The sequence below is a fragment of the Diabrotica virgifera genome, chromosome 1 (assembly GCF_917563875.1).
Source record: "Diabrotica virgifera virgifera chromosome 1, PGI_DIABVI_V3a".
NCBI lineage: Eukaryota > Metazoa > Arthropoda > Insecta > Coleoptera > Chrysomelidae > Diabrotica > Diabrotica virgifera.
The window spans coordinates 205,322,537-205,606,801 of record NC_065443.1 but is presented as its reverse complement, the minus strand read 5'-3'; the positions used below and the strand labels follow the sequence as shown (position 1 = coordinate 205,606,801).

The 284,265-nt window shown below is 33.0% G+C and overlaps 6 protein-coding genes and 1 long non-coding RNA gene across 9 annotated transcripts; 3 read left to right on the top strand and 4 right to left on the bottom strand.

Moving 5' to 3' along the window:
• Nucleotides 1-7,130: 7,130 nt before the first annotated feature.
• Nucleotides 7,131-12,345, bottom strand: LOC126881899 (uncharacterized). Its single transcript, XM_050646558.1, has 7 exons — nucleotides 12,175-12,345; nucleotides 11,314-11,527; nucleotides 10,390-10,623; nucleotides 9,407-9,628; nucleotides 8,866-9,062; nucleotides 8,512-8,695; nucleotides 7,131-8,025 (listed from the first exon to the last, which is right to left on the bottom strand). Exons 2-7 carry the CDS (start codon nucleotides 11,519-11,521, stop codon nucleotides 7,925-7,927), a joined length of 1,146 nt encoding a protein of 381 aa, XP_050502515.1. The 5' UTR covers nucleotides 11,522-11,527; nucleotides 12,175-12,345; the 3' UTR covers nucleotides 7,131-7,924.
• A 10,539-nt stretch (nucleotides 12,346-22,884) lies between these two features.
• LOC114332684 (alpha-ketoglutarate-dependent dioxygenase alkB homolog 4) lies at nucleotides 22,885-24,109 on the bottom strand. Its single transcript, XM_028282511.2, has one exon. The coding sequence runs from the start codon at nucleotides 23,833-23,835 to the stop codon at nucleotides 22,921-22,923; it is 915 nt and encodes a 304-aa protein (XP_028138312.2). The 5' UTR covers nucleotides 23,836-24,109; the 3' UTR covers nucleotides 22,885-22,920.
• A 23,700-nt stretch (nucleotides 24,110-47,809) lies between these two features.
• LOC114332682 (zinc finger protein 226-like) lies at nucleotides 47,810-103,940 on the bottom strand. The gene is made up of 2 exons (XM_050646553.1): nucleotides 103,251-103,940; nucleotides 47,810-52,819 (listed from the first exon to the last, which is right to left on the bottom strand). Exons 1-2 carry the CDS (start codon nucleotides 103,483-103,485, stop codon nucleotides 51,327-51,329), a joined length of 1,728 nt encoding a protein of 575 aa, XP_050502510.1. The 5' UTR covers nucleotides 103,486-103,940; the 3' UTR covers nucleotides 47,810-51,326.
• A 26,422-nt stretch (nucleotides 103,941-130,362) lies between these two features.
• LOC126881890 (uncharacterized) lies at nucleotides 130,363-133,415 on the bottom strand. The gene is made up of 2 exons (XR_007697048.1): nucleotides 132,851-133,415; nucleotides 130,363-130,680 (listed from the first exon to the last, which is right to left on the bottom strand). It is a non-coding gene; the product is annotated as an uncharacterized LOC126881890 (long non-coding RNA).
• A 6,303-nt stretch (nucleotides 133,416-139,718) lies between these two features.
• Nucleotides 139,719-140,652, top strand: LOC126881872 (uncharacterized). Its single transcript, XM_050646524.1, has 2 exons — nucleotides 139,719-139,929; nucleotides 140,358-140,652. The coding sequence occupies exons 1-2, from the start codon at nucleotides 139,719-139,721 to the stop codon at nucleotides 140,474-140,476; spliced, it is 330 nt and encodes a 109-aa protein (XP_050502481.1). The 3' UTR covers nucleotides 140,477-140,652.
• A 7,481-nt stretch (nucleotides 140,653-148,133) lies between these two features.
• LOC126881882 (uncharacterized) lies at nucleotides 148,134-149,207 on the top strand. Its single transcript, XM_050646534.1, has 2 exons — nucleotides 148,134-148,478; nucleotides 148,913-149,207. Exons 1-2 carry the CDS (start codon nucleotides 148,268-148,270, stop codon nucleotides 149,029-149,031), a joined length of 330 nt encoding a protein of 109 aa, XP_050502491.1. The 5' UTR covers nucleotides 148,134-148,267; the 3' UTR covers nucleotides 149,032-149,207.
• A 2,539-nt stretch (nucleotides 149,208-151,746) lies between these two features.
• Nucleotides 151,747-281,401, top strand: LOC126881859 (PHD finger protein 14). Of its 3 annotated transcripts, none has more exons than XM_050646506.1 (15): nucleotides 151,747-151,828; nucleotides 153,312-153,476; nucleotides 177,869-178,011; nucleotides 180,283-180,484; nucleotides 185,080-185,356; nucleotides 190,543-190,683; nucleotides 195,385-195,518; nucleotides 204,678-204,819; nucleotides 204,885-205,047; nucleotides 210,273-210,534; nucleotides 230,174-230,411; nucleotides 242,221-242,581; nucleotides 274,488-274,792; nucleotides 280,903-281,011; nucleotides 281,310-281,401. In XM_050646506.1, the coding sequence occupies exons 1-15, from the start codon at nucleotides 151,762-151,764 to the stop codon at nucleotides 281,319-281,321; spliced, it is 2,721 nt and encodes a 906-aa protein (XP_050502463.1). In that variant the 5' UTR covers nucleotides 151,747-151,761; the 3' UTR covers nucleotides 281,322-281,401. The 3 variants fall into 3 exon arrangements, with proteins under 3 accessions (XP_050502463.1, XP_050502456.1, XP_050502474.1); XM_050646499.1 differs by having other exon boundaries at nucleotides 153,312-153,482; XM_050646517.1 differs by lacking the exon at nucleotides 151,747-151,828 and adding an exon at nucleotides 152,778-152,931 and having other exon boundaries at nucleotides 153,312-153,482.
• The last annotated feature ends 2,864 nt before the right edge of the window (nucleotides 281,402-284,265 follow it).

The window sequence follows — 284,265 nt, the reverse complement described above, 5'->3', positions numbered from 1 at the left end:
AATACACCGATTTGAGCATGCACAAAAAAACAAACTCTTTTCACTTACCATATCTCTTTTTGTATTGTAACTAGAAGATTTATGAAGGAACGAATCTCTTTGTTGTTTTATAAGCTATAAAAATGTTTTATATAGTTTTTTTAGTTAGATGCATAGTTTTTAAGGTATTCGCAAAAAACCGTCCGAAAAGGTGTCATTTTTTAATGAAAATGGCCAATTTTCAACCACGAATAACTCAAAAAGTATCGAGTTTTCAAAAAAAAATATAGAACAGTTTTTGCTTAGAGTTAGGTTCTCTAACCACTTTCGTGGTTATTTTGGCCAAAAAAATTTTCCACCCCTGAAGGGGAGGGAACCGTCCCCCAAGATGAAAGTATATAAGGTAGACTTTGTTTCTTGAGCAATTTCCTACTTACTGTCAAAATATCAAACAAGTAATTGGACTTCGTAAGTCCTAGGTTTTTACCCAAAGTAATCGAAAGTAGAACTGGTAGTCGATATTTGAACGCTTCGTGTAACTTTGCATCGATCGATATACGATTTTACTAATTTTGAGTCATTTTGAACTGACTAAACTTTGGGTCATCATTGTTTAAACAGAAATAACTTCAAAACAGGAACTAAAGATTAAAACTCATTTTTTTAATACGCTTCGATTGATGTGTTACATGTACTATTTCTGCGACTATAACAGCACTTCTAGTTAGAACTTTTTAAGCGGAAATGATATAAAATCCATAACCAAAATTTGTTCTCAACTTCCTAAGGCGCGTCGAATGATATATCGCTTATACTATTTCGGTGACTTTAGAACAGTTCATACGGTTGCAACTCTAAAACCGGAAGTCCGATATCAAATTTCTCATCCTTAGTACCATCCTTGTGTTATAAGCTTTCATTTGACATCTCATTTGTCATTCTATCTGTATTAATAATGGAGAAGTTGTATTCGCCGACGCAAGACAGATGAACAGAGTCATGAAACCGGAAGTATATATTTGTTCTCATCTTGCGAAGTAGCGTCGAATAATATATCACGTGTACTATTCCGGTGGCTTTAAAACGGTACTTCTGGTCGCATTTATAAAACCGGAAGTCTTAGGTCAAATTTCGCACATTTAGTACCATGCTTGGATTATAAGCTTTCATTCGACACCTCAGTTGTTATTCTACCTGGTATAGTGACGGAGGAGTTATATTCGCAGTCGGACGGACAGACAGCCTAGGTCAAATTTCTCACATTTAGTACCATCCTTGTATTGTAAGCTTTCATTTGACACCTCATTTGTCATTCTACCTGGTATAATGACGTAGGAGTTATATTCGCGGTCGGACGGACCGACAGGCAGACAGCCTAGGTCAAATATAACACCTTTGGTACCATTCTTGGATTATAAGCTTTCATTTAACACCTCATTTGTCATTCTACCTGGTATAATGAAGGATGAGTTATATTCGCGGTCGGACGGACCGACGGAAAGACAGCCTAGGTCAAATATTTCACATTTACTACCATTCCTGGATTATAAGCTTTCATTTGACACCTCATTTGTCATTGTAGCTGTTATAATGACGGTAGAATTATATTCGCGGTCAGACGGACAGACAGCCTAGGGCAAATATCTCACCTTTGGTAACATCCTTGGATTACAAGCTTTCATTTGACACCTCATTTGTCATTCTACCTGGTATAATGACGGAGGAGTTATATTCGCGGTCTGACGGAACGACGGGCAGACAGCCTAGTACCATCCTTGGATTATAAGCTTTCATTTGACACCTCATTTGTCATTCTACCTGGCATAAGGAAGGAGGAATTAGCGGTCGGACGGACCGACTGAAAGACAGCCTAGGTCAAATATTTCACATTTACTATCATTCTTGGATTATAAGCTTTCATTTGACACCTCATTTGTCATTCTAGCTGTGATAATGATAGAAGAATTATATTGGCGGTCGGGCGGACAGACAGCCTAGGTCAAATATCTCACATTTAGTAACATCCTGGGATTACAAGCTTTCATTTGACACCTCATTTGTCATTCTACCTGGTATAATGACGGAGGAGTTATATTCGCGGTCAGACGGGCAGACAGCCTAGTTCAAATATCTTACCTTTAGTACCATCCTTGAATTATATATAAGCTTTCATTTGACACCTCATTTGCCATTCTACCTGGTATAATAAAGGAGGAGTTATATTCACGGTCGGACGGACCGACCGCGACGGGCAGACAGCCTTGGTCAAATATCTCACCTCTAGTGCCATACTTGGATTATAAGCTTTCATTTTACACCTCATTTGTCATTCTACCTGGTATAATGACGGAGGAGTTATATTCTCGGTCGGACGGACCGACGGGCAGGCAGCCTAGGTCAGATATCTCACTTTTAGTACCATCCTTGGATTATAAGTTTTCATTTGACACCTCATTTGTCATTCTAGCTGGTATAATAAAGGAGGAGTTATATTCACGGTCGGACGGACCGACCGCAACGGGCAGACAGCCTTGGTCAAATATCTCACCTTTAGTGCCATACTTGGATTATAAGCTTTCATTTGACACCTCATTTGTCATTCTACCTGGTATAATGACGGAAGAATTATATTCGCGGTCGGACGGACAGACAGCCTAGGTCAAATATCTCACCTTTAGTACCGTCCTTGGATTACAAACTTTCATTTGACACCTCATTTTTCATTCTACCTGGTATAATAACGGAGGAGTTATATTCGCGGTCGGACGGACCGACAGCCTAGGTCAAATATCTCACCTTTAGTACCATCCTTAGATTATAAGCTTTCATTTGACACCTCATTTGTCATTCTACCTGGTATAATGAAGGATGAGTTATATTCGCGGTCGGACGGACCGACGGAAAGATAGCCTAGATCAAATATTTCACATTTACTACCATTCTTGGATTATAAGCTTTCATTTGACACCTCATTTGTCATTGTATCTGTTATAATGGCAGAAGAATTATATTTGCGGTCGGACGGACCGACGGACAGACATCCTAGGTCAAATATCTCACATTTAGTACCATCCTTGGATTACAAGCTTTCAATTGACACCTCATTTGTCATTCTACCTGGTATAATGACGGAGAAGTTATATTCGCGGTCGGACGGACCGACGGGCAGACAGCTTAGGTCAAATATCTCACCTTTATTACCATCCTTGGATTATAAGCTTTCATTTGACACCTCACTTGTCATTCGAGCTGGTATATTGACGGTGGAGTTGTGATCACAGACAGACGGACGTGGATAATTCAAAGTTTTCACATTTTTTTCAAAATTGGGCGAAAACAATAAATCGATATAGTAGGATGGAAGTCGTACTTTATTAGTTTTCTAAGGTTCCAAAAAAATAACACATTTAAAAAGCATTATAGCCGACATTTTGCGCCTATTTCCTTAAACTATCTGTAAGTATTAAAAAGAACCGTTGATATCTATCAAGATATAAGTTTAATAGTTAAATATAATTATTAGTAACGTTGCCTTAGTCATATAAAAGTGAAGAATAAAAAATATTTGGTGTTAGAATATTATGTTCACCTACCATAAAAAGCTAAAATGTATACAGTCGGAAAAATGAAAGAATACCCATGAACGAACATATAAAACACGCTGTATTTTCCTGTCACCGTGTTATAAAGAAAATTGTCCAGTGCAAGTACTTGTAACAATAATTATTACATGTACTTGCACTGGCCAATTTTTTGTGTGATACGGTGACAGGAAAATACAGCGTGTTTTATATGTTCGTTCATGAGTATTCTTTCATTTTTCTTACTGTAATCAAAGTGGAAACAGTCCTAAACGTCATACTTGTATGAATATTTATACCATATCGAAGATTAATGGTACCAGTTTATAAACCGACACGACGGAGTGTACCAGGACCCGAAAGCAAATTAAGCGCAAACCAAATTATTTTAATCTGCAGACTACCATACCAGTTTACATGACTATGGGTCTGATGGTATACTACGATTTTGGACTTGCATTTTTCTAAAATTTGGTCGCTTTTGACACCAAATTTGGGACATTATATGTATATTTATGCCCTACTAAAGGAACTATATCATCTAAGTCTTTTCATTTCTGATGGAATGTTTTCCGCTCTGACTTAGAGCTCTTTGATTCGCATATTGCGGTGAATCACTCCCTATTCTTCTTATTCATTGTCAAAGTTTGTTGTTATGACTTCTTACCGCTACAACTTTTATATCTTTTTTGCTACCTTTGCTTCTCTTTTCTATTGGCTTACTTGAAAGTACCAATGTCAACATATACTTATTTTCGCACTTCTTTCGATATGTCCTAAAGTCATTCTCTGCGCTTCCATTAGTCGCTATTTTTGACTGTTATTTCTTGCTCTGTGAGTTTTTCTATTACTATGTGACTATCTACAATTTCATGGTTTGTTTCGTTTTTATTTACTAGTTCTACACTGCGCGTCATAGAAAACGGGCACCCTAAAAAATGGGTAATTTTTGAGGTTGCGCATCTCCTAAACCCGTTCGAGTGATTTTTTGAATATCTTATAGCCTTATTCTTTGTCAATATCCCTGTAATAATATTTTTGCTAAACAGGTAAATTTTCATTGTATACTGGGTGTACCAATCAAACTGTGTTTTTTTCTCAAAGTTCGCAACACCCTGTGGAATATCCTAGCATTTATAAAATACTGAAATTAAAACCCAACGATAGCCTCAGATTTTCTCAACATTCTGTTTTTTTATTCATTCGCTTATGTTGGATAATACAAAAGTTAGGTACTTTAACAATTAGCCATGTTCTTCTTCAGTACAGGGTGTTTCTAAATAAGTGCGACAAACTTTAAGGGTTAATTTTACATGAAAAAATAATGACAGTTTATGCTTTAATAATAATGCTTTATAATCGTATGTCCGCAAATGCTTCGTTTGCGAGATACGGGATGTTGAATTTTTTCTTACAAACTGATGATTTATTTATTGCTTTAAAACCGGTTGAGATATGCAAATGAAATTTGGTGGGTTTTAACACTAGAAAGTCGGCGGGGCCAATTTGGCCCCTGTTGCGATTTGAAGTTATTCTAGTTTTTTTAATCGAGGCAATAATAATTTCATATTTTATGACTTTTAATATTTTGATACAAAGATTTATTTAACACAAAAAAATATTGTTTACCAAATTTATTAAATGGTTTTTCTAACAAATCTACCATAGGAGTCTAAAGGGGCCAAATTGGCCCTGTGTAAGTTATTATTGTTTTCTGGGAAATTCGACGAGCCTTTCTTTTAAATTCCTGTCGGATGGGTAAAATTATATTTATGTATGTTTATTGTAAATGGTTACCCTTATACTGGTACTGATCTACTGATCATCTACGTAATAAAGATAAAATTGTTGGTGAACACAAAGATACAATTGTGGGTGGAGAGGACCAAATGACGCGTCTCTATATTACAAAAGTAACTTCAAGATAGCTTATGTACGTGTTTTTATATATTTATAAAGAAATAACTGGAAGTAGACTCGGTTTTTGTAAGTTTATTCTTCGGCTGTGTGAAGAATTATGGGACCCATACCTTGCCTCCCGAAATCTGGAACTACGCCTAGCAACACCAGGTCTACCAACAACTATCACTGTTACTATCCAAAAAACGACAAAAATATCAGTTGAAAATATTTTGTAAAGGAAATCATATTTCCAATCAATGCCGCGGCTGTAACAAGGCAATGTGTGGCAAATATCAAAAACTGCAAACTGTATGGTGTTCCGAATGTTTTTGATATGCAGCGAATGTGTTAAACAATGAAAGTAAAAAATAAAATCAGATTCTATCGTCTAGAGTAGATTTAATTTCTTTAAACTGAGTTTTGATTGATTAAAGAACGTGGGGCCAAAATGATCCCTTCCGGCTTTCTAGGTAGGTAAGCTAAGCCCGACTTTCTAGTGTTAAGACGCAGTTATTACACATTTTTTGACATACAATTAAGAATTTTATATTCACCATTGGCGTGCATACGGGTAATATGATCGGTCATATTACCCGTATGCACGCCAATAGCGAATATAAAATTCTTGATTGAAAGTAAAAAAATTCGCAATAACTATCTCTTAGAACCTACCAAATTTCATTTGCATATCTCAACCGGTTTTAGGGCAATAAAATAAATCGTCAGTTTGTAAAAAAAATTCAACATCCCGTATCTCGTAAACGAAGCATTTGCGGACATAAGTTTATAAAGCAAACGGTCATTATTTTTTCATGCAGAATTGCCCCTTAAAGTTTGTCGCACTTATTTACAAACAACCTATACCGATAAAGAATGTTAAGAGGCTACGTATTTAACACGCTATTATATGGTGTAGAGGCCTGGACTCTCAAACAGAACAACATAAAAAATATTGAAAGTTTCGGGATGTGGTGCTACCGTCGAATGCTGAAGATAAGTTGGGTTGAAAGAATCACAAATCTTGAAGTAATACGAAGGATAGGAAGAGACCCAGAAATTTTGTTAACGATCAAAAGAAGAAAACTCGAGTATTTGGGTCACTTGATGAGAGGTCTTAAATACGCATTACTTCAAAATATAATGCAAGGAAAAATAGAAGGAAAACGGAATCCAGGCCGTAGAAGAATGTCATGTTTGCGGAATTTGAGAGAGTGGTTTGGCTGCACCACTAATGATTTTTTTAGGTCAGCTGTAAACAAAGTCAGGGTAGCCTTGATGATTTCCAATCTCCAATAGGAGTGGCACAACCCAAGCAGCAAGAGTCAGTCGAAGAGACGTCGAATGTACGTCACTACTCGACGTCCAAATACGTCGAAACAACGGTCGGTTCAACGTGAATTCGACGGCACAATGTCATAGTTGAAACGACGTCGACTTATGACGTTTAATCGACGACGAGATATACCTCACTGATAACGTTATATAGACATACAATAGACGTTGGCAGTTATAGTTTCTTCGAATGGCAGCTTTCAGTCGTCAATTGGATGTACATGCAGTTCATTTTTAGCATTTTCAAGTTAAAAAATAAACAGGGCATGTGTCTTCCGATTAGCAACTGCTGCTCTAACAAACGTAACCTGTGTCAAATAATAAAGAAATCAAAAACTCTGTCAAAACTTTTATTATATAAAATACAAAAAACTTTGTAAAATGACAGGTGAATATAAAATACAAGAAACTTTGTAAAGCAAATGGCAGGTAGGGTGGCTAAGATATACCTGGTGACGAGATCAGGTAACAGTGAATAACTTTTTTGTTAATAAACCGATTATTTTGAAATCACATAAATATTCAGCTTTTGGCGGTGCTTCAATTATTACTTCCGGTTTAACAGGAAATGAGATTTTTTTTTGTGACAATATTGTTCTTCACAAAATTTCAAATCTAGTGATGTATCATACTTGACAATGTATCTTTTTGAAAATCTTGAATCGCATCCCCATGGCTATTTAAAAATAATATTTGAATGGTCATAAATAAGTATTTTTTTTTTAATAAATATAACTTTTTAATAATAATCTTTTTCATAAAATTTGCAAAATATTGATGTGTAAAACATACTTTTTTAAATAGTCAAAAAATTTAAATTTTTTTGAACATAATCGAGAATATTTTTATTTTTAAATTTTTTGACTATTTTTAAATAAAGATGTTACATTTTATACATCAACATCTTGCAAATTTTATACTTATCCTTAAAAACTTACTAAATGGTATCACTATGTACTACTGTTTTACTAACAAGGGAAGAAGCCTGATTTAAATTACTATTAAGACCTTCAATCGTATTTTTAAGTTCCTTAGCCACCCTCCTACACATTTGGCGTTCACCTACAGTTTCTTTATAAAACCTTTGCATGTTTAATCAAATAAAAAACTAAAATTAAAACAATTCCAAATTAGTAATTTTTCTTGTTACGGTTAGGAGCATGTTTTAACCAGCGCTTAATAGCGTTCTCAACTTCATGAGTTGTAAAGTCAGTTCCTTGTTTTACCGCATCTATAATAAAAATAAAATTCAGTGTATCAAAAAATATACAATATATGGGTTGTTTCATTCAGAAACATAATTACACAATACGGACTAAAACTGTTTGTACTAAAAATGAGTTTTTTCACTCTTTGCAAATAATATTACAACCCATTCACACAAAATATAATTTCTTAACTTTTCTTTTAAATCTGGGTTTGGAAATTTAAACAGATTAAGACCAAAAAAGATTAAAAAACAATATACAAGGCAGTTGGAAAGAAAAAACTGGGCAAAATAGATAAAATGCCCTATACCTCAAGTTATTAAAGGAGTACAACCCATTAAATATGAACCTTCTGCAAAACACCTAGGCATGCCCTATCTGTAGTTAAAGTATGTCTATTTTAGAATGAAACACCCTGTATAAACACCTTTCCTTATTTTCTTCACAATCCGTGTTTACAATCGAAGCAAGTTAATAAAAAACAAAAAAATTGAAACCACAAGACTCACCTAGAACCACTTTGTTTAAGCGCAGTTGATTAAATGGTCGCTTATTTGATACTCTGTCTTGCCGCCGGTTGTTACCGAAGTAATTAAAATGCTTCGCAATATTATCTGTCAAAAGAGATCTTAATATCCTATTATTCTTCTGGGTAACATCTTTCAGGTTTGAAATTGAGGCACAGTATGATTTCTAAAAAAATATAAATTAAAAAAAGTATTTTTACATTTAGGTGCAACTAATTTCTTTTAATTTATACAAAGAAAGTTTAATAAGGGAATAATTTTCTATTATAAACAAATCAGCAAAAAATTTAAATTTTCTTAATTTCTACAATTGGGTACTAGATTTATACAACTTACAAAAGTGTTGAAGTTCTCTTCTTCTGTCAAATATATCTCTAGTTCTTCCAGGTCTTGTAAGGATTCTATTGGCAATTTTATTTTGAAGTCATCAGGTAAATCTGAATTTTCAAATGGTTTTGATTTCTCCAAAATATTTAGAATTTTTCTGTTCTGTTCCCTAATTGTTAATATATGTTTAAGTAGAACCTTCAATCCTAGAAACAAAACATATTTACAACACATTGAATAAAGTACAGAAGGTTTTCCATTAGTTTTTTGCAATTATTCATTGATACTTATAATGAATGCATGCTAACATTGTGTACCTATATCGTTGGTTGTACCTATGCCCATAAAAAATTGTAAGTTTGGGGAAAACACAATTTGACCATTTACATTAATAGTATCAGTAATAACAACTATAAAAATTAGATGATTTGTTACACTATTGGAAGCTTTTTCAAGTCAATTTTTACTGTGTGCTTTAAACCAACAATATTTTTGGCAAATCAATAAGGTAGTGTTGTGCAAAATTACTCCCATAAATAAAAGAACTTACCATTTGTATCCTGAAGACTATTATCAAAATTTAGAGACTCGTTCAGAGTCGGTGTTTGTATTTCAGTTGCTTCTTGCCTACCAAAAGACGATGAAGATTTTGGTGTAGATATCTGAAATGATAACTTATCCCTTGGTGTGGATATGCTTTTCATAAATTGAGAGCCAGAAGGTATGCCAGGGTCAGACTCATCTGTCCCAGATTCCAATTCTTGAGACGATCCTACAATTTTATTTATTACTCCCTTAATACTTTATGATACCAGTGAGGTTCATAATGGATAAATTAATTATTGTCTAGCTGATTAATGATTTGGAAGAAAATCCTACAACAGACCAATTTTTACTTTCCCTCAATTTTACATATCCTATCCTTAGATAGGATATGTATTATCGAAGCGAAGTATTGTGATGGTGTAAAATTTCGACTTCGGGATTTTCATTGATTTTCAATGTGTGTCTGTGGAAAAATTTTTCGTCAACGGTTTAGCAAAAATTGCTAAACAGATTTTTACAAAATTTGGACCAAAAATCAACTATGTGAAAATCTGGATCTGATTAGTTTTTTGGAAAAACTATTTATCACACATAATAAACCCACTGACATACGTTAACGGGGTGTTAAAGACATTTGAAAATTAAAAAATATTTAAAAAATTCATAAAAACTAATGAAATTTAAACAAAACAATCTCTATTATGTTTAGTAGATCAATACAGTCTATTTTTCAAATTATTAAACTCATAGGCTAACGTTAATGGAGTTTAAGAGGCTTTGAGACTTTGAGGGAAAGTACCTTGTGTCATAACACACAACTAGTTAATTTTTATCTATTTTTTTTACACTGAAAATTCTTACGGACTACACTGTACAATAATATGCTGGCATCATCAAATGTACAAAATAATAATTTAGGTTTAAAATTGTTAAACAAGTGTTTGTGTTTAAAATATTAATATTGATGTAAATCTTAGAATCACTAACCTCTTGGATTTGTATAGAGTTTATTAATTCCCACAGGTGGAGGCCGTGGTAAAATTTGCTTCGACTTTTTGCCAGGCTTAAATAGCGAAACCTGGTCGTTGCTGTCCTCATCCGAACTAAATTTTCGTTTCAGGATCTTTCTTCTGGGTCTGGTATTATCATCCTCAAGATCAGTTTGTAGATCAGATGTTATTTCTGCTCTTTTTAATTTATTTGTGGCCTTTTCAAAATCATCTAAAAATGTACGGGGTAATAAAAGGGTTAAAATAACTTTACTGGTATCACTATTTTCACTTACACTACCACAAATGAAAAATGACAAATCGCAATTAAATTTTTGCCTTATACTTTTGTAAATTATGCTAAGCATATTTATGGCACACAATCTTCTGACAAGGGGTATTTCGCTTCAACAGAATGTGTACACCAGATTGGATATTGTGAGATTAGAAGCATTTTTACAAGATTCATGAAAATTTATGAAGAATCTTGAGCCTGAAACCTTTAGTTTTCTTCAAACTGATTCAAAGAGTTCACCGTTAACCAAAACACATTTCGTTGACTATGTCAACATCATCAGGAGACGATAGAAACATACTTCGAGCTTAGATTTGTGATATTGTCACCATATTTTCGAAATAGATTGAGAGATTCAAATATATATTTGAGGATTTCTGAGATTGTGCCTGGGATTGGTAAGATTTCTGACATTTTAAGCTGATTTAAAGCACAATGTAAAGACCAATCACTATTTAGAAATCCTTTCAAGCTGAAAACAAGAGAAATGGGAACAGCAGACTCGAACGTCAGACAAATGTGGTGGCAAAATTTGCAAAAGGACTTCCAACTAGTGATTGATGTCTACACTAGATTGCGTGAGTGAGACACCCTTTGTGTTTTAATTAGCTAAATTATTATCATTACCTGTTGAATAAAAAATTTTCTGGACACCATATATCTTCCAAGTTTCATCAATTTCAGGTTCTAGTTTGCGTAGCACTTTTTTAAATTGAAGGTTATCTTTTATAGGGGGCCAACGTACTTCAGTTTTTCTAGGTGTCAACCAAGTTGAATTTACTATAGATAGTCCACCACCATCTTCTTCTTGTTTAAATTCTATTACAGAATACATTTTTACCTACATAATTGTGAAGAAAAAAACTGTATTTTAATTTTTCTTGACTATTTTATCTTGTTACTAATACTAATACAGTGGAACCTCGATAAGTTGGATTAATTGGGACCGCGGCCGATCCGGGTTATCGAAAATCCCGGTTAGCCGGAGAATATGGTAAAAATTAATAAAATACGGTATACTTAGAGATAAACTCCATTATAAATGACAAAACATGAAATCCATATGCACAGTACATCTAAATTACATACAGTTGTATAGAGTATTGTTTATTTCTTGGTAAAAAACTCAGTCGAAGTGAAAAAATTTTTGTTTTGTCTGATGAAAATCGGTCCGGGTAAGCCGGACTTCCGGGTTATCGGGGGCCGACTGATCGGGGTTCCACTGTAGTTATAAAATGTTTTAAACAAAATAAGTATATATTCTTAATAGGGTTATTTAGAAAAATGCTGTAAAAATGATATTTTGTTAAGACAAACATGTGTAATGTTCCTGATTATTACTATTTTTTCATATTCACCCACCATAATATTGTCTACAGAGATTAGTCAGTGAAATGTATTTCACCAGTTGAAGTTCATTTTCGTAAGTAGAAGTGAAAAAATATACCTCAGTTTTTAAGTTATGATATTTCTAAAAATTAGACTTACCTAAAACAAGAAATAATCCAAATATAAACTAATTTAATAAACAAGGAGCCAATGGATGGAAAAAAGCGAACTCCTTGAACACGATGGATCAAGAAAAACAGGAAACAAACGTAAACTAACGGAAGACGGCATACACCACCATAACCAACAAAGCCATTTTGTTTGATTTGACTGTCAAAAACGTCAATTGTCATCCAATATACATAGATAGCCGTAAGACTTTTTTTAGCCAATCACTACATAGTATTTCAAAGTAATAATAATTTGATTGGTTAAAAAAATGAACTCGATATTCTGTGGACAGGACGTTTTGCGCCGTTATGACAACCCAATGAGAAAGTTTCGCGCAAAATTTGAATTTATTTAATGATAAGTTTTTTGAAGATCGATGAGTGAAATCATTGTTATAGGTACTATTAATATTAAATTTATAGGTCTAACGATTAAAATAATGTTGTTTTGCTTTGTACCTCTGGTGTTTTACTGTGTTTTTACTTTGAACTAAACTTTAGAATTGACGCGCGAAGTATTGGGTATAGAGTACCTACGCATTCGTTTGTCTAATGTCTATTTTCAGTTTGATTTATAGATATTTCTATATCAAATAACTATAATATTGATGGTTACTTTCATAACGTCTTTTCAACGTTCATTTTTGGTCGATAAATTTTGAAAACCTCTACCGCCCTACAATCGACGTTAAATCAACGTCTATATTATGATGTCGAAAAGACGTCGACAAATCGACACCTAATCGATGTCGTTTTAAGGTCGATCGACGTCAAGGTCTACAAATGACTTAGTATCGACGTATATTCGACTAACTCTTGCTGCTTGGGAAGAAGAAGAAGATACTGATGAAGAACATGACTAGTTGTTAAAGTACATAACTTTTGTATTATCCAACATAAGAGAATGAATAAAAAAACAGAATGTTCAAAAAACCTGAGGCTATGGTCGGAATTTAATTTCAGTATTTTATAAAGGCTAGAATATTCCACAGGGTGTTGCGAACTTTGAGAAAAAAACACAGTTTGATTCGTACACCCGGTATACAATGAAAATTTACCTGCTTAGCAAAAATATTATTACAGGGATATTGATAAAGAATAAGGCTATAACATATTCAAAAAATCACTTAAATCGGATAACAGGTTAAGGAGATATGCGACATCAAAAATGACCCATTTTTTAGGGTGCCCGTTTTCTATGACGCGCAGTTTATAAAGTAATTTTGCTAATTTCTTATTCCCCTGGTTCATTTAGTTGGTCATAATTTTTCATATCGCCGGTCCGGAATAAGGATGCCGTAACTGCAAAAAGCCAAATTTTTCAGGAGAGCAAAAAAACTATTTTTAAATATTTAAAATAGGGATTAAATGAGGAGTTATCGTCGATAGGAGCATCGGTATGGCGATTATTGTTACAATGATGGCTTTTATTTTTATCCCTAATGGTTCGAATTTCATTATATTAATTTAATCCCCCCATTTCAACCCTTTTTACAGTTGCGTCATTCTTCATCTAAAAATTTTTAAATATTTAAAATAGTGATTAAATAAAGAGCATCCATCCGGACTATCGGTATGGCGTTTATTCTTACAATGATGGCTTTTAATTTCATCCCCATTGGTTTGAATTTCATTATTTCAATTTAATCCCCCCATTTTCAACCCCATCTGCAGTTGCGTCATTCTTGATCTGAAAAATTTTCTCTACAAAAAAACTATTTATCTTTAACAACTATTTACAGTTGCGTCATTCTTCATCTAAAACAAGGTTTAAAATGGTGCATATTTCAATAACGGCACAACTACCCTGTGGTGGCTCAGCACATAGTTACAGTTCTGTCGCTTTTGTATCATCTGGATACAGTATTTTAGAAGTTAATTACATACGCAATAAACAGGAATTGGCAAAATTTGCAGTTACATTATTCTTATTCCGGACCGGCGATATATTATTCTCTAATTTCTCGTTGAAAATCTAATTTGTTTTTTTGTAAATTTTCTTCTATCGCTTTGAATTGCTTCTCAATTTATTTTCTTTGTATTTTCTACAGTTTATGTCTGTTTAAAATTTGATTTAAATTTCAGTCTATTTATAATTATTTCTGCAACATACCAATCATTTTCGATTATTATTTATTTTGTTACAGGCATTTTCGTTAGGAACGTCAAAAGATTAATTTGTGTTGGAGGAGAGCGCAGTAAGATAGAAAAGTGTTGATTGAAAGGGCAGAAATGAGGGCTGTGCAGCTTTTCAAACATATAAACGAAGACAGACCAGGTTCATTGTTTACCTCCATGAGACATATTGTCGCCTTAGATTAGACAATATCTTGCTAACTTCAAAATTGGGTGTTTTGAGATATGAGAGTTCACAGTATCTATTTTATGTGCCTCCATATTGTGCAAAAACTTGTTCACCCGCTCCAAATAGGTTAAGACATGATACTATAAATAACATGGGTTAAGGATTTATTTGATTGACGAAAATGGATAAAATTAAAATGCCATAACATTCAGTGCAAAAACTTAACAAGATTAGTTATCAAATTACTGTTTATTCGAAATAATCATACATTGAATGCTACAACTAGGCAACTCTAGTTATCTAGTTGTAGCGCGTGTTGTTTTGAAACCATTGAACCTAACGATGATGGCTATCTGTTGATTCGGTTCATGTTATTGCAAAAATTCGAGAATTGTTAGCAGAATTGTGTCCTCCCATTTCCCATTATTGTAGAGATAGTGCAAACACTCCTGACCACGGCGCAGTAGACAAAATTTGGTTTAGTCCCCACTTCCATGCGAAACGCACTGTATCTACAATAGAACCTTTCTGCCTTTCCGTGAATTTTGACATTTTGACTCCGCCTTCGCGCAGCTCCATGGTCAGGAGTGTTTGCACTATCTCTAGATGAACTTCTAAATGCCAGTACCTTGACCCATCTTTAAACATAACTGTTATGTACAAACTATATATTGACAACTGCGATGAAAGATCAGCATCTAAAGTTCCGTTAAACATATACAGGAAAATCTTTAAAGAAAATTATAAGTATGGATTTATGGACTTAAAACAAACGATTATGACACTCACACTGCACTTAAAAATCAAGCACAGACCAAAAAAAATAAACGATGCGAAAGAAGCTACAACATCTAGTGGTGCATCTGTAGTTACTAAAGTTTTACTGGTACCGTCAGATCCTACGCACAACACAAGACTCTGTTCTATAAATGCATGCTTGCTGCCTACAATTTCACGGTTTACAACATCACTGGTCGAGGAGACTGTTCATGTGGGACAAAACACAGCGTGCTCGAGGTAGTTGTAAGATGGCAAGTGCAGTATACATGTACCTGAAATTGTTACCACACTCGACGACCCATGTCACATTCTACAGTGACAGGTGTGGTGGTCAAAACCTCAACATGTTAACAGAAGGGTCATTCCATATCAACTCAACACACCTAATTTCCGCTCCCTCTTCAGATTTGGTTATAATTTGGAATACTCACAGTGGCTAATAAGAGAAACAAAAATACAAAATTTTAAATTTCTATCTCGAGCCCTTTCCGAAATATGGTTATGTAAAGTTTTCCAAAAAGGTTCAAAACATCGCAACAATACTTTATTGGAATGGTTGTAGAAGCTGACCTAATCGAGCTAGAATGCTGAGTGAGGTGTCATTTTGCAGCATTTTTAAAGCTCTTTACAGTGATATACAGGGTGTCTCGAAAAGATTGGTCATAAATTATACCACAGATTCTGGGGTCAAAAATAGATTGATTGAACCTCACTTACCTATATACAATAGTGCACACAAAAAAAGTTACAGCCCTTTGAAGTTAGAAAATGAAAATCGATTTTTTTTCATATATCGAAAACTCTCAGAGATTTTTTATTGAAAATGGACATGTAACATTTTTATTGCAGCAACATCTTAAAAAAAATTAAAGTGAAATTTGTGCACCCCATAAAAATTTTATGGGGTTTTGTTCCCTTAAACCCCCCCAAACTTTTGTGTACGTTCCAATTGAATTATTATTGTGGCACCATTAGTTAAACACAATGTTCCTAAAACTTTTTTGCCTCTTAGTACTTTTTAGATAAGTCAGTGTTTATCGAGATATTTTGAATATTTGTCGAATCCACCACATATTTGTATATGGTTAAGTACGGTTAAAGAGACCTATTAATAATCTGAAAATTTATTTATAATTTACATTTTTAGGTATATTTTGAAAAAGAAGCTACATCTCGATAAAAGGTGACTTATAAAAAAATACTAAGAGGAAAAAGTCTTAAAAACAAAATGTGTTTAACTGATGGTACCACAATATTAGTTTAATTGGAACGTACACAAACATTTGGGGGGTTTAAAGGAACAAAACCCCCATAAAATTTTTACGTAAATATATTGAAAAAGAAGCCGCATCTCGATAAGAACTGGTTTATGGAAAAAATACTAGGAGGCAAAAAAGTTTTAAAAACGTTGTGTTTAACTAATGGTACCACAATAATGAATTAATTGGAACGTACCCAAAAGCTTGGGGGGGTTTAAGGAAACAAAACCCATAAATTTTTTATGGGATGGACAAATTTTACTATAATTTTGTTTTAAGATGTTCCTGCCATAAGAATGATACATGTCCATTTTCGATAAAAAATTTCTAATAGTTTTCGATATATTGAAAACAATCGATTTTCATTTTGTAACTTCAAAGGGCTGTAACTTTTTTTATGAGCACATTTGTACTAAGGTAAGTTAGGTTCAATCGAACTATTTTTGACCCCAGAATGTGTGGTATAATTGATGACCAATCTTTTCGGGACACCCTGTATACATACAGCATGATGCTACGATAAACAAGTTTTTCTCAAACAAAAAAAATATATATTTTGATTAAGTTTTTTTCCAAAAAGTACATAATTTAAAATGTTCATAATATTCCTACAAATACATAATACTGTTGTTAATAACATATAAAAATTTTATCATGGAATGATGATGGGTTCAGCATAAAAAAATAAATTTCACACATACAGTATGGTGCAAATGAAAGGAATAAATTCGTAATGTCGCAAGTTGACAACTTTAAGGAAAAATTCCAAAACAGGTCGATTTTTGTTTTTAAATTGTAATTTTTTGGCATATGTATCATACTAGTGACGTCATCCATCTGGGAGTGATGACGCAATCGATGATTTTTTAAATGAGACTATAGGTCGTGTGTTAGCTTATTTGAAATGTTATTTAATTCTCTGTTCAGTAATATAAACAATAACATAATTATTTATACAGGGTGGCCAAAAGTTTTTTTAAATTAAATTAATTGACAAAAAAGAAGAATGTATGTAATTTATCTGTTTCTGGCAACAGTAAAATATATTTTAAATTAAATAAATTTTAGGCATTCTTCTTTTTTTGTCAATTAATTTAATTAAAAAAAAGTTTTTACCACCCTGTATAAATAATTATATTATTGTTTATATTACTGAATAGAGAATTGAATAACCTTTCAAATGAGCTAACACACGACCTATAGTCTCATTTAAAAAAATCGTCGATTACGTCAACACGCCCAGATGGATGACGTCACTAGTATGATATATATGCCACAAAATTACAATTTAAAAATAAAAATCGACCTATTTCGAGATTTTTCCTTAAGTTGCCAACTTGCGACATTACGAATTTATTCCTTTCATTTGCACTATACTGTAAGTGTGAAATTTATTTTTTTATGTTGAACCCATCACCATACCATGATAAAATTTTTATTGTTATTAACAACAGTACTATGTATTTGAAGGAATATTATGAAAATTTTAAATTATGTACTTTTTGGAAAAAAACTTAAACAAAATATATTTTTTTTTTTTTTTGTTTGAGAACAACTTGTTTATCCTATCATCATGCTGTACATATCACTGTAAAGAGTTTTAAAAATGCTGCAAAATGACACCTCTCCCAGCATTCTAGCTCAATCAGGTCAGCTTCTACAACCATTCCAATAGAGTATTGTCGCGGTGTTTTGAACCTTTTTGGAAAACTTTACATTACCATATTTCGGAAACGGCTTGAGATAAAAATTTAAAATTTTATATTTTTCTTCACCTAATCATCCACTATGAATACTCTTTTGAACAAAATCTAAATAGATCAGGAAAAAAATTAAATCAAAGTGTGTTGATTTGACCTTTTTTTATTTACATTTTATAATATCGTAATTCATAATTTCATAATATCATATCATGTTAAAAATAGTTAGTTTAAAGACCGCGTCCCACCATCAAATATCAAACTGGTTTGAGCAAACTGAAAGTGACAGTTAGTGACGTCACATCCTGAGTGTTCATTGTGGATAATAATGAAAAATTTTAATTTTAAATAAAGTACAAACAAGTTAGACAACTCAATACAAAAAATTTGATCAAACTAGACTGATAGTGAGAGCACAGATTTTTAGAATTTCAAAAAAACTGCAATTGTGACGTCACTTTGACGTACTTCCTCAAGTACGTCAAGTTTGCTCAAATTATTTGATGGTGAGACGCGGCCTTAATTGTGAAAGTGTATTACCAAAGTTTGTGTCGTTTATTTGTTAGCAATTATATCTCTGTAAGTAAATATGCATATCAAAATAAATACAGATTTGAAGTTTTGCGGTCAATACAGGTTGAAGGTTCACATTGTTTAAGATACTCAACTGAATTTTTTTAATTCTAAAAGCGGCCTACTGCCAATCCAAAAATACGGTAAATTACCGATATTTTGCATTGCATTACAGATATCGGAAAAAGTAATTTGAAAAAGTTGTTCCAAATATTATTCTAATCCCACATACCAAATTTCATCACAAAATTCGCACTTTTAGTTTTTTCATTATTCGCAGTCAGGATCCTAAAATCGGAGAGGAGGCTACTGGCTGATCAGCCGCCCTTGCCCAATCTCCGGGCAGCGTGTACGATAAACGATAATGCAGCTCTAAGGAGACCGGGTCTCCTTAAACGCTGCTGGGCTGCGCGGAGCATTAGCAAGTGAGATATTCCGGCTAGCAGCCTCCGCTCCAATTTTAGGATCCTGACTACAAAATAATGAAAAAACTAAGTCCGAATTTTGTGATAAAATTTGGTATGTGGGGTTAGGACATTATTTGGAACAACTTGTTCAAATACCTTTTTCCGATATCTCTAACGCGAAGCAAAATAGCAAAGTAAACAAAACAGTGTAGCAAGTGTAAAAAATATATAAGGAGGCTAAGCCTCCCTTGCCTCCTCTGACCAGCCGCCACTGATACCGGGTGTACGAATCAAACTGTGTTTTTTCTCAAAGTTCGCAACACCCTGTGGAATATTCTAGCATATATAAAATAGTGAAATTAAAACCCAACTATAGCCTCAGGTTCAGGTTTTCTTAACATTCTGTTTTTTGATTCATTCGCTTATGTTGGATAATACAGAAGTTAGGTACTTTAACAACTAGGCATGTTCTTCATCAGTACAGGGTGTTTCTAAATAAGTGCGACAAACTTTAAGGGGTAATTCTGCATTAAAAATAATGATAGTTTGCTTTATAATCGTATGTCCGCAAATGATTCGTTTCCGAGATACGGGATGTTGAATTTTTTCTTACAAACTGACGATTTATTTATTACTTTAAAACCGGTTGAGATATGCAAATGAAATTCGGTGGTTTTTAAGACATAATTATTGCGCATTTTTTTGACATGCAATTAATAAATTTATAATCACCATTGGCGCGCATACGAGTAAAAAGAGCGATCATATTACCCGTATGCACGCCAACGGTAAATATAAAATTCTTGATTGTATGTATGTCAAGAATGCGCAATAGTTACTTCTTAAAACCCACAAAATTTCATTCGCATATCTCAACCGGTTTTAAAGCAATAAATAAATCGTCAGTTTGTAAGAAAAAATTCAACATCCCATAACTTGGAAACGAAGCATTTGAGACGTACGTTTAGAAAGCAAACTGTCATTATTTTTTAATGCAGAATTACCCCTTAAAGTTTGTCGCACTTGTTTAGAAACACCCTGTACTGTACTGATGAAGATCATGGCTAGTTGTTAAAGTATGGTCGCCTCGTATTTCCGTGAGAATGTGTAAAAATATAATGTATCTGTAATAAAAGCAAGCCATAAAAATGAGAGCAAAAGTACCCTACCAGGAGTAGTTATTAACTGCAAAACTATCAATGACTAAGATGTGTAAATATAAACAAAGTTTTAAGGTTCTACATTCAGATGTGCCTGGTATCATATTTTAAAATATGGGCAGTCACTCAGTTAAGTTTTCATCGAACTGTTTATCAGTCCACATGGACAAAGAGCCTCTTAAAAAATCCGATATCGCTGTTATGACCAATCATAATGCGTTATCTTTTATCGGAAGAATTATACTCGCCCTTCGCTTAAAGGATTCTACATATTATCATACACTCATTGTTTCCGGTATGTAGCATAGTCTCCGAAAAACCTGATGTTACAAAGAGATGTCTGATACCATACGCCCCGGACAGTATATGAATTGTTCATATTATTTAAAACCATTAAAATCAATATTTTTCAGAAACTAAACACTACGTGCCTGAAACGGTGAGTGCATGATATGTAGAATCCTTAAAGATATAACAATATTTGGCTGAGCGAGCCATGCCATAAAATAGTTTATAACAAAGTGTCATATTTCGGCCGGTCGCAGCCGTACAGTGGTGTGCACGTGGTTAGGTATATTATTTTATTTTTAATAATATTAAACCTGACCTGACAATATACCATCTGTTCTGGTTAAGGATTGTATAGGCGCCTTAACTGTGCCACTATTAAAAATTTTTAATTTATGTCTTCTGAATAAAGGAATCTGGAAGGTCTCTGGAAGGAGTCAAAAGTGTGCCCAGTATTCAAAACTGGTGAAAGGGATCGGGCAGAAAACTATAGACCAATTTCCATAATTTGTAATCTGTCAAAGATTTTTGAAAGAATTTTGTATAATCGTATTTATTCAAGAACGCGTAATCAGCTTTCTCAATACCAACATATTTTTAATATTAAACCTGACCTGATATAGACCTGACAATATACCATCTTTTCTGGTTAAGGATTGCATAGGCGCCTTAACTGTGCCACTATTAAAAATTTTTAATTTATGTCTTCCGAGTAAAGAATCTGGAAAGTCTCTGGAAGGAGTCAAAAGTGTGCCCAGTATTCAAAACTGGTGAAAGGGATCGGGTAGAAAACTATAGACCAATTTCCATAGTTTGCAATCTGTCAAAGATTTTTGAAATAATTTTTTATAATCGTATTTATTCAAGAACCCGTAATGAGCTGTCTCAATAACAACATGGTTTTGTCTCCAATCGGTCCACTATGACAAACTTATTAGTGGTCACACAATATATTTCAGAGGCCCTAGATAATAGAAGTCAAGTTGATGTCGTCTATACTGACTTTTCGAAGGCGTTCGATAGAATTCACCACGGAGTATTGCTTTCTAAATTATGTTACTTTGGTCTTTCTGAGGATGCAGTTACTTTTATGAGGTCTTACTTGTCAAATAGAATGCAGTTTGTTTCTTACAATGGTTACAAATCGGCAAAGTACCTAGCTTCTTCAGGGGTTCCACAAGGTTCTAATCTAGGTCCATTATTGTTCTTGTTATTCATTAACGATCTGTGATTTATTCATTGATAAGCGACCTTAATGATTTTCATTTTCTGCAGAGTGAACTGAACCACGTACATGAATGGTGTAAGGAAAATCATCTGAATCTTAATGCCAATAAGTGCAAAGTAGTTAGTTATTCCAGGATATAGTCTACTATATACCATCCTTATATTATTGATGACAATGAACTGGAACCTTTGAATAAAATTAAAGACCTTGGAGTTATATCTGATCACAAAGTCACTTTTGTTGAACATGTTAATATAAAGGTTAGAGAAGCACTTAAATCTTATAGATTTATAATTAGAAATAGTCAAAATCTCACTAATACTAAGGCCATTAAATTATTATTTTACACTTTTGTACGCTGTAAACTAGAATATGCCTCTATCATTTGGTCACCATTTTATGATGTACATAGTACATATCCAAATTATAGAACAGGTACAGTGTAAATTTTTAAAATTTTTGTCTTACAAAATTAATGGTATATATCCTAGGAGGGGTATCAGCAATAATGAGTTATGTAGTGGTTTGGACGTAGTATCATTAGAATCTAGACGAATTAATGCCTCCCTGGTATTCCTGTACAAGCTACTACATAATCTCATTCACAGCCCTGATATCCTTCGACAAATAAATTTTAACGTTCCGTCTTATCCAGTAAGAAATTCGATTACATTCAGAAATACACAAGCTAGAACCAACCTTATGTTGAATTCTCCTCTATTCGTCATGTGTAGCTATTATAATGCCTCAAGTATTTACTGCGATATATTTAACTGCAGTTTAAAGCAACTTATTTCTATGGCCAAGATCTACCTAGGTGATTAATAATTTATTTCTTTACATTCAAATTTAGTTTTGTAAAATTTTTGATGTGTTATTGGTACCTATGAATTACTAATATTTCATTTAATTTTTTTTGTGTAATATTTTGTCCTGTAAATGGTTTCTGTTGGACAATATATGTGTTAAAGAGGTTTCAAATTGAAAAAACTATAAATATATCTTGTATAACATTTATTTGATATCACAGTTATGTTAATAAAAGTTTTTGGCCTTTTGTAAAATTGATTTTCCTTCTTCAAATTTTTCTCCTGCTTCTAAATACGGTGGAGTAAACTCTCTGTAGGCTAAGCACACTCTACGGCTAATAATATCTTCCCTCAATACTTGATGTTCCCAATCATACCTAGCAGAATTATACATAATAAGTAGTGATCCTCTTGGCATTGGTATTCTTACAACAGGATATTTGTCATTCTCATTTAATGGTTTAACAACATAGCTGCTATTGGTGGTATTGAGAAAACCTTTTTGTGTTAAAATTGAGGGATATGTTTTAACACAATCCAAATTATATCTATTGGGCTTATCATTGTATGTCATAGTAAGAATGGAATCTGAAAGTAGATTAACAGTAACTATCCTTTCACCCCATATCCAACAGTCATCTATATGAGGATCTATAGAAGCTCCCCTTTCAGGAGTATATTCCAAAGAGCACTGTTCTATGGTTTGGAAGCCTTTCATTATAGATACATCCTCGAATTTAGTTTGAATAATTTCAGTTTGTATTGGAAAACCTTGAAAGTCTCCAACCCTTATTCTTTTTTTCTTAAAGTTACACTTCGGGCCAAAATTTTGCTTCCTTCTACCACTTTGTGAGGGATCCCAAGTCATAGAATCAATGGTCGCTAACAAATCATTTTCTTCTTGTTTTGACAAAAAATTGGTTTGGATAAATACCCCTGGGTATTCTATGGACTCACCTGTATGATTTCCATGCGAATTATCTTCAGGACTCCATCCTGGCCATGCTTTATTGCAGATGTAACAATAAATGTATTTTCCATTTTCAAGATTTATGAAATTGGATTTCACTATGTTGTAATCTTTTTCACAAATATAACACGATCTAAGACCTTTACAACCACAGGGCCTCGGTTTGTTCATTTCATTAATGAAAATATCTTGACATAGGGTACAACTTATTGGTATTCTTGTAGAAACTTTGATTTTGATTTAAATTTCAGCTTTAGCGTCCGGTAATACTATATTTTATTTATCTCTATGGCTTTAGCCTTTTGCCTTTTACTTAAGTTAGGTTATTTATATTTTGATAACAGCATGACATTTGACATGAGGGTCAAGCCATAGGCCATTCTAACATGCTGTCAATTTTAAATTCTCTTCTTTAGTTTATTGGCCTCCACCTACTTGGGTATTTGGCCAGCTCATCGTCGCAGAACGCATGGTACTATAAATAATAAGATAGTATCTTCCCGTAGCGCAAATACGTCCGAGTTCGCGCATAGCATGACGTAACTGGAGACCGGAATTTGAATTCTTGTTGTTAGCTTATAGTCCAGGCTTTGTCGTCGTCCCCGTTAGGTAACATATTCCAATTCGATTTTATTGCACAAACTCACTTAAAAAGAGTTCCTTATAACAAAATATACAGAGTGCCGGGAGGTGCCGCAATCGGAAAATTGTTTAAACAAATTCAAAAAATCAATTTTTTCACTTCGTATAATTTTTTTTTATTATTTGGGTCATTATGAACGAAAAAGGTCTCTTGTAATTTTTCTCTAAAATTGACTATTGTTGAGTTATCTATCTATTAGCCTTGCGACATCCAATACTGGACATATGCCTCCCCTTCGCTCCTCCATCTTTCTCTATCCTGAGCCATGTGCATCCATCCCGAGCCTGCCTGGCGTTTTAGGTCATCTACCCAACTCATCTGTGGTCTTCTTCTCTTTCGTTTATATCCCAGATAGCAATATTAACTTTTGTTTCAAACTTGCAACAAGTTTGATACATCATACATGAAAGTTTGCTGCAGGTTTGCGATGGCAACTTTGCAAACTTGCTTCAAGTTTAAATCAAACTTGCTAGTTACAGTGTGACAAACTTGCACGAAGTTTGTTTTTGCAAAACTATGTATATTTGTATCGAACTTGATATAACAAACTTGCTGAAGGTTTGTTTTTGTTTTGTTGCATGAAGTTTGTTTTTTCAAACTTGATACAAACTTGATTAAGGTTTGTTTTGACATACTAGCCACAATTTGAATAAAACAACGTAAATAAAAAATACAATACGATTTTATATATCTATTTATTAATCACTCAACTAAAATACAATCTATTGTCTAAAATTATTTATTGAAACATATGTATTCACCACAAACAGGTGGGTCTATGAAAAACTGAAGAAAAGAAGCTTCAGCTTAGTAATTAAAGTAATAGTCTCGGAGAATTGTACGGTAAATGTTGTAAAAAACTCAAAGAAAAATATCAACATAGGATACGACATAACCACAAATTATCACCGCTTGGCGCTTGGCAGGTTACTTTTCCCATGTTGCCAGCTGTCGAGTAAGCTTTTTCCCTCCACGTACCTTAAAAATTCCCACTTTTATGATAAAATTCCCCCCTATGCTCCTATTTAAAAAATCTGGAAAATTCTCGCAAACAGGGAAATTTTCCTCCGGTGGCAACACTTTCGTTAGCGTGGGCGCGACATCAGCACAGTATAAAGAGGGACAGTAGAACCACTCTCCGAAAAATTGGAAGTAAAATCTGTAGTCGCGCATGGCGACCGCGCAATGTTGGCAGTCGCTTTTGCCCCACTCTCGCATTGCTATTCGCATAGAAACGTACGGCTTTTAACAGGGAAAACCCGCATCCACCACTGGTGAATTACCAATTGCGTACTGCCGGTATTACTTCCTGAGATCAAAGCGCCGACAGAAGAGTGATTTTCCTGTGGAACCTCTATATATACTGTGACATCAGTCAGGGTAACGAACGAAACCGAACCGACCGTAACGTGTAAGTCAACCAAATAGATGGCACGCGTGGCTGTGCTTTGCAACTGTAAGCTTGCAGCAAAGTTGCTACAAACTTGAATCATCATCTTTGTCATAACAATATTGCAGCAAACTTGACACAAACTTACCTCGTCATATTTGACGCAGCAATTTAAAATCAAAGAAGAATCAAAATTGCCACAAGTTTACATGCTATCTGGGATGTCCATGGTCTCCACTCTGTAACAATTTTATTCCATCTTTCGTCTTTCTGTCTAATCGTATGACCGGCGAATTTCCATTTTAGTTTAGCTGTTTGACGAGTAGCATCTTTAACTTTTGTGATGTCTCTTTTATTCCCCAGGAATTCCTTTTTCTATCTGACAGTCACGTTGTTGAGTTATACTCAATTTAAAATTAAAAAACGCGAAAATGGCCATTTTCAAGGCTTAATAACTCGGTTAAAAATTATTATTATGGAAGTCAAAAAGTGACTGAATCAAAGTTGAAAGCCCTACAGGATTCTGAAGAAATTTTGTCATTATTTTATTACTGAGCTGTTATTTTTAATTGTTAACCAAGAGCGCTAATGTGAGTGCATGTGAGATGCACCATTAGACGGCCGGAATGGTGCATCTCTTTCGCACTCACTATTGACGGCCGCCTATATGCAATTAGCGCTCATTGTTAATAATTAAAAATAACAGCTTAGTAATGAAATAATGAACAAAATTTCTTCAGGATTTTGTAGGGTGGACTTTAAACTTTGATTTGGTCACTTTCTAACTTTCATGATAATAATTTTTAACTGAGTTTTTAGGCCTTGAAAATGGAGATTTTCGCGTTTTTCAAATATTAAATCGCGTATAACTAGACAAAAATAAATTTTAGAGAAAAATCACAAAAGACCTTTTTTGCTTATAGACCTGGATCCCGATTACCAAAAAAAGTTGATTAATAGCAAGCTGAAAATTTGTTAATAGCTTGATGGTGTCTAGTCGGACAAACTTTGATGTATTGGCTCCGTGCGTCTCCCCTCTACGTACAGTCACGTGATACGCTGTCAGATTTTGTAAGGACGTTTTAACATTAAGTCTTATGGGATTATTTTGTTAAACTTGAATATTTTATTTTGTAGTGATAATAACCGAATACAATTGTTAGAATTCATTAGTTATTAATTTATACTGTAATTTATAGTGCAACAAAATATTTTCTTTTTCGTTAATAAATATTCATTGACATAAACTGCGATAGTGAGGTTATGCATACAAAATCAAACTGATAATCAATATTGAAAAGTGAAGAATTTATAGTGCGTTTTTATTTTCTGTTTATAAGGCGCATTCCAAGTGACATGAAAACCGTCCTTCGTACTGCCCTCGTCATGCGCATTATAAAAAATGCGTTCCAAGCGAACATGAACGATGATTGGTATCGTACACCGTGTTGTTCCAAGCGATCCATGTACCGCTTCGAAATCGGTAACTGAACGGCCCTTTTGATACATGCCTTCAAGCAGAAACTATTTGTACTGACTTGCGCAGTTAGGATTGTTTTTATTTTTACTGGTCACTGCTATGAGATCAGCTGATGATTCAATAATAGAATAATCCACAATTTACGCTATTAGTACCTGTGAATCTTGATTTCCGTTTAAATAATTATTAATTCTTTTTTTTTTCAAATTAATCTTATAAAAATGGATAATTTATTATTTTCTTTTTTCATAGAAGACAACGATTTAATGTCAGATATCGATTCTGGGGAAGGTTTTGAAGCTGAAGTGATGTTTAATGAACATGGTTAAGTCCACTTTACATCAACAATAAATTGAACAAGAAATTGACAAAGTTATTTAAGGTCAAATTTGGCTTATACAAAACACGATTCTACATCCAATTTTGCCGTGAATAAAAAGAAAATTGACAAAATAAAACATATCCAATTGTTCTATTTCATCAAATTATTTCACTTTCTTTTACAAACCATACATTTTGTACTCGTCAAATTTGGTATTGAATAACTTTGTCAATTTCTTATTCAATTTATTGTTGATGTAAAGTGGACATTAGAAATATTAATTTGTAACCATAACCATCTAGCAAACTACTAGTGGTACAGTGGTACTCGCACTGAAAATGGCTCAGGCGCAACTCGAACTTGAAATGGTACACGAATTCGTTCCAAGAGGGTTACGTACCGGTAATCGGATCGAGATCGAAAGAAAACCGTTCAAGGGCGATTCTGCGCATTAAAACAGTCCAATCGATTTCGTGGCGGTTCAAGGGATCGTACAAATGTGTCGTCTTGGAACGAACCTATAATATCACTAGCGTGACACGACATTTTTTTTAAATGTCTCATTTAAACATACACAAAGCGTCTTTATAAAATTTCAAAAAACCGCCACCATGAGCAGGTCGGTCGATTTTGCTTTGACACTTTGTTAACGCTCGGAGCGAATAGGTTAATAATTGGGAGCGTAGAAACGTTAATAAAATTATTTTTTTAGTAAAATTGTGGCTTATTTTCCATCAAAACTAGTTAATTAGAATGTCATATTAAATGTTTTTTTTTGGTTTTATGGCATAGACTTGGGCGTCAATTAGCCAGTCACAACTTTTTTTTCTATTCATACATAAAGAAGGCAATGCGTTCCTTAGAGTTCCATAGCAAATTCTTCCACAGCTCTCTACTCAGTTCAAAAGCTGCAGCTGGCCGCTATGGGCTATCCAAGTTGCTCACCAGCTCACCACATTTTTCCATTATACATCTTCTTCTTCTTCCCTTTTCATATGTACATATATATCAAATTATCAGGATTAATAAGTTTAGAGGTTAATTTTAGTTTCACAGATAAATTTCATTAAACAATCATATAGGTATATTTTTGCTGTTCAGAGACAATAGAGAGGATATATTAAAAGGTGGAAAAACATTACATTTTATTAAATCTTCGATTAAATTATAGGTGCATGGAATGTATTTTGTGCACTCAAATGTTAAATGTTATAAATGTGTATTATCACGGACTTACTTACCTTTTTTTCTATCATTTGTGACGCACTGAAAAATGCCTATGAAAAGGCCCATACACAAGAACAACAACAAAATGTTTGCAAAGTACAACTAGAAAACTGTTAAAGTGGTAAAAAATTTTAGAAACACAATGTCAAAAAATATAAACAAATAAAATATGTTCGTTCGTGGACCCTGACGCGGACTTTTAGTCATGGCATGCTCCACTTGTCGTGGACTAGTCCCTGACTGTCTGCGAATACACTTAAGGTGATACAGTAGCGATCAACAGGTAGCCAAAACGCGTTCCAAGATTGCGGCTGTAATTTTGAATATTTTTTTGAGATATTTGGCACACGTATTCGTAATATAATAAAGAATGGCGGTACAGAGCCCAATTTGAAAAATATATTAATATGTGGAAATTACTCTGTAATTAAACACAATATTAAAAAAACGAGCCTGTACCGCCATTAAGAAGAACAAAAAAATACACTTTCTTCAAATAAACTTTTTTATCCGATGCCTAGATTTTGTGTCATTTTGGAACTACTAATGAAAAAAAAAAATTTAGTAGTTCCAAAATGACACAAAATCTAGGCATCGGATAAAAAAGTTTATTTGAAGAAAGTGTATTTTTTTGTTCTTCTTAATGGCGGTACAGGCTCGTTTTTTTAATATTGTATTTAATTACAGAGTAATTTTCACATATTAATATATTTTTCAAATTGGGCTCTGTACCGCCATTCTTTATTATATTACGAATACGTGTGCCAAATATCTCAAAAAAATATTCAAAATTACAGCCGCAATCTTGGAACGCGTTTTGGCTACCTGTTGATCGCTACTGTTTCCTCTTAATACGAATTATTAAACAAAGAGAAACAGAAATGCAACAACAAAGTCAAGAAATAGAACAACAACAAATACAAGAAACAGAACCACAACAAATACAAAATCCGACAGAAATGGAGATAATAGCTGTACTAAAATAAAAAAAGATCTAAAAAATAATAAAAGTACCGGCGAAAGCGGAGTCCCAGCAGAGATATTAAAGGTAGGAGGAAATATGCTGCAGCAAAAAATAGCTCGACTAATAAGGAAATTATGGGAAAACGAACAAATGCCAGAGCAATGGAACACAGCAATCATCTGCCCAATTCACAGGAAAGGTGATAAAACCATCTGTGAAAATTACAGAGGAATCTCACTGTTAGAAGTGGTATATAAGGTATTGGCAAAAATAATAAAAAACAGAATAAAAACCTATGAATCAGCGGCGGCTCGTGGCCTAAAAAAGTGGTTAAGATGAGGAAAGTCTGCCGGACCCAAAAGAAATTTCGGTATAATTATACATATGTCGCGCCCAAATCCCATTAAAAATTCTTTAAAAAAATTTAGGGCCCTAACTACTTGAAAACTTTTTTTATTGCACTTATGTTAGAGACGAGGGTGAAGAGATACTTAAGCAAAAAAGCAGTATGTATTATATAGATTAATAAAACTGACTTAATTAGTTTTTATAAATCAAGTCGATCCTTCGATCGTTAAGGGAAGCAAATCTATCAATGATATCCTCCTAGAATGGATATGCTTCTGCAAAGTTCATTCAATAGTTCTCTATGAGTGCGATAACAGTCAAATGTCTTGTAAAAGTTTTTAAACCTTTTTAAGCACGAAAAACTTCTTTCTACGGATACGCTTGTCGATGAAATTGTCAGAACAAAACAAATTATAGGCTTCTGTAACAATGTCTTTAATTGGTCGTAATTTTATAACCAATTCTTTCAAATTCTCATTTTTATGCAATTTCCGTCAGCATAAAGGAGGCAGAGCTCACTTTTAACTCTTTGAATTTTAGTATCTAAATTTTTTGCCATACCTAAAGCTCAAAATAAATTTTGAAAAGCGTCGGAAGGAATGATCAAACTGTATGACCCAAACGTTATTGTATCTGCTAAGCTTACGAATTTTAATTTATCACAATCCTGAAAACGTACATCCATTTCCATTAAAATATATTTAAAAAAAAATAATGTTTTGTATTACTACACACCTACATCTTTTTTTAATACATGGTATTAATGATGGTCATTGTGCTTGCTTTATCAAAAATAGAATTAAAAAATTCTTCGCTTCTTTTATCACCTATTAGTCCTTTTTATTTTTACAAAAATTAATATTTAGGGACTTTTATTTTTTTTTAAGAACATCATATAAAATATCTGTTATACCTAATATGAAAAATGTCGCTAAAAACTGTTGTTAAAAGTGTAAACTCAAAATCATTTAAATCTCCTAAAAAGCCTTTAGCCAGCTGAACTGATTTGCGGTCTTCCATCTTCCGACAAAAACGAATACTACCCATAGTACGCATCCAACTACTATTCCTTGGTGCGGTGCGGACCCTTAAGTCTGGGTGAATACGTCTAATTTATTTTTAAATGTAGCTGCACTTTGCTTACTAATCTGGGTACCAGTGCCCATAGAATGACGTCACGTTGCCATGACAACCGTTGATGCTTGTGCAGCCGAGAAACGAGATCTTCATCCACGTCTTTATCTAACTGCTCGAGTCATAGAAGTCAGATGGCACAGGTCAGGACCTGACTATCAAGGACCTACAGTTTTAATTTTTGGATTGCATATTGAAATATTCTTTTTTAATTTTTGGATTAATTAAAAAAGAGTAGGTATATAATTAATTTCAGTATTCCGATATAATAATGCTACTTTTATTTTTTATTTTTTTGTGCCAATTTAATAATATTTTTTGGTGAAGCTCACCTTTACCTACTTCACCTGACCAGCCGCCGCTGCTATGAATGAGAAATAATAGGAGAATACCAGGCTGGTCTCAGACAGGAAAGAGCAACAACCGATCCAATTTTTATGCTAAAATTGTTGCAAAACAATAGCTATGAACAAAATCTAGGCTTGCATATGCTCTTTATTGATTTTAAACAGGCTTACGACTCCATCTCACGAAACGGACTATATGAAGCAATGAGATCACTAGGAATACCAGAGAAACTGATACGATTAGTTAAAATGACGCTAATCAATAAAGTCATGATTGAAGGAAGTTTTTCAAATCAGTTCATTGTCAATAGGGCATTAAAACAAGTAGAGCCCCTGTCAACAGACTTATTTAACCTAGTACGGAAAAAGATAATTAGAGGAGCCAATATCCAGAAAAGCGGTGCGATTCTCAACAAAAGACAATAATGTATAGGTTTTGCAGATGACTTGGTGTTTCTAACACGTTCAAGAATAGAATTTCGAAAAGTGTTCAAGCATTTGAAGAAGAAGCTAGAAAATATGACCTACTATAAACCAAGAAAAAATAAGTATATGGATACGAGAGGGGAAAAGGCAGAAGAAAATAAATGGATCACTCTAACGACGAATGACAGAGTGTAAATTTGAGAAGGTAACTTAATTTGAGTACCTTAGAGTAACAGTTAGGGCAACAAATTTCACACTTGTGACGTTTTTCTTAAGTGTGTGTCACCAAGCAACTGGGAAATGAGATAATAAAAGTTGGGAAAAGTACTCTTTTTAAAACCGGCGGGCCAAATGGTGGACCTGGGGACGGGTTTTATGGTATCAGAGATGATAATAACTATCAGCCGAGTAGTAACTGACTTTCAAGCAATATCAGAAAGACTGTGGTATTTAAGATTGCGCGAGAAATATAGAAAAATCAGCATAATTAACGCACATGCTCCTACAGAAAGACATGGAAATAAAAAATGAGTTTAATGAACAACTCGGGGAGCTAATTGGGAAAATACCAAAATATATTAAAATAATTGTGGGAGACATGAATGCGAAAGTAGGAAGAGAAGATATTTATATGAATATAGAAGGGGGTAAAAGCCTAATACACACTAAACTGACATAGAAGAAATGTGTACAAGAGACTGAAGGGAACAAGCGAAAGACCGGAAAAATTTAGTCAAGACTATCGAAGCCAAGGGCCTCTAAGGACTGCAGCGCTGTCATATATATAAATTAATAGTTATTTCCTGACCGTGAATTTTTAAGAAGAAATTTTTTTATTCCTGGGATTCGGCTAATTGCCATTTTCAATAAGCACTTTAAACTTTAATGATTAAAACATTATACTTTTAATATTATATTTTCACATACACGTTATATTTTAACTTAAATGCATGCTTCATTCTCGATGTTTTAAGTGAGAATGAAAAAATTGGCCTGTCTCCGTCTCGCACCATAATATGTAGACACTTCAAAACGGTTTCAGGTCGTAAACTAAAGGTTATGTATACAAGAGATCGAATTACACATTAGAAAAAATCCGATTAACATTCACTAATAAGAGTAAAGAAAAAATATTTTGTAAGAATGATGTGAATTTGCGAAACTCAAAATATGAATACTGAAATGTTTATGTATTTTCTGGGTTATTAAGAAATATAGGCATGGACGCTAAAAAGGACGAATATAAGTAGATATTGTAATATTATAATACAAGCATTTGACACGTGGAAGTAGTATAGAAGAATTTTAAAAATAAGCTAGGTTGATATACTGTTATGAACAACGACCATTTTGTAAAAAAGGAATGAACAAACAAAATGAGATATTAAACATAGTTAAAATAAGAACTTGTGGTATCTTGTCGTTGTGGGAAATGAGATAGATATGCGTTGTTGTAGATCATTATACAGGGAAAGGTAACGGACAGCAGAAACACATTATGTCGATGAGGTATATTCTGGCAAGACAAATATCTCATTTTGTTTGTTCATTCCTTTTTAGAAAATGGTCATTTTTCATAACAGTATCAACCCAGCTTATTTTTAAAATTCTTCTATACTACTCCCACGTGTCAAATGCTTCTATTATATTACAATATCTACTTATATGAGCGGCCGTGGAGTAACGGCATAAACGCTCACCTCATACGCCAGTGCACGTGGGTTCGAGCCCTGCCAAAGACAAACCATTTTCATTTCCAATAATGACACGAGCCGTCTCACCGTGCCTCGGAGAGCACGTAAAGCCGTCGGTCCCCCTGGGCTAGTGTACATCGGCACTAGTTACTTAAAACAGGGTTAAAGATGTAAATGGCGCCGGAACTATCCGAAAAGATCTCCCCGGCAAAAATGCCATACGATATTATTATTATTATCTACTTATATTTCCTTTTTAGCGTCCATACCTATATTTCTTAATAATCCAGAAAATAAATAACATTTCAGTATTCATATTTTGAGTTTCGCAAATTCACATCATTCTTACAAAATATTTTTTCTTTTCTTTTATTAGTGAATGTTAATTGGATTTTTTCTTATGTGTAATTTGATCTCTTGTATACATAATCTTTAGTTTACGACCTGAAACCGTTTTGAAGTGTCTACATATGGTGCGAGACAGGCCAATTTTTTCATTCTCACTCAAAACATCGAGAATGAAGCATGCATTTTAGGAATGTTAAAATATAACGTGTACCTACGTGAAAATATAATATTAAAAGTGTAATGTTTTAATCATTAAAGTTTAAAGTGCTTATTGAAAATGGCAATTAGCCGAAACGTTTAAGCAAAATAAAGTGTTTTATTTTATCAGACCGACAGACCCAGGAATAAAAAAAGTTTCTTCTTATATAAATTAATATATTAATGTAATATCTAATGTAATTTAATTTAATATTTGTAATAAAAGTTCCTTTAAAAATTTTATTTTTAATTTCCCAAAATACATTCTTCATAGAAGTTCACCGAACGTATTTTTTTGATATCCGACAAAGGTCCAAATATGTTAGAAGTGGTATATAAGGACCGAACGTCCTCTCAGAACGTCCATTGGGCGTTTAACAGAGCGTCATTTGGACTATAAACTAGGACGTCCGATGAAGGTCCACCGAACGTCCCCTCAGGACGTTCGGTAGTGCGACATTTGGACCAAAATAGGACGTTTTTCGTACTAAAACGGACGTCCAAGGGATGTCCTCAAAGTCCGTGAAGGACGTCCTAGGGACGCTCGCTGGACGTTCGTGTACAATTAGGGATATGAGGTTTTCCTCCAGTGTGTATCATCAAATGTGCATTCAAATGACCTTTCTGAGAAAACTGCTTAAAACAAATTTCACACTTGTGAGGTTTTTCCCCAGTGTGCACTCTCAAATGTATTTTTAAACAACTTGTTCTAGTAAAATTCTTAAAACAAATTTCACACTTGTGAGGTTTTTCTCCAGTGTGCACTCTCAAATGTTTTTTCAAATCACTTGTTCTAGTAAATTTCTTAAAACAAATTTCACACTTGTTAGGTTTTTCCCCACTGTGTGTCATCAAATGTGTTTTCAATGAATCTGCTTGACTAAACTGTTTAAAACAAAGTTCACACTTGTAAGGCGTATCTCCAGTGTGCACTTTCAAATGGCTTTTCAAATAACTTGTTGTAGTAAAATTCTTGAAACAAATTTCACACTTGTGAGGTTTTGCTCCAGTGTGTGTCATCAAATGTTTTTTCAAAATACTTGATGTAGTAAAATTCTTAAAACAAATTTCACACTTGTGAGGTTTTTCTCCAGTGTGTGTCACCAAATGTTTTTCCAAATGAGCTTTTCGAGAAAACTGCGTACAACAAATTTCACACTTGTGAGGTTTTTCCCCAGTGTGTGTCATCAAATGTCTTTTTAATTGACCTTTTCGAGAAAACTGCCTAAAACAAATTTCACACTTGTGAGGTTTTTCTCCACTGTGTGTCATCAAATGTTTTTTCAAAATACTTGATGTAGTAAAATTCTTAAAACAAATTTCACACTTGTGAGGTTTTTCTCCAGTGTGCACTCTCAAATGTATTCTCAATTCACTTGTTGTAGTAAAAGTTTTAAAACATATTTCACACTTATAAGGTTTTTCCCCCGTGTGAAATCTCAAATGTGTTTTCAAATGACATGCTTGACTAAACTGTTTAGAACAAATTTCACACTTGTAAGTTCTTTGTCCAGTTCTAAGCTTCATATTATTTTCATTTATTATTTTTCCTTCTGCGTGTTGATTTGTATAGTTTCCTTTGTGGGGTGCATGTAACGTTTCCATGATTTTCATTCTATTCTCCTCCTGAAGACAACCTAAAATACAAACCAACTATAAACATTTTACTGAAACGGAGAGTTTTGCAGAAACAAAGGGCTATAATAAATAAAGTAAAATTATAGTCCAAATTCACCTTTCATGTTGCAAAACATTTGTTACCGATTGTGTAACATATCGACAAAACATATAAATTATTTTGAAATACACAGCGTGTCAAAATAAATTTCAGTGTATCAAAGTTATATTTTGTCTTATGGAACACCCTGTATCTTACTGAATTTTCTAATGGCCTGCAAAAAATAAGGTTTAATTTCATAAGTTTCCTATTCATACACAGAATTCGAATTCGAACACAAAATTAATAGTAAAAGTAATTATGCTTTTTTATTGTATTCATTATAATTATAATATTTATATCAGCTCCTGCAACTGTATGACTAGTTACGCAAGAGGCCATTGAGACAAGGAAGAAGTTTATGTGAATTACTTAAAGGCTACCTCACCGGTAGCGCACGCTCGCGATTTAAAAATTGTACTTTTCGGGTAAAATTGTTCAAGTTAAACGCACAAAACTACCACTAACAGCGCTGGCGAAAACTATTTAATCCTCTCTACTCATCAGCTCACAGCGAATACCTACGTACAAAGTGTTCTGAGTTAAAAGCCGGAGATACACATGCCTGTTACCATGATAGTATAAATAAGTAGGTATTTATAGTATCATGCCCGTTACTAGCACACTGGCATACTAGTAACCAGAGCCGGATTTAAGCCTGTGGGGGCCCCTGGGCAGAATTGGTGTGGGGGCCCTACCTCCTACCATTAAAAAAATATTGATCTACTTTTATAAATATAATTTTAAATAATAAAAAGTACAAGAGCTGTAACTTGTTACAGTAAAATACTAAAAATAATAGTAAGATGTATGGTTAAAGTCCGGGAACTTTTCGAGATATTTTAATTAAAAATTTCTTGATTATGTGGGACATAAGTTGCATTTAGACATCGTGGCCAATGCTCATTGTAGAGAGATGAGTCTAACACTCTTGGCCCATCATAAACCGAAGTCGATTTTTAATTAACTTAAATTTTAAGAATGATCTCTAACCACTGCAGTTAGTTAGCATCAGACCTAAATATTAACAAAGTGTCACCTCAACATTTGGAAAAGCATCATTCATATTCTTTTTTTTTTTAGCAGTTGGTACATTTGAAATTCTTTGCTTATATTTGATGAGCTGATTTCCTCTTTAAATGAATTAAAGAATCTTACAAACTGTACCAGATGGACAAATAAGTTTTCATCCAAATCATTGCTATAAATGTTGGTAAGCTTTAGTGAGTGAGCTTCAATTTAATTCAGAGTTAAATTTTCCAATTTTCCAAAATGATGTAAAAATCCAAAATTGGAATAGATGGAATCCTATGCAGAAAGCCTCTGACTTAGACGTAATCTATAATACCGATAAAATTTTGAGTTCTAAACTTCCCCGATGTTCTCATATCTTTCGAAATTGTCACGTCTTGACTGTAAAATTTGTATAAGTGATCTAAGTGCTGCCACTCCTGAATTAAGGTCAATATTTGGATCTTGAAGAATAGGACTTGTGCTGTTTGTCCTCCCTGATATCCTCTCTGTTTCCAGTAAACACATTCGATTATAGGTACAACAAACCAATTCAATTCAATTCAATTTTATTTCCAAAGAAGAATTTTGTACATTGTAATTAACAATAATATTATATTTAATATAATGCACCCACTTCAGGGAAAAAGCACACTAGGCAACTTAATACCTGTATTGTAGTAACCTTAATCCCTGAAGGTGTACAATCCAATTGTACAATTTTAAACAGTAAGTACTTGTGGCTGGTATAAATTACATACTCTATGATTGACAAAATACAATTGAAAGTGAGAGGAGAGAAGACCTAATCGGCATGGCGCAACTATATTTACTAGAAGACAGTTTGGCTAGAAAATTAATTTTTAGAAAATGTTGAATTCAATTGTTTTAGTTAATATCATATTTTTTATGGTTCTTTTAAACTGTTTATAATTTATTATTGTTTTTATATTTTTTGGCAATAAATTAAATAGAGTTGAACCTTAATAAAATAGTGATCGTTTTGTAATTGTCTTGCTGAAAAATGGTACTCTAACCAAAAGTTGTTGAGTTGTCCTTGTATACTTTTGATGTTGATTTATTTTTAACTTACTTGCATTGGAAAATACCCAAATTAATGATTGCTGTATATAAATAGATCGGACACTCATTTGTTTTAGCTCTTTATATAAAAGTGATGTGGAAAAAAGTTTACTTTTTTTAAATATTATTTTAAGAAGTGTATTTTGAGCTGTCTGTAAAATATGTAAGGTATTACTAAATGTACCACCCCAAACAACAATACAATATCGTATTATAGATTCAATCCAAGAGTTATATAGGATACTCAAGGTTTTTTTTGAGAGAATGTCTCTTAATAAGTAAAATTTAGGCATTAAGGATCTAATTCTTTTTGCAACGTGTGCCACATGCTCACGCCATCTCAGATGCTGATCAATTATAACTCCTAAATATTTAATAGATTTAGTTTTTTCTAAAGAGGGACATGGACATGCCTGCACACTGTTGCAATCTGAACTATGAATTTTTAAACTAATATTAGTTGGCTGATCAGACATAGTGGGAGAAAAAGTAATAAATTTAGTTTTTTTTATATTCAGACTGAGCAGATTGTGGTTAAGCCATAACTTTATCTTACTTATGCCAGATTCAGCTGTTTTACATACACGGTCCCATCTTGAATCTTTAAATACTAAGACTGTGTCATCAGCATAGCATAAAATTCGCCCTGAAAACCCATGAATTTCGGTTATACTATTAATGTACAGTATAAATAGAATCGGACCTAGTACTGTTCCTTGGGGTACCCCAACAGTAATCTCTTTAGTTGAGCTAATACAATTACCTATTTTAACTTTTTGTGTTCTTTGAGATAAATAATTACTAATAAGATTTAAAGCTATACCTCTTACCCCATTTTTATATAATTTGTTTAGAAGAATCTCATGTGATATAGTATCAAAAGCTTTAGCGAGATCCAGAAAAATTGATACATTTATTTGATTCTTCTAGACATTGTACTGTTTGATCAACAAGATCGATTATAGCTTTCTCTGTGTTAGCTTTTTTAACAAATCCAAATTGCCTTTCGTTTATAATTTTATATTTATCAAAGAATGTAATTAGTCTCTTTTTGAGAGATTGTTCAAAAATTTTCGAAAAACTATTAATGACTGATATAGGACGGTAATTGTCGACTTGTTTTTGATTACCGGCTTTGAAAACAGGTGTTACAAGTGATTCTTTCCATTGTGTTGGGATTTTTCCTGTTGTATAACAGAGATTAATGATGTGAACTAATGGAGAAGCAATGTGCACATGAATATTTTAACTAATTTCGAAGTAATTCCGTCTGGTCCTGGTGCACTATTATTTTTTAAATTAGATATTAGTAAAATAATTTCATTTATATTTACAGGTTCCTAAAAAATTGATGATTGTAATTCTAAGTATCTTTCAAAACCCGGTGGTAATGTGGTACTTGTAATACTATCAGCCATTTTTTGCCCAATACTTGTAAAATAATGAACCATTTGCAATGAGTTTTAGATTGTTGCTCATAGTCTTCCGAAATTTTGGATATTGCTCCTTTAATCTGAATATAACCTTTAACTAGTTCTTTCGCGGCATTACCTCGATGACCATCTACTTGTAAAATAATGAACCATTTGCAATGAGTTTTAGATTGTTGCTCATAGTCTTCCGAAATTTTGGATATTGCTCCTTTAATCTGAATATAACCTTTAACTAGTTCTTTCGCGGCATTACCTCGATGACCATCTAGTAGTATCTATTTGCTCTTTTAGGAACAATAATATTTTTGGCACGGTCTGTATTGCTGTCGCTTTAAGACGCAGCTTTAAAACATTCTGTTAAGTTGTATCTATATGTAGAGGAAGTGAAAAATATATATAAGCTAGTTCTTCTAAGAAATTAAAGAATGCGATGCTATGCTAATGCATGATAACACTCAGTTGCAGCTTTTGAAACTAAATTTAGAGTGTGGGCGACACAAGGAATCCACAACTCTAAGATGTTAAGGTACGTATCCATACGTGGGTGCTCCGTGCTCGGTGTAGCAGCTCCACATAGTAGATTCGTTGGTGATCGCCAACCAGTGATTTAACCGGTTTGCTGTTTATATGTAGGGGAGCGCATGCCGTATCCATTTAAGCAGCTACACCGAGCACGGAGCACCCACGTATGGATATGTACCTTTTTGTTCTATAATTTCAGCCTGAACACCATTGTATTTTCCATTGATATCTGACGCATTAACGTAGAACGGTCTCCTGCAGTTTTTCAGATCGATATCATGTTCTTGCAAAAATGTCATTAGATAATTAAATATATCTTCTGCTTTATGACGGCGATATGACAAAAATATGGTAAACCTTTCAACAGGAGTGAAACCTTCTATGTAACGAAATGTCACAGTTAATTGATTTGTATGAACTGAATAATATTTTGACTTCTTAATCCTTGAAACTACTTCATTTAATACGTTTTGACCCATCAGGTGTACAATTTCCTCACATATGGTTGATGAAAGATAGTTGACATGTCCGCTTCCAGGATTTGAATATTTATTAAAATATGGTGCTTCAAAAATTGATCATATTCAGCTAATAACCGGAGTATTTTCAAATAATTTTCATTTTGTGATGAACTCGACAACTCCTTTTCGCTGCGAAATGCTAAATCTGGTTCACAAATAAACTTTATAACTCTAAAATTAGTCTTTGAGTTACCATTTTCCAATAATTCTTTATTTCTTCGGTCTGTTTTGCTACTTCAGTATCAATACGCCCAATTCTTTCGTGTGCTTTAGACATTTCGTGATCCATAAGCCTACTATCCGCATCTACATGTTTCCTATCACAAAATTCTCTTCTCATCACTTCATAAGAATTTACAAACGAAGCAATACACCCACCCGGTGTAAGGTCAAAAACATAACCATGAACAATGCAATATTATCACTCCTTCATTTTATACTTGTCCTGTATCTCCTGCCAAGCATAGGCGTAACCAGGGGGGTTTTGGGGGTTATAACCCCCCCCATTGGGATGTACTTTGAGCTCTATACGCTTAACACCATAGCCCTCAGAGACCTTCCAGTAGTTATAACCCCCCCCTTTCAGGTAGTTGTAACCCCCCTCTTAGGATCATCCTGGTTACGCCTATGCTGCCAAGATCTGTTTAAATGAATCTCTTATGTTTGGGACTTTGTGGGGGCCCCGGGCAGCTGCCCTCCCTTAAATCTGGCCCTGCTAGTAACTAGCAAGCACCAGCTACTGTCCACAAACTAGCAAGTGTGTACGTTAACTGGCATGCTAAATACCTACTCGCAAAGCATTTGATTTTTCTTACTAGTAGCATGCTGTGAAATACAAGGCGCATGCGTCGGGAGTGTCACTCGCATATGTGAATGCGCGCTACCGCTACTGGCCGGGCATGCCAGTAGCTAGCAGAAATTTATAAACTTGTTAATTTAAAAAATGTTTCGTTAAGTTGATGAAAAAACCAACAAATTCATTTTTATTTATAGAAAATTAGAATGTCTTTGAAATTAATCTAAATCATCTCTATATAAAAATAAAATAACTTACACCAAAATTCAAGAGGAAATGGGTCGGATTCATTATTTAATTTCTAACAATAATTATCCGTGGCCATAAGCAAAATTTGCTTGTTTAATTCAGTTCGAATAATGCCTTAAATGGATCCCCTTTTTTTTGTTGGAAACTCAAAAACTTTTAATTAAAAGACAAATACTTTAGTTTCTCATGAAAACCACTCGATTGTTTACTACCACTGGCATGTGTAAAAATCTAGCCTGCTTTTTCGCCTTGCCAGTAAAGGCATGCGAGCTACTGGTATGCTAATTACTCGCAAATGTCTTTTCTGCATGCCAGTCACTAGTTTATGCCAGCTACTAGCATGCTAGCCACTTTCCTAATTTACAGGCATGTGTGTAGCCGGCTTAATGTCGACTTTTCTTAAAATGTCAAGTTTTAAAAGAAGAGTCATTCTCAACTTATTTAAACAATTATATAAAAAATTTTCTTGTCTAAAATAATTGGATATTTGTTAAATGTATTCAATGATTGATTGTGTATTAAAAATTCATTTACAGGGTGTTCAAAATTTCCAGATTCATTATTATTAGGTTACTCAATGTGTGATACGTGATGTTAACCCTTTAAATGTCTGATACCTATATTTACCACTATTGTTATTCGAAAATCGACGAAAGAATGTTCAAACTGCTTTGAAACAGTATATGCCAATAAAGCCAGTGAAAAAGATACAAATGTGGCCAACAGCTGTGAGAAACCTGGTTATGTAATTAATTAAGGGATCTATCACGGCAAAACCAACACAGCTGTGTAAGAAACGTTTGGCGAGTGGGTTATATTCAAAGTGTCAGCATAGATAATGAAAAGGCCTCACACTTCAATGAAGAGACTTCGCAGTTGTAAGGCTTTTCCCCAGTGAGCACTATCAAATGTTTTTTTTCAAATTATTGAAAAATGCTTAAAGCAAATTTCGCACTTAAGGTTTTTCTCCAGTGTGAAATATCAAATGTTTTTTTAAATCACTTGTAGTAAAATTCTTAAAACAAATTTAATATTAGTGGGGTGTTTCTCCAGTGGGCAGTCTCACTATGTTTTTTCAAAACACTTGTAAAAAACATTTCACACTTGTGAAATTTTTGTCGGTGTACACTCTCAAAAAATGTGTTTTCAAATTACTTGCTTGACTAAACTGTTTAAAAGAAATGTCACACTTGTAACGAATGGGGTTATATATAAATCAAAATAAAACCAAATCCATGGCGACTAACACAAACACAAGAGCTGGAAATGTTGACGCAGAACTAATCATCAATTACCAAAACTTCGAAGCGGTCAAAGAGTCCATATATCTACTATCTAGGGACATCGTTTAACCCCAATAATAACACATCAGGGGAAATAAAAAGGCGAATAATAATAAATTGCAAACAGGTATTATATTTATCATGGTCTATCAAAGTAGGTACTTAGCTAACAAGCGTGTCTCAAAAAACTCGTATAAGGCTGTATAGAACATTGATAGTCCCCGTTCTCACATATCGATCAGAGGCATGGACGCTAACTAAAACAGATGAATCCGCTCCGCCGATTTTTGAAAGAAAGGTGCTACGCAAGATATTCGGAGCGGTCTGTGAGAACGGAATATGGAAGCGTAGATATAACTTTGAACTGCAGAATATCTACAAGCATACGTTTGGTGGAAAAGATATTATCATTATAATTAAGCGAAACCGCCTGCAGTGGGCAGGACATGTAGCCCGGGCCCTGAATCGAACATGATAAAAAAGATTCTTAACCCGTGGGAATGAGAAGACAGGGTAGACAAAAGCTGAGGTGGATGTACGGGGTAACGCAAGATGCCGAGAAGATCGGAGTCGGCAACTGGAAAATGCAAGCAAGGGACAGAACAGAATGGCGTAGAGAGCTTGAGAAGGTCGAAGCCCTCCAAGGGCTGTAGCACCAAGATGATGATGACGATCTTTTACATCTTTTACCGACTGTGTAACATATCAACAAAACATTTAAATTATTCTGAAATACATAGGGTGTCCCAATAAATTGCGGCTTATTAATTTATGTGTTTTCTTATGGGACACCCTGTATTTTATTGAATTTTCTAATTGTCGGCAAAAAAATAAGGTATAGTTTCATAAGAGTGCCCTATATCTAAAGGCTGTATGACACTATGCATTTTCTTGTATCATTTCTAATATCGTTTCTGATATCGTTTCTTGTATACATTTTCTTGTATCATTTCTTGTACGTACATTTGTGCCCTGTATGACACTATGCAAGTTCTTGTATCGAAAACTGTATGAAATTCGGCACGTGATTGGTCGAAATTTTGTTTGTCACCCTGTCACGTTACATTGGTATGGTAGTACTGCGTCTACAGCTGATTTTAAGGATTTTATAAAATTTATAAACTTTTAAAAACAAATATTTTAATGTTATAATAACTAGAATTTTTACGTTGACTGTTGATTATTTGTGTTTTTTATTTTGTTTTGATATTTGTGCTAAAATATTTGCATTATAATTATCTTCAGTTTGATCCAAATTGGAACTATTGTATTTTCCTCTATTAAAAAATTATGCAATATGAAACCCAAAGTTATTCTAAATATATGGTTATTAGTAGAACAGTAGTCAATACCAAACGGTATATTAAGTATCAATAAAATATTTATAAATAATACCTACAAAACACAAATAAATTCATCAAGACATAAATCATATGATCTCATTTTCAGCCGCCATTATGACATTTAGAAGTTTTACCAGCAGGTTTTACGTTTTTGCTCTTTGCGCAGAAATTGGCGCAGTTATTGTACAAGAATCTGTGCCTGACACAAATTCTTGTATCGTTTCTGATATCGTTTCTTGTATCTGTTTATGACACTATACATTTTTTTGACATATCAGAAATGATATTAGAAATAATACAAGAAAATGCATAGTGTCATACAGCCTTTAGTTTAGAGTGTTCTGAGTTATGTCAACTCTTCTTAAAATGTAAAGTTTTAAAAAAAGTTTTCTCAACTACCAAATTTTCTCTCAAATCTAAATAGTTTGACATTATTTGTTAACTGTATTTTATTATTAGGTATTCTTTTACAGGGTGTTCAAAATTTACAGATTCATTATTGGGTTATTCAATGTAAGACTTTGGGTCTTGTTTGATCTCAATTGTGCTTTCGACATGGTGGAACACAGGCTGCTTCTGATGAAGATGGATGGCATGGGATTTCGTGGTATACCACGTACGATCATATTTGTCAAATAATTTGCAAACAATATTTGATAGTACACTATACCCAATGAAGTCTTCTGTGGGAGTAAGTACCAAAAGGTTCGGTACTTGGTTCTCTCTTCTTTATTGTCTTTACCAATATCAACCAACTTTGCACTACTCCTAAATCAAATTATTGAATAAGCAGATGATACCACTATTGTCATTTGAGAATCGACGAAAGTATGTTAAAAGCGCAACTGCTTTGAAATAGTAGTTATATGCCAATGAAGCCAGTGAAAAGAAGGTGTGTGGGAGACCTGGTTATCTAATTAATTTCGGGATCTACCATGGCAAAACTAACACAGCTGTGTAAGAAACGTTTGGCGAACAGGTTATATTAAAAGTGTCAGCATAGAGAATGAAGAATCTTACACTTCAATGAAGAGCTTTCACACTTGCAAGGATTTTACCCAGTGTGCACTCTCAAAAAATGTGTTTTCAAATTACTTGCTTCAATGGATGATTTTCTTGATAATGATGTCCTTATTTCGTTAGTTGAGACCAAGACCTTTATACATTTAAGAACAGGTATCTTATTAGGGATGCATGTAGAAGTTTTAGTTCTTCAAAAAGAGCGTAGAATGTCCCTGTGTGTTCTCTGCTTTGATTGATAGGATGAATCAACCACTTGTGTTTAATCCTACGGCACTTAATGCGGCGATATAATAAACACATAGCAACATCTCGTTTAGGACTTATTATTATTCAATAACCTCGTGCTCGTGTCATGACAACAAAGCAACTAATTGTTTGATCGATAAAAATCCAGTGAGTTTGCAAGCATCTGCTACCAGTAAAATATCGGCTGATTTTATACTGGCGGCCGTCCAAAATCGGTGTGGTGTGTGTGTGTGTGTGTGTGTGTGTGTGTGTGTGTGTGTGTGTGTGTGTGTGTGTGTGTGTGTGTGTGTGTGTGTGTGTGTGTGTGTGTGTGTGTGTGTGTGTGTGTGTGTGTGTGTGTGTGTGTGTGTGTGTGTGTGTGTGTGTGTGTGTGTGTGTGTGTGTGTGTGTGTGTGTGTGTGTGTGTGTGTGTGTGTGTGTGTGTGTGTGTCTGTGTGTCTGTGTGTCTGTGTGTCTGTGTGTCTGTGTGTCTGTGTGTCTGTGTGTCTGTGTGTCTGTGTGTCTGTGTGTCTGTGTGTCTGTGTGTCTGTGTGTCTGTGTGTCTGTGTGTCTGTGTGTCTGTGTGTCTGTGTGTCTGTGTGTCTGTGTGTCTGTGTGTCTGTGTGTCTGTGTGTCTGTGTGTCTGTGTGTCTGTGTGTCTGTGTGTCTGTGTGTCTGTGTGTCTGTGTGTCTGTGTGTCTGTGTGTCTGTGTGTCTGTGTGTCTGTGTGTCTGTGTGTCTGTGTGTCTGTGTGTCTGTGTGTCTGTGTGTCTGTGTGTCTGTGTGTCTGTGTGTCTGTGTGTCTGTGTGTCTGTGTGTCTGTGTGTCTGTGTGTCTGTGTGTCTGTGTGTCTGTGTGTCTGTGTGTCTGTGTGTCTGTGTGTCTGTGTGTCTGTGTGTCTGTGTGTCTGTGTGTCTGTGTGTCTGTGTGTCTGTGTGTCTGTGTGTCTGTGTGTCTGTGTGTCTGTGTGTCTGTGTGTCTGTGTGTCTGTGTGTCTGTGTGTCTGTGTGTCTGTGTGTCTGTGTGTCTGTGTGTCTGTGTGTCTGTGTGTCTGTGTGTCTGTGTGTCTGTGTGTCTGTGTGTCTGTGTGTCTGTGTGTCTGTGTGTCTGTGTGTCTGTGTGTCTGTGTGTCTGTGTGTCTGTGTGTCTGTGTGTCTGTGTGTCTGTGTGTCTGTGTGTCTGTGTGTCTGTGTGTCTGTGTGTCTGTGTGTCTGTGTGTCTGTGTGTCTGTGTGTCTGTGTGTCTGTGTGTCTGTGTGTCTGTGTGTCTGTGTGTCTGTGTGTCTGTGTGTCTGTGTGTCTGTGTGTCTGTGTGTCTGTGTGTCTGTGTGTCTGTGTGTCTGTGTGTCTGTGTGTCTGTGTGTCTGTGTGTCTGTGTGTCTGTGTGTCTGTGTGTCTGTGTGTCTGTGTGTCTGTGTGTCTGTGTGTCTGTGTGTCTGTGTGTCTGTGTGTCTGTGTGTCTGTGTGTCTGTGTGTCTGTGTGTCTGTGTGTCTGTGTGTCTGTGTGTCTGTGTGTCTGTGTGTCTGTGTGTCTGTGTGTCTGTGTGTCTGTGTGTCTGTGTGTCTGTGTGTCTGTGTGTCTGTGTGTCTGTGTGTCTGTGTGTCTGTGTGTCTGTGTGTCTGTGTGTCTGTGTGTCTGTGTGTCTGTGTGTCTGTGTGTCTGTGTGTCTGTGTGTCTGTGTGTCTGTGTGTCTGTGTGTCTGTGTGTCTGTGTGTCTGTGTGTCTGTGTGTCTGTGTGTCTGTGTGTCTGTGTGTCTGTGTGTCTGTGTGTCTGTGTGTGTGTGTGTGTGTGTGTGTGTGTGTGTGTGTGTGTGTGTGTGTGTGTGTGTGTGTGTGTGTGTGTGTGTGTGTGTGTGTGTGTGTGTGTGTGTGTGTGTGTGTGTGTGTGTGTGTGTGTGTGTGTGTGTGTGTGTGTGTGTGTGTGTGTGTGTGTGTGTGTGTGTGTGTGTGTGTGTGTGTGTGTGTGTGTGTGTGTGTGTGTGTGTGTGTGTGTGTGTGTGTGTGTGTGTGTGTGTGTGTGTGTGTGTGTGTGTGTGTGTGTGTGTGTGTGTGTGTGTGTGTGTGTGTGTGTGTGTGTGTGTGTGTGTGTGTGTGTGTGTGTGTGTGTGTGTGTGTGTGTGTGTGTGTGTGTGTGTGTGTGTGTGTGTGTGTGTGTGTGTGTGTGTGTGTGTGTGTGTGTGTGTGTGTGTGTGTGTGTGTGTGTGTGTGTGTGTGTGTGTGTGTGTGTGTGTGTGTGTGTGTGTGTGTGTGTGTGTGTGTGTGTGTGTGTGTGTGTGTGTGTGTGTGTGTGTGTGTGTGTGTGTGTGTGTGTGTGTGTGTGTGTGTGTGTGTGTGTGTGTGTGTATGTGTGTGCAATTAGTGTAAAGGTTGTCACACCGGAAGGTACTTTTTAACAAGGTCCTGTTAAAAGTTACAACGAACAAACTAACAGCACTTTATTTTAGCAAAATTACAATTGTTTGAAAATGTGAATTTTACATATTTATATCTATACAAAATTAGTGGATTGCGTGTACTGTGTTAAACTGCTGAATGGCTAGGGTACTTGACAGCATTATCGCTGATATGCGGGGTTATTGAACTGTAATTCGTTTGTCCATACATCGTATTCGTTTACATGTTAATAAAACAAATTTTATCTACCTCATATGAATTCAACCTAGCATTAAATATGGTTATTGATTTTAGGTAGGCATACGATACCATAAAAAGAAGTAAAGTACTCTGAAACGCTAAAATATTTTGAATTTCCACCAAAAATAGCAATACTGATTAAATGCATTCTCAGTGACACTAAAAGTAAAGTTATGATAGAAGGACAGGTTTCGGATAGCTTTATCATCAATAGAGGCTTGAGGCTTGCGACAAGGTGACCCATTATCAACATATTTCTTCAATTTATTTTAGAGAAGACTTATACTAGAGGCGCAATATATCATCACCGGCATCAATGTGTAGCATACGCAGATGATATTACCTTAATACCAAGGAGACCTGCAGAATTAAGAGAAATCTTTAATAGACTAGAGAGAACAGCCAAGGAATATGGTTCATAAATAAACAAAAAAAAAAAGAAATATGTGATGATGAAACGAAATTAAAATCATCTGGGACAGTCCTTTAAGATACAAAGCCCAAGTAAAGAATATAACTTCGAAATTGTCGGCCAATTCGATTACTTAAGAGTAACACTAACAAATAGGAACGAAGAGAACCGAGAAATCGCAAAAAGAATGGCGAAAGGTAGAAAGAGTGCTGGGAGTCTAACTAAGATACTGATGTCGAAAATCATATCCAGAACAGCAAAAAAACGAATATATACAACAGTTATCCGAGCTACAGTATTCTATGCTAGCGAGACCTGGACACTAAATAAAGACATGGAAGTAAAATTAGATAGATGGGAACGAACGATTCTCAGAAGGATATACGGAGGTCTAAAAGAGGGGAATATCTGGCAAAGAAGAACGAATGAAGAAATAATGCAAATATATGGACAACCAAAAATAACAAGCCAAAATTCGAAGATTAAGATGGCTCGGGCATATAGCAAGAATGAAAGAAGGACGAGTTCCAAATGAATTAATAAACACGGAGGCTGGTACAAAAAGAACAACAGGACTCCCCCGAAGAAGATGGTTGGAGTCGGCAAAAGAATATCTGAAGTCGCTGAGGGTACAATAACGGAAAAACCTAGCACAAGACAGAAATAACTGAAAGAAAACCTGTGAGCCTTGGGCCCGTGAGGCCTGTTGAGCTGAGCTATAATTCGTTCGTCCAATCTTCTTGTACTCAAATGTGTTTTCAAATTACTTGCTTGACTAAACTCTTTGAAATAAATTTCACACTTGTAAGATTTTTATCCAGTGTGCAATATCAAATGTTTTTTCAAATCAAAATGTACACTCTCGTGTACATTCTGATTCGTCTGTAGTTTTCCCTCGTGTGCACTCTCAAATGTGCTTTCAAATTGTAGTAAAATGCGCAAAACAAATTTCACACTTATAAGGTTTTCCCCAGTGTGCACTCTCAAATGTGTTTTCAAAGAACCTGCTTGACTAAACTGTTTAAAACAAATTCTACACTTGTAAGGTGTTTCTCCAGTGTGAACTCTCATATGCGCATCCAAAGAAATTTTATGTCTGAACTGTTTAAAGCAAATTTCACACTTATAAGGTTTTTCCCCAGTGTGCACTCTCAAATGTATTTTCAAAACTTTTGTTGTAGTAAAATTATTAAAACAAATTTCACACTTGTGAGGTTTTTCTTCAGTGTGGATCATCAAATGTGTTTTCAATTGACTTTTTTGATAAAACAGCTTAAAACAAATTTCACACTTGTGAGGTTTTTTCCCAGTGTGTGTCATCAAATGTGTTTTCAAATTACTTGCTCGACTAAATTGCTTAAAACAAATTCACACTTGTGAGGTTTTTCTCCAGTGTGCACTGTCAAATGGCTTTTCAAATCACTTGTTGTAGTAAATCTTTTAAAACAAATTTTACACTTGTGAGGTTTTCCTCCAGTGTGCACTCTCAAATGTTTTTTCGAATCACTTATTGTAGTAAAATTCTTTAAAACATATTTCACACTTCTAAAGGTTTTCAGTCGTGTGCACTCTCAAATGTGTTTTCAAATTACTTGTAGTAAAATGCGCAGAACCAATTTCACACTTATAAGGTTTTTCCCCAATGTGCACTCTCAAATGTGTTTTCAAAGAACCTGTTTGACTAAACTGTTTAAAACAAATTTCACACTTGTAAGATTTTTATCCAGTGTGCAATATCAAATGTTTTTTTAAATCAAAATGTACAGTACAAATGTAGTAAAATTCTTAGAAACATATTTCACACTTCTAAAGGTTTTCAGTCGTGTGCACTCTCAAATGTGTTTTCAAATTACTTGTAGTAAAATGCGCAGAACAAATTTCAGACTTATAAGGTTTTCCCCAGTGTGGACTCTCAAATGTGTTTTCAAAGAACCTGCTTCACTAAACTGTTTAAAACAAATTTCACACTTGTAAGATTTTTATCCAGTGTGCAATATCAAATGTTTTTTCAAATAAAAATGTACAGTACAAATGTAGTAAAATTCTTAGAAACATATTTCACACTTCTAAATGTTTTCAGTCGTGTGCACTCTCAAATGTGTTTTCAAATTACTTGTAGTAAAATGCGCAGAACAAATTTCACACTTATAAGGTTTTTCCCCAGTGTGCACTCTCAAATGTGTTTTCAAAGAACCTGCTTGACTAACCTGTTTAAAACAAATTTTACACTTATAAGGTGTTTCTCCAGTGTGAACTCTCATATGCTAATCCAAAGAAATTTTATGTCTGAACCGTTTAAAGCAAATTTCACACTTATAAGGTTTTTCCCCAGTGTGCACTCTCAAATGTATTTTCAAAACTTTTGTTGTAGTAAAATTCCTAAAACAAATTTCACACTTGTGAGGTTTTTCTTCAGTGTGGATCATCAAGTGTTTCCAATTGACTTTTTCGACAAAACAGCTTAAAACAAATTTCACACTTGTGAGGTTTTTTCCCAGTGTGTGTCATCAAATGTGTTTTCAAATTACTTGCTCCACTAAATTGCTTAAAACAAATTTCACACTTGTGAGGTTTTTCTCCAGTGTGCACTGTCAAATGGCTTTTCAAATCACTTGTTGTAGTAAATTTTTTAAAACAAATTTCACACTTGTGAGGTTTTTCTCCAGTATGCACTCTCAAATGTTTTTTCAAATCACTTATTGTAGTAAAATTCTTAAAACATATTTTACACTTATAAGGCTTTTCTCCAGTGTGCACTCTCAAATGTGTTTTCAAATTACCTGCTTGAATAAACTGTTTAAAATAAATTCGACGCTTATAAGGTGCTTCTCCAGTGTTAACTTTCGTATGCACATACAAAGAATTATGTCTGAACTGCCTAAAAGAAATTTAACACTTGTAAGGAGTTTCTCCAGTGTGCACTCTCAAATGTGTTTTCAAATTACCTGATTGACTAAACTGTTTAAAACAAATTTTACACTTGTAAGGTGTTTGTCCAGTGTGAACTCTCATATGCTTATCCAAAGAAATTTTATGTCTGAACTGTTTAAAGCAAATTTCACACTTATAAGGTTTTTCCCCAGTGTGCACTCTCAAATGTACTTTCAAAACTTTTGTTGTAGTAAAATTCTTAAAACAAATTTCACACTTGTGAGGTTTTTCTCCAGTGTGGATCATCAAATGTGTTTTCAATTGACTTTTTCGACAAAACAGCTTAAAACAAATTTCACAATTGTGAGGTTTTTTCCCAGTGTGTGTCATCAAATGTGTTTTCAAATTACTTGCTCGACTAAATTGCTTAAAACAAATTTCACACTTGTGAGGTTTTTCTCCAGTGTGCACTGTCAAATGGCTTTTCAAATCACATGTTGTAGTGAATTTTTTAAAACAAATTTCACAATTGTGAGGTTTTTCTCCAGTGTGCACTCTCAAATGTTTTTTCAAATCACTTATTGTATTAAAATTCTTAAAACATATTTCACACTTATAAGGTTTTTCCCCAGTGTGCAATCTTAAATGTGTTTTCAAATTACCTGCTTGAACAAACTGTTTAAAACAAATTCCACACTTATGAGGTGCTTCTCCAGTATGAACTTTTGTATGCACATCCAAAGAATTTTTACGGCTGAATTGCTTAAAACAAATTTCACACTCGTAAGGAGTTTCTCCACTGTGCACTCTCAAATGTGTTTTCAAAGAACCTGCTTGACTAAACTGTTTAAAACAAATTTTACACTTGTAAGGTGTTTCTCCAGTGTGAACTCTCATATGCTCATCCAAAGAATTTTTATGTCTGAACTGCTTAAAACAAATTTCACACTTATAAGGAGTTTCTCCAGTGTGCACTCTCAAATGTGTTTTCAAAGAACCTGCTTGACTAAACTGTTTAAAACAAATATCACACTTATAAGTCTTTTCTCCAGTGTGCACTCTCAAATGTATTTTCAAAGAAAATGCTCGACTAAACTGTTTAAAACAAATTTCACACTTGTAAGGTGCTTCTCCTGTGTGAACTTTCATATGCTCGTCCAAAGAAATTTTATATTTGAACTGATTAAAACAAATTCCACACTTATAAGGCGTTTCTCCAGTGTGCACTCTCGAATGTCTTTTCAAAGAACTTGCAAGAATAAACTGCTTAAAACAAATTTCACACTTGTGAGGTTTTTCGTCAGTGTGTGTTATCAAATGTGTATTCAAATTACTTTTTTGAGAGAACTGCATTAAACAAATTTCACAATTGTAGGTTCTTTGTCCAGTCCTGACCTTCGTACTATTTATATTTATTATTTTTCCTTCTGCGTTTTGACTCGTATAGTTTTCTTTGTGAGATGAATGCAACGTTTCCATGATTTTAATTCTATTCTCCTCCTGAAGACAACCTGAAATACAAACCAACTATAAACATTTTACTGAAACAGAAAAAGTTGTGCAGGAACAAAGGGATATAATAAATAAAGTAAAATTATAGCCCAAATTTACCTCTCATGTCTTGAAATATTGCAAAACATCCGTTTATTACCGACTGTGTAACATTACGATAAAACATATAAATTATTCTGAAATACACCAATAAATTGCGGCGTATTAATTTATGTGTTTTCTTATGAGACACCCTGTATTTTATTGAATTTTCTAATTGTCCGCAAAAAATAAGGTATAGTTTCATGAGTGCCCTATATCTAAGTTAAGAGTGTTCTGAGTTATGTCAACTCTTCTTAAAATGTAAAGTTTTAAAAAAGCTTTCTCAACTACCAAATTTTCTCTCATGTCTAAATAGTTTGACATTATTTGTTAACTGTATTTTATTATTAAGTATCCTTATACAGTGTGTTCAAAATTTACAGATTCATTATTGAGTTATTCAATGTAAGACTTTGGGTCTTGTTTGATCTCAGTTGTGCTTTCGACATGGTGGAACACAGGCTGCTTCTGATAAAGATGGATGGCTTGGGATTTCGTCGTATACCACGTAAGATCATATTTGTCAAATAATTTGCAAACAATAATATTTGATAGTACACTATACCCAATGAAGTCTTCTTTGGAATTAAGTACCAAAAGGTTCGGTACTTGGTTCCCTCTTCTTTATTGTCTTTACCAATAATATCAACCAACTTTGCACTACTCCTAATCGAATTATTGAATAAGCAGATGATACCACTATTGTTATTTGAGAATCGATGAAAGTATGTTAAAAGCGCAACTGCTTTGAAACAGTAGGTATATGCCAATGAAACCAGTGAAAAGAAGGTCTGTGAGAGACCTAGTTATCTAATTAATTTCGGGATCTATCACAGCAAAACTAACCGAACGGCTCCACGAGCGATAAGTTTATCCCAGCAGTAGCCGTAAAACGAACTTAAGGTTCCGCGGAACGAAATAGGAATAGCCGAACTGAACCGACTACAAGCACAAGCCCTGCAGTCGGTTTAGTTCGAGTATTCCTATTCCGTTCCGCGGAACCTTAAATTCGTTTTACGGCTACTGCTGGCGTAAACTTGTCTCCCGTGGAGCCGTTCGCTAACAGCTATGTAAGAAACGTTTGGCGAACAGGTTATATTAAAAGTGTCAGCATAGAGAATGAAGAATCTCACACTTTAATGAAGAGCTTTCGCACTTGCAAGGTTTTTACCCAGTATGCACACTTAAAAGTTATTTATGAAACAGTTCGTGAAGTATGCTTTTTGCGAACGCACGCGATGTTTAGAGCACGAGCGACAGCGGAGCGAGTGCCATACATCGCGTAAGTTCGCAAAAAGTACTGCACGCACAGTTTCATACAATATTTTATCTACCATAAACAAATAAAAAAACTGTAACTCTTCGTCACTGGAATTCATTTCTATTCTACAATTTTTAGAACTTTGACATTTAAAAATTCTAACTTCTTTCAACCGTACTATTTAAACTTCTGTGAAGAGCGGATGTGTTTAAAATATTTCTTTCGCTAAAGAATAATTACCTACCGTTATCAAATTCACATTAGAATCTAATTATCGATTAATACGTATTTACGGATAAATGTGGATATTTTGGTAAAATTACTTTAAAACTTTATAAAACATAAAATCAATAATATTTACGTTTAATAAATAAATAAATAGTCTGGTGAATAAGGTGTAAAAATGGACGATGAACCACCCCTTGACAAAGGGGGAACAGTGGATAATGGAGGAGAAAATAAAGATATGGTTATGTATGGACAACACCAGGGCCGTAACTACCATTCTTCCCGTTTATGTTGATACCCATGTCTTCCCATTCCAGCTCTTTAAAGACGTCTTCCAGAGCTAAGGTGAAGATTTTTGGGGATATTACATCACCTTGTCTTACGCCTTTACGTATTTCTATGCGATTAGTTTTGTTTGTTTTATTTTTCCATTCGACTGTCATAGTTGCTGTTTTACAGATGTTATGTAAGAGTTGCCTGCACCTGGAGTCTATTCTGCTGTTATTTAGAGCTTTTTCTATCGCCCATATCTCGACACTATCGAACGCTTTTTCATAGTCTACAAAGGCTTAACATAAATCTAGGTTGTATTCGTTTGCCTTCTCTATTAATATTTTCATAGTGAGGAAATGATCTATGGTACTAAACCCATTTCTGAAACCTGCTTGTTCAACTGGCTGATAACTGTCCATTTTATTTGTTAGTCTATTGGTTATAATTCTAATAAAGAGTTTGTACATTTGTGAGAGTAGTGAGATAGGTCTGTAGTTTTTTAAGTCTTTTTGTCTCCTTTTTTGTATAGCAGTATTGTAATACTCTCATTCCAATCGTGAGGTATTTCTGCCTTGTGTAGACATAGATTATAGCCTAAGAGCTAGTGAACCCTCCGACTAACGGTCAGGGCCACGTGTGCAATGTGTGCGGCGCACGCAGGCGCCAGCAATTTAGGGGCGCTGCTAGAGTTGTTACAAAAATTTTACGCGGGTCAAAACAACACTTACCCATTTACCGTCCTTGCCACCATGTATATCTTCGTTTCAAAAGTAGGCATATTAAGTATTGATTTACAATCTGCATAAACAAGAAAAATCCTGTAAAGACATGCAGTCAAAAAATGTTTAGCAGATCAAATATATTAACATTTACATTCATATGCTCAATCCACATATTATGGTAAGAAGTTCTGATGAAAGTTTTAATTTCGTTAGCAAAATTTTACAACAAAAACGATAAATATGCAGGTGGCCTTAAATGCTTTACAAGAGTTAAAACAATTCTTGCTCGAATTTCGGACAGACAGCAAATTTAATGATATTATTACTACAGCAAATGAAACTGAAGAAAAACTGGATGTGGAGCCCAGTTTTCAACCAGCCACACAGTTACGGCGTCGGAATAAAAGCAGACAGTTCGATTAGGAACATAAAGATAAAAGACGAACCATTTTGGATCCTAAAATGTCATACAAAGTTAATTTCTTTTATTGTGTTCTTGACTAAGCATTAATTTCAGTAAATAAAATAAAAATTTCCAAAATATAAAATTTTATTATAATTGAACGACAGTACAGAAAACTCACGATTAAAATTTGTTGTGTACAAATTTGTAACAAATTTAGATTTGATCATGTATGTAGATATAGAGGGAGACGATTTGTTCGAAGAAATTATACAGCTTCAGTTAAAAGAATTAAATAATGACGTTAGCAAAATTTTAAAATTTATATTTTTATACTGCAGTTTGCCCAAATTTATCAATAGCTCTTAGAGCTATAGAGCTGAAACTTAAAAAAATATTTAGATTGACCATCAGTTAAGAGTTGGTAACGTTGACAAATTTATCTATAGTCTCTATAGAGTCGTCAGTATTAGGTGAAATTGATATTCACCATATTACCTATAATATAAAGATTTTTCGAACTCAAGGCGCGAAAAGTGAATTTTTTATAGAATATCTATTTCATGTTGAATAGAAAATGGTTGAATGCTCGAATATATGAATTATTTTATGGAAATAAAAGGCACATATCGAGCAATGAGTTTATTAAATCTTGCCCAAGTATACTTTCACTCCTAGAGCATCATAAGGGGCGTCCTGTCAAATTAGGAAGATATCAACTATTTATAATGGGAAATAAGCCACAATTTACCAAAAAAGTTTTTTGTTTGGTAAATTGTGGCTTATTTCCCATTATAAATAGTTGATTATAAAAATGCCACAAGGAAATAGCTTCAGAACAACATTAGGAAGATATCCTTGTATTTTAACTATTTATAATGGGAAATAAGCCACAATATTATTAAAAAATGATTTTATTAACGTTTCGACGCCCAAATCGGGTGCTGTTGTCAAAATACAAAATACTACTAACATAAATAAAAATGTTGTTGCTTAGTAAAAAAATTCTTCTAATAATTTATTTAATCTGACATCGGCAATTCAGATACATATGATACGTTTTAAAGTAGAAGACTTTAAAATGATATTGCCAATATTTATGAGTTGCGTTCCTGGGACGACTTTACTGAAAGATAGTTCATTCGATTACATGAAATCAACCCCAACTCAAGAATATCCGTCACAAAAAAAATTTAAAGACAGATCACATGCTATGATTTTTTTTGTGACGGATATTCTTGAGTTGGGGTTGATTTCATGTAATCGAATGAACTATCTTTCAGTAAAGTCGTCCCAGGAACGCAACTCATAAATATTGACAATATCATTTTAAAGTCTTTTACTTTAAAACGTATCATATGTATCTGAATTGCCGATATAAATGAGTCAGATTAAATAAATTATTAGAAGAATTTTTTTACTAAGCAACAACATTTTTATTTATGTTAGTAGTATTTTGTATTTTGACAACTGCACCCGATTTGGGCGTCGAAACGTTAATAAAATCATTTTTTTAATAATATTGTGGCTTATTTCCCATTATAAATAGTTAAAATTGTAAAAATGCCACAAGAAAATAGCTTCAGAACAACATTAAATATCCTTGTATCTTCATCTTCGCGATATGTATCTAACGTCGTACCGGCATTTAATTTTAATCTGTTTGTCCTTTGTCCAGTGTGTGCTATCTATTAATTAAGTATTAATTTCTGCCATTATTTATAAAACAAATGTTACGAAATTCAAGGATACCATCCAATTTGACGAAACCCCCCTGATGATGCCCTATGAGCGAAAGTATACTTGGACAAGATTTAATAAATTCAGTGCTTGATATCTGCCTTTTATTTCCATAATATTTTTACTTTTTTATGTTGTTACGCCAAATATTTATTTTTATTTACTTAATTAATTTAACTTACTTTATGTGTGCGAATTTTTAGTTATTTTTGTGTGGTTGCAATGAATAAGTGTTCATTTTTATTCGCATTGTTTTATTTAACGAGACGATTTTTAAACAATTACGTTTTTTTTTGGGCGCCATTAGATGTTTTGCACACAGGCGCCACCACGTGCTGGCGCGGCACTGCTAACGGTCTTCCTGTAAGGCTAGAAATTTGTATAGTGATAATTCATAGCACACCAAGACTAAAAACCATGATCTGGCAGGCATCAGCCCTGCACGTCTATCTACCAGGTGAATCGAAAAGTGCACAGTTTAGAGTTTAGTTTAGTTTAGTAGAGTTTAGTCAATCACCTCAGATATTGCGATGACGTTTATTTATTTATTTTCAACGGGCTGCTGCCCAATATGATTACAATTTTATAATATAATATTTCAATAAACTTATGTGTGTTAATAATTAAAATATAATAAATTAGTTATAATAATACAATAAACTTTAAATATCATAAACAGATTTACATATATAATATATCACAATAATGACTATCTATTCCACAACTACTCAAATAAACATACGTCTGAGGCCCGAAATGAATTCAGCTTTCGGTGCAAAAAAATCTAGATCAGGGTGAATATTTGCCCATCTTAGTGCTCGAGATAAAAAGTTGTTATAAGCATAGTTTGTTCTGTGATTAGGAACATAGAAAGTTTGGTTTAATCGTGTTTTGCGGAGAGGTACATGGAGACCAACTTGCTCAAGGACTACTACTCAAGGACAAAGGTCAACTAGCTGAGGACACAAAACTGTTGAATTAACTATGCCATAAAGCATCTTTGCATCTTTAATTATTCGTCGGTTTCGCAATGAGAAAATGCCAAGTTGGGTTTCAATTTGATGATAATTTACTTGATTTAACTCAAAAGGTATACCCAGTTTATATGCTACATATTTCAAGAACTTGTGTTGGACTGTCTCGATTTTTGATATGTAAATATTATAAGATGGAGACCATACACAAGAACAATACTCTAGATGAGGTCTAACTAAAGATCAATATAGTAGTTTAATTGCTTCAATATTCTGAAAGTCTCTAGTGCATCTTTTTATAAGACCAAGCATTTGTAAATATTTGGAAATTTTTGACGTATAATGTGATTCAAATAAAAGTTTACAGTCTAAGTTAATTCCCAAATCACGAATTTCAGTAACCCAGTCAACAGGAATATTATGTATATTATAATTATATTCTATTGGGTCTTTCAATCGTCCAAAAGAAATAGCATGACACTTGGATGCATTCAGGGCCATGGCATTCAACATACACCACTCATTCAACCGATCAAGATCATGTTGGAGATTAATACAATCTTCTGTATTGTTGATAATTGTGTAGAACTTTAGATCATCTGCAAAAAGAAGAGGTGAACTGTGCCGGAAGCAGTGGTGTATATCATTGATGAATATGTTAAATAACAGGGGCTCCAAATGCGAACCCTGAGGTACTTCTGAATGAACCTTAATCTCACTGGAAACAAAATCCCTGATACGCACCATCTGAACTCGGTCAATCAAGTATGTTCTCAGCCACTCAAGAAGTGGACCATTAACACCCATTTGTTTAAGTTTAAATATTAAAATATTATGGTTGACCCGATCGAAGGCCTTGGAGAAATTGATGTATAGTGCATGTACCCTACATCCCCTCTCCAAGGCCTTCCTCAGGAAGTCCACAAACACTAGTATGTTACATTCGGTTGACCTGCTATTTCGAAATCCAAATTGTTGGTCTACTAGCTGTTTTTCAAGTAAAGCTTTAAGATAGGCACATACAAAACATTCAAATATCTTTGGTATTACACTAATACTAGTTATTTACTAACCAGTCAGGTTAGTAAGACCAAATGTAGGTGAGTCACTGGGTATGATACATATTTGAGTGGAATATACTGTAGAAAAATAGTCTGCAAAAAGATTTACAATATCTGGTCCATGATTGGATTCAACACCACCATACCTTAACACAGCGGGCAATGAGGGTTTTCTCCTCCGTGAATTCACAAACGACTAAAATACCTTCAAATTATTTCTTAGTGATAATTCTGTTAAGTAAATATGATTTCTGTAGCTTTCAGCTTTTAACAATTTACAATTAGCCCTCAGCTGAGAAAAGTCTGATAATCCAGAACTGATTTAGATAAAAGATATTTTTGTGAGCTTTCTTTTTCTCAACTATCAAGTTCTTTAACTCTAAAGAGAACCAAGGAGGGAATCTACGTTTTGAATACCTTTTTAGAGGGATGAATAATTCTATAGCTAAGTAAACTATGTCATAAAAAATATTTACAATTTGATTGTGTTTTTCCTAAAAATAAATTATCCCAACAGAACTGTGACAAAAAATCAGTTATTTTCACATACTTAGTCAGCCGACATGAAGTCCCTATAGAAACCGTCACTAACCAAACCACTATCATTGGGGCACCTTTTGGTTATCTTTATCTCAAATTCCAGGGGTGGATGATGCATACCCTCCCTCAAAAGAGCTTCATCAGCTCTGGACACAGTTACATCAGCTTCAGCGACCAACACCAAGTCCAGAATATTACCAGTTACATTCACAGTAGTATTGGACTGAAACAAATTGTGGTATGCACACATACCAGACCCAACCTGTAGGGCTTCAACTTCAGAAGATGTGGCATCTGGTAGAGGAATTGTTGAAGAGCACATATCATTTGAAAACTATTCGCAGTTTGGTAAATTGAAATCAGCAGCCAGATGTGTGCAGATGGACAATCTCCAGCTATTTTTTCCAAGGTTTCACAAAATATGGAATATTTGTCAAATGTAGACTTCGGTGGAAAATATGCTGTTCCTATAATAAACTGATTTGCACCTTCGGTCACCAAGACAAAATCTGTTCGATTGTCCGGTTAACTTTTAAAGATCTACTGCTTAAGCGCTTATGAACTGCAATAAAGACTCCACCACCTCTTGAGAATGAACTTGTTTCACTGGAGCGATCAGTTCTATATATGTTGAGGTCAGACAACTGCAGCTCTTCATCGGCATAGTTACATGTCAACCAGGTCTCACTGAATATGACGATACTGTAGTGAGAATAGGAAACATTCATAAACAAATGTCAAGCTTAGTTCTTAGACCTCCTACATTTTGGAAATAAACCCACAGTCCAGGTGAAGACTGTGTTAGATTTTTGACATTATTCTAGGAGTGCCATTTAAGTAGTTGATAAATAAGTTTTGTTCGCTCTTTCTCTCTCTTTCCTTAAGTTCACTCTTGACCGTGTTTAATGCAGTTCTCTGGTGTGGGGTGAGATCTGAATCGATAAAAATCTTAGTGACCTGTCAATATTTCTTCTGTTTCTGAGTATTGCCAGATAGTCTTTATGGTTACGAAGGACAATTCTGTATGAACGGTATCCATTTTTGTTCTTTTTTTCCAATTCGTACAGCCTCAGCAATATCAATATGGCTTTGTTTAAATCGTCATCCGCACCATATTTAGGCATATTAAAATCATAATGTTGTTAGATCTTTTCTGTCTCTCGATCATTTCACTTAACACTGATTGGTCTGTTGTGATTTGTTCAATGGGTTCAGTTGTTTGTGACACTCTTATATCTTTCAGACTGGATATTTCAGATCGAATTTCAGATTTAAGTTCATTAAAGCTTACCTGAAAAGAACCATTCAAAGAGTCCAACTCACTTCTAAGATTCAAAAGATTCAAAGATTCAAAGATTCAAAAATTTATTGACTACGTTTAAAAAAAATTGAATTGTAGCAAGTCAATTTGATATATATATAAAATATATAAGGAAATTCGCAAAATACACGCACATTCACAAAATGAGACATCGGAAAACATAGTGAGTAGTATTCATGTCTATGATACTGCTTTAAAATGATCAAAATATTCACTAACACAGTAAAAAGCAAATCTCAGAAGATATTTTTTCAGAATGACTTTAAATTTATTGATTGTAGAGTTTTTTGTGATTTACTCAAACGAGTAAGAGACTTTATTTGTTGTATCATGCCCATGGCCTGATTAATAGTGTCCTTTATGCATGCAATCTCACTCTCCAAAACATCTACTCGTGCTGAGAGCCCAATCAAATTCTTAATTTTGGTTTTAATGGTATTATTCTACTTGGCATCACTATTGCTCTGATTTCTGTGGCACTAACACTGTAACAATTTTTACTCAATACCAGCTTACAATAATCACAAGGAAAACCAAAGACACCGGCGGAAGACTTTGGTTCCTTAAAAATGCATGATTTATTGCAATTATCACATGTGCCTGACATTATAGGTTAGGATTTTAAACCGCACAAAAACAAGAAATAATGTTGTAATCACAAAGTTGACTTCAATTGTACAGATAGGAAACACGACAAGGAACCAATTAAGGCTGTTTTCACAATAAAATGCGCCTTTTAAATTAATAATTAAATCACCAAAAATTGATCAAACAAAAACATAAACAAACAATGACACATGACAATTTCACAATGAATGATGTTGTCCTTACTACAACCAACCAAGAATAACTAGCCACAATGCTGACTCAACTAGCACACGCATCAGAGAAGATAGGATTAAAAATGAACATGAGTACGACCAAAATCATGACAAATACAAACGACAGACTAAATGTAAATATAAATAATGTCAATATTGAGGTTGTTGACGAATATATATATATATATATATATATATATATATATATATATATATATATATATATATATATATATATATATATATATATATATTTTTAGCATCTTATGACGTCCCCCCATGTTAAACCGTAGTCTCTCGTGGCTTCCAGGTCTTCGTGAACTCCGATATACGGTTGCCACGAGGACTTTCCCTAAAATGTATCGCAAATGAAAGGTACCACTTCCTACAATGCTTACACAAAATATTGGCCGGACGTCCTCAGTCACGTTATCTGTATAATAATATACACATTACTTGGAGCAATTGCCGTCAGGCGCGCCATGTTCGCTTGCTGTATATCTAAAATCACTTTAACGGTTTTGATGGCATCCAAATATATATTTATTCAGTTTGCGGTTGTAGTGGTCTCCGTATATTTGAGTTTATGTCCTCATGGCTTCCACTGCGCTGTTGTCACCTCAAATGTTGGAATTTAGACTTCGGATATTTTTATAATTGATTATTGTAGTATGTTGAAAAAAATATTGTTGTGATATATTAATGATATTTTTTTGTATAATTAACAATGTATTTTTTTTCACTGCAAAAATAAAAAATTAAAAAGTATGTTCATTAAAATTGATGAATTTATCATAACCAGTTGCCGAATCTGCTGGTCTAATTGCTCAATTGTAACATATTATAGAAGTGTTAAAATTGAATTCTTAATTTTTTATTACAAAACTTTTACCTCGACAGCGTAGGGTACAAGAGGACGGCTTAAGTAAAGTAAGTACAAAATTTTTAATAATATAATTTGTTCAACTAATAGGTGCAAAGGTGTCTGGAAAATAATAAAAATGTTTAAAACATTGCTTACTTATTTCATACACTCAATGTATTTTTTTATGTAAGGATATAGAAAATAATATTTTGAAAAATATTTAAAATATAGTAGTAAGTCTTAAATTTCACATTACATAAAGTAGTTAAGTCTGCTAGTCTACAAAATTAAAAACAAATAGAATACATACTTAAAAAAAATTAAAGCACTCATGCCATACCAAACGAACTACATTCTTACATATTTTAAAAAGAAAAATCTTTAATTTTGCCCAACCCGACTAAACTATCGGCAGGTAAAAAGTCTGCAGTATGCGGGGGCCCTACTGTTGAAATAGATTAGAAAATTAAAATAAACTTATCTACCATTATGAAATTCTAATTTGACACAAAAAACTGTATCCTGGATTAAGAATCATAAATTTGAAAAAAACGGGACACATCCAAGCAGCAGTAGCGCACCTATAATTTTTCTCTGGGGGGAAGGGGGTTGGCTTGGGCGTCGAAATTTTTTTCTATATTTTGTGAAAGACAAGTTACATTTTCCTGCTATTATTTATATATTTTTCATATGCTCTGGGGGAAAGGGGGTTTAACTCCCAAACCCCCCCTCCCTGGGTGCGCTACTGCCAAGAAGGGTTTGGAGCGATAATACACAAACAGGGATTGAAACACCGTCTTTTAGCTAATTTGGAACCTATAAATCCTTTTCAATTTTAAATGTGTAATTTACGTACGATCAAGACTGCGACACACAGAAAACTAAAAAACTACGCTAGAATGACGTGGATAAACAACCAATCCGTCAAAACAAAACAGGGAAGAATAAAAAATAGCGAGAAACACAGCAAACTCAACAAATAAAAAGAAGAAAAATGACGGGTTTCGCTGGAGGACATTAAAAAAGACAGAAAACCATCAAATATAACAATTTTACAAAAAAGCCAGATAAAAAAATACGTCCAGCATTAAAACAAGAGTACTAAAAAACAAAAAAAAAAGAGAAACCCTGTTTGAAGACAAACAGATCAGCAGAATATGAGAAGAATATTACAAAAAAATGCTATTCGGTATGAAGGAAACAGATGAAGAAGAACAAGATAACAACGAAGTAGAAATTTTCACAGAATAAAACGTACAAAAACAAATATTAAAAACATAGAAAACGGAAAAGCAGCAGAAGAAAATGAAATAACAGTGGAAAAAAATACAGAGGAAGAGAATTACATAAGGAAATAAACCAGCTAATACAACAAAAAATATGAACAAAACAGACTACCAGCCGATTGGAACGCAGATATTATAGTAGGTACCTATATACAGTAAAACCCCGCAAATCCTAACTAATTGGGGGGACAGCCTGTTCGGATTCCGAAAAGGTCGGATTATCCGAAAGTTAGCCTAACTAATAATTGAAAGTTTACTTTGTCGTTGATTTTGAGTCGCTGTGCCTGTCTCTCTCCCTCTCACCCATCTCAGATTGATGTCACTGATGCAGAGCCAGTGTCATCATTTGTGCTTAGTCGTTAACTCCATGGCTTGATTTCTAATTTGAATAAGCTCCATTTTTCCCCGTTCCCCTATACAAGATGGATCAGAAAACTAAGAAGAAAGTGTAATTACAGAATGGATTGAAGCTGACGACAAAGGGAGCGAAGAATTTACGGATGAATACATTGTAGACTTGGTTCAACCTCAAGGCAACCCTAATGACTAATGAAGATGAAGAAAGCGAGGAAGAAGTTTCCCTGTCATATTGAGTGTCACACGCAGATGCCACTAAAGCTCTGGGTGTGGCTCTACGTTATGTGGAGCATAACTCTGCTGCATTACCAGTAGATGTAATGTTTATGTGTAAATAGAATTAGAATTAAACAATGGTTTCGAATTCACCTGTATAAGTTGCAAGTTGGGAGGGTCAGGTAGTAAAAAAGTTACGAATTGGCCGGTGTACATTTTGATTTGAAAAAGTTTGTCTCATTAAGAGTTACGAGTTGGCGCGTGTCCATTGGAAGAAGGAGAATGTCACGGGTAAAAAAATTTAAGGGACTGGTTTAGATGCAGTTCTATAGAACTCTTTAGAGCAGAGGTGGATAGATTAAAGATAGTGATGATGATATCCAACCTCCGATTACGAGACGGCACTTGAAGAAGAAGAAGATATTAGATTTTACTGATTATGCCGCCCCCTTGTGATGCCGCCTGATGCGGCTGCCTCACCGCATCATAGAACGGCACGGCCCTGAAAATTACAGTCTTTTCGTTTAAGTCGCTACAGGTAAAAATAAGCAATTAAATATCTTATATCAGATAGAGTATTCATTTTTAGTAGATGAACAAAGGTTTAAAATGGCAGTTTTTGAATTTTGGTACGATTATTTGTTGCTTCGGAAGTTACAAAAATAAACTTTTGCAAAAATAAACTTAAGACTGATATTACATGAAAAATTGGGTCAAACAGTCCATGTTCAGTCCAGATATAACAGAAAATTTCAAGGTGATTCGTCAATTAGTTTACATTTTATTCAATTTGTTTAATAAAAAATCCTTTTCTTTGCAATGATAAAGCATGCTTTTTTTCATAAAATAATAATGATACAGCAATTTTGTGGAAACTACATGAAAGAAGAATACTTATGTTTTCAAAGTTTTTAAAAAAATAATAAAAACTCATTTTTATCATTCCGAAAATATTTTAGTAAAGTAGAGTCATTTTTGGCTTATAAACAATTTGAATAACTTTGTTAGTATTGACTGCAAACTAAATTAATCGACTAAGGGATGGAAAAAACCTACCGGTTATAACCTAAACCCAGTTTTTTTAATTCGAAACAACCGGTTTTACCGGTTGTTTTTTTGTCCCGGTTATAACCGGTTTTTTTCTTTTTAAAGTAATACCATTGAAAAACCGAATAAGTTGCCTGTGGAAAAAAATTAATTTAGAGAAAAATGAAGAAATTTCTATATATTTTCGATCTTAATCATATATTTATTATAAATAATAAATGCGAAGTAATTAACCCAAACAACCATAATTCAACTTTTATTTACTAATAGAGAACTGGACGAAAGTGTCACATCAGCTTTTATGAAACAATTTTGAGAATAGTTATTTAGATTAATGAATGTTTCAAAGACTGGTGAAATGGTGCATGTGATGATAATATTTACATAAAAGTATGTGATCTGCTTGAAATCGATATTCCAACCATCATCAGCTAAAAAATTGTTTATACTTGAGTACTTGAGACTCTTGTATAATGTGAATACCGAAATACGATTAGGAATCTCCATTATGTAATTTTTAAACAATAAATAATTCTTACGAAATAAATGGTAGGTATTATACAAACGTATTAAAAAATATTACCTACTGTTTTTTGATGGCAATAGAGAAGTAAATACTGAATTGGTTTATCGAATTTATTTTGTAAAATACCTATAAGTCATTTGGACATTTTTTAAAACTTGATAGATCCAAGGGACATTTTGATAGATCGATAGGATCATCACTTTTGGGAATATCCCAATTATTGACAACGCAATATACGCCGACGCCGTCTACAACGAGCGACGAATCAGAGATTGGGGTACTCTGGCCCATTTTTAGGGTAACTTGAAAGCGCCTGGGAAAATTTTTATAGGTTGAATTGGTTGGGGAATTTTTCGGGAGGAAAATTGAGCAAACTAAAGTGCAATATAAATGTAACATTATAACTTATTGAGTATTTGCTTTTGATTAAAAAAAACCGAAAACCTGTTTTTGGAAGAACCGATTTTTTGACCGGTTATAACCGCCAGGTTAAACCGTAAGTTAAAAAAACCGGTATAACCAAAAACCGGTTTTTTGTTCAACAAGCGCCATCCCTAGACTTTAGGATTTAAAAAGATGGTACTTTTACATTATAATTATATTATCGGTTTATAACGTTCTTCGTCTTCCGATACCCGTTCGCCATTCCTCTCTGTCCGTACATTGATCTACTTGCAGACCTCTTTCATCCATGGCTTTGTTTATTCCTGCCTGCCAACTTTTCCTCGGTCTACCTCATCTTCTTCTATCTTGCAGTTTCCATTTTTGCCCTTGTTTTGGGATTCTGTCTTCATGCATTCTTTATACGTGACCAAACCATCGTAGTTGTATTTCGTTGGTTTCATCATTTATTGTATGTGTGACCTTCATTATTTCTCGTATCCGTTCATTGGTGACATGTTCTCTTCTTGATCTTCCTGCAGCCCTTCTCCAGAAATCCATTTCGGTGACCTCTAACATTCGTTTTGATTTTTCCTTCATATGCCATACTTCGCAGCTGTATGTTATAATGCTTTTCACTACGGCGTTATAGATCTTTTTCTTGTTTTGGTTGTTTACCTGCTTGTCCCAGAGTACTGAGTTTAGGAGCCTAATTGCTTTCCTGCCCTGAGTGTTTCGTTCTTTAACGGCTCCGTCTAGTGTTCCATCATTCGTGATTTTCATATTCATACCCAGGTATTTATATTCGTTACATTTACTGATTGTTTCTCCTCCTTCTATAGTCGAGGAAATGAAGCATTTTGACTCGCAATTTTTTCGTCCAGCATGGATTTACTTGAAATTTTCACAGAAGGTAGGGCGTAGGGAATAGGCCAAGGATCATTTTCTATATCATGCCGCTGTACGCTAAAAGCTTGGGGTGGTTGCCACCCCATCTCGGGGACGGGAAATTTTTATTGCATTTTAACCATGTAAATCGATGTAAAAAGTAATTCTAAGAAAGACATGTTTTTTACATTTTCTTCGTAAAACTAATATTTTTCGAGTTATTCGCGCTTGAAAGTAACAGTTTTTCGACGAAAAAATCGACTTTTTTAGAGGGTTTTTAAGAATACCTCGAAAAATATGCATTTTATCAAAAAATACTGTAGATATGAAAAATTTATCTTTTAGTAACACAAATTACCCCTGTAGTTATCACATTGTTTTCGATGTGTACTTTTACATAAATGTTAAAAAAAACTTTTACCTTGATTAATTACGGTCAAAGTTAGGCACTTTTTTTATTTAATTCACAGCTAGTTTCTTTATAACAATTAAGAAACCTAACTAGCGCTATTTTAAAGTTCAAGGTATGTATATAGTTTTTGTGTAAAAGTTTGAGTAAACTTGAACAGAGTTGTTAATATATCTTTAAAAATGACGTCCTAACGAAATCGACTCCTGGTCTGTGGAGCGGAATTATTAAAATTCGTGCACTCAAAAAATGAAATTAACTTTTCAAAGATATGTTGCGCTTAATATCTCCGGAGTTTGTTGATGGACTTTGATCATTATTTTTTTAATTTATATATACCTGTAGTTTTGTAGAGTATGTTATGTACACATATACCCACCTAACAATACAAAATGTTATATTAAGTATATGTATACATATATAATTTCATAAAAATCGTTCAAGCGGTATCGGAGGATTATGGCAACTAACATTACGACAGGAGAATTTTATAGATGTAAATAAATAGATAACTATTAAAAAATAGGGGTTGGTGGTAGAAAGGTGAAAATTAAGGGTTGTATATATTTTTAATGGTACATAATATAAAATGAAGGTAGACAATTTTCTCCAAAACAATAAAAAAGTGGCAGGGGGCAACCCACCTTATAACGTATGGGTGTAAATAATAGATTACCACCTATTTTCAGTCCTACAGATTATACATGTAAAATTTCATAAAAATCGATCAAGCCGTTTCGGAGGAATATGATAACTAACACTGTTACAGGAGAATTTTATGTACATAGAAGTAACTGTGAATTAAATAAGTAATAAAAGTGGCTAACTTTGCTCGTAATTAACCTAGGCGAAAAGTTTTTTTTGAGAATTCGTGTAAAAATATCAGCTTTTCAAATCCCAACGCAGATTTAGTCAATATGTTAATATGGTTATTAAAATTGTTTAGAAGCCAAAAATGATTCTACTTTCGTAAAATGTTTTCAGAATGCTAAAAATGACTTTTTATTGATTTTTTAAATAAGTTAAAAATATAAGTATTCTTCTTTCCTGTGGTTTCCACAGAATTGCTGTATTATTATAATTTTCTGAACAATAACATTGCAAAAAAAGCTCTTTGTGATAAACAAATCGAATAAAATTTAAACTAATTGACAAATCGTCTTCAAATTTATTGTGCATTATGGACTGTTTGACTCAACATTTCACACAATATCAAAGTCTTAATTTCATTTTTATAACAATTTTTTTATAAGTTATAACAATTTTTTTATTTTCGAAATTTAGTTTTATTTTGCAATTTCCGAACTAACAAATAATCGGATCAAAATTTAAAAAAATTTAAACCTTTGCTTATCTACTAAAAGGTGAATAATCTAAATAAGATATTTAATTACCTTATTTTTACCTGTAGCGATTTAAACGAAAAACTGTCATATTTGACCCTTATTTGTTAATTACTAAAATTCTCGTCCGAACTGTGACGGGCATTGTTGTATTTATAATGTAATAGGTATAACTCCAAAAAACCCATTTGCAACCTGGCTGGTCAAGTGTCCCGACAAAAACCTTATTTTTCTGGACTATTGCAACTAAGAGAAGAAAGAAAGAAACTTAAAAAAAATGTTACAAAAAGAAGCAACCGAAGAAGGAAAAAGCAGTAGAAAGGAAATACAAAGAAAAAATATAGCGGTTAAAAAGCAAGCCAGGAAAGACAAAAGATACTATGTATATGATATGGTAAAAATGTCAGAAAAAGCTGCGCAAGAAAACTACCTGAAGATACAGTACAATATCATCCGAAATTTGACAGGGAAAACACTAAACAGTAATAAACAAATCAAAGATAAACAAGGAAATATAATTAAATCAGAACATAAAATAATACAAAGATGAAAACAACACTGCGAGGAAATATACTCCAAACACCAGATATAGACGAAGATAACGTAATACAGGAAATAAACATTAGAACAATTGAAATTACGAAAGAAGAAATACAAAACACACTGAATCAACTAAAAAAATGGCAAAGCCGCTGAAAGCGACAACCTACCGATAAATTTAATAAAGGCGGGCGCAAACAAATTAGTAGAAATGTTACACAAACTCAAGATATGGGCCGACCAGGAGCTCCCACAGAAATGGAACGAGGGTGTAACCATTAAGATAACAAAAAAGGGCGATTTAAATAAATGCGAGAATTGGCGAGCTATAACACTGCTAAGTGCCACATTCAAAATAATGTCAAATATCATATTGAATAGACTGAAGCCAGAAATAGACAAGAAACTAAGACTAAGAAGCAACCAAGAAGGCTTTCGCGCAAAACGCTCCACTATCGACCACATTTGTACTCTATCAGCACCTCTGTATCTTGTACCTGTACCGCTGTATCTCCTGTACTCTATAATTATCTTGGAACAAGCTAGTGAATGGCAAAAAAATATAAACATAATGTTTACTTTGACTTTGACTTTGAAAAGGCATTCGATAGTATAAACAGAGAACAAATGTGGAAGATTCTAAAACTATATGGACTACCGATAAAATACATCAACTTAATCAGACTATTTGACAAGAAATATACAGCCAGACTAGAACATGCGGGAAAAATGGTAGTAGATGTAGTTATACAAAGCGGAGTTAAGCAAGGATGTGTGCTATCCCCGACATTATTTCTAATAATAACGGACTGGATCATGCAGAAAGTAAGCAATAATAAAACAGGTATTAGATTGAAATTGCATGACTAGTTGGAGGATTTGTAGTTCCCAGATGACATTTTTCCCCTAACCGAACATAGCAGCCATAAGCAAAAGAAGCTTGCAAAATACTCCAGGGTAATGGGCCTGAAGATAAAGACAAAAAAAAAACAAAACTTAAAAAACAGCAACCAAGAAACTAAAATTAAAATACAAGGAAGACAAATACAGGAGGTAGATAACTTTACATATTATCTGGGATCAACCATGGAAAAAAAAAGGCGCTAGTAGATCAGATGTAGAAAAAAGGATAGTAAAGGCACAATATGCACTCATTATATATTCATAATGCATTAAGGAAAATCTTGAACACACGCGATATATCAGAATTAACCAAAATCAAAATATTTACAGGAAGAGACAGGAAGAAACAACTAGCAAAAAATTAAAAACCTTTATAAATAAATCGTTGAGGAAAATCCTAAAAATATACTGGCCAGATAAAATAAAAAACATAGATCTACGGAGAAGAATAAAACAAGAGAAAATAACAGTCACGATTAAAAATAGGAAATGGAAATGAATTACACGGACTCTGAGGAAGGATCGAAATAATATAACCAAACAAGCACTCGAATACCAACCAGACGAAAGAAGAAGAAGAGGAAGACCTGATAATAGCTGGAGAAGAACTGTAATAAGAGATCATGAAAGAATTGGCCTGAGATGGAGAGAAGTCAAACAGAGAGCGAGAAACAGAGAGCAATGGAAAATACTTGTATAGCAAATTTCGAAAGAATAAAACAGATAAGGATGCGCTGGGAAGGGATTACAGGAAGAGAGAGAGAGAGAGAGAGAGAGAGAGAGAGAGAAACAGTACCGATTATTATCAAAATAAAATTTAATAATATACCTAACCTAACTTATCGAAAGGCTCATCAAACAATTATTAACTTTAAAAAATAAAAATTTGTCAAGGGTATTATTGTGGTATTGTTAAGTATATTACAATATAACTTATTCCATCGAAATCTTCCGAAATCCATAATCTTCTTCCATCGAAATAAAATAGAAAATCTAAAAGTTTAGAAAATACATCATTCATAACTACACCCAAGAAATAAGTTTTTCTAACCTGATTTAAGAGTATAAAAAAACGAAAACAAACAATTTACAGGAAATCCTTATCGTATATCCGAGCAAAACCACCTAATTGGCAAAAGTTATAAATATAATTTGTCTGGGTTCTACAACTAAATTTGCACTTAAACACGACCAAGGTTAAATATTTTACTTGATATTATAAGTACGTTGTTGCCAGTATAACGGATGCCAAAGCGAGCGCTAACTGTATGAAATTATTCTTGTTAATATACACGCTGTATATTGATCGGAAGTCACGAAGAGTCAAAACTATACAGAAGCCACGAGGGACGCAAATACAATATATATATATATATATATATATATATATATATATATATATACATATATATATATATATATATATATATATATATATATATATATATATATACAGTGGAACCCCGTTAACTCGGATTAATTGGGACCGCGGCCGATCCGGGTTATCGAAAATCCGGGTTAGCCGGAGAAAATGGTAAAAATTAATAAAATATGGTATGCTTACAGATAAACTCCGTTATAATTGTCACACAGACACTGGTAAACCACGTTCGCATTCCACACAAAACCACACATACAAAGCGTCGTCAAAAGTCTCATTCTTAGCTTTATTAGCTTTGCACCGATTAAACTGTCTTTTGTTATCATTTTGAAAAAAAAATTCTTCGATTTTAGTTCTATTTTTCTTCCAATCCGATACTGTAGATGTACCGACACCATAATATAATGCTGCAAGATTCACCTTTATCAATTCTACTTAATGCTTCTAGTTTCTTTTCCATTGTCACTACAACATTTTTACGTTTTGTTGCCCTTATAGACAAAAGACACGCAAACACAAAATCTGAATAAATTTACGAACGATTACAAAACGGAAGCGAACAATAATACGACTTTACTACACATAATACCGTCTCTGATGTTATGTTATTTAATAAAAGTGATGACTAAGACCATTGTTAAAAAAAGAATTTTAATAGTCTTTTCTAAACAATGCTAACACAGACAGTTTCAAAAAAATAAAGGATAATACAGGTGCATGTTGTTTTCGACAATGAATGTGGTGTACCATGAGTCATTTTTACTATGTTATATGTAGTTCAATCCGGTTCCATTATCTCTCAAATATTATATTACATAGAGTTGGTACAAAACCTCGTGAACCTTAAAAATGCGTATGTATAAACGAAATAAAATGAAGCCAAAAACATACGACTATTTTATTTGCTGCGAATTGCGCGACAGGGTCCCATCTGCACCCTGATATTTTCAGTAATGTCGGATTCATCAATCGTTTCGTTCGTATATTGACGTCACCAAATGAATGAATTAGGTTCACGAGATTTTGTAACAGCAATACATTTTTATTGTTGAAATGTTTGTCTGATAAAAATCGGTCCGGGTTAGCCGGAGTTCCGGGTTATCGGGGGCCGACTTATCGGGGTTCCACTGTATATATATATATATATATATATATATATATATATATATACCTGGGTCAAATAATCAAAGCTAATAAAGAGAACCAAACAATTGAAGTACAGAGAAGAATCCGATTGGCGTGGGCAGCATTTGGAAAGTTAAGATGGATACTAAAAAGCACAAAGATACAACAGTACCTAAAAACCGTATATTTGACCAGTGCATCCTTCCTGTTCTGACGTATGGCTCAGAAACATGGACATTAACAAAGGCCAACATAAACAAAATTGAAATAACTCAGAGAAAATGGAAAGATCCATGTTGGGAATAAAACTACAAGACAGAAAATCAAACAAATGGATAAGAGAGAAAACAAAAGTAAAAAAATGTAACTAAACATATAACAGGGTTAAAATGGAGATTTGCGGGCCACAATGCGAAACAAAAAGATAAAAGATGGAATGCTGAAATACAAAACTGGAGACCGTGGACAGTAGGAAGAGGAAGACCTCAGATGCGATGGAAAAATTTGTAAAAGCTGCAGGAACTAACTGGAAAAGCGCAGCCAAGGACAGACGGAAATGGAAAGATTTGGGGAAGGCCTATGTCCAAAGTTGGATAGAAATGGGCTAAAGAAGAAATGGAACACCTACAATTTTGAACATCTTTAACAACAAAATACTTGGATCACAGAATATATCCTGATATATTCTCTGCTTGGATCTTTCATAAATAATAAACAATAAATAACTTTTTATTAAGTTCACGTCTTAAGGTGATACAGTAGCGATCAACAGGTAGCCAAAACGCGTTCCAAGATTGCGGCTGTAATTTTGAATATTTTTTCGAGATATTTGGCACACGTATTCGTAATATAATAAAGAATGGCGGTACAGAGCCCAATTTGAAAAATATATTAATATGTGGAAATTACTCTGTAATTAAATACAATATTAAAAAAACGAGCCTGTACCGCCATTAAGAAAAACAAAAAAATACACTTTCTTCAAATAAACTTTTTTATCCGATGCCTAGATTTTGCTTCATTTTGGAACTACTAATGAAATAAAAAAATTTAGTAGTTCCAAAATGACACAAAATCTAGGCATCGGATAAAAAAGTTTATTTGAAGAAAATGTATTTTTTTGTTCTTCTTAATGGTGGTACAGGCTCGTTTTTTTAATATTGTATTTAATTACAGAGTAATTTCCACATATTAATATATTTTTCAAATTGAGCTCTGTACCGCCATTCTTTATTATATTACGAATATGTGTGCCAAATATCTCGAAAAAATATTCAAAATTACAGCCGCAATCTTGGAACGCGTTTTCGCTACCTGTTGATCGCTACTGTTTCCTCTTAAATCAATTAATTATCAAATACACTATCAATATTATTTAATCAACAACTCAAAATATTCCCTATGCGATGTAAAATATTTAAAACTGTCACTGTCTTGTCATCATATTCTATTTGACTCAGTGCGTTGTATGACAAAGATAGCGAATGTTCGATTTGGAAAATATTACCACGGACATGGTGTCCATTTTTTTCGAATCCTGAAAAAACTAATAATAGTACGTTCTTTAACGGTAAAATATTGCAAAACCTCTACATTTAAAAGAACCGCTTGGATTGACATGAAATTTGGCATACACACAGCTAAGAAGTCAAAGAAAAAAAGTGATATTGTGCCGATATGTGCTTTTGCCCTGGGGGTGGTTTTCACCCCCTCTTGGGGGTGAAAAAATATTCGTCCAAAGTAAGTCCGGAAATGGATAAACTGACTAATTTTAAGTAACTTTTGTTCTATAGAGTTTTTTCACTAAGTCAATAATTTTCGAGTTACTTGCCAGTGAATATGCTCATTTTTTCAACAAAATAAGATCGCTTTTAGACGGTTTTTCGCTAATAACTCAAATAGTAAGTATTTTGTCAAAAAAACATTTTTAACAAAAATATAGCCTGTAAAAAAATTTAAAAAAAATGGTGTATACCTATATCACGTCTCTATATCTAGTAGAAGCAGAGTTATAGCTAATGAAAAATAGGTTCATATTCGTCAAATTCCAAATGGAATACTTTAACGTGAAATAACCAAAAATGAAGCACATTTGGAGGAAAACCCATTACAACTTATTTAAAGTGTTTAAAAAAAGCTTCATTTTTGTTTTATAAAAAAAATTTCTAGCATCAAAAGTAAACAAGGTACGCTCAAAATAAAGTTAGTCCCTTTTTTTTGTTAAAAAAATCGGAAAAATCACCCCCTAATTAGTATCTCAAATGAACTTAATCGTTACGACTTCACAAGTTTCTTGACTCGTGTATGTATTGTTTATATGATCTGTAAGTTTCATCGGTTCAAAGTTCTTATTTTTGAAAGGACTGTAGTTAAAAGGGGTTGAACGAGTCACTGATCACGAATGTATGCAAATTTAGAAACACCAAATCTTAATCAATTTTTATTTAACAGAAAAACAAAAAAATACATGATATTTAGAAAAGCAATGCTGACTTTTTTTGTTTTTCGAGATTTTTGGTATCTCTAACAATTTTTAAGTTATTTTGAAAAAAAGCATATTTTTTAAAATAAAAATTTTTAAAAAATTTACTTTACAACCAAATTTTTTCAAAAATGAGCACTTTGAATCGATGAAACTTACAGATCATATAAACACAACATAAGTAAAATAATTTTTGGAGCGGTAACGATTAATTTCATTAAGTTGCTAATTAGGGGGTGGTCTTCCCGATTTTTTTTTTTTTTGACAAAACAAAAGGACCAACTTTATTTTGAGCGTAACTTGCTTAAATTGCAAGAAACTTTTTATAAAAACAGAAATAAACCTTTTTTTAAACACTTTAAAAAGTTATAATGGGTTTTCCCCAAAAAGTGCTTAATTTTTTGGATAGTTCACGTCGAAATATTCTATTTGAAATTTGGTGAATATGAATCTATTTTTCATTGGCTATAACTCTGATTCTACGAGGTCCAGAGACCTAAGGTGTACACCATTTTTTTACTTTTTTACTGGCTATATTTTTGCTAAGAACATTTTTTTCGACAAAATACTTACTTTTTGAGTTACTTGCGAAAAACCTTCTAAAAATGTGGTTATTTTGTTGAAAAATGAACATATTCACTCGCAAATAACTCGAAAAGTGTTGACTTTGCGAAAAAGCTCTATAGAACAAAAGTTACTTAAAATTAGTCAGTTTATCCATTTCCGGAAATATTTTGGACATATATTTTTCACCCCCAAGAGGGGGTGAAAGTCACCCCCAGGGCAAAAGCACACATCGGCACAATACCACTTTTTTTCTTTGACATGTAAGCTATGCGTATGCCAAATTGCATGTCAATCCAAGCGGTTCTTTAAAATTTAGAGCAAAAACCGTGAAAGAATGTACTATAAATATTTTTAAAAAATTTAAACGCAGAATGAAAGACTAAATTATTATCGAGGGCCGAAAGTCCCTTAGAATATATAAAAAGTTTCTTTTGAATGAGATATTTGAAATTAAAAATCACACTACATTTTCTCTTACTTTTTCACCCTTGTAACTTATTAAAATAAACATTATAAAGTTTTCAGGGACTTCTGGCCCTCAGTAAGAACGTAATCTTTCATTCTGCATTTAAATTTTTCAAAAATATTTATTAGTTTTCTCAGGATTCGAAAAATTGAATCCCCATTTAACTACCATTGCAGCAGAAAATACGTACCCATCCCCTTAACGGTATTATTTATATTAAGTGAGGTTAGAAATTGTCGGCGACAATTTGTCAACTGTTCCCGCGAACGCACTTAATATTTCAAATTTAGAATATGGCAACAAGGGGAAAATTACGTGCATTCCTTATTGTTTGACTTCTAGTTTAGTCACTCAATATCAACTGATTTTATATAAAATATATTTTAATATAGGTAAGTATTATTTTCATTGACAAAGGTGGCGTTCAGCGACGAATGAGCATAAAGTGATCTGTAGGAATCATATCTCGCTCCTTCATGCTGAACGACTTTTGCGTTGTGCGCTACATCGAAAGAGCATCGAAAATGTAGCGGAGCGGTCGCCATCTTTTGGAGCATATTTTGAGTGTACTCAGAATACAAAACTGAAAATTTACAAAGCAACAATTAGACCGGTAATCACATATGGTGCTGAAGTAATGTGTCTGACACAGAAAGAGGAAGAAAGATTGAGGATCCTAGAAAGGAAAATACTTAATTCGGAGAATAGCAGGACCACTAAACTTAGGTAATAATGTATTTATAAAACTCATGAACCACGAAGTAAGAGAACTTCTGAAAGGAGAAGACATCGTCAGATTTATCAAGGCACAGAGACTCAGATGGATGGGACATATAGAAAGGAGGAATCCAGAAGCCGTTATAAAGAAATTTTCCAAATGGAGACCTGTATCAGGCAGACCAAGAGGAAGACCCAAAACTAGATGAAAGAACCAGATAGTGGAGGACCTTAAGAAGATGGGAGTCAGATAATGGGTAACCAGAAACAAAAACAGGAACGAATGGAGGAAAATTGTAGAAGATGCCAAGTCACACAACCAATTGTAAAACGGAAATGTTAATGCGGATTGATTCACCGCGACAAACGAATCGAAAGAGCCCAAAGAGGGCGGCCATCACTCCGCTAGGAGTGTAGATGCCATGATGATGATGTAGCATAAAATGACGCATGCGTAAAAGCAATAAACAGGTACTTTTGGCACAGTTTTGGTTCCTATTTTGAGTGAACCAGATTTATAAAGGTATCTTTGTATCTAGTGAATATAATGTTACCTGGTTGAAAATAAAACAGTAGCTAGATGATCTGATATCTGATAATTAATTAAACTAAAAAGGAGTAGTTCCCTGGGTTGGCTGTATACCATATAGTTAAACAAACTCTAACATGAAGAAAAACCACTTCTATGTAATTATGTAATAGGTATTGGGACCGTGCAAGTTCGGCAAAGCGACCCCTATTTCTACGCTCTATACTAAAATTCGCACTTTTAATTATATTGGCCAATTATATTAGTCCTGGTTACTGGATAATTGTCAAGGCCATAGTCCAAAAAAATAATAAGAAGAAAAAATAAGATTCAGGTTATATTATAAAAACGTCAACAATTGTATGTAGTAAATAAAATTAGTTATTAAAATGCAGTACTGCAAGCAAAATAAAATTAATTAAATTTACCTTTATATAATAATTGCATATCATATCAATATTGTGGAGCAATATATAATTTTTCTGCTTCATTGACAGAAGGTATGAAATATATGTCAATTTGACAATTTCAATTTTTTTTTTTTTTGTTTTTTTTATGGCATTGACTTGGGTGTCATTTAGCCAGTCACAACTTTTTTTTTTGTTTTCTGTTCATACATAAGGAAGGCAATGAGGTCCTTAGAGTTCCATAGCAAACTCTTCTACAGCTCTCTACTCAGTTCAAAAGCTGGCCACTATGGACTGTCCAAGTTGCTCACCACATTTTCCATTATGTATCTTCTTCTTCTTCTTCTTTTTTCATATGTACATAATATACCAAATTATCAGGATTAACAAGTTTAGAGATTAATTTTAGTTTCACAGATAAATTTCATTAAACAATCATATATATTCTTGCTGTTCAGAGACAATAGATAGGATACATTGAAAGGTGGAAAAACATTACATTTTATTAAATCTTGGATTAAATTATATGTGCATGGAATATATTTTGCGCACTCAAAGAAAGTATGATTTAAGTCACCAACCTTCTGACATTCTGTACAAAGATTTAAATCAAAAACTTTAATTCTTGCTAGATGTAGAGGGAAACATGCATGTCCAAACTTCATTCTAATTAATGTTGTTATATATCTTCGAGGAACTACGTAATTTTTAAACCAATATATATTTGGAACAGAAGGTTGAATCAGTGAATACTGAGATTTGGATTGTTTACAAAGATCTCGCCATGATTGACTCCACTGATTTTTAACTCGATGCTTAATAGTGTTAACTAAGTCAGATATGCAAAACTTACGATTATGTGAAGTACCATATTCAATGGCTTTTTTAGCCAACCTATCAACATATTCATTATGCGTTAGTCCTATATGAGCCTTAACCCATAAAAAGTTCACTCTTCTTTTATTTTTATGAATTTCAAAAAGGATTTTCTTAATTAGTAGGATATAAATATTTGAATTGTTATTGGGAAAATCTATAGTTTGAATAGCAAGAAGAACAGAGAGTGAATCGGAAATAATTGTTGCAGATATATCTTCTGATTCTTTAAAATATTGCAGGGCCTCATAAATTGCTATGGCTTCAGCACTGAAGATAGAAAAATCATGGCCTAACTTAAATATTTTTTCTGTTTTAGTAGCAGGTATGAAAAAGGCACATCCAGTGCCAACTAACGTCTTAGATGCATCTGTATATATATTTATAGAATCTGGCCAATTATCTAAGAATGTTCTTAACATGTTAGAGCTAATATTACTGTTTTCATGGTAACTTGGTTTTACTAATTTAACTGTATGTAAAAAAGAATGAAAATCTTCGAGTCCAAAACTATCAATCGTGTTATAATCACAGTCAAAATTTAACAGATCTCGAAAAGCCTCGCAAAGGGGAGGAGAGTTCTTTAGCTTCCAGTATTTATTAGTTAAATCCGCTACATTCAGCTTGTTAATATTTTGGTAAAGACCGATATTTAGGTAACGAATTTTCATTAAAAATTTCTGGCTGAGATATTTCCTTCTATAATTGAGTGGAATTTCTAAAGCTTCTACATGTAAAGCTTTATTTGGGGTTGATTTCATAGCTCCCAAACAGATACGGAGTCCTAAGTTTTGTACAACGTCTACTTTGTTTAAAATATGTTTAGAAGCTGAGCCATATAGAATACTACCATAATCAATTATAGATCTAATATATGATCGATAGAAAAGCAAGGAAGTTTCAACATCAGCTCCCCACCAGATCCTTGAAACTGATTTAAGAAAATTTAGACCCTTATTACATCGATTTATCATAAAGTCAATATGTAATTTCCAAGTCAATTTACGATCCAAAATCATTCCCAAATACTTAATGGAAGAAGCAAATGCATAGTCGTAGCCATTAAGTTTTAAATTCTCTATTTTTGGGATATTATGTCGAGTGAAAATACAGACAGTAGATTTATTTTGAGCTATTTCGAATCCGTTTTGATTGAACCATAAATTAACACAATATTGAATTCGTCCTAAGGTTTGAACCGAGTTATCATAAGTTTTGGCCTGTGAATACAGGAGAAAATCATCAGCATATTGTATTATTTGAAATTTAAAAATGTCAGTAGGGACTTTATGCAAATCCGCAGTATACATATTAAACAAAAGGGAACTCAATACTGATCCCTGTGGTAGTCCTGAATTATTATATCTAGGGCCTATCAGTTTATTATAATTAGTTCTTAGATATATCTTTCTGCAGGAATAAAAATTATAAAGAGCTTCAGCCAACTGAGGCGGTATATGAAAATGTTTTATCAATTTTTCCCTTAAAATGTCAAGACTGACATTGTCATATGCACTTTCAATGTCTAAGCATATAGTAGGTAAATATGTGTTGTTGGAAAATGTGTTTTGAATATCTGTTACTAGTGTAGAAAGTGCGTCTAAAGTACCATATCCTTTTTTATAACCAAACTGAAAATCTGGAAGAAGTTTATTTTTTTCTACCCACCATTCCAACCTGTGTTTTATCATTCGTTCTAGAGTTTTCAACATACAGGACATAAGAGAAATCGGTCTATATGACTGAGCCAAATTTGAGTTTTTACCTGGTTTTAATATTGGTAAAACAATTACATCGTGAAATTGATCAATAACTGATTTATTGCTGATTACACAATTAAAAATATCTAACATTAGAAGTTTGTCAATTTTAGGGAGATGTTGAATCATTGGATATTTAATATTATCAAATCCTGGACTCGTGTTATTTCGATTTTTTAGAACATATTCTAGTTCTGTAATATTAAAAGGTTCTAGTAAAAAATGGCCTTGCTTATCTGGAATATAATTATGAGTATTAGGTGGTTTAACAGATGGCGGAGCAATTTTATCAAAGATTTCATCCTCTAAGGTGTTATCCAAATTGTATGCATTTGGAATTGATTTTCTATTTAGTTTTCTGGCTTGCTTCCACAACGTTGTAGTTGGAGTATTTTTGTTTAGAGAAGACACAAAATCTTTCCAACTCTTTTTAGCTATCAATTTTAGATTCTTCTTAGTTTTAGCCATGCTAGCTTGACACTTTATATAATTATTAAAATTAGCATTTTTTTTATATTCTGTCAGTGCTTCTTGCCTTTCTTTAATAATTGTATCACATTCTGTATTCCACCAAGGTGGGGAACAACGAATTTTATTTTTAAAAGTTTTATATTGCGGGATTGAAATGTGCGCAGCATGATTCATACTATCTATTAGAAAGCAATATTTATCAGATGTACTGTCCATTTCGTAAACACTATTAAAAAAATTTTCAACTGAGGTTGTGTATAGAGTCCAATTGGCTTTTCTAATGTTCCACTTACTTCTGGGTATAAACTCTTCAGTTGTAGTACTATCTAATATTTCCATATTGATAATAAAATGATTAGAGCCTAGTGTGTCAGAATGTATGTACCAGTGGATTTTATTAGCTATGTCAGGAGTAACAAAAGTTACATCAATTGCTGAACTATTTTGATCTGGTCGAGTAAGAACAGTAGGCTCGCCATTATTTATTACGATAAGGTTGAGATTATCTGCAGTATTAATAAGCTGTGTTCCAACTGTGTCATTGTAACTAGATCCCCAAATAGTATGGTGAGCATTAAAATCTCCTCCTATAATTGCTGAATTATTAACTTGCGAGAAGATGTTTGTCCAATCATTTATTGAACTTTTACTTTTAGGTGGTCTATATATAGATAAAATATTCAGATCCTTTGTTTTATATTTAATTGTTACACCACAAACTTCTATTTCCGTGTTAAAATTAGAGTTTAAATTTAATTCACTAAAAGTAATTGAATTGTGGATGAGAATAGCTACACCACCGAAGCCATCATTTCTGTCTTTTCTAACCAAATTATAATTTTTAAAATGATAACTAATATCTTTTTTGAACCATGTTTCACTAATTAGGAGGATGTCTATACTTTTATTATTTAAATAATGCATTAAACTACCTTTGTTTGATATAGCAGATCTGGAATTCCACTGACTTATTTTTAAATTATGTTGTATTGACATTATGAATTAATTATGAACTGTTCTACTTCTTTAATAATTATTTTGTTGTCTAAGGTTTTTATGTCTTCTACTGTATGAATATTTTTTAAAAAGTTTATTATAAATGTTGCTACAGATTTAGCTAGTTCAGTTTTATTTTCGATATTATTATTCGGTGTATAAGAATTAGTTGGCAAAGGTTGAGACGGTCCAAAAGTGAAGGGGAACATCGGTTTATGAGATGTTGATTCTAAAATAGGTGAATTTGCTTTTCTTTTCTTTCCTGAGTGTTCATTTGAATTATTTATATTAGAGTTTGATTGAGTCAAAAATTGAGATCTATTAATTTCTACAGTTGGCCGAGTCGGACCAAGATTTTTATCATTATTATTAATTGGTAGGGATGGAAATTCTTTTTCATTATTATTTAAACAAGAGAAAGAGTTGGGACTGATGAGTGCTGAAAAGGAGTTTTCACATATTAATCTAGCTTCCACAAAAGTAGTTTTTTGTTCTATCATACTATTCTTAATTTTCTTTTGTTTTTCATAAAATGGACATTTTTTTGATATTGTCACATGTTCGTTATTTTTGCAATGTATACAAAACATACTTTTTTCGCAATGATGGTCTTTATTTTTAATTTCACCGCACTGTATACATAGTTCCTGTGTACTTCGGCATTGCCCTGAAACATGCCCAAATTTTAAACACTTATAACATTGAACAACTCGGCCAAAAAACTGTTCAACAGAAAAATATACTCTATTAAAGGCAACATAATTCGGTAAAATATTGCCTTCAAAAGTTATAATTATAGTTTTTTTGTCCACATATTCAATTTTATCTTCTTTTTGTACCCTACGCTTAGTCCTATATATACTCAAAACATTAGAAGGAGTTTCGATGTTATCCATGAGATATTTCACATCATATCTAGTGTCAACGTCTTTCACCACACCTTTTATTTCTAGTAAATGACTAGGAATATATGCTTTCAAATTTTGTTCTTTAAGTGAGCTGTTATTGACGAGGTTATTTGCCTCTAACCGAGAAGTAAGCAAAACTTTTACACGGTTCCTACCTATACTTTTAATTTCTCGAACATTCGTTAACTTTAATTTTTTAAAAATAAGGTGCCCAATCGTCATTGCATGTAATTTTCCCAAATTAAGATCATCACCAATCCTTTCAATATAAACCCAAATATTATCAAGATTATACTTATCTGAAAGCAAATTGAATTGTTTAATCTTCGGTCTCGCATTTTGTCCATCATCTTGCATATTCAATTCCATTTTACTAATAATATCACCATTATCCGCAGTCACTCGCGTCACAAGAGACGTCCCTGACTCACTTTTATCCCCCATTTAGGGGGAAATAAGTTTTAAACCACTATATACTGAAATGTTTTTGTTTATAAACACTAAATTAATTATTAACCACTACTTTATCTTCCAAAAAACACCAAAACTTTTATCTTTTACAGGAGCAGATCAAAATATCAACATCAACTTTGACAGTTATTTTGACAATGACAATTTCAATTGACAATATGAATTATTTAAGATAGTTGCAATATTTCTCCGCGACTCGCGCAGGGTCGTTTCTCGTTTCCCCTTCCAAGTACTTGCACACCGCGAATAATGGACCATGATAGTGTGACGTCAAAACGTCAAAATTTTTCCAAACACGTTGTGTCTAGGGTATACGCTACCGTGTACGCAAATAAAAAAGTTAGGTAGAATTAAACGTCATAACAAATATTTTTCTATCAAACAAACACTAAACATATCAAAATAGCGTGTATCAAAATATACAGTCACTGCCCACGCTAAATAGTCACTAGCTTGATGAAGTTTAACTTTTTTATTTGCGTACATTTTAGCGTGTACTTAGACACAACGTGTTTGGAAAACTTTTTTTGACGTTTTGACGTCACGACTATCACGGTCTATTTACTACAATCTTAAAAATTCCCAATAGGGCTTTTCATTCACAGTCATTTGTTTCGAGCTTCTGTCATGTGTCACTTAATATTAATATAACTACGACATACGTTATTGGTATCTACAATAATACAAACCAAAGACGTATGACGTAGATATATTAATATTATGTGACACATGACAGAAGCTCGAAACAAATGACAATCGATGAAAAGCCCTATGGATTGAATAAAATATGTCCATTCAGAACGTTTTCAGAATGATAATTCTTTTTTCGGTTCTAGTTCCGTTTATGGGTAAACGGTTTACGGATATAAAATTTATACCAATGAATTCTGTTTCACTTACTGATAATTGTACAATAGTTTTTTATTGGGAGCGAGCGTTATTTTTCATGTAATTGCCATTTAAAATATGTCTTATTTTTAAAAACCACCGGCACCGCCGATTTCCGACATTATTTATCATGAAACAACAAGAAACGACAGGAATGACAACCGTTTGATAAACTCAAGAAGGGAATCCTAACAGTGTTGCCATAGTTATATAAAATATGTTTTCTTATGAAAATTAAAATTTTGAACACAAAATGACTGCTTTATTACAAAGGTCAGGTTAGTTCTGATTAGGTTTCGTTACGTTAGGTTAGAGTAGATTACGTTTATTAATATTATAGTAATTTATGATTATATTTGTAATAAATAAATTCTGTGGGATTCCCAGAACACACTTTTAACGGTTGGAAACAAATTTTATGTATTTCGTGGTTATGTACTGTCACTAATTTCCGAAGGTTCACCGATCATAACCGAAACCATGTTGCCATATGGATGACAAAAGATATTTTTACACACTGGCGAAGCGTCCATGTAACCATTGTTACCATTGGTAACAGTTAAAATTTGCAAATAAATATTTTATGACTACTATGAAATAATTCCATTTATATTTTTTAAAAATAGAAATATTTGTTAATAGTATCTACCTAATTCAGTAAAATAGCCAACTAGAAGCACGAAAATATCAACGAGTTTATGTAAAATCGGTTGCACGTTATTATAACACGCCTTTACCAAAGTATATAGAGGTTCCCCCTTTATACTGTGCCCTTACTTACCGTGTGCCGCGCCGTTATTTACCACCTCTGTGAGTGGCAACGATTAGGATCTTTGTATCGGTCAGAGGACTGGATCGTCTCTGTAAATTTTGCGGGCACGATGGCTCTTAAGCCGCTGTGGATTAGTATTCGTGTTACCAAATTTTAATTTGGTGACACGGCTAGGTAAGGGCCGGTAGGTACTTTATGTCCCGGTTAGCTAATCGGGACAGAAAATACCGACCGTAAGAATATCAGACTAAATAAATGCAAATTTAATTATTATTTTTTTATTTTTTATTAATGGCTTTGACATAGCCAATTAGCCAGACTATTTGTTTTTTTTTGTATGGTATTACAATAACAATTTTAAGTTAATATCTAAGCCTACTTATTATCTAAATTTACAGAGTGTTATAATATATTAATGGATACATTTTTCAATTTTGTGTGATATTTTTACAATTTTTAATTTTATTATCTAAGCCTATTTAAAATTTAAATTTACAGGACGTTACATATTCGTAAAGACATTTTAACGTCTGCTTATTTTTTGGAAAAAGAATTTCGTTTAAATTGACAGGTAAAGGACAATTTAGATCAATTAACTTTTCATACATCACTTTAATATTTTGTCTGTACTGTCCACACTCCAATATGAGGTGCTGTAGATCTCCCATTCCACCACAGGCGCAATATGGGTTATCACTGATACCTATGCTGTGTTTGTATGCTGGGGTTAGTGCGTGATTTGACCTCATTCTGTTTATTGTTTTTATAAATAGCCTATTTGATTCTTGTTTAAACCATCTCTCATTGGGAATTACTGGTTGGCAATTTCTAAAATTTATTCCCGTTGTACTTTGGTTATATCTTCTTCTTCTTCAGGTGCCATCTCCGCTACGGAGGTTGGCAATCATCATAGCTATTTTAATTTTTGAGGCAGTAGCTCTAAATAGTTGTTTTGAGCTGCATCCAAACCATTCTCTCAGGTTCTTCAGCCATGAAATTCGTCTTCTGCCGATGCTTCTTCTGCCATCTATCTTTCCCTGCATTATGAGTCGCAGGATGCCATACTTCTCGCCCCGCATCACATGTCCGAGGTACTGTAGTTTTCTTTCTTTAATTGTCAGTTCAACTTCCTTCTCTTTACCTATTCTTCTCAGTACTTCATTGTTCGTAACTCTATCTACCCAGGAAACCCTCATAATTCTTCTATACGTCCACATTTCAAAGGCGTTAAGTCGTCTCATTGTCTCTACATTTATACATGGTTATATACACGTTGCCAATTTTGTTTGCAATGGTTTTTACTGATATTATCTATATCGGTTACTGGTAGAAGTATGTTGTTTATGTTTCGTTTGGTTAAAGCTGCAGATTTAGCTAATTTGTCGACTTCTTCATTTCCAAATATTCCAGAATGTGCTCTAACCCAACAAATAATAATTGAACTGCCCGAGGAAGTAATATCATAATATAGACTCTTAATTTCTATCTCAATGTGGTTTAGACTTTTTGTCGATTGGATAGTTAATTATTATTATAATTATAGGTAATAATTATAATTCCATTTACGAAGTCTGTTATTCTTAGGGCTGGTATTTTCTCGATTAAACTCCGGTTAGTTAACCGTACCGGCCCTTTGGATTCGATTATTGCATAATATGCATTATTAATTATTAGTTTATAACTTGTAACTACTGTACTTGCTTACTATACAGATAACATATCTATACCTTTTTATCCTATATAAATCATATTAATAGATTTTAATTACTTGTCGAAATATATTAATTTTTTTTATTGGCTTTAGGATTAGACCATGCGGCCAGAAACAAAGTAAATAGTACGTACATAAACATAATATATATCTTATCTAAACTATCTAATTACTAATCTAAGTTAAGGTTATCTAAGTCTGACCGACCTTTTTGTTAAGAATATATATAATAAACATTTTATTTTCAAAGTGAATTTTTGCTAAATTAATCTTAATAAAAATTATGGGATAAGGACAAGGGTCACACTTTTCTCATTCAAGGGTTTTTCTTTTTTCTTAATAATTATTGATTACCTACATACCCACCCCACACGGTAAGGCAGGCATGTAGGCAATCAAAAGGAAAGACATTTAAGGTTACAAGCCTAATCTAGTCATTCTATAACTTAATTTTACAGTCATATAGGAAAAACAAAATAAAATCAAAAATACGTTTATCACTCAGTGCCAAAAGATACATAACATTATAGGAACATTAAATATATTAATTAACAACATTATTATATGACATATAATAATATTGATTATACAGTACATTGTAGTGTATCATCAATAAAATAAAAATTATTTAATATTTTAGGCTAAAAATGACAAATGAATGTACTGATTAGTATACTAATTATACAATTTGGATTTTTTAATAAAGTATAAAGGTGATATAATACATATTTTACCTAAAAAAATAGACCTGGATCGCGTGTACCAAAAAAAGACCTGTGTTGAGCTGCCCCCCCCCCACTTGCAAAAATTAAAAAACAAATAGCCCTGATTTATGAGCTATTTATGAGCTCTCATATTCCGCAAACTAAAAATTTTGAGCTCGTTCCACTCAGCAGGAATTTAATACCCTAGTGGGGGGGGGGCTGAGTCAGCCCCCCCCCACTACTTAAAAATAGGAATATTGAATCGGTTTTTGCGGCAGAATTACGAGCTATTTATGAGCTCTTGAAATTATATAGTTTCGATTTTTGAGCTCATCCCCTTCACCCCCAAACAACCCTTTAATTGATTTAACTTAAGAGAAAGATGCTGAGAAAACTTAAAATATATCGTATTGCGGATATAATTCCTATAGCTTATATACTCTAAGAATAAACTATTAAATCAAGGGCATTTCGATTATTGAGCTACAACCCCTTCGCAAGAAAACCACCCTATCTTCCCGGCTTAAGAGAAAGTTGTACTTAAAATGCGTTAAACTAATTATTTGGCGACTACATATCATTTAATAATTTATAAGCTTCCAAATTACGCGCATTTAGATCAGTAAATTGCAATTTATTTTGTATAGTGCAGTCACTGAAGGTAAAAATCAACGATTACCTTCAATTTCGGTGAACCTTCATCGATTTTCACGAAAATTGGTCAGTGGTTAGAGGATACGTCAAGAAACAAAGGTGACATGGTACCACCTTGCGCCTTTACCCTGAGGGTGGATACCGCCCCTTCTCGGGGGTGAAAATTACTTTATAAAAAATAACTGCACAAATCAATAAAAGAACAAATTAAAAGCAAAATTTATTATATAAAGTTAATAAAATAAGTCAATACTTTTTAAGTTATTAAAGATCAAAGATTTTAATTATTTGTGAAAAAATGCATGTTTTGAAGAGGTTTTTTTGTAAATCACTGAAAAACTGTAAGTTTTTACAAAAAAGTTAATAGTAGTTTAATTCGTATAGCTTATATTCTAAGAATAAACTCTAAAATCACGCGCCTTTCGATTATGGAACTACAACCCCTTCGCAAGAAAACCATCCCATATTCCCGGCTTAAGGGAGGGTTGTACTTAAAATAATTTAAATTAATTATTTGTCGACTATATATTGTTTAATAATTTATGAGCTCGCAAAATATACGCATCTCAATTATTGAATTGCCATTTTCTTTCTATAGTGCAGTCACTGAAAGTAAAAATCAACTATGACCTTCGATTTCGGTAAATCTCCATTCATTTTCACGAAAATTGGTGATCGGATTTTGATACTATCAACTTTTTCTGGATATTATTTTTAATGGGTATTTCTAAGTACTTTGACAAGTATTTAGTACCTAAGTGTTATAAAATGCATCTTTTTCCCGTTATTTAAGCTTGAACCCTTAGATTTGAACAGTCGCGGAAAAAAATATACATTTAATTACCAATAACTTACTTTAAATTAACATTAAAGGTTTTTCAAGTAAGCAATTTATTATATTTTTTATTAGCTTCAATTTTAGTGATGAAAACTTTTTTGTAAAAACTTACAGTTTTTGAGTCATTTATGAAAAATCGCTATAAAGCATGCATTTTCTTTCCAAAAATTAAAATATTTGATCTTTAATAACTCAAAAAGTATTGATTTATTTTAATCACATTATATAACAAATTTTGCTTACAATTTGTCCCTCTCTCGATTTGTGGGGTTATTTTTAATAAAGTAATTTTCACTCCCGAGAAGGGGTGACATATACCCCAGGCTAAAACCCCAAGTTGTTATTGTCAATTCGTGAAAATAAATGGAGATTTACCGAAATCGAAGGTAATAGTTGATTTTTACCTTCAGTGACTGCACTATAGAAAGAAAATGGCAATTCAATAATTGAGATGCGTATATTTTGCAAGCAAATAAATTATTAAACGATATGTAGTCGCCAAATAATCAATTTAAATTATTTTAAGAACAACAACTCTCTCTTAAGCCGGGAAAATGGGGTCGTTTTCTTGCGAAGGGGTTGTAGCTATATAATCGAAAGGTGCGTGATTTAAGAGTTTGTTCTTAGAATATAAGCTATACGAATTAAACTACTATTAACTTTTTTGTAATAACTTACAGTTTTTCAGTGATTTACAAAAAACCTCTTCAAAACATGCATTTTTTTCATAAATAATTAAAATCTTTGATCTTTAATAACTTAAAAAGTATTGACTTCTTTTATTAACTTTATATAATAAATTTTGCTTTTAATTTGTTCTTTTATTGATTTGTGCAGTTATTTTTTATAAAATAATTTTAACCCACGAGAAGGGGCGGTATCCACCCTCAGGGTAAAGGCGCAAGGTGGTACCATGTCACCTTTGTTTCTTGACGTATCCTCTAACCACTGACCAATTTTCGTGAAAATCGATGAAGGTTCACCGAACTTGAAGGTAATCGTTGGTTTTTACCTTCAGTGACTGCACTATACCAAATAAATTGCAATTTACTGATCTAAATGCGCGTAATTTGGAAGCTTATAAATTATTAAATGATATGTAGTCGCCAAATAATTAGTTTAACGCATTTTAAGTACAACTTTCTCTTAAGCCGGGAAGATAGGGTGGTTTTCTTGCGAAGGGGTTGTAGCTCAATAATCGAAATGCCCTTGATTTAATAGTTTATTCTTAGAGTATATAAGCTATAGGAATTATATCCGCAATACGATATATTTTAAGTTTTCTCAGCATCTTTCTCTTAAGTTAAATCAATTAAAGGGTTGTTTGGGGGTGAAGGGGATGAGCTCAAAAATCGAAACTATATAATTTCAAGAGCTCATAAATAGCTCGTAATTCTGCCGCAAAAACCGATTCAATATTCCTATTTTTAAGTAGTGGGGGGGGGGCTGACTCAGCCCCCCACTAGGGTATTAAATTCCTGCTCAGTGGAACGAGCTCAAAATTTTTAGTTTGCGGAATATGAGAGCTCATAAATAGCTCATAAATCAGGGCTATTTGTTTTTTAATTTTTGCAAGTGGGGGGGGGGCAGCTCAACACGGGTCAAAAAAAGTTGATTAATAGCAAGCTGAAAATTCACGGTGTCTAGTCGTCGGACAAACTTTGATGTATGGGAACACTGTATATATAAAAATATTTATAAAATACTTCTGGTTTTGGTAACACTTTAGAAAAAGTCACGCGTCGCCACTGTTTTTACATGAAACCATGGATTTTTGTCCATTTAAGCGTACGATTGATTTGGAATATTTATGCAAATCCCTAAATTTGGCAACTATTTGTTAGAAATTGGTATATCGCAAGATCGACGCAGTACGTATTTTAAAACAATTTCTTGTTGGTTTGTTCGTAAGTTTGCATTGCATCATAAAAATTTATAAAGCCGTATTTTGGGTGTGACTTGCTATATACACAAAGCCACGCTTTGTCATTAAAAGAAGGTGAAGTGATGAGTTTTATGGTTGAGCATAGTGTGATACGAGACAAAATGGTGTGTAAGTACGGTAAAGAAATAAAAATTAACGCCGAAAGTAAATTTAAGTGTAATAGACTTGTCACAAAAGGTAAAAAAGCACCAAAACGGTGTGGTTTTACTATATCGGCAAGGAAAGGGACCTTTTTGGAAGCTAGTAGATTGCCGGTAGAGAAAATATTCATGATTGTGGCAGATTTCCTGATCAGAAGAAGAGGATGCATGGATTCTTTACCGCAGCGGCCTCGTTATGTCCACCAGGCTATTAAGATTGCATCCACCTGTTTAACGTAAGTAATTTTCATTAAATTTTTAGATCTTTTAAAGGTTAAAACTGGCAACACTGTCGAAGGTGACGAAAATTTGACTTCTTTGCGCATGTCCGCCATATTGTTTGGAAATATTAAAAAACTTGATTATTTTAACCAATATTACGTATTTTTTCATAATTTAATTGTAAAAATCAGTTATATTTATTATGTTTCAGTTACTTTTTTTATTAAGACATATTAGGTTTGTTCCAACATGAACTTTTGGACGGTCCAGAAACCGTCAAGAAACTACTTGTACCGTTTGTTGTGCGCATGTTCGTAATTGTATCGTCCAGTTATCGTCCCATGACGGTAATTTGGAAACCAATGTTGGAACAGTTACCTGACTGATAACTGATTTATCTATCAATATGTATATTTTTGTTGGTATATCCAATGATAAAAACCAAAGACGTATGCCGTAGATATATTAATATTATGTCACACATGACAGAAGCTCGAAACAAATGACAATCAAATGAAAAACCCGATTACTGAAATGATCATCACGAAACCGTCACTAAAAGATCACAATTCTTGTTGGAACAGTGGGAAGGACGATCCGATGACGATCATATTTTTGTTGGAACGGATTTTGTTTACTGCGCAGGAGCGTTACCGTTTCGTGACGGTTCTCGGTCGTGTCGGAACAAACCTATTATATACTTTGGTAGCATTTTCATGTAATTTTTTTGTTATTATTACATTTTTTGATTTTTTAATTTTTGCTCACTTTTATTAGTTTCTCCCAAAGAAAACAGTAAAATTTAAGCTTTTTTTCACTTTTTAGGCAAGTCCGTAAAAAAACAAGGTCTACCCTTTCTGTAAATTTTTACCCTTTTTTCTTTAGAGTTTAGAGTAGACAAAATTACAAAATAAAGTTTGGTTAAGTTCTTGACAAAATGTAACCTAGAAATTCAGTTTGAGTAGTTGTCAAATAGCGAATAGTTGTCAATTTTTACTTTTTGCTAAAAACCTTATCAAACCTAATTTAATTTGAAAACAGTTGTTACTTTTTGTTAATTTTTTATTTATTGCTGATAAGAAGTCGAGGTCCCATGGGTTGACTAGCCTCGGCTTCTTTTCGCAGCGAATATCTCTTATGATTTTTGTTGTGTTTGACGTTTGATTTTTTGGAAGAAAATTTGAAATAGACAAGTTTGTGACTGTCGTTCGAGGTGATAAGACTTTTCGCCGCGAGTTGCTCCAAAATTAACAAAACTTGTTGTGCACGTGACTCTGGTAAGTTGAGCATTGTTTACAACTATTGTTTTTACTTTTGATCGATTTTGTATTTGCTTTTGATTGATTCATCTTTTGACTTTAGTTTAATTTTATTGAATTTTTGCTCATTATTTGAATTTCTCATTATGGGTGACACCGGGGGGTCCTCCCCCCTGACATTCCACCTGATATAGGTGGTACAACGACATTAAATGATAATATGACAAAAACACCAACAATTAAATACTCGCAGTATGATAATGGTCCATTTTTTGTGTACAGTCCACTGAAAAAGTGGGATTCAACATTGGTAAAGTCAACAACATAAAAATAGCTAGGGACATCTTTAACTTGAGCTTAACAGATCTAAAAGGGGTTAAAAATAAAGGTCTAAACAGAGTATGCATTGAATTCATAAATGCCACATCTGCTAACAAATTTGTAAATAATAAGAAAATTATAGAAAAGGGCTATAAAATTTTCATACCATACACTTTGTTACGCGTAAAGGCATTGTACGACAGATAGATATAGACATTAAAGAAGATGAGCTACTGAAATGCTGCAAAGCATATCAGGGTGTAGAAAGACTAAATGCTAGACGTCTCACCAGAAAGGCTATTCAGAAAGACAATGTATCATATGAACCGACAACTACAGTGCTCCTTACCTTTAGAGGGTTCAGACTAGCGCGATCCATACGATTTTATGGACTAGAAAGATTAGTTAATGTATATCAGGAGCTTGGAGGAGTAAGGGCGAACCTGAAAAATGGTAATTTCAAAAATACTCTCATCTTCCTCACATACTTTTAAAGAATGCGTCTGTTTATTAAAACAGCATTTTTCGCCCTTCGTACTCCTAAAATTTCGTAAGAAATAATATACCAATCTATTCATGTCAGAAACTGAACTGCATAATCGTCTAGAAGAGTAAGGGCGAACCCACAAGCTTTCGTTGCGTTTCCGTTCAAGGTTCGCCCCTTCTCCTCTGTTAACGCGCCGGTGTTTCTGTAATTTTGTAGCTTACTTAGTAGCTTTAATTGGTGATAGTGAGATACATAAAACGAAGCAACTGTAGACGATGAAAATCAAATTGAATTCAATTGAAGCTTTATTTGTGAATTTTATTAAAAACACTAGAGATGTTTATTTTTATAGAATAAAAAGTATTAAACCTCTTTTTTTATTTCATAAAAACCTTGCAAAATCCTCGTTAAGTTTTTAAGATTTACCTGAAGGATTTCCATACCATAGGAAAAGATTAGGGTGTAATTTGCATAATAGTAGAGAAATTAAATTTGCATAAAATTTATTGTATATTGTAATTTTTATTAGTACTTGACGATGAACTTTCCGCTTACAAAGGCGCCTTTTATTATTCTGTTTAACACGTTTCTGAGAAAAGATTGTAGTGATGAGCCCATGTACTGATAGAACGTGACACCCACAAAAACCATCTTTACAAAGGGAATATAAGGCATAAATAAGAAGGATTATTATAGTAATTTTACTTTAATTTTAAATTAAAGTTAATACTTTATTATATCAGTTTACTATTTTAGTTGGGAACGAGCCATAAAATTAAAATAATAATTCCTAAGATTTACACGTTTTATTCACTTTGTAAAGATTTTTTGTCGGCATTGTAATAATAAACATTGTACACCGTATCCCTCGGTAGACCGCACGCTATAGTAGAAATGCGACGATAAACCGCATAATCTAGTAGCATCACTGGTTCGCCCTTACTATTCTAACGTGTTTGTAACTTTCAACTCAGTTTTCCCGAAACATCGTTTTTGCAGTTCGCCCTTACTCCTCCAAGCTCCTGATATGTGCCCCCTGTAACACAATGTTACAAGTGCCTTCGCTTTGGTCATACGAGAAATAATTGCAAAAGTAAAGAAAAATGCTTTAACTGTGGAGAGGAAAAACACACGGAAGAGATACAAAATTTTACATGCGTTACAAAGTGCTTTTACTGTAAACAAGAACATAAGTCCACGTCAAAAATATGTCCGAAATATAATAGACAAAAAAATATCATAGAAATTATGACATTTGAAAACATAACATATTATGATGCAAACAAAATAGTGAAAAAGCAATATGAAGTAAAAGGAGAGTACTATATTAATAAAGCTGAATTTCCACTTGTATGGGGAAACAAAACAATGGCAGATAATCCAGAGGTATATATTGAACCTTCAGAAAGAAAAACACAAATTTTACAGCCAATACAACTAAAAGAACATACTTCATGAACTGTTGTCTGACATATAATAACTCACATCAAACAAAACCAATATAATGGGAGATCTTAATGCACACCATCCTATTTGGGACAAATGCCCAACCAACAGAGGTGGGAAAATTATTTCTGAGTTCATAATGGACAATGACATGGTGATAATGAATGACGGATCCCCAACTCTCCTTCAAAATCCCAATAATCACTTGAGTGCAGTAGACTTAACAATAGTACATAGTGATCTAGCCTTGTATACCCTTTCAGACTGCAGTAATAGCAATCACTTTCCTACAGTCCTAGAAGTGAACATGAAAAACAACAACAGCTTTTCAAACATCCATCTCGGCACTTACAAAACAAGAAATTTTAATAAAGCAAACTGGGAACTATTTTACAATAACATAGTGAATCAACTTGAGGCGCAGGATGTAGTCACCTACAATGTTTGGAGTAATATTATCAACAAGGCAGCTGAAAATGCTATACCATATGAAAACTGTGGGACAACTCAGAAGACAAGAAATCCATGGTGGGACGAGGAATGTTCAGAATGGATAAGAGAAAGAAAAGCCTCTATAGAAAAATTCAACAATGCCCCTAGAAAACTACATTAATGTAAAAAGAATAACAGCACAAACAAGGAAGAGGCTTAACAACAAGAAAAAAGAAAAATTCAAAACTTTTTGTGCATCACTAAATAGAGCAACCAACAGTAGTTACGTCTGGCAAAAAATTAAAAAATTCTCAAATACAAACAATAAAACAAAACGTCAAAATTATGCATCAGACCATCTCAAGCAAGACATTCTAAATAAAATGTCTTCAGTGGACATTGACCCAAACTTCGAAATATTGCAAATAAATGAAGATAACACCAGTCCCCCTTTCAACATTCATGAATTTAATTGGGCCATAAACAATAAAAAATCATCAGCCCCAGGTATGGATGACATATCCTATCTAATGATTAAAAACCTTCCTTTTAGAATGAAGCATTTACTAATAAACATATTTAATAATATATTGAAAGGTGGGCAGCTGCCACAGGATTGGAAAAACTTCAACATCATACCAATCTTAAAGCCAAACAAACAACCCACGTCACCTGAGAGTTTTAGACCAATTATACTCTCCTCATGCGTAGCTAAAACTATGGAAATCATCATCAAAAATCGTTTGGACCACACTCTTGAAAACAAAAACCTTTTCTGCAAAAGCCAAACAGGTTTTCGTAAAGGGAAATGAATAAATGACAACATTGCATACTTGTCAACTTATGTATATAATGCCTTTACACTATCAGAATCAGTAATAGCCGTTTTCCCGGATATAAAATCAGCATACGATAATTTCAATATTTACAAATTATATCAGAAAATTAACAACATTCAAATTCCTATTCGCGGTGTGCAAGTACTTGGAAGGGAAACGAGAAACGACCGTGCGCGAGTCGCGGAGAAATATTGCAACTATCTTAAATAATTCATATTGTCAATTGAAATTGTCAAATTGACGTATATTTCACACCTTCTGTCATTGAAGCAGAAAAATTATATATTGCTCCACAATGTTGATATGATATGCAATTATTATATAAAGGTAAATTTAATTAATTGTATTTTGCTTGCAGTACTGCATTTTAATAACTAATTTTATTTACTACATACAATTGTTTACGTTTGCATAACATAACCTGCATCTTATTTTTTCTTCTTATTATTTTTTTGGACTATGGCCTTGACAATTATCCAGCAACCAGGACTAATATAATTGGCCAATATAATTAAAAGTGCGAATAAAAGTACAGAGCGTAGAAATAGAGGTCGCTTTGCCGAACTTGCACGGTCCCAATAGACCTGAACAATGTAATTCACAAATTAATTCAAAATAGACTGATATATACCAGAGGCAATGATGGATCTTTCATTGGGCCAATAACTGCAACCAAGGGCCTTCCACAAGGTTCCGGAATGGAACGTTTCATCGCCGCCGGTTCATCGCCGCAGTTTCGATGCCGCCGGTTCATCGCCAGTCCATTTCATCGCCGGCCGTTTCATCGCCAGTTAGTCAGTTGATCTTGTATTATGGGAAATGACACGACACGACGTTAAATTCAGTTCAAAACTTATGACAAATAAATAGATAAAAAATATTATTATATTAATTTATTGTTCTATTTCTACTTCCCCTAAATTTGATACTAAACAGTATTAAATTTGTAGTGTTAAATTATATTTTATATTATAAAAGTTTAAAAGTCTATTAAAAGATTAAGTATGGCAACGGGAATGGACATATCTCGCTTTTCCTAGAATTCCTAATTAATACTAAAAATAAATAATAAATGTAACTGTCGAAAATTGGTCGAAAATTCGGAAATATATCAGTTAGTGATTAACTGACTGGCGATGAACCGGCGGCATCGAAACGGCCGGCGATGAATCGGCCGGCGATGAACTGGCGGCATCGAAACGGCGGTGATGAACTGGCGGCGATGAAACGTCCTAGACCCCAAGGTTCACCCTTAAGCACAATTCTATTTAACATATATACCTATAGTTGATTTGTTTAATAATCCTTGGGGAGATGTAAAATAATGGGATATGCAGATGACCTAGTTGTCTTCATAAAAGGCGTAAATGTAGAATATATGGGACAAAACATCAACATAGCACTTAATAATATACAAGAATTCCTAATAGGCCATGGGTTATCCCTTTCACTGCAAAAGTGTGAGGAAATATGGTTCACAAAGGGACACAGGAGAAACACCCCACCTGTTATCCAAATTAATGGACTTCAAATTAATTATAATAGAGGGAGTGCATTTAGATTTTCACTTCAGAAAAAATCAAACAAGATAAAACTTTTTGTAATTTCATTAAGAAATGTTTAATAAACAACATATCAAAAGTTCTACTCGAGAAGTGGGTGCTTCATTTTTTATTAAACAAATGAACAGCGAAGTTAGATGTTTTTTTAAATAACTCCGAAAATATAATTTTTAGAAAAAAACTGACTTCTTGACCATTAAAAAATTCAGAAAATTTTACAAAAAAAATCTTATATAAAGTGTATTTTTTTTACGATTCCAATATTTCGTTAACAGTCGTTAACATCATCAGGGACGCAGTTTGAGATTTTAGTCAACGATGTTATAAATGTCTAAAAAAGCGGCATTAACAAAAAGAATTGCAGTGAATGTTATTAAAAATTAAAAATATAACAAATATAAAAAATGGAACTATGTATAATATTAATAACTATGCTAAAAAACCACTAATTTTTCTAAAATCAACTCTCTAGCTTCTGTAATTTTTTATTTATAACGCCAAAGTCACCCTTTTCACACACATTGGCGCACTGTAAACTAGCGTTGGAAGAAGTGCATGGTTGAGTTTTTTTAATGTAATTCTTTAACTAATGGATCAAAAGAAATTTTACAAATTGGACATGAAAGAAGATGAAATAAGCTATCTTATGGTTGTAATAAAAAGAATTAAAATGTATGGACATAAGTACGGTGTGGGCGGAAAGTGAGACTTACATGAATTTTGTTTAAAAATGATTTAAAAATGTGTAACTAATACAATTTTACTTACAAAGCTCTCAAATTTGCACAACTTACCTCTCAATCATCGTACTATGTTTCATTAAAAAAAAATCTCAAAAATTTAATTCAAATAATATGCTGTCTCAAAAAATGTAATTTTTGAAAACTTCGTAGTTTTACAGAATTCCCACCACTTTAAGACGGCATTACTCAAGTTTGAATAAATCTAATACAATTTTTTTGATATTTTTTTAAAGCTTAGGATGTAATCTTTAAAAAACACCGAATTATTTTAGTTTAAAAATGAAATAAAGAATTTCTTTTTGAGAAAACTAAGAAAGATAACAAAAATGTAATACAAAAACCGAAAATTACCAGCTGAAAAAATGTATATACAGAGTAATCAAAACTTTTTTCTGTAAAACTTACCTAAAATATATTTAATAATAAGCTTCAACAATAATAAATAATCAACAAAAAAATTTTTTTTTAGTTCTCATACAGTATGTCTGCATAACTTGGAACCTATTGATAACTTTTTTAATTTCAGTTTTACGAAAAAAAGTTATTTCTTTATAAAATACTCTGCATCGTATATAACATAAGATGCAACCATCAAATATCAAATTTTGTTAATTTTGTACGAGGTATGTCAAAAAATATGAATTTCACTCAAGAGTAAAGTACCTTTATATTTCACAATATCGAAATTTTTTATAAAGAAAAGTTGTTTGGAATTAAAAACTATGTTCCAATATGTAATTATATCCTTCTAATCGAAAATTTGTTTTTTTTTAATATTGTTTCAAATTAATTATACCAAACATCATTAAATTTTCACTTATTATTTATGATAACTGATTTATTATTAATTTTATGAAGAAAGTTATTCATCATAAATAGCTGTGCATGGTCTAACACGTAATATGCAAATATAAAATATTATATTTTATCAATATTATACGAGGTATTATGTAAAAAAATTGCATAAAAGTGTAATTGCATATTGACACATCGTTTTTAATTCTGAACAACTTTCCATAATAACAATTTTCCGTATTATGAAAAATATAGGTATTTTACTCCTAACTGAAATTTTTATTTATTGACATAATATCTTGTACAAAATTGATAAAAATTGATATTTTATGATTGATTGCATTTAAACTTTAAGAATATGCAGAGCTTTTTACTAAGAATAACTTTTTTATTTATGATCCCATTGCAACAATTTTTTAAATATTAAAGAGATTTTGAATAATTTGTTCTTTCTTTCTAATACATTTTAATTTTTAATATTATGAAATTCCATATTTTTTTGATTGGATTCTACTTGTTTTTCATTTAAATATCCGCCATTTTGGATCCACCATTTTGAAATTTAAATTTTTAATCTTTAATTCAGATTCAACAACCTGTTGAAAATAAAGACAATAAATGTTTAAGAAAAATGTTCTTTTTTATGTTTTTTTTAGAAAATCCGTATTTTGGATCCGCCATTTTACAGTTTATAATGTTAACGTTTAAGTTAGGTTTATCAAAGCTCTCAAAAATAAATATATGTAGAAATAAATACATTTTGTAAAGAAATTATGATTTTACAACTATTTTTTAAGTTATCCGCCATTTTGGATCTGCCATTTTATAATTTAAATTATCGAAATTTTATTCAGGTTCAGCAACCTCTCAAAAATATCCACATATACGTAAACAAACACGTTTTATAAAAAAAATTCGGATTTTACAACTGCTTTTTAAGGATTTTTAGGAAAAACCCCTTATAATACACTGTGTAGTATAGTGAAGACAGTCCCATTGAATCTAAAAAAAATGATCCCATGATCAAAGAACAATTTTTTATAAACACAAAAAAATATAAAGCAACCCATACCTTTATATTCACTGATGCATTGAAGAAAGATCTTACAACAGGGTTTGGAATCAGTATACCAGATATCAACATCAAATACAGCTCAAAGTTACCAAATCACCTCTCCATATGTAAGGCGGAGATTATAGGAATCTATGAGGCAATTAAATTAGCACTTAGGAAAACTTATTCAGAATAATTATTTTTTCGGATTCCAGCAGTGCAATTGAAAAAATCAGCAGTTGTGCAGTCAAAAATATATCAGAGTTTTGGCTATTGAAACAAAAAGACTCTATAAGTACATGCAACTGAAAATGGCTTTGACATCAGATTAGCAGGGATACCAGGACATTCAAATATCCCGGATAACGAAGAAGCTGACACTCTAGCTAATATAGGAAGAAATTTGAACATACCAATGGCCATGCCCCTCGATGTCCAAGACATATATACTGACATTAAATCTAAAGTGTATGATGATTTCAGAAATAAATGGAACAACCTAATCAGAATCAAAGACTATCAATACCGAAAAGTACAACCTACCTTTCCTAAAAATAAATGGTTTGACATTCTTCCATTCATAGATCAAAGACACATCACTACAATTATTAGATTACGTACAGGGCACTGTCTAACAAAAGAAAACTTGCATAGGATGAACCTGACAGACAATCCCTATTGCGAATGTGGGTCCATAGAAAATCTTAATCACATATTTTTTGAATGCCCTATTAACTCCATTCCAAACTGGGATATCTACAATTTTTTCGCCAATAAAGGACTTCCAACCCCGATAACAATATATTCAATTTTACATAACGTAGATGAAGAATCAATCAGAGCAATTATGAAGTTTCTTAGCATAAACAGAATAAAATTGTAATGCTCAACTAGCTACAACTTATTTCTAATTCATCCATCCATCCAATGGCACTACAGCCCAAATCGAGCCTTGGCCTCCTTCAACAAACTTCTCCAATCATTTCGATTTACCCAGGAAGTTCCTGGCATCCTCATCGACTTCGTCTTCCCATCTCTTTTTAGGTCTTCCAACAGGTCTTTTTCCCTGCATTCTTGCATTTAGCAATTTTCTGGGGATTCTATTCTCATACATGTGGACCACGTGCCCTGCCCACCGTAATCTCTGTAGTTTAGTGTATTGTGCTAGAGTTGGTTCGCTATATTGCTTGTATATTTCTCTATTATACCTAATTCACCAGTTGTTATTTACACTTATTGGGCCCAGTATCCTACGTAATATTTGTTCTAATGCATTGGCAGATTTCTGTGTCACCACCCATGTTTCACAGCCATAACTTACTATGGGCCTGATTATTGCATTATAGATTCGGAGTTTTGTTTTTCAGTGTAAGTCTTGCGGTTTGAATTTGTGGCCCATCGCGAAATAGGCTTTATTTGCCAGCACACCTTCTATTTATTTCCGGTTCTTCTTCATTGCTTGCGACCAGATCCATTCCTAGGTACGTGAATCTATTCACATGTTCTATATCGTCAATAAAGTGTTGTTGCGCAGGTCTATTTGATCTGGTTTGTATGAGTAGTTTTGTTTTATTTGTATTTATTGCTAGCCCTACTGCTTCTGCACTCTGTTTCAACTCAACGTAGGTTTCTTCCGCTGCATTCATTGTTCTAATTCATGCTTATTACTAATAGATTGTGTTTGTTATTATACCTTGTACAAAAAGTAAATATTTAGTCAAAGTTATCACCATAGCCAATGTACTTCAAAAAATCAAGAAGTAGACATATTCAGTGGGCCCGACACGGTCATGAGCCACTCAATGTTGTGACCGCCAACCTGATTGAGCTGGCCAAATTGCATAAAGCAAGGCCAATAACCAAGCAAGCAAGTTCTTGACAGCTAAATAAAATATTTGACAAATTGGAGCAGAAAATGTAGCGGAATATAAAGAGCATTTCGTTTGATGTATCAGTATCGTAAATTGATCACTCACCACTGAATGCACCCAAAGCGCTTTAGGCAAACGTATAAATGTTTCTAAAGATATCTCAACTATATCAGTTGGTAAAACTGTGTAAATTTTATATTTTAGAACAGCATTTTTTCTTAATAAGTTTTTGTCTACTTGTTCCACTGCAAAATGACGCTCGCAAATTACCCTCTGTGTCAGGTCACCGAAGTGATATGAAGTATTCACGTTAAAAATTTCGGTGCTGAAGCCAACCCTCTCCCCCAGTAGGAAAATTCATGGTGCGCCACTGGATATTATAAGAATTAAATGTTATTGACTTACTTTCTTCATTTTTTAGTTGCTGTTCTTGAAATTGTTTGAATTTACATTCATCTTGGTCTATTTCAGTCTTTATGGGGACTTCATTTAAGTCTAAATAATCAAATGACTCATATGCGGGTTCTCTCTTGGGTTCTTCCTTAATTTCCACTTTGAAGCCATCCAGAGGACCATTCAACATCTCATTCACTATTTCTATTTTACAAGTTTTCTCACTATCTTCTTGTTTTATTTCCATGTTATTAAATTTGATTTTATTTGCAAATTACACTTTTGTTTCCACTTCCACAAAAAAAATCATAAAGAATAAAGAGGAAAAAGGGAAAAAGACGAAAGATTAGGGTTAGGTTAGGACACACTCGAGACAGCAGGGTTGCCAGGTCAGTATTGATTTCTTCAGTAGTTTTGCTTTCAAAAAATCCGTAGCAATCAGTAGATTTTTTAAGCCATTTATAATACAGTAAAACCAGTTTAAAAATTCTCCAAACTAATTAGGTAATGTAGATTCCCTTATTTATGAACTGGTTTCTACGGTCCATAGGCGTAACCAGGGGGGGTTTTGGGGGTTGTAACCCCCCCATTGGGATGTACTTTGAGCTCTATACGCTTAACACCATAGCCCTCAGAGACCTTCCAGTAGTTGTAACCCCCCCCTTTCAGGTAGTTGTAACCCCCCCCTTAGGATCATCCTGGTTACGCCTATGCTACGGTCACCTTTATATAGGGTGTCCCAAAAGTAGTGGAACGGTCGAATATTTCGCGAACTAAACATCGGATCGAAAAACTGAAAAATACGTGTTCAATCATTTTCAAAAATCTATCCAATGACACCAAACACCAACCCCCACTACACCCCCTGGAGGTGGGGTGGGGGGTAACTTTAAAATCTCAAATGGAAACCCCTAGTTTTTCTTGCAGATTTGGATTCGTTACGTAAAAGTAAGCAACTTTTATTCAAGACATTTTTTCGAACTGTGGATAGATGGCGCTATAATTGGGAAAAACGATTTATCCTGATACCATAGGTAAATTATAGAAACGGTCTAATATCTCGAGAAATACACTTCCAAATGAGAAACCAAAAAACAGGTTTTTAATATTTTTCGAAAACCTATCGATAAACACCAAAAAAGACCCTCCAACCCACCCCCTGGAGACGGGGTGGGGGGTAAATTTAAAATCTTAAATGGCAACCCCCACCTTTTATTGCAGATTCGAATTCGTCATGAAAAATTAAGCAACATTTATTCGAAATATTTTTTAAAATTGCTGATAGATGGCGCTAATAAATCGTATTTTTCCAATTAAAGCGCCATCTATCAACAATTCTAAAAAATGTTTCGAATAAATGTTGCTTAATTTTTCATGACGAATCCGAATCTGTAATAAAAAGTGGGGGTTGCTATTTAAGATTTTAAAGTTACCCCCCACCCCACCTCAAGGGGGTGGGTTGGAGGGTCGTGTTTAGTGTTATTCGATAGGTTTTCGAAAAGTATTAAAAGCCTTTTTTTGGTTTCTCATTGGGAAGTGTATTTCTCGAGATATTAGACCGTTTCTATAATTTACCTATGGTATCAGGATAAATCGTTTTTCTCAATTATAGCGCCATCTGTCCACAGTTCGAAAAAATGTCTTGAATAAAAGTTGCTTACTTTTATGTAACGAATCCAAATCTGCAAGAAAAACTAGGGGTTTCCATTTGAGATTTTAAAGTTACCCTCCACCCCACCTCCAGGGGGTGTAGTGGGGGTTGGTGTTTGATATCATTGGATAGATTTTTGAAAATGATTGAAAACGTATTTTTCAGTTTTTCGATCCGATGTTTAGTTCGCGAAATATTCGACCGTTCCACTACTTTTGGGACACCCTGTATTACGGACGCGGCCAAATCACGGCCAAATAATCTCATATACAGTGGTATTCTTTTTCTCATGATCATCTTTCAGTGCGTCACAGTTTTTCGATTTCTCTCTAACGCATTAAATTGTATGTGACAGAAAAAAGGCACGTCTGTGAATACTTTGGTAATTATTCTAGTTTGGTGATTATTCTAGTTGTCGATAGATGGCGCCATAATCAAAAAAGAATTATTTATTAAATAAAATAATACTATTATCAATATAATCTGTACAATTTATAAGACTATACAAATGAAAGAAAATACCATTTTATAAATGTAATAGACACAATTGATTTGGTTTTATTCCAAATTGAAAATAAAATTTGACAACTGTCAGATTTAACTAAAATGTCACGTTAGAATAAATGTCATAAATGTGTATTATCACGGACTTACCTTTTTTTCTATAATTTGTGACGCACTGAAAAATGTTCATGAAAAGGAGAATATAGTATTTTTACTACAAAAGCGATATTACGTAGGTCAAAATTTTTGACGTAAGAGAACTGTCAAAACATTAGAATGTGACTTTACGTGATGTTTATAATATATATATACATATATATATATATATATATATATATATATATATATATATATATATATATATATATATATATATATATATATATATATATATATATATATATGTTACACTTGAAGTTTCCGCGGGAGCTATATGTGCTTTCTGTTGTTTTCCGGGTTTGACTCCGCGTTGAATAATTTTGGTTTTGATAAAAACCATTATTTTGACGACGTTTCGGCAAGATCTCACTTGCCATTGTCAAGTCAGGTAGTTCCGCTTCTCGCTGCTGCGTTTACTTCAAGCAGCAGCGAGAAGCGGAACTACCTGACTTGACAATGGCAAGTGAGATCTTGCCGAAACGTCGTCAAAATAATGGTTTTTATCAAAACCAAAATTATTCAACGCGGAGTCAAACCCGGAAAACAACAGAAAGCATATATATATATATATATATATATATATATATATATATATATATATATATATATATATATATATATATATATATATTAAACGGTTTAAAACGTCCTCCGACGTCTTCCGATGCCCAATCTCCATGCATCTCTATCTTCCCAAAGGTCTTCGTCTAAACCTCTCTCTCGGATCTCTCCCTAATAGCACACGACGTCCAATGGACGTCCAAAATAGGTCCATTTTTGGTCCTAACGTCCATGGACTATAAATGGACGTCCTTTGGACGTCCCATGTTGGACGTCCTTCGGAAGGAATAAATATGGACGTCCTTTGGACGTCCGACGTTGGACGTCCTTCGGACGGAATAAAAATGGACGTCCTTTGGACGTCCGACGTTGGACGTCCTTCGGAAGGAATAAATATGGACGTCCTTTGGACGTCCGACGTTGGACGTCCTTCGGACGGAATAAAAATGGACGTCCTTTGGACGTCCGACGTTGGACATTCTTCGGACGGAATAAAAATGGACGTCCGACGTTGGACGTCCTTCGGATGGAACAAATATGGACGTATATATACTGGACGAAATACGGACAATTCCCTAATAGCACACGACGTCATTTGGACGTCCAAAATAGGTCCATTTTTGGTCCTAACGTCCATGGACTATAAACGGACGTCCCATGTTGGACGTCCTTCGGAAGGAATAAATATGGACGTCCTTCGGACGGAATAAATATGGACGTCCTTTGGACGTCCGACTTTGGACGTCCATACTGGACGAAATACGGACGTTTTATGAACGCTTATATTGGACACATTATACCCATTACGAGATCAAATAGCAAAATAATTCAATAAAATATTAACTTGCGTTAACTTTACGTTAATGAAATACAGTCAAACCTGTCACTAACGGCCACTAAAATGAAAGAACTATTGGCCGATATAGAAAAGTGGTCGTTATTGCCAGTTTTTGTAGCCTAGATATACAGTACAACCTGTGTTACTGGCCACCTGTACTAACGGCCAGTTTAAAAATTCCCCAAACCAATTATATCTAGACTACAAAAACTGGCAATACCGGTCACCTTTCTATATCGGCCAATAGCTTTTTCATTTTTAGCGGCCGTTACTGACAGGTTTTACTGTAATTAGTGTGGGGAATTTTTAAACTGGCCGTTAGTACAGGTGGCCGGTGTTGGCAGGGGGCCGGTAACACAAGTTTTACTGTAGTTTAAATCGATTAGATCGAAAGATTAAATCTTAATTCAAAATTGTATATTAAATTATTACAATTATAAAACTATATAGTTTAATATCCAAAACATGTTTTGATTTCATGTAATGTAATGAAAATCTTATTTGTAAATTATTGGTTACAATGTTTAACAACAGGAAATATTCAAGAATAAATAAAATAAAAGTTTCCCCTAACAACAAAACATTCCAGGAATTCTACTATCAAAGTTCTATTCCGTGAACATCTGATTAAATTATGGCTGGAAAGTTACCACAAGATATTCTATGAAAAGAGTACAATGTCCTCCTGGAGGGGTAAAATTTTCCATACTCTAAAGAGAGGCCATTTACTATTCAATTTGCGTTCATTTTCAAATTTGCCGCGCGAGTATCTATGTAGCGTCGCGTGGTCATTGGTCATCAAGTCATCAATTATTTCGTTTTCATCATAAGATAACCTAAAAATTTAGTAAAAATTTTGATTGGAAAAAAATGCATCGATAAGGGGGTGAAAAATGGAAATTAGTGGCTTTTTTTGCTGTACTCAACTGTACTGTTTAGTATGCTAGTTTTGGCTATGGCTGGATCTCTTAAACAATTATGTAAGTATTATAAAATCCGTTTTCAATTTTCTTTATGAAACGAATCATTTATGCATGTATTACCTGTAAATATTTTGATTTTTAATTGTAAAGAATAGAAAAATTACCGTTCATTTTAATTTTTTTTAGAATCAGCTGAAAGTGGTCTACAAAAAACCAGATATAACCAAAACAAAGATATAAAAAGTGTATTGGCTAATTGGAAGAAACAACATTGTCCATGCATAATAAGTTATTACTTTATAAACAAATATTAATACCTAGGAATGGAACCTGGATATAATCATCAAGAAGATAGCAGGAATCCCGACAAACAACTTAAATAAGTACAAGAATATTGAGGAAATCCTCCTCGATACTACTGGGCAAACTAGAAGATTGAAGAGGACAAAGCCTTTTGAACTAGTTTGAGTGATAGGTGATAGTGAAAAGCAGAGCATAGTGCGTGATGTGGCTGTGTATGTTAGAATAGTGCACGATCTTGTTAGATTAGATAAGAGACGCTATCGGGTAAGCTCTTCATTTTAGGTTAAATTAAAATTGCTCATTGGTCAGTTATGACCAGATTGCTTTTTTTATGTTTGGCAAAAAGGGCGTAAGTCAGAATTGCACATTGCTAATGTTTTGATGATTTCTGGACCAGCAAAAAACTGTTGTAGACGTAAACTGTATGTACCAATAAAAAGAGCCGATTTTTCTGGTCCAGAAATCATCAAAACATTATCGATGTGCATTTCTGACTTAAGCCCTTTTTCCCAAACATCAGAGAATTGTAATGTACAAATTCTCCTATCTGATTTTTCATGAATTTTGTAGGAGACGAAAAACCATTTTTAGGATCATCTCCTGCTTTCACATGTAAATTTTGACATGTCTTGTAGTAAATAGATAGTTGAATTTACTACAAAACATGTCAAAAAATATATGAAAACAGGAGGTAACCATAAAAAAGTTTTTAGTCTCTCTTACAAAACTCATGAAAAAACAAATCGGAGGTATGTCACATCAGTGACTATATCCAGGGAATGTCTAAAAAATATACTTTGATGTCCCAAGAACCAAATATAACCTTTATATATATACAGGGTGTAACAAAAATACAGGTCATAAATTTAATCACATATCCTGGGACCAAAAATAGTTTGATTGGACCTAACTTACCTTAGTACAAATGTGCACAAAAGAAAAGTTACAGCCCTTTGAAGTTATATATTAATAGCACCAAGGGCCTTAGAGGCCCATGGCTTGAAAAGTTTGTTTTTTCTTCATTTTCACGTTTCTTTATGTACTGAGATCTTCTCTGGCTTGATATGTGATTTTTCTCCATTCCTTCCTCTTATTCATTTTTCTTTTCTGACCCTGTAACACCATTCTTTCCAAATCTTTTTCGACCTCTTGCTTCCATCTATTTTCCGGTCTTCCTCTTCTCTTTCTTGAAGCTATAGTGTAGTTTAGTACCCTTTTCGGAGTCCTCGTTTTTGGCATCCTTTCAATGTGACCTCGTGATCTAAGTCTCTGTGCCTTTATCACTCATTTGAAGTTACAAAATGAAAAGTGATTTTTTCCAATGTATCGAAAACAATGTGCTTTTGTGCACGTTTCAATTTAATTATTATTGTAGTACCTACCATTTAAACAACGTTTTAAAAACTTTTTTGCCTCTTATTGCTTTTTCGAAAAGTCAATTTTTATCGAAATATTGTGAATATTTGTCAAATCCACCACATATTTGTATATGGTTAAGTACGATTATGGAGACTTGGTAATAATATGCAAACTTATTTATGCTTTACATTTTTAGGTATATTTTGAACCATATTAAAAAAGAAGCCAGACTCGATAAAACGTGCCTTATCGAAAAAATACAAAGAGGCAAAAAAGTTTTGAAAACACTCTGTTTAACTAATGGTACCTCAGTAATAGTTTAATTGGAACATACAACATTTGGGGGGTTTAAAGGAACAAAACCCCCATAAAATTTTTACGTGGACATATTAAAAAAGAAGTCGCAACTCGATAAAAACTGCCTTATCTGAAAAATACTAAGAAACAAAAATATTGAATTTAACTAATGGTACCACAATAATAAAATTGAATTGGAACATACACAAAAGTTTGGGAGGATTTAAGGGATCAAAACCCCCATAAAATTTTTATGGGGTGCACAAATTTCACCATAATTTTTCTTTAAGATATTCCTGCCATAATAATGCCACATGTCACATGTCCATTTTCAATAAAAAATCGCTAATAGTTTTCGATATAATCGAAAAAATCCATTTTCATTTTGTAATTTCAAAGGGCTGTAACTTTTTATGTGCATATTTGTACAAGGTAAGTTAGGTTCATTTGAACTATTTTTGGTCCCAGAATAATGTGATTTAATTTATGACCTGTATTTTTGTTACACCCTGTATATACAGCCCATTACGCACCACCTTAAAAATTGGGCATTTTTGATGTCTCGAATTTCCTAAACCTGTTGTTGCATCTAAGTGATTTTTTTTATAATATTCTAGCCTAGGCCCTAGAATATGTTACCTCCTTATGCTTGTCATGCACAGGGAGCTATACTGTAATATATATTATATCACATTACTATAGAGAGCGATATGATATAATATACATATATTACAGCATGACAAGCTTAAGGAGGTAACCTATAGCCTAGGCTATAATATTATAAAAACATCACTTAGATGGGACAACAGGTTTAGGAAATACGAGACATCAAATATACCCCATATTTAAGGTGGTGCGTTAATTTCTTGGAGAAGTGTATTGTAATTTAATGTAAATACTGTAATATCCAATAATTGTAATTTGATATAAGATGAAATATAAGTTCCTTAAAAAATATATTTTTTATTTCCCACAATACATTCTCCACAGGTCTAAATATCGTCGCTAGACGTCCACCGAATGACCTTCCAGGACGTTAGATGGATGTTCAGCAGCAAGACATTGGACCAAACTGGGACATCCTATGAATGCCCAAATGACGTCCACCGAACGTCCAATTTACGTCCGATTAAGGTCCAATTTACGTCCGATTAAGGTCCAATTTACGTCCGATTAAGGTCCAATTTACGTCCGATTAAGGTCAAATTTACGTCCTATTAAGGTCCAATTTATGTCCGATTAAGGTCCAATTTACGTCCGATTAAGGTCCCATTTACGTCCGATTAAGGTCCAATTTACGTCCCCTAGGACGTCCGATTAAGGTCCAATTTACGTCCCCTAGGACGTCCGATTAAGGTCCAATTTGCGTCCGATTAAGTTCCAATATACGTCCCCTCGGACCTTAGATGGACGTCCAATGGACGTTCGGTAGCGCGACATTTGGACCAAAATAGGATGTATAAAGGACGTTCCTCGGACGAAAACGGACGTCCAAAGGACGTCCCTAAAGTCCGTGAAGGACGTCCAATGGACGTCCATTGGACGTCCTTGTGCTATTAGGGCTCTGTCTATTCCTTCTCTCCAGCTCTTTCTGGGTCGGCCTCTTTTTCTCTTACCATGTGGTGACCAATCTAGAATCTGTTTTGGCAGACGGTTTTCTGGCATTCTCTGCACATGTCCATACCACTTCAGTTGTTGTACTCTTATATCTTCGACAATCGTATGTGTGACTCCCATAATCGCTCGTATACGTTCGTTATTAATTCTTTCGAGTTTTGATTTTCCTGCGGCACGTCTCCAGTAGTCCATCTCCGTGGCTTGTAGTGTTCTTTCAGTAGTTGTCTTTAACTGCCACACGTCACTTCCATACATTACTATGCTCTTTATAATAGTGTTGTATATTCGATGTTTATTTTTTTTGGATATATGTTGATCCCAAATAATACTATTTAGTTGAGATATGGCCCTTCTACCTTGAGTGTTTCGTTTTTTATAGCCTGATCTGATTTGCCGTCGTCCGTGATTTCTACTCCTAAATAAGAATATTTATTGTTGTACTTAATGTGTTGTCCGTCGTTTAAAACTAGATTCTGTTCGTTGCCACCCATGTTCATGTTCATTGTTTTCTCTATGTTAACTTCTAATCCCCATTTTTTGTACTCTTCGATTAATTTCCGAGTCATGTATTCCAGATCGTCATAATCGTTGGCAATCACAATTTGATCATCAGCAAAACATAGAGTGTACAGGTTGTTATTATTTAATTGTATACCCATGCCGCTGCACTTCCGCTTCCAAAGTTTTAATGCTTGTTATAATGCTTGTTTTAATGCTTGTTTATAATAAACATGGCAATAATGAAAAGTCACATTCTAATGTTTTGACAGTTCTCTTACGTCAAAAATTTTGACCTACGTAATATCGCTTTTGTAGTAAAAATACTATACGCTGTGAGCTCGTACGTAGAGGGGATATTTATAAATTCGTGAGCGCCAGTAGTGACAAGTCTTTAAAAGTTTACCGGAGATTTGACATAAATGTCAAAGTGATTAATTTTAAATTAAAATTAAAAACATTAATTATAAAAAAATATTAGTTGATCAAAGCTGTGGTATATATTTTTACCTTAAATATACTTACGTTTTAAATACTGAATTTGCGTTTTTTAATGTTCTGTAATATGTAATTATAAATTAATCTTGGCGCCATCTACATGATAATTGTGAAAGTATCCGAAGTAAGAAATTAATATTTCATCAATAGAACGTCAAAATGATTAGCAAAATCTTAAAAAAATCTATTACAATTTAATTACTTTTTAGCGTTGTAAATATTAAGCGATAAAAATTAAATAATAAATTTAAAAATTACCCGTTCGTTCCGTAACCTTGCTCGTATGTCAAATTGCTCGTATGTCAAAGCTAATCCGTTCCAGTCCCAAAAAAACCACCTTAGTTGTTTTTGTTAAGTGTTTTTTTTTAAATAAGAAAAATGTGAAGCGCTTAATTTTCGTCAGTGGTCTTCGTTTTTTTCGTCACACTTTGCTCATTTTCATCTGCAGCTCGTTTAAAAAGACTGTCCAAAGAGGTTTGTTTCTTCCTCCCTTTCATAAATCGCTCATGCCTTCTCACATATGATGCTTTGTGTTAACTGCTTGTGCTTCACTTGAAACTGCTTCCTTCACCCACACCATCAGTAGTGTCTCCATCTTTTCATGGAGAGAGGTCCGGAGCTTGGAAATTATTGTAACGCCCTTGGCATTATACCCTTTATCACCTCCTTCAAATTAGAACTAGGTAGTCAAAAAGAGGCATGCATTTTAATAAAAAGCGGTCCCTCGTATCTCAAATTTTGCTCTCATCTCAAAGCAAAACATCGCTCGCTCGGCGGCTCGTATCTCAAAACACTCCTATATTAGGGCGCTCGTATATCGATGTACCACTGTATTTAAAACCTTCATAATACTTTTGTTATAAAATACTAAAATACAACTTTACTGTTAAGTTTATTTTGACGTTTTATTTCTTATTTATTTATTTTACTTCAAAATAAACTCATTTTATGTGCTTCAGTGCTTATTCCCAACAAAAATATAGACTAGAGAAATTAATTATTAATCATTCCTAATTAATAAATAACTAAAGGCCGCATCTCACCATCAAATAATTTGATCAAACAGTTTGAGCCATGTTTGAGCAAACTCCGGAAGTACACTTCGCGTCAAAAAAAACTGGTACAACTCTTATAACCGAAAATCGTGTTTTTCAAGTTGTGTAAGTTGATCTTGTCACAAGTGTCATTCCAATTTCTACGGCAACGTTGACATTTCAACGAAAATATTATATCAAACTAGGTAAAAACGGGGCTGTGTGACAGACCGCATTTTTTAATATACTAAAAACTAAAACAATTGTAATTTTCCGTCATCTCAAGTATCGATACATTGATTCGTGTTTTATTATAATTTATGAAAATATTTCAATTCAAAAATAATGATAGATAATAAATCTTGACATGACTTTAAATTATTATGTTTAATGTCAAATCGAGAGGTGTGATTGGTTTCTCGTAAATTGTAGGACAAAACTGCATTAAGTTGTGTAAAAGAAATAAAACACACTGGAAAAATTAAAAATTTAATTTCAAATTAATACAAAATAACTTTTACAGTGAACAAGTGTGTAATGTAAATATATTTATTACAATTCGAAATATACATTTTAAACGTTATTTTTTTGTATTTATATTTAGTGCAATTCTGTTATCTGTGATGGCAACAACGAAGTGATTCACGAACAATAATTGTCAGTCTGAACACAGGTTTACATTGGGAAAAAAAAGTGTACCATTTTTATATGACGCGAAGTGTACGTCAAAGTGACGTCACAATTGCAGTTTTTTTGAAATTCTAAAAATCTGTGCTCTCACTATCTAGTTTGATCAAATTTTTTGTATTGAGTTATCTAACTTGTTTGTACTTTATTTAAAATTAAAATTTTTCATTATTATCCACAATGAACACTTAAGGTGAAACAGTAGCGAAAACGCGTTCCAAGATTGCGGCTGTAATTTTGAATATTTTTTCGAGATATTTGGCACACGTATTCGTAATATAATAAAGAATGGCGGTACAGAGCCCAATTTGAAAAATATATTATTATGTGGAAATTACTCTGTAATTAAATGCAATATTAAAAAAACGAGCCTGTACCGCCATTAAGAAGAACAAAAAAATACACTTTCTTCAAATAAACTTTTTTATCCGATGCCTAGATTTTGTGTCATTTTGGAACTACTAATGAAATAAAAAATTTTAGTAGTTCCAAAATGATACAAAATCTAGGCATCGGATAAAAAAGTTTATTTGAAGAAAGTGTATTTTTTGTTCTTCTTAATGGCGGTACAGGCTCGATTTTTTAATATTGTATTTAATTACAGAGTAATTTCCACATATTAATATATTTTTCAAATTGGGCTCTGTACCGCCATTCTTTATTATATTACGAATACGTGTGCCAAATATCTCGAAAAAATATTCAAAATTACAGCCGCAATCTTGGAACGCGTTTTTGCTACCTGTTGATCGCTACTGTTTCCTCTTAAGACCGCGTCCCACCATCAAATAATTTGATCAAACTGGTTTGAGCAAACTGAAAGTGACAGTTAGTGACGTCACATCCTGAGTGTTCATTGTGGATAATAATGAAAAATTTTAATTTTAAATAAAGTACAAACAAGTTAGACAACTCAATACAAAAAATTTGATCAAACTAGACTGATAGTGAGCATAGAGGTATATATTGACATAGAGAGAGTGTCATTCGGAGCGAAGTGACGACACCATCTTTTTTCTTTGGATTAGTGCTACTTCACTCTTACACATAGTAAAGCTGCGACAGTATGATAAACGTCATTTAAGTTAGGAGAAGTACGAAGTTAGCTGATGTCTTTCCTGTTATTTTTATTTAGTCACTGACGTCACTGTTTACATTGACATTTATTTGTAAATGTTTTTAGACGAATATTCTGTTTGGTTTTGTTTTTTATTGTTAATTGTGCAGCGAAATTGTGATAGTAAATTAAATATAAAGTTGTTTATAGCCTACAGAACTGAATTATCCCATAGTAATTATCAGTTTGTGTCAATTTGTTTGTGTGTAAAAAAGAAAAAACACTTTTCCTTGTGTTTGACCGACTTGTAGCAAGGGCTTTCTTGAGAAGCCTGTAAATTGCGGGAATAGGACAGACAGGGATAAAATCCTCACTTTTTACTGTTCCCAAGGCTATACATTTCCCCCATGCAATACATTTAAATGAATTTTATCCAAACAAAGGCAGGAACATTGGATAAAAGCAATAAAGAGAACAGACCACAAATTAAAATATGACAGTATGCAGTAAACATTTAATAAGTGGTAAGTTTAAAGTAATTCAACTAAGTAATAAGTTCTTAAAATGTCTACAATAATAATATATATGTACTTACCAATTCGGTTCTAGTTTAGAACAAGGGTTATGTAAAGAAAATCATGCTTGACCATGTAAGATATAGTGTATTACAATATGGTTAAATGCAAAGCTTAATAATGCCTTAATGCATATAGCCTGCCTAAACTGTCCTTAAATCTTCTTCTTCTAATGACACTACAACCATTTGTAAATCTTTGCCTGCTTAACAGCATTCTTCTATTCTGCCCTGTCGGCTACTTTCCTGCACCACTGCCTGATATTCATGGTTTTAAGATCCTTCTCTACATCGTCTATCCATCTGTTACAGGGCCTTCCTCTTGTTATATTTCCTTGGGGCTTCCATCTCTGACATCACAGCTCGATTATCTGACATTTTTTCTAAGCGACCAAGAAAGTTTAGTCTTTGAGACTTTACAAATCTAACAATATCTGCGCTCTGCATTAGTTCATTCAGCTTGTGGTTCATTTTAATTCTCCATGAACCATCTCTACAATGTGTTGGTCCAAATATGTTCCTTAGTATTTTACGCTCAAATATTCTCAGTTGATTTTCATTAGTGGTTGAGATGGTCCACATTTCACATCCATATGTGACCACTGGTGTAATTACTGTTGTAGATTCTAAGCTTATACTCACGATTCAGTAACAGTAACTTACTTTTCATTACGTCTTTGTATGCATAAAAACACTTCTTATTACCGATAAGAATCCGTTGTTATATTTCTTGACAGGTGTTGTTGTCATTTTTTATTATTGAGTCTAGGTAGGGAAAAGTGGAGGCATATTCGTAGGTATGGTTGTCTACCTTCAGATTCTCATGTGGATTCGACTTTGTGCACTCCATTTATGTATTTTTTTTTACTTTCATTAATATATAGACCAAACATAGCAACTTCCTGTTTCAGCTCTATAGCTTTTTCACTTAATACATTTTTGTTGTGGCTTATTATGGCAATTGTCCTTAAATAATGTTAAAATACTCTTGTGATATTTTGTCATATTTGTATGATATTTTTATGGTATACAATTTAGAGTTTTTATTTATGTATTTGTTGTTTTTAGGAATAAACACCAGCTATTTTAAATGTAGGAAAAGGAGAAACTGCTGGAACCTAATTTTACACAAATGTTTTTGACTATTGAAGATTTGGATAAACAACAGAAGTTACTTTGGGCTATAGCTATGTGCAAATTTATTTCCTTGTGGATTACTATGTTTATTCTTTTTAACTATACTTCCTATATTGTTTGTGAGATTAATATTATTATTTAATTGATTATATTAATATTTTGTAATAATAATCAATGCTTTGGTTTAACAAAATAGACAACTTAGAATAGAACAATGCTTTATTGTCATGGAAAATTGTACAATTTATACACAAAACTTACAGAGTCATAAAAAACAATAATAAACACAATAAAACAATAATAAACTAAAACAATAACAAAAAAAATGTTAGGATATAAAGAGACTAACGCTCATAATCGTATTGAAGGTTTTTATATCCTCTTTAAATCCTAACATTTACACAATGTGCTCATACCAGCAACAAGTTTTTATACTTGTGTAATATGAGTCCTATTTGAGAGTACCAGTAGTAATGCAATAGGTCTATAATTGCAGGCATTAGATTTTTCACCACCCTTATGAAGAGGAATAATGATGGCTGTCTTTAAGCAGCTCTAGAAATTTACCTTTCTGAAGGGGCTATCCTAGTGTAAAAGTATGAAATTCATATACTTTTTTGGGAATTTCTAAAATAAAAAGTACTGTACCAATTATTTTGAAAATTTGCATGAACATTTGTTATAAAAAGTACATGTGAAACAATTTTCATAAAAAAATATTGAAAATTAAACGATTTATTCGCCATCTACTAGCACCGTGAAAATAAAAACATAGCTCCACTGCTGCAGTGATTGGGAATAAAAGAGATCCTGAAACATAAAATACCAAAGTTATTATTGAAATATAGGTTATTTTCTATACCATCAAATAGGGATTTTTTTAATCGGATAAAAAATGTCAATTTGGAGGTTTTTGAAACTGAAAATGTTCTAGCTAATTTAAAAAAATTTCAACACTTCGTCATTTTTCCAAAAATCCTAATTGATGGTATAGGAAATAACTTATATTTCAATAATCAATATGTATTTGCAATTTTATAATTCAGGATCTCTATTAGTCCCAATCGCTGCAGCAGTGGAGCCATGTTTTTTATTTTCACTGTGCCAGTAGATAGGGCATAAATCGTTAAATTTTCATTATTTTTTTTTATGAAAATTGTTTTACTTGTATGTACTTCTTTTTATAATAAATAGTCATGCAAATTTTCAAAACAATTGGTACAGTACTTTTTATTTTAGATATTCCCAAAAAAAGTATGTGAATTTCGTTCTTTTACACTAGGATAGCCCCTTAAAAGAGTCATTAGTGGGATGAGGACTCCCAACACATTTTCTGGGAGATTTGAGACAATTTTTATGGATAGTCCATCAGTACTACAGGAAGATTTGCTTTTGATACTATTGATTGTTTGGATCAGTTCAGATTAATCAACTAGTCTTATAAATAATGAATTTGAGACCTTTCTTGAATTAGGGAGATAGGAAATCGGATCTTAACAAAATTGATCTCTTGTGACAAAATAGTTGATGTTATAATTTTACTCACATTAATAAAGTATTCATGGTCTGGAAGGGAAAATGTTTGAGCTTTGTGAGTTTGATTTCGAAGAAGATTGTTTATTATGGACCAAATTTCTTTTGCAACACTTTTAAAGCTTCTCAGATGATTTTGATAGTATAATTTTTTAGCTGATTTTTTTAAGTTTTAAATAGATTGCCCTGTACTTAGTGATATATTCAGTAACAGAGACGTTGGTAGTAAATTTCTTGATGTACAGGGTTATTCACTTATATTTTGACCCCCCCCCCCCCATATATATTTTTGACATACAGTAGAACCCCGCAAATCCGAACTAACGGAAAGTGAATTTTTTTTTTTAAATTCAAGACAAAAACTTAAATACATGTTTATTAGGGGAGATATGCCTGAGACGGCATACTTTTTTTTTAATATTTTGTAATCGATAATCGATAGAGTTAGACACGTAATAAAAATCAAAGTCAGTGCTAGGAACATTTACATAAATATAACATTATTTTTTAACAAGGTACATATTATAGTTTTTTTCTGAGAAAATAAATTGTAAAGTATTACATGTGCCATCTCACCCACATACATGTGGGTAAGATGGCATACCCTTGAAATAAAGGCACTAATCTCGACTCATAAGTCACAAATAATTTTTTTTGTAGTCTTGGGTACACCGGCACATTCGGAATATGACCACTTGCCACAAATTTGGCAAGGTTAGTCATTTGGCACATCTTAGTCAGGTTTTTCGAGAACGAGATAATGAAAAGAGGCCAATACAAAAAATGCAAGCAGCATCTTCCTCGTCACTTGTCTCAATATCGACGGAATCGATTTTGTCGGTTCGAATTCCTCTTAAAACGATCCATAACTGTAACGACAAACTTCAATCATATAACAAAATTAATGCAGTGTAAAAACGCATAAGGGTGAGATGGAATACCTATGCCATCTTATCCACCTGCTTACTATGCCATCTCAGGCAACATTGCAATCATACCGTTTTTTTAACCTAATTTTTCTTAAGCACATTTTTAAGATATAAATCGATACAGGCGTGATAGGCATGCATAAGGTAAAGGAACATCACAAAATTTAAAAACTTAACTCAGGTGTAAAGACTCGCGAATTATAATGTGATACAAAAAAGTCAATAAATATTTTGTCCTACTTAATTAACATTCCAAAGGCTACTGCTGTCAAAATAAAACTAACATGCATAAGTTCAACAATGTTGACAAATTTTAACTTGAGGAACTGAAAACTGTCATACTAGGCACCAAATTTGGAATAGTTTACGAAAAACGCGTGATATGCCATCTCAGCCAGTATGCCGTCTCGGGCATACTTCCCCTATACAGAGTATAACCAGAAAATTGAACAATATTGGATTAGTAGGACTTCATTTAAAATTTCTTAAAAATAAATACGTAGGTACTTTATATGTAGTGCTTATAAAGGTTAAACATAAATTTACTTCGGTTTTCTCATAGTCAGGTTACCAGTTTTGCAGGAGAGCTTTGAATTACTGGTTAGGCTGAATTTCGAATAATCCGATCAGAATCCGAACAGGCTGTCCCCCCAATTAGTTCGGATTTTCGGGGTTCTACTGTATACAACATACTAGTGACGTCATCCATCTGGGCGTGATGACGTAATCAAATATTTTTTTAAATGAGAATAGCGATCGTGTGCTAGCTCATTCTTCTTTTTGTGTCAATTAATTTAATTTAAAAAAAATTCTTTGGACACTCTGTATAATTAATCATGTTAATGTTTAAATTACTGAATAGGGAATTGAATAACCTTTTAAATGAGCTAGCACTCGACCCCTATTCCCATTTAAAAAAAATAGTAGATTACGTCGTCACATCCAAATGGATGACGTCACTAGTACGATAACAGGGTGTTTGGTAAAGAATGGGCGATAGCTTAACCTTAGATTCCTGGGGTTAAAATAGTTCGATTTAAGCTAACTTACCTTAGTACGAAAGTTGATAATAACCGAGATACAGGGTGTCAAAGTTAAACTTTTATTTTATTTATTCTTGAATATTTCCTAACGGCATGAGATAATAACACTAAATTTGGTAAGCGGGGGTTTTTTGGGACGAGAAATCTAAATTCGCCACCAAAAATGATATATAGCAAGATATGTTCTTGGAATTAGAAGATAGAAGTAGTCGATCTAAAAATATACTAATCTATAATGTTGATGAGAGCCAATCTAAGGTTACTAATGAGAGAATAGATCATGACAAGGCAAATACTCGAGAAGTACTAACGAAACTGGAGGTTGGAGCAACTGAGTTTAAGGTTTTGAGGGTATGACGTGGTAATAGCAGTAGTGACAGGCCAAGACCACTTAAGGTAATTTTTCAAAATAATACCACAGTGATTGCATGTCTTAAAAACAAACATAAGTTGAAGCCATCGAGCATATTGATTAAATCAGATCTTACTCAAATGCAACGAAATCATCTCAAGAAATTATATGAAGAACTTGATAGGCGTAGAAGAAATGGTGAATCAAACTTGGCAATACGATACAAGAATGGTAACCCGTTTATTTCAAAGGTAAAAGAACAAAACCACCAGAATCCAAAAAACTCCCAAATGCGAACATAAGTATGAATAGTCTATCACTTTACTACCAAAATGTGCGTGGTCTGCGTACGAAGCTAAAGGACATATAATATTTGACATCCTGTTCAGCTATATATGACGTTATTTTCCTAACAGAGAGTTGGCTTGGTCCTGAAATTAAAAGTAATGAAGTTTTCTGTGATTTATATACCGTATACCGTCGGGACCGTGATCATATTTCCAGCGAGAAATCAAAAGGAAGTGGAGTGTTAATTGCAGTTAGAAGTGATATCAGTTCTTGTCTAGTGGAAATTGCCAGTTCAAATGTAGAACAGGTTTTTGCTGGAATTACTATTAATTGCATTAAATATGTTTTTGGCTGTGTCTACATTCCGCCCAGATCTAGATTGGATGTTTATTCCAATCACATTGATACTGTAAAACTAATTATGAATAAGTATAAAGATTCTAAACTAGTATTATTTGGGGATTATAATCTACCAAATCTGATATGGGACGGTGAGACGACTGCTAACAATATAAGTAATTGATACTGAAATTTTGTTTTATGACGAATTCAATTTTTTTAGGATTAGGTCAATATAATTATTTTAAAAACCAGTATGACTCAATTCTTGATCTGTGTTTCTCTGATACTTATTTAAATCTAAAAAAAGCGGAAGCTTTAATGACGTGTGACAGGTATCATCCCTCACTATGCTTATTATTTGATAATCAATATATCAGTTTGGAAACTAATATTTATTATAACTTTCACAAGGCGGATTATTGTGCCTTGAATAATTATTTGCTTCAGATCAATTGGATTGAGTTGTACTGTTTAGAGGATGTAAATGACATTTTAGATGCTTTTTATTCCATTATTTGGAACGCAATTGAACTTTTTGTACCAAAGATATCTATAAAAAGATCGAATTTTCCTGTTTGGTTCTCATCTGAACTTGAGAGTAAAGTCATTGCCAAAAAGATTGCGCATAAAAAATATAAAACTACAAATAAGTATCACCACTATATTGAATTTAAAAATTTGAGAGATGAATGCTCATCACTCACTGAGCAGTCTTACTATGCTTACGTTTCAAATATGGAAGTGAGAATAAATGAGAACGCTGGTGAATTTTGGAAGTTCATCAAAAATAAAACCAACGGACATGGTGCTCTCCCTGGCTCTATGTTTCTAGGTGAGGAAAGTGAGAATGACAAACAAAAAATAACAGAGTTGTTTGCGAAACATTTTGGTACTGTATACAGCACTTTTAATGGTAAATCTCTGGATAACCTGGAGAGTAATGAAATTTTCTCACAACAGATGGAGGTGGAAATTAGTAACCTCGAAGTCACTTTTGACAATTTACTGAATGTGTTGTTGTCATTAAATGTCAATAAAGGGGCTGGCCCTGATTTGATACCGAATTTGTTCCTAAGAGAAAGTGCAGTGTCCTTGTGTGAACCATTAGTATATGTTCTTAATAAATCTCTCCAGACGGGAATTTTCCCGAACAGATGGAAACATTCCTTTGTGTGTCCTATTTTCAAGGCAGGAGATCATAGTGATATCAAAAATTATCGGCCAGTTTGTATTCAGTCAGCCTTATCTAAAGTATTTGAAAAAATGGTTTTGCCAAGTTTGGATAATTGTTTTAGGAACTTTATTACGGACAACCAACGTGGATTTGTAGGCGGACGTTCTACTCTCACTAACCTCTTTTTGTATATCGATAGTATAGGTACAGCAATGGATGAGGGTTACGAGGTGCACTCTATATACACCGATTTCAGTAAGGCCTTTGACCTACTAGATCATAATGTCTTAATTACAAAGCTGAGAAACTCTGGTATCACTGGTTCTTTATTAGCTTGGTTTACTTCGTATTTGCAAGGAAGAACATTGCAAGTAAGATCAGCAGGATGTGTTTCTAATGGATTTGAAACCATGTCAGGGGTTCCGCAGGGTTCCCATTTGGGTCCTAGGCTTTTTCTGTTGTTGGTAAATGATATTGGTAGGAACTTTAAATCTGAATACCTGATATTTTCAGACAACTTAAAGATATTTAAATGCATTAGGTCAGAATCTGATTGTGAGGGTTTGCAGAGAGACTTGGATTCTTTAGTACATTGGTGCCAGGAAAATAATCTTAGATTGAATGCTTCGAAATGCTCATATATTATTTTTTCACGTAATAAGACCACCAGTGATTTTAAATACAAGATCGGAGATGTGGATTTATCTAGGGTTCAGGTAATTAAGGATTTAGGTGTGTTACTGGATAGTAAGCTAAGTTTCGTGGACCATTATGATGCCATTATTGCACGTGCTAATCGGACATTAGGGTTAGTCATCAGAATGTCATATGATTTTAATAATTTGTTTGTAATTGTGAGATTGTTTTTGAGTTATGTTCGTTCATTACTAGAGTATTGTTCAGTGATTTGGAGTCCAAGTTATGAGAATCACAAATATCGAATTGAATCGATTCAAAATAAATTCGTTATATATCTGCGGTATAGATTAGGAACTAGAGGAATGCAATTGAATTCCAGTCAGGTCATGCAGATGTTTCATTTGCACCGTCTAGAGGATCGCAGGCGATACTTTGACCTTAATTTCGTATTTAAGGTGTTAAATGGTATTATTGTTGCACCTAGCATTCTGGGTCGAATAGATTTTTATGTTCCAGCTAGGAATTTGAGAAGATGTCCCTTGCTATCCGCTAGATCGTGCAATACACATCATGCAGAAAATATGCCTTTAAATAGAATTGTTTCTAGTGTAAATGAGTTTCCAAATATAGACTTTATGAGAGTCACACTAAATGCTTTTAAAAGGACTATTTCACGTGAATTATTTTAATTTGGTTTTAATTTTTTGATGTCGTTAGTTTAATTGTAAGTAATGTAAGTTAACTTGTGTTCAATGTTTAATTTTGACTTTTAATTTTAATTGTAAAATGGAGTTTTCTGTCAATAAATATTAATTTAATATTTCCCAAAAGGAGCTACATACGTCTTTCAGCACTCATTTAATACATTCAATTTTTTGAATCAAAATTTTTATTATGTTAATATTTTTATTCAAAAAAGTATACTACATTCATCTCGCTAAACTTAACTGTGTTTGAGATAAACGCATTTTAAGTCTGTGATACATCATTTTTTTCAAAAACGAAAATTATAAACGTCAGATGGAAGTTGATTTAAAAAACGCGTATCATCAAATACCAATTCATGAATCTGACAAACCATGTACAGCTTTTGAGGAAAGTGGATGCCTTTACCAATTTTGTCGTATTCCTCTTGGGGTGACCAATGGATTATCATATTTTCAGAGAGCCATTGATTCTATCAATAAAAAAGAAAATCTACAAGGGGTTTACGCTTAGAGTAGAGTATTTATTGGTAATAATGTACAAATGTACTTTTACAGGTCAGCAATAATTAAAATTGTCTAAAATTACATTAAAAGTTGACAGTACTTCAGTAAAAAAAACCTATTACTAAAATTTAAAAACTAAACACTAATTAAATTACAGGACAAAACAAAATTTAGATCTGAAGTACTCCTCAAATGAGTAGAAAGCACCCTTATTTAGATGACATAACAGTTAGTGGTGAGGATCAAGATAGCTATGATTTGAATTTACAGAAGTTTTTAAATGCCGTTAAAAAATATGGGTTAACTTTAAATCAAAATAAATGTCACTACAATCAAAAGTTATAAATATTTTGGGATATACAATATTGCACTTCTATGGACAGTAATTAATGAAAAATAAATTCTCATTGTTGAAACAGATACATGAATGAATTTGCTATTTCTATCATGCTGAGTCAATCTGGAAGACCCGTTACTTTTTTCTCACGTATCCTCACAGATTCTGAACAAAAAAAAATTGATGAATTTTCAAGATTTCCATGCTAAGATACGTCCAGTCAGACCGGGGGACTAGCTTGACTTACCAAGAATTTATTAATTACCTACACTCTAAAGGAATATCTTCAAGTAGAACAACACCATATTGAAGGAAATGGTTAAGTTAAAAGATACAATGGAGTTATATGGAAAGCAGTGAATCTAGCATTGAAAACCAGAAATTTAGACATCACTAAATGGAAAAATGTTCTATATACCAGATGCTCTGCACTCTATATGAAGTTTACTGTCTACAGCAACCAATTGTACACATCATGAACATGTGTTTACTTTTCAATGAAGATCAACTAGCAGAAATTCTATTTCTTCATGAAGGATTCAGACAAAGTATTACTAAGAAAATTTGTATGAATGAATAAGTTTGATCCTTTAGTTGAAGAGGATTATCAGAAGCCAATGCAGATTATGCCTTAATGCAGTATCCAAACAGAAAGAAAAGTACAGTTGCAACGAAGTACTCAGCTCCTAAAAGTGACCTAAAATTATTGAATCACAATAGTGATTAAGATGAAAATGAAAGTCCAAATAATACACTAAAGAATTCCACTACCAAATCAATATCAGATGAGACAGAAAATTTACCTGTTTAAGAACCGAATCAAGTCTCTGATGATAATCATGAACCAATATTAGAAAATTCAGATTTTCAATCTAGCCGTAAATAAGCTAGAACTAAAAATAAACTAAGATATTTCCAACATTTTGTTCAAAAATAGAAATAGGGCCGCATTAAAATATTTGGGTTATGTTGTCTTGTCATTTGTCATAATAATTAAAGAAAAAAGAAGAATAAAGTAATTCTCCTTATTTCAGTTGCCGTCCCGTACCCCCACTTAGTTTCATGTTATGTTTCTCGATACATTGTGCTAGAAAGAGATACCGCAAACCAGTCGAAGAGATCTTGTCGTCAGTGGTGGCGGAGTGAGGGCTCACTCTATGTTAATATATACCTCTATGATAGTGAGAGCACAGATTTTTAGAATTTCAAAAAAACTGCAATTGTGACGTCACTTTGACGTACTTCCTCAAGTACGTCAAGTTTGCTCAAACTGTTTGATCAAATTAGGTCTGTTCCTTTGTTTTAAGTGTAACACTAGTTCTTGAAAAGTGTAAGAAAAGTGTAAAAGTGTTACACTTTCTTGTTTCTTTGTTTTTCTAGTGTTTACACTTTTTTTCACGATACACTCAACTTCTGTCGTAGAACGCGTACAACTCGTTTCTTTGAAATGCTGTAGGAAAAAAAGTGTAACACTTTTCTACACCTACCTCCGAGACGGTGATGGATATTACACTCGTCCTGCGCAGTATCATCCAACCGGAGCCAGCTGTTTAGCCGTTAAATGTGTTTGTTTACAAAAAAGATATATTTCTTTTTAGTTTAATTTAAACTAGATTTATAAATTGAAAAAACTAAAGTAGCTACAAGTTTTAATTTAATTTTGCTTAACCTCCGAGTGGCACTTTCCTGTAATTTTAAAATTATCACTTTTCAGTGATTTTTTTAATATGCTTTTATGTGCTTTAATATGCTTTTAAGTTCAACAAAGCATTTCCTTTAATTACAATTAAGCCAAAACATCGCAAATCCTGGGCCCTGGACTACTAAAGGTATCCGGTATCCGCATATCAGCCATGAATATGTGTTCACTACTCTACATCAAGAAATTTACTTTCCAATGGCTCTGTCACTGAATATATCAGCAAGTATAGGAAAACCTATTTAAAACTTATAAAATCAGCTAAAAAATCGTACTATCAAAATTGTCTGAGAAGCTCTAAAAGTGTTGCAAAAGAAACTTAGTCCATAATAAACGATCTTCGAAATAAAATTCACCCAGCTTAAACATTTTTCCTTTCAGACCCTGGAAATCTAAATGAATACTTTGTTAATGTGAGTAAAAACATAACATCAACAGCTTCCTGCAATTGTACTTGAGACACTGTGTCAGGTGAGGTGTTTGAAAATTTGAGTAACTTGATTCTGGGGTGTGAATTTCTAAAACTTTTAAGTGTGGTTTTTAACCGTTGAGAAAAATTATTTATTTAGTGTTGTGTTTATAATTTAATATATGTTTTAAAATGAGTTTTCTTTTATTTTTTGAGAAAAAATTAAAAATACAGCATACTTACAGTACTTTTTTTGAAATGCTATTTTCCAAAGTTTATAAAATTTCTTACGCTCGATTTTATATTAATAAAGTTAAAGTGGACTTTAAATTTAAAGTTTTCTTTAACTGTAACAATTGCTTTTTTTAAGGTAACACACACTTTAACTTTATTATGAAATCGAGAGTTAGTCAAAATTCTAAATGCTCAGTAAATAATAACAACAATTAGGTACTTGTATTGAAAACAACATATTTTGTAATTTGAAAAAAAAAACAACATATTTGCAACATAGATAACAAAACAACATGCTTTGTTACGTATTTTAAAAAACTCTCCATCATGCATGCTCCATGAGAAAAGAAAATATAAAACTAATTTCATCCTTATTATGTCTCAGATGGCGTAGCTACTTTTGCTATAACTACTCAATGCTTTGCTACTCTACCTACCTACATACAATTTGTATTGTTTTATCAAAAAACAAGCATTTACATACTCTGCAAATTGTATATTTTTTCTTTGCATTTTCATATGAAAAAACCGCGGTATTTATCTTGAACTTTTTTTGAACAAGGTGCAATACTTAGGTAATATTATTATTAATAAAACAAAGTATATTAAAATACAATGTTAAAAACTTTAATAATATTAGCAATATTTAAAAACTTCAATATATTATATTATAGTATACATATTATGAATCAGTAGAAACGATTATATTTAAATTTGGTAAATTATAACTCCAATCGACCAGAGCACGACCACACAACCCAAAACACAAGTACGCAAATATGGTTGTGTGAAGCGTGGCTCGAAGCCGTGCAATTTACGAGACTCGCTCGATCTGTAGATCCTTGTGTCCTCATCTCGCCAATTAATGATTCTTTTGAGAAAGGTAAATTTCCAGAGTACCTAAAGACAGCTATCATTATTCCTCTTCATAAGGGTGGTGAAAAATCTAATTCCTGCAAGTATATACCTATTGCATTACTACCGGTACTCCAAAATTATTGAGAGACTCATAAAAGCATGACTTATGTCCTTTCTTGTTGAAAACAACATTTTATTACAAAAGTTCGGCTTTTTAAATAATAAATGTACTGCTGATGCCATGTTTTCTGTACTACATGAGGTTTATCAAGCACTGAGCAATAATCTTCACACTGCCACTGTTTTTTGTGACTATGCCAAAGCTTTTGATTGTGTAAATCATGAAATTTTGATAAAAATAACTAAATTTATATGGAATTCGAAGAATTTCTTTGAATTGGTTTCAATCTTACTTGGATAGTTGGAAACAACTGGTTAGAGCAAATAATACAGACTTTAGTCTCCAAAATATTGTATGTGGGGTCCTCTACAAACCACAAGGTTCAGTATCAGGTCCTCTACTTTTCCTTACGTTTATTAATGACATCCCTAGTTTAAAAATTAATGGAAAAAATTTTCTTTTTGCTGATGATACCAGTATTACTTGGAGCAACTCAAATATTGCTACTATACCTTCTGATCTACTCACGATAAAAACCTGGTCCGATTCTAATTTACCTTTTTTTAACATAAAACAGTAGCATTATCCTATACAGGAGCTCGTCAATCTTTACCTCTTAACACATTCACAGACACAACTGCATATGAAGCCACTTACTCCATAAGATGTGTCTACATCTAAAGTGTGTCTGTGAATGTGTTAATAACAGCCAGATCAGTATCGTTGATTCTGTAAAGTTTCTTGGTATTTTTTTTAGATAGCAATCTTAAGGGTTAAAAGGGTCTAAAGGGATAAACATTCACTGAAAGCGATATTATCTTTAATACCCGTGGTGCCTTCAACATTTAATGTCTTACTAAATTATTCTTTATAGGCAAAAAAATTTAAGGAATTTTGAATTAATTAGTTTTTAAATAAGTACATTTACCAGCAACAGTTGTAACGTAATTGTGTCAACTCGACAGTATTTAACTAGTTATTTGAATTTAATACCCTAGCTAGGGCATTATTTTTCAAAATAAATATTGAAAAATAACGCCCTAGGGCATTATAATATAACTTACTTTGAAATCATGTACAGTGGAACCTCGATTATCCGTCTCTCCATTAACCATCACCTCTGTTAACCGTCAGGGTACATACAGAAGTTGTATTGAGTTATACATTAGCAATCATTTAAATGCAAAAAAATAAAAAAAAAGGTAATTTGATTTGTGATGAGGACACAAACGGCTATCCATTGCTGACAGATAAAGAACTCATTGAAATGGCAACAAAGGCGGACCAAACCTATTCGGAAGCTGACACAGTAGCTATATTGATGCTTGGACACAAGGAAGCTTGACTGTAGCTATATTGATGAACCTATTGTAACTGACAAAGATTTGCGTAAATAATCTAGAGAAGCTGCATCGCATATGCAATAATTCATCGAGTGGTATGCTCAACAATAAGAAGCCAATAAAGTAGATTGCATGATCTTATGCCTTATGCCGATTAAGAAATTCAGCCGTCGCAAAATATGAAGCAGCAGTAAAACAAACACAAATTTCAGAATATTTTAAATTGATTCGATTGTATGAACACAAATCCCTCTTATATTGTCAAACAAACCATACAAATGAAATTTGAGAGTTGTACTATGAATTTTTATTTTTTTTTAATGTTCTGTTAACCGTCTTTTCGATTATCCGTCATACCCTTGGTCCGGTGCCCTGACAGATAATCGAGGTTCTACTGTAATAATATTAATGTCTGACTCGTATATTATTTGACAAATAATGACATGATTTTGAAGTCAGTTTGATAAATAATGACATGATTTCGAAGTCAGTTAAGTATGATATAATGCCCTAGGCTCTAGGGCATTATTTTGAAAAATTACGCCCTAGGGTATTAAATTTAAATAACTAGTTAAATACTGTCAAGTTGACAAATAACAACCCAAGTAAAACTATGGTTACCACAATTATGTTACGACTATTGCTGGTAAATGTACTTATTTGAAAACTAATTAATTCAAAATTCCTTCAATTTTTTGCCTATAAAAAATAATTTAGTCGGACATTAAATGTTGAAGGCACCACGGGTATTAACGATAATATCGCTTTCAGTCAACTTATATCCCTCAGGCCAAAGGCCCTCGGTATATACACCATTGACCTCAAGTGTTATTATCCTTATAATACCCTTGGTACCTTAACTATAATCTCACAATCAGCCCATAGAAGGTGTCAAACAAATAAAATATTTGGGAATCATACTTGATAATTTATTAACAATTAAACGATTACTTTATTGATTACAGTTAATTTATTTAATGGAAATTAAGGTAATAATAATAATAATGTTTATTCAAAAATAATCAAATATAAAATCTTCCTGAGACTAAAAACATATTTAAGTGTATAATTAATAAGAATTAACATAGGAAGCCACAAGGAAATAAATCTGCACGTAGCTATAGCCCAAAGTAACTCCTGTTATTTATCCAAATCTTTACTAGTCAAACACATTTGTTTTGAAATTCCAGCAGTTTCTTCTTTTTATACCTTTTAAATATCTGGTGGTTGTTCCTAAAACAAAGACATAAATAAAAATTCTACATTGTGTACCATAAAAAAATCATAAAAATGTGGAAAGTATCACAAGAATAAAGAAAAGTCCCAGATATAAAATTCACTATTAAAATAAAAATAGTAAATAATTATTTATATCTGACACTTTTCTTATTGGAACTTCTTTCTGGTAACATCCTTAATCTCTGACTTTTACAATTTATAAGACAAGAGATGATGAATAAAGAAAGGGAAAAGGACTCTGCAGTATACAGTTACATTCTGCTTTCATTAATCTAGAAAAAAGATCAGAAAGATAATTCAAAGTCCGAAATTGTAAAAGTCAAAAAGAGATTAAGGATGTACCAGAAAGGGGTTCCAATAAGAAAAGTTTCAGATTTAAATAATTATTTACTATTTTAATAGTGAATTTTGTATCTGGGACTTTTCTCTTTTCTTTAAGAGATATCGCTGAAGCATCCTAATAGTAGATAACTATTTTTGAAATTCCACTTAAATAGACAATTTGATTTCGTTTTGATTCAGAGGTGTGCAGGCAGCTCCACTGGGGACGCCGTAAGGCAGAAACAACTGTCTGGAGATTGTGTATCGCCTCTGGATCGAAAGGAAACATAAACTGTCTCTTCACTATCACAAGAGTATTTTAATATTTTTATTGAATAAAAGTAGTCAAAAAAAAGGACTAGTTGGTGGAGCGAAGAAATAAAAATAGCTGTGAAAGAAAAGAAAGTACCATGGAGAGCTTATCTAGAAAATAACAGTTAATAAGCAAGGAAGCTTGTGAAAGAAAAAGTTAAAAAAGCTAAATTGGAACAGTGGGAGAGATTTGGAGAAAAGATGGAGCAAGACAGTAGTAGGACAAACCAAAAATTGTTCTATTAAGGTCTGAAAAAATGAGAGGTAAATCAGGTAGTACTGTCGTGCAAATAAAAAAAAATAAAATGGAGAAACACTTACCCAACCACAAGATATAGTTAATAGATGGAGTAAATATTCCAAAGAGTTGAGTAATGAAATAACAATGGAAGAATTAACGGAAGCCATTGCAAAAATGAAAAATGGTAGTGGCAGGAATAGATAATATCAAAACACGATTGTTGAAATATATGGGGGAATCTGCATTACACTACTTACACAAATTACTGATAACAATTTGGAAACAGAAACGCATCCCAGAAGATTGGGCAACAGCAGTAATGGCTCTTCTGGTAAAGAAGGGAGGTAAAAAAGTAATGTTCAAATTATCGAGGTATTTTCATGCTAAGTGTACTGGCTAAGATTTATGAATGAACACTGGAGATGAGACTGAGAAAGAAAGTGGAACATCAACTAGACGATGCACAAAAAGGTTTCTGACCGGGCACAGTGTCCAAGATCATATCTTTACTATAAGACAATGGAAAAAGCCTTTGACAAGGTACCCGGACATCACATTTGGAAAGGGCTTGAACTGTTCGATGTTGGAGGAGAACTAATTGATGCAAGTAAAATTTATGTACTGGAACATTGTGCGAGCATTAAACTGTGAATCAAACAAATTTGCTAATACACAAGGAGTAAGGCAAGGTGGAGTTTTAAGCTCACTGCTATTCATTATATTATATATATGAATGAACCAATAAAAAAATGCAGTAGAGTCCCGAAAATTAGATTTAGGTTACCATTGATTAAAAAGTATAACTCTGAGTAAATGTGTATCTGCAGATGACATTGCATTGATACCAAGTTCAGAGAAATCTTTACAAAGCAACCTAAATTTATAGACGAGAGAACTTGCAGACAAAGGAATGAAAATAAAATTAGCAAAGACTAAAACTTTACTTATTTCCAAGACACTGAGAGAAATCCATATAAACCTAGACGGAAATTTAGTAGAACATATGAATGATTTTGAATATTTATAAACTATAATAGACAAAAAATGCAAAAAAAATGAACAACACAATTGCTAAAACATCACGATTATATCACTCCCTCACTACAGGTTTCATTAGCAAAAGAGAAATTAGTGAGAAGACAAAAGGGACAGTATATTATATACCTCCCTTCTCTGCTTCATGGAAGTGAAACATGGCTGGCTTTCCTAATAATTAAGCTTGAATTATCACATCTTTATTATTATTGTAGACATTTAAAATCCTTATTAATTGAATTACATTAAACTTACCACTTATAAAATGTTTACTTTTCATATTTTAATTTTAGTTCCCTTATATCTGTTCTTCTTGTGGCTTTTATCCATTGTCCCCGGCTTTGTTTGGATAATTCATTTAAATGTATTGCATGGGGAGCCTTGGGAACAGTACAAAATAAGACTTTTCCCTGTCTGCCCTACTCCCACAATTTACAACAATACAAGTTACATGTATAAGCTTCCCAAGAAAGAAAAACTGATAACTGCTATGGACTAATTCAGTTCTGTAGGCGATAAACTACTTTATATTTGATTTGCTGCACACAATTTCGCTGCACAATCGACAATAAAAACAAACAGGATATTCTTTACAAATGTAAATATTAGGATTAGGTTATGTTATGTTATGTGCCCCCCGTTAGGCCATATTCGGAAGTTCCTTGTCCCTTTGCTTGATTGGCACACCGATAATTTTCGTTTAATACTGTCCGCTGTCATGAGCCGCTGTCACATCCGCTGTCATTTTACACTCAAATGTCCATAGAATTTCGTACACTTACACTCAAAAGTGTAACACTAAAAAACAAAGGAACAGACCTATTATTTGATGGTGAGACGCGGCCTTCAGGATGTGACGTCACTAACTGTCACTTTCAGTTTGCTCAAACCAGTATGATCAAATTATTTGATGGTGGGACGCGGTCTTAATAGGCACTTTGACATCATTATTACCATGAAAATCGCTAACTTTAACGCGAAATGTCGCTAACTTTAACATCAAATAACATCGACTATTTATAGAGATTTATGTAGGTGAAGTGAAAGTGAAACGAAAGAATATTAATGCGTTGTTGGATGCCGAGTTTTGGGTTGTATAATATGAATGAGAAATGTATATATGCACTATATATATATATATATATATATATATATATATATATATATATATATATATATATATATATAAAACACTTTTGAGATTCGGTGGGTTGGAGTCAATAAAAAGGGGCTGTTAGAATACTATTTTTTATTACTCGAGCTTTCGAATGTGTTTACATTCATTTTCAAGAGCTAAAAAGTAACTGATAAAGTGGAAACAAAGATCATGTAAAAATATAACTCACCAGATAAATCTAGATTGGTTATTAAAACTTGCTAACATTAATACATATATATAAGAGGAAAACTATTAATATCCATAAAATGAATTCTTCTTTTTTCTTTACATTTATATATATATATATATATATATATATATATATATATATATATATATATATATATATATATATATATATATATATATATACAGTCGAACCCGCTTATTAGAATCCCTGCTATAGGAATATCCCGGTTTATGGAATATAAATTCAAGTTCCCGAAACATTTCCATTTACTCCTTAATAAATTTATCTGTTTATTGGAATAGGATCTAACTAGATAATACCGCTTATTAGCATATTTTGCAGGTCAAAGAATATTTTTTTTTACAATTTACTAAAAATTTAAATTATGTTTGGTATTATGGTTTGTCGTCAACGGCCGGTAGTGCTGGATTAGATATTATTAGGGTAATAAATATTTATTACTTTGTTAGGAATACCAATTCGATCTTTAGCATAGCCGACAAATGCATGGGTCATAAAATAATTTCTATTTGTCTACACAAAGGCACTGTTGCCTGTTATAAAATTGTTAGAAGCAGTTTGGTTAGAATTCACTCAGAGAGTACCTACTTGTTTGCAAGATGGAATTATGGCTTTGTTAAATTCGAAAAGAAGAGAAAAGAACAAGAATGTAACAATCCATTTCTTGACGCCAATAAAACTTCTATTCAACCAATGGATTAAGGATGACCACACGGATTAACAACGAAAAAGCTATAATTACCAATAATTTCTCAAGAAAAAAAAGTAATTTTGTTATATAGGTATGCATTTTAATAAGAAAATATTTACATATCTACATATTGCATACATTTCATATTAATTATATAATGTATTCATTCACATACATGTAATGTAATTTGGTATTTAACACATACATAGATAAGTACTAGTTACACTACTGTATTATTGACGTAAAAAGACCTAAAACCATTTACATACACTGAATATGTAGGTACATATAATATGATATACATATTGGCATAGTATGTAATAAAACTACATATTGGCATAGTATGTAGAACTACACATTGGCACAGTATGTAAATAATATTATTACGTATATTCGGTAACACTTATTTCGACTAGCCACCAATGATCGGTTATTAGAATATCCCGGTTATAAGAATATTTTTGCCTTGCACAAAGGCTATTCCAATAAGCGGGTTCGACTGTATATATATATATATATATATATATATATATATATATATATATATATATATACATATACTCATTAACCGATAATACGAAGCCAAAAGTTCCATATTGCCCTATTAATATGAAGCCCGCATCGACAATACGAGGCCCGACTCCGGGCTTCCTAAAGATTAACGTGTATATGTTTGAGCCTAAACTGTACGCTGCACAACGCTATCAATAACACATTTTTTTTTTGGGCTTCGAATTGTCAGGGAGTATCTCCAAACATACGCCATTTAGTTCATCGATTTGACGGGTAGGGGGCGTCTCGAACATTAGGTGTATATTTATATACACATTTAATATATTTACAGCGTATTCGAAGCCCGAGTTGATTCACATACAGTACGAGTCCCGTTGAATTGGCAACATTGCTTCAAAGTATTGGCGATTGTTTTTAATACTCGAGACACCTTGTGCGGATTTAATGAGCCAGCTTTCTAAATTGTAATGGTGTTTTTTATAGAAGTATATCAAAAATATATACCGGGTGCTGCATCTCATTACGCACCATAGGAATTACAATGCAAAAATAAAGAAATACATATTCCTGCTTCCCTAATTGTTTTAGCTAAAAAGTCCATAAGACTTTTTTTGTAGCAAATTACTTTTTATATCAGATGGCATTCTCAAAAGACGAATTTCCCCTTTCCATCACCTATTTGAGTTATTAAGGAACAATCAACACCTTTTTTAAAAATTTCAAAGATCTGTCATATTTGTTGGCACAAGATTATCGTCAATTTATCACACTAAAATAACTACAAAATGATTTATTTATTTTAAATGATTTAATACTATAATAATACTAATACTTAATACACTAGTCATAAAATTTAACATACAACACAGTTTTAATATTTAATTAAAGCAAGTGCTCGAATATTCCACCATTTTGAACTAAACAATACCCTAATCTATGGTAAAATTCTCTACGAACGTTAGCCAATATTCGAGGAGAAGTTTTTCTACATTCTTCGCGTATACTATTTTTAAGTTCTTCTAGTGAATTTAACTTTTTTTCGGAATAAATCCTGGTTTTCAAATGCCCCAAAGAAAAAAATCGTTTGGGGCAAGATCTCCAGACCTAGGGGTCCTCTTAATTTGGCAATTTGGTCCAATAATACAATCATTAAAACAATTGTTGAGAAATTCTTTTACAGTCTGGCTATTATGGGCAGGACATCCGTCCATTTGGAACCACACCTCGTGGTCTTCTCGGACAACCTCTGCCAAAGCAGGCAAAATGTCTTCCTCTAATAACATTATAAAACGTTCTGCAGTTAGATTTTCCTCGTAGAAAAAGGGCCCAATTAAGTGATGACCTATTATTCCCAACCAGACATTTGTCTTCTTTGGGTACTGGGTGCGTGTTTCTAGAAAAAGCTGCGGTTTTTCAGTAGCCCATATCCTACAATTTTGTATATTGGGTTCATTGTTCAGAGTTAAAGTACATTCGTCCGTAAAACAGATATTTTTTAAAAACTCGCTATCACGATTGGCCCGCTCTTGCATCTCAAAACAGAACTCCGTACGTTTTTCAAAGTCTCCTTCTAATAGTTCTTGGTGACATTGGAACTTACACGATTTAAACTTTTGTTTATGCAAAATTCTCGAGATGGTCGAATTATTAGCTATAGTACGTAAACTACTTCGAGGGTTCTCAACTACAGCAGTTGTAACATCTTCTTCTTCTTAATATGCCGTACCCGATATCGGCCGTTGGCGGCCTCTCGCGTCTAACTATGTTGTGCATAATTCAAGTGATTACACAGATAGACGGGACCTACAGTTTAATGCCGGTTCCGAACGTTGTTGTAACATACTCAGCATTAACAGGATCTTCATTCTGTCGGGGTTGCCTTCTTGTACACTTGCAGTGTACCACAGTTCCGAAATCTTCAAATTTTTTGACTATCCTTCCGATCGTGGTATGATTTGGAATGGGACGATTTGAATATTTGGCACTAAATAATGCACTTATTTCCCGTGTACTAGTTCCAGAATAATACAATTTTATAATTTATACTTTTTCTTGTATGGAATAAATCATTTTGCAGTTATTTTAGTGTGATAAATTCATGATAATCTTGTGCCAACAAATATGACAGATCTTTGGAGGTTTTTAAAAAAGGTGTTGATTGTTCCTTAATAACTCAAATAGGTGATGGAAAGGGGAAGATATTTTCGACGATTTTCACTCCACGACTAAAATAATTCGTTTTTTGAGAATGCCATCTGATATAAAAAGTAATTTGCTACAAAAAAAGTCCTATGGACTTTTTAGCTAAAACAATTAGGAAAGCAGGAATATGTGTTTCTTTATTTTTGCATTGTAATTCCTATGGTGCGTAATGAGATGCAGCACCCGGTATATTTATAATATACTGTATTATACATAAATAAGTTATACACGACTTAAGTAACCAGTAGAGTAAACATTTTCACCGAGTAAACTAATTTACAGTCAAATTTCAATTCAAACGCATTACTATCAATTATTATTGTCAAATATTTTTGCTTTAGTCAAACCAAATTACTCTAAAAGCTGTTAATGTTATTTCTCTTCCGTTTTTTTTTTCGTATTTAAGAACGGGAATAAAGTATGGGTAGAGTTATTAAAAGAACGATCTTACTCTTTCGATTGGTTGAAGAAAAATAATTTACTGAATGGGCATAGTTGTTTCTAACTATCAAAACTACGTTATCACGGATATTGATTTTTTTTGTTAAATTTAAATAATACTCTAAAAAACAATAGGGCAAATTATTGATTTCTTGAAACTCTTCTCTCAAAACATAAAAGAAAACAAATAATTAATGTTATTTCGAATAAAATGAGAGAGTTGGGCCGTTTACTTATTACATTAAAAAAATCATATGATATTAAAAATTTATTTGATGCCTTGAAACCAGAACTATTTAATTACCTAATACTTGCTACCAAAGAAATAAGTGGTTATAGTGTAGAGAGTAAAAGTTTCAAATCACCATCACTAGCGTTGCATATGGGATCCAACTTGAAAACGGTTTGTGATGTAGCATACAAACTAGTTCTAGAAAAAAAAAACGTCTTCCTGGTATAGAATAGATCGATAAGAAAATTAAAAAAACCGAAATTAAAGATCTAAGAAAGTTAATTGAGGGTCACTGGTGTAACGAACTGTCTAGTTTAGCTTTGAAAACCCTTAAAGAGAAACACTGGGAAAAGCCTTTCCAATTGCCACTAGCAAGTGATATAAAGCTTTTTAATGACTACTTAAATGCGCTATCAGCTGAATCGTTTAAACTACTTCAGGAAAATACCAATATTAGAAGTAATTATAAAAAATTGACAGAATGTATTTTGGCTAAGACGGTGATTTTTAACCGTAGAAGAGTAGGGGACGTGCAGTATTTAACAGTAGAAACCTACGGGAGGAACTACGATACACTTAATCAAGAAAGTTTTACAGAGGCACTCACTGAAGTTGAAAAGATTATATATAAAAATCATAGGCGTGTTGTAACTGGAAGTAAAGGCTCAAAACCTGTTCCAATTTTATTTTCAATCCAGACGCAAAAATACATTAGACTTTTACTAAAAGTCAGACAAGAAACCAATGTTGTACCAGAAACCAATCCATATCTTTTTGCAAATCCTGATTCCGAAGATCGCTGGATGTCTGGCGCAAACACAATTAGAAAGATAGCTATTAATTGTGGAGCCAAACATCCAGAACTATTGACATCAACTAGATTTAGGAAACAAATTGCCACGACTCTGCAATTATTAGCCCTCGATGATGACGAAATGGATCAAATCGCCACTTTTATGGGACATACAAAGAAGACACATACCGAGTTTTACAGGTAATGTTAACTTTAAGAGTATGCATGCACTGTTAATTTTGGTTAGGATTTTTTTAAACTTTTTATGCTTGATATGATATATCATACATAATGTAATAGAATTAGCAACAATGGTTAAGTTTCGAAAAGTTTACTTTAAAGGTATCTCGTACACAAAATATTTCAAAAAGCTTTCTGTGAAAAATAGTTAAAACCGGGTTTTAATTGTTCCTTGTCCGAACTTAGCAAAACGCGTGTTGAGTCTAAATTTGTTTAACGAATACACATTTCTTTTTAAAATTTACCAGCATATTTTCTTTCAGCCTTTCCGATATATTTGAATGCGATATATGAAAAATCGTTATTTCCCCTTTAATATTCGAAAATCGTTGTTAGAATGTATGCTTCATAAATCCGTATTTAAAATAAATTATTGTTCTATTAGACTCTCACTGTTTCCGATAAGGTAAATTCGATGGATACTTAAACCATGTATCTACATAGACATTTAAATCGTTTTAAAATTAATAAGATACTTTTAGACTACCGCAAGATATCTACCAGACTGCTAAAGTAGCCAAGATTCTTTTACTTATGGAAAAAGGCAAGGGAAATCGGTACCGAGGAAAAAAATAAGTGAAATCAATATAGATGATAACGAATACTACAGCTCTGAATACGAAGGCGATGAAGAACCGATTATGCAGAAGGTGCTAAAGCGGGTTACAAGGGAAAAAAAACCTGAAGACGAATTAGATACTGGAGATTCTGACAGATATGTGCATCAGTCAACGGAACGTGATCAACATAATGAAAACACATTATCAAGAAATTATTTTAAAAAGGCGACTAGTCCGTTTCACGAATCTAACGAAGAAAATAGTGAAGAACCACCAACAAAAAAAACTAAAGGTATTAATAAGTAAAAGTGTCTACGATCATCACAAAACAAAACTTTTTGATATTCCGCCATATTTTGTTTAAAGTTACGTTATCAATGAATAAATATAAAAGTAAAAAGATAAAAGAAAGAAAAAACGGCAATACCTGAGAGTTTTCCCTACTTTTGTTTTTTCAAAATTACCACCGTTATTACCAGGTTAACATAGAAAATATTTTTGGCGGTTAGAAATTTTAATATTAAAATAAAACTTTAAATGAATATAGGTCATAACTTTTTAAACGACCACTTTACTTTTCTGCGCTTAAAATTTGGATTATTCCTGTGGATCCGTCCCTGGAAAAAATATGAAATAATAATATTAGATATTAAAATATTTAGTTAAAATACATTCATACGTGATTTTTTTTGTATTTTTTTAACGTTTTGACGTTTTTAGAATCATCCACGAAATCCATCCAGAGATTCAGAGCCAAATGGTCAGATAATGAAAAACAAGTTTTACTTCAGTACTTTGAAAAACATATTGAAAAAAAAAATTACCCCTCGGAAACATGAATGTGACGAACTACTGAAACTACCTCCACACGTGTTCGAAAATAAGGACTGGGTCCGAATAAAAACATATGTGTATAATACATTCCGTGAAAGGAAGTGATTGCTTATTTTTATTTTTACTGAACCACATACTCGTAATAGATTATTTTTAGTTCCAATAAATTACTTTTAAATAATATATATTTTATTTTCAAAAATGTTTAAACCTAAACAAATCGGATTTTTCTACGAAAAGATCATTTTTAAATATGATCAGGTACGCAATATAAAATAGTGAAAGTTGAGAAATCTGACAACCCTGTCGGGCTTCATATAGTCTGGTAAATATAAACATTTTATACAATTGGCTTCGTATTACCTTCAAATGTTTGGGCTTCGAAAGACCTAAACTATATATCTACTATTTGTGTATTAAAATAACTTACCCCTCAAAGGTTGCCTTTACTAACTTTAGAATTTCCTATATAACTACATAAAATACACTCCTCTATCGGGCGTATTAAGGGTGGGCTTCCGGTTGTCTGACTAATATAGTGGGCTTGGTATTAATAGAGTAATGTGTATATATATATATATATATATATATATATATATATATATATATATATATACTCATTAACCGATAATACGAAGCCAAAAGTTCCATATTGCCCTATTAATATGAAGCCCGCATCGACAATACACTCCGGGCTTCCTAAAGATTAACGTGTATATGTGTGAGCCTAAACTGTACGCTGCACAACGCTATCAATAACACATTTTTTTTTTGGGCTTCGAATTGTCAGGGAGTATCTCCAAACATACGCCATTTAGTTCATCGATTTGATGGGTAGGGGGCGTCTCGAACATTAGGTGTATATTTATATACACATTTAATACATTTACAGCGTATTCGAAGCCCGAGTTGATTCACATACAGTACGAGTCCCGTTGAATTGGCAACATTGCTTCAAAGTATTGGCGATTGTTTTTAATACTCGAGACACCTTGTGCGGATTTAATGAGCCAGCTTTCTAAATTGTAATGGTGTTTTTTATAGAAGTATATCAAAAATATATACCGGGTGCTGCATCTCATTACGCACCATAGGAATTACAATGCAAAAATACAGAAATACATATTCCTGCTTCCCTAATTGTTTTAGCTAAAAAGTCCATAAGACTTTTTTTGTAGCAAATTACTTTTTATATCAGATGGCATTCTCAAAAAACGAATTATTTTAGTCGTGGAGTGAAAATTGTCGAAAATATCTTCCCCTTTCCATCACCTATTTGAGTTATTAAGGAACAATCAACACCTTTTTTAAAAAATTCAAAGATCTGTCATATTTGTTGGCACAAGATTATCGTCAATTTATCATACTAAAATAACGCAAAATGATTTATTTATTTTAAATGATTTAATACTATAATAATACTAATACTTAATACACTAATCATAAAATTTAACATACAACACAGTTTTAATATTTAATTAAAGCAAGTGCTCGAATATTCCACCATTTTGAACTAAACAATACCCTAATCTATTTAGTCCAAGTAATGAAGCTTAAAATACGACAAAACCTCGCAATTTTTACAGAATGGATCGATTTGCTTGAAAATTTGAGAATAAGTAGTGGATAGTCCAAGGATCAAAATCTATATGAGGCCGAAAGGCGCTTTTACCATGGGGGTGGTTGCCACCCCATCTCGTGGGTGGAAATTTTTTATTTTAATTTGACCACAAAAGTTGGTAAACACATTCATTCTAAGCAAAAAACGTTCTATACATTTTTTTGATAAAGGTAATAGTTTTCGATTTATTCGCTATCGAAAGTGTTGGTTTAAATCGAAAAAATCATTGTTTTTAATCAGTTTTCTGCTAATAACTCAAAAAGTTTTCGTTCTATCAAAACAAGTTTGCTTAACAAAAATGTACCTTTTGAAAAAATAAACAAAACCGTTTTTTATAATTTGCTTTAAGACCAATAGTAATCGAGCTATACTTTATTATATGTTAGCTCTTCTTCGTAAAATGCTAAATATTGTTGTTTCAAAGTCAAAAGACGGGAGAACTATGCATTTTTCGAGGATAACTTGTTCAAGCTAATTTAAAGTATTTAAAAATATCTATCTCCAGAAAAAAATAGTCCCTAGCTAAAAAATTAAGTGACTTATAGTAAAAAGATTGTCAGTCCCTATTTTTTTCAGCGAAAAAATGATCGGAAACTTCCCCCTACTCTCCACCCTAATTAATATTGGTCATTAACCTTATTTGGTCTTCTTAATTTATGTCTTATTAATAGGTTCTAGAGGTTTGACCGGCTTAGAATGATTAGTTTTTAAAAAGAATTGAGTTAAAAGCGAATAACGAATTTTTGTAATTTGGTAAAAAATACCCTTTTCTTCAGAATAGAAAGATTAGCATCAGAGTTACGAAAAATATTTAAATACAAAATTGTAGCTTATTTAATTCCCAAGAACATGGATTGCAAAAATTTTTTCTACAGCAAAAATTGAGTGAGCCATTGAAAATTAAAACTTGTAATAACATGCAAAAACCACCTTTACCAACCCCTTCAAAGTCACCTCTTTTTGCGAATGTGGATTTTAAAAGGATTTAATATTGATAGCATTATAGGTCCTGTAAAAACCTACAAATTTCTTTTTTAACAAACTTTCTAGGTCAAACAAATGAAATAGAGAATGTGGAAAAATCCCCTTACGAATAACTCACACATCCACTATTTCTGGCTGGGAAAAATTTTTCGAATAGAATCAAAGATCCAAACACCAGTTCTTAGAAATGTGTTTCATTTTTTCCACATTCTCTATTTCATTTGTTTGATTTCGTACGAGTGGTCGTTAAACCAGTACCTGTGGATCTTTTGATCACTGAGTGTGTTTCAAAGATCTACATCTTTTGTTTTTTCATAAACTTTCTAGGATAAAAAATAAAAAGTTACTGTTAAAAAATGAATATATTTTTTTGAAAAAAAAAGGAGATATTCAATTGGAAGCATACCTAATAATGTAAGTTAGCGGTGTTCTTAGTCATCGGCCTTATTCGTTCTTCTTTATTTATGTATTAATAATATATTCCAGAAGTTTGACTGGCTTAGAATGATTATTTAAAAAAAATGGAGTTAAAAACGAATAACGAATTTTTGTAGTTTGGTAAAAAATGCCCTTTTCTTCAGAATAGAAAGATTAGCATCAGAGATACGAAAAAATATTTAAATATAAAATTGTAGCTTATTTAATTCCCAAGAACTTGGATTGGAAAACTTTTTTCTACGGTAAAAATTGAGTGAATAGTAAATGAGTATAATACCGAAAAACATTGATTTTTCGATATAAAACTAACACTTTCGATAGCGAATAAATCGAAAACTATTATTTTCATCAAAAAAATGTATAGAACATTTTTTGCTTAGTATGAATGTTTTTATCAACTTTTGCAGTCAAAATATAATAAAAAATTTCCAGTCCCGAGACGGGGTGGAAACCACCCCCATGGTAAAAGCGCCTTTCGGCATCATATAGATTTTGATCCTTGGACTATCCACTACTTATTCTCAAATTTTCAAGCAAATCGATCCATTCTGTAAAAATTGCGAGGTGAAAAGCTTCGGTTCCTGGACTAATTGTAAAATTCTCTACGAACGTTAGCCAATATTCGAGGAGAAGTTTTTCTACATTCTTCGCGTATACTATTTTTAAGTTCTTCTAGTGAATTTATCTTTTTTTCGGAATAAATCCTGGTTTTCAAATGCCCCCAAAGAAAAAAATCGTTTGGGGCAAGATCTCCAGACCTAGGGGGCCTCTTAATTTGGCAATTTGGTCCAATAATACAATCATTAAAACAATTGTTGAGAAATTCTTTTACAGTCTGGCTATTATGGGCAGGACATCCGTCCATTTGGAACCACACCTCGTGGTCTTCTCGGACAACCTCTGCCAAAGCAGGCAAAATGTCTTCCTCTAATAACATTATAAAACGTTCTGCAGTTAGATTTTCCTCGTAGAAAAAGGGCACAATTAAGTGATGACCTATTATTCCCAACCAGACATTTGTCTTCTTCGGGTACTGGGTGCGTATTTCTAGAAAAAGCTGCGGTTTTTCAGTAGCCCATATCCTACAATTTTGTATATTGGGTTCATTGTTCAGAGTGAAAGTACATTCGTCCGTAAAACAGATATTTTTTAAAAACTCGCTATCACGATTGGCCCGCTCTTGCATCTCAAAACAGAACTCCGTACGTTTTTCAAAGTCTCCTTCTAATAGTTCTTGGTGACATTAGAACGTATACGATTTAAACTTTTGTTTATGCAAAATTCTCGAGATGGTCGAATTATTAGCTATAGTACGCAAACTACTTCGAGGGTTCTCAACTACAGCAGTTGTAACATCTTCTTCTTCTTAATATGCCGTACCCGATATCGGGCGTTGGCGACCTCTCGCGTCTAACTATGTTGTGCATAATTCAAGTGATCACACGGATAGACGGGACCAACAGTTTAATGCCGGTTCCGAACGTTGTTGTAACATACTCAGCATTAACAGGATATTGATTCTGTCGGGGTTGCCTTCTTGTACACTTGCAGTGTACCACAGTTCCGAAATCTTCAAATTTTTTGACTATCCTTCCGATCGTGGTATGATTTGGAATGGGACTATTTGAATATTTGGCACTAAATAATGCACTTATTTCCCGTGTACTAGTTCCAGAATAATACAATTTTATAATTTATACTTTTTTGTATGGAATAAATCATTTTGCAGTTATTTTAGTGTGATAAATTGATGATAATCTTGTGCCAACAAATATGACAGATCTTTGAAGTTTTTAAAAAAGGTGTTGATTGTTCCTTAATAACTCAAATAGGTGATGGAAAGGGGAAGATATTTAGGACGATCTTCACTCCACCACTAAAATAATTCGTTTTTTGAGAATGCCATCTGATATAAAAAGTAATTTGCTACAAAAAAAAGTCCTATGGACTTTTTAGCTAAAACAATTAGGGAAGCAGGAATATGTGTTTCTTTATTTTTGCATTGTAATTCCTATGGTGCGTAATGAGATGCAGCACCCGGTATATTTATAATATACTGTATTATACATAAATAAGTTATACACGACTTAAGTAACCAGTAGAGGAAACATTTTCACTAATTTACACTCAAATTTCAATTCAAACGCATTACTATCAATTATTATTGTCAAATATTTTTGCTTTAGTCACACCCAAATTACTCTAAAAGCTGTTAATGTTATTTCTCTTCCGTTTTTTTTTTCGTATTTAAGAACGGGAATAAAGTATGGGTAGAGTTATTAAAAGAACGATCTTACTCTTTCGATTGGTTGAAGAAAAAAAATTTACTGAATGTGCATAGTTGTTTCTAATTATAAAAACTACGTTATCACGGATATTGATTTTTTTTTGTTAAATTTAAATAATACTCTAAAAAACAATAGGGCAAATTCTTGATTTAATAATTCTTGTATTTTCATTTTTTTAAGAAATTTATTCGTGGATACTACAATTATGATTTTGAACAAATATATGATTATTCAAAGGTGTTAGTAAGCAAGATAATTAAAAGAACTGAAATGCTAAAGCTGTCCTTCCAGGCACCTTTTCAGGCACCATCCAGATAATAAGGAAGTTCAGTTAATCAAATCTCTAAAACCCAAAAGTAAGGAACGTATGGAACTTGTAGCTGCTTTAAGAAAACAAGGATATTTTATTCTACAAACAGAAAAAAATATTGCACGCCTTGTTAAATCTTCAAAAAAACTAGATCCAAAATACTTTGTTTGTAGTCATTGTCTGGGACATTACACTAAAGAGTTTTTAAGCAAACACGTTAAAAGCTGTAAAAATAGGTCATCGTCAAACCCAAAGAATTGTTTATCTGCTTCACAAACTTTTATGGCGATGGTTAATGTGAAAAACTCAACTTTTTTAAAAAATGCTCGAATTAAAGACGAAGTATTCAGTATCATGAGTCCTGATGACATAAGTGAAGCAGTAAAGAATGATACCCTAATCTGTATGTACGGCGAAACTCTTCTCTCAAAACAAAAGAAAACAAATAATTAATGTTATTTCGAATAAAATGAGAGAGTTGGGCCGTTTACTTATTACATTAAAAAAATCATATGATATTAAAAATTTATTTGATGCGTTGAAACCAGAACTATTTAATTACCTAATACTTGCTACCAAAGAAATAAGTGGTTATAGTGTAGAGAGTAAAAGCTTCAAATCACCATCACTAGCGTTGCATATGGGATCCAACTTGAAAACGGTTTGTGATGTAGCATACAAACTAGTTCTAGAAAAAAAACGTCTTCCTGGTATAGAATGGATCGATCAGAAAATTAAAAAAACCGAAATTAAAGATCTAAGAAAGTTAATTGAGGGTCACTGGTGTAACGAACTGTCTGGTTTAGCTTTGAAAACCCTTAAAGAGAAACACTGGGAAAAGCCTTTGCAATTGCCACTAGCAAGTGATAAAGCTTTTTAATGACTACTTAAATGCGCTATCAGCTGAATCGTTTAAACTACTTCTGGAAAATACCAATATTAGAAGTAATTATAAAAAATTGACAGAATGTATTTTGGCTAAGACGGTGATTTTTAACCGTAAAAGAGTAGGGGACGTGCAGTATTTAACAGTAGAAACCTACGGGAGGAACTACGATACACTTAATCAAGAAAGTTTTACAGAGGCACTCACTGAAGTTGAAAAGATTATATATAAAAATCATATTCGTGTTGTAACTGAAGGTAAAGGCTCAAAACCTGTTCCAATTTTATTTTCAATCCAGACGTAAAAATACATTAGCCTTTTACTAAAAGTCAGACAAGAAACCAATGTTGTACCAGAAACCAATCCATATCTTTTTGTAAATCCTGATTCCGAAGATCGCTGGATGTCTGGCGCAAACACAATTAGAAAGATAGCTATTAATTGTGGAGCCAAACATCCAGAACTATTGACATCAACTAGATTTAGGAAACAAATTGCCACGACTCTGCAATTATTAGCCATTATTATTTGTGGAACAAATCGCCACTTTTATGGGACATACAAAGAAGACACATACCGAGTTTTACAGGTAATGTCAACTTTAAGAGTATGCATGCACTGTTAATTTCGGTTAGGATTTTTTTAAACTTTTTATGCTTGATATGATATATCATACATAATGTAATAGAATTAGCAACAATGGTTAAGTTTCGAAAAGTTTACTTTAAAGGTATCTCGTACACAAAATATTTCAAAAAGCTTTCTTTGAAAAATAGTTAAAACCGGGTTTTAATTGTTCCTTGTCCGAACTTAGCAAAACGCGTGTTGAGTCTAAATTTGTTTAATGAATAAACATTTCTTTTTAAAATTTACCAGCATATTTTCTTTCAGTCTTTCCGATATATTTGAATGCGATATATGAAAAATCGTTATTTCCCCTTTAATATTCGAAAATCGTTGTTAGAATGTATGCTTCATAAATCCGTATTTAAAATAAATTATTGTTCTATTAGACTCTCACTGTTTCCGATAAGGTAAATTCGATGGATACCTAAACCATGTATCTACATAGACATTTAAATCGTGTTAAAATTAATAAAACACTTTTAGACTACCGCAAGATATCTAACAGACTGCTAAAGTAGCCAAGATTCTTTTACTTATGGAAAAAGGCAAGGGAAATCGGTACCGAGGAAAAAATTAAGTGAAATTAATATAGATGATAACGAATACTATGGCTCTGAATACGAAGGCGATGAAGAACCGATTATGCAGAAGGTGCTAAAGCGGGTTACAAGGGAAAAAAAACCTGAAGACGAATTAGATACTCGAGATTCTGACAGATATGTGCATCAGTCAACGGAACGTGATCAACATAATGAAAACACATTATCAAGAAATTATTTTAAAAAGGCGGCTAGTCCGTTTCACGAATTTAACGAAGAAAATAGTGAAGAACCACCAACAAAAAAAACTAAAGGTATGAATAGTAAAAGTAAAAGTGTCTACGATCATCACAAAACAAAATTTTTTGATATTCCGCCATATTTTGTTTAAAGTTACGTTATCAATGAATAAATATAAAAGTAAAAAGATAAAAGAAAGAAAAAACGGGAATACCTGAGATTTTTCCCTACTTTTGTTTTTTCAAAATTACCACCGTTATTACCAGGTTAACATAGAAAATATTTTTGGCGGTTAGAAATTTTAATATTAAAATAAAACTTTAAATGAATATAGGTCATAACTTTTTAAACGACCACTTTACTTTTCTGCGCTTAAAATTTGGATTATTCCTGTGGATCCGTCCCTGGAAAAAATATGAAATAATAATATTAGATATTAAAATATTTAGTTAAAATACATTCATACGTGATTTTTTTTTGTATTTTTTTAACGTTTTGACGTTTTTAGAATCATCCACGAAATCCATCCAGAGATTCAGAGCCAAATGGTCAGATATTGAAAAACAAGTTTTACTTCAGTACTTTGAAAAACATATTGAAAAAAAAAATTACCCCTCGGAAACGTGAATGTGACGAACTACTGAAACTACATCCACACGTGTTCGAAAATAAGGACTGGGTCCGAATAAAAACATATGTGTATAATACATTCCGTGAAAGGAAGTGATTGCTTATTTTTATTTTTACTGAACCACATACTCGTAATAGATTATTTTTAGTTCCAATAAATTACTTTTAAATAATATATATTTTATTTTCAAAAATGTTTAAACCTAAACAAATCCGATTTTTGTACGAAAAGATCATTTTTAAATATGATCAGGTACGCAATATAAAATAGTGAAAGTTGAGAAATCTGACAACCCTGTCGGGCTTCATATAGTCTGGTAAATATAAACATTTTATACAATTGGCTTCGTATTACCTTCAAATGTATGGGCTTCGAAAGACCTAAACCATATATCTACTATTTGTGTATTAAAATAACTTACCCCTCAAAGGTTGCCTTTACTAACTTTAGAATTTCCTATATAACTACATAAAATACACTCCTCTATCGGGCGTATTAAGGGTGGGCTTCCGGTTGTCTGACTAATATAGTGGGCTTGGTATTAATAGAGTAATGTGTATATATATATATATATATATATATATATATATATATATATATATATATATATGAAACTTAAAGCTAAAATCAATATCAACAAAAGAATTAATATTAAAATTAAACTCACCAGGCTTCCGGGTTGAACCGCGTCGTTGGTTTCTAGGCCGAGCTTTCGACGTCCTCTCTGACGTCATCTTCAGGGCTTCCGGGGTCTCAGTCTCCTGAGGCTCCAGACACTACACTCACTACTCACTACTTCACTACTCACTGCAATACTGTTGTTGCTGACGCTGGGGCGGTCATTTATACCGTGGACTGATGTGACTGACGTGGCTGTCGATGACGTGGCGGAGTGGGAATTAGCGCGAAGACTATTTGGAGTGGCGCGAAGATTTTTGACGGCTGGAATTGTATTTGTAGATGGAGCGGACGATGTTTTCTTTAGGAGGGGTCTCCAAGTCGAAGGTAAACGGATGCCGTCATCTCTTTTATTGAGACAACTTGGCCGTTTTTCGATTTCTATGGCTTCTCGGATAATCCTTTGTTTATAGAAGCGGATGGGGGCTATGGTTCTGGAGTTTTCAAAGTCAATTTTGTGACCTGTATGAAGATGGTGTTGGCCTAGGGCTGAAACTGAATCGGAATTGCGAACAGATATGGAATGTTCATAAATCCTATTTTGGATTCTACGATTGGTTTGTCCTATGTAAGATCGGGGGCAGTCTGCACAAGGAATTTCATAAACTCCGTGTTGTTCATTTGGAATGTTGTCTTTGACGGATCGGACAAGAGATGAAAGTTTTTGTTGGGGGGTAAATACTGTTTTTATTCCTCGTGGTTTAAGAATTCTGTCGATTTTGTCAGTAACACCTTTGATAAAGGGAAGAAAAGCTTTCGTATGATCAGGATCTAACTCTTTGGGTTGTGATTGAGCGGGAGATTGAAGTTTATGGATGCTCCTATCGATGTGATTTTCGCGGTAACCGTTTTGGATGAGGGCTTGTTTTAAAGAAGAGAGTTCAGTAGATCTACTTGCATCATCTGAAAGACGGATTGATCTGGAGACAAGAGTATTAATGACTGAATTAATTTGAGAAGGTGGGTGATGAGAGTTGCCATGCAAGTAGCGGTTGGTATGGGTGGGTTTTCGATAAACAGAGTGATGAAAACCTTGTGATTGGTTATTCTTAATAAGAACGTCGAGAAACGGTAAGGATGAGTTAGTCTCCATCTCCATCGTGAACTGGATACTGGGATGTATACCATTCAGATGGGTCTGAAAAGACGCTAAAGCATCCCTGCCGTGGGGCCAAATGACGAATGTATCGTCAACATATCGTAGCCAACATGTGGGTTTGAGCGTAGATGTGGATAAAACAAGCCCTCATCCAAAACGGTTACCGCGAAAATCACATCGATAGGAGCATCCATAAACTTCAATCTCCCGCTCAATCACAACCCAAAGAGTTAGATCCTGATCATACGAAAGCTTTTCTCCCCTATATCAAAGGTGTTACTGACAAAATCGACAGAATTCTTAAACCACGAGGAATAAAAACAGTATTTACCCCCCAACAAAAACTTTCATCTCTTGTCCGATCCGTCAAAGACAACATTCCAAATGAACAACACGGAGTTTATGAAATTCCTTGTGCAGACTGCCCCCGATCTTACATAGGACAAACCAATCGTAGAATCCAAAATAGGATTTATGAACATTCCATATCTGTTCGCAATTCCGATTCAGTTTCAGCCCTAGGCCAACACCATCTTCATACAGGTCACAAAATTGACTTTGAAAACTCCAGAACCATAGCCCCCATCCGCTTCTATAAACAAAGGATTATCCGAGAAGCCATAGAAATCGAAAAACGGCCAAGTTGTCTCAATAAAAGAGATGACGGCATCCGTTTACCTTCGACTTGGAGACCCCTCCTAAAGAAAACATCGTCCGCTCCATCTACAAATACAATTCCAGCCGTCAAAAATCTTCGCGCCACTCCAAATAGTCTTCGCGCTAATTCCCACTCCGCCACGTCATCGACAGCCACGTCAGTCACATCAGTCCACGGTATAAATGACCGCCCCAGCGTCAGCAACAACAGTATTGCAGTGAGTAGTGAAGTAGTGAGTAGTGAGTGTAGTGTCTGGAGCCTCAGGAGACTGAGACCCCGGAAGCCCTGAAGATGACGTCAGAGAGGACGTCGAAAGCTCGGCCTAGAAACCAACGACGCGGTTCAACCCGGAAGCCTGGTGAGTTTAATTTTAATATTAATTCTTTTGTTGATATTGATTTTAGCTTTAAGTTTCATTGTATTAACCGCGGAAACCTTTCCGAACATATATATATATATATATATATATATATATATATATATATATATATATATATATATATATATATATATATATATATGATGGAATTATATATAATTTTTTGATGGAATGTGTCTAAAGATATTCAACCTCTCATCTTTACCGATGAGCCCAGGGAGGTTGAAGAGGGCGAAACACATTTCTGAGAACTGGTGTTTGGATCTTTGATTCTATTCAGAAAAATTTTCCCAGCCCGAAATGGTGGACGTGTGAATTGTTCGTAAGGGGATTTTTCCACATTCTCTATTTCATCTGTTTTATATATATATATATATATATATATATATATTATTAAAAAAGACCAAATAAATAAATAGTACCTCTCTATGTAAATTTCTATGAAGGCTTTAAAAATATGAGATTACTTGGCCGCGTCCGTAATATAGAGGTGACCGTAGATATCAGTTCTACATAATATAATTAGTTTGGAGAATTTTAAACTGGCCGTTATTTAGAAACTGGCCGGTATTTAAAAACTGGCCGTTAGTAGAAGCACAGAATATATAACCACGTATGGTTATAGATTGTTATATAACCACATATGGTTATTTATTCTGTGGTAGAAGTGGCCTATTTTAACAGGTGGCCATTAACTCAAGTTTTACTGTATTATAAATGGCTTAAAAATCTACTGATGGCTACTGATTTTTTGAAAGCAAAACTACTGACGACATCAAAACTGGCAACTGGCAACCCTGGCCGCCTGGCCCTTCCTGTGGGCCTTGAATGATGGCTGAATACTGAATGACAGGAAGATACGAATTTTAGTATTTTCTCTAGTCGCTAAAAATTGCCTGAGGACGTCATGGTCCAGGAAAATATACCTATCTTTTTCTTTAGCGTGTGACAAAAACAATTTAACAGTTATTGTGACGGCGCAGGCTGACGCCCGGAAGTATAGGTTATGTTTTCAATATGTCATTAACTTTTCAATTTTAAAAAATTATAGCATCATTATTTCATTATTAAAATGAATACAAGTAAGTTATTTTAAGTTATATTGTTATGATAAGTGTAACTGAATATTTATTTGAATATGTACTTTCAAATTTAAAGAGGTCAAAAATCATAAAAAATATTTCAACTCTATCTGTCAAATTAGAAGATTAATTTTATAAATTTTAAATAATTACAGTGTAATATTAACAGCATGTATAACTGTTTGATTTAGTTTTTTGTATTGGATTTTTTATGCATATACATTGATTTTATTTTTAATAAATATTTTGTAGATTTTCTCTCATAAAGAATACAAAAATATTACATTAACTTTTAAAATTTTAATAAAGATGATCATGAAATAAAAATTATATTGTTATTAAAATAATAGACTTCTCTAATTAAAAATATGTTTATGCAGTTGAAAGAGACCCTAACAAGCGAAAAGTTAAGCCTGTGGATCCAGGAGATCAAACATGTGTTTTAGACTTTGATGAAGAAAGTTCTGATGACAGCGATTTTAGAATTGAAGATCATCCAGAAGTAAGTGATGATGATGATGACTCTTTGGACAGTCAAGGTGAAGGTAATGGTGAGTTGTTAAGCAGTTACTTTATGTTTTATTTTAAGTTTAGTTAGCCTAAGGATGGTAGAAGTACAATAAAATTTTCGTTAACCGAAACCTCTTTAACTGAAACATTGTTTAACCAAATCAGCTGACAGTTTCAATATTTTGTCAATAAAAAGCAAATTTTTATCGCAAAGCAGAAACAATTCGATATTAATTTGTCAACATCGTCAACATTGCTTTAATGCAATTAAATATACAACACAAAACGAAATCACATCACAGTATTTTTTAACACCAACTTTGACCAAGAATACTATGTAATTTGATTCAAGAAGAATACAAAAAACAATGTTATTTTTAACTGAAATTCTTGTTATCTGAAACAGCCTCCATCCCAATTATTTCAGTTAACAGAGGTTCGACTGTATTGGTTATCATTTAAGTAATCAATTACCCCAGCAGCGGCTGGTCAGGTGAAGTAGGTGAAGGTGAGCTTCACCAAAAAATATTATTAAATTGGTACAAAAAAAAAATAAAAAATAAAAGTAGCATTATTATATCTGAATACCGAAATTAATTATATTACTCTTTTATTAATTATATCGATGGCTTAGTGTGAAAACCTCGTATCTCAATTTTTTTCGAAAATGACATTTTTGTGGTTTTAGTTTGAAAACCTTGTATCTCACCATTTACAACTGTTAGAAAAAATCCAAATACAGTAGACTATTTTCTACAGCCGAAAAAAGAAACCACATATATCAATTGCTCTCTTTATTTAGTGTGAATACCATGTATATATAACCAAGAATTTGGTACTTAATTTGAAGTGTTTGTTTGAGAGATTCTACTTGGAGAAGTGTTTTTTGTGAACAACAAAATGTAGTCCGGCATGTAGAAACATTTTATGAACCTTAAATCAAAAGATTTGTATTGTATCGACCTAGTATTTGGAGGTGTGCAATAAGCTATGAAAAATGAAAACCTCGTAAATAATAATAAACACAACCTCATTTGAGATGAAAAACACGTATATCAAGATATACGAGGTTATCATAGTTACTTGGGCAAAGGCTCTATATACTGCAAGGATATTTACGTGTTTTTCATAGTTAATATTTGTATTTAAAATTTAATAGCGATATTTAACACTTTTAGCTCTGGGCCAATATCAGATATTTGTCTCAATGTGCTCGACTTCAAAATATGTAACGTAATTTTTGTTTTTATGTTATATTATCCCTTTCGTGACCGGCTCACATGATCGTGAGCTCATGTTTATGTGGGTATCAATATCAAAATAAACATATTTTTACTACGAAAGATGATATCAATATGTTGTGTCTATCGTGTATTATTAGAATAACTGAAATTATTTAACGAATTCGCGCTTAGTTTGCAATAGAATACCCAATAAAGAAGGCTGTGTATTATGACGACAAAACCGATAAAGGTAAGTAAAAGATATCTTGTTTTTTATAAGTGTTTATGCTATTGTAACGGGGTTGTGGTATAGATAAAGTTTCAACTTCAAGATAATAAACAAGATTTAAGAAATTATTGGTTTGTTTGTAGAGATCTTGTCCCGTAAAATTTGAATATCACGATAGTGAGTTGCCGTCACACATTCAATTTTCCATACAGGAAATTAAAATACTAAATATTTATTGGTTTGACTTTTTATTAATTTTTCTATATTTTAATGATAAAAGTAGTTTTTCTAATTATTACAGGTGTGCCTCTCTTCCACGATTTGGCTCTAGAGGTGTTAAATGATGGTAACTAGTCCGAAATAGAAGATTTAGATGGCGAAAATGATGTTGCCTTTGACGTTCAGATGTTTAAAAATAACACCGATGACAAGGATATTGAAGACACTGTATTAGATGAAGAACCTGTATTGGATGAAGAACCTGTCCCTTCAACGAGCTCTTCTTCAGCAAAGAGGCAATGGAAAGACATGACATTTCAGCAAAAAATGCTTCAAAAGAAACTTCATTTTCACTCAAAAAAAATTCAGTCCTGAAAGGGTTATGCTGAAAATCAGTTTTTTGCCTCTCCTGTAAAATTGTCACTTAATGAGATACGAGGTTTTCACACTAAGCCATCGATATACTGTTTTTTAATTAATCCAAAAATTAAAAAATAATTTCAATATGCAATCCAAAAATTAAAACTAGGTCCTTGATAGTCAGGTCCTGACCTGTGCCATCTGACTTCTATGACTCGAGCAGTTCGATGAAGATGTGGATGAAGATCTCGTTTCTCGGCTGCACAAGCATCAACAAAGTGCAGCTACATTTAAAAATAAATTAGATGTATTCACCCAGACTTAAGGGCCCGCACCGCACCAAGGAATAGTAGTTGGATGCATACTATGGGTAGTATTCGTTTTTGTCCGCAAGGTTAAGACCGCAAATCAGTTCAGCTGGCTAAAGGCTTTTTAGGAGATTTAAATGATTTTGAATTTACACTTTTAACAACAGTTTTTAGCGACATTTTTCATATTATAACAGATATCGTCGGTATACTACGAAAACCAGATAAATACCGTCAAAATACCGAAATCGAGAAAAAACGGTTTTAAAGTTTAGTGCTTTATTTTGAATTAAGCGTACCAGTTGTGTTTAATATTCGATATGCTAGTGAAAGATGCATATATCAGAAATAATATTATATCATTAGTTTGAAATAGTTAAGAGACCTAGCTGATTAAACCTAAATTTAAGATCGAGGCGTGATCATTTACCTGGTTTTACCTGTAAATCAAAATGAATCACACTGTATTAAAGACACTTATCACCTTTTTACTGAATATGGTAATGGTAGATATACAGCAGTAGAAATATATTGTTGTCCGGCAAATATATATGTGCATTTAATTGGTTTTACATGCAACAGAACTTTGATTTTATGTAAGTAAGTAGCGATATATTGTTTTATTTGAAAATGAAAAGTTGGTTAGGTGTAACTTATTTGTTTATTACACAGATTATCTGCTGAATGGTAAGTCGTATCATTTATTGGGCTTTTCCTGTATGTAGAGCGTAAAAAGCTGAGAATTTTGGTATACTTAACTCAATATTTTAAAATTTGTCATTTATCTGGTTTTCGCAGTATACCGACGATATTTTATATGATGTTCTTAAAAAAATAAAAGTCCCTAAATATTAATTTTTGTAAAAATAAAAAGGACTAATAGGTGATAAAAGAAGCGAAGAATTTTTTAATTATATTTTTGATAAAGCAAGCATAAGTCATTAATGCCATGTATTAAAAAAACATGTAGGTGTGTAGTAATACAGAGCATTATTTTTTTTAAATATATTTTAATGGAAATAGATGTACGTTTTCAGGATTGTGATAAATTAAAATTCGTAAGCTTAGCAGATACAATAAAGTTTGGGTCATACAGTTTGATCATTCCTTCCGACGCTTTTCAAAATTTATTTTGCGCCTTAGGTATGGCAAAAAATTTAGACACTAAAATTCAAAGAGTTAAAAGTGAGCTCTGTCTCCTTTATGCTGACGGAAATTACAAAAATGTGAATTTGCAAGAATGGTTATAAAATTACGATCAATTAAAGACATTGTTACAGAAGCCTATAATTTGTTTGGTTCTGACAATTTCATCGACAAGCGTATCTGTAGAAAGAAGTTTTTCGTGCTTAAAAAGGTTAAAAACTTTTACAAGAAGTTTGACTGTTATCGCACTCATAGAGAACTATTGAATGAACTTTACAGAAGCATCCTTTCAAGGAGGATATCATTGATAGATTTGCTTCCCTTAACGATCAAAGGATCGACTTGATTTATAAAAACTAATTAAGTCAGTTTTATTAATATATCTAATACATACTGCTTTTTGCTCAAGTATCTCTTCACCATCGTCTCTAACATAAGTGCCATAAAAAAAGTTTTGAAGTTGTTAGGGCCCTAAATTTTTTTAAAGAATTTTTAATGGGTTTTGGGCGCGACATATGTATAATTATACCGAAATTTCTTTTGGGTCAGGCAGACTTTCCTCATCTTCACCACTTTTTTAGGCCACGAGCCGTTGCTGAATTACCCCCTCTATGGCTCAGTAGTAAGAGAGTCTACCTTTGGATTAAGGGGTTGTGAGTTCGAATCTCATCAGGGATAGGAATTTTTTCATTTATTAAAAATTAATAGGTGAAAATAATTTCTCTCTTTCCTGTGGGATCCGGTACACACCAAAGGAACCGTAGACGTTAGGCATCTCTTTGGAAAACATACAATTAGCATCTCTTTGAAAAGACAAAGAAGTCGACTTTTCAAAGTAACAAGACATTTACTAAACACACACACTACACATTACTCCCAAAAGCTAGTTATAAGTATACAGCGTGTGTCAGCCAAATGGAATAAATTCAATAGTTATACTAATTGTTTTTTGAAAAATGCTGAGACTTGTTGATTAGTATTTCAAATCTAAATTTTTCACATACAATAATAATGTAATGTAATGTTCCTATTTAGAGATATGACGTCATCGTTAATTTTCTTAAATGGCAACACTGTTATTTTAATGGCTATTTAGATAGAGCGAGTAAAGTTATACATAACTGCAAAATATCAAATTTTTATTTTCTGACATTTACAAGATAATAAAAAATAAAGTTATGTCTGTAATGTGGAATAAACTTAATAGTTCAAATAATAATTGTTTTTTTTTTGAAAAATGTTCAGACCTGTCGATTAGTATTTCAAATCGAAATTTTTTACATACAAAATAATGTATACAGGGTTTCCCAATTTAGAGATTTAATGTTATTTTTTATTATCTTGTAAATGTTAAGGAATAAAAATTTAATATTTTGTAGTTATGTATAACTTTACACACCCTATCAAAATGACAGTGTTGCCATTTAAGAAAATCAACGATGACGTTATTTCTCTAAATTGGAATACCCTGTATACATGATTATTGTATGAAAAAAATTTCCATTTGAAATACTAATCGACAGGTCTAATCATTTTTCAAAAAAAACAATTATTATTTGAACTTTTGAATTTATTCCAAATTACAGACATAACTTAGTTATTTTTTATTATCTTGTAAACGGTAAGGAATAAAAATTTGATATTTTTCAGTTATGTATAACTTTACACACCCTATCAAAATAGCTATCAAAATGATAGTGTTGCCATTTAAGAAAATCAACGAAGACGTCATATCTCTAAATTGGGACACCCTGTATACATGACTATTGTATGAAAAAACTTTCCATTTGAAATACTAATCGACAGGCTTAAGCATTTTTCAAAAAAAACAATTAGTATTTGAACTATTGAATTTATTCCATTTGGCTGACACACGCTGTATGTAATTACATGGCTAAAGGTTCAACACCAAGGCCAGAAAACAAACAAAAAAAAGTAATCAATGAAAACAAGTAGTGGTACAATAACTGGATTAACAAATGAATGGGTTAAAACCAAAGTGGTGTAAGTCATATTTTTGAAATGATGTAAGCCTTGCTTTATATTCTTGATATGTAGACTTCTTGAAAGAAAAAGTGGTGTAAGTTTTTACTGTATTACTGTACATACACCACTTTTCCTGATGATTAGGGGTGTAGTTATCAAAGTTGTGTGGTCGGCGGACAAAAGCAGACAAGTCAATTTTTGAGAAATTTTTTTATTTATTAAAATCATCTAAAAAAAATTATCTACCACTGGAATAAAACTATTCATTTTAGAGATGAACTCAACCAATCAAATAAAAAATTCAGCGTTTGTATTTAATCCAAAATTTGTTTTTGGCCAACAATTTTTTTACAAGTTGATAATTTAACACATTTTGTTAAAAATAAAATACTTACATAAGTATAATTGATTTGAATCAAATACCACATTTCTTCTTAGTAGGTACTAATAAAAATTAATAAACTCTTATTCATTAAATATGCATTAAAATTCTGATTTATGAATAATAAACAAACATTCGAAACAATAAAAAAAATTACAAGCACTTTATTTGTGGCAAGTTTGTGAAGATTTAGCTTGGGTATATTTCCCATCATGGCTGTTTTTTTTTGGTATTTCGTAGCAAGCCGTACATCTTCTTTTCCTATTATCATCAACTAAAACATGATTTTCGTGGATGTGATTAGGCGTAGGAGACCTTGTAAAACTTTCGTCCAAAAGATGAGTGATAACTTGTTCCTTGAATTTCGTGATGGACTTTTTTTCTTTGTTGCCATCTAATATAAGCAATACGCATTTATTGCGTTGTTTTTCTATTTTCTTGTCGCGTCTTCTCACAGGAGCCATTTCATTGCTATGTTTTGTTGTTATTACCATAATAACATCTTTTTTGTTCAACTCGCGACTAACAAAATCAGACAACAGCAAACGTGTTTGCTGACTCCAAATCGATACAAGTGGCCAAGGGTGTAATTTTAAAAAAAAAAGGGCAACTTTTATCCGTTTCAATACAACAACGTTTTTACGGGAAAATATCATTATAACACATAAATTATATAAGATACAGTTAAATAGTTCATTTTTGATACATATTATTTTAGGAATTTTGCAAACTATCCCCAAGAAGTGTGTTTTTTAACTCTTCTTCTTCTTCTTCTTCTTCTTCTTCTTCTTTTTATATAGACACTACTCTGTCTGTTTTTCAATGTGCCTCCAGTAAGTTGTCATTCCATCTTTTTCGTGGTCTTCCCACTGATCGTCTTCCTATTGGAGAACCGTCTCTCGCCGTCCTTACTACTCTATTTGTTGTCATTCGGCTTATGTGGTCGTTCCATTCTACTCTTCTGCTTTTCACCCAGTTATTAATGTTGTCCACCTTGCATCTCCTTCGTATATCTGCCTTTCACTTCTTTTCCGATGTTTTTATTTGTCCATATTGTTTCATTCAGGCAACCTGCGGCTCTGTTTGCTTTATTCACCTGATCTTCCACTTCTGTTTCGAGCTTTCCTTAGCTGCATAGTGTGATGCCTAGATATTTAAACTCCATGACTTGTTCTATTATCTGCTGTTATTACCATGCATTTAGTCTTTTTTGGGGAAATTAACATGTTAAATTTTCTAGCGGTTATATTAAATTCGTGCAGCATACGTTGTAAATCATCTTCACTTTGAGAGATTAGTATTGCGTCGTCTGCATAGCAGATTATTTTAAGTTGTTTTTCTCTCATTTGGTATCCTTTTTTTGTTCTTACTTTTTTTATTATTTCGTCCATGATCAGGTTGAACAACAGAGGACTCAGGGAATCTCCCTGTCTTATCCCATTGCCAGCTTCAATTGGGTCAGTTAGTTCTTCATCTACTTTTACTTTTATTGTGTTGTTCTGGTAGATATTTTCGATCGTTGTAATTATTCCTAGATTCCTCGATTCCTAGTTTTTTAACAGGTGGCGCTTAACGTGTTAAGTTTCTCTGTATGTTTTTCCAGGATAGTCATTGTAATATTACTCATTAATACCACAGCTGCAGCAACGATACGTTCTCTTTCACTTGGCATTTTGAAATAAAGTTAAATAGTTCAATCTCAATCAAAAACACTCACTACTGTCACGGACTTACACAGACTGTCACGAACTATGGGATGGGAAGAGCTCTGTCTGTTAGCGGCTTTCCACGGTCTGCGATTCTACGGATCATCACGCACAGCCGACGACCACGGACACCAACGCACCGCGGACAGAGGTCTTCCCATGGTCCGCGGTCCGCGACAGTCTGTGTTTTTGATTAAGATTGAATTATTATGTAACTTTATTCCTCGCTAAGTAGCAAAAGGGCTGACGGATTCATGAAAAAAGAATATTATATTATATGTGACTCATTTAATTTGGGTGTTGATTACATTGCGTTTGTCATGTTTCTTATCTCTTTCAATGTTTTCGTTTAGAATATGATGTGAAATGTGTAGTATGCACATTCCATGTAAATCAATAATTAGACACATAATGTATTTTATGTTTAACAAAATGTGTTAAATTATCAACTTGTAAAAAAAATCGTTGGTCAAAAGCAAATTTTGGACCAACTTTGGATATTCTTTATAATAGTCAGGGAGGTAGTGTAAAATTTGACCGGAACATTTTAGCATGGGTGTTTTTCTTTATTGAGTTTATGACAAAATAATGTCATAATTGTCAAAATCAAACTTTTCAAAATCGTTTAAAATAATTATATTTTTTCTATTTATATCTTATTTATACATATTTTTATACATTCAAAGGGGGTGTAATTCTAGTTCGCGTCCGCAGGTAATACTGCACATGCACCCTGGGTAAACTAAAGAGCTAGCACAAGAGGCGCCAGACAATCTTTCCTAAAGATCTCCTGGCAGATATCACAGTTATTTTGGAATAATTATTAAAGATGACAGAGTTATTGAATGGAGTTTCCAAAGAAGAATTTACAAAAGAAATTGGACCCAATGTAAGAGCTTGCCAATTAAATATAGAAGGTATAAGTAGAGCCAAATGTCAAATTCTACACAAACTATTAAAAGATAACGATATTGATCTGGTCGCATTACAAGAAACGCATACAGAAAACGAATTTCAATTGAGTTCAAGAGGAAAAATCCCCGGCTATGATCTACTGGGTGCTACCTACGACAGAGCCTACGGTGTAGCAACTTACGTATGTACAGACATAGAAAATGCAGCCTTGATTTCTACTTCTACCAAGAACAACATCAACGAGGTAACTGTGAAATGTGATCTTTATTTTTATACAAAAACTGTGATAGAGCCATACGCTAAATAAATAAATTTATTGAGTTAGGTGTTCCATTAAAAAACGGTGTGTCAGCCGGCCCAAAACCGGGGCTTTTAGGCAAAACAAGATAAATTATGAAACTAGATGGAAAAACCCTACAACTATATGTCAAATATTTATCTCCGTGGCTTACATCCATCATGGCCTAAAATACCTAGCTCCTGGCTTTCACCCAGGTGAGCCGGGTTCCATTCACTACGTTGGAAGTTTTTTTTTTGTTTTTCAAATTGACATTTTAATTTGAAAAATAATTATTTTTGTAATACCATGTTTTTAATAGTTATACGACACAATATAAAAAAGTCTGTATGTCCTTTATAGAATCATAAACTATGCATTTGATCATAATATGATGACCTCAAGCAAAGTTGTTGTACATTAACCCGGGAACGTTTCTGAGTTAATACGACCAACCTAAGTAATCATTATTTGCGCAGACAGCACAAAAAACTATTGTTTATTTGAAAAAAGGGTTGCTTAGGGTTGTATGTATCTTTTGGTTCTACGTCATATAAAATTAAGAAAAAACAGTTTGTCCAAAAAAATAAAAAAAGAATGTAGTGGGGGGAGGCAACCCCCTATTCACTTAGATTAGTCGTACCAACTCAGCAACTTTCAGTCATGTACAACAACTTTGCTTAACCCGGCATTGGTCGCTATATGAGATTTTCTCTCACGGTTTCAGAATATTACACACAACTTTTTCCCTGGTAAATTACACATGCTGTAGTTCCTTCTAGTCTCCGAATTATCCTTCCTCTACAATCGAATAGACTCATCTGCTGAGATGGTGGTTCAGTTGACTTAGTATGGCCCAGGCCCAATTGTTAAGTCAGTGCGCTTAACGTGAGATATTCTCTCATCGCGCGACCACCGTGTATAATATTATTCAGCATTATTTTATTTTGTATTTGCAATATGAATTGTGCAAAGATAATTTTAGAACTTACCCTGTTTCAGAACAATAAAATAAAGGTACTAGTACAAATTTGAAATTTATATTGAAATATTAAAATTAATATTATTTCTACATTTTTAGATTAGGTTAAAATGTAACAGCGCATCAACAGTCACATTGTGTAAAGCTAATAATAACTTTATTAAGTTTAAAATCCATTTTGAAAATTATATTTCGTAAAAAAAGGCGAAAGTTATACCTTTGGGAGACAAAATCTCACGCGCGACCACTCACGCAAGAACCAACCTAGCGCCTAATGCCGGGTTAAGCTCAACATAATAATGATCAAATGCATAGTTTACAATTTGTATCGTATAAAGAATAAAAACGTGGTATTATTAAAATAATTATTTTTCGAATTAAATTGTCAATTTTAAAAACAAAAAAAAAACTTCCAACTTCTTCCCTGGGTGAAAGCCAGGAGCTAGATATTTTAGGCCATGATGGATGTAAATTAAATTTCCTATATTATAGAACTGTCGAATTGTTGAGTTCGACCTTGTTTCGCCCAGTGGCGGATCCAGAAATTTTTTTCGGGGGGGGTCATGGATCTTGATGGTGATTTTAATATATAATTTAGATTTTTCACCTGTACGATTGATATACAGTAGACTCTCTCTATAACGAACACGGTCATTACGAGGTTTCGCTTATAAAGAGGTACACTAGATGTCCCATGAAATTCCTATCGAAATATAACACCTCTATAACGAGGCATATTTGGTTATAACGAGGAAAAATGAAATCGAAGAATATGATGTTTCTTTACCTGTTTTTGGCGTGGTGATGGCTATAAATAAATACCCCAACTGCGTGTATGCAGAAATTCTCAACATCTGTGTGTTTACCGAGACCAGTGATGTATTAAATTCTACCGCCTGTAATAAACTTCTTCCTGTCTATTTATCTACCGACCGATATTGAATTTCACAAATTACGATGGCCAAGTTTCATTGTTGAAGTCGTTCATCGACACCTAATAAACTATGTAAGAGGCATCAAAACATTTCAATAGTGGTCGTATGCACAATATTATTGTTGTCTGATATAACAAGATCCGCTTATAACAAGGTAATTAGTCCGCCATTTCAGTTCTCTTTATAGAGGGAGTCTACTGTAGTTTATCCCTCATGTATTATAAGGGAACCATTTTCTCAATAATTATTATTTTAAGCGATATATTAAATCAATGAAAAGCACATATCGGCAAAATATCACTTTTTTTCTTTGACATGTTTGCTGTGCGTATGTGTAGTGTATGCCAAATTTCATGTCAATTCAAGCGGTTCTTTAACATTTACAAGCTTTGCAATATTTTTACCGTCAATGAATTGACTATAACATTTATTTATTAATTAAATATTTAAGTATTTGAACAAATAAATAATATTACTTCGAATCGTGGTAACAATAGATAATTATTAAATGCTGTTAAAATTTTTGTAACAAATCTGCTTCTGGCTTCTATCTGAGTACATAATATTTTTGTAAATTGAAAAAGATTTTCGACATCAATTGATATAACTGAACTGAGGCATTTTTAAAATCATACATGAAAAAAAAGAAAGTATAAACCCAAAGAAAGCTCCTGGATTTGCTCTTATCACTGGAGAAGTGTTAAAGTAACTTCCAAGAAAGCTATAATAAAATTAACACATTAAATGCTTTCTTGAAGTACGTACGGTTTCGAAAAGATATGGAAGCTGACAAAAATCATAATGACACTAAAACCAGGAAGACCTCAACAATTGCGACAGTTGCAGACGACACGTGAATTTTAGCAGTCGGAAAAAACCACGAGGAAGCAGCAACCATGCTACAAAATTCTGTTTGGACACTAATTAACATCTGGACCAGGCGATGGCATATCAAACTGAATAAAAGAAAATCTGTTATGTCAATCTTACTAACAAAAGAGAATAACATATTCCATTCAGTATAAATAGAAACCAAATAAGTAGCTTACGCAAATACGGCAAAATATTTGGGTATGACATTAAATTCAAAGCTACGCTGGAAAGCGTATACATATTAATAAAAAAAGGAAGGATTAGAAATTAATTTCAGAAAGATGTACTGGTTGATAGTGAACAAATCCATTCTGTCTACTTACAAAAATTGTTTGTACAAACTTGCTTATTGATCGTAGTAAATGATCAGATAGCAATAATCATTAGTTTCCTTATAACATTTTTTTTTTTCAAATTTACAATATTATTTGGGTCTAAATTAAATGGTTCGGAAAATTTTTTACCTAGTACTTGAACTACTTCAGAAAGAACCTAGTAATCACTGTTTTTTCCATGCCTGCTTTAAATTTTTGTAAAATCTCCTCTCCAATATTACCTTTAACGTTTGATTACAATGATTCAATTCTTTGGAATCTTGAAAATATCAAGATATGACTGCGATAAAAAAAGCACAAATAAAGGCAAACGGACGATCTTCTTTGAGAAAAAAAAATTTAAGCGACCTTTCGGTAATAACTATTGAATGATTGAATTTCTAAGAGCCTATTTTTTCATCATCAGAAATTACAAAAATGGCATGAAAAAAATACATCGATTTATTGCGAACCAGCCTTGTATTGCCACGTATTAGAAGATATTACAATTTTTAAAATTTTTATTTGTACCACCCTGTAAATATTTAAAATAAAACAAAACGTGTTCAGGGATTCAATTTTACAACCAAAGTTATTTCTAAATGGACCGTCAATACCTATAAAATTTTTTACCTAAACCCTTATTTAAGGGCCGCTTATAAGAATATTGGTATTTTCAAACTATTATTATTGATGATTTATTAAAATACTGGACTGGGAATAATTTACCTGAATGTTCAATATATCTGCAGAACATCTGTGACATCTTTGGGAGATTAGATTTTAAACTTAATAGATATTCCACGAATATACGACTGTTTTGGATTATCTCGACAACGAATATTTTACTGTGCAAAATATGAAGAACGAAAGTAAATTGCAAATTATTACATTGTTGCTTATTTGGAATAATTATTATTAGAGCCATTTACTTTTGTACTTCTTATGTAGCATACTAAAATATTCGTTGTCGTGGTAATCCAAAACAGTATTTGACAGCTCTCGATTTTTCTATTTTTTTTAGCATTATTCGATTGATATTTATTTTCTTTTGGGAGGGGTCATGACCCCTGTGACCCCCCCTTGTATCCGCCACTGGTTTCGCCAGAAAAATAAATCTTCAAAACTTGTTTTTGTCGAGTTCGCCCTTACTACCTGCATTTGTAAACGCAAATTTCTCGAAACTTGCTTTTGTTGAATTCGCCCTTACTATCCGCAACGCCTCATATAAGTTGTAGGCTTTTTCCATCTTGTTTCATATTGTAGCGGTTATTTACTGTAATTACTTCTAATTACAATAAAACTAGCGGTTCGTAATTTATATACGACTTTATTTTTTTATTTATACAAGTTTACTTTACAAACTTTAGCTTAAGACTAACTCTATTTACAAATATGTCCTATTTATATATGCGATACAGATATTCCAGAAATATCTATATATCTCCAGCTATGTCCATGTGACCGCTTGCACGTCATCGGCGCTGCATCGGCGTATCTCGAAACATCGATAGTGTTCTGTCTGTCCGGAGACGGGAGCTGGTATACGAGGGTAGGTCAATAATTATTTTGTTACACTGCTCCCCTCTTAAGATCTGAGCGTCCCGATCAGCAACTCTAGATGGCCCAGGATGGCGGAATCTACAGGATTCTCCAGCTCTGCATACACCCCTAGAAAAGAAGTAACAGTCTACTGTCTTTGAAGGGTATGACATCTTCGGGTTCATGCAACACACAGTAATCCGTACGCCAGTTTCTCTGAAGATCACTTCCAGCATGCTTCTCACAATCTTCCAATCCAGATTTTCTACTGCATGGCCAATTTTTGGTAAAGCCAAATCTTTGATGTCATAATTACAGACCATTTTCTTCAAATTAGTTAGAGCACGCCATATGTTCTCGTAGCTTGGCGTGTCCGTATAAGACTTCCTGGTCACTATATACAGCAAAGATCGAGGACCATCTTCCAATCGCAATACTCTTCCAATTTTAGGTTGTTGATTCCTTAACTCGTCCAGGCGGCCGAACTTTCTATTGAATACGGACGAGATTCCTTTAGTCATCTCGAGGTCTTGTGCAACACAGTGGGCTAGAGAGACGTTTTCTGGAACACCAAACAGATCTTGCTGAACTTCTGTGGTCACGCCGAATCTAGCACTCTTTCTTTCTGCGTAATTTGACATAAATTCCTTAAAACTTGGCTGTGGTGCATCTTTCATCTCCTGTTGGAGGACTCGGGCTTCCTCTGTTTCATTTGAGCCAGCATATGGTGCAAGACGATTTATGTGAATAACTTTTGGTTTACCGTTTGGTAACTTCTTAATTCTGTATATTACGTCATTTATTTTCTTCTTAACTTCATACGGACCTTCCCATTGTCTTTGCAGTTTAGGACACAGGCCTCGACGACGTTGTGGATTATAAAGCCAGACAAGATCACCTACTTCGAAGCTTTCATTCTTGCAGCGAGAATCATATTGATCTTTCATTCTGTCACTGGCTATCTGGATGTGTTGTCGGGCAAGTTCATGAATGTTGTTCATTCGTAACTTCAGGCGGTCTACGTATTCTTCGCCTGCAACATATTCCTCGGAAGGTCTGCAGCCAAACTCTAGGTCGCAGGGCAAACGAACTTCAATACCCAACATCAGGCAGGTTGGTGTTTGACCTGTAGTTTCGTTCACGGCCGAGCGGTAGGCCATCAGGAATAAATGAATGTGTTGGTCCCAATCTCGCTGATGTTCAGATACAACTTTGGACAAGTGTTTACCCATCGTTCGGTTCATCCTCTCGACCATTCCATCTGATTGAGGATGCAGGGGTGTTGTTCTGGTCTTATTGGCACCAATCAATTTACAAACGTTTTGGAAAAGAGCTGACTCAAAGTTTCGCCCTTGGTCGGAGTGGATCTCCAAGGGAACACCAAATCGGCTGAAGAATTCTTTAACAAGTACCTCTGCAACGGTAGCAGCTTCTTGATTCGGTAATGCATAGGCCTCGGTCCATTTCGTAAAATAGTCCATGGCTACCAGAATGTATTTATTTCCAGCATCGGTTTCTGGAAATGGACCTGCAATGTCGATTGCTACTCTTTCCATAGGACTTCCAACATTGTACTGTCTCATGGGTGCTCTCTTTTTACCAACTGGACCATTACCGGATGCACACAGTTCACATTTCCGGCACCATCTTCTTACATCATCTTTACAGTTCACCCAATAGAACCGTTCTCGAACCTTTTGCAGAGTCTTCGTAATACCAAAGTGTCCACCTGATGTACCGTCATGCAACTGACGCAATACTTCTGACACTTTACTTTTAGGTACAATCAACTGAAGCTTAGATTCTGTACCATCATCGTTCTCAAAGGTTCTGTACAGAAGATCATCTTTTAGTATCAGGCAATTCCATTGGCTCCAGTAGGCCTTGACTTCCGGACTACATGCACTAATGTTTTGCCAACTAGGTCTCTCACCTCGACGCATCCAATCCAATACTCTTTTTATACATGGATCGTCTTCTTGGGCTTCTTGTAACTGTTGTGGCTGCCATTGCTCATTAACGACGGTGGTTCGTCTCACGGGGCAAAATCGTTCCTCTAATTTGGCACAGTGATTACAATTTGCACTGCATGGTCGTCTCGAAAGGGCATCAGCATTTGAATGAACTCTTCCGGCCCTGTGTTCTATCTCATAATCATATTCTTGAAGTCGTTCTAACCATCTTGCCATCTGGCCCTCTGGATTACGGAATTGTATGAGCCATTTTAGAGCAGCGTGATCTGTTCGAAGAAGGAACTTTCTGCCGTACAAGTATTTATGGAAATGTTCGCAAGCCTTCACTACACCCAGCAGTTCTCTTCTGGTAACGCAATAGTTTCTTTCTGGTTTCGACAGGACTTTGCTGAAATAAGCGATGACTTTTTCCTGTCCATCCTGGATTTGTGAGAGAACAGCTCCTATGGCACTGTTGCTAGCATCGGTATCCAAAACAAATTTTCCTGCCTGTCCCGGGTAGCTTAATATCGGTGCACTGATCAGAGCCCTTTGTAGTTGTTCGAAAGCTTTTTGACACTCCTCACTCCATGTATATTCTTTGCCCTCCTCCGTCAACTTTGTTAGGGGCTTGGAGATATTGGCAAATCCTTTGACAAATCGTCGGTAATATGTACATAGGCCAAGGAAACTTCTAATTTCATGTTTATCTTTTGGTACTGGCCAATCTTTAATTGCATCAATCTTTTCAGGATCAGCTGTTACACCATTACTCGATACAATATGTCCTAAGTACTTAACTTCTCGTCGAAACATGTGACATTTCTTCGGACTTAACTTCAAGTTCGCTGCCCTCAATCGTTGAAAGACGTCTATTAGATTCTTGGCATGTTCATCAAAGGACCTTCCAACCACAATTACATCATCCAAGTAAACCAGGCATGTTTTCCATGTTAGACCTCTTAAAACTGCCTCCATTAATCTTTCAAATGTGGCAGGGGCATTACATAAACCAAACGGCATAGCCGTAAACTGCCAAAGCCCTGATCCTATCGAAAATGCGGTTTTCTCCCGATCGGCTGGCTCCATGTCTACTTGCCAATATCCACTTTTTAAATCGAGTGTGGAAAACCAACGAGAACCGGAGAGAGTATCCAATGTATCGTCTATTCTGGGCAAAGGATAACTATCTTTTTTTGTTACCGCGTTGAGCTGGCGGTAGTCGATACAAAAACGCGTTGAACCATCTTTCTTCTTTACCAGAACTACTGGTGATGTCCATGGACTGTTCGATGGTTCAATTACCCCTTGTTTGTCCATATCCTTGATAATCTCTTCGGCTTCATCTCTTTTCGCAAATGGAAGTCGTCTAGGCCGTTGTCTGATTGGCTGAGCGTCTCCGGTATTTATTTTATGCGTTACTATGCTTGTTTTTCCCTTATCCTTCGTGTCAATAGCAAAAACATCTTGATACTCTATCAGCATAGATGTCACTTTTTCCGTTCGTTCATGATCAAGATCTTGGCATCTTTCAATGATCATCTCAACAAGCTCCTTTGGATACTTCGCCTTCGATGATTTCTCATTGGTATTCACAGAGCAAATTGAAGCCACGGGAACACACTGCCCGATCAAAGCTCCTCTACTTAACTTGATAGCAGTTTCCCTTAAATTCATAACTCTTACAGGGATCGCATCTCGAACTTTTACCAAAGTTTTCGCCGTTAGGAACTCGACATTATCCACATCTTCGACCATCCTTAAACTTCCCTCTCGGCAGTGTCCATCAAGCATGGTCATCAGAATTTTCTCACTATTACCGGGTATGGTTACGTCGCATGTAGTAAGTAAGCGGATGACATCTTCTTTGTCGTCGTGAAAGGGCAACTCTTCACCATTGATCTTGAGAACTCCATTTTGAACATCCAATATTGCCCCCACTTTCCTTAGTACGTCCATCCCCAATATGAATTCGTCGGAGATCTCGGCAATTAATACTTGATGTTCAACTGTGGTCTGGCCAATGGATACTGACATATTAGCCTCGCCATATGTATTAATTAGCTCACCAGTCGCTGTTCTAAGCTTTACTGTTGCAGGTGATAATTTATTATGGTCTCGTACTACATCTGGACGTGCGATAGTTCTCGTTGCACCTGTATCCACCAAAAATGATCTACATCTATTACTGATACGACCTTCGATGTATAAGTTGTGGATTCCACCGGAGGACGTAAGGTTGACAGTTACTATGGGGGCTCTAGTTCTCGAGGTCGGCAGTTGCCCCTTGGTGTCGACCCGCTCTAGTTTTCCGACGGCTGTACGATCTTCTTACAATTACGACGAATGTGGCCTACGTCTCCACAATTCCAACATCTAGGCTCGCGTCTCTTTGGCATCTGATTACTTAATACTCTCCGTATAATTTCCTCCAGACGTTCATCGTTGTGTTCGTCACTTTCTTCAATGGTTCTTACTCTATGGCCTCGTGAAGTTTGACTAGCCGTTTCGTGTTCCAATGCAATAGCAAGTGCTTCATCTAAAACTTTCGGTCTTGCTAGTCGTAAAGCTTTCTGTAGTTCATTATCTTTCAGCCCATTGACGAAGGTATCTACTGCAATTTCTTCTAAAACGCTGTCTGGCACCTCTGGATAAGCCAACCGCACCACACGAGCCACATCTGCTTCAAATTCTTGCAGATTCTCACTTGCTCGTTGACTTCTACTTCGCAGTTGTGCTTTGTATACTTGTTGTAGATGGGCATCTCCATAGCGTTTTTCTAGACGAGTGAACAAGGTCTGGTAACAATTTTCTTGACCCTTGGGAATTGACCTTAATATATCTGCAGCATCACCTCGTAAAGCAGCAGTCAAGGAAACAGCCTTTTCTTGTTCGGTCCAATGATTGGCGGTCGCAATAGCTTCAAATTGTTTAAGGTATATGGACCAAGAGGACTTTCCATCAAATGGTGGTAATTTGAATCTCATATTATGCGACGTTTCGTCTCTCGGTAGTTCATCTTTCACCACAGGATCTAACGCTGCTGCATTAACTGATGGTTGTACTTTTGTATCGGTTATCATGCTCTCTAGTTGTTTGATCTTTTCTTCTACGGTCTCTACACTTTTCTGCATCTTATCGAATGTTCTAGAAACTTCTTCAAATTTCTCGTTGTTCTGTCTACAAACTTCTTCAAGTTTTTCGTTGTTTTGTCTACAGACCTCTTTAAAAGTTTCGTCAATCTTTTGAGAAGTCTCGTCGAATCTTTTAGCAACATTTTCGAATTTATCGTCGCTTTTTCTACAAGTTTCATCAATCTTTTGAGAAGTCTCGTCGAATCTTTTAGCAACATTTTCGAATTTATCGTCGCTTTTTCTAGAAGTTTCATTGATCGTTTCAGAAACAGTTTTTAATTTCGATAAGATTACTTGTTCTGCTGACTGGAAGTGGAACGTCTCTGGGTCATCTCCGTTCTTCGTGAGGACATCCTTGAGTCGTGCTTGTAGGACTATCTTGCACCCACTGCTGTCTAATTCGTACTCTTCTAATTGTTCACGGAGCTGTTTTATGGTCAGTTCTTGTAGCAACATCTTTGGTCGGCACACACGTACTTTTCAAAATGTCTAAGTCTTTCCGAATACCGAACAATCAACGCACTTCAATTATTCCCGACGAATAAAGTTCAAAAGTCTTTCCGAATACCGAACAATTAACGCACTCCGATTATTCCCGACGAATAAAGTTCAAAAGTCTTTTTTTTCACTTTTCATTTATTTACACTCCACACCGTTAACACCACTGTAGCGGTTATTTACTGTAATTACTTCTAATTACAATAAAACTAGCGGTTCGTAATTTATATACGACTTTATTTTTTTATTTATACAAGTTTACTTTACAAACTTTAGCTTAAGACTAACTCTATTTACAAATATGTCCTATTTATATATGCGATACAGATATTCCAGAAATATCTATATATCTCCAGCTATGTCCATGTGACCGCTTGCACGTCATCGGCGCTGCATCGGCGTATCTCGAAACATCGATAGTGTTCTGTCTGTCCGGAGACGGGAGCTGGTATACGAGGGTAGGTCAATAATTATTTTGTTACAATATTTTATCTTTTTTTGCCTAAAAGCCCCGGTTTTGGGACAGTTGACACATTATTTGTTAATAAGCTTTGGAACACCTAACTAAATAAAGAAAAATCAGTCATGCTAAAATGCTCAGGTCAAATTTGACACTACCTATACAGTGTAGCAGTGGCGTGCGGTGACATTTTCGGAAGAGGAAGCGATTCAATAAGGGTTTAACAAATATTTTCTTACGAGGGTCGAGATCAAAACATATACCTACTTAATAGGTGTATACCTAATGTATTACCTGTTAACTTATATCGACTAAAAACAAGAACTACAAAAAATTAGGTATAGTGTTTAACCCAGTCTGAGAGACATGCACACGCCTTGAGAATGAGATTCGAGTGATACAAATTCATTGAGGCAAGGAGGATTTACTCTTATAAGCGGGCGTCACTCCATCCCGCCCCAATGCTTCATACTATCCACTTCCCCTCCGATAGCACTCTGATGCGCTATATGGGCTCTCTATCAGCAAGTGCTTATTATGTGGGAGTCCTGGATACAAGGACTCACAAACAAAATCCTACCCCGATCAATGCAGGTTAGTGACTCTAGTGACTTAGTATATCGTATATCTAGTGACTTATCATCGATCTGTACTGCTTGTCAGGGTCGAGTCCCTGCTCCAGGCTTGGTTTCTTTAAATATAAAAAGAAGAGCTCTATTCAAAATTGTTTTTATATTCCGATTTCGAATCACCTTCCATAACACACAACTTTCAACAATATGACACTTATTTACTTATACTTGAGTCCTATTCTCTTACCAACCAATGCAAATTTTTTGTCGATAACATCGTCGTAAAATTTTGGATTTTCTGATAATTGTTTAATAAATGCACTCTTTTGCAATGGATAATAGGTCTAACTTGGAAAGTCTGTCTTCACTTGTAAAATTTATTGTAAAACTTTTGATGCGTTTTAATACTGAAAAACTTCGTTCAACTGATGCACTTGTAGCTGGGATAGTTAGTACCTACTACTTAACTCACACAACTTGCCCACTTCACACAGAGACTGATTTAAACCAGTGGTATTCAAAAAATTCAACCGATTCCTAAGTATTTCTTTATCACTAATTTCAGGTGTTTTATAAATGACATTTAACTGAGAATGCAAAGCTAGATTATCAAAAAAAATCATAATTTAATCGTACTGAATTAAATAGGTACATACCTCTGTGGGAGATTTTAATGAATTATAATTAGACATATTAAAATTACATAATTCTACATATTTTATTTCTTTAAAATTTTCAAAGTGATAATTCATTTGTTGTAGAATATTATCAAAAATTTCGATATATAATCGTCGATAGGTCTCTCTTTCGCCGACAATATCAATATCATTATTTTTCTTTTAGGTTCGAAGCCCATATTTTCAGCTTTATCCCAAATATTTTTAAGCAGCTCATTTTTTTAATCATCATAAGTCATCAAATTGTCTTATACAAAATGCAATGTCACTTGACTTCGTCTGTAAAATGTCGTAGGTACTATAAAATATCAGTAAAAGGAAAAATCTCAAAATGTCAAATAAAATATTAGTAAAAATATTAAGCAAAAAATTGAAATCGAGCCATTTGTACCTAAATACCTACCCCTTATAGCAGCAGTAACAGACTCCGCATCTCGTTTTCGAATCGGAAGCGGTTGGACGAGCGCTTCCAGGCGTATCAAAATTCGCGTGAAAGGAACATGACCAGCGAGTGAGGTTATTAAACCCCGACCAATTTTTGAACGGGACAAATGCATGACAAGCAGCGATTTTGAGATGCGCTTCCGTCAGGACCGGACTGAATCGTTGAATTGTGTGCTTATTTGAGACCGTTCGTATGCGATCAAATTTTAATAATGTTTCAATGCCTATTAGTTACATAATAGATTACTTAGATTAGGGAAACATTGTTGATAATTAAATACTAATTAATAATATATGTATTTTCTTATATGGACCACACGCCTCTGCAGTGTAGGTATTTTCTTATCGATAGTATGGGCCTTTAATAAGAGCAACAAAGAGACATGCATTTATTATACATTTAAAACGGGTTAGAAGATATTGGGCGGCCGAAGTAGGAAGGGTCACCAAAAAATTTCGCGTTGTAGGTATGGCTTTGTCAGACAGCGTTGCCGAATTTGGAAAGTATCAAAAGAAAATATTAAAGTAGAAAAAATAATATAGTTAACTTTTTGTAAACAGATATAATAAACAAATTATTTAAAAATAACAAAATATTGTTTGCACCCATTTTAAAAAAATGTGAAAACGTTGAATTATAATTCAACGTTTATTTTTTTACTTATATTTTTCTTTTAAATAATTTGTTTAGTAAATGTACTTATTTGTTCACAAAAAATAATATAGGTACAGTAATGAGTGCGCTATTAAGAACCGGCAAAATAACGCAAAAGATGGAAAGCATAATACCTTGTGAAATAAAAAGAGATGAAACTAATAGAGATGTAAAATTATCGATAGGAACCTATAAATTTACATAACATTACATAGTTTCGCACCTTTAGACATATCTGAGGAGTATAACAAATCTAACCGTGACAGGAGAATTTTATAAAATTCTAAATGTTTTCTGTCACAGACGTCTAAAGGAGGGAAACTATGTAGGTACCTGATGTAATGTAAACTTATAGGTTCCTATCGATAATTTTACACATCTACTAGTTTCATATCTTTTTATATCACAACGTATTAAGTTTTCCATCTTTTGCGTTATTTTGCCGGTTATTAGCGCGCTCATCACTGTATTATTTTTTTTTCTACTTTGATGGATAATTACGCATGTCTGTCTCTCTCAGAGACTTTGTAAACACAACTTTTCCGTCATTAGATAAGACAGGACAAATGAGCTGTCGAATGAAAGCTCATTACCCAACGATCTTATTAAGGTGAGAAATTTGACCTTGCACTTCCGGTTTTAGAGTTGAAACTTGAAGTACTATTTTAAAGTCGTCCAATAAATATTATAAACGACTTATTATTGGACGCGCTTTAGCAAGACGAAAACCATTATATTTTTCCGGCTTTGTGCAAGTCTGTCCGTCCGTCTGTCTATCGAATATAACTCCTACGTTATTAAAACACTCAACTCCGGTAGCAAGATAATATAGCAGGAGACCTGAAAGCTACGGGCGTGGAGAACTGGACAGAGATTGTCTAAGACAGAGAAGAGTGAAGGCATGCTGTCGAGTGGGCTAAAACCCACGAAGGGTTGTAACGCCACGTAGTTCGTAGTAAGTATGAGGTGTCGAATTAAGGATGGTATTAAAGCTGAGAAATTGGGCTTCACACTTCCGGTTGCAGAGCTGAAAGTGGAAGTAGTGTTTTAAAGCCGCCGAAATAGTACAAGCGACATATTATTCGATGCGCTTTAGCAATACGAAGACAAGGTATCAAATTAGATCTTATAACCCAAAGATGGTATCAGTTGCAACCGAGAGTACTGTTTTAAAATCACCGAAATAGTACAATACATTTGTTTTCGTCTTGCTAAAGCGTGTTAAATAATACATTGCTTGTATTAATTCGGCGTCATTAAAACCGTACTCCCGGTTGTAACTCTATAAACGGAAGTCCGAGGTCAAATTTCTTACTTCTAATGCCATATTTGGGTTATAAGCTCTCATTCGACACATCATTTGTCATTCTATTTTTTTGTCGGACGGACTGACTTGACTAATACCGGAAGCATCTTGCTACGGCGGTTGAATAATATGTCGCTTGTACTATTTCGGCGACTTTAAAATAGTACTTGTGCGATCAAGTTTCTCACTTTAATAACAACCTTGGGTTAAGAGCTTTCACTCTTACACCTCATTTGTCCTTCTGTCTGATCTTATGACGGAAAAGTTGTGTTTACAAAGTCTCTGAAACAGAAAAACTTGCATAATTAAAGTAGAAAACATATTATATTAATTTTTGTTAACAAATAGTGTAGGTACTAACCAAATTATTTAAAAGAAAAAACTAATAAAAAAATAAATGTTGAAATACAATTCAACGTTTTCACATTTTTTAAAATTGGCGAAAACAATATTTTTTTACTTAAGTTTTTTTCTTTTAAATAATTTGTTTATTATATCTGTTTACAAAAAGTTAAATATATTATTTTTTCTATTTTAATATTTTCTTTTGATAATTTCCAACTTTGGCAACACTATCTGACAAAGCCATTACCTACGACCCGAAATTTTTTGGTGACCCTTCCCAGTTCCGCCACGTTCGACCGTCCCACATCTTCTAACCCGTTTTAAATGTATAATAAATACATGTCTCTTTGTTACTCTTATTAAAGGTGCATACCATCGATAAGAAAATACCGACTCTGTATAAGTCCCCCGGCTATAAGTCCCCCATTCAATTAAATACAAACGCTGAATTCTTTTGAATTCATCTAGCCCAAAGTGAAAAAAAAAACAACTGGCGTTTACCGTGTTAAAAAATCATGACAGCGTCCGCACGGGTCCATAACGCACCTTTGATCTTTACCGACTTTCAACGGATCACTACAGACGTGTCTGTGCTACCACGGACGACAACTTCCCACGGTGCGTGTTGCGAGCTAATCTGTGTCCGTCGGCGAAATTGCCGATCCTGGGAAGCCGTTGTTACTACGGACCAGCACAGACGCGTCTTTGCTACCACGGACGATACGCTTCCCATGGTGCGTGGTGCGAGCTGGTCCGTGTCCGTCCGCAATATTGCCGATCGTGGGAAGCCGCTATGTGGTGTGCTCTCGTCCGTGGTCGTCGGCTGTGCGCGATGATCCGTAGAATCGCAGACCGTGGGAAGGAGCTATTAGTGTATAGCTCCAAAAGCCACACACACAATTTCCACCCAGTTGGTATTTTTTCTGCTTTATACATTGTACTTAATATTTTATGATTATGAGTATTATTCTATTAATTATTTTCCAGGTGCTGAAGTTAGCGAAGATAATGAAGATGAATCTGAAGATTCCGATTTAGAAATGTTAAAAGATGTTGGTCAACCCAAAACCAATGGTATGGAAAGATCTGTTGCTGATGTGATAGAACAAGCAGCCAAGTCTAAATTGAAGGTAAGGAAGATTAGATGTGTATTGTTAATATACAGGGTGTAACAAAAATACAGGTCATAAATTTAATCACATATTCTGGGACCCAAAATAGTTCGATTGAACCTAACTTACCTTAGTACAAATGTGCACATAAAAAAAGTTACAGCCCTTTGAAGTTACAATATAAAAATCGATTTTTTCCAATATATCGAAAATTATTTTAAATATTTTATTGAAAATGGACATGTGGCATTCTTATGGTAGTAGTATCTTAAGCACAAATTATAGTGAATTTTAGACACCCCATAAAAGTTTTATGGGGGTTTTGTTCCTTTAAACCCCCCAAACTTTTGTGTACGTTCCAATTTAATTATTATTGTAGTACCATTAGTTAAACACTTTGTTTTAAAAACTTTTTTGCCTCTTAGTACTTTTTCGAAAAGTCGAGTTTTTATCGAGATATTTTGAATATTTGTCAAATCCACCACATATTTGTATATGGTTAAGTACGATTATGGAGACTTAGTAACAATATGAAAATTTATTTATGATTTACATTTTTAGGTATATTTTGAACCATATTAAAAAAGAAGCCACATCTCGATAAAAGGTGCCTTATCGTAAAAATACAAAGAGGCAAAAAAGTTTTAAAAACACTGTGTTTAACTAATGGTATCGCAGTAATAGTTTAATTGGAACGTACACAAACATTTGTGGGGTTTAAAGGAACAAAACCCCCATAAAATTTTTATGTAAACATATTAAAAAAGAAGCCGCAACTCGATAAAAACTGCCTGATCGAAAAAATACTAAGAGCCAAAAAAGTTTTAAAAATATTGAATTTAACTAATGGTACCACAATAATAATTTAATTGGAACGTACACAAAACTTTGGGGGGGTTTAAGGGAACAAAAGCGCCATAAAATTTTTATGGGGTGTACAAATTCCACTATAATTTGTCTTTAAGATGTTCCTGCCATAAGATTGCCACATGTCCATTTTCGTTAAAAAATCTCTAATAGTTTTCGATATATTGGAAAAAATCGATTTTTATTTTGTAACTTCAAAGGGCTGTAACTTTTTTTATGTGCACATTTGTACTAAGGTAAGTTAGGTTTATTCGAACTATTTTTGTTCCCAGAATATGTGATTTAATTTATGACCTGTATTTTTGTTACACCCTGTATTTATATCCTGAGATATACGGAGATATACGTCAGAGAAAACGGGTCACCCACAAAATGGGTCATTTTTGATGTCTCGAATTTCCTAAACCTGTTGTCTGATTTAAGTGATTTTTTAATATGTTATAGCCTTATTCTTTAACAATATCGCTGTAATAATATTGTTCCTAGACAGGTAAGTTGTCATTGAATACCGGGTGTACCAATCAAACAGTGTTTTTTTCTCAACGTTCACCACACCCTGTGGAATATTCTAGCATTTATAAAATACTGAAATTAAAACCCAACTATAGAATCAGGTTTGCTTAACATTCTGTTTTTTGATTCATTTGCTTATGTTGGATAATAAAAAAGTTAGTTACTTAAACAACTAGCCATGTTCTTCATCAGTACAGGGTGTTTCTAAATAAGTGCAGGGTTAATAGACCCGTATGCGCACCAATGGAGAATATAAAATTCTTAATTGCCTGTCAAAAAATGCGCAATAACTACCTCTTAACACCTATTAATTTGCATATCTCAACCGGTTTTAGAGCAATAAATAAATCGTCAGTTTGTATGAAAAAAATTCAACATCCCATATCTCGGAAACGAAGCATTTGCTGACATATGTTAATAAAGCAATCGGTCATTATTTTTTCATGCAGAATTACCCCTTAAAATTTGTCGCACTTATTTAGAATTATTATTATATATTTATATTATATTATTCATTATTATTATTTATTTATTTAGAAACACCCTCTATTGACGAAGAACGTGACTAGTTGTTAAAGTACCTTGTTTTATTATCCAACATAAGCGAATGAATAAAAAACACATTATTCAGAAAACCTGAGGCTATAGTTGCTAGAATATTCCACAGGGTGTGGTGAACTTTGAGTAAAAACACAGTTTGATTGGTACACCCGGTAATTTACCTGTCTAGCAACAATATTATTACAGCGACATTGTTAAAGAATAAGGCTATAAAATATTAAAAAAATCACTTAAATAGAACAACATGTTTAGGAAATTCGAGAAATCAAAATGACTCATTTTGTGGGTGGCATGTTTTCTCTGACACACAGTGTAGATATATAAACTAACACGGATATATTATTTTAGTTTAATGAAAAGGACGCGCAGATAATGATCTGTTGTGGATGCCTTGGAGACCAAAGTGATGGAGTAAATGAGATTGTTGAATGTGATGGTTGTGGAGTCACTGTACATGAAGCTTGTTATGGTGTTTCTGATTCTAACAGTGTATCCAGTACTGACTCACTGTCACCAACAACTCCTTGGTTCTGTGAATCATGCAAAGCAGGTTAGAAAATTCTAAGAATTTATATAATAATTGTTTTAAAATAAATGCGTTAATATTGATGTAATATGATTCATATAATATACAGTATGGTGCAAATGTCTGGAATAAATTCGATATTTCGTATACCGGCGACTTTAAGGAAAAATCCCGAAACAGGTCGATTTTTATTTTTAAATTACGATATTTTGGCATATATTTCATACGAGTGACGTCATCCATATGGAAGTGATGACGTAATCGATGATTTTTTTTAAATGAGACCAGGGGTCGTGTGATAGCTCATTTGAAAGGGTATTTAATTCTTATTCAGTAATATAAATATTAACATAATAGTTTATACAGTGTCCAAAAAGAAATTTTTAAATTAAATTAATTGATAAAAAAAGATGAATGTATGTAATTTATTTAATCCAAAATACATTTTACTATTGTCAGAAAACAGAAAAAAATGTTTATTTGACAAATAAACATTGTTTTCGCTTAAATTCAATGTTCAAACCAGCTCTCGCGAACCACCTGCCTCTTGGAAGTTTTAACATTTAATTTAAGCGAAAAGCAATGCTTCTTTGTCAAATAAACATTTTTTTCTGTTTTCTTACAGCAGTAAAATGTATTTTGAATTAAATAAATTACATACATTCTTCCTTTTTTGTCAATTAATTTAATTAAAAAACATTTTTTTGGAAACTATAAACAATTATGTTAATGTTTATATTACAGAATTGAATACCCTTTCAAATGAGCTATCACACGACCCCTAGTCTTATTTTAAAAAAAATGATCGATTACGGCATCGCGTCCATATGGATGACGTCACTTGTATAAAATATATGCAAAAAAATCGTCATTTAAAAAATCTTTTTAGATTGACCAGACATTTGCACCATACTGTGTATAGCTTTGTAAATTTAAGAAAATAACATAAATATTGCAAAAATGTATATAAATGTATACAGCCACTACCCCACTTGTTTTGATAGCCAGGATCACTGCCATGAAGTTATAGTGCAGGCCCTAGAAGCATTTAACTATGCAAAACCTGAGGACCGGCAACTATGTTCGGATGCTTTTACCTGAGACCTTGAACAATGAAAAATTGAATCTTGGCCGAAAGGTGCGATGGTGCCTTGTTACACCCCTCCCCCCTATGTTAACGGCAGATCAAAAATGATTTTCGCAAACTTTCGATTTAAGCAAAAAATGTTCTTACAAGTTTTTTCGTAAAATGCATAGTTTTCGAGATAAACGCGCTTAAACTTAAAACAAGCTGAAAATGCGAGCATTATCATAACGAAAACTTTGTTTATTTACGTATTTAAATTCATAATATGGAAAATTTCTATTATGAAAAGTTATTTAGTTTTAAATGCTATGTTTTAATATGCAATTATATCCTAATTTAAATATTGTGAACTATAAAGGTACTCTATTTCTCCAACGAAATTCATATTTTTTGACATACCTCGAATAAAATTGATAACATTTGATATACATATTATGATTGCATCTTAGATTTTAGACCATGCAGATCTTTTTATGAAGAATAACTTTTCTTCGTAAAGTTAATAATAAAAGAGTTATAAATGAAAATGTTGTTGTATCCATAATTTGAAAAAAAAATTCAAATATTTTTTTTATCTTTAGAAGGATGTACAAGTAATAATTGCATATTAGAACATATTTTTTAACTCCAAACAACTTTTTATAATAACACTTTTCAATATTGTGAAAAATAAAGATAATTTAATCTTGATCGAACTTCATATTTTTTGACATACCTCGTATAATATAGATTTGATATCTAATAAAAATAAATAAATACAAAATACAGTTTTCCTTGAAAATAGTGAACTATAATTTAACATTACATTAACATAAATAAATAAAATTTGTTTATCTGACATTTCAATTTTATGTTGACGTTTAATTGCGTCAAACGAAAACAAAGTAGAGTTGACGTTTCTGTGTCGGAAGAAAATGACAATTTAAAGGAGGCTTGTGACGTCACAATGACGACTTTGAGGTCGTATATCTCGAAGATGGTTAGAGATAGCGAAATTCCGTTTTCAGATTTGGATTCAGAAGACAAAACTACATAGGAATCCATCGCTAGGTGGCCTCTAGGTATTTCAGGAACGGCAACGCAATAACACACACACTTTTGCGAATTTATAAACGAAAAGTTTTCGTTGAAAATCGAAAAATTGCAATTTTTGAACCCGAATAACTTTTAATTAAAAAATAAAAGGGCGCAGCATTTGAAAGCTCAAGTGAAATTATACCTTGTTGGCTTATTTGCATTCCTAAAAATTATTTTTTTTTATTGTTAAACAACACTATAAGTATAAACAAACAGTGTTTGAGCGTTTTGTCGCAGGTCCGCACCGCGCCAAGGAAGTCCTACCTAGTCGGTTCCGTTCAGTTTTAATCCTTGGCGCGGTGCTGACATGCGACAAAGCGCTCAAATACTGCTTTGTTTATAGCTTTGTTTAACAATAAAAAAATTAATTATTAGTAATGCAAATAATCCAACAGGGTATAATTTGACTTGAACTTTCAAATGCTGCAAGCAGAATTGCTATTTTATTTTTTAATCAAAGGTTATTCGGGTTCAAAAATTGTACTTTTTCGATTTTTTGTAAGTTTAACCGCGTTTATCTCGAAAACTATGCATTTTACGAAAAAGCTTGTAAGTACATTTTTTGCTTAGAATGACCCAAAAAATACAAAAAAAGTTTTGTTTTGCGGAAAATCACTTTTGATCTGCCGTTAACATAGGGTTGGGGAGGGGGTAACAAGGCACCATCGCACCTTTGGCCAAGATTCAATTTTCATTATTCAAGGTCTCAGGTAAAAGAATCCGAACATAATTGCCGGTCCTCAGGTTTTGCATACTCAAATCCTTCCAGGGCCCGGTCTATTATGAATATTAGAGAAAAAGAAAGTTAAGTGTCAATTGATCGCTAGTACAGTACATGTCACTGACTTGTACTACAACATTAGAACACTTGAATTTTAATTCACTAAATATTTCTTTTCTTATTAACTGTTGTCCACGTTTTGGCTAAAAGACATTTTTAATAAGGTAATTATAATAAAAATATATAGAATTTAAAATTTTTAATTATTCAAAAAATGCTATATTCGGTGACAACTTCAAATACCAGTTAAAATTGTTAAAAACTACCACGTTTTTCACCGTCACTACATCAACATAGTAGCGATCATAAAATGATCCTCTTATGTTTTTCAGCATGATTGGCGTTATCGATATCAAAAGTTCGGCAATCTTCAGTCTGAATTTTTCTAAATTTTGAGCTAAAATCACGGGTGTAATAAGATCGTATCCTACTGCAGCTTTGGAGCTAATATTGAACCTCCCTCCTCTTTATAAGCATGTAAGGAGGATCGATCTGGAAACTGTCTTTGGTCTAATAGTGCGGTCGCCAGGGGGGTACAACGGCCTCCTTTATTTAGATGGACTTACCCAAGTATTTTTTATGTGTTTTGACCCGTAGAACACGAATTTTTTGGGTAACAGTTGCTCCGGATATCGATAAGATTATTATAAACACAAAAACTTGCAAAATTACAAAAAAAGAATGTGTGTGTACGTTGTATGCACGTAAGAAGTTATACTTCTATTATTATGATTTCAACGAAATTAATATACTTATATAGGTTATTTGTATTTTATTTAAATATTAAACTAACTTTCTTTACCTACCACTTTAAAAAAAATTATTAAAACGATACCAAGAATATAAAAAAAAAGAATATGAATCGTCCGGTATTTGAACTCGGGACCTCTTGATCTCCGGTCACACGCTCTACCACTGAGCTACATCCCTTTTGCTTTGACAGGTTACAAGATTTCTCATACATACTGACAAATTTAATAGACCAAGTGAGGTATGCAAAAATACTTTAAATATACTTACTATTATTATAAAATATCTTATTCCCGAGGAAGACAAATACAAAGACACAAAAATTATAATCAATAATACATTTACTTAGAACACTAATATATCCTTTTGTATGATATAATATGACTTATTTGCGCTGACAGCGCTGATACATACATATCTTGAAAGATTAGCAACGAAATACATACTGTCTGTGTATAATTTCAAAAAGCTATTTTTCGCAAAAGAAACCATTTTTTGTATTTTTTGGGTCATTCTAAGCAAAAAATGTTCTTACAAGTTTTTTAATAGGATGCATAGTTTTCGAGATAAACGCGGTTGAACTTTCAAAAAATCGAAAATTTCAATTTTTAAACCCAAATAACTTTTTATTAAAAATAAAATAGCAATTCTGCTTACAGCATTTGAAAGTTCAAATCAAATTATACCGGTTTTGATTATTGGCATTGCTAAAAATTTTTTTTTTTTTTATTGATAATCAAAGCTATAAACAAATAGTGTTATGACGCGTGCCCTTATGCATGCTACGAAGAAATTGCCTGTTTGCAGGCACTTGCACTTGTACTCTACGCGGTCGCGCACTAAGTAATTTCCGCTTCCTCCATTATTTGATTATTGAAACATGGTTTATTAATTTTCGTTCGTTAATACAAAATATATTTTCAGGTATTACTGAACCAGTGTGTGAATTGTGTCCGAACTCAGGAGGGATCTTCAAAGAAACTGATGTTGGGAAATGGGTACACCTGGTATGTGCCCTATATGTACCAGGAGTAGCCTTCGGAGAGGTGGATAAATTAACCAGCGTCACTTTGTTTGAGATGCCTTATAATAAGTGGGGTACAAAGACTTGTTCGTTGTGTGAAGATGATCGTTTTGCCAGAACTGGTGTTTGCATCGGATGTGATGCGGGAATGTGTAGGACGTACTTTCATGTCACATGGTAAGTTACAGAGTATTTATAGAATAAGTCGGATACAGAATGTTATATTAGTATTTTTTTATTACACATTATTATATTCAGTTCTCCATGACATATAACTTATATTACAGTTCGACCAGATTCACTTTGTATTTGAGATTTGGATGCGCACTGTTGTTGACGTTCGGTTTTTCCAAATTTTCTGAATTTTATTTTGGTAACGTCTCGCCAAGTAAAATACCTGTACGGTACCAAAATAAAATTCAGAAAATGTGGAAAACTCGAACGTCAATAATAGTGCGCATCCATATCTCAAATACTAAATGAATCTGGTCGGACTGTAAGCAGATTGATTATAACTGGTGTAAACATGGTAACTCAAAAAATTTCGAACAAGATGTAATCTATAAAAAAACTATATTCTTAGAAAAAATCGATTTGTTCTTATTGCAATGTTCTCGTCTGGTTATTCTCCGCCTATGGATAACTCTATAAAGGCATTCTTGATAGCAAGTCTTGAAATGACTTTGGGGTCAATAGGTCTTTTCATATTCTTATGCATTTTCTTTTTTTTTAGGAAACCTAGAGCCTTAAAATTTGTTACGTAGATTAGCCTTGTCTTAAGCAAGAACTTTATTAGATTTTGGATCGATAGGTATTCTTTTTATACCTTACGCGATATTTTCTTGAAAGAAAAGTCATAGTCTTGAAACTTGATACATTGGTTTCTTTTGGTGTAAAGAAGAACCCCATTGTATTTGTTGCAGTAGGTCTTCTTCCTCCCATATTTTTATAAGTTTTCTTCTTTTCCTTCAAGAAAAAGTTCTAAACTATTAATCCAGAGATTCCTCTTGTTGTACAGAAGAACGTATAATGTCAATTTCATATATCAATAAGTTTCAAAATAAAGGTTATTGCGAAGTGAAACAATTTCATAAAAATTTGTATTTTTCCTAAGAAAAAATAGAACCACGTGCATTAAAACAAAAGTTATAAAAAATATAATATTACATAAGTGCTAATGTAAACTTTGACCACTAGCTTGTTAGAGCAAAACCCAGAGCCTGTATATTTAATTCTGAGAAAGGCACACTACAAAAAAGTACAAAATATAATAGTTTCTAAAATCTGAAATTGAGAGATAAAATCCAAATTTTAAGTCAAAAGCTACCAAAATTTTACGGAAACCTTAGCATAGAAGAACACTGGACTACAGAGAAGCAATTTACACAGTGGCTAAATGTGTTTTAATGTCTAAAACGGCTAAAATAATTGAAGATTGGTTTGTCGTAGAATATTGTTCAGACCCTAGCTTAGCTTAAAAACATTGTCCAGCGCGACGCTTGGCAACGAGAGTTTATTAAAAGTTGTAATAAGACGCACACGTATTTTTTATTGCTCTGCGAAAGTAACTCCAAGTATTAATTTGCAGTCGAAAAGCAAAAAGTCAATTATAAATCCTAATCAAATATAGAGCCACCTTCAGCAGCTTAGAAAGCAATTGATCATTTAAGATTCAATAGATATTCCGATAATTCTAGGTTAAAGTTATTCTTTCAGTCCAGTCTTTTTAACAATGTCTATTATGGCCATTGGCGATACTTTTACCAATTCGTAAAGCTCGAGTTGATAATGCTCAAATGTATCGAACGTTAACCTATCCAACTGTGGGTAGTTGCATAGAAAGGCTTCTGCTGTCTTCAGCTTGACAAAATCTGCAATCCGCACTTTCTCTGGGGACAATGTTCTATTAAGAGACCTATGATAATTCTAAGATCATTCATATTCATATCTAGTATTTATACAGTGATGAGCGCGCTAATAACCGGCAAAATAACGCAAAAGATGGAAAAAATATATATTGTGAAATAGAAAGAGATGAAACTAGTAGAGGTAGAAATTATCAATATACACGTATAAATTAACATTACATTACATAGTTTCCCACCTTTAGACGTCTGTGACAAGAGTATTTTATAAAATTCTACTGCCACAGTGACAGTTGTCGTACTCCTCCGATACGTCTAAAGGTGGGAAACTATGTAATGTAATGTTAATTTATACGTTTAAATCGATAATTTCTACCTCTACTAGTTTCATCTCTTTTTACTTCACAATGTATTATAGACCAGTAAGGATCTGCGAAAAAACGTCTATTTTTGGATGTGAGAGGTGGCATTCGGATTTTTGCAGATAAAGTTAGATGACAACTTCAGTAATAATAATTGACTTATGCTCCTTCTCAAATATGCCCGGAACATTAATAAAAAAATTAAAATATTTAAAAATTTCGAAAAACATCGATTTTTTTCTGGTTTCTTTGCTTATAACTTTAAAACGATTCGTTTTGGAACAAGTCGTAGAGAAATAAAATAAAGATAATTGAATTTTGTATGATATACGACTGGTAAAAAATGTCTTAAGGCTATGGGTACATAATTCGCAAATATTTTACGTGTATCCCTACTTTTTCTGTCTTTACACGGCAAATTACGTGTAGTAAAATTCACACTGGTGTGGATATGTAAACATTACTAGAATGTCATTCTACTTGAAAATGTCATAATTAATTTAAAGAGATGGCTTTTGAATGTTCTTGGATAACTGTTATTTTTATAATTGCAAATTATTAATTCAGTTAATAAATGTGATAATTTTTTCACTAACTATGTTTTCAGTGATTGTAATAATTTATTTGTACAACAAAAACTAATAATCAATCGAGAAAAGAGGAAAAGTGTTAAAGTGATTTTTTAATAATATGTTGTTATTTTGGAACGCTTACAATTTTGAACATCTCTAACAACAAAATACTTGGATCGCAGGATATATCTGATGTATTCTCTGCTTGGATCTTCCACAAATAATACACAATTAATAACTTTTTATTAAGTTCACGTCTTAAATCAATTATTTATCAAATACACTATATATCAATAATATTTAATCAATTTCTCAAAATATTCCCGATGCAATGTCAAATATTTAAAATTGTCACTGATTGTCAGTGTCTGACTGACAATATATGCTGACAATATTATATTCGGTTGAGTGCGTTGTAAGACAAAGACAGATTTGGAAAATATTACCACGGCATTGTGTTCATTTTTTTCAAATCCTGAAAAAACCAATAAATATTTTTGAAAAATTTAAACGCAGAATGAAAGACTAAATTATTACCGAGGGCCGAAAGTCCCTTAGAATAAATAAAAAGTTTATTTTGAATGAGATATTTGAAATTAAAAATCACACTAAATTTTCTCTTAGTTTTTTCATCCCTGTAACTTATTAAAATAAACATTATAGAAGTTCTCAGGGACTTTCGGCCCTCGCTAATAATGTAATCTTTCATTCTGCGTTTAAATTTTTCAAAAATACTTATTAGTTTTCTCAGGATTCGAAAAAAATGAATCCCCATTTGAATAGCATTGCAGCCGAAAATACGTACCGATCCTCTTAAGGTATTACCTTTGCTGCAACATAGCAATAAATACAAAATAAGGGGGCAAAATAAGTCTGTTGTTATTCAATATTTTTTTAACACTTTGATGGCACTTAGAACCTTAGTAATTCGCTTAGGAAATTCTTTGTAATATACTTAAATCGTGTACCAAATTTCATTAAAATCGACCTAATAAATTTTGCATAATAAATTTGCAATCTAAATGTTTTTAAAAAAGTTGAAATTTTTTTAAAATCTTTCTGAACAAAAAGTAGACCATTTAGAAGTTGGCTAATTTTTTTACATATAAAGAGGTGCTCTACCTATTTAATACACTTTACAGAATTAAAATCGGATTATTTAAGGGGCCTCAGCAATGTTTTAAATTTATAAACAATTTTTTGGCTTATAAACAAATAGCTTTGTTTAATAATAAAAAAATTAATTTTTAGCAATGCAAATAATTAAAACCGGTATAATTTGACTTAAACTTTCAAATTCTGTCAGCAGAATTGCTATTTTATTTTTTAATCAAACGTTGTTCGCGTTCAAAAATTACAATTTCTCGATTTTTTGAAAGTTTCACCGCGTTTATCTCGAAAACTATGCATCCTACGAAAAAACTTGTAAGAACATTTTTTGCTTAGAAGTACCCAAGAAATACAAAAAATGTTTTATTTTGCGAAAAATCGATGTTATGTAATTCCTCAAGTTCTTTGTTTATAACAATCTTATCGACATCCGGATCAACTGTTACCAAAAAAAATTCGTGTTATACGGGTCAAAATACATAAAAAAACTTGGGTAAGTCCATCTAAATAAAGGAGCCCGTAGCACCCCCTCCTGGCCACAGCACTAATTTGTTTATAAGCCAAAAAATTGTTTATAACTTTAAAACATTGCTGAGGCTGCTTAAATAATCTGATTTCAATTCTGTAAAGTGCATTATATAGGTGGAGTACTTCTTTATATGTAAAAAAATTGACAAATCTTTGTATGTTCTAGTTTTTGTTGTGCAAGATTTTAAAAAATTTTAATTTTTTAAAAAAAGTTTAGATTACAAAATTATTATGAAAAATCTAGTAAGTCAATTTTAATGAAATTTGGTGTACAGTTTTAGCACATTACAAAAATTTTCTAAGCGAATTAGAAAAGTTCCAAGTGTAACCTAAGTGATGGAAAATCATTGAAGAAAAAAGGGCTTGTTTTGCCCCCTTATTTTATATTTATTGCTAGTTTGAAGCAAGGGTGATAAGTTAAGACATTTTTAACCAATCGCATCTGATAGAAAATTTAATTATCTTTGTTTTATTCCTATACGACTTTGTTCTAAAATGAATAGTTTTTAAGTTATAAGCAAAAAAAGTAGAAAAAAAAAACGAAATTTTTTGAAATTTTATTTTTTTTATATTAATGTTCCGGTCATATTTGAGAAGGAGCATAATTCAATTATTAATAACGAAGTTATCACCTAACTTTATCTGCAAAAATCTGAATGTCACCTCTCACATCCACCTAAAAACGGATTCTTACTGGTCTATTATGTTTTCCAACTTTGCGTTGTTTTGCCGTTTATTAGGGCGCTCATCACTGTATAGTAAATGTATATTGAACAATGTTAATAAAACTGTGTAAAATAGTAAAAAATTAATAAACATTTTCAATTTCTGCAATCTCTGCATTTTAGTGATTGGCTGCTATGAACAGTTAAACCTGTCACACAAGCTAGCGAATGTGTTAAACATTTTATTATTTCTTTTAACAGTGCTCAGAAAGAGGGGTTCCTATCAGAAGCTCATTCGGAAGAAGTCGACCAAGCTGATCCCTTCTATGCCCATTGTAAGTTACATTCAGACAAAACCTTAGTAAAAAGGAGGAAAAGAAATTACATGGCGTTGCAGCTAAGGTAATTATTAGTTTCAAATAGATTTCTTTTTCTATTTGCTTAATATAAAAGTAAAATAGAAAAATTACATACAGGGTGGGGCATTAGTGTGACAAAGTCAAATTACTCGTTTGTCGTAAGAAATACGAAAAAGTTATTTAGGTAAAAGGTGGGGCACAGATAGGTCCATAATTTAAAAATACTTTCAAATATACAGGGCCACCCGTATTGACAGGTGATACAAAGTTATGTTTTTTCAAATGGAACACCCTGTATATTTTTACATTTTTGGATTCTCTTCGATGTTTCCTTTCTTAAAATATAGGGTATTGTAATATTATACGAGATCGTTAAGATAATTACGGCTTTTTTGTTAATATCGCAGCAACATTCTCACCCTTCAGAATTGTAGTGATTTGACATCAAAATTTCTATTCATGTTCGAACGATTTTTATTATAGTCAACTATTGTTGAACATTAATAGTATAGCGAAATGTTTAATTTTAGTATACAGGGTTGATCAAAACTCGAAATGAGTATTTTCTGAGTTTTCTTAAATGGAACACCCTGTATTTTAGTATTATAATGAAATGATATTTTATGGCACTTTTTTTTATTTCTTAAGCATTCCCTATACCTAAGTGCTTTAATTTGTAAGTTATTCGTGATTCTTTAAGGCAAACATTAATTGCAACTACGTGAAATTTTATTAGGTGGCCGTGAAAATATGCAATCAAAAAAACTTTTTCGAAAATAAATATATATTATTTTAGACTGATCCTTATTTAATTAAAATTGGATGAGATATCCAAATACGCTCGTAGTTAAGATTGTTGGTGGGTAAAATATTAATAAAACATACAATATTCTCCCTAGCTGCTTTGTTACCCTTACTAATATGAATGTTTCTAATGAGGAACTGATTAAAACGGTTTTAGTGCTAGGAGTGTATAACAAAAATGAGCTACTAGCAATAAAGATTTATCATCAGAAATTCCCTGACAGACGACAACAAAGAAGACAAACTTGTGAAAGTATACTAAAACGGTTTCAACAGACTAGATAATTAGATTATAAGAAGGGTCGTACTAATATGCAGATCCTCAGTGACACTAAGGATTACATTTAATTCCTTTTTTTTTTTTTTTCATTTACAATAGTTTTTATTCGATCAGATTTATCGTAATCTCCAGTCTCCAGTCAGTTGAAACCGTTCTAGAACATTTTCAAAAGTTTGTCTTCTTGGTTGTCGTCTATCAGGGAATTGCTGAATAAAAATTATTCTTATTGCTAGTAGCACATTTTTGTTATACTCCAGTAGCAAAAAAACATATTAATCAGTTCCTTATTAGATATTAGTAATAGTAACAAAGCAACTGGAACTATAAAAATAGTATAATGTCAAATTTTTATGCAAATTTTGTGTCATAGTCAACTAGGGAGAATATTGTATGTTTTTGAATGTATTTGGATATCTCATCCAATATTAATAAATTATGGATCAGTTTAGATTATTTTTGATTGAATATTTTCACGGTCACCTAATAAAATTTCAAGTAATTTTTGTTGCAATTAATGTTTGGCTTAAAGAATCACGAATAACTTACAAATTAAAGCACTTAGGTACAGGGAATGCTTAAAAAATACAATACTTTGCAATGCTTTCATTACAATATTAAAATACAGGGTGTTCCATTTAAGAAAACTCAGAAAATGCTCATTCCGAGTTTTGACCAACCCTGTATACTAAAATTAAACATTTCGCTATACTATAACACTTTTACTAATAAAACACTCGTATTCTAAGGTTATTCCGTACTTATATCTCGAATAGTTATGCTAAGTATAAGGTAGATATAGTACGAAAATAATTCGTTACTAATAAACTCGGTATAAGTTAGATATAAGTATTCCCACTTTATTCCGAAATAATAGTTTGGCAACGTTGCAATCTTCTGCTCAAATACATAGAACAACGATATATTGTGTCAAATATGTCAATTTTGATTTTTCTTTGTAACTAACAAACCAAATTAAACTAGGCGAAATGTTTTCGGAATTATCAAAATGAGATTTTATTGATTTTTTTAAATAGATACATTTAAAATACCAGTATTCTTCTTTCATAGTTTCCACAAAATTGTTGTATCATTATTATTTTCTGAACAATAACATCGCAAAAAAGTTCCTAGGGGAAAACAAATTGAATAAAATTTAAACTAATTGACGAATCATCTTGAAATTTTTTGTGCATTATATGGACTGTTTGACTCAACTTTTCATGCAATATCAAATTCAAATAAGGGAATCACCTTTTAAGCTTTCTAAAAACTTTAAACCATCTTTTAAAAACCGATGTTTAATTCTGAATTCCTTATCAGTGTATTGTGAAAAGGGATTTATACTATCATTGAGAAGTTTCCTTTTTCGTGTATTTTCTATCATGTTAATTAAATTATCAACTTCTTCGACAGCCGCAACACCCGTTTAACACATTTATTTATTATATAATTACTCACAAAACAAATCAAAAGATAATATATTTTTGCCTCTGATGACATTGACAATCATAAAATAGGTTATACCAGACTTAAACAAGGGTGTGGGTCGGTATAAACTTGGACTAAATTCTTATACCCAGTATAACCTATATCTAAGTTATTCCATGTTTATTGGTAGTGATTTTGCCTATACCTGATTTATTCTCAGTATAACTTTTATACTTGGTTTATTAGTAACAGTGTTAATGTTCAACAATAGTAGACTATACTAAAAATCGTTTGAACATACATATATAGAAATTTTGATGTCAAATCACTACAATTCTACAGGGTGTGAATGTTCAGGGCCTATTTTACCCCTAGGCCTATGAGGCACCTGCCTCGGGCCCGCATTTTAATGGGGCCCGGAAAGATCACTAAAAAATTTTTATTGCAATAACAAAATAAATTTTCAAAATTCTTTCATTTCATTCATTTAAAATCACGTTGAACCAATTAGGCGAAGATTCAAACAAAAAAGGATGACGTCAGTTGAAGCAAATGATTTATTAGGGAAAATAAATACGTTAGAGTTTATTCTAATGACGAAGATTTGGAATAAAATGTTGGACCGAATAAATGCAACTTTTTCAGGGTTACAGTAGTGTGTGAACTTTACAATAGTTTAATTAAATATGTATACAGAAAACAAGACAAACATTTTCAGAAATTGAAAATGAAGATAAGAAATTATAGCAGATAAGGCTATAGCGGAAAACAATTTTTTGATAAAAATTCAAGAGTTCTCGAAACGATTTTTTAAAAAAGACATGAAAATTTTAAAATAATTAGTTTTTTACCTATTTGTGATACTTTAATTACTCAACTATTTTGACGAAAAGATGCTTATAATTCTATAAACGATATTTTTAACATCTTGTTCACAGATATGTAATAGTGAAACAGTAAACTTGAAAACTATTACCGAATATTATGAGAACGATGTCGATATTGATGATTTAGTGGAAGAAGTGGCACATTTTAAAGAACTTTTCAGCACATAATATATCTTACAAAATCGGCAAAGTATGATGACCTTTTTGATTGAAAATACCATCATATCGACGTTTACAAATGTAGAAACGTTGTTTAAAATGTATTTAACTATACCCATTAGCAATAACAACGCAGCAACGCTTCAGGTGAAAGATCTTTCTTGGTACTGAAAAGAATAAAGTTGTATTATTGGTACAAATAATAGGGGAGCCTTGGATGCTAAATTTGCAGTTACTAAAGCGTCTTGGGGACCTATTAGATTGTGAAGATTAGGTTGTAAAACCAAAAAAGTTAAGTTAAGTTTTCCATTTTAGTGGGGATTTTCCATTTTTTAATTTAATGTTAATGTTCCATTTCCAACCATCGTTTTTTCCGATTATAGCGCCATCTATCCATAATTCGAAAAAATGTCTCGAATAAAAGTTACTTATTTTTACGTAAGGAATCCAAATCTGCAATAAAAAATGGAGGTTTCTATTTCAGATTTTAAAAAGTAACTCGTGGCGGTCGTGTTTGGCGTCATTCGATAGATTTTTGAAAAATATTGAACACGCATTTTTTTCAGTTTTTCGATCTAATGTTTATTTCGTCCATTCCGTTTCCTTTCGTTTATATTTATGGGCCATTCCACGAATATACGACTGTTTTGGATTATCGCGACAATGAATATTTTAGTGTGCAACATAAGTACGAAAGTAAATGGCTCTAATAATTATTCCAATAAACAACAATGTAATTTGCAATTTACTTTCGTTCTTCATATTTTGCACAGTAAAATATTCGTTGTCGAGATAATCCAAAACAGTCGTATATTCGTGGAAAAGGGTATAGGCAGGGCCGTGTTTAGGTCAAATGACGCCCTAGGCAATTTTCTAGATTTTATATTTCATTAACTCAGCTTAGTCCATATATTTTACTTATATTTAACACATGGTCCTCACCTTCCATGTGCAAATACATATTAATTTTTTTTCTATTTTATTCCTACTATTGCCATCATCATAATTATTGCCGCTTTTGCCACTATTATCAATATTTTACAATTTCCATCATATATTACCATTCCCATCATAATCATTTAATTATTATCATTATCACCATTACCACTATTACTGCCACTATTATCTTACAGAAAAATTACGTATAGTCTTCACTAACTTGGACTTTATAACAAAACTATTTTAGGACACAATATAGGAAGTATCAGTTTGAACAGGAAGGCCATAAAGATAGTCCCGAACAAATAAGGATAAAGAGAAAACTAGAGAAACAGACTGTGCATTATTTAGGCCATAAAGGACTAAAGCCACCACCATGGGGTAAGTACAAGGTATCCTTACTAATTTGTTTACGGACAAGACGGCAATAGACGTCAAATAGTTTTTCTCACTGGGGGCAAGACGCTTAGAGCCGGCACTGTTTAAATCTACTACTGTAGTTTAATGTTTATGTATGTATCTTCTAGACTCTCTGCCATTATGGCGGTGTCATGTGCGTATTTAATGTTATTAATAATTTCACCACCGATTTTAAAACCTTTGTGACGATTATTTAACGTTATCTCAAAAACTGGTTCAGTGTAGACATTAAATAACATCGGTGACATAACACATTCTTGTCTGACACCACGCTTAATGCGTGTAATTAAACCATGCCCCGGAATCTTATATGAATAACCTTGGGAATTTCCCCCATCACTTTGACTACGGTCAACTAATAAAGAGAAATGACAGCCTATCTCGCTCACGAAGACTTTAAACAATCATTTCTGTTAACACCATATCTGAATGTCACAAATAAAATAATCAAACGAGGCTTAATTCGGCAATATCAGTTCTGTCAAAAGTAATGACAGTTAGTTGAAATACGTCTTCCATTAGTTTACAGTTTTAATTTTGAGTTTATTATCTTTAACGATTTATTCTTAGTAATTTCAATTTAAGTGGGTTCCTTATCCTTCGTTTATAAAGTTTAGCTTTAGTTACCTATTGTAGCTGTAGGAAAGAACTTTTGCGTTGTGTTAGTAAAAAAACTAAACATGATTTTATTATTGTTGTGTACTTTTGTGTACAAATCATAGAAAAGTTAGAAAAATCCATAGGTAAATATGTAATTAGTTTATAACTGTTTTGTCTGAAACAACAAATAAATACACGTATATTTAGAAAAAAAATTGTCTAACTTTTTATATAATTTGACAGCAAAAATAATAACATATTTTGTAACTTGATAATGCATATTTTGTAACTTTTGTAATGTTAATAAAATAATAACGTATTTTGAATAATCCATGAGTATTATTTAGATATTATTTAAATAAAATACTTTAACAAGCCTAGTAAGTTCTGGTATTCTATTTTAATAATATAGGTGAGATGTGAGATAATTCCTTGGAAAATAATAAGATATTTTAATTAGTAACGAAATGGCCCGCAAGAGGCGCTAAACGGATGAAATTAATGTTTGTCCATTTGAATGTCCCGCTAAATGGTGATTAGTAATCACTACGGTCGCAAGTGGCGCTAATGAACCAAATTTATACATTGAGTTGCCTATCTATCCGTATATACTATATTATTTATCTATGTAATTAAACTAAGTACAGTGGATGGTTAAGTTTTTCCCTTAGTATTCACATTTACGTTTTTGATGTGCAATAATACTTGAAATTGTTTCAAATGTCTTTCTACATCGATTCCACTATTTTAACACAGGAAACCACCATAATATAATGTAAATACTTCTAATCGCTTATTCGTCTAAGTAAATAAGGTTTTTCTCGTGACACTGACCCATCCAGGCAAACGAAAGTTAGTTGTTTTGTGCAATATGGACCTATGGAACAAGAAATTATATGTTTCCTGTGGTTGATTTTTTTTATTTAATTAGTTATTAACAAATTCAGGTCAAAAAACGGTTCGTTTTTTTTTTTCATTTATTAGCAAAAAGGAAAGAAATTTGAAAGTAAGAAACTTATAAACCGTGAAAAACTTTGAAATGGCCTTTTTTAAACGTTTCTATATCAGCACCTCAGAGGTAAGGTGTGTTAAGTCACCAAATCTAAATTTGTCAGGAAACCAATTTGAAAGTTTATGTCGTGTTTAAACAAGTGTGAAGAAACCGCGAATGGACTTAATATTGGGGTCTTTGCGAAAATTAGCTGTTTGGTCAATTTATTTCGAGATTCGAAGATTACTAAGATTTTTTTACTACTAAAACATACATTTAAGTTACAAACAACATTTTATTAATCCGAATATACCCTAATACAAAAAAAAAGAATGTGTGTGTACTTTGTACGCATGTAAGAAGTTATACTTCTATTATATGATTTAAACGAAATTAATATAATTTTTATTTATATTTTGTTTAAATATTAAACTAATTTATACTTACTACTTCTCAAACATTTTTATTAGAACAGTGCCAAAAATTAAAATAATAAAAGAATAAAACACACACAAACACATTAAACAAGCCACAAATGATGTCTGGACATTAATTGTCGAAAATTTTTTTAACTAAATACGTATTTTCTGAAAATACAATTATATAATAAATATACTTACAATCATAAAATGTATTAAAAAAAAACAAAAAAGAAAGTTTCTATTGGGACTCGAACCACCGCTGATAAGAACGGTTGGTATTGGAATTCATTCGCCTTCTCCGCTTAGCCACGGACACTATGTGTCATTATTTACGAAGATCGACTAACTAAACGGATTAAACTTGTGATATTTTGATATTTTGAAAAGTGATCAAATTATTTTAATTTTGAATTGAAATGATTTAGAATTGAAAAAATACAACAAAACATAGAGTAAAAAAACAATATATTAGGTGAATATTGATAGAAATTTTGATGGTAATCAAATTATATAAATAAAAGTATTACATACTATGTATTTTGGCAGATCAAATAGGTAGGTTTATACCCATGATACATTAACAATTATTACGTACCTGTTGCTTTTAAAAACTATTTAAAAGTCACTACAATATTATAAACTTTTTTGTTTCTGTCCTCACAACAATAAAACTAATATATTATACATTTGTTTACCTTTACCTCCAAACCACAGCTGCCATATCGGATAATTTTTGACATGTCATTTGAACATCCAATCAGAACAAAGTTATAATGCGCATGCGCCGGGCTGATAGGTTTTAACATATAAAAAAATCACCCTCTATCGCCGGTAAAGAAGTATAACTTCAAAAATATATCAAAAGTAAAAATAAAAGAAAGTGTCATAATATGACACTCCAACATTCACATGATTCTTTAAGAGAATAGGATAGTAATATTATTAGGATATTAATAATTACGAGGCAAAGAAGTTACTTTAGTCGTCAATATCCTCTTCTCTTAAAGAATCATCTGAATGTTGGGAGTTTTGGTAAAATGTATGAAAGACTTGAGTACTTGAGGTGCCCATTGTAAAAGGTTTTGTAGGTGTTTATATTTCTTTGTAGTGATAGGCTTTGCAACAATTTGAGGTAAAACTGGCATATCTTTAGATGCTACAGTATTTCGGCGATTTCTGTTTAAGTCCATTGTATGAAATTCTCCATCGAAATCGGGAATCTTCTGTATTATTTTGAAGGGACTGATGTACCTACCTTTTGGATACCAGAAACTTCATTGACATCTAAAAAATATTAAGTTAAGTCCTCGAAAAGTTCGTAGAATAACCTGGTACACAGTGTTAAGTCACAAAATGGCATTTTACACATTTTTAATAACTAATTTTGCACGAAAATGTGTTTACTTGTTAGTTGCTTTTAAGAATGCTACAAAAAGCCAAATTCTGACTGTTAGAATAAATAAAAATAAAAATACTTACCGGTTTTTAAGTTTTCTATTGAGCTTACTTATATCATTAGTTTCATCATTTTCTGGTTGAAAATCAACAATTTCTGCCGTTTTACTGTTTTTAAAAACAAGTTCACACATACGTCTACCACGATTCATAGCGAATAGTGTTCGATTTATCAAACAAATTACAAAAACACAGTTATTACCACTATTTACCTCTGTAAAAAATGAGCACGCTCTGTAGTGCGAAAAATTCCAACTGTCTTGTAACATTGTTTACCTCAATTCGCATACGGGACTTAACACAGTATATCGCCATCTATTGGCGAACTGCCGCAAGTAGAGACTTAATTTCTTTTTCACTAGATAGAATTCGATACGGTAGATCCAAAAGTGCACGTAACTCATTTCTCTGAAAAACGTGACTTAACACACCTTACCGCTGAGGTGCTGATATATATTTGCTTAGAAAATTGCAAAATAAGTAGAAAATTTCGTTTTTTTTAAATGTTAATAACTTTTTTAAAAATGAACACAGAACTCTCATATTAAACGAAATGTACCTTACTGCGGCCGTTAAAATATGCTCAAAATTTCAAAACGATCGGTCAAATAGGTTAACAAGTTGTTGTTATTGTTTATCATGAATTAATTTTTGAAGTTATACCTCTTTAGGCGCGATTGGGAGTGAATTTTTATTATTCTGCGCACATGCGCACACAGACAGTATAGTGTTAGTTGCTAAACTTTCAAGTTATGTATAAATATTTCAGTGCAAAAAAAGGTGGGAAAAGAATATATTAGTATTTTTAGTAAATATATTTATTATAAGTTTTGTGTCTTTGGATTTGTCTTCCTCGGGAGTAAGATAAGTATTATTAAAACATTTATATTTATACTTCACTTCGCCTGTTTGTTACCGTGAAATGTCATTATGTCCGAGACTATATACACAGAGAGCTCGCAGCCTCATTGGTATAGCGTTCTGCTACGGATCGAGGGGTCTTGGGTTCAAATCCGGACCATTCTTATTCGTTTTTTTTTTATTTTTGGAAAGTGGTAAGCATTAAAATTAGTTTAATATTTAAATAAAATAAAAATAAACTGTTTAAAGTATATTTATTTCGTTGAAGTCATGTGATAGAAGTATAACTTCTTACGTGCGTACAAAGTACACACACATTATTTTTTTGCAACAATATAAATGAGAAAATCATGAAGTTAGAGTAATTCTACGACTAGTGTAAGACGGTTTATTCTATCAATATTATTAAAAAAATGAAGAAAAATAAATTTAAATATTGCAAAATCATTTTGCAAAAACATTTTTGCTTATAAAAAAATTTGAATAAATTCTTAACCATTGCGGGTAGGAAAATTATTTTTTGATATCTGGAAATGTGGCGTTTTTTACCAAATTTAAAAAGAAAAAAAGAATGTGTGTGTACTTTGTACGCGCGTTAGAAGTTATACTTCTATTATATGATTTCAACGAAATCAATGTACTTTAAACAGTTTATTTATATTTTAATACTTACTACTTTCCAAAAAATTTGATTAAAACAATACCAAAAATTAAAAAAATAAAACGAATAAAACACACACAAACACTTTGAAAAATGCCACAAAGAAATGATTTCTGAACAATTGTTGGCAAAAATTTTAACTGAGTACGTATTTTCTGAAAAAAAAATTATATACTTATAATCATAAAATGTATATAAAAAAATTAAAGAAAAAAATTTACCTTGGGGATCAAAATCGTGAATTGTGAACCCGTGGGTTGTGAATCAAGCACGTTTAAAATGAACACAATTAGATACGCCAACTGTACGTTTTAAACTTTTTGACAGTTGGTCATATTTGTCTAAATTAATCAAAATAGTTTGATTTTTGTGGAATTAAAATATTAAAATACAACAAAATATAGAGCAAGAAAACTATATTAGATGAAGATTGGTAGAAATTTTGTTGAAAATCAAATTGTATAAATCTAAGGACTACCTATTACATTTTACATTTTCCAAATAGGTATGTAATTTTTTATTACAATATTAAAACATTTACAGTTTACCTGTTGCTTTTAAAAACTATTTAAAAAGTCACTACAATATTATAAACTTACTTTTGTCTCTGTTCTCACAACAATAAAAAATACATTTATTTTGTTTACACACATCCGCCATATTGAATAATTTTTGATAGGTCATTGGAATACCCAATCAGAGCAAACGTATATTGTGATAGTGAATTCGCGCACATTTACATTTACTCCCAATCGTGCCTAATAAAGAAATATAACTTCAAAAAGTTGTAGAACAATTTGGGACGAAGTTACAAAATGGTGGTGAAAAATCTAATGCCTGCAACTATAGACCTATTGCCTTACTACCGGTACTCTCCAAAATTATTGAGAGACTCGTTAAAACTCGACTTATGTCCTTTATCGTTGATAACAACATTTTATCTCAAAATCAGTTCGGCTTTTTAACTAATAAATGTACCACTGATGCCATGTTTTCTGTACTACATGCGGTTTATCAAGCACTAAACAATAATCTTTATACTGCCACTGTTTTGTGTGACTATGCCAAAGCTTTTGACTGTTAGTTCAGAGAAATAAGGAAAAAAATATCGTGTTCGTGACACAACCCCCTCCAGGCCGAAACCAAATTTTTTGAGTAGTATGGACATCTATAATAATAACCTATATGTTTCCTGCAGCCGATTTTGATGATATACATAGTTATAAACAAATGAAGATCAAAAAACCGTAAATTTTCGCTTTTTTCGTATATAACCAAAAAGTTAAATATTTTAAACAAATTTTAGAGTCCGAAACTCATATATCGTATAAAAAACTTCAATATGGCGTTCGCTGAATATGTCTATCCTTATTGGTTGCTTAGAAAATTGCAAAATAAATCATAAATTTTGAGTTTTTATAAATATTCATAACTTATGTAAAAAATAACTTAGAATGTTCTTATTATAAGAATTGCTGAGACTTGTGGTGCTTAAATTATATTTTAAATTTCAAAGCAATTGGTCAAATAATTTAAAAGTTATTTAATTTGTTTATCCCAAATTAATTTTTTTTTGCAACACTGTAAGTCAGAAAATGGTGAAGTTACACTAATACTTTGGATAGTTTATGAAAGAAGAAGATTTATACTAATAATTTAATTAAAAAAAATTGACAAAAAATAATTCTAAATACTGCAAAATTATTTTGCAAAAACATGTGAATTAAAAAAAGGGGGGCTAACTTCGTCCCTAATTGTCCTAGGACAATTGTTTTTCTTTCTAAATGTATATAAAAATTCAGTCTTTCCAAATCTGAAAAAATTATTTTTCTACGGGTAACGGTTAAAAAGTTATTCTAATTGTTTATAAGTAAGCAAAAAAATCGACGTGTTTTTGCAAAATATTTTTACACTGTTTAAAATTACTTTTTGTCATTTTTTTTTAATTAAGTCAATAGTATAAATTTTCTTCTACCATAAACTGTCAGAAGTCTTACTGTAACCTCATAATTTTCTGACTTATAGTGATGCAAAAAAAATGAATTTGGGATAAACAAATTAAATAACTATTAAACTATTTGACCAATTGCTTTGAAATTTAAAATATAATTTAAGCACCACAAGTCTCAGCAATTCGTGTAATAAGAAGGTTCTAAGTTAATTTTTACATAAGTTATGAATATTTATAAAAACTCAAAATTTATGACTAATTTTGCAATTTTCTAAGCAACCAATAAGGATAGACATATTCAGCGAACGCCATATTGAAATTTTTTAGACGATTTATGAGTTTTCTACTGTCAAATTTGTTTAAATTGCTTAACTTTTTGGTTATAGACGAAAAAAGCGAAAATTTACCATTTTTTGATCTTCATTTGTTTATAACTATGTATATCATCAAAATCGGCTGCAGGAAACATAAAGGTTATTAATATAGATGTCCATACTACTAAAAAAATTTGGTTTCGGCCTGGAGGGGGATGTGTCACGAGAAAAATCTTATTTCTCTGGACTATGTGTAAATCACGACATCTTGATTAAAAAACTAAATTTCTATGGAATTAGAGGTATTTCTTTGAATTGGTTCCAATCCTACTTGAATAATAAATAGGAAACAACTAGTTAGAGCAAATGATACTGACTCTAGTCTCAAAAACATTGTATGTGGAGTACCGCAAGGTTCAGTATTGGGTACTCTTCTGTTCCTTATCTTTATAAATGACATCACTAATTTAAAAATCGATGGGAAAATTTTTCTTTTTTTTTTCTTTTTGCTGATGATACCAGTATCACTTGAAGCAACTCAACTATTGCATCTCTTCATGAAACTATAACTTCGGATCTACTGACGATAAAGACCTGGTCTGACTCTAATTTACTCTCTTTTAATATAGATAAAACAGTAGCATTATCCTATAAAGGAGCTCTTCAACCTTTGCCTCTTAATAACAGCCAGATCAGTACCGTTGATTCTGTAAAATTTCTTGGTATGTTTTTAGACAGCAACCTCAAATGGTCCCTTCATATCGATTCGTTAAGTAAGAAACTAGCCTCAGCTTGCTATGCAATAAGATCTGTCTCAAGGGAACTCAATTTAGCATCTTTAAAATAACATATTTTTCGTTGTTCGAGTCTCATCTTCGATATGGTCTTCCTTTTTGGGGTTCTAGTACAGCTGCTCAATTTGATGTTATTTTTAAATTGCAAAAAAGAGCAATAAGATATATGTTTGGCCTCGGAAGATCTACACATTGCAGAAGTTACTTCAGAAATCACGGAATTTTAACACTTCCATCTTTATATATTCTAGAAACGGTTTGTTTAATTCGTAAACACCTTCATGTCTTTCCAGCAAGGCCCAAACATATTTACTCCACCAGAAATTCAATCTTTGATATTTATTTACCGATCCCATCCACTGAGTTAGTAAAGAAATCTATATTATATTCCGCAAAAAAACTTTACAACCATCTCCCTTTACAACTTAAATCTGCAACATCTTTCCCAAAGTTCCGTAAAATGACAAAAGCCTATCTATCTAAAAGACCATATTATTCAATAGAAGAATTTCTTAATGAATAACTAAGAAAATTGGGTTTCATACGCAGGCTTAAACTGTCAATTCTTAATGTTGTATTTTATTTGTTGTACGTACGTTCAATTTGCAATTTATATAAATTTTGCAATTAATTGTTTTTGTCTTTGGTTTTATATCATATTTACTGTATATTGACGATTTATCTAAGTTTAGTAAATTGTAGTTGTTATTTGTTATTGATATTATTTTTCTTTTGACTGTATGTAAGCTTTGTCCATAAAATTGTAAAAATTTTCAGTGACAATAAAGCATATTTCTATTCAATTCTATTCTATTCTATAAGTTAGTACCTTTAATTAAAAAATTCACCACAGCTTTGTAAATAACAATTAAGAAATCTAATTAGTATGATTTGAAAGAACACACTTTAAAGTTTTATTGTGCCAAATTCGAAAAAATTAAGTTTCAATGGAATCATTCACAAAGCTTAAATTACTTTTTCTGTCAGTATCACAAACAGGGTACTTTTTATTGGTTTTTTTCCGTGAACACAACTTTGGATGATTTTTATTTCATTGTATAATTATTGTAGTGCCGACCCAGAAGATGCCCCGCCTACTTACCACCAGTGCCTCGGCATGTAGGAAACTTTTGAGGAAGGCTGACTTGATGGGTATTAACACAGTCGTATTGGAAATGCAAGAATCACAAACGGTAGCATTAGCTGATATTAGGTAACAATAAAAATAGTTCGTTTCATATTAAAACGCTACTAATCATGATTTTTAATAATTTATAGGAAAAAATGGCACATTCCACCTGCGTTCACAGTAGAATTCATAGCATACTTTTTAGATAGAAACGATAGGCTAAAAGACATGAAAGCGAGTGTGGACAAATATGCGGAAGAAAATAAGGATTTGTTAAAAGAACAACAAGAATTAAGGACTAAGTATGATAAGGTAAGTTTTATATACACACATCAAAATGGTCTAGGGGACAAAGTAATCAAAGAATAATTAAATGGTAATTTGACAATTTATTTGGAACATATTAAAATTCAACAAATCTGGACGCTTCTTAACGATAAATTGTGAATAACATAACAACCGGTCGTGGTATACAGAATGTTTAAAAAATTAAAAAAAAAATAATTAAACAAAAATTGTCAACTAAAATTTAAAAATAAAGTCGTACGCTCTTGTTAGTAGAGTGTATGACCACCTGTGTTATTAATGACAGCTCGTCTTGCTCAATGTGTTGCCATTGCTCCTGCATACAGTTTAGCAGCTCTTCCCCTGTCTGGAACACTAATCTTTGCTGTTGTACACGTATTCTTAACATTTCCCAAACGTGCTCATTGGGATTCAAGTCAGGGGATTTAGCAGACCAGGGCAATGCTTGAATATTGTTCTGCTCTAAAAAATTTCTCATGATACTTGCAACATGCGGACATGCATTGTCGTGCATCAGTTTAAAATTGTATCCGAATTGTGCAACATATGGACGAACAATAGGTTCAAGAATATGATCTCGATATTCTTTTGCCGTTAAAAATCCTTCAATATGAACGAGATCAGTTCGAAAACCTATTGAAACTCCATAGTCCAAGTAATGAAGGTTAAAATAGGACAAAACCTCGCAATTTTTACAGAATGGATCGATTTGCTTGAAAATTTGAGAATAAGTAGTGGATAGTCCAAGGATCAAAATCTATATCATGCCAAAAGGCGCTTTTACCATGGGTGTGGTTGCCACCCCATCTCGGGGGTGGAATTTTTTATTATATTTTGACCGCAAGAGTTGGTAAAAACATTCATTATAAGCAAAAAACGTTCTATATTTTTTTTTGATAAAATTATTAGTTTTCGATTTATTCGCTCTCAAAAGTGTTAGTTTTATATCGAAAAAATTAATGTTTTTAATCAGTTTTCTGGTAATAACTCAAAAAGTTTTTGTTTTATCAAAACAACTTTACTTATCAAAAATGTACCTTTTGAAAAAATAAACAAAACCGTTTTTTTTTTATTTTCATTAAGACCAATAGTAATCGAGCTATACTTTATTATATGTTGGCTCTTCTTCGTCAAATGCTAAATATTGTAGTTTCAAAGTCAAATGACGGGAAAACTATGCATTTTTCGAGGATAACTTGTTGAAACTAATTTAAAGTATTTAAAAATATGTATCTCCAGAAATAAAAAAAATCTCTAGTTAAAAAAATTAAGTGACTTATAATGAAAAGAAAATCAGTCCCTATTTTATTCAGCAAAAAAGTGATCGTAAACAACCCCCTAATCACCACCTTAATTAAAATTTGTCATTAACCTGATTTAGTTTTCTTGATTTATGTTATGTTAATAGGTTCTAGAAGTCTGATCGGCTTAGAATGATTAGTTTTTAAAAAAATTGAGTTAAAAGCGAATAACGAGTTTTTGTAGTTTGGTAAAAATCCCCTTTTCTTCAGAATAGAAAGATTAGCATCAGAGATAAAAAAAAATATTTCAATATGAAATTGTGGCTTATTTAATTCCCAAGAACTTGGTTTGCAAAAATTTTTTTCGGCAAAAATTGAGTGAGGTATTAACAATTAAATCTTGTAATATCATGCAAAAACCACCTTTACCAACCCTTTCAATGCCACCTGTTTTTGTGACAGAATTTTAAAAGGATTTAATATTAATAGCCTTATAGATCTTGTAAAAACCTACAAAATTCTTTTTTAACGAACTTTCTAAGATAAAAAATAAAAAAGTTACGGTTAAAAAATTAATATATTTTTTTGAAAAAAAAAAAGGAGAAATCTAATTGGAAGCATAATAATGTAAGTTAGCGGTGTTTTTAGTCATTCGCCTTATCCATTCTTCTTTATTTATGTATTGTTAATAGATTCTAGAAGTTTGACTGGCTTAGAATGATTAGTTTTTAAAAAACTGAAGTTTAAAGCGAATAACGAATGTATGCAATTTGGTAAAAAATTCCATTTTCTTCAGAATAGAAAGATTAGCATCAGAGATACGAAAAATGTTTAAATATAAAATTGTAGGTTATTTAATTCCCAGCGTAAAAAATTTTACATATCTAGGTTCACTAGTTACCGCAGATAACAATGTCAGCGAAGAAGTTAAGAGAAGAATACATATTGCTAATAAAACATATAATGGACTCATTAAACATCTAAGATCTAACAACATCACGAGAAAAACCAAATGCAAAATATACAAAACCCTGATAAAACCGGTCCTTATATATGGATTAGAGACATGGACACTGACGAAAAGCGATGAGAACTTATTAGGTACGTTTGAACGAAAAATCCTTAGACACATATATAAGGGGGTGAAAGAAAATGACATATGGCGCAGAAGATATAATTTTGAACTATACGCAGCATACAACGAACCCGACGTCATAACATCCATAAAGATCCGACGTCTGCGCTGGATGGGCCATGTTGAACGAATGTTGTAGACCGAAACACCAAAACACATAACGAAACAAACACCAGTAGGGAGAAGGTCAAAGGGAAAACCCAAACTTAGATACATGGAACAAGTGGAACAAGATCGGAAAACACTTGAGATTACCCACTGGAAGAACAAAGCAAGGAACAGAACAGAATGGCGGAAAATCCTAGAAAAAGCCAGGACCCAAAAAGGGTTGTCGAGCTACTGATGATGATGATGATGATTTAATTCCCAAGAACTTGGTTTGATAAAATTTGTTCTACGGCAAAAATTGAGTGACTCGTAAATGAGTATACCATCGAAAAACATTAATTTTTTAGATATAAAACTAACACTTTCGATAGCGAATAAATCAAAAATTATTAATTTTATCAAAAAAATGTATAAAACATTTTTTGCTTAGAATGAATGTTTTCATTAACTTTGAGGTCAAAATCTATTAAAAAATTTCCACCCCCCGAAATGGGGTGGCAACCACCCCCACGGTAAAAGCGCCTGTCGGCATCATATAGATTTTAATCCATGGACTATCCACTACTTATTCTCAAATTTTCAAGCAAATTGATCCATTCTGTAAAAATTGCGAAGTGAAAAGCTTTGGTTCTTGGACTACCAGCCCAAACCATCAAAGTTCCTCCTTGATATCTGTCAGGTGATCGCCACACCCTCGATCTTCGCGAATCGGGTCGTAAACCAAACCTGGATTCATCGGTGGTAAGAATGTTTGTCCATTCTCGTTCTTGCCAAATTTGATGTTCTTCCGTCAATTCTAATCTCCTTGTGCGATTTCCACGGGATAATGCTGGAACTCTAATGGGACGTCTAGCGTGAAGATTACCCTTATACAACCTATTCCTGACAGTTTGAGCATAGACATTATTTCCATGTATATTTTGAAGCTCACTTCTTAGCTAGATAGCAGTAACATTGGGTTCCCTTAAGGGGGGAGGGGGGGTTCCCATTTCGTTTTCATTATTATTCAAGCTACATTTTGGCTAGGAACATATGTTTCGATAAATTTTTGAGTTATTTGCTAAAAACCGTCTAAAAACGTGTTTTTTTTTACAAATAAACGCTTTTACTCGCAAATAACTTAAAAAGTATTGACAGTAAAAAAAATGTTGTTCTGAAGCTATTTCCTTGTGGTATTTTTTATAATCAATTATTTTCAATGAGAAATAAGCCACAATTTTACCAAAAAAATGATTTCATTAACGTTTCGACGCCCAAGTCGGGTGTGGGTATCGGTATAGGCATTGCTTCACATAAAACAACTTCCATCCTTCCTCTTTTAAATGATGGTTGACAGAAGTCTCTATAATTTATAGTTTCCAAATTATGATTTTTCAAACTTCGCCACTCACAGTGATTTTGGCCCATTTTCCTTGTTACTTCTCAAACATTGTTCTGTAAAAATCCACTAGGAAAAATTTCCTAGTGGAAATTATACCATTATGTAATTACAAATAAAATTTAATAAAAAATTTTTGGCTTGATAAAAGGTATATTATTTTAAAAAGCCCCTATAGGGCTACAAACATAGAAACAAAACGTTTTCGCTCTGTAACAAGAGCATCATCAGTGTTACAAGAACATGATGAGCCAACCAAAAAAATACAAAGGCCAAAGCCTTTCAAAAACAGACTAAAAGTCTTATATAGTTGCCAACATGCCAGCAGGTTGCCTGTCACCTGTTGTAACATAATGACCTAATGTTACCTTTTGACCCACTTACCACGTGTGGGAGTCATATGTTGCTCTAGGGCCGTAGCCATAGGAAATTTATCCATCCTTTGGATTTTGCCATGTTGGCAACTATATAAGACTTTTAATCTGTTTTTAAAAGGCTTTGACCTTTGTATTTTTTTGGTTGGCTCACCATGTTCTTGTAACACTGATGATGCTCTTGTTACAGAGCGAAAACGTTTTGTTTCTATGTTTGTAGCCCTATAGGGGCTTTTTAAACTAATATACCTTTTACCAAGCCAAAAATTTTTTATTAAATTTTAATTTTTCTGTAACATGCCCAGATTTTGTGTCACATTGGAACTACTAAAATCGATTATCTATATCAAAAAATCAAACTTACTGACTGAGCAACATTTAGCGCGCAATGAGTATATTATTATCACAATATTGTGCCTTCGTCACGTGCTGCTAAAGTACTGTTGCCAAAGGTTCGCAGAACTTTCGAAAAACGGTGCGGCTACTATCTCTCGAATTAATATTGATGAGGCTCTGATGTAGCCTCTTATCCTTTCCCGGCCGGTGCGGAATGCATTTGTATCCCACAAAGCGAAATTTCATTATAATTAATTATATTTGGTCCCGATATATTTTATCTTTTTTTGTGTCTGTTTTGTATCTATTACTAATCACAAATCACAATACGTAAATTTTGTAACACAAATTAATTAGTAATAAAAAATAAAAACCTTCTTGTGGGATACGTTTGTATTCCACACCGTATAATACGTGGATTATTATTTTTAAATACTTAAATAGAGTTTGATAACAATGATTTTTTATTCATTTAACAGTCATTTATCACTTTTAGAAAGTCACTAAAAATCCCTTAAAATATGCATGTGACATACAAGTTCGAGCTGGGATACATTTGTATCCCCTTCGGCTAAAGTGAAAGTTTAAGACCATCAGCTGGGAAACGTTATTTTTAAGTTAATATTTTCGCTCCTTCATTGTTACTTGGATATTTTTAGGTGTTAAAGAAAAGTAACGATCTAATAGCGAAGAGTAATGACTTGAAGCAAAGCATCCACAAATTCCATTCGGCAATACTCAGCGCATGCCCTACAAAGAATCTACCCAGCATCGATGATTTGGGTAAGCCCGTTTCAAACAGGACACCACAACCTATGATGGTACCGACGGCAGCTGCCTTGAAGATGGGCGTAGGATTTCCATTGCAGAATATACCATCTGGGCGTACTGATCGAGTATTGAGTAGTCATGCTAACAAAGGTTAAGAGTCTTTCTACTGCTATAAAATATTGATAATATTTTGAATAATATTTTATACTTTCTATTATACAGTGGGCGCGTAAAGTATGAAAACATAGAGATATCTGTGACTCCCCGTCGTATTCTTCTTCAGCCTTAAGTAATCCAACTTTGGTCGAAGGCCTCCCCCAATTCAATGTGATTTAAAATTTTATATTTTCGACATTCCCAAATATACAGTTTCTTAGGTATATGCGGATAATATGTGTATTTTTAAATGGGACCACCGATATATTTTACAATCTTTTGTTACAGTTTTTTTGCCGATGCAACATATAATCTTGTAATGACCTACAGGGTGTAACAAAAATACAGGTCATAAATTAAATCACATATTCTGGGACCAAAAATAGTTCGAATGAACTTAACTTACCTTGGTACAAATATGCACATAAAAAAAGTTACAGCCCTTTAAAGTTACAAAATGAAAATCGATTTTTTCGAATATGTATATCGAAAACTATTGGAGATTTTTTATTGAAAGTGGAAATGTGGCATTCTTATGGCACGAACATCTTAAAGAAAAATTATAGTGAAATTTGTGCACCCCATAAAAATTGTATGGGGATTTTGTTCCCTTAAACCCCCCAAACTTTTTTGCCTCTTAGTATTTTTTTCGATAAGGCAGTTTTTATCGAGTTGAAGCTTATTTTTCACTTAGCTTCCATTCGTCGTGGTAGTCAGACGTGCGTAGGAAAGAAGCTTGTTTTTTAAAACCGGTGTCTATAAATTAGATATTTAAATAAATATTTTGTGAATTTTAAAAGTAAATTAATTACACCAAATAAAAAAGCGAAATCGGAATAAAAACATTAAAAAGTTATGAGTGCAGTTAGCGGGGGCGACGCCCCCGATAAAAATGTTTTAGAAACCCAAATGGATACAGAACATGCAACATCTTCAAAGGAGGAGCTATTAGGATTCCAAAATCTTGTTCCAGTTACACAGATAAGTACCACAAAACTTGTTAATAATAAACCCATTATCGATAATGACTTTGCTAATGTACACACTTCAATAACAAATAACATTAACAAAGAAGTAGGAACAAAAAGGGAGGAATTTCTTTACCGACAAAACGACCTAGGACCTTTTTACGCGTATTTAGAAAATAATTCACCCGATTTTAAAGGCAGATTAAACGCGTTAAGGATAGGTGACATTATTATCACAAATTTTAAAGAAATTGATGAAAAAATTGTAAGCATTGACGCAGTAGGAAGAAATAAAATACGTATAAAATTTAAAGATTATAAATCGGCTAACTATATCATATCTAAAAAAAATGAAGCAATATTTATAAAAAATAATCTAGACATATACATTCCTAAGTTTCTTTTAGTTAGACAGGGCGTAATAAAAGATATTTCCACAGAATTTTCAGTAGAGTATGTTAAAAACAGAATAAAAATGTACGATTTACACTGTAAATTTGAAGTCCTTCAAGTCACAAGATTAAATCGAAGACAAGTAGATGAAAACGGTACTCAATACATTCCAACAAAAACATGCGTAGTTAGTTTTAAGTCACAAGTGCTACCAAAATATATAACAATCAACAAGGTACTAAAGGAAGTCGAACCATACAAACAAAAGGTGCTATTATGCTTTAATTGTCTTCGATTTGGACATACAGGTGGACAGTGTAAGAGCAAGGCTAGGTGCGATAAATGTCAAGAATCCCACAACTCAAAAGATTGTAAAAAGACCGATCTCACTCCAAAATGTTTTAACTGTTCGGGGGATCATTTTACTACAAATTTAAGCGCGTGTCAAGAATTTCAGCGTCAAAAACTTATTAAAGACGCTATGTCTTCCAATAATATTAGTTATCAAGACGCAAACAAACAGTTCCCCAGAAACTCCTATGCAAAAGTAACATCCATAAATACGGAACAAACTACAAACCTCTCCTGCCTCAAAACTTTCCCTCCATTAAATCCCAATAATTATACACCCACCCAATTCCCATCAAATCCAATTAACAAAATGTCAACTAATAATATATTCTACAATAATAATTCAAATAGTACAAATTCTCGAACATTCAAAAGACAGAGACCAAATAGTCCAGATCCAACATTAATTTTGCATAATGAAATTATATCTTCCCCTAGATCTCAATTACCTACGGGAGGAATATTAGACAGCATTAACTATAAGGGAAATATTAATAATAATCCAGTTGCATCTCCTTCAGACTTGAGCATGATAAATTCAATATTAGAATTAGTTATAGAAATTGTCACAAAAGTTTTAGTAACAAAAAGTATAAACATAAATAAGGAAGAACTCGAAAACTTAGTCAAATTAACTATAAATGGAAACACGTCATCACATTCTCAGACCTCAACCATGCAATAAATATCCTTCAATGGAACTGCCGTTCGGCAGTTTCTAATAAAAATAACTTAGAATATCTACTAGATAGGGGCAACTACTCCGTTGCACTTCTATCGGAAACATGGTTTAAAGCAGAAAAATACTATAATTTTAAAGGCTTCAACAATATTCGCTGTGACCGGGACGACGGGTACGGCGGCTCTGCCATTTTATTAAAATCAGACTTAATATACCAAGAAGTCTCAATTCCAACTACAATCAACTTTGAGCATACTTGTATCTCGGTAAATTTTCCATATATACATAAAAAAATTTACTTTGTTTCAGTATACATTAAACCGAGAACTAGAATATCATTACAACAGTGGATTAACTTTTTGGAACAAATTCCAAAACCATTCATAATTGGGGGCGACTTTAACGCACATAGTTTGGCATGGAACGATGGATATGACGATATCTATGGCAAGATTCTTTTGGAAGCTATCGAACAATGCAACCTAGTAATTATAAACGACGGATCACCTACATTAGCAAACAATAAGAAGTCAGCTGTAGACTTGACCCTCTGTACACAGGATCTGACACAACTAATTACGTGGTGTACTTTAGAAGAACCTTATGGCTCTAATCACTTACCAATACACATACAATTTGGAAGGAATATCCCACCTGCGCAAATTAAACAGACAAAACATAATATATGGAGACTCAAGGCTGCTAATTGGGATGTATACACCGCTACCCTTGAAGCAACAGAACCAAAATCATCATTAATGGGCATTATCGACAATATTAACAAAGCTGCCGACAAAGCAATTCCGTTACGAAAATCAAACGCACAAAATAGAAATCATTGCTCAAAGGACTGGTGGAACGAAACCTGTAACATAGCTGCTAAAGCAAGAAAACAAGCTTTCTTAACCTACACACAGGCTCCAAATCTTAATAATCTAACAGAATATAAAAGACTTGATGCAGTAGCTAAAAAAACTTTTAAAGAAACTAAGAAAAAAAGTTGGATAAATTACTGCCAAAATCTAAATCAAAATACACCAATTAAAGAAGTGTGGAACAAAGTAAACCGATATAAAAACCGAAAACAAGCGAATAAACCCCTAATGGACCCCAAAGAAGACTGGATAAGCGAATTCCACACAAAAATCTCACCTCCATGGGTCGAAAACAACATTACTCAACAAATAGCTACTGTAAATAGGAACACTTCTTTCCTACAATCGTTATTTCAATTATGGGAACTCGATCATTGCATTAAATCAACAAATAATAAATCTCCCGGGGCGGATAACATTTCATATAATATGTTGCATAAAATGCCCTTAGACCATAAGAAAGCCCTGTTGGAATTGTTCAATTCGATTTGGATAAATAGGATTCATTTTCCACCGATGTGGAAAGAATACATCATAGTACCTATCAAAAAACTTGGAAAACAGAATGGAAATGCAGATTCATATAGACCCATAGCTTTATCATCGTGTATATTTAAAACCATGGAAAGAATGATAAAGAACAGGCTTGAATATTGGCTAGAAAATGAAAAAATATTACCTGACTCACAATATGCTTTTAGAAAGGGAAGATCTTCCTTGGAACCCCTAACGATACTAGTAAATGACATCTATCTAGGATTCACACACAAATACAGCACTTTGGCCACATTTTTGGATATAACTTCAGCATATGATAATGTTCAAATAAATATACTAGAAGAGAAGCTCATCAATATTGGTCTACCAACTTCCTTTGCCAACTTCATAAAATCAGCTTACTCTAATCGATCAGTTTCCTTAAAGATAAATCAAGAAATTTCGGAATCAAGAATATGTAGATCTGGATTACCACAAGGTAGTATCCTGAGCCCAATCCTCTACAGCCTGTACACAATGGATATAGAAAATGTTATATCACAAAAGTCTAAAATCATTCAATACGCTGATGATGTTGTTATTTACACTAGTAGCAAATCAGAGGACAAATGTATAGAAAATATCAACACTGAATTTATAAAAATCCAAAAATACCTAGACAACATGGGACTTTCCATATCCGAGTCCAAAACCAATATATGTATTTTCTCTAGAAACAGAAACAACTATCAAAGACAATTAACAATAGGAAAATATAAACTCTGTATTAGTAACTCTGTAAAATATCTTGGTCTGCATCTAGATAGAAAACTATTATGGAAGGACTGTATCCACCAAATTATTAAAAAAACAAGTAATTCTATAAATATCCTAAGAGCGTTTTGTAGAGCAAAGTGGGGAGCAGACCCAAATACGGCTTTACTATTCTACAAAACAATGGTACGATCAATAATGGATTATGGAAGTCAACTCTATGGAACAGCAGCAGATACACATCTAAATAAAATCGAGATACAACAAAATAAATGCTTAAGAGTTTGCCTGGGATATCTTAAGTCAACGCCGATAAACATTATACAAGCTGAAGCCGTGGAACCTCCTCTTAAACTAAGAAGACAACTATTGAGCAGAATATTCATGATAAAAACCATTTCAAAAAAAACTTCTTACCTCAATAGTGTACAGTCACTAACAGTTCAGGTTTTGACCCATAGATACTGGCACTTCAAGAAAACCCCCCTCATAGTAGAATCTTTCTCAGAAATAGCTGACATTACAGATATACTCTATTCCAACCAACTCCCTCCAGTTTTAATTTACTCACCTGAACAAATTTTTTCACGTGAAATTAGAACCTACTATTTTGAAAGTGAAGAAGTAGCAAGTATCAGTCAAACAAAGTTCAACGAAACAAAAAACAAATACTGGCCAAACTATGATTCTATATTCACTGATGGATCAAAGTCAAAAGAATATACCAGTTGTGCCTTTTACCATTTTGAGGAAAATACTGACAAAAAATTTATTTTACCAAGGGAAGCTTCCATATACACTGCAGAACTAACAGCAATAGTGCAAGCTATGAAATACGTACTCGGCTCTAACCACGACAAATTATAATATGTACGGACAGCAAAAGTGCAGTAGATAAACTTAAAAATGTTAAAATAAATAGATCAGTTAATCATATTGAAGCAAAAATCCTGTATTTACATAATGAGATACACATCAAGAATAAAGTCGTCATATATCTATGGGTAAAGGGACACGCAGGCATAACAGGTAATGAAATGGTGGATGCCTTAGCAAAAACAGCTCCAACATCAGGAGAAGAACTAAATCTTAAACTACCCCCGTCCGATTTATTCTTAAATCAAAGGAACAAAATAAATGAGATGTGGCAAAACCTATACAGTGCATCAACAACTGGAACAAACTTTTGTAAACACCAGCCAAGGATCCCCAGAAAACCATGGTTTCACAAAATACCAAACAGAAACTTTGTCGCCACAATAAATCGAATACGTGCAAACCATGCACTAACACCTTATTATAAGCACAAAATAAAAATTACAGACGATCCACTGTGTAGTTGTGGTAAAATGGGTACATTGGTACATGTTTTACTTGAATGTCCAATAAATATTGTAAACATTAATAATCTATATAAAAACTTAATTCACTACAAGATAAACCTTCCAATAGACCTAAATTGTATTATTTTTTCAGGAAATAATAATATACTTTATGTACTTCATCAACACATCATAAACTGTAAACTAAAATTGTAAAATTACTAACCAATTTTGTAAGCAATTCTGCAAAACAAACTAAATGTAAAGCATTAAAGGAAAAAAAAAAGGTAAATACAAAAAAATAAAAAAAAAATAATAAAAAAAATAAACCAAGTAAAAAAAAATGAACCAATTAAAAAAAAAACCAAAAAAAAAACAAAAAAAAAACAAAAAAAAACAAAAAAAAAAGAAAACAAAAAAAAAGAAAACAAAAAAAAATAAAAACACACACAAAGAGGGCTAAAACCTCCGCGGCGTTGAACCGGGTTGATGCTCTAGCGCGGAAGGAAAAAAAATTAAACACCTTACACCTTACTAATGCTACATATTACTAACAAAACAAATGAATACATCATGCTCAAGTTTGATACTATGAAACAATTTACACAAACTATTTATACAATCTAACATAGTCTGGCTAATTGGTCCTCACCAAAGCCATAAATTCCACGAAAAAAAAAAAAAAAAAAAAAAAAAAAGCTTATTTTTCAATATGTTTACATAAAAAATTTATGGGGGTTTTGTTCTTTTAAACCCCCCAAATGTTTGTGTACGTTCCAATTAAAATATTACTAGGGTACCATTAGTTAAACACAGTGTTTTTAAAACTTTTTTGCCTCTTTGTATTTTTTAGAAAAGGCACCTTTTATCGAGATGTGACTTCTTTTTTAATATGGTTCAAAATATCCCTAAAAATGTAAATCATAAATAAATGTTCGTATTATTACCAAGTCTCCATAATCGTACTTAACCATATACAAATATGTGGTGGATTTGACAAATATTCGAAATATCTCGATACAAACTGACTTTTCGAAAAAGTACTAAGAGGCAAAAAAGTTTTAAAAACATTGTGTTTAACTAATGGTACAAGCCGACAAGCCAGTGCTGGCGCGTGACCTTGAGCGAAAATACACAGTAGTCCTGTCGCCAGGGGGGGTACAACGGCCTCGTTAATTCAGATGGACTTACTCAAGGTTTTTTTATGTATTTTGACCCGTAGAACACGAATTTTTTGGGTAACAGTTGATCCGGATGTCGATAAGATCAAAACAAAACAATATTTTGTATTTTTTGGGCCATTTTAAGTAAAAAATATTTCTACAAGTTTTTTCGTAGGATGCACAGTTTTCGAGATAAACGCGGTTGAACTTTAAAAAAATCGAAAAACTGCAATTTTTGAACCCGAATAACTTTTGATTAAAAAATAAAATAGCAAGTCTGCTTACCGCATTTGAAAGTTTAAGTCAAATTATATCGGTTTTGATTATTTGCATTGGTAAAAATTTATTTTTTTATTGTTTAACAAAGCTATAAACACGTAGGGTTTCCCGTGCTTTTACATGCGTTTTAACGCATGTAACGTAGAAATAGTCTTGATTGCACTAGTACCTATTCTACCTACTCGTTCGATTTTAAATGAGAAATCATAGAAACATCACTCACGCACTAGTTGTTTGTAGCTTTGTTTAACAATAACACAATAAATTTTTAGCAATGCAAATAATCAAAACCGACATAATTTGACTTGAACTTTCAAAGGCGCTTAGCAGAATTGCTATTTTATTTTTTAATCAAAAGTTATTCGGGTTTAAAAATTGCAGTTTTTCGATTTTTTGAAAGTTCAACCGCGTTTATCTCGAAAACTCTGCATCCTACTAAAAAACTTGTAGAAATATTTTTTGCTTAAAATGACCCAAAAAATACAAAATATTGTTTTGTTTTGCCAAAAATCGCTGTTATTTGATTCCTCAAGTTCTTGGTCTATAACAATCTTATCGACATCCGGATCAACTGTTACCCAAAAAATTCGTTTTCTACGGGTCAAAATACATAAAAAAAACTTGGGTAAGTCCATCTGAATACAGGAGGCCGTTGTACCCCCCCTGGCGACAGGACTACAGCGACAAATGCAGAATACGAGAAGGTCAACCGCCACCACTCGCTTGTCGCACTGTACTACAATAATAATTTAATTGGTACGTACACAAAAGTTTGGGGGGGTTTAAACGAACAAAACCCCCATACAATTTTTATGGGGTGTCCAAATTTCACTATAATTTTTTCTTAAGATGCTACTGCCATAAGAATGCCACATGTCCATTTTCAATAAAAAATCTCCAATAGTTTTCGATACATTCGAAAAAATCGATTTTCATTTTGTAACTTAAAAGGGCTGTAACTTTTTTTATGTGCACATTTGTACTAAGGTAAGTTAGGTTCAATCGAATTATTTTTGGTCCCAGAATATGTGATTAATTTTATGACCTGTATTTTTGTTACACCCTATATATTGACCATTGATATACAGGAATTAGGAAAAATATTTTTATTTTGTAATGAATATTGCTGTATAAACAGATATATTGAATACCACCAATTTTTTACGTGTTTTCTGTTTATACAGCAATATTCATTACAAAATAAAAATATTTTTCCTAATTCCTGTATATCAATGGTCAATATACAGGGTGTAACAAAAATACAGGTCATAAAATTAATCACATATTCTGGGACCAAAAATAATTCGATTGAACCTAACTTACCTTAGTACAAATGTGCACATAAAAAAAGTAGCTAGCTACCTTGTCTTTGGAAGCAAAAATCCATTCTGAATGAAAATTTATCTAAGTCATCGTTTCTGGAGAAATTAGTGCTATCTCTTCAGTGATTCTGTCTTTTAGTTATTGGATAGTCTATGACCTATTTAAATACACTTTGCTTTTTAAATAACCCCATAAAAATAATTTAGAGGTGTCAAATCTGGGGATCTTGCTGGCCATTCGATAGCTCCTCTTCTTCCAATCCAGCAATTTGGAAATGTATTGTCGAGAAACTCACGACCGATTCGAAGATAATGAAGAGTTGCTCCATCTTGCTAAAACCAAATTGATATATAGACCAGGGCGCATCTGTAAAAATATTAGTACATTTTGACGTTGAGAGATGACTCAAATTTTTTTGCAGAAATTGCTTGAAAATAACTCAAATAATAATATTGAGTTATTCTCCCTCTCAAAAAGGTCCGAAACATTGTAAATAATCAAAATGTCAAAAAATGAAGGAAAAATTCGATTTTTTTCTTCGTTTTTTGATTATAACTTTAAAAGTATTCATTTTCGAGAAAGGTTGTACTGACATAAAAGTTGCGTAATTAAATTTCCTACAATATAGAAATGGTTAATAATTTAAAAAATAGTCACCCTTGTTGCAAAATAGAAATAATTGCGAAAAAACCATACAAAAACAAGTATTCGCATTTTACGTTTTTCAACCATTTATGCTACACTTAGGACCTTCATATTTCACCCAGAAAAACTTTATGATACAATAAAACAATACTGTAAATTTCATTAAGATTGGTTCAATAGATTTTGCAAAATAAATTTTGCAATCCAGCTTTCGCAAAAAAATTCATTTTTTCAAAATGTTACAGGACTGAAAATAAAGCAGATAGCAAGTTGAAATTTTTTTGCGTATAGAAATGTACTGTACCTTTCATTTGCAATTTGCAAAACTAAAATCGATTAACTACCACGGCGTCAGGAATTTTTTAAATAAACATTAATTATTGGTGCTACGCTCAGGACAGCGGATAGTTTGCTCTGATTGGGCATTCCAATGACCTTTGATAATGATTGATACATTTTAATTTTTATTACATTTCGATATAAATAAATAAATTTGTTTATTGCAAAATAAAAACACATACTCTATCCATTGAAATAACACTTTTTTTAGCAAAAACTTTCTTTGTTCATATATTTTAACTTAGAGAATAAAAGTTTATTATTTTTAAACATATGCAATTGTTTAAACAATATTTCACAAACAGTAATAACATTAGTTTGATTTTTGTGGAATTAAAATATTAAAATACAACAAAATATAGAGTAAGAAAATAATATATTAGATAAAGATTGTAAGAAATTTTGGTGGAAATCAACTTGTGTGAATCGAACACCGCTGTCCTGCGCGTAGCACCAAAAATTAATGTTTATTTAAAAAATTTTCCTGACGCCGTGGTAATTAATCGATTTTAACTTTGCAAATTGCAAGTGAAAGTTACAGTACACTTCTATAAGCAAAAAAAATCAACTTGCTATCTGCTTTATTTTCAGTCCTGCAACATTAAAAAAAAAATGATTTTTTTTTGCGAAAGCTGGATTGCAGAATTTATTTTGCAAAATCTATTAAACCGATCCGAATAAAATTTACAGTGTTGTTTTACTATATCATAAAGTTTTTCTGGGTAAAATATGAGGTCCTAAAAGATTATGGACTAAAAAAATATAAAATATATAGATATTACATATGTATTTTTTTAATGTTTCATTTCCTTTTGAAATAAAAAATAAAACAAAAATATACAACAAATAAAATAAAACAATTTTTTTGTAAACCCTTTTTTTAAATATCACATATATCAGTAGCATACATGGTTGAAAAAAGTAAAATGCGAATACTTGTTTTTGTATGGTTTTTTTTTCGCAATTATTGCTATTTTGCAACAAGGGTGACTATTTTTTAAATTTTCAACCAATTCTATATTGCAGGAAATTTAATTACGCAACTTTTACGTCAGTACAACTTTTCTCAGAAATGAGTAGTTTTAAAGTTATAATAAAAAAAAACGATAAAAAAAATCGAATTTTTCCTTCATATTTTGACATTTTGATTATTTAAACAATGTTCCGGACCATTTTGAGTGGGAGGATAACTCAAATATTATTATTTGAGTTATTTTCAAGCAATTTCTGCAAAAAAATTTGAGTCACCTCTCAACGCTTATCTCAAAACAGATGCGCCCTGGGCTAATATGTATTCACGAGATGATAATTTATATCATTAAAGAGTCTGGGTAATTCTAGAATTAACTCCAATACTAAAAATGTCTAATATTTTTCACCTGTTGTGGTCCTATCAAAAAATGAGGTCCAATAATTCTATTATGTATTAATAATTCGTGCCAACACATTGATCTTTTGTCGATATTACCTATGTGCCTCCACCATCAAATGCTGATTTTCATCCGACCAGTGCCTGCAGTTCAGTGGAAAGCAGTCCGATCAGAAAAAAGGATTTAGTTAAAAAAATTAGGATTATGTTAAATATATTTAACATTGTGTCACAGAACTCATTTTACTTTGGATTTAGATTGTCTTCATTCAACTCCTGTATCAATTTTGCTTTATTCGTTCCGTGCGTGACCATGGTGGGGATACACGAAACTAAGCCAACGCCCGTAGCGGCGAAATATGACAACTTTGACGAATAAGGATTGAATAATAATTGTTTTCAATAGATATTTCGCTTACCTTATTATTGCCGTTTTGATGTTTATTATTTATATTTTCATACGACTTTCTTTTTTCCCCGATCTGGTAGTATATTCCTGTCGTCATCTATTTCCATTTTGTGTTACAAAATAATAGTTCAATAGACCCAGCTAATGTTAAAATCTAGTACTAATAATTCACACTGCCAATTGCTTTCGATGTACACAATTAATGTTAACACCGACAACTAAGCTATAACAAAAAAGTGAAGAAAAACCCTTGAAAAGGATATTTTCTTCAGAGAACTTTCAAATATCCGCTTTTTAATTTGACGTTTATTTGACACTCGAACTTATTTGATCTAAATTTTGATCAAAAATGGTAAATAAATATTACATTAACGTCTAATATGTCATATCTTTGGTACCTATGATTAATGTGATTCCTAATACATTTCCAGTGAAAATAATAACAACAGTTGAAAGACTGATATGAAAATAATAACTCTTTGAAAAGTATTGGCGATTACAATTTTTTTTATATGCGTGACCGCGAAGATTATAACTCCCAAAATATTTATAATGAAAAGATTTAGTTCATAATAGATGCCGACGAAAACAATTATTTCCCTTTCTGTTTCTCTTTCTGCCGACGAAAACAATTATTTCTGAGAGCTTTTTACTAATTAGAATTTTCGTGGATCCACAAACAGAAATGATGTTTTTTGCCGATACTCCTCAAAAAATAAATTTTTTCGCTAACACTTTATTAGGGATTATAATTTTCACAATCATATAATCGAAAATAATATTTTTCGCGGCGTTCATTGAAAGTTCTACTCTTAACGGCATTTTTCGGAGTTATACTTTTGTAGGCGGTGGTGATATGTGTATCATATGACATATTATGTATGTATAACGTCAAATTCTTGTATTCGCCAAAAATTTCAGGCGACTACGCTAGATGTCGCGTCCGTCATGCACGGAGCGAAGAGGGATGCCATTTTTTTATTTTTTTTTTATTTTTTTTTTAATATTTACGAACAAAATTGTTTGACTGATTTGGTTTTCAGTTGCAATTATTCTAATTGCCTTATAAGGATCTTTATCCATCGACAAAAATGTCAGTTTTTGTTTTCTCTGGAATACCAAGCCGACCACTTTTGCTGAGTTCTCGTACATGTCCACTTTCGTCAAAGGACATCGCACACATCTTATGGAAAATATAATGTCACTCAAATTCAATGAAATTTATACGAATAGATTCGTTTTAAATTAACGGTCAAATCTTATCATTGCGCCAACTCCATATTTTCAATAATAAGAGCAGAAATTGATATAAATAAATCTGAAATCAAATGGATACGTACATAAGTTAGAGAGAGAAAAAATGTTGTTCTGAAGCTATTTTCTTGTGGCATTTTTACAATTTTAACTATTTATAATGGGAAATAAGCCACAATATTATTAAAAAACGATTTTTATCAACGTGTCGCATCTTCGTATACGCGTCCTTTAGCGGTATTTCTTTCAAATTAGGTATTTTTCGACTTCTCCCAAAAACGTTTATCTCTTTGTGTTCTGATTAATTATTTATATGGGAAATAAGCCACAATTAAAATGAAAAAAATAATTTTATTAACGTTTCGACGCCCAAATCGGGTGCCGTTGTCAAAAGAGAAAAAATATTTTATAATACCCAAATTGTCGGTACTCCATTGGCGGATTAGTTTCACTAATCCGCTTAGGCCCAGCGGGGTTTAAGCTCTTTTGAATAGCACCCAGAGCAATAGTGATTGTAACTGACAGTTTTACTGACTCCAAAAATGTGATTTCGATAAACTTTAATTGCAATTTGCGCCGTAATTAATCATAATTAAGAGTTGGCGCAATGATAAGATTTGACCGTTAATTTAAAACGAATCTATTCGTATAAATTTTATTGAATTTGAGTGACATTATATTTTCCATAAGATGTGTGCGATGTCCTTATGAATACTTATTCCTACTTATTAAATATTTCACATTCGTCTTCGAGTGTTCGTTACCTACAAACAATGTCGCAAATAAAACATACTCAAATTTCGTAATTTTTTAATATTATATTATCTGTCACCACATCCTTTTAGTATTAAAATTTCAATTTTTGAACGCCGTGGTAAAATATACCTACCTTTATATTTTAGTCTGATTTTTATCGCTGTTAATCCTATTTCAAAAATTATAACATATCAACTGACAGTAAATTACGACGTACCTACTGATAATAAAACCTACTTATTTAGCGGAATGAAGCCGATACTCATACAAATACACAAAGGACTTTTTTAAACAAATACCAAGTGGCCCATTTTATTTTCACTTTATATTATAGGCTATTGATTATATTCAAAATAAGATAGCTAAAAGGAACTACAACGTTAACTGGGTTTTATTATTTGATATGGTCAATGGACATCTATATATGAAAAAACCGCGGAGTGCTACCATTTAAAGGGGTGCGTTTTTGAGAAACGGGTGAATTAGTCCCTGGGCACAGGTTACATTAGGGTGAGTTCTATGCACTTTTGGTACAAATACGTCTACATAAAAATTGTTCCTGGTTGATTTTCCTATCTAAATATAACTTTTTAAAGTCAAAGATACTTTTTTTTTACAAAAATATATTCAAAAGAAAAAGCACAAAGAAACCCAAAAGAAAGAAATTTTGTTTTTTGTCCCATAACTTTTGTCCACGGGGATATAGGTATAGACATTGCTTCACAGAAAAAAAACTTACATATTTTTTCTTTAAAATGGTGTTCAGTAGAAGTCATTAGGATTTACAGTTTTCGAAATATGATTTTTTTAAGTTCGCCACTCACAGCAATTTTGGGCAATTTTCCTTGTTATTTCGCAAATATTGTTCTGTAACTTTTTTCTACGTAACTTTAGGTATATGCAATGGTACACGTAATAGGAATAGAAATCAATTTCCTTTAAAATGGTCTACTGTATAACGTTGTACGACTTTTTTTAAAGAGATTATGGTTTTTCAAAATTTTATACTTTTAACGATTTTTTTTATAATATAATATAAAAATAAAATAAAATTAATATATAATATATTATATATTAATTTTTTTATAATATAATATAAAAATAAAATAAAATTAATATATAATATATTATATAATACCTAATATAAAAAAAATATTATTTTTTACATTTTTTTACGATTATTTTTGAAATTTCTCATTATAACTTTTTGTTTCTTGTACATGAATATACTATCTATATATTGCGCAACAAAGAGGGCTTACTTTCTGTTCTTTAAAATGGTGTATCATCTATATTTAAATAATAATGGACACCGAGTGATTCTTTGATATTTTTTTACCTGTATTATTAAAAATTATTTCTTTTCCAAAAATTTCATAAACATTAGTCTTAAAAAACATCACTTTAGTTAAAATTATTTAAACGTTGACATTTAAAAAATTTTCAAAATCAAAGTCCATCTCTTTGTTAGCATTAGCTTCAATATCTTCCTCTGACACCCCAGTTATCTTAGAGTTCCCACAATTAGTACCCATGCACATGCACCCTTTGCAGAATATTGAACAACTTATTCCTATCTTCCTACAACCGCAGTTTTTTGTACATCCTTTGGTACATTTACATGCTATTTTTTTCAAGCAAAGCTTGTGGTGCAGGAGCTTTGACCGTAAATATTGGAATTAATCCATATTTTGAAGTTTGTCCCGCCGAGTCAAGTGAATCCAAAGTATTACCTATAAAAAATAAGATTCAATCATAACACACAATCACATAAAAAAGTTATAATAAGGAATTTAAAAATAAGCCTAAAATCAAAAATCGTTGCAAGTACTTATTACAATTTGAAAAAGCATATCTTATTAAAAAATAACCCTAGAATTTTTTATAATACACCATTTTAAAGTAAAGAGATTAAGCTTTCTTTTTTATTATATAATATATACCATATAGAAAAAAAGTTATAATGCGAAATTTAAAAAATAGTCGTAAAAAATATAAAAACTCGTTAAAAGTATAAAGTCTTGAAAAAGATAACCTCTTTGAAAGAAGTCGTACAACATTATACAGTAGACCATTTTAAAGGTAATTGATTTCTATTCCTCTTACATGTACCATTGCATATACCTAAAGTGACGTAGAAAAAAGTTACAGAACAATATTTGCGAAATAACAAGGAAAATTGCCCAAAATTGCTGTGCGTGGCAAACTTTGAAAAATCATATTTCAAAAACTGTAAATCCTAATGACCTCTACCAAACACCATTTTAAAGAGAAAATATGTAAGTTTTTTTTCTGTGAAGCAATGTCTATACCTATATCCCCGTGGACAAAAGTTATGGGACAAAAAACAAAATTTCTTTCTTTTGGGTTTCTTTATGCTTTTTCTTTTGAATATATTTTTGTTAAAAAAATATATCTTGACTTTAAAAAGTTATATTTAGATAGGAAATTTAACCAGGAACAATTTTTATGTAGACGTATTTGTACCAAAAGTGCATAGAACTCACCCTAATGTAACCTGTGCCCAGGGACTAATTCACCCGTTTCTCAAAAACGCACCCCTTTAAATGGTAGCACTCCGCGGTTTTTTCATATATAGAGATTTATTGACCATATGAAATAATAAAACCCCGTTAACGTTGTAGTTCCTTTCTATAGTACATAATCAATAGCCTATTAATATCAACGGTTGTAATAAAAATGTTTCTACTAATTTTTGGTATAATAATAGTCAATATTGGCCATTAACAGGATTAGTTCAGAGAAATAAGGGGAAAAATATCCTGTTGGTGACACAACCCCCTCCAGGCCGAAACCAAATTTTTTGAGTAGTATGGACGTCTATATTAATAACCTATATGTTTCCTGCAGCCGATTTTGATAGTTATAAACAAATGAAAATCAAAAAACGGTAAATTTTCGCTTTTTTCGTCTATAACCAAAAACAAAAACGTCAATATGGCGTTCGCTAAATATGTCTATCCTTATTGGTTGCTTAGCAAATTGAAAAATAAATCATAAATTTTGAGTTTTTATAAATATTCATAACTTATGTAAAAATTAACTTACAACGTTCTTATTATACAGAATGCTGAGACTTCTGGTGCTTAAATCATATCCTAAATTTCAAAGCAATTGGTCAAATAGTTTAAAAGGTATTTAATTTGTTTATCCCAAATTAATTTTTTTGCAACGCTATAAGTCAGAAAATGATGAAGTTACACTAATACTTTGGATAGTTTATGAAAGAAGAAGATTTATACTATTAATTTAATTAAAAAAAATGACAAAAAATAATTCTAAATACTGCAAAATTATTTTGCAAAAACATGTGAATTAAAAAATGGGGGGGCTAACTTCGACCCTAATTGTCCTAGAACAATTGTGTTTCTTTCTAAATGTGTATAAAAATTCAGTCTTTCCAAATATGAAAAAATAATTTTTCTACGGGTAACGGTTAAAAAGTTATTACAATTGTTTATAAGTAAGCAAAAAATCGACGTATTTTTGCAAAATAATTTTACACTGTTTAAAGTTACTTCTTGTCATTTTTTTTAATTTAGTCAATAGTATAAATGTTCTTCCATAAACTGTCAGAAGTCTTACTGTAACCTCATAATTTTCTGACTTATGGTGTTGCAAAAAAAGGAATTTGGGATAAACAAATTAAATAACTTTTAAACTATTTGACTAATTGCTTTGAAATTTTAAATATAATTTAAGCACCAGAAGTCTCAGCAATTCATGTAATAAGAAGGTTCTAAGTTAATTTTTACATAAGTTATGAATATTTATAAAAACTCAAAATGTATGATTTATTTTGCAATTTTCTAACCAACCAATAAGGATAGGCATATTCAGCGAACGCCATATTGAAATTTTTTAGACTATGAGTTTCTTACTCTCAACTTTGTTTAAAATGCTTAACTTTTTGGTTATAGACGAAAAAAGCGAAAATTTACCGTTTTTTGATCTTCATTTGTTTATAACTATGTATATCATCAAAATCGGATGCAGGAAACATAAAGATTATTAATATAGATGTCCATACTACTCAAAAAATTTGGTTTCGGCCTGGAGGGGGATGTGTCACGAGAAAAATCTTATTTCTCTGGACTAGATATATGCCGCACCAGCAATAAAAAACTGTACTAGAAGCACAGTATAATGCTAAAGAATCAGTACGGTCACTCCTAGAAAAATCCTTTGTTCTCTATGTTCCATTTTGGTGCCAATGTCACCAAATTCATCAAAAAATTTAGTCCCTAACGTAGGTGACTGACAGTTAACGGCATCCTACGTTTGCCGTGATTGGTCGCTATCGTCGCGCATTTGCCGTGATTGGTAATTATCGTCGCGCATTAAAAAAATTTGTCTCGGGAGTGGATTGCAATATTGCAATCGTCAAAATTCGAAAGTGAGTTAAACTAAAAGTCAAACAATTAGGAATGCACGTCATAAATGTAACGACATCGTAACCCACCGGTTCAAACTTGACGGCAAACAAATTTAACAAATTTTTCCCTATATATTAGTTTTTTCGCTACCGTCAAGTTTAACAGGAAAGTGCTGTTGCCAAATAAAAAACATCAAAGCAGCTACCGGCTGCATCTAAACATTCCGTATATGTATTTGGCACCTAGGAGTTTTCGATTGGTTCCTTGCGGCACGCGGCCATATTTCAACCATAGGCGGCGAGGTGCTATTCGCATATATGGAATGTTATTCGGTGCGAAATTCATATACGGAATGTTAAATATTCGTAGACGGAAAAAAACAACTTTTTATTAGAGTCGATTAAAGGGAGATTGATTTTAAAATACTTGAATGTATTATTAAATAAAAATAAAACAATAATTATAGTATTTGGAATGTTATTTGGTGCGAAATTCATACGCGCAATGTTTTCGTAGACTAAAAGAGACGACTTTTTATTAAGTCAGTTAAAGAAGACTGATTTTAAAATAGTTTGTTAATGTATTAAAAAAAAACAATAAATCCTGTATAAAAGGTATATTTAAAAATCCCTCAAAAGGCCACATCAAATTCACATTAGTTTTCGACTGGTTTACCAGTCATCATCAGTGCTTACCTAAAATGAATATAACCTGATAAAAAAGGCAAAGATGTTGAAATTTTGACTAGGGTTAAAAAAATATTAGGTTATACTCACGTGCAATGTACATGCTTAACCACCAAGATAGTATTACACAAAAATATGTGGGTCAAAGCCCAGTAAAAGTAGTCCGTCAAGGAAACATTGGTATAAAATGCTACCTTAAGCCTGGATGTTTAAAACATTATCTAATTTGCCCTAGGTAACATCTGAGAGCTAGGTATGACTTGTTCACATGTTGGAAGTGAGACGGCAAGTGATAGTGAAATGGTTGGGAACCTCCAACTGGGAATGGTTGATGTGGCCCTTTTGAGGGTTTTTTAAATATACCTTTTATACAGGATTTATTGTTTTTTGTATCACATGGTATACAGCCAACTACAGGAAAACTTTTTCCTTGTGGATTGTTAATGTATTGTTAAAGAAAATAAAACAATTATTACCTATATGGAATATTATTTGGTGCGAAATAATGCGAATAGTATAGATTTGAGAGACATTATTTCTTTATTTGACTAAGGTTTCGCTTTTGCAGAATTTTTAATGACTTGCACGTGTTGTTTAGTATGTTTAGATATGTTTCAGCTATTCAATTCTGTTGAAGTTTAGGGCTGTGTGCTAACAGACGAAAATAGTCGTCTTTTTGTATCTACGAAGTACGAACATTTAACATTCCGTATATGAATTTCGCACCAATTAACATTCCATATAATTGTTTATTTTTATTTAATAATACATTAACAAGGATTTTAAAATCAATCTCCTTTTAATCGACTCTAATGAAAATTTGTCTTAAGTGTTAAGCTGACATTGTCCTATAGAAGGTTATGTAAGATTGTTGTTTGTTTATTTTTTTTATCTTCTTTTATGGCCTTTGGGAGCTGTGTCCTTTTAGCAAGCAACATGTCTTAAAAGTAAGTAATATGGGTGGCCTATTTAAAAATACGTATATTATCCGTATATATCAGAAACTGTACTGCAATGTCGAAAATATAAGATTTTAAATCGCCGGTCCATCTAATAAACAGAACCAATATTTTGTTACTATACCATAGGGGTGTCACAGGTATCTCTATGTTTCTATACTTTACGCGCGCCCAGTATATTACACTGACTTAATACACTATACTTATTAAAGATCCGCTGCAACTGAACGAATGTGGAACGTGTCGACAACGTCGAGACCAACATCTTCTAGCAAAATGCGACACCTGCCATCTCTATTATCATTTGGACTGTCTCAATCCACCTTTAAGCCGTTTACCGAAAAAATCTAAGCTCTATGGTTGGCAGTGTTCAGAATGCGACAAAACATCGGACTCTGAAGTAGAAGAATTAAAAACACCCAGAAGAAGTAGGAGTATCTACAGCAATAGGTAAAAAAAACTCACCTTAACAATGTATGTACTTAACTTTTATTATTTTTTGAAGTTATACTTCTTTAGGCACGAGGCTGAATTTTTACATTCCCTGGCGCATGCGTACACCCACAGTATATTAGTCAATTATCGTTATATATGACAGTATATTTAGTCGCTCAAACGTTATACGGGATCGTATTGGGTGTTAAAATCATCTGTCAATAATTGGTGGAGATTATGGATCAACAAATGTTGTGTATACTTATTAGTTTTTATTGTTGTGATAGCAGAGAAAAAAGCAAGTTTATAATTGTAGTGATTTTTTAAATAGTTTTTAAAAGCGACAGGTACGTAATAATTGTAAATGTTTCAGTATCCTAATAAAATTGCATAGGTACCTACCTATTTGGAAAATTTAAAATGAACCTATCAAAATAGAATGTAAGCTTTGATTTACATAATTTGATTAGCATCAAAATTTCTGTCAATATTCACCTAATATATTGTTTTCTCATTCAAATTTACTTTCTTACTATTTCAATATTTCAATATTCTACAAAAATCAAAATAATTTGGTTAAATTCAGAACTGTCAAAAGTTTAAACCGTTTAGTTCGTCGATCTTCCCACATGATGCAGGTGTCTCCGTGGGTAGAAGTGTAAGATGAATGAATTCCAATACTAACTGCGCAAACATAAGCGGGTTCGAACCCCAATAGAAACTTTTATTTTTTTATTATATTTTTTTTATATATTTATTATATAATGTTTTTTCAGAAAATACGTATTTAGTTAAAAAAATTTCCGACTATTATTGTTCAGAAATCATTTGTGGCATTTTTCAATGTGTTTGTGTGTGTTTTATTCTTTTTATTTTTTTCTTATTTTTGGTACTGTTTTAATAAAAAATTTTGAAAAGTAGTAAGTATTAAAATTAGCTAAATATTTAATTCAAATATCAGTAAACTGTTTAAAGTATATTAATTTCGTTGAAATCATATAATAGAAGTATAACTTCTTGCGTGCGTACAAAGTACACACACATTCTTTTTTTCTATTACGTGGAACTCGTGGATATCAAAATAACAATTAAGCGGTCTTTATCATTTGTCAAATTTAAAAAAAAACTATTTATTTTAGAGTTTATTGTGTGACTTTTATGGTATTAATTTCTACATTTTGTGACTTAAGAGCGTAGGCATAAAATTTCGGGCCAATGCTTTTTAAATAATGTATTCATTTAATATTTAATAATGATATGGACATAGGCGCATTTTTTTCGAATCCTAAGAAAACTAATAAGTATTTTTGAAAAATTTAAACGCAGAATAAAAGATTGCATTATTACCGAGGACCGAAAGTCCCTTGGAATTACCAAAAAGTTTCTTTTGAATCAGATATATAAAATTAAAACTAAATTTTCTTCTTTTTTCACTCCTGAAGCTTATTAAAATAAACATTATAGAAGTTTTCAGAGACTTTCGGCCCTCGGTAATAACGTAATTTATTCTGTGTTTAAATGTTTCAAAAATACTTTTATTAGTTTTCTTAGGATTCGAAAAAAATGCGCCTATGTCCTTAAAATAAGCAACAAAAAATTTTTAAATAATTTTTAACATCTTATAAATTCAAAATAGCGGATATCCTGTCACTGTCCAAAAATTGACAGCGTCCATGATTTTGTACTATTGTCCTTTTCATGAGCATTTTTCAGTGCGTAACAAATGATAGGAAAAAAGGTAAGTCCGTGATAATACACATTTATGACATTTATTCTAACATGACATTTTAGTTAAATCTGACAGTTGTCACATTTTATTTTCAATTTGGAATAAAAACAAATCAAATGTGTTTCTTGCATTTATAAAATGGTATTTTCTTTGATTTGTATAGTCTTATAAATTATACAGATTATATTTGTAATATTATTATCTAATTAAAAAAAATTATTTTTTTTTATTATGGCGCCATCTATCGACAACTAGAATAACTAGAATAAATGTTATACATGTCACCGACGAAATGTAATCACCGATGTGCCTTTTTTTCTGTCACATACAATTTAATGCGTTAGAAAGAAATCGAAAAACTGTGACGCACTGAAAGATGATCATGAGAAAAAGAATACCTACGGAATTATCTGAAACATAAAATTCACTAAGATTTAGGTTTAGTATATGCTTTGTTTTTAAATAAGGGGGAGTAAACTAAAAAGACATATTCACATCCAAGAAAGTCCATAGAAAACACACCAAATTTTTTTTTTGGTTGATCATATCGGCCTTCGAAGGTAATCAATAAATATTATATTATACTAATACGTCGCTAAAGAGTTTTAAAAACAATTATTTTTTTATATAAAAATAGACTAGAAATCTAAAAATTAAAGGAATAACGGAGAAAATATAAAAACGCTGATATAACTTAATTAACCTATGAAATGCCAATAGTATCAAAATTTTATAAACGTCATTAGTGTCAATATTTGTGAACAGTGGAGTAAACATAGATATATTAAGGGTAGACAAGGCATACTGAGCAAAAAAGCGTAACGAGGAAGCAGTCGATCGGTGGTCTATCTATCTCTTTTAACCAAGCGATCCCGCGCATGTGACAGACAAAGATGGCTAGACCACTCAATCCTTAATATTGGCGTTACAATTCGATGCACAGAGCGGCCCATACCTTGCCTAATCTACTGGTTATTATATCTATGGGAGTAAACTTGCCTGAGGTTGGACCAATTACAAACAAACCTTACGGCGCGGGAAATTTGAATTACTCCTCTTGGTTTAAAAACAGACTATAATACTTCGCTATAGAGTTCTAAAAACAACTGTTTTTCATATGAAAGCACACTAAAAATTTGAAATTTAAAGGAATAAAGCAGAAAACACAAAAAAAATTGCTGATATAATTTAATTAATCTAGGAAATGCTAATAGTGTCAAAATTTCATAACAGTGGAGTAAACTTGCTTGAGATTGGACCAATTACAAACAAGTATTATGGCGCGGTAAATTTGAATTATTCCTCTTGGTTTAAAAACGGCCCATATTAACTATAGTATGAACTAAAAAACAAGTGTTATAAGCAAATTACTGAATGGGAGCACGTTTAAAGATAAAAGTTTCAATTTTTTGCCATTTTTGGCAGTTTAACAACCGAAAAAGTAGAAAAAGCGTTATTTTAGTTCATCGTATTCTCTTTGTGCGTGACCATGGAGGGGGAACTCTGAAACAATGCCAGCGTGAGTAGTGGCGAAATATGATAATATTTGAGGTATCTTTGTAATGCCATTGTTATTGTTTGTATAACAAATTTGATCAAATATGGTAAATAAATGTTGCGTAAGTGTTTAATCGTGCAAATAATAGCCAAAACAGTTAGTATACATTCTAAAGATCTCCAATAATGACATATAAATTAGAGAAAAGATTTAAACTAGGAGGAGTAAACTTAAAAAACAGATTAAGACCAAATAATGTCACTATTATTTAACCTATATTCAGAGGAAATATTTAGTGAAGCCTTGGAAAATTGCGAACATGGAATACTTCTATCAAGAACTAAATTTATGATCATCAACAAAAATAAAATTAGAGACGCCCAACTAATACACTAGTGGACCGAGTAAAACAGTATAACTATCTTGGAACAATAGTAAACGAACAATGGGATCACTCACAAGAAATAAAATGTAGAATAGAGAAGGCTAGGAGTGCTTTCAATAACATGGCCAAACTCTTTAAAAGCCACAACCTTAATCTGGAGATAAAATTAAGGCTCCTACGATGTTATATCTTCTCAATATTGTATTACGGAGTTGAATCCTGGACACTCACTGCAGCAATGGAGAAAAAACTTGAAGCCTTCGAGATGTGGCTATACAGGCGAATCCGAAGGATATCATGGACGGACAAGATAACCAACGAGACCGTATTACGAAGAGTGGATAAAGAAATAGAGGTGATGTATACCATTAAAAGGAGAAAGTTTATTCTAACTTTCTCCTAGAATCTCTCGGACACATAATGAGAAACGGCACTAAATACAGATTACTGAAGGCAATCCTTCAAGGTAAAGTATTCGGAAAGCGAGGAATTGGGAGAAGAAGGATATTATGGTTAAAGAACCCGAGGAAATGGTTTTCCACAACAACAACTAATCTATTTAAAGCATCAGTTAATAAAATAATTATAGCCAGAATGATCGCCAATATTCGAAACGAATAGGCACTAAAAGAAGAAGAATGTCACTATAAAAATCACCAGATTCATCTTCTTTTTTGGTTGACCATGTCGGCCTTCGACGATAATCCAGTAATCAGTATCGGACAACTTATAAGACTAACAACAATTCGCCTAAAGAGGTCTAAAAACAACAGAGGTTTTTTTTATCTAAATACAGACTGAAAATTAGAGGAATAATTCAGAAAACACAAAAAATCGACGCGACACCTTTAAGCTATGAACAAATTTTTAGTTTGCTATTTATAAACTTTTTTTGGTACGCAGGATGCAGGACTATTAAGTGATATTTATAGGACCATACTTAATTAGAAGGTTCTTTGTTTTGGAATCATAGTCACTTTCGACAATTTGCAGAGTTTTTGATTATTCGCGGTGTGCAAGTACTTGGAGTGGATAGGAGAAACGATCGTGCGCGAATAGCTGAGAAATCTTGCAACTTTCTTACATAATTCATATTGTCAATTGAAATTGTCAAATTGACGTATATTTCATACCTACTGTCATTGAATTAGAAAAATGATATGTTGTTCAGAATATTAATATGATATGCAATTATTATATAAAAGTATATTTAATTAACTGTATTTTGCTTGCAGTACTGCATTTTAATAAGTAATTTTATTTACTACATACAATTGTTTACCTTTTAGTAACATAACCTAAATCTTACTTTTTCTTCTTATAATTTTTTTGGGCTACGGCCTTGACAATTATCCAGCAACCAAGACCAATATGATTGGCCGATATATTAAAAGTGCGAAAAAAATTGCCGAGCTATGAAACCAGGTGTCGCATTTCCGAACTTGTACGGTACCAATAGGCTAGTATAGCCTATATATTATAGCTAGTATAGCCTGAAGACAGCTTTTATTAAATTTGTCATCTTTATTACGGCTTTGCGTGCTAGGTTTTTTTATATTACTAATAAAGTACCCCGCACAAACCTAAAGTCCCAGTGGATTTAGTTCATACTTTGGGAAAATACTCTTTGAAGCATCCTGATGAAAAGTTCTCATGGGCAGATCTCGATATGATGGAGGATTTTTAAGATATAGAGAGAATTCCCGGAATTACTGGTTATCTGGCAACATGTAGAGGTTAGGGTCAAAGAAAAGTACTAGTAATCTAGGACTTTTTCCTGGCTATCCAATGGCGACCTTCCTTCGATCTTGATCGTGACCTTCAAGGTCATGCTAGAGTCACGAGTTCTTATTCAGGCGGGAACCGATGTTTCTAATTGCAACAATAAATAGAATGGATATATCTACGTTTGAATATGACCTTGAAAATCATGGTCAAGGATATTGGGTTAATGGGTTATAGATTCCAAAGTAATGTAACAGAAGTTTGAGATTTTTCCACGGCGTAACGACATAGTATAAAGAGGGACCGTAGAACTTCTCTCCGAAAAATTGGAAGTAAAATCGCTAAGGCGCATGGCGACCGCGCAAGCTTCCCAGTCGCTAGAGCACCACTCTCGCATTGCTAGTCGCGTAGAAAAGTACGGGTTTTAACAGGGAAAACCCGCATCCACCACTGGTGAATTACCAATTGCGTACTCTGCCGGTATTACTTCTTGACATCAAAATGCCTACATAGAAGAAATTTTACTGTCCCTCTTTATACTGTGGTAACGATACAGACCTTGAATTTGACCTTGATCATGAGAATTTTTATTCAAAAAGGGCCATATTTTTGACTCTGAAAAAGCTGATATAAATATTGTTCGTTCGAACAGGACCTTAAAAATAAAGGTATCGTTAAGCCGTGGAAAAATCTCAAACTTCTATTACATTACTTTGGAATCTATAACCCAGTAACCTTGACTATGATTTTCAAGGTCTTATTTAAACGTAGATATATCCATTATATTCATTGTTGCAGTACTTACTTACTTTCCGTGTCCGGAACACCAACAACTTTAAATTCTGTATTTCCAATGGTTGGCCACATAGATGGCCCTGTCATTTGCTATAATTAAGTCTTGTTCTGTGCAGGTCTCTCTCATCTCTGTGCATGATAGTAGATGCCGGCTGGTCTGAACCGCGCCACAGTCGCAGGTATCGTCCTCCTGGTATCCCCATTTTTTCAGGTTACTAGCACAACGTGAAACGCCGGTTCTTAGTCTGTTTAGCGCTTTCCAAGTCGGATACGGTAAATTGTGTCCAGCAGCCATTTCCTCCGAGGGAGGAAAATGTGTCGCAGTAGTTGACGCTTGCCATAGGTGTATTCGGCGCGTCTCTGGCGCTTCGGGGATGGATCTTGATGTTTTCAGGAAGCTTTTCCGAGATCTTAGTCTGCTTGGCTGAGTTTGGTGGTCATATAAGGGGTGTCTTCGGTCCGTCTCCTGCTTTTTCCGTTCTACCTCTGACGTGACCTTTCTCCTGATTGGTGGTGGAGCAATTCCAGCAATGGGGTATACCTCTTCGATAGGTGTCGGTTTCAGGCAACCCGATATTATACGGACCGTTTCATTTAGAGCCACGTCGACGTTCTTTGCGTGAGCAGAGTTTGCCCATACTGGTGCTCCAAACTCCGCGGCCGAAAAACATAATGCCAAGGCAGAAGTGCGGAGAGTGTGTGGTTGTGCTCCCCATTTTGTATTAGTTAGCTTGCGGATGATATTATTTCTGACACTTACTTTCTTCTTAACATCTTGACAGTGGTATCGGTAAGACAGAGTTCTATCCAGACGGACGCCAAGGTATTTTGGCGTCTTGTTGTGTTCCAGCATCTGACCACGCCATTCCACCTCCAGCGACCTTCGGGCATGCTTGTTTCTCAGGTGGAAAGCACATACCTGGGTTTTTGTGGGATTGGGTTTCAGATGGTTTTTATCATAGTATAGAGCTAAGTCTCCCAGGGCATCTGTCAGCTTCACTTCGACTTCATTGAAGGTTCTTCCCTGAGCTGCCACCGCTGTATCATCAGCGTAAATAAATTGCCTTGTTTGTTGGTGTATGGGTTGGTCGTTGGTGTATATGTTGTATAGAAACGGCGCGAGGACACTTCCCTGTGGTAGCCCATTTTTTTGGTCCCTCCACCGACTGTTCTTGGACTGGAGCGTTACGTAGAAGCGTCTATTCTGGAGGAGACATTTCACTAACCTTGTTAGTCGGAAGTCCTTTGTAGTTTCGTAGAGTTTTGCGAGTAGCCGTTGATGGTTAACTGTATCATAGGCGGCAGTTAGGTCTATGAACGCTACTCCTGTTATTTCCTTCCGTTCAAAACCATCTTCAATATTTGACTGCAGCAGCACTTTCCGGGTCTGAATCCTGCTTGTTCTGGAATAATTTTAGTCTCCACATATTCTGCGATCCGGTTCAGTATCATTCTTTCAAAGGCCTTGAAAAGGTGGCACAAGAGAGATACAGGTCTAAAACTCTTTGTATCCGCCGGATCCTTCCCTGGTTTTAAGAGGGCTACCACTCTAGCTTTTCTCCAGATTTTGGGGATTTGTAATGTACGGACGCAGCAATTCATCATTTTTACGAGCCACTCTACGGTTTTTAGTCCAAAGTTCTTTATTTGCTCTGTTCGTATGTCGTCCAGGCCAGCCGCTTTATTATCTTTCATTTGATGGATCGCGCCTCTCATCTCCTCTAGACAAAAAGAGGTACCTAGAACATCTCTTTCTTCGTCGATATTCCGTTGAGCTCTCACCTTGTTCTTTCTTGATGTCGTCTTACCGTTCATTAGAAGATGATGGGCTATCTGATCGGGTGTGACTTCTGTCATGTTGACTGCCGGAGCAGCGGGATTGTTGCAGTAAGAAACATGGATTCCCGCTAATAACGTGTGACCTTGGCATGACCTTGACGGTCAAGATCAAAGTAACGGTCGCCATTGAATAGCCAGGAAAACGTCCTAGACTCCTAGTACTTTTCTTTGGTCCTGAGCCCTACATGTTGCCAGATAACCAGTAACTCCGGGAATTGGAATACCCGGTAAATATTATAATTTTCCGGGGTCTAGGAAAGTTGGTCGAGAACAGTTCGTCGACGGAAAATTAATCGACGACATTTGGTCGACAAAACAGTAGTTGGTCGAATGCACAATTCATCGAATGTACAAGTCGTCGACGAACATTTGTTCGAATGGATTTTTCGTCGACAAACTGTTATTTATCTTTAGGATAAAGGGATTAATGGTGACAAACGACGGATTATTGGTTTTTATTTTGTTAACTGGAATATTGTATTATACATATCTGAATTTATTTTTTTTTGGGGTTTTGTTAATTTTTTTTTCTAAATATTAATTATTTTTAAATTTAATAAAAACATTGGCTGCGGTGGGGGAGTAGACAGCAAATATAAACCGATATTTCAATTAGTGATGTTGTACCGTTCTTCTTTTTGGTATCGGCGCACTTGCGAACGGAGCATTTTCGTACAAGTCAAATTTGGGGGCACTTGCGGACGCGAATTTACAAAACCTATACTATTTCAGTCATGGGGGCGACTGAATTCGAGTAGGTTTTGTATGCAGAATATTAGTTACATATCCTATGCTGTTTCGGTCCAGAAATTAACTGTATCGGTGCAGGATTTGTAAGCGAAATTTTTTATTATTATTGAGCAAATGTCTATACTGTTTCAGTCATGTAAGTAAAGCTAATCAAATATTTACTAAGTGGATTTATTATTATATCATAAAATTTAGATATGTTTTGAAAATTAAAATGAATAATATATGTTGTTCTGAAGCTATTTTCTTGTGGCATTTTTACAATTTTAACTATTTAGAATGGGAAATAAGCCACAATATTATTAAAAAATGATTTTTATTAACGTTTCGACGCCCAAATCGGGTGCCGTTGTCAAAATACAAAATACTATTAATATAAACGAAAATGTTGTTGCTTAGTAAAAAAAATTCTTCTAATAATTTATTTAATTTGACTCATTTATATCGGCAATTCAGATACATATGATACATTTTAAAGTAGAAGACTTTAAAATGATATTGCCAATATTTATGAGTTGCGTTCCTGGGACGACTTTACTGAAAGATAGTTCATTCGATTACATGAAATCAACCCCAACTCAAGAATATCCGTCACAAAAAAGTTCAGTGGAGAGATTCAAGTATAGTCCTGAAAGAAACAGATAGTAAAAAGAGAAAAATCAAAGAAGCGGCTCTAATTATGCTAAACGAAACCAATTGTGTCGCAAATTCCTCGGTGGAATGCAGTAGGATGTGGATACCCATACTGAAAGAGGAAGTCAATAGAAAGAAAATACCACAATTAGTAAGTCAATAGTCGAGTTAGTACATATTTTATATTTTAGTATTACTTATATACCCATGTATTATTGATATTATTTATAATTTAAACAAAATTATAGTAAAGTCAGAATTTGGTATTAATTTTGAGAGTAAATTAAATGTAAGACCAAATACTTACGATGTCGGGATAGTATCACGAGGTTTTTCCTGGTTTTCCCTCGTGATTTACTATGAGATCTCTAACGCGAGAATTTTAATGTCACCGTTGCATGTGGTTGTCTTTTTAAAGACAGATCACATGCTATGATTTTTTTGTGACGGATATTCTTGAGTTGGGGTTGATTTCATGTAATCGAATGAACTATCTTTCAGTAAAGTCGTCCCAGGAACGCAACTCATAAATATTGGCAATATCATTTTAAAGTCTTCTACTTTAAAATGTATCATATGTATCTGAATTGCCGATATAAATGAGTCAAATTAAATAAATTATTAGAAGAATTTTTTTTACTAAGCAACAACATTTTTGTTTATATTAATAGTATTTTGTATTTTGACAACGGCACCCGATTTGGGCGTCGAAACGTTAATAAAAATCATTTTTTAATAATATTGTGGCTTATTTCCCATTCTAAATAGTTAAAATTGAATAATATATATTTGGATAATATTAAAAATTAAAAACAAATGAATAATTACTAATATACGAATATATAAAGTATGTCCCTGTAAGTTGGAACCATATGGAAAACTTTTTTTATTATTGATTTTACGAAAAAAAGAAACATATTCTTCATAAAGTCCAAACAAATTTTCGTAATAACAATTTTCAATCTTGTGAAATATATAAAGGTACTTTACTCTTAAGACAAATTAATATTTTTTGACATCCTCGTATACTATTGAAAAAGCTTGATATCAGACGATTGCATCTTCGGTTTTAGACCATGCAGAACTTTTTATGAAGAATATGTAAAATCAATAATAAAAAAGTTTTCCAAATGGTTCCAACTTACAGGGATATACTGTATATATTCGTACATTCGTGAAGGCGCAGAGGCTCAGGTGGCTGGGACACACAGAAAGAGCTAACCCAGACTCTACGCTAAAGCGAATAACTGGCTGGAGACCAACAACAAAGAGACCAAAGGGAAGACCCAAAACAAGATGGAGAGATCAAGTCTTAGGAGACGTAAGGAAGCTGAGAATCTACAATTGGAAGGAGCGTTGTAAGGACCGGAAAGAATGGAGGAAAGTTGTAGACAAAGCCAAGTCACACACGCTGCTATAATAATAAAAGACAACAGCGGACTGATTCTCCGCAACAAATGAATCAGAGAGCCCAAAAGGGCGGCAAACACTCCGCCAGGAGTGAGTAAGCCATGATAATGATGATTCGTACATTAGTAATTATTCACTTGTTTTTAATTTTTAATATTATCCAAATATATATTATTTATTTTAGTTATCAAAACGTATCTAAATTTTTTAGTTTTACTTACATGGCTGAAATAGTATAGACATTTGCTCAATAGTAATAAAAAATTTCGCTTACAAATCCTACACCGATACAGTTAATTTCTGGACCGAAATAGCATAGGATAGGTAACTAATATTCTGCATACAAAACCTACTCGAATTCAGTCGACCTCATGACTGAAATAGTATAGGTTTTGTAAATTCGCCTTGCGGACAGCGGACAAGACGGAATATATGCGAGATGCTGAGGTAAATAAATTGTTAGGAAATCGAGGCATTTCCGTACAATTTTTTCGACTGCAATAATCAGTCAATATCAATAAAAAAGTAAAGAAATCATGAGAATAAACTTCCCTTCACACTTTATCCAAGGCTTAGGACTGGCAATCTGTAAAATAATTTTTTTTTGATATAATACAAAGAAAATAACTTTATATATTGGCGTGTTTCCGCCGTGTATTGTTCCCTTTGGGTCTTTGTAGACGAAAAATCCATTCGATCAAATGTTCGTCGACGAATTGTACATTCGATGAATTGTGCATTCGACTGTTTGTCGACCAAATGTTGTCGACTAATTTTCCGTCGACGAAGTGTTCTCGACCAACTTTCCGACACCGAATTTTCCGAGTTTGTGCCTCAATATCTCAAAAATCCTGCATCACATCGAGATCTACCCGATGAGAACTTTTCATCGGGTTGCTTCAAAGAGTATTTTCCCAAAGTATAAACTAAATCCACTGGTACCTAATTTCCATAAGGTTTGTGCGGGGTACTTTATAATTCTAATAGATATAGGTACTAATAAATAATTTGAACGTCTATCATTTGAATATCTAGTAAGTCAAGGTGATTCTTTGTTTAGGGAAAGTAAGTCAGACCAAGACATCTCCACGCCAAAACTAAAGATCAAATCGGTCGATTCCTCGGCGGATAGCGCTGAAAAAGAAAAATCTAAATCTCGCGACTCATCTCCCTCCAAGAAAAAAACTTATGAGAATATATTCACCGAATTAGCCCAAATGAACGGTGTCCAGGTTATCGTGGACAACGGATACGAGGGATACGAGGGAAGTCACAAATCCGCAAAGAAACGCCGAAGAGAAAAGCACAGAAGTAAAAGTTCAGGGTCTCCGGATGCTAGCAGGGAGCATAAGAGAAAGAAGAAGAAAAAGGAGAGTCAGGAGGTCGAAGAACCGTTACCACATCCGAGAATCACTATCAAGGTAATGTTGATTTAAGTTTTTAGCTCACTAAAAATAAAAAATTAGTTTTATCTCTTTCTCAAAATATGGTCCAAGAGCTTTGAGACATTTTTGAGTAGGTATTTTAGGCAACCTGAAAATTTTTCAGGTGACTCTTCCATGATTACCTAATACAAAAATGCCGGTCTGGCTGGAGGGTAGCGGTTATTTTCCCCAAAAATCCCCCCAAAATTAAACAAAAGGGTAAAAATTGTTATTACAAAAAATATCATTGAAGTGACTTTAAAGTAAATTTAAATATTCAAATATAAAGAAAATAAACAGGCCAGACGATTTGAGGGCGATTTTAACTCTGCAAGATACTTGCATGGGCGCCCCAGGATTATTTTCAGGGGATGCATCTGAACTTCAGAAAATTTCATCTGAATCTGTACATACTATTAAAGAGTATAAAATATACAACTATACATGCATAGCTATGTACATTCCTTCCGGACAGGGAGGTGCAATTGTTATTTTAACAGGGTATTTTTTAATATTAAAAATAAATATTCTAAAAAACAGGTTTTTTTGGTGAAATTTTCCAACTGCCTGGTGATCAAACAAATTAAGCGTGCATATAAATGAAAAGCGCTATAGGAAAGCAGCAGTGTGGGAAAGAGCGTATACCGATAGCTGTTTGCGTCCTCTGTTGTAGCTGAGCGAGTCCGTTCGCTCAAAAAAATCACGTGACCTGGCGATATCCATGTTGTTGTTCCTCGAAACGTTAGAGCAATTATTATATATTATAGTTTTTTAAGTAACTTTTTTTTTATTAAAGAAAAATAATACGTACTATACAATAGATTTTGCAAATATGATAGAAAAAAAAACAAATTTATTATTATAAATATATAGGTAGAAAAGTATAAAATTATAAACTAAATTAATTCTGTGTCCGAATCTTGTACTTCTTCTTCAAACTCCTCATCTGAGCTTAAATATTCATTCTCTTCTTCTTCGTCAGACTCCCCTCGAGACTCAGATTCCTCTTCTACATGATCTAAATAGTTTTAATACGTATTTAGAATTAATTAAAAATTAAATAGTGATTAACTAGTTGAGTTGCTACCTATTCTCCGTCCTTTTATACGGAGTCGAAGCCTGGACAATCACGGGCGCATCTGAAGAAAGACTTGCCATTGTTGAGATGTGGAGTTATCGAATAATGTTAAATATATCATGGACACACGTAACAAACACGGAAACATTAAGAAAGATAAAAAAGGCAAAAGAAATACTCAACAGTATGAAGTATTAAGCATTGGTATATAAGTAAGAATACGTAGCAATTCAATCAATTAATCACTAATTAATTTTTCATTAATTCTAAATACATATTACAACTATTTACAGATCAGGTAGAATAGTAGAAGAATCTGAGTCTCGAGGGGAGTCTGACGAAGAAGAGAATGTATATTTATTTTAGCTCATTTTTCTTTTCTTTATAGTGTTGAGTATTTCTTTTGCCTTTATCATCTTTCTCAATGTTTCCGTGTTTGTTAAGTGTTGTGTCCATAATATTTTTTACTCGATTTATTATTCGATAACACCACATCTCAACAATGGTAAGTCTTTCTAAAGATGCGCCCGTGATTGTCCAGGCTTCGACTCCGTATACAAGGACAGAGAATACGTAGCAACTCAATTAATTAATCACTGGTTAATTTTTAACTAATTCTAAATACATATTACAACTATTTACAGATCATGTAGAAGAGGAATCTGAGTCTCGAGGGGAGTCTGACGAAGAAGAAGAAGAGAATGAACATTTAAGCTCAGATGAGGAGTTTGAAGAAGAAGTACAAGATTCGGACACAGAATTAATTTAGTTTATAGTTTTATACTTTTCTACCGATATATTTATAATAATAAATTTGTCTTGTTCTATCATATTTGCAAAATCTATTGTATAGTACGTATTATTTTCCTTTAATTAAGCAAAAATTACTTAAAAAACTATAAAATATATAATAATTACTCTAATGTTTCGAGGCACAACAACAAGGATATCGCCAGGTCACGTGATTTTCTCGAGCGAACGGACTCGATCAGCTACAACAGAGGACGCAAACAGCTATCGGTATACGCTCTTTCTCACACTGCTGCTTACCTATAGCGCTTTTCATTTATATGCACGCATAATTTGTTTGATCAAATGACAATTTTAAAATTTTACCAAAAAAACCTGTCTTTTTTAGAATATTTATTTTTAAAATTAAAAAATACCCTGTCAAAATAACAATTGCACCTCCCTGTCCGGAAGGAATGTACATATCTATGCATGTATAGTTGTATATTTTATACTCGTTAATAGTATGTACAAATTCAAATAAAATCTTCTGAAGTTCAGATGCACCCCCTGAAAATAATCCTGGGGCGCCAATGCAAGTATCTTGCAGAGTTAAAATCGTCCTCAAATCGCCTGGCCTGTTTATTTTCTTTATATTTGAATATTTAAATTTACTTTCAAGTCATATCAATGATATTTTTTGTAATAACAATGTTTACCCTTTTTTTAATTGTGGGGGGATTTTTGGGGAAAATAACCGCTACCCTCCAGCCAGACCGGCATTTTTGTATTAGACTATCATAGAAGAATCACCTGAAAATTTTTCAGGTTGCCTAAAATACCTACTCAAAAATGTCTCACAGCTCTTATACTAATAGTAAAGAGTGTAGATTAAAAAGATCTACAATCTTTCCACTCCTTTTTTCTTCAGTAAAGTCCTTTATGGCATTGAAAAATTCTTCCCCAGCACATATCAATCCAAAGCAACCGTCTGAGTTGATAACCTTCATATTGAAGAGACCATGAAGAGAATAGTCCGTTTTCTCACGGTTTTTGCTCTGAATTTTAAAGAACCGCTGGTATTTTAATGAAACTTGGCATACACATAGCTAATATGTCAAAGAAAAAAAGTGATTTTGTGCCGATGTGTGCTTTTGCCCTGGTAGACTATTGATTATGTTCAAAAGGGAGCTAAGAGGAACTACAACGTTAACGGGATTTTATTGTCTCATATAGTCAATGGATCTATATTTGAAAAAACCGCGGAGTGCTACCATTTAAATGGGTGCGTTTTTGAGAAAGGGGTGAATTAGTCCCTAGGCACAGGGTGAATTAGGGTGAGTTCTATGCACTTTTGGTACAAACACGTCTACAGGAAAATTGTTCCAGGTTAAATTTGCTATCGAAATATCACATTTTAAAGTCAAAAATATTTTTTTTGCAAAAATATATTCAAAAGAAAAGCAAGAAAAAAACACGAATAAAAAAAAACAATTTTGTTTTTTGTCCCATAACTTTTTTTCACATGGATATAGATATATGCATTGCTTCAGCGAAAAATAACTTCCATTCTTCTTCTTTAAAATGAAGTTTGGTAATAGTCTCTAAGATTTATAGTTTCCGAAATAGGATTTTTCAAAGTTTGCCTCTCACAGCATTTTTACGCCATTTTCCCCATTATTTCGCAAACATGTTTTGTAACTTTTTTCTACGCATTTCTAGGTATATGCAATGGTACATTTAGTAGAAAGAGGAGTCAATTGCCTTTAAAATGGTCTATTGCAGAGGTCACCAATTAGTTTCCCTGAGGGTCCGTTTCGAAAACCTATGACACTTCCGGGGTCCGGATTTAATGCTACCTGTGTCTGATTGTTCTATTCGGTTTATTCGGATTCTTGTAAAAAAATATCCCCTATAAACAAATCAGAAGGGTACCAGGCGAAATTTTTGGGCACAAATTGTTTAATTTTTTTTTAACAAAATCAAAACATCACCTTTTTTGCCCCTGCAAATATGATTTTATCATTTTTGGGTCATCTTAAACAAAAAAAGATCTGTAATTTTCGCAAAACTTGTTAGACTTCTAGTTTTAAGCGATTTAAAATCTGAAAAATGCGAAAATAAGCATTTTCGAAGCTTGAAAACTTATGTTTAAATTATTATTTTTGCCGTTGTCAAGTGACTAAATTGAAGTTTTTAAACATTCAGTTTCAAAATTTTGATGAGTAGTCGGGGCTTATTTCAATTATTTAGACCGTTGTTTTTAATTGTTTATTATGTGCGTCCACTCGACCGTTAAGCCGCCGCGGCGGCGAGTCGCACTATATCGTGCGTATCGCACTATATGATTGACGTATTTAATTAGCACATTGGCAATAATTAATTGAATAAATAAATAAATTATTAAAAAAACTATGTTAATTCAAACAATTCATTGTGTATTGTTTTGATATTCAGCAGTATTGTAAATTGTTACTGAGAATATTTTAAAAGTTAAGAATTTATATTTTGAATGTTAATGACGTCTTTCTTAAGTTTTCAGACATCTTCAGTTTTGTACATAGTTATTAACTTTCTTTAAATCCAGGTATTGAAAGTGAGAAATTTAAAGTAAATAATCATATACAAATGGTAATTAACATGTTATCATTTCTACATTAGAGTCAATTCAAGCTGTTTGTTGCAAACTTATTAAATCTGAAAACTATTTTAATTAAATGCAATGCTTAAAAGTACTCCCACTTAACATAAATTAGAGAGAAAATGAATATAAAAAAACGCACATGACAATTTTATATTAGTTTACTTAAATTCAAAACTAATGATTATAAGTATAACAATAGGGGGAAAACTCTTAAAACATTAAATTATCAATGAGAAAAATGACATTTTTAATTATATACAACCTGTCTGAAGTTTGGAGTGAGTTTAGTGCAACTGATTCTCATTAGGGAGTTGAGATATTCATCTGTTAGCTGAGTTCTGTACCGAGTTTTAATAAAGTTCATTCTTGATAAAGAGACTTCGCACACATAAGTTGAGCCAAACATAGTACACAATTTCATGGCCAAACATTTTCAAAATTGCCGAACACTATATTCTAAATTTAATGGCGGTCCGCACAAAACTAGCCCACGGTCCGGATGCGGACCGCGGTCCGCCAATTGGTGACCCCTGGTCTATTGTATAAGGTTGTACGGCTCTTTTTAAGCAAGTTATGCTTTTTCAAGGTTTTATTCTTTTAATGATTTTTGATATTTTTAATGATAATGTTTTAAATTTCTCATTATGACTTTTTTCTTGTATCTACATTTAGGTATATACATTGTGAAATAAAAAAAGCTTATTTTCTTTACTTTAAAACAGTGTATGGCAAAAAATTCTAGGACTATTTTTAAACAACATATCCGTAGGATATCCAAAGATATCCGTAATTTGAGAAAAACTTTAATTTTTTTTATGATTTTCAATTGTAAGAATATAATTGCATATTATAACATAATTTTTAATTCCAAATCACTTTTCTTAATAACACTTTTGGATATTGTGAAATATAAAGGCACTTTACTCTTGAGCGAAATTCATATTTTTTAACATACCTCGTACACTATTGACAAAATTTTATATCTGATAATTGGATCTTAGGTTTTAGACTATGCAGAGCATTTTATAAAGAATAAGTTTTTTCATAAAGTTAGTAATAAAAAAGTTTTCTATATGGTTCCCACTTAGTGGGACCTATTGCATGTGTATATGTCTCATTTTGAAAAAGCATATCTTGTTTAAAAATAGTCCTAGAATTTTTTACAATACACCTTTTTTAATAAAGAAAATAAGCTTTCTTTTTTATTGTACAATGTATATACCTAAATATACAATAGTTATAATGAGAAATTTAAAAATAATCGTAAAATATATCAAAAATCATTATAAGTATAAAACTTCGAACAATCATATCCTGCTTTCAAATAGTCACCCAACCTTCTACAATAGACCGTTCTAAAGGTAATTGACTTTTCTTCCTATTAAATGTAACATTGCATATACCTAAAGTTACGTTGAAAAAAGTTACAGAACAATGTTTGAGAAGTAACAAGGAAAATGGGCCAAAATCGCTGTGAGTGGCGAACTTTGAAAAATCATATTTTGGAAACTATGACAGACTTCTACCAGACGTCATTTTAAAGAGGAAGGATCGATGTTTTTTTTTTCTGTGAAGCAATGCCTATACCTGTATCCCCGTGGAAAAAAGTTATGGGCAAAAAACCCAATTGCTATCTTTCATGTTTTTTTCTTGCGTTTCTTTTAAATATATTTTTGTAAAAAAAATATTTTTGACTTTAAAATAATATGATGTTTTGATAGTAAATTTAACCTGGAACAATTTGCCTGTGGACGTGTTTGAAGCAAAAGTGCATAGAGCTCACCCTAATTCGCCCTGTGCCTAGGGACTAATACACCCCTTTCTCAAGAACGCACCTCTTTTAATGGTAGCACTCCGCGGTTTTTTCATATTTAGAGGTCCATTGACTATATGAAACAATAAAACCCCGTTAACGTTGTAGTTCTTTTCTAAAATACATAATCAATAGCCTATGGGGATGAGTGCCAGCCTTGCTCGGGGGCTAAAAAGCATACATTCAAAATAAGTTCGGAAGTGGGTATACTGACTAATAATTTTAAGTAATTTATGATCTATATAGTTTTTTCACTAAGTCAATTAGAGACAATTAACATCGGCTTTGGCCACCTTCGGCCAAAACGAAGCCGAAGGTGGAATAATGAAACGATGACATATAAAACGAGTTTTTTTATCTTATAATTTCATATTTTTCTTTATCACTTATCAAAAATATTGCATATTTTGAAATTAAACATGTGAAATAAAATTTTTTGTACTTCCCCCAGTGTCACAGAAATAGGATTTCTTTTCCGAATGCGATGTTTTAATGTATCATATAAATGGTATATTCAGATTTAAATTTAATGTGGGCTATATGGGCACATGTAGTATAGCGAGCTGTTGAAAGGTACACACGTTATTTTGATAGTCCGTTTAGTTTTGGAATTAGCAGTGGTAAACTATCTGAAATTAAATTTTTAAAAGTAGTGCACATAAGTTAAAGTGTTATCCAGTCTGTTTGGTGAATTTGGCTCCAGAAAAGTGCATCTAGGCCTGTGTGTAGATAAATTCATCGTATTGCAAGGTCAGCTTTATTTACATTATTTACATTAATTACTATCTATCACTCCCACCATGCCAACTAGTCAAACCTGCGCTAATTGTTTAAAAGCGATCGACGACCGTGAACGTTCGGCCCTACAATGTGATGCCTGCAAAAAAGGAATTCACCTGGCATGTACCGATCTTCTCCAAGATGATCGCATAACCAGATGTAAGGTGCGAGGAATTAAAATTATTTGTAACAGCTGCTCAAGCAATATTGAAGCGTTTTCAAATTTAAAATCCATTCTTAAGGAATATAATGATCTACAATTAAAAATTAGTCAAATAGATGAAAAGATCGCTGAAATTACAACGAAATTCAATGATCTAGAAATTAAATTATCATCTGCTGACCAACATTCGTCACCACAATTTGCTGAAAATATCGCCAATGAAGCCGTCGATCGTATTAATCGTGCCAAAAATGTTATTATCAGAGGCGTACCAGAATCTACAGGTGATATTCAAACTAAAAAAGATGAAGACAAAAAATTTTTGGAGGAAATTTTGTCGGCTGTAGAATGTAATGCTACCCCGGTTACTTTCTTTAGAGTAGGCAAAGTTGGTGATAGATTTCCTAGAATGATTAAAATGGTAATGAATAATGAGTATGAAGCTAAGCAAATTCTACGAAATAAAAGGAAACTCTTAGAAAAAACAAAAACAAAAAATGTATCCATTGTTGACGATAAGACACCTATGCAAGTTAACTTTTTAAAAGAATTGCGATCTGAGTTAGAGACTAGAAAAGAAAACGGAGAGCAAAATTTAACAATAAAATACATACGTGGTATACCAAAAATCACTAATTTTCGACAATAATATTATAAAAACCTGCTTTTACGACTGGCTCTGCTTTTATACCAATTTAGCGACATTGCATTCTAAATTTAATGAACTTTTATGTTATATTCAGGATTTAAAACCTAAAATAATATTAATCACCGAGACTTGGCTAACACAAAAAGATTCTGACAATTTATATACTATAGATGGATACTCTCTTTACAGATTTGATCGCAGCAATCGAAGAGGGGGAGGAGTGTGCATATACTTGTCATTAGATATTTCTGAGACTTTTTCTGTTGCTAATCTGGATGTTGTTGTACCTAACATTGAACTTTTATGTTTAAAAATTTCTCTTAATTCACTTGTTATTCACTTGGCGTGCATATATCGTCCGGGTAGTACTGTCCTAGAAGATGACCTAATCTTGATTGAAAAAATGGAACTCCTTTCAAACCTTGAAAACCTTGTCTTAATTGGTGTTTTTAATTTTGCCGATATCTCTTGGCCTTTGACTATTGTAAGTAATGAACTAACAAATTCGAAAAACATTTTTACAAATTTTGTTCAAAGTTCTAATCTACACCAATTGATTACCAATCCAACTCGTTTCAGAATAAACAATTTGCCATCAACGTTAGATTTGATTTTTACAAATGATGACCAGTTGCTTACAGAACCGGTGATTCGCACTCCAGTGGGCAATTCTGATCATGTAGTTATCACGACAAACATACAGTTTCTTATGGAATATAATCATCTTTCTGAAAATACAGTTATACATGAAATAACAAATTTTGAAAACCTCTCTCTTCAATTGCGTGATGTTGATTGGCCGTTACTACTGGGAAGTCTAGAACATCCGGAAGAAGTTTGGAATAATTTCACGAACATCATTGACAACTACAAAAGACTCAACACTACAAAAAAAACTTACTATAGGAACAAACTTAAGCCATGGATTAACGGTGAATTGATATCACTTATAAGACACAAAAGAAAATTATGGCGAAAATACAAACGTACAGGTGATACACGTGACTTGCAAACTCACAAAAACTACACAGGAATACTAAAAAAGTATATCAACGAAGCCAGAATGGCATATGAAGAATCTATTGTAAGCGGCAACGACTCTAAAAAACTGTATAAATATGTTAGGTCTGCTATGTCTTCTAAAGTGTCCATTCCACTGTTAAAAAAGCATGATGAAACGATTTGTCAGAACACGTGTGAGGTCGCTAATATTCTCGCAGATACATTTTCTAAAGTTTTTGCTATTGAACCGTCTCAAAATCAGTTTCCTATAATCAGTAATCCACGAGTTATTCCCAAAATTGATTATATTGATTTTTCACCTGAAATCATTCAGCGCCATATTGACAAATTAAAAAACAACTCATCTCCAGGGCCCGATAGAATTTCTACATTATTTTTGAAAAAATGTTCAGATGTCCTCTCTGTTCCACTATCACTAATGATGCGTTCATCTTTTAATGCACACTCTTTGCCTTTAATTTGGAAAAGTGCTTCGGTGACACCTATATTTAAAAAAGGGAATAAGTTAGATCCTAATAATTACAGACCAATAAGCCTTACACCTGTTATTTGTAAAGTTATGGAATCAATTATTACAGAGTGTCTTTCAGAATTTTTACTTCGAGAAAAAATTATTCCTCTACAACAACATGGCTTTGTGAAAAGTCGATCAACCATGACTAATTTACTGTGGTGTGTTAATGAGTGGACAGCAGCATTAGATAAAAAACGACCTGTGGATATAATATATTTAGACTTTGCAAAAGCATTTGATCGAGTACCAAGAAGAAAATTGATGTATAAACTAGAACATTTTGGCATTCGCGGACAACTTCTTGAGTGGATTAATGATTTTTTAACAAATCGGGAGTTTTGTGTTAGAGTTGGCAAGTCGCTGTCATCTAAAAAAACGGTTTTAAGTGGTGTTCCACAAGGATCTGTTTTGGGTCCACTTCTATTTGTGTTGTATGCTAGTGATCTTGAATCTCATATCAAATCTAGGAAAGCTTTCTACGCAGACGATACAAAAATATTTGCTGACCCACTCTTGAATGGGAAAGACTTACAAAGTGACTTAGATTCGATCTTCAAGTGGTGTTCGGATTGGATGTTACCTCTAAATAGAGATAAGTGTGTGGTTTTACATTTGGGAAAAAATAACCCTCGTTTGTCTTACTCGATAGACGGGCATTTACTGGATACTGTGGAATCATATAGTGACCTTGGTGTAACAACTACTGAAAATTTGAGTTGGTCGGAGCATATTTCACACGTTACTAAAAAAGCGAATAGTAAGTTATACCTACTTAGTAAGACTTTTACAAAAATATCATTTTCGGGTTCTATTCGTTTATATAAAACTTATGTCCGACCCCTACTGGAGTACTGTGGAACGGTTTGGTGCCCAGAATTAGTGCGCGATAGAACTCTTCTCGAAAATATTCAAAAGAAGGCCACCAGACTATGTTTCAAACGAAGAAGGCCAGATTACCAACAAAGACTTTCTTTAGCCGGGTTATCAACTTTTGAAGCTCGTCGACTCCGTGGTGACTTAATTATCACCTTCCGAATTTTAAAGTATGGATATGGAGATTTGCAACACTTGTTTATTTTAGACGATCACAGCAGACTACGTGGACATAGTTTGAAAGTGAAGAAGGAACCCTTTTCGTCGATAAAGCGCCAACATTTTCTGTGTAATCGCATTTTTAATATATGGAACAGTCTCCCAACGGAAATTATAAATTCTCCATCTATTAATGTTTTCAAAAACCAACTAGACAGTTATTTGTTTGTAAACTGATCAGTGTTGTGCACAATCTATTAGTCTATAGTTTATTTGCGAAGCTAATTTTTGTAATGTGGGTACTATTTCATTTTTCTTGTAAATGGGCTTATGGGTCTCCATGACCCCAGCCCTTATTTCTATGTAATAATAATAATAATAATAATAATAATAATCCTGTGGGAGTTTTTTTGTCAGTTCTTCTATCAGGCGCGGCCCCCTGCGAATGGGGGATGCTTTCTGGGTATTCGTAGCGCCAATACCCAGAGAGTAGCAGGGATACTTGCCGTGGAACAAAAACTGACACCTGGCAGTAGGTATAAAATGCACACCCACTAATATGGAGAATATTGATTTATGTTTAGGATCGCTGCCTGGGGATCGCCAGGGCACGTCTGGAGCCGGCGCTGGACGTGACAGCATGCGGGACGTCGGTGGCAGGGTGTTGAGGAGGCGGGCCCCTGTCATACAATCAGTTACAGCCCAACAACAACAACAACCACAAGCGAGCCAAACAACAGCAAGAGCTCCACCCGCTGAAGGTGCTGCGCTGGAACATCAGCCGGCGCTCACTCAAGCGGGACGACCGAGGCAGCGCATGAAATGGACTGTGTCCATTAACGAAAGCATTTTGCGCTTCTATTATAAGGTGACAAACCTCGGTCAAGAAACGATCGGCTACAGACAACAGCTGTATGCCGAATTTTGCAGGGAGTACCCAGATATTCAAGTATCGGAGCAAAGAGTATCAGATCAATACCGGGTAATCATAAGAAACAACCTTATCCCAGAGGCTAGACGCAATACGATCAAAAGCGAAGTCGAACGGGAGATTAACAACCAAGGGCTAGTTTTAGATCAAGTCCTAAATGAAATCCTTGATGAGCAGATTCCTGAGATTCCCATACCAGAGGCTCAACCTGACAATACACAGCAGGAAAACAACGAGTTGCGCGATAGTCTAGCAAACGAAATGGCTCGTGCCGTACAAGAGTTTAATGGAACAAATCCACTTAGCAGACCACCGCTACCACGAATAAACTCTTGTAAGAAACTAGGTGAGCTGTTACAAATTGTGAACACTGAAGTCCTACCCAATTATGTCGTAGAAGCCCACACATTGGAATATCTGCATATGCTAATTTACTGTGCAGCAACAGCAATTGCTAATGTAATGGGCGTTAAGATCAGAACACGACGGAGTACTAATAACGGAAGGACTGGTAACAGAATTGCACCCTGGGAAAAAAGACTTCTCGGAAAAATTGAATTACTGCGTAGGGATATTGGTCAAGTCACAGAATATGTAAGAGGTGTAACAAGTAGAAAAGTCATTAAGAGAGCTGAAGAAATAATGCGGAGCACTGCAAGACACTCGAGATACGATCCAGAAAATAACACAGCCCAACAGTGTCTGGATACATTAAAACAAAAACTCTCCGTCTATTCAGGACGATTAAGAAGGTATAAAGTTAGTAACAACCGAAAATGTGACAATGCACTTTTTGAGACCTCTGAGAAGGCGTTCTACCGAAAACTGAACTCTACCGTAGAAACTGTAGACAAGTCTTACCCAAGCCAGGAAGAGATTCATGAGTTTTGGGGAAATCAACTTTCCACACCAGCTGCTCTTAACAACAATGCTGGCTGGATAGAAGATACGACGCACAACTGTCACCACTACGTCACAGCTAACTACGAACCATTCACTACTGAAGAGGTCTCAAATATCATCAAAGAGCTTCATAACTGGAAATCTCCTGGACCAGACGGAGTCCAGAACTTCTGGCTTAAGAAGTTTTGGAGCATTCATGATTGCTTATCAACATTAATTAATCATGTTATTTCTAACCCGCAGGAAATACCATCATTTCTAACTCAGGGAACCACTTATTTAATACCGAAGGATCAAAATAACACCCAAGATCCAGCCAAGTACCGCCCAATTACTTGCCTTCCAACTTTGTATAAATTGGTCACATCCTGTATAACCCGGCGTATCTACCAACACTGTGCTCTAAACAATATCATAGAGCCTCAACAGAAAGGATGCGCTAAGGGTTCTATGGGTTGTAAAGAACAACTTATCATCGACTCAGTCATTTCTAACCAGGCATTCACCAAAAAAAGGAACCTCTTTACTGCCTTTATTGACTACAAAAAGGCCTTTGATTCAGTGCCGCATGAATGGCTTATAGATATATTAAGAATATACAAAGTCGATGATAACATAGTGACTTTTTTAAGGCATATAATGACAAGTTGGAAGACTAAAATTCACCTCCACATACCTGGTGAAAACAATATCGAAACGGAAAATATCGCAATCAACCGGGGCCTGTTTCAAGGAGACTCGCTGAGTCCATTGTGGTTCTGTCTGGCTATGAACCCTCTATCACAGCTATTAAACTCCACTGACTCAGGTTTTAGCATTAAAAACAACAATACTGTACTAGCGAAGCTTAATCATCTGTTGTATATGGATGATTTGAAATTAATGGCTTCTACTCGAGACAATCTAGAGCAGATGCTAAAAACAGTAGAAACATTCTCTAATGATATTAATATGCAGTTCGGCCTAGACAAGTGCCGTGTTTTGAATATAGTCAGAGGAAAGGTACAGCCCGGTGGATTCGATATGCAAAATGGCCAGAACATCGAGGCCATGGGTGAAAACGATATATACAAATATCTTGGAGTAAAGCAGGCGCGGAAAATTGACCATAAGCAAATGAAAACTGAAATAACTACTGAGTTTATACGAAGGATAAAACAGCTGCTTCGTTCACAGCTTAACAGTAAAAATTTGTTTAAGGCACTAAACACCTACGCTTGTTCCGCACTTAGCTATTCATTTGGTATTGTTAAGTGGACAAAAACAGATATAGAAAATCTTCAGCGAAAAGTACGAACACACCTCACAAAGGCACAAAAACACCATCCTAAAAGTGCAGTAGAAAGAACAACATTACCACGGAATCTGGGAGGAAGAGGACTTATGGATATAGGTGAGCAATTAGATAAACAAATTGCTAATTTAAGAACTTATTTTCAGATGCAAGCTGAGACATCTACTCTACATCAAGCTATTTGCGCAGTAGATGACACAACACCGATCAAACTGAGGGAACCAGAAATGCGCATAAACCACCTCACTAAAGACGAAAAACTGCGCACCTGGATGGGTAAACCTCTGCACGGGCGACATCCCAATGAGGTCAGCCAAGACTATGTCGACAATACAGCGTCGAACTATTGGTTGACATCAGGAAAGATGTTCCCTGAAACGGAGGGTTCATTACTGGCTATTCAGGATCAGGTTATACCAACCAGAAATTACCTGAAATATATCATCAAAGACCCTCAGGTTCAAAACGACAGATGCCGATATGGATGTCAAGCCCAAGAAACCATCCAACATCTTACAGGGGGCTGCCAAGCATTTGCTGCAACTGAATACAAGGAACGGCATGACGCAGTGGGAAAAATCCTTCATCAAGAGATAGCTATCAAGCTGGGACTTCTCCAAACGGATCATCTCCCGTATTATCAATACGTCCCTGAGAGTATGCTTGAGGATGGCAACTACAAGCTATACTGGGACCGCACTGTTCTCACAGACCAGACAGTGGCACATAATAGACCAGATCTCGTACTAGTTAATAAATTAACAAGACAGACAACACTAATTGATGTGGCGATACCTAACAACAATAATCTACGTAGTAAATTTACTGAAAAGATCGCCAAGTACAGAGATCTGGAAATTCAAATACGAAGGCAATGGAGAATGCAAAGTACCCAGACGATACCAATTATTATCTCTACTACTGGAGTCATTCCGAAGACCCTCTTCGAAAGCATAAAAAAGCTGGGTCTAAATGAACACCTTTATAAGACCATGCAGAAAGCTGTACTACTTGCGACGGCCAGATGCGTACGAAAATTTCTGGGAGACACTCCAGCATACCAAGTCACCTAGGGCTCGAAAACACGGAAAGAGTCCCACCAGAGCTCAATCCTTTTGATACCGTAGGTATCTGGGATGAGTCAATTTTCCCCTTAGAGGGAGTGTGAGCCGTATGGCTAAATCTGGATAATAATAATAATATGGTGGTCAATATAATTTTTAAATTGAATGACATGAAGACCTGCGTCATGGTGCATTAATACGAATTTGTTATCCAATATGGCTGGCAAATGGCAAAACATGATCTTCTAAAATGTTTTTAATGTACATGTTAGCTGTCATTCACTCAATCACCTCCACAAGTTCGGTATCTCCTTTCCAAGAAATACCACTACATAGCACTGTGCCACCACCACCAAAATTAACACTCTGTATGAGGGTACATCTAGCATACCGTTCACCATATCGAAGCAAGATTTACAAACTTCGTCTATAGAAGAATTGTGCGAACAGTATGTCAGTTGTAACCTCATACAGAGCGTTAGTTTTGATGGTGGCGGCATAGTGCTACGGAGCGGTATTGCTTTGAAAGGACATACCGAACACGTGAGGGTGATTAGGCGAACGCCAACTGATATGTACATTGAAAACATTTTAGAAAATCATGTTTTGCCATTTGAAAGTCATATTGCATAGGACATATTGGTGTTAATGCACGTCTTCATGTCGCTAGCATAGTGACCTTGAAGAGATTCAATTTAAAAATTATACTGGCCAGTATACAGGGTGAGGCAAATAAAGGGCCTATTAGAAATATCTCGAGAACTAAAGGCAACAGAATCATGAAAATTGGAACAAAGGGGTTTTGGAGGATGATCTATTAAATGAAAATATTTTCATCTCTTTGCAACTTCCGGTTATACCGGAAGTTGCTTATAACTTCATTTTTTTAAATGGGACACCCTGTATATTTTTACATTCTTGGATTCTCTTCAATGTCTTCTTTCTTAAAATATGAGGTTTTGTAATATTATACAGGGTATTTTAAAAGATAATTAAGTTTTTTTATTAATTTCGTAGCAAAATTAACACCCTGTAGAATTGTAGTAGATTGACATCTAAAACTCTACTTACGTTCAAATAATTTTTAATATACTCTACTATTGTTAAGAATCATTAGTATAGCTAAATTTTTAATTTTAGTATACAGGGTTGGTCGAAACTCGAAATGAGTATTTTCTGAGTTTTCTTAAATGGAACACCCTGTATTTTAGTATTGTAATGAAATGATATTTTATGGTACATTTTTATTTCTTAAGCATTCCCCATACCTAACTGCTTTAATTTGTGCTTAATTGTTAATCGCACCAACAATCTTAACTACGTAGGTATTTTGATAGCTAAACCATTATTGGTAATTTTAAGGACCAGTCTGGATTAATATGTATTTATTTCTGAAAAATTATTTGGCATTGAGTATTTTCACGGCCAACCTAATAAAATTTTACGTATTTTTTGTTGCAATTACTGTTTAGCTTGAATCACCAATATCTCACAAATTAAAGCAGTTAGGTATAGGGAATGCTTAAAAAATAAAAAAGTACAGGGTGTTCCATTTAAGAAAACTCAGAAAATACTCATTCCTAGTTTCGACCAACCCTGTATACTAAAATTAAAAATTTAGCTATACTAATGATTTTTAACAATAGTAGAGTATATTAAAAATCATGTGAACGTAAGTAGAGTTTTAGATGTTAAACTACTACAATTCTACAGGGTGTGAATGTTGCTACGAAATTAATAAAAAAATGTAATTACCTTTTAAAATACCCTGTATAATATTACAAAGCATCATATTTTAAGAAAGAAGACATCGAAGAGAATCCAAAAATGTAAAAATATACAGGGTGTCCCATTTAAAAAAACGAAGTTATAAGCAACTTCCGGTATAACCGGAAGTTGCAAAGAGATGAAAATGTTTTCATTTAATAGATCTTCCTTCAAAACCCCTTAATTCCAATTTTCATGATTCTGTTGCCTTTAGTTCTCGAGATATTTCTAATAGGCCAGTTATCTGCCTCACCCTATATAGCCCAGATCAGATTTAAATCCGATTATAGCATTTATGGGATACTTTAAAACATCGCTTTCGGAAAAGAAATCCTATTCCTATAATACAAGGGGGCTAAGGATAGCAGCGCAAAAAAATTTAATTTCACATGCATACGCAATATTTTTGTCCGTGATATACAGGGTGTCCCGAAAAGATTGGTCATAAATTATACCACACATTCTGAGGTTAAAAATAGTTCGATTGAACCAACTTCTTCTTCTTGATGTGCCTATCCGTGACGAATGTTGGCGATCATCATGGCAATCTTCACCTTATCTGCAGCACAGATGTTGTGTTGAACCAGGTTCTGAGGTTTTTTTACCTAACTTACCTTAGTACAAATGTGCTCGTAATAGTTATTTATGAAACAGTTCGTGAAGTATGCTTTTTGCGAACGCACGCGATGTTTAGAGCACGAGCGACAGCGGAGCGAGTGCTATACATCGCGTAAGTTCGCAAAAAGTGCTTCACGCACAGTTTCATACAAAATTTTATCTACGATAACAAATAAAAAAATGGTAACACTTCGTCACTGGAATTCATTTCTATTCTACAATTTTTAGAACTTTGACATTTAAAAATTCCAACTTCTTTTCAACCACAAAAACTTTTGTTGTAATTTATTGCTCACATGTCATCACCATGACAACGCGAAAGTTAAGGATATTTGATTATATGAAAGTGTTTTAAAAAAACAGTGCGAAAAAGTAAATCCCATTTAAATTACATTGTTACTTCACGCACACTTTAAATCCTTCACGCACTGCTATCTATAATGACAGTTTTCACAAACTAAAAACTTATACATAATATGAGATAGAGTAGATAAAAAAAGTTACAGCCTCTTGAAGTTACAAAATAAAAATCGATTTATTTCAATATATCGAAAACTATTAGAGATTTTTTATTAAGAGATGTGGCTTCTTTTTCAAAAATTATAAATAAATTTTCAGATTATTAACAGGTCTCTATAATCGTACTTAACCATATACAAATATGTGGTGGATTCGACAAATATTCAAAATATCTCGATGAACACTGGCTTATCGAAAAAGTACTAAGAGGCAAAAAGGTTTTAAAAATATCGTGTTTAACTAATGGTGCCACAATAATAATTTAATTGGAACGTATACAAAAGTTTGGGGGGTTTAAGGAAACAAAACTCCCATAAAATTTTTATGGGGTGGACAAATTTCACTTTAATTTCCAATAAAAAATCTCTTAGAGTTTTCGATATATGAAAAAAAATCTATTTTCATTTTGTAACTTCAAAGGGCTGTAACTTTTTTTGTGTGCACTATTGTATATAGGTAAGTGAGGTTCAATCAACCTATTTTTGACCCAGAATCTGTGGTATAATTTATGACCAATCTTTTCGGGACACCCTGTATATATATTCTTAGTCACCTTGGGCTTATACTTCGGCTCCGACCGAAAAAATCACATTCTTTCGGTCTCTAAAGTCAATACTTTTTGAGTTATTTACGAGTGAATATGTTTATCTTTTAACAAAAAAACACGTTTTTAGACGGTTTTTCGCAAATAACTCAAAAATTAAGTAATTAATGAAAAAGTGTTCTTAGCAAAAATATAGCTTTTAAAAAAGTACAAAAATGGTGAAAATATGAAGTCTGTAGACCTAGTAGAAGCAGAGTTGTACCTAATGCAAAGTAGGTTCTTATTCGTCGTCAAATTCCAAATCGAATATTTGAACGTGAAATAATCAAAAAATTAAGCAATTTTTGGGGAGACCTCATCATAACTGTTTAAAAAACGTTTTATTTTTGTTTTTTTAAAAAGTTTTTAGCAACAAAAGTGAGCAAGTTACGCTCAAAATAAAGTTGGCCCCTTTTTGTTGTCAAAAAAATCGTGAAAATCACCCAATATGAAATTCCAAATGAAATTTTAATCGTTACCGATTGATAAGTTACTTTACTTATATAGGGTGTTTGGTAACAAATGGGCCATAGATTAACCTTAGATTCTTGAGGTTAAAATAGGTCGATTTAACCTAGCTTACCTTAACTTCGTAAGATTAAGCTGATTCGATTTAAGCTAACTTACCTTAGTAACTTCGTTACCAAGTGCTTATTTTTGAAAAAATAGCTTTATTTGACAATAAAAAAATTTATTTTTAGCAATGGAAATAATCAAAACCGATAGAATTTGACTTGAACTTTCAAATGCAGTAAGCAGAATTGGTATTTTATTTTTTAATCAAAAGTTATTCGGGTTCAGAAATTGCACTTTTTCGATTTTTTGAAAGTTCAACCGCGTTTATCTCGAAAACTATGCATCCGACGAAAAAACTTGTAAGACCATTTTTTGCTGAGAATCGCCCAAAAAATACAAAAAAATGTTTTTTGCGAAAAATCACTGTTATGTAATTTCTCAAGTTCTTTCTTTATAACAATCGTATCGACATCCGGATCAACTGTTACCCAAAAAATTCGTGTTCTACGAGTCAAAATACATAAAAAAAACTTGGGTAACCATCTGAATTAAGGAGGCCGTTGTACCCCCCTGGCGACATGACTATAACTCGAAAAGTATTGACTTAGTGAAAAAACTCTATAGAACATAAGTTGCTTAGAATTAGTCAGTTTATCCACTTCCGGACTAAATTTGGACGTATGTTTTTTCATATCCGAGAAGGGTGGGTACTCAGCCTCAAGCAAAATCAAACATTGGCAGAATATCACTTTTTTCTTTGACGTTAGCTACATATGTGTATACTATGTGTATTTATATATATTTTACCGTGAGTGAATGGACTATGAATAAGTGTGCACTATTTCATTTTCAGACAGCATATTGTTTTAGTAATTCTTGAAGATCGCTGCTATCGTGATCTTTATTAGAGCATTTTTGTAACTTCCGCCACCACAATCTTTTTTTGCAGGAAGCTGCGGTGTTCTTTTGTAATTTTATCATCGGGAATACTTCTAGCAAAGAAGCGAAAGCACCTGTCGGTTCCTTTGATGTTCAGGGGACAGAAATATCGGTCGGAGAATGGTAGGGGTAATACTTCACACTACACTAAGAAAAGTAATGAGGAATTCGTTCAAAACAGTAGGAAATTTGAGTTACACTGAGAAACAAAGTAATAATTAAAACTATAGTGTTTTAAGTTGATCTATTTAATACGAATTGTATTTTTTTTTCTGTAAAATTTAATATAACCCATATATCACTTTTGTTCAGATAAGTAAAAAGGTTTTAAGTTAAAAATATCGATTCTGACTAAATTTTTTAAACTATGTAAACGTGATGGATTTTTAATGCTTATGTAGTTGAATTTAATAGTTAATTTCAAAATATAGATGAAAATTTCTATCGATTTCTACTACTTTTTTTTCGTACGGAAAAACTTGTCAAAATAAATATTTTTGACCCAAGACCTTTTTACTTAGTACAGAATTATACTTTCAAATTTTCGGTTAACTTTGTCTTAGGTTGATGACTTTTTTTGTTTCCATTTAAAAAATGTCTTTGAATGTCTATTGACCTCCAACACCACCATATTCTCGCTGCATGAGAAAACTCTGCGGCTGAGCCTAGAATGACTTTATTCACCTTCGATTTCTTTCTGTGCATCTGAAGTTTATGGAAACTCTGGTTGTACTGTACCAAATTCAATTCGCCTGGATATATAACAATTATCCCATCACATCTAGCATCTAATACCTGGGAATTAATCTATCAGCTGACAACAATATCGAAGAAGAGGTAAAACAACAAATATTAAAGCCAGTAGAACGGCCGGATGCCTAAACGACCCAATTTGGAAAAACAAACACGTAAGAGTGCAAACAAAGGCCCGAATATATAAGTCAGTTATTAGGCCAGTTATGACTTATACGGCCGAAACAAGACCAGATACAAGCAAAACAGAAAAACATCTGGATACCAACGAAATGAAGATCTTAAGAAGGATTGCTGGAAAAGAACTACAGGACAGGGTAAGAAGTGAGGAAATCAGACGCATATGTGTGGTAGACAATATAAATACCTGGGTAAAGAACAGAAAAGAAGAGTCAAATCGACATATAAGCAGGATGTTTGAATCAAGGATAGTAAGAATAGCCAGGGATAAGTCACCGTTAAGCAGAATAAGTATAGAACGCCCAAGGAAAAGCTGGAATGACAATTTAGGGACAGAATGAAATGCACCGTTGAAGAAAAACAGGCAGTACTGCCTATATAAAAAAAGAAGGCATCAGATCTAGCATCTAGCCACCTAAACCTGTTCTTATTTTGTTTCCAATAGGATCCACATCCAATTTTTTCGTATACATATACTCATTCCTAACATTATCTTTTCTAGTTATTCGCTAGTTCTAGTTATTGATAACACTGGTTTAATACGGAACTTAACCTAACCCTAATGAAGCTCTGCTTTCACACAAAATTGTCCAGTTTCAGCTGTATTCGCTCTCTCTAATTGTTACCGTCTGATACATCTCTTGTACCACTCTCACATATTCAGCCGGCACTCCTTTCCTACTTAGTACCAATAGGTTTCTGGTAACTTTGCTATATACCTTCTCAAGATTAATATAAACACTATGTGTAAGTCTTTCTCTTCCACACATAAGTTTTTCCCTCAGCTGTCATAAAATAAAAATTGATGTTGTGGACCTGCCTTGCATTAATTCAAAATGACTTTTATTTCTAGAACCGTACACTAAATTTTGTATATTTCAAATGTTGTATTACGATAACGAAAACTTATTTTGAATAGGGTGCTAAGACACATAGTTAATGATCTGAACAAAATTAAGCAAATGTTTGTTTACTGGAAATAAAATAATACTACTTATTGCAAATTAAATAAAACACTAAATAGCTATGTTTAAATTGTTTTTATTCTTTATTAAAAATCTGGGAATGAATAATTTTAATAGATAGGTACGAATATGGAATCATCTAAATGTTTGAAAATGAATGAAAATGAATCACATAAATGTTTAAAAGGAACTTCTCTCATTGTCCTACGGTCGTGTACCTGCTACGATTTCTCGGTACTGAAAACAGAATTATTTGTTCACGATCTAGTGGGGCATCCCCGCATCCCAGTACGAACCACACAAGAAAATCCACCCTTGCGTGGAGCCATCACAATGAGAGTTTATTTTAACAATAGATAAATATGTTTAATAGTATTATCCTTTTTTCTACAATTCGAAAAGACTAAACAACACAATAATTTTACAAATACATTCACATTATTTGTTAGGTTCAACAAACAGTTGTTAGGGGTTAGGTTGAGAAATAAGAAATAATACATGAAACATGGCGGATCGTACATGCGCAAAGAAATTTGGATCGTGAAATAGTCGATGCTTTCGCTTCTTGTTGGATGGAGTATTCTTTGCTTCTAGCTTCTAGTAGACGCAACTAGTTGGTTTAACAGCGTGTGTAATAACATTTTTCCCGTAGTTCTAAAGCTATGTCCTTGTGGCATCTTATGTAATTTACTATTTTATTTATTTAGGAATAAAGCCGCAATTTAACTTTGAAATTAATTTATTTGACGTTTAGACTTCCACTTCGGAAATCGTTATCAAAATACAAAACATTAATAAAATATGTATTTATGTATTTATAATACATGACTTTATTCCCAAATAAAATAGTAAATTGCATGAGCATTAGTTGCATTGTAGTAAGTCTCATGTCCGATTTCACCAACAATACCTAAATATTTAAGAATTACCTAAGTGTGTTTAGGTACTTCCTAACTGTAAAACGAATTTCACCATACGATAAGAATTGCCTAAACCGCTTAAGCATTACCTTACGGTAGGATACGTTTTTCTATCTCCCTAAACTTTTTAGGTAGGTATTACTTATCGTTGACAGTCAGGTTATATTTTCACAATTTTGACTAATATACTTGTGACGTTTGTCAATAATTTGCTTCCTTCCTTAAGAGGAAACAGTAATAATAATATAATAATAATAAATTGCCTTTATTTAGTCTGTAAAAATTTACAAACACGAGATACATGAGGCGAAGTCTAGCTAGAGCTACTCCACTTAACCTCAAGTTTACAATGTTAGTTTGAAATAATTAGAATGTAAGGTAATTTATAATTCGACATAAAAATAATAATATAATACTGAAATGATAGAAATAGTCATGTGGCAACTAGAAAAATAATATAAATAAAATAATTTGTGATGTTATGTGATAAATGATAAGAATGATAAATAAAAACAAAAATAATGGTAACAATAACGACAAAAATATACTATATAATAATAATAACGTTACTGCGATTGTAGTAAAAATTTCTTATAATGCTGCTTCATGAATTCAAGAGATTTATCTCTTAAATTTATTGTTAAACTGTTAAACACTAAAACAGCATTGTAAGTAAACGATCTCTGGAAAATAGCTAGTCTATATCTTGGCAGCATAAGACTATGAGGATATCTCAGATCCAGATTATGAGCCTCTCCACGAAATACTAATTTGTTCCTTAAATAGATAGGATTTGACGACGAAATAATTCGATATATCAAAGAGGCGAGGTGATATTTGTATAAATTATCTAAGGTTAACCATTTAAGTTCTTTTATTTTGCATGATACACGATCGTATTTTCTTATGCCAAAGACAAATCTGCAACAATTATTTTGAATTTTTTGCAACCTTAGTTTCGTAACTTGATCTAAGCAAGGATAAAATACCAAGAGCCCATAATTAAGAATTGACATTACCATAGTTTCACAAAGTAACTTACGCAATTTAAAGTTTAAAATACCTTTACTTCTATACAGTTGACGCATAACTAAATAGCACTTTTTTACTAAAAGGGTGACATGCTCTTGAAATCGTAGCGTACAGTCATATATGACTCCTAAGTTCCTGCAACTATTAACATGTTTTAGAGGTTCATTTTTTATAATTAGTTTTAAGTTATCCTGAACAGTGGCTTTATAATTTTTTGAACAATATAACAAAGAGTTACATTTTTTTGCATTTAGTTTAAGATTATGTCTAGTGGAATAAGTACAAATAGATTCCAAATCCTGATTTATTTTTTGTGACGCTTGATTAACAGAGTTAGGTTCAAAAGAGAAATAAAGTTGTGTGTCGTCTGCAAAAGAGTGCAACTTCAAATTATTTAAAGATTTATACAGGTCGGAAATATATATTGAAAAAAGAAGAGGACCAAGAACCGAACCTTGTGGCACCCCTGAAGTGACAGATGCAAATTCTGATGAATTATTATCGATTATGACCTTTTGATAACGATTTACCAAATAAAATTTGAAAAACTGTAAGGAGGTATCATCAAATCCAAAATATTTCAATTTAGCACACAGAAGAGCGTGATCAATAGTGTCAAAGGCTTTAGAAAAATCAAGCAAGATGACTGAGGTTGCTTTTCCTTCATCAAATGATCGAAGTATATTATCTGTTAAGTCAAGAAGCAGGGTCGTTGTACTAAACTCTTTTCTAAAGCCTGATTGTATACACGTAACTACATTATTTTTAAAAATATAATCGTATATCTGTTTATAAATAACCTTTTCTAAAATTTTTGACAGTCCCGGTAGAATGCTTATTGGGCGAAGATCATTAAGTGATTCAGGTTTATTTAATTTGGGTAGTGGTTTTACCAAAGCGTATTTCCAAATGTCTGGAAAATAACCTACCTCCAAACAACAGTTTATAATGTGCGTAATATAAGGAGCAGTAATGGAAAGGGAGAGTTGTAGCATTTTTGCAGAAATATTATCACATCCAACAGCGTCCGATTTTAACCCTAATATTAGTGATTTAATTTCATCAATAGTGGCCATTTTAAACGAGAAAATAATATCTGGGTTGAAAATATTTGACTGATACCATTGGGTTGTCTCAGGACAACAATTTACAGGGCTAAAAACAGATGTAAAATAATTATTTATAGAGATAGGGTCTTTAAGTTCCTGAGGGATCTCTATAACTGGTTTATTCACAATTTTGAATATCCTCATCGTTTTCCAAAGATCTTTTTTATTCGAAGAAGAAGACCGATAATTTAAATAACCACTCTTCTCCAGACGGACTGCGTTAGTAACCGCGTTTCGAAGGTCTTTATAGTAACTATAGTCTAAGACGTTTCTAGTTTTCTTATATTTGGCTAAAGCAGCATTACGAGTTTTCATCATATTCTGTATTGTGGGTGTTAGCCACGGAGCAGGTGGTTTTGTAATTCTTGATTCAACATAGGGAGCATGTTTGTCAAACAGCGAAACTAACATGTCATTGAAAATTCGAACTTTATTATCTATAAAATTTTCGTACAGTATATTATCCCATGACATTTTTTCCAGATCTGCGTTAAAACAAGATATTGAAAAGTTTTTGTAATTTCTATATATCTTTAAAAAGTTCGTTTTGTAATTAATATCTAAATCAAATTCACAGTACACTGCTCTATGGTCAGATAGTTCATGATCTAAAACGCCTGAATGTCTAATGAGTTCACTTTTATTTGTATAAATAACATCAAGCAATGTTTGTGAACTGTTAGTTATGCGCGTAGGTTCCGCTACTAATTGAACAAAATTATAAGACTGAAAACAGTAATTTATTTGATTATCTACTAGCTGATCAACATTGATATCACCAGTTAAAATAATATTATTAAATTGAGGTACTATGTGAGAAAGGGTATCATCACAATACTGTATAAAATTTAACATCCTGCACGCCTCAGTTCTATATATAACACCGACTAACAATGTTGTTTTCTGTATTTTCACAGAAATCCACATTTGTTCGATACCTAATGGACAAGGAAAGTCAGCAAGTTCAGACTTTGAAATTATTGAATCACGTAGCGATCAACAGGTAGCTAAAACGCGTTCCAAGATTGCGCCTGTAATTTTGAATATTTTTTCGAGATATTTGGCACACGTATTCGTAATATAATAAAGAATGGCGGTACAGAGCCCAATTTGAAAAATATATTAATATGTGGAAATTACTCTGTAATTAAATACAATATTAAAAAAACGAGCCTGTACCGCCATTAAGAAGAACAAAAAAATAATCTTTCTTGAAATAAACTTTTTTATCCGATGCCTAGATTTTGTGTCATTTTGGAACTACTAAAATTTTGTATTTCATTAGTAGTTCCAAATGACACAAAATCTGGGCATCGGATAAAAAAGTTTATTTGAAGAAAGTGTATTTTTTGTTCTTCTTAATGGCGGTACAGGCTCGCTTTTTTAATATTGTATTTAATTACAGAGTAATTTCCACATATTAATATATTTTTCAAATTGGGCTCTGTACCGCCATTCTTTATTATATTACGAATACGTGTGCCAAATATCTCAAAAAAATATTCAAAATTACAGCCGCAATCTTGGAACGCGTTTTGGCTACCTGTTGATCGCTACTGTATCACCTTAATCTTTCTTTTATTCTGTAATATTAGGTATATTAGTTGTAATTTTGTATTTTCTTTTATATTAATAATATAATATGCGTTGGAAAATATAGAAAATCATATGGAGTTTTTTAGAAGTCTATTGAAAAAATTATGTAGTCTATCTACCTACTACCTAACAAACTAGTGTTGTGTTTCAAAAACCCATTCATGATATCACTAAAAGTGTGTCATTAAAAATTAATAATAAAAGAAGCAATTTTCAACATATTATTTATTTTAAAATTATTTTTCTACTTTCAAGTAACTTTAATTTTTCGTCATATGTGAAATTTACAACTTTTTTCTTTTCCGTCATTTCACTGTACATAATATACAAATAACATACAAAACTTAACAAACTTAATTCACAAATAACTAACTACTAAGTGAAATAACTATTAAGAGTACAAAAATTAATAAAACCAACTTAGCAAACAAAAAAGAATGACAAATAAATCGAAGTTAATGTCATCTTATTCTTCTTTTTATTTATCAAAAATAGTTTAAACGTACCCGAATTATTACCTAGGAAAGAATTTCCTAGATAAGCAATTCTTTTAGTTGTGAAACGCTATTGTTCTTAAGCATGACTTAGGAAGTTCCTATCGATAAGAATAGGGAACTTGCATAAAATTTTAAATTCGACAAAAATGGTATAGATCACAACAGAACATAATTTAGAACCTGTATCAAAGATAAAAAAGTTTTGTTTGTCTTTCGTTTGGCCCCTAAAGACGACTAAAAATTCAACTTATACCAGCCACACCAAAACGCGTCGTGACGTCACATGGTTGTATGTTTACATTCTACACCAATTGTATATATGTTACAGTTCAAGTTGATTCTCTGTTAGAGTTGACTCCAACTAGTTGGAGTCAACTCCAACTGAAACGAGCAGTAAAAGTTGATTTTAAAAATTTAAATCAACTTTTACTAGTTGGAGTTGACTCTTCCTGGATCGATTCAATAAATGTTGATTATACGAGAATCTCAAGTGCATTTTTAATGAGTGTACGTTTCTTTGTTTTGACCGTTTCAACTACTTATTAGTATAGTCTGTAACGTCGCCCCCGTTAGGTAAATTATTCTGATTCGATTTTTTGCACAAACTTACTCAAAGAAATACATCCGTATAAAAATCCTAATAACAAATACACAGGGTGTCACGCGGTACCGCGGTCGAAAAATTGTTTAACCAATTTTAGTAAAGTCAGTCAGTAAAGTGACACTTTATCGAAAGAGTCTGATATTACGAGCAGAGGAACAGACGCGTTCGATAAAGAGTATTGAGCTGGTGCGTACAAAATTGTATCGTCAATCATAAAAAACATTAACACTTACTTACAACTTTGAGGAAATTTTTTTAATTTTAGACGAAATAAAAAATTCGTATGACAGTAATGACAGTAATCACAGATGACTTTTGCATGATGGCCGGTTTTGATGTTTAATCGATAGTTTTATCAATATTGTATACCTACCTAATTACTAAATCTGTAAAGTTTTGATTTATTTTGTATGAATATAATTGCGAAACACTACAGAATTTTACTTTTTGACATAAATTTTATCAATAATAAGATAAATTTTGTACAATATTTTTAATAATTAATGTAAATAAATTTTAATTTGGTTGTGGGTTCGAATCTCACCAGGGTCAGAAATTTTTCATTTATTATAAATTAATAAATGAATATGGTTTCTGCCCTTGTGGGATCGGTACTCACCGGAGGGACCGCAGACGTTCGGATACAATTAGCGTCTCTTTGCAAAGACAATGACGTCGACTTTGCAAAGTAACAAGACACTTACTCAACACACACACTACACATGACACTAGGTACCTAACTGTTCAAAATTACCGTACCTACCATGCCAATGGCCATTAGTTGTCGAGGCATCAGCTAAATAAAAAAAAAATTAATTTCACTCAAATAAATATAATCGATTGCTGCCATTGACCACTTCCATTCAATCTCGGTTAATTTGATTAATTATCGCGGCAGGTAAAGTAACATTCTTCTTTCAATACAACAAAGTGTTACTTTACTGTCGAAAATGAGGGCAAATGAGTACAATAATGAATGATTTTAGTGACGTTTGGCGATAAACAAAGATTTTAAACAAATTCGCAAAAATACACACACCGGCAAAATTAGCCGAACGCCTTAAAAATGGGACATGTTTGATGTCTCGAGTTTCCTAAACCACTGATCCGATTTGGATGATTCTTTTAGTATGTTATAGCCTTATTATTTAAGAATATCGTTGTAATAATATTGTTGCTAGACAGGTAAATATCATTTTATACCGGGTGTACAAATCATGCTGTGTTTTTTCTTAAAGTTTGGAACACCCTGTGGAATATTCTAGCACATGTAAAATATTAAAATTAACACTCGATTGTAGATTTAGGCTTTCTTAACATTTTTCTTTTTGATTCATTTACTTACGTGTGATAATAAAAAAGTTATGTGCGTTAACAACTATCCATGTTTTTCATCAATAAATCCTCATAGTAGGGGAGGAAAGTATACTAAATTTGCAGTTACTCGAGCTTTATGGGAACCTATTGGATTGTGAAGAGTATGTGCTAAAATCAGAAAAAGGTTAAGTTAAATTTTCCATAAAGTGGGGGACTTTTCATTTTTTAATTTAATTTTCCATTTGAAACAATCATTTTTCTCCGATTATAGCGCTATCTATCCATAATTAGAAAAAATGTGTCGAATAAAAGTTGCTTATTTTTACGTGAAGAATCCAAATCTGCAATAAAAATTGCGGGCTCCTATTTGGGATTTTAAATTAAATCCCCCACCCCACCTCCGTGGGGGTTCGTGACACCCCACGGAGAGGGGAGGGGGTAAATTAAAAATTTTAAATACGAACCCTGCGATATTTCGCGAAATGAACATCAGATCGTAAAACTGCAAAATAGGTACACCTATTCAATATTTTTCAAAAATCTACCGAATGGCACCAAACACGATTCCGACGGAGGTGGGCTGGGGGGTTACTTTAAAATCTTAAATAGGAGACATCTGTACAAACTGCAAATTTAGCATACTTTCCTTCCCTACTGTGAGGATTTATTGATAAAAAACATGGCTAGTTGTTAAAGCACATAACTTTTTTATTTTCCAACATAAGCAAATGAATCAAAAAAGAAAATGTTAAGAAAGCCTACAATCGAGTTTTAATTTTAAAATATTATATATACTAGAATATTCCACAGGGTGTTCCGAACTTTAAGAAAAAAAGACAGTATGATTGTAACACCCGGTATAAAATGACATGTACCTGTCTAGCAACAATATTATTACACCGATATTCTTAACTAATAAGGCTATAACTTACTAAAAGAATCACTTAAATCGGACAACAGCTTTAGGAAATTCGAGACATCAAACATGTCCCATTTTTAAGGTGTTCGGCTAATTTTGCCGGTGTGTGTAATTTTTTCACTTCGTACAATTTTTCTTTAGATCCGTTGGGCCTTTTTTTTCTCTAAAATTGACTGCTGTCGAGTTATTAGCTACTTAAAATTTGAAAAACGCCAAAATAACCATTTTCGAGGTTAAATAACTCGGTTAAAGATAATTATTGTGAAAGTCGAGCGAGCGGCCGTGGAGTAACGGCATAATCGCTGGCCTCATACGCCAGTGCACGTGGGTTCGAGCCCTGCTAAAGACAAACCATTTTTATTTCCAACAATGACACGAGCCGTCTCACCGTGCCTCGGAGAGCACGTTAAGCCGTCGGTCCCCCTGGGCTAGTGTACATCGACACTAGTTACTTGAAACAGGGTTAAAGATGTAATTGGCGCCGGAACTGTCCGAAAGGCAAAAATGCCATACGATATTATATATTATGAAAGTCAGAAACTAAAAAAAATCAAAGATTAAAGCTACCTCTATAAGATCCTGAAGAAATTTTTGTCATTATTTCATTAATAAGATATTATTTTTAATTATCAACAATGAGCGCTAACCGTGTATTGAGGGCGGCCGTCAATGTGAGTGCGAGTGAGATTCGCCATTGGACGGCTGGAATGGTGCATCTCTTTAGCACTCACCATTGACGGCCGCCTAATACGCACTTAGCGCTCATTGTTAATAATTAAAGATAAAGCTTAGTAATAAAATAGTGACAAAAATTTCTGCTGGATCTTGTAGAGGGGGCTATAAACTTTGATTTGGTCACTTTCTGACTTTCATAATAATGAATTTTAACCGAGTTATTAAGCCTTGAAAATGGCTATTTTCGCATTTTTTAAATTTTAAATCGCGTATAACTCGACAACAATCAATTTTAGAGAAAAATCACAAAATACCTTTTTTTGCTCAGAATAACCCAAATGATCTAAAAAAAATGTTCGAAGTGAAAAAATTATTTTTGTGAATTTGTCTAAAAAGAATTGTTTAAACAATTTATCGATCAAGGTACTGCCTGGCACCCAGTAGATTTGTTATAAGGACCTCTTTTTGAGTAAGTTTGTGCAAAAAATTCGAATCGGAGTAATTTACCTAACGGGGGCGACGATACAGTCTAGACTAATTTGAACATATTCAGTAACATTTAATTTCTAGAATCGGCTGTTTGTGTGAATCAGAATCAACTTTTACTAAATGGCATTGGGAAGAGTATACTTTTCCTAGTTGGAGTCTACTTTTACTAGTAAATGTTGAATATAAATCTTCATTTTATATTTATAATCAACTTTTACTGAAACCAGCCGTTAGAGTTGACTCCAACTAGTTGGAGTCAACTCCAACTGGATAATCAACTTGAACTGTAACATATATAATTTTAAATTAGACATTATAAACGTCAGTAAAAAATACAGTTATGTGACGTTAAAAGTGCTTTTGATCATTTGAACTATTCATAGAAAATTTGTACTTTTACAAAATGGTTTTATTTTCAATAGTAAACCTTCTTTCCTTTCCCTCAAAAACTGTATCAAACTCCAATCTCAACAAACTAGTTTATATTATTACAACGACATACGATAAGTGTCATTAGAATATAAATATTTTTCCTTTATTCCCCGACGACGAGCTGGCCAAATACCCAAGTAGGTGGAGGCCAATAAACTAAAGAAGAAGAAGAAGAAGAATATACGTAAATATAACCATAAACAGAACCACATAGTTAAACTCTGTGACGTCACGGGTTGTTTGAACTATTTTAAGATAAAGAAGACTTTAAATTTGTACTTCTAAGTTATTGTGAGTTTTTGAAGCGTAAAATTTTGTAAATCTCATTTTTATACAAAACTGAACATTATTATTTAATAAAAAAATGTGCAAGTTCCCTATTACTTAATAAGGCAATTGTTTAGGTATCGTTGGTGAAATCGGGCATTAGTCTGTTAAGTATAAGTTTTGGAAATAGTTTTATTAGTTTGTCGGATCCGTCTTAGAGTCATCCATTTTTTATTTTTATTAATTTGGATTATTCGACTTCCACGAATGTGAGATAGTAAAGTGCCATATCTACAAATATCTCAATGTAGGTATAAGGCTTAATTTGAAAGATAGTGTAGCCTTTAGACTTTCGTTGTAGTTATTTTTAAATAAGCAATTGCCATACACCTCTGGATATCGTACAAATATTCACCTTCACCTTGCGCGTTCCTTTTCTGTTGGTACCTTGGCAGCAGTCTACCTTACTCAACAGTCCCTGTCCATTTTGTCCTCTGTCTCATCTTTATCGTTTTTGATATTATTCTGGGTCATTCTTTTGCCCTTTTGCGTGTTGGATTTCACCGAATATAATAATTTTATTCCACAGATTAAACCCATACCTCTACCAGCCGGAGAAGTCGCCTCAGAATCCAATCCCCAGTGTTTTTATGTCCCCAACGAAGCTGATGACAACGCTCCTCCACCGGTACACCCAGTTAAGGCGCCAAAGGTGGAGAAAAGGGAAGTGAGGAAAATACGAAGTCCTAGAGTCTCTGATGCCAGCAGATCTCCGGAGAAGTCTCCAGAAAAGATGAAGTCCCCTGTGGCTAGTCCTCAGAAGAAAACCGCAGCTCTTGGTGGAAACCTTTGTGATGTATGTCGCGGTGAAGGAGCTCCCAGTAACTCGGTCAAGTAAGTGAATAGTGCTGTCAACGTAATGAATTTGTTTTTGTCTTTTGTCAAAAATTGACAATAATTTATTAAATAATCACAATGAACCTCACATGCGATATCTGCTGCTTCATACATGTATAAATTACTAATAGATTCTCTCTTAACTAATTTCTAATAAACAATACGTTCAGACACAGAGATTAACAAAAATATATATTCCAAAATACAAGAGGATACAGGGCCTCAATTTTTGACCCTTCGCTTCGTTATCGAACGTATTCGCTACGTATACTAAACAGATACGAAGCGAATACGTTCGATAGCGAAGCGAAGGGTCAAAAATCGAGGCCCAGGTCCGTTATTGATTATACATTTAGTCCAGAAACCGAAGCTTTTCACCTCGCAATTTTTACAGAATGGATCGATTTGCTTGAAAATTTGAGAATAAGTAGTGGATAGTCCAAGGATCAAAATCTATATGATGCCGAAAGGCACTTTTACCGTGGAGGTGGTTGCCATCCTATCTCGGGGGTGGAAATTTTTTTATTACATTTTGACCGCAAAAGTTAGTAAAACCATTAAATATAAGCAAAAAATGCTCTATACATTTTTTTGATCAAATTAATAGTTTTCGATTTATTCGCTATCGAGAGTGTTAGTTTTATATCGAAAAAATCAATGTATCAGTTTTCTGCTAATAACTCAAAAAGTTTTCGTTTTATCAAAACAACTTTACTTAACAAAAATGTACCTTTTGAAAAAAATAAACAAAACGGTTTTTTTTTTAATTTTTTTTAAGACCGGTAGTAATCCAGTTATACTTTATTATATGTTAGCTTTTCTTCGTCAAATGCAAAATATTGTAGTTTCAAAGTCAAAAGACAGGAAAACTATGCATTTTTCAAGGATAACTTATACAAACTAATTTAAAGTATTTAAAAAGATCTATCTCCAAAAATTAAAAAAAGTCTGTAGCTCAAAAATTAAGTGACTTATAATGAAAAGAATGTCGGTCCCTATTTTTTTCACCTAATTACCACCCTAATTAAAAATAGTCATTGACCTTATTCGGTCTTCTTTATTTATATACATACTATTAATAGGTTCTAGAAGTTTGACCGGCTTAGAATGATTAGTTTAAAAAAATGGAGTTAAAAGCGAATAACAAATTTTTGTAGTTTGGTAAAAAACTCTTTTCTTCAGAATAAAAAGATTAGCATCAGAGATACGAAAAAATGTTTACATATAAAATTGTAGCTTATTTAATTCCCAAGAACTTGGTTTGTGAAAATTAATTAGCCAATATTAATATTGGATTGATCATTACCCTTTTGATTTCAACCAGACTACTTAACTAACTCTGGTTTTTTGTTATTTGTAGCATTTAATTTTACTTTTACCGTGACCTGAAGATGCTGTGAATATTGTAGACAGCGAAACCGGTCGTCAGTTGTAAAATAAATTGTTTGTGAGAACGTCTCTCTTCTCTTTACTACAATAGTATGGACTCACACATGCAACCCATTCATTATTTATTAACATAATTATTTATACAAAGTGTCCAAGAAAAAAATTTTTAAATTAAATTAATTGACACAAAAAGAAGAATGAATGTCATTTATTTAATTCAAAATACATTCTACTGCTGTCACGAAACAAAAAAATGTTTTTTGATAAATAAACATTGCATTTTACTTAATTTCAATGTTCAAGCTGCCACCCATCTGCCTCTTGGTAGGTTGAATATTGAATTTAAGCAACAAACAATGTTTATTTATCAAATAAACATTTTTTTCTGTTTTCTTTCAGCAGTAGAATGTATTTTGAGTTCAATAAATTACATACATTCTTCTTTTTGTGTTAATTAATTTAATTCAAAATAATTTTTCTTGGACACCCTGTATAAATAATTATGCCAATGTTAATATTACTGAATAGAGAATTGAATAACCTTTCAAATGAGCTAGCACACGACCCCTATTCCCTATTTAAAAATAAGGGGTGTGGATGTGGAAGGGAGGGGGTTGACAAATGACAGATGTATGTACCGTAAAAATAGATCAAAAATCGACCTGTTTCGTCATTTCCTTAAAATCTAATTAATACTGCCAAATATCGAGGTGGACTCTTTTCTTTGGCCCACTCTGTATATACGCGTACATTGATTCATACTCGACTCATGGAACTAACACATACGAATACGTATACATATTTGTATATGCGTGTGTCCGTAAATTTTAGGCGGGACGAACATAAATGAATATACAGTAGACTCCCTCTATAACGAGAACTGAAATGGCGGACTAATTACCTCGATATAAGCGGATCTCTTTATATCAGACAGCAATAATATTGTGCATACCACCACTACTGAAATGTTTTGATGCCTCTTACATAGTCTATTAGGTGTCAATGGTCGACTTCAACAATGAAACTTGGCCATCGCAAATTGTAAATTTCCTACAATATTCAATATCGGTCGATAGATAAATAGGAAGGAAGAAGTTTATTACAGGCGGTGGAATTTATTACAGCACTGGCTTCGGTTGGGGATTCCTGTATACAGGAAGTTGGAGTATAGATTTATAACAATCACCACGCCGAAAACAGGTAAAGAAACATATTCTTCGATTTCTTTTTTCCTCGTTACAACCAAATATGCCTCGTTATAGAGGTGCTACAGTTCAATAGGAATTTCATGGGACATCTAGTGTACCTCGTTATAAGCGAAACCTCGTAATACCCGTGTTCGTTATAGAGAGAGTCTACTGTAAATATTACATAAATCATCCGAATCCAATTTTATCCTCCTTAAGCATTTTTTGTGCAATTTTGAGCAAATATGAGCAATTAGGGGTAGTTTGCACCCTTAAAAATGATCTTTTCAACATTTGAAATACTCAGAAATTATATTAAGAATATCAAATCATTATTACATAAATCATCCGAATCAGATTTTATCCTCCTTAAGCATTTTTGAACAAATTTGAGCAATTAGGGGTAGTTTGCACCCTTAAAAATGAACTTTAAAAGGGTCGAAATAGTCAATAAATATAGTTAGAGTATTAGACAGTCATTATCTAATGCATCTGAACCAATTTCACGCTTTTAACCTTTTTCTAGGTTTAAGCAGTAAGGGGTAGTTTTCACCTTTAAAAAATAAAAAGCACCCGTCAGCATAATATAGACATTGAAGTAGAGGATAAGCTAAAGGTAATTCCAAATTTTCATGCAAATCGATCCATTCTGTAAAAATTGCGATTGTCTTATTTTGTTTCATTACTTGTACTAATTGACAAACAGAAACATCCACCACTCTCAAGTACTAGACATAAGATGTTTAAGTGCAGCTAATATTGGAAGTGATCACAACCTAGTACTTGGAAAAATCAGAAGTACAGCTACAAGGAAACAACAAAGAAGACACTATTGAATGTGAGACAAGAATTAAGGTAGAACAGCTAAGAGACTTGTCAACACGAGATCTATACCAAAGAAGACTGCAAAAAGTAGTCAATGAAAACTACATAACACCGGATAAAGACATAGAAGAAAGTTGGAGGAAGATTAGTGATAATATCAAAATGGCAGTAACGGAAGCACTTGGAAAACGTAAGATAAGTAAACATATACGAAATAAAAGGTGAACACCATGGTTCTGTGAAGAAATAAAAATAAAATGCCAAGAAAAGCAGAAAATCTACTTAGAATACAAATCCAAAAGAACGAGGCAAACATAAGAAGAATATAAAAGAATACGAAATTAATTAATAGTAAGAAGGAAGAAAACAGAACATTGGGAAGCATTCTCAAAAGAGATGGAGCACGACTTCTATGGGATGCAAGAGGAAATGTGGAAAATGATAAGAGGTCAAAGAGCAGAGATGAAGGAAGTGATAGAAGTAAAACATATTGATACAAATATGTACATGGACAACTTACCTAAAAAACCTGTACCAAACAGCTAATCATGAAGAACTGGAAACACCTGGATTAGAATCGGATGAGCAAACAGAAATTAAAGAGGAAGATATAACGAACGCCTTAAGAAAGATGAAAAATCGAAAAGCACCTGGGAAAAATTTAATAGCTAATGAAGAGAGAGACTTCACAAAGAACTGAATATCCTGATAAGTAAAATAATAAATACAGGAAGAATTCCAGAAGAATGGAGAACCAGTCAAGGGATAAATTTACTGAGCACTATACTGAAACTCACAACAAAAATACTGATTGAGAAAATAATGGCGTGCATAAATATATCGGATGAACAACAGGGATTTAGAAGTGGAAGAGCATGTAATGATGCAGTTTTTGTGATAAGGCAAATATGATAGCGGAGAAATCATTAGAATATAACAATCCAGCCTTTTTCTGTTTCATAGGCCTAGAGAAAGCGTTTTATAGAATGCAATTAAAAGATGTGATACACCTACTATATGACAAAAATTTACCACTGGATATCATAAAACTGATAGAAAACATATATATGTAAGAAATAAAATAGAAATGAAAGGCAATGGAATAATAACAGAACCCATCGAAGGAAACACAGGAATCAGGCAAGGAGATTCACTAAGCCCTCTACTGTTTAACATAATGTTGGATGCAATAATAAAACAAGTGAAGAAACAAAGAGGGTACAAAATGGGCGATAGAGAGATAAAAATACTCTGTTACGCTGATGACACCCTGTTAGTAGCATAGTGCGAAGACGACGTACAAAGATTACGGCATGAATTCAACATTAAAGCCAAAGAAATGAATATGAAAATATCAGCCCAAAAAACAAAAAGCTTAGTAATAACCAAAGAACCAATGACTTTCAAATACCTGGGAGTTAATATATCAGCCTACAACAATATCGAAGAAGAGGTAAAAGGCCAAATAATTAAAGCCAGTATAACGGCCGAATGCTTAAACGACACAATTTGGAAAAACAAACACCTAAGAGTGGAAACAATGGCCCGAATATATGTCAGTTATTAGACCAGTTATGACTTACACGGCCGAAACAAGACCAGATACAAGCAAAACACAAAGACATCTGGAGACCAACGAAATGAAGATCTTAAGAAGGATTGCTGGAAAAGGACTACAGGGCAGGGTAAGAAGTGAGGAAATCAGACGCATATGTGGGGTAGACAATATAAATACCTGGGTAAAGAACAGAAAAGAAGAGTGGATTCAACACATAAGCAGGATGTATGAATCAAGGATAGTAAGAATAGCCAGGGACAAGTCACCGTTAGGCAGAAAAAGTATAGAACGCTCAAGGAAAACATGGAATAACATTTTAGGGACAGAATGAAAGCACCGTTGAAGAAAAACAGGCAGTACTGCCTATATAATAGAAGAAGAAGAAGAAGCAGAAGAACAATTCTCTCTGAAATTACTTAATATTAGAAACTGAAGGGAAGGCAGTATATAATTGGCCGAAAAGTCCCTTTACATTAATGAATTGCTGTTGTACTACAGAGGGAAAAAATAATAACACACTTTTATTTGTAGTTATTTATTACGTATTTATTTTATCTAAAACATCGACGTACATACCTCCATTGTCGCAACCCAACTTGATAAGACGCCATGTTCGTATGCTCATCCATCTCAGCATGTCCGTTTCGCAAGTCCTTATTTGAAACATATCTGCGTTTTCTAATCTCCTCTTTAATGAAGCCCCACAGTGCATTGTCCGGAGTTGCAAAATATGGACTTTTTGGAGGCCAAGGAGTAATTAGAGAACCTCGCCCAATCCATCGGTCCGAGAAGATTTCATTCAGGCAATTGCGAACAGCGAGATCAAAATGGGGCGAGGCGCCATCTTGTTGAAAATAAACAAGGCCTTCACTTGTAAATATGTGATCTTGCATTGTTGACCGTGCAATACCAAACTCTGCAGAGCGTTTGTTATGGCGACGTTCGTGTATCTACACTACAGCCACCAACTTTCTTCAATTGTATACTCACTTGTGTCCGCCAGTACCTTTCAATTGCAACTATTGTTGTCTGTCTGCGTGACTAGACAGGTGTCCTTGACAATGCGCATGCGCCGGAACGCCAACAAATATTGGCGCGGCATTGAACCATTATTATTTTTCTATTAATGCAATCAATCTTTCTTGTAGGTGTGATGAATGCCAGAAAAATTACCATTTTGCTTGTTTGGATCCTCCTCTGAAGAAAACTCCAAAAATAAGAGGCTACTCCTGGCATTGCGCAGATTGCGATCCTACAGTAAGTATAAATTTTAAATTATCTTAAAAGCTACTTTACATTGCGGCTATTCAATGTCAGGCAGGATAATCTCTATTTCAGAAATGCAAGAATTTCAATATTGCAATAATGCAAATCGTTAGTCTTGAACTGATGGCTATTATTTTTCATATTTTTTTATCTATTTATAATTCGTCTTTACTTAATTTCAAAAAAATCGTGGTTTATCAAATATTTTGCCTTGCCTTTCTAAAATAGCTTTAGGTGTATTTTAAAACTTATTGAGAATAAATATTTTAATTTTAAACATTTTTTTTAGGGATCTGAATAGTGTAGTCAAGATTTTTTAAGTATTTATAAAATGCAGTTGCTGTATTATGATATTGAGATAAATATAAAGTTCTGTAAGTACATTATTGGTTTTTTTTTCATGTATGTACATATATTGTTATATTTTGTCCTAAATACATGTAGGTACGTTGAAGTATATGCTTTATATATCGGCCATGAAAGTCATGAACTATTTAATAAAAAAAGTTAAATATTTGGCCCCACAGTTCAAGCCATTTAATGCCATAATGGAGAAATAAAAATTGACATAGAGTAGATTGCAAAACCATGAAACAATTACTGCTCAGAATTATACAAAGACTTTTCAAAAGATGCATTAGTCTCAGAACAGAACTAGAAACAAAAAAACAGCAATAGATGGCATACCAGTGGAGACTCTAAAAACAATGGATATAATGGGAAAATTATGTGGTTAACCACTGGGAGCTCCTAACCACCCAGTGGTTAACCACATAACTAGCAGCGAATTAAGTCGAAAGGATTTCAATCACCAAACGTCTAAATCGGATAAGCAAATAATTCGAACCCCAGATCAACACCAGCAAAAACAAAAATAATGATCGTAGACAGGACAAATAATAATCTACCGCACATACACCAAGTGACAAATTTCAAAGAAGTAGCCATATTTGTATAAATGGGCTCCCTGATAACCAACAATGGCGATAGCTGCTCAGAAATTTAACATAGGACTGACTAAAATAGGAGCAATGGACCGAAATTAAATAAAATATGGAAAGACAGAATAATAACAATGAATACTAAGCTCAGATTGGTAAATGTCCTTATTTTTCCCACTGCTACAAAATATGCAGTTGAAACAGGGAGTCTCAAAAAATTGTAATCACTATTTTAAATGGGAAATAAGCCACAATTTAACTAAAAAAATATTTTATTAACGTTTCGACGTCCACATCGGATGTCGTTGTCAAAATACAAAATATTAATAAATTAAACAAAAATGTTGTTGCTTACTAAAAAATTCTTCTAATAATTTAATTTAATCTGACTCATTTATATCGGCAATTCAGACATATATTATACATTTTAAAGTTGAAGACTTTAAAATGATATTGCCAATATTAATGAGATGCGTTCCTGGGACGACTTTACTAAAAGTTCATTCGATTACATGAAATCAACCCCAACTCAAGAATATCCGTCACAAAAAAATCATAGCATGTGATCTGTCTTTAAAAAGACAACCACATTCAACATTTGTTTCAAAGCATGCTTTATATCTTTATAATATGTGTCCAGGTAAATTAAAAGTTTAACTGATCTTACTCGTAAATACAATTTAACTAACAATTTGGTACAGGAAAGTTGCTGAGGTAGAAAATTTACTAGGATGGATTTTAAAATTGGTTGTTTATTTAATTTAATAATTAATTTATGCATATTAACTATATTTATAAAATAATTTTTATAACATAATTTAAAGTTATTAAATTCAATTACGTTGTAGCATACGTTTCATTTTTAACTTTTTTATTTTAAAATTTTTACTTTAATTACGTTTTTATTGTAATCTTTGATATTTTAGTGAATGTTTCTAAAACAAAATTGTAATTATTTGTTTTGCAAAAAAATTGTTTAATAAAAAATCCGCAAAAACGTAAAATCGATAGTTATTTTTTTAAATATCTACAAAACGAAACATACTAGGTACATACAACCTCATACCAAAAGAAAGGTTGTAATATTCACTACAAAATAAAATACTAACATACAGGGTATTCCATTTAAAAAATATGAGAAATGTTGTGTTTGCAAATAGTGATCATACTGTATATTTTATGGCTATATGTAAAAGATATTAAATTATTTAAAAATGATCCACAGCTCTATAAACATTATGGTAGGGGAGCAGTACTCTTTGCAGTTACTCGAGCGCGTCAGATTATCATATGGGGAGAAACTTGGTACACTGCAGATGTACCTCTACCATATATTGGCTCTTAACACAGGGGAGTTCGTTAAGGGGGGCCCGAAAAAAAATATATCCTTAAAAAAACTCGAAATTGTCAGATTAAGATAAGGTAAGTACATGCAAAAGAGTGTATATTTCTAAAATCTGACGATTTGAGCCGGGCGTAAGGAAATGGGTGAGCCCCAAAGTTTCACAAGAAAAAAGCGAATATTTCGCGAAATTAATGACAGATCGAAAAACTAAAAATATTTGCTCAATATTTTTTAAAAATCTATCGAATGATACCAAACACGACTTCCCACGGAGAGGGGTGGGGGGTAAATTTAATATTTTAAATACGAATCCCGCGATATTTCGCGAAATGAACATCAGATCGAAAAACTGTAAAATACACTTATTCAATATTTTTGAAAAATCTATCGGATGGCACCAAACACAACCCCCCACGGGAGTATGGTGGGGGGTTACGTTAAAATCTTAAATAGGAGCCCCCATTTTTTATTGCAGATTTGGATTCCTTACGTAAAAATAAGTAACTTTTATTCGAAACATTTTTTCGAATTATGGATAGATGGCGTTATAATCGGAAAAAACGATTGTTGGAAATGAAAAATTAAATTAAAAAATGGCAAGCGCCCACTAAAATGGAAAACTTTACTTAACTTTTTTTGGTTTTAGGACCTACTCTTCACAACCCAATAGGTCCCCAAAGCGCTCGAGTGACTGCACATTTAGCATATTTTGCTCCCCTACCATTACTATTTTTCTCAACAAAAATGTAAATATTTCGAAAATTATTAACTTTAGTCCTATAAGACCGTATACAAAATCTTCATATTTTTAAAAAATATATTCAAAAATGATTTAATATATGGGGTGTTCTATTTAAAAAAACACAACTTTGGTTCATACCGTCGTTCTGACTCATATTAGTCTTTGATACATATTAGTTTTGTTATAAACATTTTTTTGTATATCCCATAGTTTAGCC

What these genes read in the sequence shown, in the direction of transcription:
- LOC126881899 (XM_050646558.1), bottom strand. Translation starts at nt 11,521, where the DNA reads ATGTATTCTGTAATAGAATTTAAACAAGAAGAAGATGGTGGTGGACTA. An exon ending in AAGAGAACTTCAACACTTTT is followed by an intron (nt 8,696 to 8,865) that starts GTAAGTTGTATA and finishes ATATTTTTTTAG; the next exon opens with AAATCATACTGTGCCTCAAT. An exon ending in CTTAAACAAAGTGGTTCTAG is followed by an intron (nt 8,026 to 8,511) that starts GTGAGTCTTGTG and finishes TTTTTATTATAG; the next exon opens with ATGCGGTAAAACAAGGAACT.
- LOC114332684 (XM_028282511.2), bottom strand. Translation starts at nt 23,835, where the DNA reads ATGAACAAACCGAGGCCCTGTGGTTGTAAAGGTCTTAGATCGTGTTAT.
- LOC114332682 (XM_050646553.1), bottom strand. Translation starts at nt 103,485, where the DNA reads ATGGAAATAAAACAAGAAGATAGTGAGAAAACTTGTAAAATAGAAATA. An exon ending in GCAACTAAAAAATGAAGAAA is followed by an intron (nt 52,820 to 103,250) that starts GTAAGTCAATAA and finishes TTTGTATTTCAG; the next exon opens with GTTGTCTTCAGGAGGAGAAT.
- LOC126881872 (XM_050646524.1), top strand. Translation starts at nt 139,719, where the DNA reads ATGCAGAAGGTGCTAAAGCGGGTTACAAGGGAAAAAAAACCTGAAGAC. An exon ending in ACCAACAAAAAAAACTAAAG is followed by an intron (nt 139,930 to 140,357) that starts GTATTAATAAGT and finishes TGACGTTTTTAG; the next exon opens with AATCATCCACGAAATCCATC.
- LOC126881882 (XM_050646534.1), top strand. Translation starts at nt 148,268, where the DNA reads ATGCAGAAGGTGCTAAAGCGGGTTACAAGGGAAAAAAAACCTGAAGAC. An exon ending in ACCAACAAAAAAAACTAAAG is followed by an intron (nt 148,479 to 148,912) that starts GTATGAATAGTA and finishes TGACGTTTTTAG; the next exon opens with AATCATCCACGAAATCCATC.
- LOC126881859 (XM_050646499.1), top strand. Translation starts at nt 151,762, where the DNA reads ATGACGTCAGAGAGGACGTCGAAAGCTCGGCCTAGAAACCAACGACGC. An exon ending in GTAGCATTAGCTGATATTAG is followed by an intron (nt 204,820 to 204,884) that starts GTAACAATAAAA and finishes AATAATTTATAG; the next exon opens with GAAAAAATGGCACATTCCAC. An exon ending in GAGTAGTCATGCTAACAAAG is followed by an intron (nt 210,535 to 230,173) that starts GTTAAGAGTCTT and finishes TACTTATTAAAG; the next exon opens with ATCCGCTGCAACTGAACGAA.